The 273456-nt window shown below is 37.5% G+C and overlaps 2 protein-coding genes across 18 annotated transcripts in view; both read left to right on the plus strand.

Moving 5' to 3' along the window:
- The first annotated feature begins 64846 nt into the window (after positions 1-64846).
- Positions 64847-242796, plus strand: LOC114645898 (liprin-alpha-1-like). Of its 16 annotated transcripts, none has more exons than XM_028793809.2 (32): positions 64847-65953; positions 67238-67501; positions 135269-135370; positions 137544-137708; positions 139543-139617; positions 143625-143729; positions 147627-147848; positions 150211-150357; positions 154062-154196; positions 171439-171522; positions 175889-176020; positions 184541-184603; positions 185009-185091; positions 185464-185608; positions 189052-189275; positions 189581-189818; positions 204600-204629; positions 206024-206139; positions 206820-206992; positions 207380-207473; positions 208322-208333; positions 213045-213126; positions 215069-215269; positions 224655-224717; positions 226164-226190; positions 226694-226869; positions 227553-227650; positions 230429-230604; positions 235130-235198; positions 239452-239617; positions 240826-240896; positions 241374-242796. In XM_028793809.2, the coding sequence occupies exons 2-31, from the start codon at positions 67238-67240 to the stop codon at positions 240882-240884; spliced, it is 3726 nt and encodes a 1241-aa protein (XP_028649642.1). In that variant the 5' UTR covers positions 64847-65953; the 3' UTR covers positions 240885-240896; positions 241374-242796. The 16 variants fall into 16 exon arrangements, with proteins under 16 accessions (XP_028649642.1, XP_051778055.1, XP_028649641.2 ...); XM_051922095.1 differs by having other exon boundaries at positions 189058-189275; XM_051922091.1 differs by lacking the exon at positions 204600-204629 and adding an exon at positions 191854-191970 and having other exon boundaries at positions 64848-65953.
- A 17444-nt stretch (positions 242797-260240) lies between these two features.
- Positions 260241-273456, plus strand: part of LOC114645899 (src substrate cortactin-like) — an 87658-nt gene continuing 74442 nt past the window's right edge. For both annotated transcript variants that reach the window (XM_028793810.2, XM_028793811.2), the window contains exons 1-2: positions 260241-260387; positions 273135-273218. In XM_028793810.2, the coding sequence (XP_028649643.1) occupies positions 273135-273218 (84 nt within the window). In that variant the 5' untranslated portion in view covers positions 260241-260387. The remainder of the gene's footprint in view (positions 260388-273134; positions 273219-273456) is intronic.

Consider the following 273456-nt stretch of genomic DNA (forward strand, 5'->3'; position numbering starts at 1 on the left):
CCGTTTCATTAAATAAATTTTATGTACTGGTTACTGTTTGACATTAAAATTAATTTTCTAAACTATTAAACATTATCTGTCCAGTACTGCGATTTATATAGTCCTATATAATATACAGTATTACGTCATCAAGTTGTTTTAGTTGTGAGTACACAACATTGCAGCGAAAAATTTGATCAAAACTGCCTTTTGCCGATTTCTGTTTCAGTACTGCTACATTTCGTTTAGCATATACATTACAAGGTGCTACTCTGGTTAAACCTCTTAACTGATGCTTACAAAAGCATTGAGCTTGCCTACAAGCTACTGCTAATGCTGCCTGTGTCACAAGTGCGCTGTGAAAGATCATTCTCTACATTGAAGAGAATCAAAAGCCGCCTGAGAAGCACAATGATGCAAGAACATCTTGAGGCGTTCATGTTGATGTCAGTGGAGAAAAGTGTCCTAGCCAAACTTGACACTAACGGTACTGTTGATGATGTGGCTGCTAAAAGCAGCGAACTGCGTAAGCTGCTAGCCTACTAGGGTACTGGCACTTGGACATGACATTGACTTTGACATTTGTATTTCACGATATTTCAATTTTTATTCCATGATATCTCAATAGCATTTTCAGGTATCTACAATACAATTAAAGATATCTGAAATACATTTCCAGATATCCTAAAACAACTTCCTGTGCATTTTAGGTATCTGAAATACATTTCAAGATTCGTCAAAATCACTTCCTGCTCCTCATTTCAAGATATCTCAAATACATTTAAAGATATCCTGTAATAAACAAGAATTCCATTGAAAGAATAGGCAATTTGCAGGAAAGTAACTTGCATGTATAAAAGTTCTGTTTTTAGAGGTGGTTGAGGCAGTGTGGAAGCTCCCAGGGGCAGCATGGTGTTAAGGAGTCTGATAGCTTGGGGGTAAAAACTATCCTGCAGCCTGGCAGATCTGGCTCTGATGCTGCAGTATCTTCTCTTGGATGGAAGATATCTGAAATGAATTTTGAGATATCTCTAAATCTTAATTCGGCTTGTGAGGTCGAAATTTAACATCTTATTAAAGAAAGAAATGTCCTCTAACAGGACAATTCAGTAATCAGGCAGGAGAAAAGCGGTTCATGGTATCTTTTAATTACTCCTCAGCAAAATGCCTTAGAGAAAGCATTCTTCAAACAGAATCTGTTACAGCCTGGTCAGAAAGATCAGACAAAGAATAGAGGTACATTTTATAAACTACTGAATTTACATAGTGTCAATCAATACATACATTTTACTCTGGTTGGTTCATTGGTTTACACCCAGATGGTTTATCTAAAATAAAAGTCTATTATATTATATTCTGGTTCATCTTATACCTTTTGAGATGAGCTACAACCCTTGAAATTTCTGTGCATATAACAATTGTCCATTCTCGTTTATAGGACATTTGCTGATTTCTTAGTCATCTCTTAGTCATCCTTTAGTACATTTTGTATATTACATCAACCTTTCTTCTGGTACATTCTTTATTTACTGACTATCTCAGTATTTTTCCTAAACCAATTCTTATATTTCAGTGTACATTTTGTTGTTCACTTGACCTTTATTTGGTTTCCCACATTTATTAACCCTTTATGCTATCTCTTTAAGATGAATGCTATGTTACCCTAAGATTATTCTTCCACACTTGACATAGAGCATGCCCTGTTTGTGTCCATTTGGATACTGAGACCTGGGGATGCTGCCATCTAGGGAATCGAGTCCACCCCAATCGCTCCATTATGTTGTCCTCCCAACCAGTTAAAGATCCTTTATCCGCTTCTGCCGGGATGCCAAAACACTACTCAAATTTTTGGCTCCTCATGCCAACTTCATGCAAAGACAGGAAGTCTCCTACCTTTACTTTCTCCTGGTCTTCCGGCCAGGTAATGAACTGGGACCCATCTTGGCAGGGATGCCATCCATGATAATACAAAGAAAATGTTTTCATTTCTGAATTTTCTGACATTGAAAATGTCCACAGAAATGATGATAATTCAATGAAAATTTTATCAAATTCAGAAAAAAAAATTAATCTTAACAAATTGTAACACAATAGATAGATAGATAGATAGATAGATAGATAGATAGATAGATAGATAGATAGATAGATAGATAGATAGATAGATACTTTATTAATCCCAATGGGAAATTCACAAAATGTGAATTTATGTTACCCTCAACAGGGTGCTGTGTGTTGTGGAACACATTGCAGGAAAGTCATGCATATGTCAAAGTCAATCATCAAACCAACAATAATCGATCAGATGGACAATAATTTAAAGCCCTGTTAAAATGCTGAGGTAACAACACTGCTGTAACATGTAAATTGTAATTCCCAAATAGAAATTCACCGTTTCAATCATTTCCTACGTGTTACACAAGCTACACGCCTACATCTCACACTCAGTTGTTTTCATCATTGAAACACATTGTGCTGCATTGAAGTAGTGTATAACTCAAAGTTCCATAGTTTCATTGAGGTGAAACACTGCTGAAGCATATGAACAGTACAGTAGCTTCCTAACAGTATTCAACTATGTAGATCAGTTTCTAAATGATGACCTAGCCATAGCACTACTTTTCACTTTCAGGGTTCTCTGGCCTTTTAACGCATGATGCTATATTTAAGTGTGATTTAAAGCCCAGTTAAAATACTTAGGTGAAAACACTGTTGCAACATATAAATAGTAGTTCCCTAATGGAAATTAACTGTTCAAATCATTTCCTAAGTGTGCTTTGTAACTTTTATATAAAAGCAGGTCAGATACTGCAATATATTACTGTTCCGAAACTGGACAAAGCTTTATTAATAAACTTTAGTTGAAGGTAGGATTTGGGAATTGATTAAACTGTGTGCTTTAAAAATACAAAAATAAACTCCACACAAAAATAACACATTTGTACAATTAACATTATAATTATCCAACGAAATGCAGAGGGACTGTTCTAAGGGGATCACAGTTGGGGGTTTCAGAAAAGACCAGAGGGCTAATGGGTCTGTCTGCTTAGTTTTCAGTTCCAAAGTCTTCTGCTGAGAGACCCCCAGTGGAGTCTGCCAACTTCTCTGCCTTCTTCCACAACACTCTCTATACTCTTGAAAATAATGACTACAGCAGACATGTGCTGTCTGTTAGGACCCCAAGAACAGAAAGGCACATTTTACCATTACCTTGCTCACCCTACATTCATTGTGTCCTTTCATAAATGGGGTATTTCCCATCTAGGACCCCAAATATTTGTAGTACTTTTTTATGTTGTATCTTTGCAGTACTTATTAAGATTTAAAAGTACTGATGCTCTGTGTAAGAAAGGACAGAGCTGGTTATAATTCCTTAGAAGGCTGGCGTCCTTCAACATCTGCAATAAGATGCTGCAGATGTTCTATCAGACGGCTGTGGCGAGCGCCCTCTTCTACGCAGTGATGTGCTGGGGAGGCAGCATTAAGAAGAAAGACGCCTCACGCCTGGACAAACTGGTGAGGAAGGCAGGCTCTATTGTTGGCATGGAGCTGGACAGTTTGACATCTATGGCAGAGCGACGGGCGCTGAGCAGGCTGCTATCAATTATGGAGAATCCACTGCTTCCACTAAACAGTGTCATCTCCAGACAGAAGAGCAGCTTCAGCGACAGACTGCTGTCACTGTCCTGCTCCACTGACAGACTGAGAAGATCATTCCTCCCCCAAACTATGCGACTCTTCAATTCTACCCGGGGGGGGGGTGGTAAACGTTAACATCATACAAAGTTATTGTCTGTTTTTACCTGCATTATTATCAATCTTTAATTTAATATTGTTTTTTGTATCAGTATGCTGCTGCTGGAGTATGTGAGTTTACCCTTGGGATTAATAAAGTATCTATCTATCTATCTATCTATCTATCTATCTATCTATCTATCTATCTATCTATCTATCTATCTATCTATCTATCTATCTATCTATCTATCTATCTGATGGAGAAAAAGAAATAAGATTAAGAATGTGATTAAACAGCAAATAGGCAACAAGGAAAAAAGAAAACCAGCAGCTACAGGGAGCTTGAAAGTTTAAATCAAGTGTTGCATGTGTAACAGAGTACAGAACTGCAAGTTATGATCTCTGGGTTCCTCTTTTTATAAACGTGTTGTTTCTGCTGAGGGTCTTTAAAACAGCACCCTACTTCCCTGAACATAACCCCAAACAGCACGTTATACTAAAACAGGGCCCACCAGGTCAAGCCGACTGTAAGTTCATCAAAGCATTTTAAAGCCAGGCAACAGTCAGTGTGCCAGACACAGCTTCTTCTGCAAATAGTCATAATGCGTGTATCCCACTTTAATGTTAGAAGTAGAATTTAAGTTATGAAAAAAAAATGTAAATTAAAATGGCAATTATGGTTCAATAACTGGCAGTGTATCCTTCTGGCAGTCCTCATAACGGCTGAATGTGGTTTTCCTCTTTAACAGTTTGGCAGCATTGAGCCTGATGACAGATAAGCCAATAAACAGTCAGAGTCAATGAAGTATTAATTTAATTTAAAGATCAACGTAGGCAATGTTTCTTTTTTATGTGTGCACTCTACATGTCTATAATCCTGAACAGGAGCCAGATAGGTTCCCCATGATATACCAATATTGTTTTCCTCTCAACATATTCTATAATCTGCTCAATAGTTTTTATTTGAACCTTTAGTATCTATCTATCTATCTATCTATCTATCTATCTATCTATCTATCTATCTATCTATCTATCTATCTATCTATCTATCTATCTATCTATCTATCTATCTATCTATCTATCTATCTAGTGGAGTTATTCTTAGAGCCTCAGATATACTGTAACACACACAGCAATTGAAAGGAGAAAAAATAATGGTGGAGGGAATGATAAAATAAAAAGAATGGGATTGACTTAGAAAATGAATATCTGATAGATAGATAGATAGATAGATAGATAGATAGATAGATAGATAGATAGATAGATAGATAGATAGATAGATAGATGCCCAGGGAAATGGGCTGGTATCCCAACTGGGACAGAGAGTGATTCCTTACCTGGCCAGGAGACCATAAAGGAAGGACAGCATGGAAGGAGCTGTGACCCTTATCCCAGTCGGGTAAAAAAACTTATTTATGAACTGGGCAAACAGTTTTTGATGCCAAAGGCATTTCATACCACCACATGATAGGTGGCAGTCTTCCTCCAGGCTGGTCCAAGTTAGGACACCCACAGGGTTGCATGGGGGATGGAGTGTCAAAGAACAACTCTTCCAGGGTCTATGGGTGCCACAAGAGGGTACTGCCAGGGGAAGACTGCTCTGGATTCCGTATGATGTACAAGTGTTCTGAAAGACTGCTGTTGCAACACCTGAAGATTTTCCTGGGTCCAGTTTAAAAGAAGATGTGTACTAATTCTGCTCAGTACCATAAACTACACAGAGAATAAGACCACCTACCTGAAAGGTGACTCATTATGCAACCCAATGACTGAGGTTGGAAACAACTTCATATAGTTCTCCTTGAAGCAACACAGCCTTCTCAGTCTGTTTCTGAAGGTTCTTCTCTGTTTAGCAAGGACCTCAAACATAGGATCAGAGCCACAGAATAGTAAGCAGCTTCCTGAGTGACTTCTGTTCCATCACTTCTTCAGTAAATCCAGCCTGTACTATGAAATTCTTTGTTTATTCTGTTGTCACCACTTGCACTAATATTGTCTCAGCACACTACTGCACAGAACATGGCACTGGCCACAAAGGACTGGAAGAAAATATCTAAGAGTACTTGCATACACCAAATGACCTCAGCCTCCTCAGGAAACACAGGTACGTCTAACCCTTCTTGTATACAGCTCTGTGTCAGTGCTCTAATCAAGGCTGTCATGCAGATGTACCCCGAGGTACTTATATGTTGTCACCACCTCCACATCTTTGCCATTGATGAGAACCAGAGGGTAGAGTAGACTTGACCCTCCTGAAATCTATAGTCATCTCCTTTGTCTTACTGATGTTGGTCTGAAGATGGTTACACTTGCACCCTTCAACAAAGTCCTTCACTAGAGTATGGCATTCATTCTCCTGCCCACCATAGGTACATCCATTAATGGCTCTCTCATGATAACATTTCTGCAGATGAAATGATTCTGTATGGTATCTAAAGTTTGAGATGTACAAGGTAAACAGGAAGTGTGCCAGGACAGTTATTTGTGGTATCCCTTTGCTACTCACGACCATATCTGATATGCATGTCTTAAGCCGCACAAACTGTGGTCTACCAGTTAGGTAGTCCATTATTCAGGACACAGCAGGAGAATCAATCTACATACATACAGAAGTTTGGACTGTATGGTGTTGGTCCTGCTAGTGAAGTTGAACAAAATAAGATCCTTACCCTACTGCCATGTTTTTTCAGATGTGAGTAGGTTCCATTTAGCATGTAGATGGCTGCATCATTCACTCGATATGATCCTGGTAGACAAACTGCACAAATTCCAGTGCTGTTCTGACCCAAGGGAGACAATATTAGCTTCTCCAGGTTGTTCATAATATACAAAGTCAGAGCCACCATCTAGTCGTCACTTAAGATATTATCTGCACTATCTTGAAGACCACACAAGATGTCACGTTCATATTGAAGATACGAAAACGAGATATGAAAATGTTGTACATTTGTGAAGCGTACTCCTTCGGTACCTTAGGGTTAACATCATAAGTTCCAGCAGTTTTGCTTTGTCTGAATTTCCTTAGTTCTTTCCTCTCCTGGTTGGTTGTGAAGATGTGTCCTGGTTTAGCTGGGAGGCTGTCAGAATGGTGGCCATAAGTCATTGTGGCTGATGCACGTGGACAGAGATACTGGCAGTTGATATTCAGAGGAGTGAACGGAAAGGCATGGGAAGGGATGGTTACTATCCAAACTGGGTAACTATGACTCATACAGTAGATGGTATTTCCTTTGTGGACTTTGCATTTTCTCATAATGTTTTGAAAGGTTCCTTTTCCTGTTTCAAAGACACTCCATTAGGTTGATTGGTGTCTCTGAGTTGACCAAGTGCAAGTGTTTGTGAGTGAGTGATTGTGTGTGTGTCTAAATGTGCCTTGTGGCACCTCTCCTCAACTGGTCCCTGCCAGGTCCCTTTTGCTGCTGGGATAGCCTTAGCACCACAAAGAAAATGAGTTGAGAAATCAGTATAACCAACTCCAATCTGGAGTGCTTTTCATCCAGGTGCACTTTGCATGTTGTCCCCATGTTTCTAAAGATTGCTCCTCCCTGTCCTCCCATAGCCACAGTATTTGGCATCACAAAACTGCCCAAGTGACCATGCTACCATAAACAGATGCATTTCTCTATGAGTAACAGCCTTGTCCACAACTATTTTGACACATCTGAAAAGAAGAAATGGTTCAACGCCTTTTTATTGCCAATAAGAAAATAAGAAAAAAGGAAAATATCTCATTTTTCAGTACCCCTTTGTCTTTGAATTAGTTGCATGCAGTCAAGTCCAGTTTGTATAATATTTTGATCATTGCAGTGATGGCTCCTATTTTAGACTTTTTCCTTCTTTATCTAATGTGTTAAATATCATTTTCTACCACACAGCTGGAAACATATCAAGCAAGTGCCCCTTTTGTCCTAATATAGTCACATTGGATAATGCTGATTCATCGATCAGTTTTGGTTTTTGGCAATAACTTTCATGTATTTTTTTCTATAAGTTTTATTAAAAACAGTGACTCACTGTACAGCAGCACACAAAGGGAAAGGGCAGACACAGCAGGAGCTTTAGAAAACCGTTTCATTGCACGGGGTTGTGTTGCTTTTGCCACTTTATCCCAATGAATTTCCCCTTGGGATTAATAAAGTATCTATCTATCTATCTATCTATCTATCTATCTATCTATCTATCTATCTATCTATCTATCTATCTATCTATGTACATCAACAGTGTGGACTCATTCTGATGTTCATATTGATCACCTTCAGCATCACATGATGATCACTCCACTTACGCTACAGCATTGAGTCAATCCCAAACCTGCCACAGAGGATGACTGTGAGCAGATCCTTAAGATCAAAATAATTATAAGAAAATAATTCATCAATTAACAGTCAAGTGACACAGTGGTGTGGACTTGCAGCTGCAGGAACAAGAATTCAAACCCATGAGCTTACACTCTACCTGTGTACAGTTTCCATGTTGTTTTTATTGATGTATTTTTAATTCCTCCTCATCTCAAAATTGCACACTCTAGAATAATTGATATGTCTAAGCTGGTTTATTGGTGTGTTGTTTACAATGCACTGGTGCCCCTTTTGGGACTGGTTCCTGCCTTTAGGCAGGTGCTAATGGGACTGGCTTTAGTTTTTAAAGGAAGATGCAAGCTGAGATAATGTAAAAAAAATGTTTATTGAATGGTGTTATACTTTGCCTAGTCAAAAAAAAAAAGTTGCACACTGTGACGGATGAATTGGTGTCCCAGCTCGTATGGACACGCTCCCTTATCTGGCCAGGAGGCCTTGATAATGGAAGGTCAGGAAGGGTGCAATAATATCTCCTTTCCATACCAGGACCTGGAGGTGGAAGGATGTTACAACAGCTACTGCTTGAATTGGATTCTTAATAACTATTAAGTGACACCCAGGACTCAGGAAACGGGAAGGTCAGCACAGTGGCTGACTGTGTGCTATGAGCAGAGCATCCCCCCACTTGGTGGCAGCATCCCGTCTGGCAAACCACACTATGGATGCCTGCAGGGCAGCATGGGAGTAGTGGTCCCATGGGCCTGCCCTGGACAGTAATGATACGAGGACTCTGGTGGTCCTGCCTGACCCGGAAGTGCTTCCTTGGGGTAATAGATTAACCAGGTCAGGACCCCATGGTAGCTAATTCATATGTGATAACAGACATGTTTACATGTGTCTCAGTAACCCGGTTATTCCCGGAGACATGATTTCTAAAATGCCATGTAAACCCTTATTCCACAGTTAAAGAAACCATGTTACTGGTCTCTGAGAAACCTAATTAACAGAGGCAGACTTCTCCAAAAATAACTCAATTACGTGGCCATGTAAACCCTTAACCAGGTTACTGTTAAGGATGTTGCAGTCTGCACAAGTCTGCTGATCTCTGTCATCACGTGCATGTATTTGCTTCACACATGTTTTCAGCAGCCTAGAAGCATCCATAAAATAAATTTCAAGAGGCAAATGTTTAGGCGATCACATTATTCATACTCCTGGATAAAATAATCTGTCTCAATATTTCAGGAATAGCTAAATTTATATTGTATGGTTTCTAAACTCTTCTGGGACTCCCGAGGCACGATTGCCGCATCTGTGGAAGACAGCCTATCAGTTGCTAGGACAACTGCAGGCTCCCAGCGCTGTAGTGGTTCGTAGCAAAAGCAATCCGAGCCGATCGCGTTTGCGCTATAAGTGCCTGTCATCAATGAGTGATGCAAGGAACATTATAAATGCAGGGAACAGTATTACTTGGCCACAACCCCTCCTTGATTGCTGTGACTGTGTATAGGAGAGAGGTAGATCCCGCTACAATAAATAACCGTGATCTTCCTGTTTGAAGTTGAATAAAAGCTAGTTTTGCCAAAGTACTGAGACTTAGCCTCGTGTTTTGGGGTGCAAGACAGGGACTCACACGTCATAATATGAACATACAGTGCTAAACTCTGAAACACAATCTTGAGAGCAATAGGGTAACACAATAAAAATGAGTTAAGAAGTCCAATTACGTTTTAAGTAACAAGTACCCTAATGCAGATATCATTGAAGTAAGAATACCTGCATTGTTGTTATTACAGCAGCAGTGGGTGTAAAGGCAAGAAGCATTTGTTCTGGGTCTTTTGCAGGGCTCAATCTCACAGCCAAGAAGAACAGAGTGTGCTGTGTGAATTCATTTATATTTATAAAACACAAGAAAATTATCACAGGCATCATACTTATTTTTGAATTCATGGTGTCCAAAGATGACATTTACCTCTTTTTTTGTGCAATTTAATAATGGAGCGTTTTGACAATGGAGAACTCCATGTCAACATGGAATTTTAAGAAACCAGTTTTCTGCCTTAACATAGTTTTTCAACATAATCCAAATATGTGGGTGCATGTAAACACACTCAATGGTTCTTCATGCTTCCTGAGTTACTCTTTCGCAATGAAGCTTAGCGTTGTCATCGTAGAATATGCTTGTACTATCAGGGAAGAATCTGGAGATTCTGGAGATTCAGGTACTCAGCTGACTTAATTTTATTACTGCATAATGTTTTTGAGCCTAGAACAGATTAATTGAACCCTGGATCATAACACTGCCTCCCTGGATCATAACACTGCCTCCAGAGGCTTGTACAGAGGTCACTATGCATGACGGTCCATTGCTTTGTGCACTTCCCTTCTTACCCTGATGCACCCATCGCTCTGGAGTTGGTTAAGTCTGGAATCATCAGACTACATTTCCGTATTCCATTGCTCCACAGTCCAATCTTTATGCTGTTTAGCAAATTGAAGTAATTTATTTCCGATTACTCTCACAAACCTTATGAGAAGAATTTAGGAGCTGTAGTGGACTCAACACTATCAACTGCTAGACAGTGCTCAGAAACCATGAAGAAGGCTAACAGAATGTTAGGTTATATAGCCCGATGTCCAATGAGGTTATGCTCAAGCTTTATAATGCACTGGGGAGGGCTTCTGTGTGCAGTTTTGGTCTCCAGGCTACAAAAAGGACCATAGCAGGACGTAGCAGAACTGAAAAAAAGTCTAGAGAAGAGCAACTAGGTTGATTTCACTGAATTTTGAGGAAAGATTAAAAGAACTGAGTCTTTACAGCTTAAGCAAAATAAGCGGAGACATGACTGAAGAGTTTAAAATTATGAAGAGAATTAGTACAGTGGATTGAGACTTAGAAGAATTAAAGTGAACTAGCCAACCCGTGGCGTAGCATACGCCGCATAATTATGTATTGATGGGTGAACACTTCCTGAAAGACACAGTTGTCCAAATGGGGTGGGTTTGAGGATACGATGGATGAAAAGATGGAACTCTGGAGAGAGCAACATACAATTGTCCGTGACTGAAAACTGGGTTTGGCAGATACAGGCATATCGTTTTGAAAGTTTGTCCCTGTGCCTTATTAATTGTCATTGCAAAGGCCAATCTAACAGGAAATTGTCTGCGTGTAAACGTAAAAGGCAAATTTGAATCTGATGGGGTCAGGGATTCTCTCTCTCTCGCACATGCCTGTGTGTGTGTGTGTGTTTGTCTCTCTCTCGCGTGCCTGTGTGTGTGCATCTCTCTCTCGCGCGCGCCTGTGTGTGTGTGTGTGTGTGTGTCTCTCTCTCTCGCGCGTGGGCGCCTGTGTGCTGTAAGTGAATGAAAAGATGGAACTCTGGAAAGAGCAGCATACAATTGTCCGTGACTGAAAACTGGTTTTGGCAGATACAGGCATATCTTTTTGAAAGTTTGTCCCTGCGCCTTATTAATTGTCATTGCAAAGGCCAATCTAACAGGAAATTGCGTGTAAAAGTAAAAGGCAAATTTGAATCTGATGGGGTCAGGGAAATCTGGGGAATAAGGACAGTTTGTGAGGTAGCAGCTGCGATTGTTTTACACTCCAGTACATTGCGGTGAATGCTGGTAACAGTCAGTCTAGTGCCTTTACAGAGACTTCTTGCTGGGATGAGGTTTCTGAGAAGCATGACGAATGAACCAATTTTAAGTTTGACTTTATGAGGAGGCATGCCAGTGGAAGTAATGGCTGCCTGGCAGGTCATGGGAATAATGCCGCCGGATCGCCAGTCGGCATTGTTTATGGTCGGAACTACGACAGTATGTGATCTTCTTCGAACCTCCGACTTTCGTTCTTGATTAATGAAAACATTCTTGGCAAATGCTTTCGCTCTTGCGCGAATTGTTGGCTCTGTAGTGCGTGTGCCATGGTCGGCTGCTTAGTGAATTGTTGGTGGGCGGGGCTCGGTCTTGCTTGCCATGGACTTAGTGAATTTTATAAATAGAATAGGGCTGGCGAGCTTTGTTGGGCCGTATGGCCTGTTCTCATCTATCCATCCATCCATCCATTATCCAACCCGCTAATCTAGATTGTTCTAATGTTTTAATGTTCTAACAAGTGTTTTTCTTGTGACCACACAGCTATTTAGTCCCAATCCTTATGTACATGGAGATGTTTTTACTTTTAATATTAAGTATAGCGTTTCCTCCCACAGTCCAAAGACATGCAGGTTAGGTGGATTGACGATGCTAAATTGGCCCTGGTGCGTGCTTGGTGTGTGGGTGTGTTTGTGTGTGTCCTGCGGTGGGTTGGCACCCTGCCCAGGATTGGTTCCTGCCTTGTGCCCTGTGTTGGCTGGGATTGGCTCCAGCAGACCCCCGTGACCCTGTGTTCGGATTCAGCGGGTTGGAAAATGGATGGATGGATATTAAGTATAGCAATGGGTTCTATTGTCAATTTTCTACAATTTGGCTTCACCAAGCATATTTAGTGATCTCTGGTCACAATCATTTGAGATTTTTTTCTGACTTCATTTCTCCCACTGTGTTGACAGTTCACCACTATATTAATATAATGTATTAATAATGTGTTGGGCAGTTCTTAACCCAATTCCATTAATTTCAGCCATCTTCTTATTGTTTTATTTGCTTGTTGCAGGCCAATACTTTGCCCTTTCTGAAATGCAGTACCATTTTTTCTGCAACCTCAGCAAACGTCTTCAGATTTGGCTATTTACGGTAATAAATAAGAATCTACACACTGAGTCAGTTAAAGTTTAAAGAATTATTGCCAGTAGAAATATATTAATCACTGCAATAATGATCTAAACACTGGCTCTTAAGTATTTGCTTATTTAAATTTAAATGGTGACTTTTGCTTTTGGCCAGGCAGTGTAGTATAAATTAACATGTCTCCACATAGTCTGCATACAGGTAATGTACAAAGAATGAACTGATACTGTACTTGTCTGTGATAAGCAGTATTAACCTTGGAGTTTTTTTTTTATATTATGTGACTTTTATTATCACATTTCTGGTGATGAATAGAAAGCCATATGAATTTATTAAGCTTCTTGGAGACCAATTACTTATGTCTTATCTTCATGTCTGGCTCTCTTTCCCCTTTTCTCCTCTTTTGGAGTTATATTTCGAATTTTGCCTTTCCTATTTACCGAGTCACTAACTTTATGCTGGCTAGAGTTTTTAACCTCCAACAAATATATTTTATGCTGTACCTTTTTAAAGTGAATAGTTCAAAGTTTTGTAAGTTATATTAAAAGAAAATAAGAAGTCAGATACATTATGGGAATCTAAGAACATTTTTGTTGCGATCAAATAATTTAGCCCAAGAAAGGTCATCAGTACCAATTCAACTAATTTTTCAAAGTATTGTATTGTGTACATTTAAAGATATCAACTCATAATACCTGAAATCTATATTCAGGGACAAATTACAAGCCCCCATTCCCCTGAGCCCAAACCTCTGCCACCAGCCAGAACCAACAGACACACTGAATAAAAGTATATGTGCACTAAATGACAAAGTTGATTTGCATATGTAGGATTTCGAACACAATTGAATATCTTAATTATACTAGCTATAGCACATCTGTCTATCTTTATATATAATACGCTACCGTGGCTGTTTGTTTGTCTGTCCAGGATTTTAAATCACCTGTAGCTCGCAAACCATTTGACCTATTGACATGAAATTTGGTGCACATATACTATGTGACATCTACTATCCGCTTTCGGGATGATGATTGACCTCCAAGGTTATTCCTCTTTTTATTTTTATTTTATTTTATTGTAGAATCAACTCTCGCCAGCGGCCAGCAGGGCGGCCGTGCAGCACATGTGTACGGGCGCCATTCTCATCCCTACCACCTTCGCCATCACTTCCCCTACTTCTTCATATCTTAAATCATTCTTGAGGCAGATTGAAGACTTAAGTGCCAGCTTAAGTGAAAAATTAAGGAAAACGTACTAAGTAATTGCAACACAAACACTGACTTAATCAGTTTTAACGCGAAAAGATGCCAACAACAGAAGAGAAGAAGTGCGTCGCTAGGATGGAGAAGAGAACAGCTACTCAGGAAGCAGCAAGTTTATCAACCTCTGAGCAAATGAATGCTAAACTTACAGAGAAAGAGTATGAAAACTATGAATGCTCAAGGTACATAGTATTCACTGCACGTTATCGTGCAGTGCGCGGTTATTAGTTATATAATAAAACTCAAAATTCTGTGTGTCCAGTCACTCATGGCAATCTGAGTAGTCAGTTTGGCTTTGATGTGATAGGTCGGTTTGGCTTTGGTGAAGCGATGAAAAAGGAAGTAAGAATGTGAGACACAAGTGGAAGGGTAAAGGTGCACACTGAGAAAATCATCTTCAAAGACAAAAACTACAAAACTGGACAGGAGGCGAGAAAGATGCTTCAAAAATAATGACAGAGTCTGAGAAGCAGGCTTTACAGGAACCGGTTAAGGGTCGTCCACACATATAAATATAGAGGAAAGGCACTGAATGTACACATAGGGCAGAAGATAGTAAATATCTTTAAATTATTCTATTATCTGTCTTCAATAGATATTGTGTCTAGTACTTCATAATTTACACAACAATAATTTGTGTCTGGATTAGCACATTTTATGTGAAGAGTTGACAATTGCGGAAAAACACAACAAGCCTATACATAATAATGAAGCAGAAGTTCTGTAAACCTGTGTGATAACATGACCAACCATAATTCACAAATTCAGAAATAACATTTGGCTGCCTTCCTTCTCTCCCACTAGAGATCACGTAAATCACAGTCACTACTTTGCTTGAACCGAAACTGTCCTTGGTAAGGCTGAATAAACAATGTAACGTGGGATTTTGCTGCTATCCAACTAAAAATGTTGTAACTGCTGATGCTCACAAGTCAAACTTTGAAGTCTGGTAATACAGCCAGAAATGAGTTTACCTGTGCCATTCTAGAGCTACAAACAATAAGATTATAGCCATCAACATTATCTCTGTTTAATTTTGTAACTAAACCAACTGATATAGTTTAAAACCGATCATCGTGTCTAACTACACTCCCTGACTTAGACAACAAATATAGAATATTAACAGTTCAGGGTTCCCAAAGTTCATAATGGCCTTGACAGACCCCTGCAATGGCAATATTACCAAAAAAAGGGGTTCCAAAACTACCCCACCTAGGTTTAGATCCCAAGACACAGTTGGTTTAATTCCATGAAGGCTATTCCCTCTGACCTTTGGGCCCTTGAAATTTGGTGTGACAGATCCATTCAGGGATTAATATACTGTGCAGTATCTCTAGTTATGGGACTGTAATTTCCCTATTTTTACAGGGTAAGACTATGAAACAAAGTAGTCTTTTGGTTTTGGTTTACAGTCCAGTAGGCCTCAATTCATGACATAAAAACACACATAATCGCAGCATGAAAATATGAAGATGCACACTAACTGCCCTAACAATGTGTCATTTCACACATAGAGGTAGCATACAGTGGCATCCCAGGCCAAATTTAAACACAGCTCCAGGAAAAAAGTTGAGATGGCAATGATCCCTGTTGTGCCAGCGTGCTGCTATGGTGAGACAAGAAAACATTACAGTGAACTACAGAAAAACAGGTTTTCCACATCTGGAGATTACCTGTAGGCTCCTAAAATAAATATTTGCTGTGGTACACTAGAAAAGCAGAGACACACGCGATTTTAAAATGTACACAAAGTTAAGCCCCATTTGCATTTGAACTGTTGAGTTTTCATTTTAGGCCTTTCATTTTATGTATGCCATCCAATACATAAAATATAAAGTATTCAATTTCATTGCACTTTATAATGAATGTTAACTACAAATAGAAAAATAAATAAAATTCCCACAAGTGACCAGTATATATAGTATGTTAACAAAAAAAAAAAAAGTGGGAGCAAAATGCAGATCATGGTATGAGGCGGGTGAGTTAAGCGTAACTGCTAAGAAAGCAGATCTGCCACAATGAAAAACTACACAAAGCTCCCTTTTTTCCTGCAATCCAGGAACTGGCCTGATTGCTGCAAGCTGTAAAAACATTTTCCTACAGCTCCTAGACCTTATATAAACACAGAACTGGATACTGTATGGTACGGCTGTCTTTACATTTCACTTGGAAGCATAAGCACCAAAGGATTCAGTAGAAAATGAATAATTCTGTCTTGTGTAATATAATTGCCAGGGGGGCAAAACAGAGGTTACCTCCGTTGGATCTACCAATGGCAGCCATGTAAATTATTTAGGGCCCACTAAAGACAGAAGAGTTCTAAAATAAATGCTTGCATGTGTGCAACAAAAAAACCATTAATGCTTTCAGTGAAAATGGGTCATATCACAGGATTCACTCCGAGAATGTGCTGTCTATGAATAAGTATACCATTTTGTGTTGAACATAACCAGAAGAGAGCTTCATCTCCTAAGTGCATAAACATGCAACAAGCTGGAGGCATGGATGACTTATTGCTTGTGTGACCAAATGCATATGTGACAAATATTTGCACACTTTAAGGTGACAGAACAGGGAAAGGTAACAATAGTGATGCTGACCACACACCACAGCACATCGACAGCACTGCAGTGGAACTGGTCAAGAGCACCAAATTCCTTGGTGTGCACCTGACAGATGACCTTACTTGGTCAAATAACACCACCTCCAGGTTGCAATGTCAGTGAGATCTGATGAGGTTCTCGTTGAGACCATTTGGTCCTCTGGAAGGAACAACAGATACAGCTGTGAATCATGGGCATATCTCTGATATGACAAACTATGGAATAAGACGATAGGGCCAAGTAAGACGATGTATGGAGAGAAAAGCCCAGCATTGATTCTTGGGGTGCCCCCATGCTTGCTTAGTGCACCCTTGACATTTCTTCTCGCCATGGAGAGTACAAAGTCTTCCATACTTCTTGAGCATCTCATCCTATTACAGTGAGTGAGTCCAGCAACCCCAAACCACTTGTATTTGCAATTCTTTTCTTTTGGTTATTACTCAGAGATAATGGTCATAAGAGAGGAAGAGAAATAGAATTTGTTTAATAATTTAGTTACTTACTTCACCACCATTGTTTGGTATAGGGTGGCACATGAAAATGCTGCTCCATCTTAGAGTTAATGTCAATTTGAATTATATTAATAATTAAAGAATAAAAAGCTATATTACACTTAGAAATGTACAGTATATTGTTTTTTATCATTATTAGAAAACATTATTAAAAAGTACTTAATGATAATTTTAAGAGCTGCACTGAAAAGATTTCCAGGAGCACTACCAATGGAATATTGCTCCAGGAATCCTAAAGGCTTGGTACAAACATACAGCTCCATAATTAAAATACTGGATGCTGCTCCAATGAATGTGACATTTCTTCTTTCCAGCAATGCAGAAATACTGTGACACAATCAACAAAGTGAAATAAACCACACACAGAGACTTACACTAGCTTCACCTGACCTTGTTTGCTATTGCTAAAGCCAAACCAGAGCTCCTTACCAGGCACAGGACCATCCTTTATAATGTCTGCAAAACTCCTGCCACCACACCTATTCATTGCTCAATCTCATGATCACCTTTACCTTCATTTGTGCTTGAAAAATAAAGAAATACAACTTTTAAATGAGCTATTGATTTGCTTAAGTTTTAAACTATGATTTGGAAGCGGACAGAGGACTTGATAATAAAATCCACAAAGCCTCACTTTGCATTATAAACTGTGTCCTTAAAAAATGTATTTCAAGTAAACCAAATTTTTCTCTGCAAATATATGGAATGTTTGAAATTATAGGTTTCCTTAATCCAGGAATATTTATAAGCAGTAGTATTGCTTCTAGAACATTGTTAATGTTTGTTATTATTTTTGTATTGCCATTATGCCATTATGTTTCTCTTCTGGACACCGGCACATTATCATTAGCAGGACCACACTCATATTTGCCAGGGACGTGTTTGTGAACATTGCCACATCTCATGTTATTAGAGCAACAATTTAAATACTGGCACAACAGATCATTCAGCATCCATGATTTGAATATAAACAAAAGAGATTGTGAACATTTCCTTCTTTATTCTGGTTCTTCAACCTAATAGCTTTCATATTTGACATTGATTTTTGGATCTTTGGTAATGAAACTACATTCTTTCAGTACTGACACATTTCTGAATTCGACAATGTTACATCTCCTGGCCCTCTTCCATCCTTCGGGCATAATACCTTCCAGTGGAGTCTGACTTGTGTGTCTGTCAACACATGTAGGTTTTACCAAGCAAAAATAAACAACACAATGCTTAAAAAGGAAAGAACAATTTCACATGGAAATAGCCAAACTTAAATAAGAACACATAACAAAATAATGCTCTAAAAAAACATACAGAGTATGGTTCACACAAAGAAACATAGACCCACAGAATAAACTACCAGGTAGTGTGGTTGAAAGTAGCACTTTAAGGACCTTCAAATCTCAACTTTGATGTTATCTTTGACTGTAGTACTAAGGTGTTGTACCATGTTAGCCATTATGAATGTAATGAGAAGTCAAGCAAAATGACACCTTTTACTGGCTAACTAAAAAGATTACAATATGGAAGCTTTTGAGGCAACTCAGGCCCCTTCCTCAGGCAAGATGTTATCTATGAGAAATTATTGTAAGAAAGGCGCTATATAGGCGCCCGACCCGACACAGGGAACTATTTATTTTTCTTCACCTGTGGGACACTTCTTCCCTGTAATCCCCACAGGCACAACACAGTCCCAACCAACACACAAATAAATCATGCTCCTCCCTTTTCTTCCTCCACCACTCCTCCCTGGCAACCTTGTCCACCTGACTCTGGCCGCTAAGTGGTGGTCGCTGGTTCCTTTTATTGGGTACCCGGAAATGCTCCAGGTGCTTGATTGCCGACATCCGGCAGCACTTCCGGGTGTGGCGAAACCAGTGCCCAAAAGGGGCCAGCAGCTCCTGCTGCAGCACCCCCTGGCGGCGCCTGCGGAACCCAAAAGGGCTGCACAGAACTCCAACCCCCATGAAGCCCTGGGGGAGTCCGAGGCACCATTGCAACCCAGGGAGGCTGCCATCTAGTGTCCAGGGGGAGATACTGGGTTTCCCATCCTTGTCCTCCTGGTACATTGTTGCAGGGGCGTCCCGGCCAGGCATGGGCCCCGGCCATCCGTCACATTATATATAGTAGATACAATTGCCGACTTTTGTTGGATTGAATGGCCTGATCTTGTCAAATTTTTTTTAATATATTAATGTTCCAAAAAAACAACCAGATGGTAGGAACACCAATTTTTGAAATGTTGCTCTGTTATATGGTTCTTTGGATAATCAGAAATACTGGTGTTTTTACATATTTCTGAGTCCCTTTTATGGGGAAACTAACTAAAACAATGTCACACACAGAAGCTTACAGATTTCATCACCATTTTGCGTTTATGCAATCATTTCCTTCTGTGTTGACAAGCATGGAGAACAATGGGATGACAAAATGCAGCCAACCTGAAAACTTAGAATACAACAGAATAACGTCACCTACAAAGAACAAAGAACAAATACATGTATGCAAAATCACGCAAACATAGCCTGACAAACAAGTTCAACCAACTATTGAATTTGAGAGACAAACAAAGAGCTTAGTACTTAAAAAAGGTTAATGAAAGATACACACAGAACTGGCAGGGTGACTGGCTTGTTCCAGTAGCCTCCAACTGACACTGAGGACTGTAAAGTCTAAGATAGTGTGATGGCATCCCAGAAACAGTAACAGGTAATGGTCAGCTCTTAAAATGCAGGTCAAGGGAAGTGGAAACCACAAATCCCACAAAGGGCATTTTTGTTAATTGCTACAGAGAAACTCAAATCACCACGCAATTCATTGGGTTTACTGTGAGAAACTGTTCTTAGTCTTCACAGCTCATTGTCACCCATTTTGGGGTGGCAGGCTGAAATAAACTTGCATTTCATACATTACCTTAATTATTATTTTATATTCATTTTTATTTAAACACTATTACTTCATCTTAAACTTCGGCATCCTAAACTGCCCACCATGACAATTTTTCTCTCTTAGGATTCTGATCTCCAAGTAATACTAAGATCAGGTCAGGTTGGGGAGCATGCACTGGTACAGCATGTCGCCGCACCCACCACACAACGAAACAGCTCGGGATCTTGGTTTGCAACCCCCCAGGCAGAAACGTAGTTCAGTCCTACCCTCTGGAAATGACCCTCTATCTGTCACAGCCAGGTGTTATGTGGGCAACCCCTTGGCCTGGTCCAGCCACTTGGGTCCTCAACAATGAGGATTCTGTGAGCTGGATCACTCTTGGGGAATTGTGCCACATGGCTGTAGTGCTGTAACTGACGTTCCCTCACAATGCAGGCAATGTGCCTCATTCGGGACTCCATGAGCAACCGCTCATTCGACACAAAGTCAAACCAGCAATACCCAAGGATTCTCCGAACAGACACAGTACTGAAGGAGTCCAGTCTTCGTCTCAGGTCACTGGACAGCGTCCATGTCTCGCAACCATATAGCAAGACAGGAAGCACCAGAACTCTAAAGATTTGGACCTTTGTCCTTTTGCATAGATATTGGGAGCACCACACACCCCTTTCCAGTGACCTCATGACCCCCCCATGCTCTCCCAATCCATCTACTGATTTCATAGGAAGAGTCACCAGACACATGAATGTCACTGCCAAGGTAAGTAAACATCTCGACGAGATCGACACTCTCTCTGCAAACAGACAAACTGCTGATGGCTGTGCCCAAGAGGTCATTGAAGGTCTGGATCTTGGTTTTTATCAGGACACTCGAAAGCCCACACACTCAGACTCCTTGCTTTGTCTCTCAAGAGCCCTGATCAGAGCCTCCATTGACTCCGCGAAGATCACAGCATAGTCAGCAAAGTCAAGATCAGTGAATCTCTCTTCACTCAGTCCATGCAAAACATTGAACAGAGTAGGAACAAGAACACACTCTTGACGAACCCCAGAATCAACTGGGAGAAATGCTGAGGTTCTGCCTCCATTCCCCACAGCACTCACAGTACCAGTGTACAGGCCAGCCATGATATCTAGCAGCCTTGAGGGGATCCCACAAAGTCTCAGGATGCCCCACAGAATGTATTACCAAGAGTGAGTAAAAACTCAGCCTTCTGTTATAGAACCCCACAGGTCTGGAATAGCCTTCCTGAAAATGTTTGGGGCCCAGACACTATGTCAATTAGTAAAAACACTAATAAGTTAAAAACACTTTTATTTAGTCTAGCATATAATATAGATCAGGGGTAGGCAACGTCGGTCCTGGAGTGCCACAGTATGTGCAGGTTTTTGTTCCAACCCAGTTCCTTAACGAGAACTCAATTATTGCTGATGAAGCACATATTGCTTAAGTGACATTTTAATGCTTCATTTTAGTGGTCTCGCTTGTTAAGGTTCTCCAACCTTAATTGCTTATTTCAATCTTAAACTGCTGCATTCAGTGTTTTAATTGCTCCTTATTAGCAATAAGATGTAAAAGACAAAGCAGCCAGCAGTTCTCCAGCTAGCTTTTTTCCAATTACATCTGTGTGTGTTCATCATGCACGGTTTGATTTAATAAAACACTTAATAGAAAAATGTGACAGACTGAAAATTATCTGTTTTAGGCTTCAAATCATTTGGATGATATCCTTGGAAAGGAAAAAAATCTACGATATAAAAGCCTTACATTGCACAGACTAACAAGCCATAAAATTAAATAAGGTCTGAGATTGGCAATGATTGGTTTCTAATTAAGCAATTGGGTTGAATGAAAACCTGTAGCCACTGCGGCTCACCAGGACCAACATTGCCTACCCCTGTTTTACATCTTATTGCTAATAAGGAGCAATTAAAACACTGAATGCAGCAGTTTAAGATTGAAATAAGCAATTAAGGTTGGAGAACCTTAACAAGCGAGACCACTAAAATGAAGCATTAAAATGTCACTTAAGCAATATGTGCTTCATCAGCAATAATTGAGTTCTCGTTAAGGAACTGGGTTGGAACAAAAACCTGCACATACTGTGGCACTCCAGGACCGACGTTGCCTACCCCTGATATAGATAATTATTCCATGCCATTTTCCCTAAAATATTTGCACTAACACATGTTCCCTTTCTAACACATCGAGGTGGGAGAAAATTTGGTAATGGAGCCATTGAGAAAGTGGGCCACTTTGGAGCCTGGTGCTGTTGTCTTTTTGTTGCTGCATCCTTTGTAGTGATGGAGAATTGCTGATGTCACAGAAAGCCCATTGACCTAGGCTGCCATCTTTATTCTCTCTTTTAGTCTCCTATAAAAATAATGAAATTCTGGATGAAACTAACACACTCAGTCTTTATTCTCTCGATCTATCCAGGGATTTGCACCCTGAGGTCTATTTAGAGCATGCTGATTTGTCCTTCTGGGAGTGTGGGCCGAAGATTAGTGTTGTTGCCAAAACCAGCAAAAAGCTTGTATTGAAAGAACTGCAGACCCAGCCCAGCTCATCCCATCACAGTCACCTAAGTGATAGACTCCATTTCTTAATGTACTATGAGACCAATACCTGCAACAGCTGTCTAGCTCTGAGAAGAGGACTGCTTGTATTCTGTTTTTTGTCTTGAATTTACCTTTGGACTATATAAAAATACACTGTTGTTTTTGATCCATAACCCTTGGATTAAATCCAGGCCAAGCACTGTCTATGTGAGTCTACGCTTTCCTCACAATGCCTACTTGGGTTTTCTCAAGGTACTCCAGTTTTCCAGATTGGTGATCTGAGTTACAATTCCCTTTCTGTCAGCTCAAACCTGTCTTTCTATTCTCCTCTGACCTCTCTGATTTCTGTCTATAGAATTGCCGCTCACTGGATGTTTTTTGTTTCTTACACCATTCTGCGTAATCTCTTGAGACCATTGTGTGTGAAAATCCCAGGAGATCAGCAGTTACAGAGATGCCTAAATCAGCCCATCTGGCACTAGCTATTATGCCAATGTGAAAATCCCTGAGATCATGTTTTCTCCCATTCTGCAGTTTGATGTGAACATGTACTGAAGCTCCTGACTTGTATCTGCATGATGTTATGCATTGCGCTGTTGTCACATGATTAGCTGATTAGATAATTGCATGGATGAACAGGTATACAGGTGTTCCTAATAATTTTTATAGTGAGTGTATGTCCATATAAATCTAGTTCTTAAGTCCAGTTAAACTGAGTTCACACTTCTTCACTGTCTATAGGCTGAGAGGGCTTCATGCGGGTTTGCTGCTATAATGCAGTAACAGTAAAAAGCTAAACTTCACAAGATTAACAATTTGGAACACTTATACTGCATTAAAACACAGCAATCTCAATCTGATTAGCAACAAAACAAACAAAATTCCAACTCTGTTATCATTGAGATACGGGATATGGGCAGTTAACAATAGACGAGAGGAAAACAAAAACTTTAATCAAAAGAATTAAAGGAATAAACAGCATTTTTGAGAGCCCACATCTTATATATAAACGTCTATGCGTGAAAGTGTGTGTTTCTGTCTGTCCGGCCTGGAAGTGAGAGGTGGAGTTGGGGTAAGGGCTCCACCCGTGAGGAAACAAAAACTCACTTAGCCACTAATAACACAAGCGAGGCCAGCATGTCGGCAAAACGAAACCTCCAAAGAAAGAGTCACTTGCTTAGCCGCTAATACAGAAGTGAGGCAAGCACATCGGCAAAATGAAAGCTCAGAAGAAAGACAAAGTCGCTTAGCCACTAATGCACAAACGATGCGAGCACATCGGCAAAACGAATCCTCCTAGGAGAGAGATGCCCAGAGTAGTTCCTTTCAATTACCTGACATCTCTACATTTACAAGCTTACACAGCTAGTTTGGTTATAACAGACAAAGTTCTGTTGACCTAAAACAGATGGACTCCCATGGCCTGCTGGGCATTCAGTGATATCATAAGTATGATTAAAAATGCTGAGCCTCACTTTTTAAGGGAAACAACCCTAAAATCAAACATAGTTTTATTTTTAACATAATCTTCAGTGAACCCTAATACACTTGTTATAACATTCACTAATGTTTTCTATGACACTCAAGTAAAACTTATACCTGTCTTTTCAACTAGTCTTCTGCAGCTACCATGATGTGTGCACCTGGCATTGTACACCCTACATAGCTAGCCCTTTCTGTCATCAATACTGAAGGCCAGCAAGACTTTGTGACATCTTTGGAACATATCTTTCCATGATGGAATTCTGTAGCTCATCACTTAACTGACATATGAATGAGACTAGACCTGGTGTACATTGACTAGGCAAAGGCACTTAAGATATTCAGTGATAGCACAATAATTGTTTTTGTGGTTTTAAGTATATAAATAGCCACGGTTAAATATTAAATATATTTTCACATCTCTTGGCCTATGTGTAACTTCAGCACCTTTTCTCTGTATTCATGTGTGTCTGAACCTCTCTTCACCAGCAGTCCCTTTCTCAAGCGCATTCCTGTAAAGCCTGCTTCTCAGAATGTCATTATTTTCAAAGTCGCGTCCTGTCCAGTTTTATACTTTCCGTCTTTGAAGGCTACTCTCTTACCGTGCTTCATATGCCTTTACTCCTCCTCATGCACCTCACACTCGCATTTCCTCTCTGTTCACACCAAACAGACCAAAGCCAAACTGACCAATCAGATTGCTCTGATGGACTAGACACACAGACCTTAGTGTTTTACTATATAGTAGATATTGACTTAGTTGTGAAACCACAAACATCTATTATATAAAGCTGAATGTGTGTGTTTGTCTGGTATGCAAACCCACACTATTGAATCTATCTCTGCCAGATTTTGCACAGACTCTCCATTTTTACTAGGAAACACTACAAGTGATGTCATTCTGGAGTCTAACTGGTGCCAGCATTCCAGGCAGTGCATGTTGGCACTTCCACTACAGGCAGCTCCGTGTACACCTGGTAATACAAACCAGAAAAGCTAGAAACTTGTAATTCACCAATTCTTGCTTCTAATCTTTGGCCACTTACCAATGCAGCACCATATATATCCTCTTTCAGGCTCAGGCTCAGGCTTTTTGATCATCTGTCATACATTGTTGGTAGTGTAAAAAGAGTATTGAATCCTTTTATCACTGATCCCAAAGCTCCTCATATTTCTGATGTCATTTTTCATCAACAGACATAGAGCAGCTTACCAATGTAGCAGTGACGCCAACTGCCACCGCTGGACACTGAGAAGACAAACTGAACAGAGGACGCTCAGTAACTATTCATAATAATTCATTACAAAGGCATGATGCACCAGAGGATATTGGAAAACCATTTACAACACAAGTTGAGGACATTTCTATTCTCTCACCAAAGCAAAAACTCTAGCTTTTCAAATAAAGGTAGTGCCTTTAGGATTATAATGTAGTTTAAAGATTACAGTTTTCTTTAAATATTTAGAAGCACATGCTAAACTTGAATTTGATCTATAATTCTTAACAAAAATGAAATTTTCAAGAATGGTCTAATAAAAGCCATGCTACATGATTCAGAGCAGGGGTCCTCAATCACAGTCCTGGGGCCTCATGCATAACGCCATGCGTAGAACTCACACTATAACATGGCGTAAGCACAAAAGCAGGAATGTGCGTACGCACAGAAAAAATCCAGATGCAGGAATCTGTACGTACACAAACTTCCACGTTCTTCCGCTACATAAATCCCGATCATGGTGAAAAGTAACGCACATGCACGCGCCTTCTGTCCCGCGCCAACTCCTCCCAGAATTACGCCTCTTTGAATATGCAAATCAATATAAATAGCCCTTAAGCTCAGCCTTCTGTGAAAAGACAATGGGAAAAGCACGGGGGAAAATATAAGAATTTCAGCGAATACCAAATGGAGGCAAAGGAAAAACGTACTATTTGTTGGTTTAAACAGTGGTATAATCAACAAAATGAAGTTGATCAAGTGACAGAGTGTCGGAGAAACTCGGAAGCTCAAGTTCACAAAGTCGCACAATGCCCGAAATAAAAAAGAAATCACATATCAAAGTCGCCGTGAAAAGGCAAGTCGTAGCCCACCGTCTGAGTGTCATATGAAAGCTTATTAGGGTACAGACAAAAAAAATAGGCACACAGTGGGAAAAAGCACGAAATGTCAACTTTAATCTCGAAATTTCCACTTTAATCACATAGTATATTTTGCCATTAAAGTAGAACATCATAAACTTCATCTTAAAATCGTTTAATTTACTAGTTTCTCAAATCCCATTGTAACTAAAGTAGCACATTAAATGCTTTGTTCTGTATTTGATCTTCTATGTGTGTGAATCACTACCTGCTTCTTAAACGGGCTTTCTTTTTCTCTGACAGGACACAGAATCCATTACATTCGTGATATTACAGCTCTCTGAATAATTAAAATACTGAGATGTATACGTGATATCTTTTTTATGATGATAGGAGTTAAAGCATGTTATTAAACATGGGAACACGGTGGCGCAGTGCTTGTTCATGTCTCACGCAAGAGGCTTGCTGCGCCATGCATGACCTTCGATGAAATAATTTATTGCAGCAGTACTGTCTCTTTCAAACGTACTAACCTCCAATTCCTGTCCTTACTTTTCTTTCTCCAAACACCCAATCACCACACAATCAGCTCTGTAATAGACGTGAAGCCATCTGTAAGCTTAGAACGCCGATTCTTCAAAGCTTTTAAGGAACATTGAAATATCTTCGTAGTACATGTTTAATTATTCTATCCGTCTATCCTTGCAGTGTTGCGTCAGCACGAGCAAGAATACAACGCAATGCAGAAACAATCCATGAACTAGCTAGCGCTGCGGCACCGTGTCCTCACATGTTTAATTACTAACAATACAGATTATTTAAATGAAGTTAAAGTTTTATCTGTATAATATAATCAACATATTTTGCTGCATTTCATCTTAAAAATGATATCGTCATCATATGTAAATACGCACTTTATAAAGTGGCGCAGGTTGTGCAATATTACAACTGTATCCCAAGTTTACAGTGAGGTGATTGTACTTATAAGTCCAAACAGTTCTACAAGGAGCACTTGATGGACTGATTTAGTGCGTTTATAGTTCTTGGGATGAATCTAAACCGCAAAGTCCGTACAGGAAAGTCTCTGAAATGTTTTGCCGTGGCTGAGTCAGCGTCTGCTTCATGCTGTATACCGATAATTCTCTTTCCGATCAGCTGCTGCTGTAATTCCCCACTCAGATACAGTGATATAAATACTCCGAGTGGTGCAGTGAGAGTAATATGGAAAAAGATGATCTGCTGTGGCAACCCTTAACGGAAGCAGCTGAAAGAAGAAGAAGATGCAGTGAGAGTAACAACGCTAAAGCAGTTATGGTATTTGGAATACTATGGCTATTCCCTGGACCATTATATGGCTGCAGGTTAATTACAATCAGATGCATTACACTAATAAACAAAATGCAGTTAGTTTCAGTGTATTTATAAAGCCGCGTCAGGAATGTGGATCTAAGAAAGAAAGGGTGACCACACAGGAACAGTAGCACTGCTTTGACGCTGGGTGCCGCCAGTCTGCAAAACCGAGCGAAGAAATTGCGTACGCCAGGGCATGAGGTACCGTGGAAAAGTGCGTGGCTTTACGCCAAGTTTAGGTTTTATACATAGCGATTTGAGCGTGGAAACATTCATACTCAACATTTGTGTGCGTACGCACCGTTTATACATGAGGCCCCTGGAGAGCCGCAGTGGCTACAGGTTTTTGTTGTAACCCGGTTGCTTAATTAGAAAGCAATTCTTGCCAATAATTTAATTGCATGGCTTGCTAGTGCTTTAACTCTGCCATGTCAAGTCATTCTCATATCCTAGGTTTTTTTTCCTTTCTAAAGATATCATCCAAATGATTTGAAGTCTAAAACAGACAAGTTATTCTCAGTGCTTCACTTTTTTCTCTTCACTTTCCTTTAATTAAACCCAATAGTGCACAATAAATACACACAGGTGTAAATGGAAACACGTTAAATAGAGAAATGCTGGTCTCTTTTGTCATTTGCATGTTATTGCTAATTAGTAGCAAATAAAAAGGAAGAATACAGATATTTAAGACTAAAATAAGCAGTAAGGGTTCAAAATCTTAATGAGCAAGAAAACCAAAATGAAGCAGAAGTGTTACTTGAGCAATAAGTGCTTCTTATTAAGCAACTGGGTTGGAGCAAAAATCTGCAGGCCCTCCAGGACCATGATTGAGGACCCCTGATTTAGAGACTCTGACATTATTATATTCAGTGTAGACAGTGCAAGTGATTTTCCTAAGAAACTAGTTGAAATTGAGTGTAATTAACAGATGGTAGGGTTTTTTTTTTTGTTCATTTTGGACAAAAATCCACGGAACATACTATTCTTTCAATAATCTGCAATATGAATGCAGTTCTCACAAGGGATGACATGTTGTGTACTAGATATAGAGTTCTCTAGATATACTGTAGAGAACTGACTGTTCAGTCTGTAGTCTCATGCTGTGTCATTTATTATTAATTATTATTTTGCTGACACCTTTATCCAAGGAGACTTTCAACATCTGAGATACAATTGGTTTCATATTCTTTTTGTTTTTCCAATTAGAGTGCAGGCAGGTGAAGTGAGTTAATCACTATGCCACACTGTCTGCCATGTCTGTTACTAGTAAAATTTAGTTAGCTATTCTAATTACTCAGTTAGCTACTATTCTAACTAAACCTGCCGATAAACTAATTCTGGCAGTCATGGTAGCAGAATATTACAAAAGAAGATTTTATTTGTCAAAATGACTTTCCTATGGTTGCACTGTACTTGACTGAGGCACCCTTACTGGCCTTGAAATGGGGTTTTCGAGTTAAGCGAGACAAAGGGATTATCTGCCACCATTTTTTTAAATCATAAATAAAGTCTTGACTTGCCTTGCACAAGTAAGGGATGGATGGTTTGGGTGTGCCAGAAGTGTACTTTGCCTTTTCAAAGCATCTACATTCAGCTAGTATATATATATTGGTATACACAGTATGTATCTGTACATATAAAATAACAATTTCCTCTCTGCCTGGAGCTTGTAAATTCATCCCATGTCTGTGTGGGTCTCCTCTGGGTGCTCCTATGTCTTCCCACAGTCCAAAGACAAGCGGGTTAGGTAGGTTGGTAATGCTGCATTGTCCCTAGTATCTGTGTGTGGTCCGTGTGTATGTGTGTTCACCCAGTGATTGACTGGTGCACTGTCCAGGGATTGTTCCTACCTTGTGCCATTTTCCCCTTGAGATAGAATCCAGTTCCTACAGCTCTGCTCAGGATTACATATCTGTTATATGTCATTTGGTATGGGATTCTCAAAAGATGTGTTAATGCATGTGAATAATAGTGCAATGCATTTTATTGCTAAAAATGTTTGTGATAGATAGATAGATAGATAGATAGATAGATAGATAGATAGATAGATAGATAGATAGATAGATAGATAGATAGATAGATAGATAGATAGATAGATAGAACTTTATTTGTTCCCAGATGGTAATATGGCATGCTATCTTTTGGAGTGGCAGGGAAATAGCAACTGGATGGACACACATACCCACTTATCCTTTTATTAAACTGGATATATATTTACAGTTACCATGTACTATTCCTGTATTTTGAATCCCAGGCCAGTCACTGTCTGTAAGGCTCTTGCTTATTATCAATTTATTTCCTCTGTGTGGTCCATTTTCCCTTCCATGTCCCAAAGGCATGTATGTAAAGATGGGTAAGTGTGGCTTTGCAGTTATGTGAATATGACCTGCAGTGGTGTGGTGTCCTCTGCACGGATGTACCTTATGTACAATATTGCCAGAACTGGCCCTGTCCTCTAGCAGTCTTGAAATATAATAAGCAGGGTCAGGACCTGGGCACATTGGCTGGCTGTTTTAATAGCATCACACCTCCATTATACGCAACGTAATTTGTTTAAAGGACTGGGTAAATTAGCATTTTCAATGTCATTTACTACAGAATAGCTAAACAGCAAAATCAGGCTGTGCATTGCAGAATGGAGGAAGCAGGGCAGCTAATTTGCCCTAATGAAAAACAGAACAGCATTTTCTGTCTCCCCTTCCATCTCTACTATTTGGATCTATAATAGATTCTCTGGTGTGTCACAGGGTTTCTTGGACACTTAAATAAAGGAACCAGTATTATTGCAACCCATTTGCCTTCTGACACCAATGCCATATCTAAAACACAATGAACATCCCAGATTCACTTTAGATAGCTCTCTTTGGCCACACAGTTACAAAGCCATAGAGTCAGAGTGTCCACTACAGATCTGTCATCACTGTGTAAAAGGCACATATTGTCACTGGGAACTGAGACTTATTAAATATACAAAACTGAAATATTGCACATCCAGTCGATAAGTAGTGTATATTGGTTTGACATTATAAAATAACATTCAGTGCTCAAATCTGTTTCACAGTTTCCAGAAAAGGAATTCATTTTGTGTGTGTGTAAATGTAAGGTAAGTTGTGTGTATCTATCTATCTATCTATCTATCTATCTATCTATCTATCTATCTATCTATCTATCTATCTATCTATCTATCTATCTATCTATCTATCTATCTATATTACTTTCACGTTGAAAAATAACATCCAGTGTCCATATTTGTTTCACAACTTCCAGAAAAGGAATAGATTTTGTGTGCGGGTGTGCATGTCAGCCTTTGTTAAAAGAATGTAAATATGTACATTAAACATAGTTCACTGAACATTTTAAATAATCCAAGTTGTTTCTTCTTCAGTAAAAAGCCAAATAATATCTAATTACTGGTGCCCTCTATTTGGAAGACAAAACAATTTTTTTGCCAAAGACCTAGCAACCTGGAGACTGATCCTTAATTTGATTCTGCGGTCTTTTCTCGGCCCACTTCCTGTCCCCAAGCAGTGAATGCAGAGGGAAGAGTCACTCTGAGGCAGCCACTAAACCACAACCCCCACCGTCCATCACCACTGCTCTGCAGACCCTTGCTGCAGTCTTATTTTTGAGATATTCATCTTTCAGTGAAAAGTAAAGCAGATTCAGATTTTCAAGGAGCAGGAAAGAAAAACAATCCGGAGGGGAATTATCTTACTATCTAGTAAAATAACATCACAGCCCCACACTCCACCAAACATTTAGTATGACTGGCAGTAGAAACCCACTTTTAGCTTTGGCCTCAGTGTTTCCAGACCATCATCATCCATCTGGTGATCACGATAAAAATAAATAAATAAATAAATAAAATAAAACATGTCACACAGGGCATTGCCTATTATTCTCTGTTGACTTACTTCTAAATAACATTAACCCATTTTTCAGAAAAACACACACACACACACACAAAGAGATTCTCTGTTTCTAAATTTAGATCCTCTGCGGTAGTCAGATGTCGATGAAAAGATTACGCTTTGCACATAAGTCACCCTGTCTGAAACCCGTATAGCTATTAAATTGACTCCAGCCCCTTAGGATCTTAAGCCATACTTAGCTTTTAATGCTAAAATCCGGAAGCCAGAGGAAACAAATGGCAAAGTCACATATCTGCTTGTGTAGAAAGCACTGATGGGATCATTCGTCTGTGCCAGATTTAAGCAGCCAAGCAGTGTTAACTCTAACTCTGTAAAGCAACACTAATTAATTCAAATGTTAAAGATATAGTTTATTTTAGTATAGTACACATAAATCAATATTTGCAGTATTTCATACGGCATCTTTCTCAGACAGCACCATCAGAGTGTACTTTATAAAGCAATACAAGCACAGTTTTACTCTAGTTTTCTTCTCACTTTAAAGCCGCGGTATGAAGAAATAAACAAGAAAGAACACAACTATAAAACCCACATACTTATTTTTTAAACAATGCAGACTCTGACTTAGAAACAATTGGACTGAATACAGTTATCCACTTATGTTTTTATTATTTTTCACGTACTAGTGATGTTTGGTCTTACCATCTGACGACCTACATGTGATCTTGCAAATCCCAGGATGCATTGAAGTCAGCTTCTCAAAGGATATTGTTTCTTTTTTTAATCAATAGGTTTTGGTTTTGTTTTCATGGTTTTCTCATAACCTACAGGATTGTAAAATCAAAAAAGAGATCTCCTTACTATCTTTTTGATTTTTCCTAGACAACAATGAGATCAGAAAGACATAAAACAAGACGTTTTGTTTTATCTCATGCTTTTCAGGTTTTTCTCCTAAAGAAAGGACACACAGGTATTTTCCAAAGTGTTTTCCCTTGAGCTTCAACAGAGATCTCAACCAAGTCACACAATGGGCTCAAATTTTCCAAGTAGTGTCTTTATATATATATATATATATATATATATATATATATATATATATATATATATATATATATATATATATATATATATATATATATATATATATCCATCCATCCATTATCCAACCCGCTGAATCCGAACACAGGGTCACGGGGGTCTGCTGGAGCCAATCCCAGCCAACACAGGGCACAAGGCAGGAACCAATCCAGGGCAGGGTGCCAACCCACCGCAGGACACACACAAACACACCCACACACCAAGCACACACTAGGGCCAATTTAGAATCGCCAATCCACCTAACCAGCATGTCTATATATATATATATATACTGTATATACATTTGTCATTTGGAAGTATTTGCATTGCATGCTCAGTAATATACAGTATGGTGAGATGTACAGACAGTTGTTTGTGACAATAAATCTCCTTACTATGATTACAAATCTGCAGTCCTTACTTCTGAATAATATTATTAGTTGCTCTAGTTTAAATTGCTGGGTTCCAATTAGATCATTTTCAAATTGGACAAAAAGGTATTCAGGGTGGCATAGTGGTTAAGACTTTGAACTTCAAATTCTGTGGTTGTAGACACAATCCCACTGCTGACACCATTTGACTATGAGTAAGCGAATTTACCTTCCTGTCCTCTAACTGGAAAAACAAAAGAAATGTACCTGATTGTAGCTCAAATGTTGTAAGTCACCTTAGATAAAGGCAACAATCCAATAATAAGTAAAAATATTACGTTTTGAAAGAGATTCAAACAAAATAGAAACAGATCTTACAAAACATAAAATGCTTTTCAACCCAAATTCTTAATTTTTACTCATTTTACCTGTATTGCATATCTCATTTTTCTCTATAGATATGTCTCCTTTTAGGAGAAACACTTGTGACGATGTTGATTCTTAAATGAAACATAAATGAAAGTCTCATGAGCCATCAAAGATCAACAGCAAGAACAATGAAGTTATTCTGCTGTATCAAAATTATTTAAAACATACTCACCTATACAGCCTTCAGCAAAGGCTGTGGCTTTTGAATATGCCTCTTTAGACATCTTTAAATGTGCAGATCAATTCAGTAATGAAGAACATCCTTGTCCATAAAGAATATACAGTGACCAATCCGTTATTGTTATGGGGCTGTCTTAGACTGAAATTGAACACCTTTTTACCTGGTGAGGTAGCTACTTCTCTGTTTCTCTCTCTTACACACACACACACACACATTGCACCTTTGCTCCAACTCTCAATTCAGTGAGATAGCTTTAAATCCCTTCCTGGTCATGGTCCAGGATCACTTTTGGGGTGCCTGTTTCATTTCCTAGACTTGATAGATAGTAGAGTCTATTGATCGGTCCCATTAAGGCAATCTATTTTTTTCCCCCATAAATATTGTCCTTTCTTACTTGTGCAACATGTTTGTGAGACTTACCTCTAAAAATTTGTTGCTTTGGCTGTGTTCTTGTCCTGGTAGCTTCATATCCTGCATAAAAAATGAAAGACACAGAGATATTACACTTAGTTACTTAAGTTAAATATTGTGTAATTTGCTTAATATTTGTGTATAATGATGGGTAGATGATCATGTTAAGATATGCCTGATTAAAATCAGGCAAATAAATATTTTTTATCTTTACATGAAAACATTAATACTGGGAATGTTTCCTGAAAATCCACACTTCTTATGTACAGCAATTAACGAACAGTTATTATTTTTACTCATTTTATTCAGTCTACAGTATTGACAAATTTTGTACAGTAACATACAGTAAGCAATGAAACAGTATTTTCAAGTTGATATTCTTTAATTATGACAATGATGATGAGGACTAGTGACATAGGTACTATAAGACCGACTCAACCAAAACCTTTTGCTTGCTGTGCAATCCCAATGAAGTTGCTTAACATTCCACTAGACAAACTATAGAAATATAAGAACAATTACACTTTACATATGTGATTTTAAGTCATTTTTGAACAAATGCATTTTATTACTATTAATATAGATGCACATAGCAAGCAAATAATTATACAGTTATAATAAGTTTGTCTTTTGACCTAAGCTTCAACAAAAATGTCTTAATTAGATAGATAGATAGATAGATAGATAGATAGATAGATAGATAGATAGATAGATAGATAGATAGATAGATAGATAGATAGATAGATAGATAGATATTTTAATAATATGAAACAGAATTAAAACAAAGATCTAAGATAGTAACACAATTTTAATAATATGAAACAGAATTAAAACAAAGATCTACAGTATTCTTATTTAAATAACTCGTATTTAATGAGGTGTAACAGTGGCTTGGGTAAAAATATAATGCTTATCCAAGGTCCCAAGAGAGAAAAAAGAAATCTTAACTTTTTACTCCACACCCACTGCTTTTCTTATCACAGCTATTTCTTGGTGACTCCTGGGAAACTAAAAAAATAGTTTATTAAATTGACTAATAGAAATTAGTGTCATGTTATGAAAGAAAAGCATTGAAAAAATCTTTACAACCTTCATGCTAACAAAGTTTTATTATTGAGCATTTACAAAACAGCAATAAAAGTATTGATAGAAAATGTAATGTACTGCCTGCAAAACACCTTATATGGAAGGATTCAGACTAACATCAATAGTTACTAAACCCAGTAGATAATAGTTTAGGATTGTCCCCGTCATTTTATCCATCTATTATCTAACCCATTTCTCTATGATGTTTGTAAATTCTTCATTTCAGCATAGATTTACCACCCACATGGTAAAGGTGTGTATTTATGGTTAACTGATAACTCTAAACTGGCCCAGTCTGAGTTAGCATAGGTGTGTGTGAGTGTGCCCTGCAACAGACTGGCACCTCATCCAAGGTTGGTTCAAACCTTGTACCCAAAGCTGCTGAGAAAGGCTCCAGAAATAATCAAAAAATAACAGGATTTTCAAATTTTTTGCAGATTTCTTAGAAATGAAAAACTGAAATATCACATTAATACAAATATTCAGACCTTTTATTCAGTATTTTGTTGAAGCATCTTTAACAGCAATTCCAGCCTGGAGTCTTTTTGGGGTATGACATAACAAGCTTCGCACACCTGGATTTGGAGATTCTCTGCTTTTCTTCTCTGTAGGTCATTGGTGGACTGCTATTTCAAGTTTCTCCAGACATGTTCACTTGGGTTGTGACTGGGCAACTCAAAGACATTTCCAGAGCTGTCCCTTGTCTTATTGTCCTGTTGAAGGGTGAACCTTTAGTACAGTCTGAGGTGCAGAACAATCTGGAGCATTATTAAGGATATCTCTGTACTTTGCTCCATTCAGCTTTCCCGCTGTCTGATCTCTCAGTCTCTGTCGCTGAAAATGGACCACACAACATGATGTTGCCACCAGTATGCTTCGCCGCTGTAATGGTTTTGCACAGGTGGATTGCCGTGCCAGGGTTCATCCACACATGACGATAATCTTGGTTTCATTAGGACACAGAATCTTGTCCCTCACAGTTTAAGAGTCCTTTAGGGGCCTTTTTGCAAAATTCAACCAGGCTGCCTTGTGTCTTTTAATAAGAAAATGCTTCTGTCTGGCCACTCTGCCATAAACCCCAGACTAGTGGAATGTTGTCATTCTGAAAGTTCTTCCCATCTCCATGCAGGTTCTCTGTAGCTCAGCCATAGTGACTATCAGATTCTTGGATACCTCTCTTGCCTTCTCCCACAAGTGCTCAGTTTGGCATTGTGACTAGCTCTAATAAGAGTTGTGGATGTACCAAATGTCTAATATTTAAGAATTTTCAAGGCTGCTGTGCTCTTGAGAACCTTCAATGTTGCAGGAATTTTTGGTAGTCTCCCCCAGATCGTGCCTCAACACCACTAGGTCTCTAAGCTCTTCAGGCAATTCCTTTGACCTCATGGTTTTGTTTCTGCTCTAATTCAATTCTCTAAGTCAGCTGTGGCACCTTCTATAGACAGGTGTGTGCCTTTCCTAGTCATGTCCAGGCAGTTGATTTGGCGACAGGTTATCTCCAATCAAGGAGTTCAAACATCTCAAAGATGATCAATAGAATGGTGTACACCTTAGCCAAGTGTCATAGAATAGGTTCTGAATAGTTGGGCCAATGTGATATTTCAGTTTTTTATTTTTAATAAATTTGCCAGAATTCTAAAATCCTGTTTTTCCTTTGTCATTCTCTGACATTGAGTGTTGTTGGGTGAGTGAAAAATTTATTTAAAATGAATTTAGCCTAAGATTGCAACATTGAATACTTTTTAAATTTTATTGTGCATGTACACACACACACACACATATACTGTACATGTATGTATACAGTGGCATAGGTAGCTTGCTGAAGGCCCCTGTGCAGCGCTGTGAGGTGGGCCACTCCTGTCTACCATAACTGTTACTATATTTATTTGCAACTCGGCCTTAGGGGCCGGCTGGGCAATGGCGTCTGCGACCGCGTCACTATCAGATCACATGTGCCTGTGGTAGTTGAAGGGAAAAGAATTTGTGAAGTTGCTGTAAGTTAGCAAAAATAAAATAAATTGTGGGAATGAAATGTAGGAGGTGTGAGTAATCGTAGTATTACATAAATATATGTAAAATGTGGACCCGCTTATTTTCCAAGACAACTTTGTGAAGGAAGATGATTAAAATGTAACATAAGCTAGGAAGTAGAAACTGTTCTGTGCTATAAAATGAAGCAATTTCAATTTGTAACAAATTAAAACACCAACACTGGCTGACAGGATACTACCACATAATCAACCTATTTTACACAAGTTCTTAGAAAATGGACATCATTAAGTGGTCACGGTCACAAATCCTCACAGTAGTGACACTAATGCACAGTAAGCCACACTAAGGTACATAATAAAACAGATTACAGATATGTTAAACTGTTAAAGCTTACAAAAATGGAACTGACTGACAAGTCACAAATCATATTACTTATAATATCACTAGTACCTTAAAATACTTGCGTGCCTTTTGTTGCGCAAAAGTCTCAACAATATTTGACACGTCAAGTTGTCTGGCATGCTCGTTTTCGATTAAGAGTACAGCCAAGCCACTAAGTCTGTCTTGTGACATGGTGCTTCTGAGGTAAGTTTTGATGAGTTTCAACTTGGAGAACGATCGTTCACATGTAGCAACAGTCACTGGTATGGTCAGCATTAACATGTAAGCCGTGCAAACATCACAGAAAGTAGACGACAGTGCACAGTGATCTATCAACAACAGTTCAGCTACTTCGAAAATAGTCGACTTGACTAACAGGATGGATTGAAAAGATGCACGAAATGACAATAATTGAGCAGAAAACACAGGTGAAGTGTCGGTGCTATAGCGTTCAACAAGAAGATCGGCAGCAGCATACAATTCGTTGTCAGCCATCGAGGGCAGAGTTGATGGTAACAAGACATTGAACATTGAAGCCACTGCATCGAGACTGTGAAACCGTTGTTTTAGTTAAGTTATTCATTTTTTTTTTAAACCTATACAGCCACGACTGGGCCCCCCAAGTTCGTAGGCCCTTGTACTTTGCACAATCTGCACAATCCATTGCTACACCATAGTATATATATATATAAACACATAAAAACATACATATGTAAAATATATGTGTTTACAGTATATGCAATGCAAATATATATACTGTATACTGTATATATATATATATATATATATATATATATATATATATATACAGTATATATATACTTGCATTGTACAAAATATATAATATATAAATGTCCTTAAGCTCAACACAAAAGAAGTTTTATACTGCCATAACCACTTGTGAGTCCGGGATTCTGGATCATGCCATAAATATATTCAAGAGGAAGATGTTTGTCCCATGCCCTGGGAAATGCAGAAAAACATGGACATCAAAAGCAAAATCATATATCAACTTATGTTGCTATATCAAAAATGATTTTAATACACTCTTGCACAACCTGAAACAAAGCCTGTGGCTTCTGAGTAGGTCTCTTTATGCATCTTTGGACCCTTATATCATCTCATGGAGGACAAACATCCTAGCATGCCAAGGGTAACCAAAGTTCAACGGAACCACCCATGTTCTAATGCACTTATCCAGTTCAGGGTCAAAGTAAGCCAAAGAACACCCAGTAGCAGGAATGAATCCACAGCATGAATAGCCAGTGATGGCCGCTAAAACTGAAACTGACTAAACATTTGGGATTTCTGAAGGAATGAGATATTGTGGTAATATATAATATTTTATGGTTCTTAAAGACTTCAAGTTTCTTTGCAATGGCTGTTTGTCTCAATGCTTGAAGCAAGTCTTTTGTTAATATTAAAATAAATTAACATTTTAAAATATTAAAGTAAGAAACTTAGCCTGTAGGACAAGTTTGTTGAAACCTCTTTGAGTCAGAAACCAGGCAGGAGCAAACTTGTCCATTACGTCTTTAATTATCTCTTCAACAAATGTTTGAAGAGGGAGCATTCATCTCAGCAGTCTGTTACAAAATGAACAGAATAATAAGGACAGAGGTCTGTTTTATAAACAACTGAATTTGCTTAATAGTGCTGATTAATACATACACCTCACCTGACATTTACTTTGATTGGTTTGTTGGTTTACACACCCAGATAACTTAGTAAATAAAAGTAAATTTTACCATACTCTATTCTTTTTATATCTTTTAGATTTAGCTATTAGACTTGAAATTTCTATGTCTGTAACAACTGTTCAGTCTTGTTGGTTACAGGATATCTGCTGATCCCATAAGAATCTCCTGGTACAATTTGTGTATGACATCAACTATCCTCCTGGTACATTTATTTAACCATTTCAGCTGTCTCATCATGACATTTAAAACAAATGCTTATATATTTCAATGTGCACTGCAAACCAAAGTACTTAATTACTGTTACCTCTTAATTATTCTCTCACAATATTCATTAGATTAAGAAAGTAAGGAAAAAATAACTAGAAAAAACAAAAAGTAATCAGTCTATGGTAGAATTTTTCTACTGTCATTCATTATTATTTTAAACATCTGAACTTTATTTTGCTTTCAGACATTGAGCTTGTCTTCATTTTTGCTCACTTGTTGATAAACATTGTTTGCCTTTCCTAAATTTTATTTGTTCATGTTGCGTCCATACAAAGCCTAGCATTTGCTGAACTGTCTTTCTGAACCTTGTCAGTGTCTGAGTGACATAAATCCAAAAGGCATGAGACATAATTTCCATGGAAAGGTAACAAAACAGGTGTATTATTTAATACATTGTACAGTGTGAATCAATATCAGTGTGTTTGCTTTTTTACAATATACACTTTTTCAACAAATGTATCATTATCTAATAAATTCTTAGAACGTTTGCATTCTCCATGAAGTGCCCCATAATATGATTTATTGCAACATCACGTGTGTTTGTGTTACTGAACCTCTAAAAAGCATATTTGCCACCGGTTGTGCATGCCGTTCATACAGTGTCCAGTGCATTCACAGTGAGTTTACAACTGCTAACTTGCTCTGATGCAGTAATTTTAACAACTTTAACTGTGTTTTTGCTCAGATTGTTTTTGTCTTTTTGCACAAGAGGAGCTGTAAAAACCTCATGACGTTTGTTCTTCCTCTCATTAATCATGAAAGGAAGTGAGATCCATTCTCATTAGCTTATTTCAAAGATGCATTTTCTCACAGTATGATAACATGCATCTGACAATTTGTAGCCATTTCACTAATTTTCCTAAATGTTATTCACTGAAAGTCTGTCAAAATTACATTTACTTTCAAAGTGTACATTTAATATTTAAATATTTACATTCTAACATGAGCATAATTTGAAAATCTAATGTTGTAGGATTGTACTGATAGTTTACACAACACTGGTCTGCTTTTTATTTTTGTGTGTCAGCATGAAGAGTTTGTTATCATATCCCTTTTGCATATTTTCCAGCAGGAAAAGTAATTACTTTGAACTAATAAGATATCAAAGCTTTTGTACAGCACTTGTTTATCTTTTTAAAGCCCAATTTACTGAATTCTTAGTTACTGATCTTTGTAGCTGCCTTTTATGTTGGGCAGTTCATTTCAGGAACCAGAAAACCTACTCCCCACTGAAATTCCATGCATTCTTCAAATTGGTGAAGCTGTACCCACAAATAAAAGCCTTTCAGATAAGCAGATTTGCATCCCAAGTTGTACATAAAAAGCCTTTATGTGCTTTGACAACTTTGGTTCCATATTTGTTTACAAATGGACTTTTCTATTATGAAAAATGAAAGATACAGAGATTATATGCGTAGGTAATTAAGCTAAGCACAGTTTCAAATGAGTAACAGGATGGATTTTTGTATTAAAATATGCCAGATTAAAATCAGGCAACTATACTATTTTAAACTCCTTTAAATGAAAATCCATCCATTATCCAACCCGCTGAATCCGAACACAGGGTCACGGGGGTCTGCTGGAGCCAATCCCAGCCAACAAGGCAGGGAACCAATCCTGGGCAGGGTACCAACCCACCGCAGGACACACACAAACACACCCACACGGGACAATTTAGAATCGCCAATCCACCTAACCTGCATGTCTTTGGACTGTGGGAGGAAACCAGAGCGCCCGGAGGAATCCCACGCAGACACGGGGAGAACATGCAAACTCCACGCAGGGAGGACCCGGGAGGCGAACCCAGGTCCCCAGGTCTCCCAACTGCGAGGGCAGCAGCGCTACCCACTGCACCACCGTGCCGCCCTTAAATGAAAATACTATTGCTAATGGTAATGTTTAATGAAAATCCATACTTCTTATTTACAGCAATTAGGCAAAAGTTGTTATGGTATCTTTTTATTTATACAACTGAAACTTGAATTTTGAACAATAATATAAGCAATGAAATTATGACAATGATGAGGACTAGTGACTTAAGTCATATAAAGCACACATCTACTAGTTCAGTCAAAAACTTTTGCTGGCTGTGTAGCCGCAAGCCAGTCTATTAAATTTCCTCCATTCAAATTGTAGCAATATAACAATTACACTATATGTATGTCATTTTTACGTCATTTTGGATAAACATATATTATTATTAATGTAAAAGCATGTAGCAAGGAGAAAATTTCACAATTACAGTTATACTCCATTTTTATTTTGATCTAATCTCTCTATTATAAAAGAAAATCTTGACACGAGATGAGACAAGACTATTTCCAAGAGATTTTTTCAAGTCCCACGAGATGAGACTATTGCCCTCCTCACAACCATTTTCAAAGACGCCCACGGGTCACACACCTCTCATTCGTGTGAATGCTTTTGTCAGACACAGTTCCTGTACTCTCAACTCTTATAAATTTTTACGTTTTCCTCACTTTAAGTTCCCAATAAAAGAAGACATACTATGTCCAAATCTTATTGAAGAATTTCATCCAGAAGGGTTATCAACAGAAGAAATGAGTACACAGACAATCCTAGCACCGAGAAACGATGAAGTCAAGTGAATTAACGTGAAAATTGTCAATCAGTAACACGGCAAAATTGGTTAAATGCGTATTAATAGACTATGCTGAAGCAATTGGTGGTGATGGTGTGCAAGATGAAAACATCAACTTACAATATCCCATAGAATATCTGCAACCATTAACTCCAGCTGAATTACTATTGAAAGAAGGATGTATCGCATATGACAATTAACAAATCACAGGGACAAACATTCAAAAAAGTCGGTTTAATTAATTGAAAGAAAGAAACGATATTCACTCACGGGCAGTTATACGTTGGGTTGTCACAATGTAAGTCCAAACACGGTATCAAAATTCAATGCAATATTGATGAAATCTTAATTAAAAAAATTGTTTTACAGTAAAAGTGTAAGTTTAAAAAGTATTTCCGTGTTAATTTCAAAGCCAAACAGAACAAAATCGAATTACACAACAAATATCACTAAAGCAACATGAAACATAATTTTCTTTCAATTTGTTATGTTTTACTCTTTTTTACTATGGTTAATTACTCGCTGTAATGTAAAATAGTTAGTTCTATTATGCATATGTAACAATTACCATGAAAATAACAATCTGTTTAAATTGTACATCTGCTTCTCCATACGCGAGTGGCAGATCCGTGAAGTGACTAGCGCTGGGGGTTGGCGAGTGAAGCGAGCAGGGGCAGAGCCCCCTAGTCTTTAATGAAAATTGACTAGATAGATAGATAGATAGACTACAGACCAGTGGCAATCATTCCAATCATTATGAAGTGCTTTCGAAGACTGGCGCTGGATCACATTAAAAGAATGTTCCTGGTAATTGTGATCACCTCCAGTTTGCATATTGTCACAACTAGTCCATCAAGGATTCCATATCCCATTCACTTCTAGGATGTTTATAGACTACAGCTCAGCGATTAAAACTGTTGCACTATCAAAGCTGACCACCAGGCTCTTTGGTTTAGGACTCAGCACCAACCTCTGCAAGTGGAAATCAGACTTCCTAACCAATAAAGCTTAGAACATATGGATTGGCAGCATCACATCCTCAGTGATGATTCACAACACAGGCACTCCACAGGGTTGTGTGCTGAGTTCCCTTCTGTACTGCAACTCCATCATTAAATTTGCTGATGACACCACCAACATAGGCCTGACCTTCAACAATGATGAGACAGCGTTCAAAAATTTCCAAAACTTCCATGTACACACCCAAAGAACAAGCATTATTCTAAATATCACAGATAAATATGATCTAGGAAGACATAACAGCAATATATAAACAGAAAAAAGAGTTGATTTAAACACAAACCTTTGAGGTATATCATATCTAACTGCAGGCAGAAATATGAAAAACCTTTACTATAGATCAACTATAAAAGTATACAGCTATTTGATATCTCCTAAATGTCAAAGGCACACATGCTGAACTTTTTAAACCTCTGTTCTGTAAATTGCCACACGCCTTTTCTTTTGTTAAGTCTGTAATTGATCTTCTGTGTGCTGACGAATGCAGAACAGTTTGTGAAGAAAACACCCCTCCCCCCCACCTCCAACTGCCCATAAATCCAGGGAGACTGTCTGTGGTCTAACAGTTAGGAGGAGCTTTTTGTTTAGTCTGCAGGGTTTATTGTTTAATGTACCATTTATACATTAATAAACGCATATTTTATTTTTAAAAACTGTAAGGCGTAATAATGTAAAAATAATTTAAAACATTAAATATCCTGAACTTGGTGCAAAAACAATCCTACATTCAAGTAGGCTTTCTTACCTACTATTGTAACTTTTGTTATTACAATGACTAGGCACATGGCTTTAAAAACTATATTTGGGTTTCAGTTTCAAAAAGTTTTCTTAAAATGTAGTTTTGTACTATCAACCCAATAACACTAACTAATGTATTTTGAAATATTACTAATTGGCATTTGTCCCAGGGTTCATACAGACATAATATAGCATTAACACTGTGTATACAGTACATGTGTGTTTTATGATTAATTGTTGATTTTGTTACATTTTAAATATTTTTCATAATTTTATTTCTGTTGATTATTATTGGGATTATAATTGGTTAATTGTGGACTGCCTCTTTAAGTTTACTTGGTTAGTTGTGGGTGGAGGCCCAAGAGGCAGGGCCAGTATGACATCACCACTCCTGGTCCCAACAGCACCCCTGGGCCTTGAGCAGCTGTTCATTGATATTTTCTGTAAAGGTCATTCAGTCATATGTGTACAACATGAAAAACACATATATTTTTTCCTAAAATATTGGTCAATAAACAACAGATGAAGCAAAAGATGACCCAAAGAAATTCTTTCAGTATTTTAGCAGTAAAAGAACTGCCAAGGATGAGGTAAAGTGTATCAGCAACAGTCAATGGGAATTAAAAAACGCACACATTGAAATACAGTAGCAGATCACATAAACTCACATTTTTCTGAGGTCTTTACATGTGACAACGTAGATTACCTCCCAGAGGTAAAAGGGACCACTAAGGAGGTACTGAGTGAAGCAGATACAGTATTATAGAGGGAGAAGTACTGCTCAGATTAAATAGGCTGAAATCAAACAAATCTCCAGAAAAAGATAATATTTACCCTTGAGTTCTTAAGAAGGTTAGCGAGTACATATATTAAGCCTTGACGTCCATTTTTAGGAAGTCACTGTGCACTGAGGAAATTCTGAAGGACGGGAAAATGGCAAATACCATCCCACAAAGTGAAAAGGGTGATTGGTGTAGATCCAAGCAACTATAGGCCAGTAAGCTTAATGTGCATCACAAGAAAATTAATGGAAGGAATTATTAAAGTTAAGACTGAACAACACATGGCAAGAACAGGAGTATTACTGAACAGTCAGCATGGGTTCAGAAGAGGGGGGTCATGTTTTACCAACATGGCTGGAATTCTATGAGGAAGCAACTAAAGGATATGATGAAAGTGGAGCATATGATATTAATAATCTGGACTTTCAGAAAGCTTTTGATAAGGTGCCACATAAGAGACTGGGCATCAAACTAGAAGTAGGAGTTCAGAGTGATGTTTGTGGATGGCTGCAAAATTGGTTCAGACACAGGAAGCAGAGGGTGATGGTGAGAGAAACCTTATCAAAATTGGCTAATTTTAAGAGTGGTCATTACCAGTGCTGCTGCTATTTTTTAATATATATAAATGATTTGGATAGGAATATAAGTAACAAGCTGGTTATGTTTGCAGATTATACCAAACTAGGTGGATTGGCAGATAATCAGGAATCTGTTGAATCATTGTGGAGGGACTTGGCTTGGGCAGATTTGTGGCAGATGAAATTTAATGTCAGTAAATGTAAAGTATTACACATAGGAATTAAAAATGTTACGTTTGAATACACAATGGTAGGTCTGAAAATCAAAAGTACATCTTTTGAGAAGGATTTGGGAGCCGTAGTGGACTCTAAGCTATCACTTTCCAGACAGTGTTCATAATATTAGGTTATATAGCACAATGTGTGGAGTACACATCCAAGGAGGTGATGCTCAAGCTTTATAATGCACTGGTGAGGCCTCATCTGGAGTGTTGTGCACAGTTTTGGTCTCCAGGCTACAAAAAGGGCATAGTAGAGCTAGATAAAGTCCAGAGAAGAGCAGCTACGCTGATTCCAGGGCTTCAGGGGATGAATTATGAAGAAAGATTAAGAGAGCTGAGCCTTCTCAGTTTAAGCAAAAGAACATTAAGAGGAGAAATGATTAAAGTGTTTAAAATTATGAAGGGAATTAGTACAGAAGGTAGAGACTGTTATTTTATAATGAGTTCATCAAAAACATGTGGACACAGTTGGAAACTTGTTAGGGGCAAATTTCACACAAACATTAGGAAGTTTTCTTTACACAGAGAACCATAGACACTTGGAAGGAGGACCTAATTATTATGTAAAAAAAAACAACAATGTTAATGACCTGGTGTGGCTGAGTCAGAGTTCTCAGTCCATTGGAGAATTTGTGGCTAGTCCTGAAAAAGGCTGTTCACTCATGATCCTCATGCAACATGGCAGACCTTGAGCAGTTTGCCAAAGAGGAATGGGGAAAAATTGCAGCATCCAGATTTATAAAACTGATAGAGAGAGACCTGTGCACATAGACTCAAGGCTGTCATGGCTGACAAAGGTGCATCTATTAAATACTGACTTGAAGGGGGTGAATACTTATGTGATCAATTTTCACTTTGATAATGAAAGAGTCTTATTCTGTTGATCAATGTCAAAAAAGCCAAATTAAATCCACAGTGATTCAATGCTTTATAATAATAAAATGTAAAACTTCCAAAAGGTTGTGAATACTTTTTACAGGCACTATAGCTTCAAACTGACCCTATCATCTCTTTAACTAAAATTTCATCCTGTCCTGTTTTTAAGACTCTACCACATTTGCTCAAAACTTCACTTAATAAAACAAAATTTTAACAGCTTTACATTTTGCATGTAACATATGCTCTTTTGTCCTCATCTATTAGCAAAGTGATAAAAGTTGTCAGAGAACAGAAAGAGGACTTTATTTTCCTTCATGTCACATGGTCTCTTACACTTTGTAGTTAGTTCTGTGCTCAACTTGTTTGCTTTAAAAACATATGCAAATTATACCATTTTGCAAGCAAATGAGCACAGAAACACTTTTGACCCTGTTGTAAAGGATGCTGTTTGCATTATATTTTCTAGATTACCCAAATGATTCTGGCTGCAGTTGCACAAGCAGCTGTTCTGAGATGCTTAGTTTTGTCAACTGCCAAACAGGAGGGCAGCAGATAAGAAGGAAGCAAGTTTCACTGTATGATTATGGATCCATCAGTAGAGATCACTGAGTGCTGTGAATGTACCTTCACAAGCAAGCACAATAACAGTCTGACTGACAGATGAGTGCTGTGCAAATGGCAACAGCATAAATGAGACTGCTTGTAACATTTCCCTCAGGTCATAGTAGTAGACTTTGCTTTTCTTCACTTCTGAACACAAGGCCAATTTTCTTTAAACATGTCAATTATATTATTCCATAATAACGTAAAAAAATCATTATTTATTATTGTTACTTATTTGGCTGACATCTTTACCCAAGGTGACCTACAACTGTAAATATAAGAAACAGGACAAGACAAACATTTGGGAAAATAAAGGTTGACAAAGTAGCTGTCAAAAAAGAGAATCATCTTTGTAGACGCGAGTCTGCTAACGGCTGGGTTGCAGTGACGGCAGTCTACTTAAGGCTTCCTAGACAGAAGAGGCAGTCCAAGTCCCCAGATCTGGAAAGTGACAACATACAGTATGTCCTCATGCTGTCACTCTTCAAGTGTGAGTGCCAGTCTGTGGTTTGGGGTCAAATTACTGTTAGAAGAGTCCTGAAGTTGTCACATGTATGACAAAGCAATTGAGAGATACAATTGGTTACATTCCTTTTGTTTTTTGCAAATTGGAGCACAAGCAGTGAAGTGACTTGCCCATGGCCACACAGTGTCACTAGCTTGAACCAACAAACTCAAGGTTTGAGTTCCAAAGCCATAACCAGTATGCCACACATGATTTACTAAGTTGTTATGTGGCATGATTCCAGCCAGCTATAATCTGTAAAAGTGAAAGGGAATCTTCTTTTAATGCCTCACCCAGGTTTTTTCTGCTTTAGAGTTCAATGCAATATATTACACATACTGAAATTTCTGAACAATCAATTAAATTTTTCTTCTGAAGTTTTTCTTTTTTATTGAACTTCTCAATTATAAAGTAGAAAATCTGTAAATGAGAAAACCAGTAAAAAGAGATGTACATGATGACAAGAGATGGGCAGAGAGATTTATTACAGAGTTCAATATCCGAAAATCAAGCATTGGAGAATAATATGATTAAAACAACAGCAACAATATTAGACAACATCAGGCTGAAACAAAAAAACGACACAGTTAACTCTGTGAAAATGCCAATAGAAGTATACAATATGAAACATCAAACGAATATGTTTCGATGGCTCATACAACATGTATAGTTCAAAAAGCAAACCATTGGTTAATTTGAATTTCACTGCTCACCTTCAGTTTGGACTAATTAGAAAACTAAAGTATAAATAATTAAACTTAAATGAAGACAGCAGTTAAAATGAGAAAAAAAAAGAAATCAAGGAAAATGCATAGATTTCAGTTGAACTTTTAAAGGTATTTTCAAAAGCAATTATTAAACCTTATTTACTGATCAATTTGGGAAAATACAATGAAGAAGTAAATTGTTTTCAAAATTTCACATCACTGTTCTTGTACTGTATATATGTTATGTAGCATAATGGCCAGAAGGATACCAATGTTTTAAAACATAAGATAAAAAAGCACATGCACAACATGGTGAAGGCCAAAAGAAAGGACTGCATTTAAAGAGAACTGAAAGAACAACATTACACAGGGAATAGCTCCTCACAGGTTTTTTTTTCTCATTCCCAGGACACTTGTGTCTGCTGAATCAACCCTCCATCCACAAAGTTAGTCATAACTAAGCAGGATGATTTATACTTTTTAAAGTAGTTGTTTTCAGATCAGCTTCAAATACAGTATATGCTTATTACTGTCTGAAGTTTATTTGTGCATGAGAGTTGCCTTAGTGTTATTTCTGGCATATAGTACCCACAAAGGCACAGTCTGGTTTAGAGTTTACAGAGAAACCATAAATTGCCAGGCTGTAATATTGTGCTTTTTGTGTGTGGGTGCAACCAAAGGAATAACTTTGGGGCGGAGTGGTGGCTCTGAGGCTAAGGATCTGCGCTGGTATCCCGAAGGTTGCCGGTTCGAATCCCCGTCACTGCCAAAGGAGATCCTGCTCTGCTGGGCCCTTGAGCAAGGCCCTTAACCTGTAATTGCTCCAGGGGTGCTGTACAATGGCTGACCCTGCGCTCTGACCCCAAGGGGTATGCGAAAACTACCAAATTCCTAATACAAGAAATTGTATAAGGCGAAATAAAGAACAAAAAATAAAAAAAAATAACTACCTATGAACGGTGATAATTTATGGCTGACACAGCTGGGATGATTGCATACTTTACCCAAACCTGAAGTCAATCAGTATAAATCTGCAGATTACAGACAGCAGGACAGCCTGTAAAGAATGATCTATTAGTGAGTGCATAACACTCCAGTGCAAGGCGCTTGGATCAGTTTGTTTAGAGTCTTAGTCTGGCCACTCTTCAAGCATTTTGTTTGCTGACTGGCTGCTACTGGGCCTGCTGCCGGGTCCAGTGGGTCTTTCTAACTAAAGAAAAACATCTGGGGATGATGATGATTAATGCAGGCATTTCCAAGCCTTGGTTTGGATCCCCTCTATTCAAGGAAAACCAACAGTAAAATACTTATTTCCTGACTTTCTAAAAATATGCTATTTGGTAACAATTCAAGTAATATAATCTAATAAAGATATTACACTGGATTTCCAATCCAAACATACTATGAACAAATCTTGTTAAATGGTAGAAATTCAACATTCAGAACCATCTTAAATGACTTATGATTATTATTTTATATATAGTAATAATTATATAATTAGATATATAATTATATGACTTTCCTGATTAGTGTTCCCTAAGGTCTGGTTTTAGTGACATATTAGTGGATTTTGTTATAAATATGTATAATGAAAATACTTTAAATAGTACTCTACTGGACAATTAATGGATTTGTGCTACTGAAAAAATAAATAAATAAAACAAAAATACATTCCTAGATTTTTTTTGCTACTTTCTAAGACTGCATACACATGAAAAGCAAAATTTATGTGAATATGCATGCTCATTTCTACTAACGTCATGAAAATGATGTTATTGAAACTTTTAACCTTTTGTGTAATCTGATTGATTTTAGGACTAATGTTTAAATCTTATTCTAAATTTTATTCAGTTTTCAGCTCCGAATTTTGTCAATAAGACATCAAGTAAGATGACTAAAATGTTAAAGCAGGCAAGCAAGAGTTAATGAAACCACACATCTCCCTAATATGCAACTATTTTGTTGTGCACCAAACAAGCACAAATTAATAAATAACCAGCATAAACCCTTGTAAATTAACAAGAACGAGAGTAAACCTTGTCAGAAAAGTAAGGGGCTAATGGATACTAACAGTTGTTAAGGTGATGGTATCAAGTAATACAAGAGGTATATCAAATACAGCATAAGAAAATTAAAGCCTAAAAACAAGTCTGAACATACCTGTTCTCCAAAAGCTGTCCACCATTTTAAATACTCCTGTAATAATTTTTTCCAAACATCCAAGATGCAGTAGTAGCATGAAACAGCTGTGAAAATAATCTTTTATGCTGTAACCTTTTAAGAATATGTTTAACAAGGTGTATTCTGCCATTTTGAGAAGCATATATTCACATTCTGCCATTCATGTTGAGTAGAGGTGCTTGTTGATATAATGTATAAACAATAAAAATAATGGATGACCACAAAGATAGATAGATAGATAGATAGATAGATAGATAGATAGATAGATAGATAGATAGATAGATAGATAGATAGATAGATAGATAGATAGATAGATAGATAGATAGATAGATAGATAGATAGATAGTGTGGGGAACAGCCCGGACACAGACAGGTAGACATGATGATGTCCCCGGGGGTAAAATTTGGCTTTTTACAGAACCTCTTTAAATGAATAAATTTAAATTGATAGATAAATAAATATATATGCACCCACACTGTGGTCTGAACTCAATATATTTATATTGATAATAATATAATAATAATGCCTTATCTTGGCAGCAATGAATACAAGTCAAAAAGAAATCCTGCACTCTTTTAACAAGGTAGAGTTGTATTTGCCAATTAACATAATATGCAAATGTTTGGGATATAGATGGCAACTTGAACATCAATATTCAAAATACAGTTGTCTTCAACATATAGAATGGAAATTTAGTGGAGTTATTACCACTCAAGTAAATGGATATTCTCTTAGAAGATAGCATGAAGGCCTTTAGGTGTTTCATAGGGCAGCTTCAAGGGTTACAACCTTTTCTCAAATTTATACTACAGCCCCGGCTCCAGACCAAAATGGTAAGGATGGCGTCTGAAATACTAGATGGGGCATAGTATGATATTGTCAAAAAGTCCAACAAGTAACACTATACCTGACAGCATGGTTGGGGGGGAAGTGGGGGCTTGACATGATATAGAGCCAGGGCTGTTATACTGTTATGCAAGTGGAAACCAGTTGGTTTAAAGTGTTCATTTGGGAAGTAACCAAGAAAATCATTAAAATTATCCTGAAATGATAAAGCTCTATGCTTGTGAGAACAGATACATGTATAGCGAGGGATCACTGTATACTATGTTTGGAAAGTGTCCTGACAATACCAGGAAACCAAATATTGCGACCAAGGAATTGCTATAGACAGAGAATTACGATATTTTTCAAAGTAGTTTGTTAGGAGGTAATGGGTTCAGATGCGCATCTCTTATCATACTTGATTAAAACATATATAAATCTTTGAAATATATTCTGGAATTGAAAAACAATTCTACAATAAATAGTAAATGAAAATAAAGAGCTCATGAAACCTTATGACTTCAGTTTATTTATTTCTTGAAATACATTTTTTTATGCACACAAAATAACTTTTATAAACAAAAGAGAAATTTTAAATATGTCAAGACATGCCACCAAACAGTAGTGATTTCCTGCATGCTGGTCGTCACAGACTTGTGTAATTTTTGTATGCAACCTTCTTATTTTCTTTGTTTCTGTTTTACACAGATATTACTAATTATAACCAGAGGTTTTCAAACATTGGAGCAAGTATACAGGATTCAAGTTTTGGCCTTTTTTTAAAATAGAGCCACTATTGCTGATTATCCTTTGGATGCACAATTAACATGACTCCACTGAGATGAAGAGGAGTTGTATGGGTGGGAATTAAACACCACAGCCACTAACCTATTCTGCCAAACTAGATTTCAGAGGAAGGTTAGCTTCTTTCTTTATGAAACATGGCTGACCCCTGAAATGCCAAACTCGGAAATATCACTGACAAGTTTTTCCATCAACTCTATGAATCATATTGAATCCTCAGGTAAAAGAAAATGAAGTGGGTGTGTTTTATGTTAATAAACAGTGCACTGGTATTTCAGTTACCTGAAAAAATGCGCACTTCACCTAGAGTATTGAGTGATCAAGTGCCATTTATTTTACCTTCTGAGAGCGTTCTCCATTGTTTTTCTGACTGCTGCCTACATCATGTTGGAAATCAGCATCAACAATGTACAACGTAATTACCAAACATTCACATTACATATTAAGGTATCATTTATTGTTGCTGAGAACTTCAGCAAAGCAAATTTATGGAATATGTACTCTAAGTTTCCTCAGAATGTCTACTTCTCCACCAAGAGAGCTAACATTGTGGATTACTGTTACTCCCCAATAAAAGACACTTACTGCCTTCAGATCACTTCCCAATACTCCTGCTCCTGCACAGAGTGAAGCATGAGACACAATAGGAGAAGTGGTTAATTTCTGGAATTATGTAGTGCAGGATTTGTTTTGATTCCTTAAATTAGAATGTTTTAGGACACATTATCACACCAGAATGATTCACACCATCTCTTATTTTTTAATTGGAGATTCCAGGGACACTCAAAAAAATTAAAGGAACACTTTAATCAGAGTATAGCATCAAGTCAATGAAACTTCTGGGCTATTGATCTGGTCAGTTAAGTAGCAGAGGGGGTTGTTAATCAATTTCAGCTGCTTTGGTGTAAATGAAATTAACAACAGGTGCACTAGAGGGGAAACAATGAGACGACCCCCAAAACAGGAATGGTTTAACAGGTGGAGGCCACTAATATTTTTCCCTCCTCATCTTTTCTGACTGTTTTCTCACTAGTTTTGCATTTGTCTATGGTCAGTGTCACTACTGGTAGCATGAGGCGATACCTGGACCCTACAGAGGTTGCACAGGTAGTCCAACTTCTCCAGGATGGCACATCAATAGTTGCCATTGCCAGAACGTTTGCTGTGTCTCCCAGCACAGTCTCAAGGGCATGGAAGAGATTCCAGGAGACAGGCAGTTACTCTAGGAGAGCTGGACAGGGCCGTAGAAGGTCCTTAACCCATCAGCAGGACAGGTTTCTGCTCCTTTGGGTAAATGTGAACAGGATGAGCGCTGCCAGAGCCCTTCAAAATGACCTCCAGCAGGCAACTGGTGTGAATGTCTCTGACCAAACAATCAGAAACAGACTTCATGAGGGTGGCCTGAGGGCCCGACGTCCTCTAGTGAGCCCTGTGCTCTCTGCCCGGCACTGTGGAGCTGGAATGGCATTTGCTATAGAATACCAGAATTGACAGGCACACCACTGGCGCCCTGTGCTTTTCACAGATGAGAGCAGGTTCACATTGCTCACCCTAAATATTTTTACATTTTATATCTTGATTAATACAAATTTTATAATACAACCAAAATAAATATTGTGTTTTGTATAGGGTTACAGTAGATATTGCACTTATGATTAACAAAATGATTATATTTGTGAAATATTCCTCCCTTGCAGATGACATGCCTAAGTCTTACCATATGCTACAATGCAAAAATACAGTTGATATTATCTATGGAGACAACAGTATAAAGCACCAACAAAAGTATTTAATTTTCACTGAACATTCAGTTTAATAACATATACTGTATTTGACTTTACTGGTTGTTCTATCAGTCTGTTCGGAGAAAATGTTTCCTTTTTTTGGCAGTATCTGATATAAAGAATTAAACACAACAAGGCTAAGTACTGTATACAGTATTTAAAAGGAGAACAGCCAGTGAAACACATAACTGTCCCTGAAGGGAAATTAATCTGATGTGCAAGAAACAGTATCTTATATGCCTACTCAGCATTATGATATATACTTTTTGATTAAACACTCCTGTGGCATTTGGTAGATGATAAAAAGGCAATGTTATTTTTCAGATAGAAATAAATAAACTGCATAGAGTGAAAATTGTTTTGCACTTAACACTCACAGATTGTTCTATTTTCTGTTTTTCCCATCGGAGTAGAAAAAATAAGGATTGTACTTTCACTAAACTGAAACACCGTTATGTCATAGGCTGACTGTGGGACTTCACTTCTATAATCTTAGTGTCCAATCTGTTTTTTCCAGGTAGAAGAGATGTGAGCCTTTGTGCCATTACATTCCACAAAGATTTAGCTGGAAACTGTGGGAAAAAAGCTAAAAATACAAAAACAAATTTGAAGAGAAATGGACATTCATACCCAGCCTGCAGTACCACTAATTTTTTTATTTACCTAGTTATCCAAAAATTTTCCTGAGCTGCAAACTAAAGGTCTCTCAGGTACTGCTTTTAATTTCATGGGAGCTTGTTCCATGTTTCTATAAAATAGCTCCACTTCCAAGACAGTAGACTGCACATATCTCACCTTTCTTCAGACAAATTGAGATTTAGCATACTTAAAAGAATTTACAAATTGAAAAACAAAAAATGTTATTATGTTATATAGGAGGAAGACCTGTTTTAACTGTGTAAATTGTGAAAAAGCTTTTACAGGAAGCATTCAGTAGCTCTTCACATGCACTTTAAAGTGCATAAAAAACCTGCAACAACATTATTAATAGACTTCTAAAGGCAGTTACAATGCTGAAAAGGTTGTAAATCTGATTTGTAGAGGGTATTAACTACTACTGTGGATCACATTACATGGATATGTTCATTTTATTTGATGGTCTAGTCTGGGGGTATTCAGCTGTGGTCTTGGAGATCCAGAGTAGCTGCAGGTTTTTGCTTTAAGTAAATTTTCACTCTTTTCACTCTTGCTTTAGGAACAGATAAACCATTTATTTGCTCCTAAAACAATATGTTTTTTGGGCTTAGTTTTAGTTTAAAACAGCTGCATCAAGGTTTTAATTGTATTGTTGCCTGTTTTCTTAACCAGCCATCAGTTAATGATGATGTGCAAATGACAAAGGAACCGCCCGATCTCCAGTTATGTGTATATGCATAATGAAGTATCTGTGTTAATAATATGTTTTTAAATAAATGAGAGAGAAGAGAAGGACCAACAAGCACAAATCTGTTCTGGACAATAAAATGTATGGGTAATCTTGTCAGGAAATGAAACATGTAAAGATTTATGTTGGACGAATGAAAGCACAAACAACCTGTTAAACACCAAGTCTCATTATCTGCTAGGCAGGTATTTTAGATAAGAAATCCTGCACCCATTGTGGACCTCCAGGTCCAGAGCTGAGTACCCCGGTCTAGTCTCTTGAGTGGGAGCGTAAATTATATATTATGCATTATTTAAAGTACTTTTATGTTTTAATTTATTTTTAAAGTGTTTATTCAAAATGAACTAGATATGTATTGTTTACATTTTACTCTCAAAAAGGTTTGACAGTGTACAATTCTTTGATTATCTTACACTTGTGTGGCCTGCTAAGATTAATCCTCCTGTTGTCAGACATTCTAACACTTAAATGCCTTGACTGATTACACCTGCTGACGGCTGAGCACACAACATGTCTAATCTTGACTCTCACAGTTTCCAGTTAAGCATTCCTCCTGGACACTGCTTGATTTTCTTTGGGGCACTGGGTATGCTGAAAGGAATTTTCCAGCAGAAGACACAGTACCATTTCTTAAGTGTGGTGCAGTACAAACACAATCCTGCCATTACAGAGAATGTGCATAGATGATGTAGTTTATAGTACAAGAAAAACTCATCTCCAATAATAAATGAGCTACTGTACATTTTTGTGTTGTTAATAATCAACATCCTAAAAAACACCTAAATGTTCTTACTTGAACTATACTGAAGACTGAAAGACTTAGGAAACCACATTATTATTACCTGAGAGAAGAATAAAATCATTGTTACTGTCACTATCCAATACTCATTACAAAGAGAGCTGCTAAAAAGGTTTTTACTCTTCTATTGATCTTTTCTATTGTCTATATATTTCTGCTTCCAGACAAGACTTACAAGGGAGCAGGAGCCTATGAGGTTGTGAACAAAATGCCCTTGGCATTTATATTTTGTCTGTAGAAATTCTGTACAAGTATTTTCTTTAAAATGCACAGGTGCTGCCTATTGAACCAAATAGGAAAGTCTAATATTCTGCAACTACAGTCAGAACTCATTTTTGTTGAAAACGTAGAAACATTCAGGGCCTTGAAAAAGTAATCAAACCTTTGAAGTTTTTTAATATTGCAGGACTACAAAAGATATTTGTACTTCATATGCCAATCTGTGTTCTTATTTCAGACTTACATCTTTATGAACAAGAACTCTAAAGACAATACAAGCTATTACTCAATAGACAATTTAACCAAAGTCCAAAACTGAAATGTTTTGCATGTTACAGTATTGAGAACACATAAATTATTATTTTTTGAACCAGCCTCTGTTGAAGTAAAAGTGTTGAGTCTGTTTGGGGTGGTGGCTGCCAGCTTTGTACACTGATTAGTACCAATTTTTAACCATTTGTCCTCGGCAAATTTTCTCTAGTTCACTCGTTTCTTGGAAACCACTTGTGGACTGCCATTGTGCTATGAGTCTTGACTGGAATAAGATCACAACTTTCGCTGTACACTTATGATATTCACCCTTTTGATTTTTAGCTGTTACAATGTTGGCTTTCAACTTGTGATTGGGATTATTGTCATGCTGATAAGTTGATATTGTCTTAAGGTTCAGCTTTTTAGCCAACTGATGAAAGATCCCTTGTAATGTTTTCCATTAACTGTGCTCCATCCAACAAGTTAACATTAACAGGTTTTACAGTATCTGCTAATGAAAAGCATTCCCAACACATGATGGTTTGCACCAAACGTAGTACCCACATTGTATTTTGACTTTTCATCAGCATTTTTTGCACAATTTGACCACAACAAATTTTCCAAAAATATAATTGTTTCACTGTTGCGCTTTCTGGTGAACTCCATAGGGGTCTTAACAAGGAGCTTTTTGAGTAACAGTTTATTTCTTGTCCACCTTCCTATAGATTAGCTGTTTTGCAGAGTTCTTCATAAAGCTGCCTGATATAGCTTTACTGAACTTTTAATCACTGAGCATTATAGGCTTTTTGAGGGCTATCTCACATTGTTCTTCTTCTTGTTTGGATGTTTTTTTTTAATAGAGATACTTTTCTAAGCAGTGATTAGACAGTGTGTTGCTTTCTTGGTTGTTAAGGCAATAGTGCCATACTTCAAAATATTTTCTATTGTTTATTTTCATACCCCTACTTAAGATTCACTGTGTGAACAATGATTTTTAAACAAACAAAATATAAGAAAAAATATATTATCATTAGTGTAATTTTTCTTCACCTATGAATCCATCACTGAAAATTCAGGGCTTGCGCAAATTTCTGATTTTGGACTTCTTGCATTTGAATAAAAATACAGACTGAAAGAAGATGTTCATACAGTATATTTCTAGCATGTCTAATCTAATGATATCTGAAACGTTTGAAAAGGTCTAAATACTTTTTTCATGAACTGCATGGTACCGCTACATTTCTTGGGATATGATTGTTATAGCTGATCACTGTCTGTTGGGTCTTTAGAAGTTCTCTTTGTGTTTGCCTAGGTTTTTAAAATTTGATGGATATATTGAAAGATGGACCACAAAAATTACACAAAGGAAGAGAGAGAGTTACAAAATGTATTTCAGGACTGAAGAATATGCTATAAACTATTATAGGGGGAAAAACTAAAGACATTAAATAGTTGCAGCCTAAGTAAACACAAATTTCGAGGAATTATAGGAGCAGGGTGGCACAGTGGTTACTGCTGCTTTCATACAGGTCCAAGAAACCGTGTGCAAGTCCTCATATTGTTACTTCCCACATTATGTTTACAAATCCTCCTTGTATGTGTGTTATATTGGAGATTCCAATTTCCTGATGAATCACAAAATTGTGGAGCTTAAGATGACTGGTGACTCTAAACTGACTTCACATGAATTAGTGGAGTGTGAGTGTGTGTGAGTTTGATTTGTGCTAGGATGGTTTGTGCCTTGTGCCAGTTGGAGCTGGAATAGACTCCTTGTGACCCTAAACTGAAGGAAACAGGTTCAGTAAATAGATACTATGATAGAAGTATTTGAAAATGTCAAGGGAAAGGTAAGCAGATGCAGACTGTTATTTGTAAAACAAATACTTTCACGTGGGAACCAAAGCACAGTTATTAAGATGGTTACGAGTAACTTATGCCACATTTATTAGAAAACATTTGGTAACACTAAGCAATACACTATAAATAAAAGGAACAAGCTTTCCAAGTAGTGTACCTGGCAGTCACACTTTACATCATATCTTGACTGGGTAGTGCTTTGAAAATTCTAAATGATGAGATATGATGCCCTCACCGGTGTGTTCTACTCAAAATTCATTATATAGTCACTATTTTAATAATCATTTCAATATTGCTGTATAATCAATTTTTAATATTGCCTATTGAGGCAAATAACAAAAGCCACTGATTTCTGCAGCAATAAAAATACTTAGAAATACAGTGTCACACACATGCACATTGGAGGCAGCTAAAGGACTTGAATGAGGGTAATTCCACACCAGACCAGGGGGTGGCAGAGTGTGTTGATCCTTTCTCTCTTTCCACTGCAGACCGGTTACGGGAAATTCTGCCTGGTCCCGATAACATCACTTCTGGTTCCAGCCCCAATGACGCCACATCTGATTCCGGCCCTACTGATAGCACTTCCTTTACTCTCCATTAAAACTACCATCTTTACCTCATCAAGACAGTTCTATTTTGGACTTGAACCTGTATGCTAATTTCAACAATTTCGCAGCCGGGAACAATTATATGGGTAGTTGCCCTAAACATTTTTGTGGCTCTCTGTCTCATCATTGACAACAGATATTTGATTATTTCGTTCTAGGTATGAAATTTAATTACAGAATCCTGCCCTCACTTCACCCTTGTTTTGGTGATTCAGTTCTAAAATCAAATCAGCGCTGCAGGATTTATGTTCTTAAAATGTTGATTACAAAGACTTACTGAAATGAGACTGCTGGTAATGTATACCAGAGCAACAAAATTCTTTGGAACAGGCATGGCACTATTTATACTTTAATGCTAGGTTCTTTTCTGTCATTTGACTACCATACAACTGGCATAATACTATTTATATTTGTGTGAAATTTTTTTTTGCACTTGTTAAATAATACCTAAGGATTTGACCTTGAGTACAGTATCACATATGTGAGCTGCTAAGATAAATGTTTTGTGGTGTAGTGTACGGACATATTTTTTTAACATTTCTTTTTCAATTTTCTTTACCAGCAACTGTAATATACTGTATATAGGAGGTTGGTAAAAATGAACAGTTAACTAAAAATAGTAAATGATTAAAAGAAGCAAAAAACATATTTCAAAATAAGTACGTGCAAATGTTTCCCACTGATTGGCATCCCAGTCTGTGATCTGAACTACTGTTGTCAGCAACACCATTCATACCACCATATTCCACAAATGTTTTCTTTTTGTTAGATAAGTGCAATTCGACTTCTTTCTCTGAAATGACAATTGAAGCAATTCTGAAGCACCTGCATGCTGTTTTAAAAACAACACCATTTTAAAATAAATGAATTTGCTTTTATTTCAATTTACATTAAAAAAATAATGTTATTCTTTATTTGAATACATATCTTTAACATTTTAGGAATATTCTTCTTATCAAGGACAAATTACCATCCACAATCCAGGAAAAGAGCTGTTACAGTTTCAGCTTTTCAATGTTTTTCCAAACATATCCTTTGTTATTTTATTTTTAAATTAATATGGTTTTATTTGTTATTAGTTTCATTTTGCTGTTATTTCAGTTATGCCAATTTCTCTGTGGTGTTCCCTTAAACCCAGAATGAAGTCACCTGAGAAACAGATACAAGTAATGGTGTGAACAAAATAGAGAGAATACAGAGTATTAAAGAATGAGGAAAGTAAAAATCGACTGCCTCTCTGTTCCTACAGTCACTCGTATCAAAGCTTCTGCCTGTCAAAAGGAGTGACTCACCCACTTCTCCACCTTTCACTGACCACAGAATACTCCCATTTTGGCTTTCTATAACCCCTGGCCTGTCAAACCTCAGGGGACCCATATGCTCTTAGGTTGATTGGTGACTCTAAATTGGTCCAGTTTGTGTGTGTGTGTTTGTGCATGAGTGTGCTCTTCAATTAACTGCCATCTGTCCAGAACTGGTTTCTTCCTTCCAGCTATTGTTGCTACGATAAGCTCTAGGTTCTAGAAAAACCGACTAGAAAAAGCCAAAAAAATGGCTATATATTTTAAGTCTGAATTTTGATATTAGCACATAAAAATGGCAAAAGACAAATAATGTTAAAAAATATTTAATGCTGATAATTATCTAAGGTAAAGAAAGAAACTAATTGTAGTTAAATTAAAAACCGATATCAGTCTCATACTATGGTTTTAGGATAAATTGCATTTTTCATTAATTTGTACAAGATCAAATCTAAATATTCTTTTTTCAATCAGAATAGATAAAAAAAATAATTACTAACAAATTAGAAACAAGCTACACAGAAATTGTAACCAAAATACTAGAACTGTTGTTAATCAAAATAAGGGAATGTATATAATGATCACTATAAGCTTGATTACTTGACTGCTGCACATAAAACCAGAGCTTTGACAAAAGTCCATGCTTTGACTTTATTTCTGTTTCCAAGATATTGCTTAATTGCATTTTAAGGTCAGGCGTATTAATGTAGGTATATGCTTTTTATTTTTGACATTGATTCCTATATAGTTTAAAATAAAGATGTTTAATATTTGATTGTACCAAATCTGCTTGTTTGACCAGATATCATCCTCATCATTTTTGATGTAAAAAAATCCTTCAGCTATTGTTTAATAAAGAACTCAACTTAACATGCAGATTGTTTCTATAGGCAGAAAATTAACACTTCAAATGCCCAGGTACTGATTGTAAATTCACAATGCTATTTATGGTTCTTTGGTCAAGTGAAGTAATTATTGAATTGTTGGTAAATAGTCTAGCTGTCACTTTACTCAAATTTATTTATTTTTTCATGTGTCTTTGAAGTCTTGATTTAAAAAATAATTGTCAAATATTATCTTTTAAGTATTAAAAAACTATCCAGGCAGTCATACATACACTCGTTTATGGGCATTTTGGTGTTGTGAAGCTACAGGTGAGTTCATGATATTCAATTTCCCAACCACAAAACTCAATAAAAAGTTTTTAGGAAGTGTGGTCAAACAAAAATGGGAAAAAATGGATACATTTTATTATTTTAATGCATATTTTGTGTGTTTGTTTTAAAGCTTTTTTCACTTTTTCCTAAAATAATATTTACTTATTATTTTGTCCCTTGTTTTTTTCTATTGTGGTAAAATTGTAACATGGAGCCTGCATCACAATGTGTATTTCATTAGAATTAAGTGTACCATTTCATGCCTAGTAAGGATAAGGGATGAGGTCTTAAAATATGTGCTTTGCCTCAGGTGGCATTATTTAAAGCATCTGCCCTGTCTACACGTTATTTAAAAATTTACAAATTATTCCATACTTCTAATATATCATTTATCATTATCAAGATGGGAAAAATATTTTACAGAATCTTTCTAAAAAACTTATGTTGTTTATTTCCATGTGTGATCAGTACAATGAAATTCTTACTTGGATGTTTCCTCAGAACCGTTGACAATAAAACAATGGAAACAACCCCCCCATACACACACACACACACACACACACACACACACGCACACACCACACACACATATATATATATATACAGTATACAGTATATATATATATATATATATATATATATATGTATGTGAACTGCTCAAAAAATTAAAGGAACACCTTTGAATCGGAGTATAGCATCAAGTTAATGAAACTTCTGGGCTATTGATCTGGTCAGTTAAGTAGCAGAGGGAGTTGTTAATCAGTTTCAGCTGCTTTGGTCTTAATGAAATTAACAACAAGTGCATTAGAGGGGCAACAATGAGACGACCCCCAAAACAGGAATGGCTTAACAGGTGAAGGCCACTGAAATTTTTCCCTCCTCATCTTTTCGGACTGTTTTCTCACTAGTTTTGCATTTGGCTACAGTCTGTGTCACTACTGGTAGCATGAGGCGATACCTGGACCCTACAGAGGTTGCACAGTTAGTCCAACTTCTCCAGGATGGCACATCAATACGTGCCATTTCCAGAAGGTTTACTGTGTCTTCCAACATGGAGGAGATTCCAGGAGTCAGGCAGTTACTCTAGGAGAGCTGGACAGGGCTGTAGAAGGTCCTTAACCCATCAGCAGGACCAGTATCTGCTACTTTGGGTAAGTGCGACCAGGATGAGCACTGCCAGAGCCCTACAAAATGACCTCCAACAGGCTACTGGTGTGAATGTTTCTAATCAAACAATTAGAAACAGACTTCATGAGGGTGGCCTGAGGGCCCAATGTCCTCTAGTGGGCCCTGTGCTCACTGCCTGGCACCATGGAGCCATAGAATACCAGAATTGGCAGGTCTACCACTGGCGACCTGTGTTTTATTACCACAAATGAGAGCAGGTTCACTCTAACATACGTGGAAGGGTCTGGAGAACCCGTGGAGAATGTTATGCTGCCTGTAACATCGTTCAGCATGACCGGTTTGATGGTGGGTCAGTGATGGTCTGGGAAGGCATATCCATGGAGGTACGCACAGACCTCTACAGGCTAGACAACAGCAACTTGACTGCCATTAGGTATCGGGATGAAATCCTTGGACCCATTGTCAGACCTTTGCTGGTGCAGTGGGTCCTGGGTTCCTCCTGGTGCATGACAATGCCTGGCCTCATGTGGTGAGAGTATGCAGGCAGTTCCTGTAAGATGAAGGAATTGATATTACTGACTGGCCCCCATGCTCGCCTAACCTAAATCCAATAGAACACCTCTGGGACATTATGTTTCGGTCCATCCGACGCCGCCAGGGTGCACCTCAGACTGTCCAGGAGCTCAGTGACGCCCTGGTCCAGATCTGGGAGGAGATCCCCCAGGACACCATTCATCGTCTCATTAGGAGCAAGCCCTGATGTTGTCAGGCATGCATACAAGCATGTGGGGGCCATACCAACTACTGAGTACGATTTTGAGTTGCTGTAATGAAATTTCTGCAAAATGGACTTGCCTACCACATCATTTTTTCACTTTTATTTTCGGGGTATTTTTGAATTCAGCCCTCTGTAGGTAGTTCAATTTCATTTCCATCAAACGATGTGGCTTATTTTCGTTCCTAACACATTACCCAGTCCATATCAGTATAGATCTCCAGCACGATTTTTTCCCATTGAGATCTAATGTGTTTTTAAAGTGCTCCTTTAATTTTTTTGAGAAGTTTATATATACTTGTATGTATATATATATATATATATATATATATATATACTTGTGTGTATACACCCATACAATCAGATTGTGACACAGACTACGAATGCCGTGATATATATATATATATATATATATATATATATATATATATATATATATATATATATATATATATATATATATATATATAATATATATATATATGCAAACACACACGCACACACATCTATCTATCTATCTATCTATCTATCTATCTATCTATCTATCTATCTATCTATCTATCTATCTATCTATCTATCTATCTATCGTGTTCTGCCCTGCCTGTCTGCTGACCATTCTTCCTCTTAGCAGATTTGACAAAACTGGAGTGTTTTTCCATTCTTGCTGTGGAATGATCTCCCTTTTAACACTTTATAGGTGTCTTTTGAAAATACACCTTTTGTGAAAAAATAAATTTTTTTGAACTGTTTGGTTTCTTCCCTACAGGATAGCTGCTTTTGAGCTGGCAGAGTTTACGATGCTGATTTGTGCAGTCTAGTTGGAGGTACAATTATGTTCTACACCCTTGTGCTTGCTTTGGCTGAGCTCAGGTCCTAATATGGGATCCTGAGGTAGTTCGTCATATGGTGGGTGAATGGTGGGCAACGCGCTGTATCAATGCAAGCTCCCAAACTCACTCTCTCCTCTTTTGCTTTTGACGCTTGCACCATCATTCTTGCACATATTAGAACTTGTATTATACAGTACGTTGCCTTCGGTAAAGGTGTCTGCTATATAAGTAGTAATAATAATAATAATATACAATTATATACAATATGCATTCCCAAGTATTGTATACATACTGTACAAATTGTTATGTTACAGCATTTGTTTCTGTGATTAACTATTCAGTAACTTTAAGACTTGTTCGTAGACATTTTCCCCCGAGTCATTAGGTGCGATCCTGTTTGCCTTGCTAAGGCAGCTAGTGTTGTATGCACATATTTCCTAAAAAGAAGGCAGCTTGCTACCGGTAATATTCTGAGCCACCTTCTCCACACTCTGTAGGGGCTTTACGAAAATGTGCATTATGTAATGCCTTTATACAGCATGCCATCACAAATTACCTTATATATCAAAGATGCAGTTTAGCAAATATACTTTTTCTTCATGTGACTGCCTTTTTTCCTAAGAATCAGCAAAATTTCAAAATGCAGTGTTAGACTCCTGGCCTGAAGAAAAGGTACTGATTACACATTTCAGAAACAAAATTCTACAATTGACTTATAACTGTCAGCAGTGACGATCTAACATATGTGTCTATATGTTATGCTTGCAGACTATTTATTGGTATCTAAAGGGTCGCGTTGTTCGCAATGCAGACATATTTCTTATTTAGTTAAATTCCTTTTATTATAAGTTATAAGGACTTGATGTAGTCCACTTACTAGTTAGTGCTCACGCCGGTTTTTCACTCCTCATTGATAAAGATGTTTCTATTGGCGAACGCCAAGGGGCGCTAAACAAAATTCAGCAAGTCCTTCGTCGACTGCTCGCGCGAGGCACGCTGGGAACGTCACGCACTGATTTATTACAGAACCGGAAACTGTCCTTAAGAAAAGCTTTCGAAGCGGTGGGCGAGAGAGAGAGAGAGAGAGAGAGAGAGAGAGAGCGCGAGAGCGAGAGAGGGAGAGTTTTGGATCGGGGAGGTGAAGTGACTGTATGATTGTATAGGAGCGACGGCTTTCTGAGACAAGTTGGGAGCAGGCTTCCACTACTACATCTGGTCATCGTTTATCTGGATATACTTTGCAACAGACGCATGAAGGAACGCCGGGTCCTTAACAGCTTGTTAGAGGATACCAGTTTGTTTTCTTAAAAACTGGGGAGCTTTCAAGCCAGCCCCTTCTCCTCCCCCTCTCCTCCCCTCTCGTTTTCCTTCTGGGTTGGTGACGCGGCTAAGTCGGAAGGATCTGAACAGCAGAGAAGCAACGAAAAGGAAATAATCGGTTGCTGTTTTAATAGGGTTTTAAATTGTGTATGAGTGTGTGCGTGCGCGCGCGCGCGCGTCCACTTGTGAGTGTGTTTGTATAAATGTGTATTGTGTGTATGTGTGTGTGTGTGTGGTCGCGCGCGCGTGCACGTACGTGTATCTATGTCTGTCTGCCTGTTTATGTCTTTGTATGCTTACGTAATTATGTGTAGATTCTTATTTTCGATTAGGCTAAAAGTTGGATTATAAGTCATCCAGAAGGTTTTCATAGTTTTAATTGAAACGAGGGAGGATTACTGAAGGATCCGAATTCCATTTATTTGTTTAGCCCATGGTCGGATTCTTTGTTTTTGTTCGTTTCCATATGTGTCGTGTATGGATGTAAATTTTAATTGGAGTATCCCTGTCTATATATATAAAGAGAAAGATTGCCACAGTGATCCGGAACACCGAGTTATTTATTTAATTTAAGTTTAACTGGCAGAGCTTCTGGACGGAGTGATGATGCTTCGTTGAACCGACCTCTTCTGACACTGCCTTGCTGGATATAAGATTTCATCTTTTTTTGTCTTGTGTTTTTCACACTTGGAATACAATTTTGAAGAAACTTTATTATACACTTTCTTAGAGTGGTTCTCCTAATTGGATAGATATTGAATTAAAAAAAAAAAAAAAAGCACACGAGGATTATAGTGTCTCGCCAAATAAGACCTGAAAATTGGATATACAATAAATTTTTGCTCTTCTTAGCAAGGTAAGCGTTAGTTTTTTTGTTTTTTTTTTTAAACTTGTGTGTGGGTATCCCTGTGTATATTTAGTATAAATAGGTGTGTGTGTGTGTGTATGCAAGTATCCATGTATTTATAGCATTTAGGTTTTGAGAGGATTGTGACAGACCTGAAAGTATTAAGGAAAATGTGGAATAGAACCAGTTAAATAGCATTAATTTGCTGGGGATTAGTTGATAAAATGTAAAATTTTAACAAAATATAGTTTTGCCCCAGACTTGTGTTAGGAACTTGTATTTGAATTTCCCAATAAACCAAACAAAGATGGACTTATCTTTTATGTTCATATTTCTGATACACATTTTCATCTGTAAATTGGTTTGTGCTTAATCAAAGATGGGTGAACCAAAGTGTATTCTTAAGCAAAGTTATAACTGTATTATTGGATGTGTTTTGGTTAATACATTTTATGTGTGCACATTCTCTGTTACATTTAACAAACGGAAAATGGTAGCAGGATATGATTTTTCTCAAATGGCCATTTAGTTTTTATTCTCAGATATTTTTTTCACAGTCTCTTATTTATCTGCAGAGTGATGTTGGTTTTGGAATTATTTCCCAGTGTTCTATGAATGTGGAATGAAATAAGCCACACTTAATTATGTGAATTTGTGCATTGGCTGAAGCTTGATTTAGTCAAGCATGAGCTTTCCTGACAATTTGGAATGCTGCTTAAAAGTCTTCTCTTTTATGTGACTTTTTGCTTCCCCATTATGTGCCTCTTACTGGAGTCAAATGACTCCAGTAGCTGTGTAACACTTGAAGCTTAACATGACATGTGGCAGTATAAAAGGAAAGGAAAGTTAATGGATTAATCAGAAATCTATTTAGCTCTAATGTTTTTAAACCAAGCATAACAGTCTCTTCTGTGTTTCACCACAAAAGTTTGTTTTTGATATATTTTTTTGTTTCTTTTACAGTCAGATTGTACTGGTATCTCCTCCACCTGTGACTCAAGCGCTATCAATAGTTTCACAAGTCAGTTACTGGTAGAACATTTTATTGCTGTGTTTTAAAATATTACCTTATAATAGTGAAGAAAAAAAAACTTCTTGCAGATGTGGTATGAATAGTGTTGGGATAAACAAACTTGTATTTTTTCCTACTACCAGAGTAACAGCTGTGGGGCAAGAATCTTTAGGCATGTCATTAAAACAATACAGTACTATTAGAAAATCTGTTATTTGTACACCATGGTATTCTTAGTTTTGTTGAAACTTAATTTCTTTCATTACCTGTTTTATCCATAGATGATGTGCGAAGTGATGCCAACAATCAGCGAGGCTGAAATTCCTACGGGTGGAGGAGGGACTAGAGGGTCTGGGTCACCCCTTCAGTCGGATTCTGATGGTCATTTTGAACAACTTATGGTATCAATGTTGGAGGAGAGAGATAGACTTTTGGATACACTAAGGGAAACGCAGGAAACTTTAGGACTAACACAGGGAAAATTACACGAGGTTACCCATGAGAGAGATTCACTACAAAGGCAGCTTAACACTGCTCTTCCACAGGTAAGAAATAATATATTTGAATAAACCCAAACAAATTGATTGTCCTCTTTTATTATGTCACATTTTTAGAACCTATTTTTAAAACTTTACATTTATCTACACTAAAATTTACCTGCTACATATTTGCACAATTCTGATTTCTTTCCAGATCTGCCTCATATCTTTTGCTGACTGTGGCATATCCACCAGTCCACCTGCTTTAGTGTTACAAATACACTAGTAAAATAACATGGAGATAAGCAGTGGCTTGTGTACTTGAATTCAATATTTCTGTCATTTTGTGAGGTTTATTCCCTCATGTTTTCAGTTTTTTTTTCATTTAACTCTCAGGAGTGTCAATTAAGTTTGAAGCTGATTGCTTCTTTTTGCCTAAAAGTGAAAAACATTTTCAGTTGTATACCAGCCCAGTCTTATAAGATCATACCACTTTGATTTTTCCAGTATTGAACTTGGTATTCCCCCCCACTTGATAGCCCTCTTTCAGGTATTGTGATCTTTGTGGGTTTATCACTTTTTTCCCCCATTTTTGTTCCTTGTTAAAAGTTTGTACAATCCAATTTTCTTTTCCTATAAATTGTGCAGATTTGTGTTGAATTTCAGGTTTTGTTCTTTTATATGGCTTTGTTACCTTTTAATGTAAAATGTGCTTTGAAGTTGAAGTCTTCAACAGCTTCCTTGTTTTCATGTCCTAGAGATACCTGCCATTGTGTTAGTTGGGGTGTGTTTGTGGACCCTATATTAGTTTTAATTTTTAAACTCTATGTATATTTTGTGTTTGGAGCATAGGCAGGCTAAATGACTTAGTTCAAAAGTAGCCCTTACCATCAGCTTTGTATTTTATAGTCCACTTCCCTTGTCACTGGGTCAAACTGCAGTTGACATATGATGTGCCTTTCCACCTTTACACATTCTGTTCTAAATTAAGTACATGCTGAATTTTATAAAGATTTGGACTTCTTACCTTAGGAAATAATGGAATTGTGAATCTGTTACAAGATTTAAGTTTATTTGAATTTCTAATTAAGGATGCACAATTACCACAAGGTAAATATTTGACTGTTATTCCCCTTGATATTATAATTTTCTGTTTTTAATTTTGGTAAATAACACTTCATTGAAATGCAGTTTGTCTTGCCAGTTGCGTAAAGGTTGAGCATCCCAAATCCGAAGTTGCAAAATTCAGAATGCTTCAAAGTCGAAACTGAAACCTCTGTTTTTCAGTTATGATAGTGTAGGAGTCCATGTAGGATTGCAACAATTGGCAGTTATGTTTGGGGGAAAATATGAACTATAAAATATGTTTTTGAAATAAACAATGTAGCACACCCAATCAAAAGAAGGGGTAAAGGACTGCTGTTAAGAGAGTTGATAATGAAGAGCCACAGGGTTGCAGGATGTAGTACTCAGAGGGGGGAAAAAAAAACAACTGAATCTGTAAGTATGCCTAACAAGAAAAGTAGAAGCTCCGTTGAGGCTGCACAGCATCCACCTTCTGACATCACGTTGAATAGAATAACCACAGTAAGTTAACATTACTGTCTAATTGGAAATGCAAACATTCTTTTTTGTCTCGCCTCAAATTACTTTTGGAAAACCTGCCACTACCTCTACTCACCATTTGTAAATGTAAAATATAGGAAAATATTGAATGTGGGAATGTTAAATTAAGGTTCTGTTATTTTAAGGAAACAAATGTTGCATGTGTATGTAAAATCAGAGAAGGCAGTAACATCTTGAATGACAGTAATGAAAGATTAAGAAGTTAATATAAACACAACACAATAATTCTGTTAAGAGGGTATGTCAATTGTTAAATGTAATAATATATAGCAAGCTCATTGAGGTATTTAGAGGGTAACACACTGTTATCTGCTGCTTTACTTGTCATTTATATAATGTTCTAGAATACAAATAGAGCCACATCAAATTAAAATAAAGGAGGTCACTGTCTAAATATTTTAAGTTATATCTATGCTTACACAGTATTTGCACATTATCAAGAAGTCATGTAACCTACAGTATATACAGTACGATACGGCAATATTGCAACATCATAACCATCATGGTATGCACAATGTTTATTGTTAGTATACAGTATATACCATATATTTTTTCTAATCACCAAGTGTAACATATTGCCAAAGCACTGGATTCTAGTTCAGTCATTGATAGTAACAGAGTTTCTACATTTGCCCCATCATTTGTTTTCCTGCAAAGCAAACTCTTGCTTCTCCTAAAAGCTCCAAGCAGCCAGTGTAACTCTTGGTCCTTGAGCAGTTGCATCTCTGTTCTTGAGGAAAGTATGTGTTTTGCAAGCATTCATTTTTCCATGTAAATTCCTCATCCCTATAAAAGTAATTATGTCTTATGCTCAAGCATAATTTAATAGTTCTACCTACCACAATTCACTTACGGTTACATAAAGCCTCAGTTGTTTCAGATGCATTTTAATTTCTGTTCGACATTTAAGATAAGATTCCTTTATTGTCATTGACGGCACAAGATTTCAGTACACTTCCATTTGGCATAACGTAATGGCAAATGAACTTTGGAAAAATCCATACTTTTTGAAAGATGATGTTCGGGATCAGTCTCATAAAATTGTGTTCAGCATGGTCTCCTGTATTTAGCCATATGCTCCGAGTACATCTGATTTGTCAATGTGCTTATGGTTAGAAAGTTTATCTGTGATTAGTTACAACACTCGTTTGCTGTTTGGATCAGTTTGTAACTAATGTGGCTGGCTGCAGGAATGACCAGTCACAGCAGCATAGAAAAGTTGGGACACCAACCAGTTCGTCCAGTTTATTACCGTTCCTGTAACTTAATGTCTTTTAGGTGCTCTTAAACGGCCCTCTCAAAACAAAATAGCAAAATGACTAAAGGGCAGAAATGGCGACAAAAATTAGGGTCCTTAAGGGGAGCTCAGTCTGGCAGTCAGCTCAAGTCACAAAAGTCGCCACCTTCCATTTGGCTGGGCTTCTTATATTATGTGCACCGAAAGGAGCAGTCCTTACTGGGCGGGTTTCTTTGAACTGCAGTGAGAAAAGGAAAAGTGGTTAGCGGCAGTGCCCCCTCTCACCCTGGTGGTTTATCAAATACCTTGTGTGAGCCACCAAGGAGATCTTGTGACATGCATGCATGACACAAGGAAACCACAATCTCTGACATAGCAGGAATATTAAATGCAATATAGTAGTTAGCGCTTTTCGAGATTGTTACACTTCTGCAATCATATTCGTAGTTATTATGCAATTATTTGTGCTGACCTATCTCCAATGTAAGGCATGCTTTGTAATGTTTAGCCACCACTGTTTGGCACTGTTGGCAACCAATGTTTGTCAGTCACTGGGTCTCTCCAGTGATCATGCTCTGATTGCACTTGATTAACCAAAGTGGATCCTTCAACCCCTGACAATAATGCTCGATTCACCAAGGGGCATTCCCTGCTCTAACAATCGTAGTCAATTTAATCAAGGGGAAATCTCTGATTACGCTTGATTTGTCCCCTGTTGGTGGGGTGCAAATACACATGTAAAAAAGTGGGTTGCAACATCAAAGAAAACTGAGAAATATTGACTACATATCTCATTGGAAAGCATGTGTGTTCAGTAGGTTTAGAGAATAATGCTGATAACCTGTCATGCTGTGCCATGTATACTCTATTAAAGCAGACTGGTGTGAGCAGTACTTATTTTATAAAAGATAATATAGGTTAGGTTTATTGACAGCTGTAAACAATCCCTTTATAAGTGAGCACAGTTGTGTGAATAAGCAAACTATGCTTGTATCCATGTGCCGTCACTTTCTGCCTAGTGCCTGATACCGCTAGTAAAGTGTCCCTTCATGATTTGTGGAATAAGCAAGTTTTTAGATTAATTTTTACAAAATGTTCAAATTTTGAAGTGGTTAGGTAGTAATGCTTTAAATATGAAAAATTAACCCGATACTTTCACTTTTAAATTGTTCGTCTTTACAGTTTTTTTTTCCTTTTTATTTGAAGGACACTCGTTTTTCATTAATTAAAGCTGTTCATGGTCATAATGGTGCATCATTCTTTACATGGTAGCGTTGGCAAAAATGTTGATTTATCAATAATTAATGGTTTCTGAAATTTGGAAAGGCATAGTATTTTCAGTAGTATTTATTCTATCCATAGCAAATAGGCTTTCCTGCCTGTTCATTTCTGACAGCAAATTCAGATGGAAACACACCCTGTGCTCCCCAAATGGAGCAGCAGCCCTGCATCCTCTCAATCACTGTGCTGCCATGCACAATTAGCTTTGAAACCTACAGCCTTCAAACAAAAGTAGCCAATGGAGTACAGTGCAATTACATTAAGATGTCTTTGTTTTCTCTTTTTGCTCCTTTACGTTTTTCTTGTCATCTTTTGATTTAATGCATTTCAGTTAAGTGCATGTGCAGCAGCTTCCTCTGCTTGTTCGTTTTTCCTGGAGTTTCCATTCTTAGTTTACATGTGTATTATGTGTTTTAGCTGGGTGCTTTTTCTGTAAAATCTGACCTTAAACTTTATTCAAAGGGTTATGGGGGGAAAAAAAAAACATTGTCCTGATAGTTTTCAGGTTTATCCTTAAACACATTTGTGTATATACTATGTTCTCTTAGCAATGAACTAAATTCTCCAAGATCTCATCAACAAAGAAATATGTAAATATAGTATAAGCATATTAAAATAGCAATAGTATTAATTGTAAGAGTAATTTTGCATTTTTAACACTCAAACTCTGTAAAGACATTTAATAGACAAACTTAAAAGAAATGTACTCGGTCACTTTTTGTATTCGGTTATTTGCTGTCAAAGTTTGGAAATCAGTACTTTAGACAACTGTTTTAGACTACACCTCATTTACAAAATATTGCACTGCTTGCATTTTACTGACTTGTGAATGAGTGACATTGTCAGAGGCTTTTGAACATGTATACTACAGCAAGAACAATTTTGTTTTTATTAATGTAAAACTTTTGTTTAATGTATTCAAAGACTGAAGTACCATTCATTTGACATTTTATTGACCTTTAATCAAATGCACTCCCTAAAGAGGAATCTAGTTATCTTTATATATGATCTGTTTGATCTTCAATTTTGTGTGTGTCCTTAATCCACCAAAACCACCTCCCACCTGGTATCATGTATTGATAGTTTTCAAAGTGTGGTGTCAAACTTGGGAGTTTCAGTATTGCTACAGCCCTAATAAACGTGAAGACAAATCTTGAGAAAGATGACCAATTGTCATGTTTGCTGAGCTAAACACTTTGGTCACTTCCTCACTCAGAAAATTATACCCATTATATTCATTAAACAAAATGTTAATCCTCCGTGCTGTATGCTAATGCTAAGATTTGCCATCTTTTGCAGCTACTTAATAGTTAACTGCTCCTGCAATATGTTGCTTTTTTATTGACATGTTAAGAATTCAAAATTTTTGGGTGTATTAGGACAATATTTTTTGTAAATCTCTTTCATCCAGTGATGCAGGCTGATCTCTGTAAATTAGAGCAAAAAACACAAACATCATAAAAGGGAAATTTGTGTCAAGAAACTGACATCAATTCCATGCAAACCTTTGGGCAGTGCAGGGGTGAACAAATTAATATTTTAGAGGGCCTGGACTACAAGTCTTATTTTCCAGACAGCCAAACTACAAACTTGCAAAGCTGAGTGGACTACCAGAAGTCCTCTTTTTGAGAGTATCTTTAGTTGCGTTGTTGTGGCTGCCTCAGTGTCACTTGATGGAATTGTGCCAGCTGAGGTTGTACCCAGGAACACTGGTGAACTCTGAATATTTTCAGGGCTTTGTGATGGTCAGATGTGGTGATAGATATCTTAAATTATGTTGAAGTCCACACATTTTTGTGGCTTCTTTTATTAATACAATGCTTGGCATCTACTTTATAAAATACCTATATTGTCTACCAAATCTCTCGATTTATTAAAAAAAAAAAAAAAAAAGCAAAATCCAGGCTACGATACGTGATCTTCTCAAAAGACATTTAAAAGACCCACAAGACTTGCCACGGTGCATCTCGTGGGGACCATAAACATTAGCCTTGGTGCCAAGAGATTGTCCCAGGGCCGTAGCAAAAATGACAGCGGCTGTACTGGCTTTAAAAAGATCGAAGGGCAGCATGACAGCAGCTCCCCCGCCGACAACGCGAGCAGCATTATACGTCCTGCAAGAAAGAATTTAACCATGCCCAGGGCTAGAAATAAAGGAAAAGGATTGTTTTTACAATCAGTGAGCCACCATTTAAAAGGAGTCCACAGACCTCTAACCAAGCAGTTGTTGGATTACTTTTGGCAGACAAGCATCCTGTGCTCCCAGCTCTTAAAACGACATGCGACAAGCAGAAGAGACAGCTGGCAAGCAGCAGAAAGACAGCAAATAATCCAAAGACATATCCTTAGCATGTATTCAGTCGCCCCCCCCCCCCCCCCCCCCCCCCTTTCCACAACACGAGCAGCATTAAACGTCTGGCAAGGAAGAGATGTAACCATGCACGTGGCCGAAAATAAAGGACAAGTATTGTTTTTACAAAAGTTTTTAAAGTAAAAGTGAAAATAATGCATATGTAACAATTCCCAAGAAAATAATCTCTTTAAATTGTAGATTGCCTGCCTAAGGTAAAGTCATCCCTGATGAATGGGGACGTGGGAATGAGGGGTCCTTTCATCTGATTAGTGCTATTTCAGATGTGGAATGGCAAAATGGGGCAGGCAGCTTGATAAATGAGGTCTCCTGGACTTAAAACAAATCCAAATCATATTATGTGATATCTAATGTGAAATTCTACTCCGTACTTCTAATACTGTATTGAGGATTTATTCTGTTCTGTGTATTGTACTGTATTGTATTGACCCCCTTCTTTTTGACACCCACTGCACGCCCAACCTACCTAGAAAGGGGTCTCTCTTTGAACTGCCTTTCCCAAGGTTTCTTCCATTTTATTCTTTTCCCTCAAAGGGTTTTTTTTTTTTTTTTTTTGGGGGGGGGGGGGGGGGGGGGTTTTTTTTTCTGGTCTTCTTAGAGGGTCATGGCTAGGGGGCTGTCAAGAGGCAGGGCTTGTTAAAGTCCATTGCGGCACTTCTTGTGTGATTTTTGGGCTATACAAAAATAAATTGTATTGTATATCTGGTAAACCGAACACAGGGGTGGGCGAGCGAAGCGAGCAGGGGGCAGAGCCCCATATTTTTTTTTTTAATTTTTTTTTTTTTTAAATAAAACTATCGCTTCTTAAATAATTGGTGTTAATTCCTTAACCTGTTAGACAAATTTATCCCCTAATGGACATTTTAAACTTGGAATCAGTCAAAATTAAAGATACAGCGGGAAGATTCGTGTCTTTCTATAATTGTGCAGGTTATATATACAGTTGCTCACATGTATCCTCACACTTGCTCCTAAGATAAAAGGAAGCATTTTAACATTCTACATCATTGGTAACGTCTCAATCACACTTATACAATGGTATAAAACTTGCAATGGCACGACCCACAGAGCCAGAGAGACCAGACCAGAAGTGCCAAGCTGGCAAGCATAGTCGCTCTATTAGAGCGAATATCTTGCTAACGCTTGAACTAGTTTTATTCAGCAGAATCTGCTGAACATTCTGATATGTAACCTGTCTATTTGCTGTTGGTTTGTGCCGTTATGTGCGAAAACATGCAATATGTACGCTGAATGGCTTGGCATCAGTGGTTGATTTGTGTGGTAGGACAGCAACTTTTGAAAAAACGTGGCCATATTGGGCGTTGTTGGAAACGACAACATCTCTGCTATCCAATGGTGTGCTGTTTGAAGGGCTATGATCCTCTGTGCAGAAACGGCAGATGGTAGGCACCAACCTCATCATCCTCGCCATGTCTTTGTGTTGGATTACTCTGCTTTGCCTCCACAGAGTGACACGTGTCATGGCTTGTTTTACTCGGGACTACCTGATGTAAGTAATGTTTTTTGTATATTTATGCTGCTCTTTTGTGGAGTTATATGCTTGAACACGCAAAAAATCAGAAGATTGTGGTGTTGGTATTGTCTGGTTTCAGTCCCGTGTGGACCGGATGTTCTTTTGAACTGACTATTGATTGCATCATTTGAAATCTGCTGCTTGAGACCTTTCAATTGATATATGATACATGGGATTCCTTGTTTAGAATTATTACTGGGCAGATTTAATTTTTTTTTTTTGACAATGGTGCATAACTTGGCATGCATAGGATTTCATGCCAGATGATTACTATGACTGTGTAGTAGACCCCCATGGCTTTCAAACGAGGTATTGTTTAGGTCTGTATGTGGCCTAGATTGCATGATGCAGCAAAAGGTGTTTTGAAGACTTATTTGAACCTTCGTCGATCCGTCTCCAGGCAGATCAAGGCGGACATGTCAGTTTGTGTGAAGTACTATATGCAGATTTTTGCTTATTTTCATTTGGTGTCAAAGACGCTGGCTTCTGGTAGGGGGGACACGCCACTTTATTTGAAGTGTAAGTTGTAAACCTGTTTTCCGCAGAAAACCTTAACCAGCGCATTAGCAACATCTGCTGGTTCGGACACCAAAAACGAAGAATAGCAAAAATCTACATATAATAATAGTGCAGGATAGAGATCCACTAGATCGATCTTGAGACTTTAAGAATTGATATTGAATTGTTTAAATGAAAAATAAAGGAAAAAATTTAAAGGAAAAAATACTTTCGGCCAGGGAGTTTAAATCTCAGGTTAATTACTTTCAGTTTTCCGGAAACTGCCTTTTTCAACACTACTCGCTGGCATTGTGACCCTCGTCATGAAATATGTGACTATTTGATGTCCTGATATCTGATTTTCTATTGTACAGTACACCCCCAAAATTCACAGGGGCTACGTACCTAGAGCACCCGCGAATTGTGAAAAACCACGACTTTTGGGTGTTGTTGTGTGCAGTACGATGCAGACGATTTAAACCTCCTCAGGTGACCCCTCTTCTTCAGGCGCTTCAGGAGGAGTCGTATTTTTGGACAAGTCTTCTTCTGGTGGGGTTTCATGCTGACTTTTCTTTATAGGTTTCAGGAACATTATGATGGGAAGTTGCTACATTGTCTCCTGTAGCGAACTGCTGGTACAATTTCTGTGTTTTTCTCACAGATGTTACCGTCCAAGGGGATGTTCTTCTTCCTGCAGTCGGTGATCCACAATGCCAAGGCAGATTCCATCCTGACGATATTTTTATTCCTTACAGTCGTTACCTTTTTGTCACTATCACAGAAACTTACAGATACGGTACTCCAGATTGCTGCTTCTTTCTTCTTTATGTAGCGTGCGGTGCTTTCATTAATTCCATAGTGGCGCACTACTGCAGCATAACTTTTTAGCTCCCGGAGCAAATTCAGTAGTTCAACCTTCTCCTGGAGTGTTTTAAACTTCTTCTGACGCTTAGGCTCTGTGCCAGAAGTCTTAGAAGGTGCAGGGTGTTTCGACATCTTCTTGTGTGTTTAAGAATAACAAAATGAATACAATAACAAAATGAAAAACACGAGGACACAGCTGGAGAGTCGTCACAGGGCAGCAGTCAATTAGCAGCAAGGAGAAATGAATAACGCTCTCTGATTGGCTACTTTCACCATCCCAAACTGCGTTTCACTCAGCGGTGGTAAACCCACTCACCTGGAGATGCATCACAGGGCAGCAGTCAATCAGCAACAAGGAGAAATGAATAATGCTCTCGGATTGGCTACTTTCACCATCCCAAACCACGTTTCCCTCAGCGGTTGCATCGTATTCTCTCTACAGCACAGTATTGCCACGAAAAAAGCCATAAAAAATTGCAAAAGATATTTGCTCTTTCTGCTAACAATTAATAGTTAGGTTCTAAGGAAAAATCCACGAACGACTGAGTCTGCAAACCCTGAACCATGACTTCGCAGGGGTCTACTGTATATGGTCATACTGTCAAATGACAATACAATCAAGTGCTGTTTAGGAACAACACTGCTACTTCAAGTCCTGCTAGCCATATCACTTAAGGGTTCTTTTTGACATTCAGCATATTCGAATGGTGTGGTTTTTTTAAAGGTAATGGACTAAGTTTGTTGTTGTAGTCTTCGTTGGGACCTGTCAGCAGCATGTCTTGCATTCTGGCATTATTTGTGCTTGGTCTGATTTGAGGTAGCCAAACCAGTTTCAATTTTTTGATGACGTGCACTTTCTTTGATATTTATGTCTTCCTCGGCATTTAACAGTAAGCTTCACTTACTGGGATTTACTTGTTGCATGACATATTTCCCAAACACCCAACCACATTGCTAATGTTTACAGCATTGCTTCCTCATGGGGGATGGGCAAATTTGCAAAGTACATTGTGATTGGCTGTTGTGCTGCCGTTTCACCAAGTCTACATGCTGTGTAATAGACCACAAGCATTGTTCTGTTGCAATACATTATCTTAATTTAAATTTTTTTTTTTAGCCTGCATTTATTATCGTAAATTTTTTTTTTTTTTTTTTTTTTTTTTCCCTGATCAAAAATTTAAATTGTTTTATCACCTAGCATTATATACAATCAGTTGTATGAAAATGCATTTCTGGCACCAACAATTTCTAAAGCATGCAAGAACTTAATTTTACCTACAGTGCTCCTTCACTGTGAGAACAAATTTTGAATTAAATATTAGAGACGGTCAGTGTAAACTAGTGTAACTATTTACATCTAGATGTGATGCTCCAAGGTTCAGTAAAATTTGTTGAATGTTAATATCTTGGCAAATAGAGAGTACTTGTATGCTATTTGTTAAAGGATGGTTTCCCAGTAGAGGCCTTCCAGGGACTGATTTCATGTTATTTCTTCGTACTCCCACTTGCTCTCAAAGGAAATTTCCCATTAGTGCACTATACGCACATAATAACTGCTTCTTTTTTGTATTGGGGTAAATTTCTTCACTTGAGGTGTTGGTTTGTTTTATTTATTTGGCAGTTCAGGCAATGGCAATGGGAGGCACCTTTTTAAAGTACAATTATACTGAAACTAGGAAGAGTGCGGGGACAGCCATGGATAAAGTCTCTTCCACTCCTCCAGTGTTTCCATGATCGTTTACTGTGGCCTGCCATGCCTCTTTCTGTGCGTTCTGTGATTATGTGTGTGCCGATTTGCATGAATACAGCAAGTGGTGGTAAAATGTATAAATCTGTATATTGTCACATGTGTTGTAAAGGTCTTCAAAGTTTGGTGCAAAATTTGTGAAATGGTTGGTTGTGACATACTCGAATCATTGCTATTAAATTTCCTTTTTTTCCAGTTTTTGCTAACCTAAATTTTAAATGCAAACCTCTGGTAGTTGACTGCTTACCTTTTCACTATTTTCGATCATTCATTACATTTCAACTATTTAAATTTGAAGAAGAACTGGAAAAACTGAGGTGTTCTAAAACCTTGGACCAGTAGTGTATAACTCATTATTTTTTGTTAATCAACACACCTTCTATCTAAGCTAATGGTCTTTAAATTGCCTTGGTTTCAAATAAACCTATAGGTCACTAAAAATGTTCTTCAATTGTTATGTAAAAGTTATCGGATTATACAATTTATCAATGTCGTTATACTTTAAATCTGCAGTTGGTACATAAGCAGTGTCAGTTTTTAAATGTAATCAATGATAGTTTTTTAACACAGTATGTTAAAGCATCCACACGGGCATGGAGCCTGTCTAGATTTAGTATTTTATAACAACCAGGATAGAACTCGGGGTGTAGAGTTGATTAAACCATTAGGGTCAAGGGACCATAATATAATATGGTCCCTTGACTGTATTTTGGCAGAGCACAGGTCAAAGAGTGAAACTAAAACTTGACTTTCGGCAGGGCAAATTTTCAACAGATGCCACAAAATCTAATGGGGATAAATTGGATTAAGCGTAGTGTATTAATAGTCAAGGATCAGTGGAACAGTTTTAAAAATGTTTTACATATAATGCAGGACAGATGCATTCTAAAATTTTGAATAAATAGGAAATTATTCAGTGCAGAGGTTTTATTAAGGAATTTAAGAAGAAACTGCAAATTTGCTTTATACTGCTTTTAAGACTGAAAGCTCCAATGTAAATTGCAGGGCATTATGAGAGCACCAGGGCAACCATTAAGAAGAATATTGGGATATCTAAAAAGTAGTTTAAGGTAAAAGATGACCCATAGAGAATCATTCATTATTTAAGGGCTAAAAGTCAAGGAGGGTGTAAAATGTACCAAGAATAGTAAGTGGGAGTTAAACTATACAGACAACCAAATAGCAGATGCTCAAAACTTGCATTTATTTGGAGTCTTCGCATGTGAGGAAGTGGATAAACCTCCTAGTGGTAACAGGAAGTATTAAGGAGGTACTGGAAACTTGTAGAGGGAAAAGAACTGCTCAGATTAAATATGCTGAAATCTAAACAAATCGCCAGGAACATATATTTATCCTGTAGTGCTTAAGGATGTTAGTAAGTACATATATAAACTTTTGATATATATTTTTAGGAAATCTCTGCTCACTGGGAATATTATGAATGACTGGAAAATGTCAAATATTATCTCGTTCTATAAAAAGGGTGATTGGGCATATCCAAGCATCTATAAGCCAGTGCATTTAACGTGCATCACAGGTAAATTAATTGAGCGAATTATTAAGGAAAAGGTTGAACAGCACATGACAAGAAAAGAGGTGTTAGTCAACAGTCAGCATGGTTTCAGAAGAAGGAGACTGTTTTACTAAACGGTTGGACTTCTATGAAGAAGTAACAAAAGAATATGATCATAGTAGTGCGTATGATATTTATATTGACTTTCAAAAAGCATTTGATAGGTAATTCCGTGTCAAATCATCATACTTTTGGACCTCATTGTCACAGATTTAATGAAATTTGGCATGCTGATTTTGTCATGAGTAACCCCTGAATCTGAAATTGCATGTGTCTTGGATCAATATTAAGGGAGATTTAACAAAGTTTGAACTTGGAAGGATGGGGGATTATGACTCACAGAAGTTGTACAGAAATGGTTCCTATATTGTTTTTTAAAGCTCTTTTCCATCTCTATATTTTGTATAAATACAATGCTATCCTAAAATTTAAAATTACAATGTTATGATTTTAATATTTAAAATTGAATAGTGTAAAAAAACTATTTTAAAAGTGATAAATTTTTTACTAAAGCTATCTTATAGCCATGAATATCTCCAAAAAATGTGTTCTTTGGTTTTGGAGTCCTTGCTGAGCTATCCTTACTCATAAGTGGCATCACATGATTTCATATCACTAACAGGCCTTTTTCATAACAGCCATATTGAAATGAAATAGTATGTGACTGAGAAGGCAATACAGGATCACCCAAGTCTCAATTTAAGGTCAGCTCAGTGCATCTGCAGAAATTGGTGTGTGTGAAAACTAAAACTGAGAACAAACTGATCTGTCAGACTGACTCTTCCAGCGGTGACTTAGCAGACCCTCCTAATCCTGAACCAATGGCTGATCCCTCAACATCTGGAGATGAAGGTTCATGGCTAGAATGTGTTAATGAAACTGTGCCCAGCACTGGAGAGTTGAGACTGAACTTTTTACATCCTCATGGACCATCTCCACCCTACTAATTACCATATCATCCTGATACACTTGTCATGGATCATCAGGATGTGCTTTTAATAGTTGAACCTGTGACGGCAAAAGGACGGACACAATTTCAAGTGAAGACATAATTGCTGCATTAAAGGCTCAGTTGGAGTATAAATTGAGATTGCAGGTATTATTTATGTCTCATATTTATGTTCTTACATCCACACCTTGCTATTCAAACAGTGCAGCTTGTATGTAACTTATTCATGATTCCACCAAAGTTTAATTTCTTTGCTCACTCTAGTGGTCTAAGAGCTCATTTAGTTTGTTTATTTTTTGTGGCAGTTCTTCAGGTTTGCAGAAAGGCTTGATCTACAGTATATTTTCTGAAAACACAATGAAAGAATCCATGATCTCAAATATTATTTACTTAATTCAAGGCCCTTTTTAGTAGGATAGTGTCCCTCAAGTAGTCTAAAGTGTGAACTGAAGAGAAACTAAAACTGATTTTACTATTCTGTTTTGTTTCAGTTACTTTGGCATTAAGGTTTTTTTTTAATTCATTTTAAGTGTTATTTTTATTTCAGTTACAATTTTCACTGTTAGTTCTGGCTTTAGTCTTAGTTTTCATGATCCCATATAACCTTGGTAATCCTGTACCATTCACTGATCACTAACTGCTATTCAACAGCATTGTAAGGAATTCTTGTTTTGATGTACACTTCAGATGAGTAATAATATCTTGGCGACTCAAAAACCAAAGACCAAATTTTCTGGAGCTGTTCAATTATTTACTAAAGCTAACATCATGAACAATTTTAAAATAGAGGTTTTTTCACTATTCAAGTTTTAATATTATAATCACTCATAATATGGTAATTTTTTCATTTGGGAGATAGCCTATTATTTATGTAATATATAGAGTTGGAAAAAAGCTTTAAAACAATATGGGAACCTTTTTTTCTTTTTTTTTTTTTTTCTCTCAAACTGCTTTTCACTTATTCAAGTCAAGGTTGCTGTGAAGCTGTTACCTATTCTGGCAAGTATATATGCACTGCCATCATGTGATTATGTGTGCACACACACACACTCACACACCATTAATCCATCTATGCTGTATGTCTTTGGAATGTCAAAGGAAATTTGAGTGCCCAGAGGAAGCCCACAGTCGAACAAAGAAAAAATGCACACTGTGCAGGGTGGACCCGGAACTTAAACTCTGGACACCTTGTTATGAGGCAGTGTGCCACAGTGCTTCCCCAGTATAACACATATACTATAATATTCCTTCAGATGATGTTAATGTATACTTTGAAACTTGCTTTAAGTTTGGCAGCTTAAGACATTTTTGCATGCGATCTACAAAAGACTGGCAAATGGTGCATCGAATGTAGTAATAAAATTAATGGCATACGTGTGTGGGTATTATGTTTTATATAATATAATATAATATTAAAAAAAAATCTGGGAGACACAAGCCTAATAAAATGAATGGCATTCAGGAGCACTGAACATCAAAATCACTTCCGCTTCTAACAGAAGGTGTATCTTCCTAACCTGTGTCACAATCCCCTTTAGCCACAGGCCCCTGAATGATATCACAGGGTCCTGTGGCCAAAGGTGCCATAGAGGCGCCAGCCACTAAAGGTTTGCAGCCAGACCCTTTTGTTTTTTGTTGTGCAGATTTCATGCTTTGAAACACTTTTCTTGCAGCTTGTGCTGATTGACACATTTGCAAAACAAAGACGCTGATGAGGAGGTGCAAGGGAATTTAAGGTAGCCTGGCATTACGAATATTTTTGTAAGCTTCAGGGATTGTAGTGTTAAATGTATTATCACTGATAGAAATCTCGTGCTTAATTCTAAGGATAACTAAATAGCTTCTATAATTAAAGTACTTCATTTTAAGTTTGTTTATTTTGAGAGACTTGTAATCATCTTATTGTAATACTTAAGTTCAGTGAGTAGTGAGCAGGTTTTGTTTTCAAAAATATCTGCATTGACAAATTCTTTATTTTGGTAATTACTAGTTATTTATCTCTCAAACTAAAGCTAAACATGTTCTTGGTGGGAAAAATCATCTTTTTGGTAACTAGAAATAAAGTACAAATGAGAAGTCTTAAAACTACAACTAAACAAAAATGAGAACACCAATAAGAACTATTTTATGTTGCCGATATTTAGAACTGCTGTTTACTTTGAGAAAGGCATTGGTATGCATGAATCTATGGTATCACTCATTGCTGGCATCACAATCTCAATATCAGCAGCTGTGTTCTGTGGATTTCATTGGTCAATTTTGGCTGTTAGCCATAACTGAGAGCAAATTGCTTATGACTTACAGTATTCTGTGGCTTTCATTGGATATAATTGACTGCCAGTCACAGATGTCCTTTTTGTTGTCAGTGAATGGCAGTTTTCACCAAGCTTCAAACAAAAAAGGTGCTTAAAACATGACACATTTCTTTGAAAATTAGAGCCTTGGAGGATTCTTCAAGCTCAAATCTCCATTCTTGGTTCTAATTTCAGATTGGCTCTAGCACACCCCCGTGACACTGTGTTCGGATTCAGCGGGTTGGAAAATGGATGGATGGATGGGTGGGGTGGGATTCTCTTTATAGTGCTAGAATGAAAACAAATTTCTTAGTGTGTGGCTCAGAGTGCAGTGGCTAGCTATGGATGCTTTTCCCTGCCACTGGTGGGGGGGGGGAGTGCCTTTAGTGGCATAATAAACGTCATTTTGTGAAGAGTGCTTGCTTGCTGGTGGTACCACTGCACTGACATAACAGATTTCATGCCATATTTCTACTTATTATCGACAGCGCTGAAATTACCCGTGTAAATTCAGTTTTAATCAGGTTGTTAGTACCAATGTTTTAACGTGGATGGTGTGGTCTTGTAGGCAAGTTCCTGTCACACAATGACATGATTTTAGGTTTGATTGTTAACCTGGTTCAGTGTCTGTATGAAGTTTGCATGTCTTCTCTGTGTGTGCAACGATATTAGAGTTTGCATGAGCCTCTCCTTTAGGATTCGGGGGAGACAACTCAGTTGAAAGACGTTAAACTTCCTGTTGATGTTTGCTGATGCTTTCCAGGTCTAACTGGTATATATGACTGTAGGGATCATGATGAAGGTGAACAAGTGGAACTCGTTCATCAATACAGATGGTGAGGATCAGATCTTCACGCTCTGGAAAACTGCTGCCTTCCCAGTATGGCATTTGACATCTGCCACCATATCTCCATCGTGAGAGATCACACTGCCCAGGTACATAGAACCATGGCTGGTTCTGGCTGGTTGAGGGCTTTCTGGAAGTGTTTGATCCACCTTTCGTTCTGCTATTCTTGGCTGACTAAAACCTTCCCATTCTTGTCCTTGATCAGCATACTGGAACTGTTCCTCGCTCTGGTCAGTTTTTAACGATACAGTAGAAAGTTTTGGAGTTGTTTCAGTCATTCACTTCTTGCACTTCATTTCCTTTCCGCTCCAGGCATTTCCCATTTTTAGCTTTGACTTTCCTTTCATCAGTCAGCTTGTTTCCTTAAGAGGCATTAGCTCTCTGGAAATGTGTTCTTTTGAATTGTGGTGTTTTAATTAACCTGAATTTAAATAATTAAAAAAGGTATTATCCCCACCCCTCATGCAATAAGACGGTTAAAAGATTACACGAGAAGCATAAAGGATAATCTAGCTCTTTACTGACTGGTTCACGTGGTATTACAGACGGAAAGTCTATGACAGACTCTTTTCAAGCATGTGGATGGCTTGAACTACTCAGTCTTGCCATCTTTCGTCGCCACGCTGAAAGGATTTTCACCGGACAGAAGACATAATCTTCTGCCCGGCCTCGGACGGAAGACATACTCTTCCGCCAGTGCAGGTTCTTTGCTCCAGATCCAAACAAGGACAGGACAGGACTCGAACCCCACCTTCAAACATACAGGAATAGCACAATGCCTACATACAGTTCTCATTCACCCAACAAGGAAAGAGTTTTTTTTATGCTGACAGAAGACAGAAATATACTAGTCTGTCTTTAGGCTGACTATTCAATTCTCCAGCTGTCTGTGGCTCTCTATAGTCCTGTGCTTGGCTCGGCAATTCTGACTGCTGATACTGTGCCCCTGTGTACCTGTATGAATGAATCCATAACAGTGGGCACAGAGAACAGTGACATTAAACTTAATTAAAAAAACACATAGTATAACACGCCGCCCTCTGTCACTGGATCTGTGACAAAAAAACAATACTTGAAAGTCATATCCACAAATCAAGAGGTTCTAGATCCCTCTTTACATTGTAGACATTTCAAAATCATTTGTGGAAATGTGAGGTGTAATACCACTTTAGCTTCTGTACCGTTCATCTAATACCAGCGTAAATATTAACAATGACAAGTTACAGTACATTTGGACAAACAGTTAAATTTAACATGGTGTTACAACATAGTGATCATTATATCTCATCAGTTGTATCATAGCATCAGATATTATAATTCTATATAGCATCTTAATGGACTTCACTATTCTTTGGTACTCATAACATTTCTAAATTCAGTATGTTGTTCTATGTACCCCACCCTTTGGTGTCTGATCCCTTGTTATAAGTTATAATAGTTGTAACATAACTTAGATACTATTATAGATCTATTGCTATGATTATTACTTGTTCTTAAACTAGTATTGCATAATTGTACGTTCTTTATATCTTCCCCAACTTCACTATTGGATGTTATATTCCCATTCAATTTACAATTTAAACATTATTGGTGGTTAATTATGCATATCCTCATACCTTTGAGCCCCTCTTATAACATTTTCAAGTCTATTCCTAAACTTTCTCTGTTCATGCCTTGTCCAACCCAGTGGTTTGTAGGTACAGTCTTTTGCTTGGTGGCTTTGCAGGTTCTTCTGTACAAATTATGACTGCTTCAGGAAACTAAAGTCTTTTACCATTGCTGGAAATAAAAAAATTAAACAGTCCTGTTGCCAATAGATCTCATGAGATGCACACATGGTGACTGTCCATTTTAAGCAGAGGAACACTTCCCCCTTGGCTTGCCCTGCATTCAACATTCATTCATGGGAGCCTTCAACAGCTGTCATCTCACTTCAGTGGCAGTTTACAGCCTGTTTCTGTTAGGAGTCCATAAAACTCTGTTTTGCAGCACAAAATGTCTGCACATAGCATGGCTTCAGATTTACTCAGCTGGACTTAAAATCTTTCATCGCTTCTGTACTTCTGCCACTCTGGAAAAGCAAATAATTTCTTCACCAGCTATCATCAGGTGTGCAGCAGGTCAAAAGTCATTAGTACAGTCTTTTTAAAATCTTCATTTCGTATAACACCACCTTCTTGTTGTTGATAAAACTTTTTACCACTGGCTAGGAGAGACTTTTGGCACCATTAAATTGAGTGGCCAAAACTAAAATACTTGCTAGGCTAATCTAAAAGAAGGGTGAAAAGGTAGAGCAAATACACAACATAAAACAATTCTTTATCAATCATATGTATAATAGAATGCAGCACTATTAATGACAATTCTAGACCCGTAGTTCTCCGTTTCATATCATAAATAACAGTTAGAGATAAATTAAATATGACAAATTATTACATTTTAAATTAAGCTAATGAAAAATGTTTCTTCAGTAGGATAATACACTAATCAAAATTAAAACATTACATCAGTTATACATTATAGGATGTTACATAGTTGAACTTTGAGTGTTTTCATTTTTGTCTAAACAAAAATCTTACAATATCTAATACCATAGAACAAACTGTAGCTTATCTTAATCAAGAGAAATCTTTTAAAGGTCTTTAAAATATTACAACAGCTCAGTTCATAGGTTCTAATGTATAACTGAACATTCTATTTAGCTATGTGCATTATCACTGAGCATTGGACCTTAATATATTGATATAATAACAAATCTTCTTAAAATTAATCCCTTACAGAGACAAATCAATACATATATGCAGTTCTAATACATTTTGTAATTACTGAAGTGATAATAATAATCATTTGTTATACATCAAAAATATGTAAACCTATATATATATATATATATATATATATATATATATGTAAATATTATACTGTTTTTATATGAAGACTACTGAAATAAATCAGTCTAGTTTTAAAAATAGGAACATTTTTAACCTTTGTATTTTTCATTTAAACATTTTATTACACATGATAGCACTTGCACTAATCAGCACGCAAGGAAAATAATTCCAATCACTGTTGTTCATTAATCTATGATTGATAAACATTCACCACCCTTTGGTTGGATTATTTCTAATTTCTCTGCCCAAACTTGCTATTAAGCTATGTCTTGCAGCTTGTATAGAAAAAAAAAAATAGTTTGTGTTTTTCATCCATTGGTCACGGGGTTTGCTGAATCTGGAGAAAAAGAACAACTATAGTTTTGGAGTTATATATTCTTTTATGCTTATAATACTTTATTCAGATTTTTTTTTTTTTTTAAATGTTTAAATGTTTAAAGTCTTGACTCTTTAACTGACTGTGCGGCTAGCTGTCTTTTTGCCTTGCAAGGGCATAGGTCATCTTATATTTAAACCTGCATCTGTTTGTAGGCTTCAAAACATTCCAGGCGTCACTACCTAAGCACAGCCTGAATTACAAATATTTCTTATGATTACTTTTTTCAACTTTAATTGCTAACATTTTTAGACAGTACATGTATTACTAAAACAATTAAATATGAATACGATTCCTGATTACTATGTTGTTATATTATTACAGTAATCCCTCCTCCATCGCGGGGGTTGCGTTCCAGAGCCACCCGTGAAATAAGAAAATCCGCGAAGTAGAAACCATATGTTTATATGGTTATTTTTATATTGTCATGCTTGGGTCACAGATTTGCGCAGAAACACAGGAGGTTGTAGAGAGACAGGAACGTTATTCAAACACTGCAAACAAACATTTGTCTCTTTTTCAAAAGTTTAAACTGTGCTCCATGACAAGACAGAGATGACAGTTCAGTCTCACAATTAAAAGAATGCAAACATATCTTCCTCTTCAAAGGAGCAAACAAATCAATAGTGCTGTTTGGCTTTTAAGTTTGCGAAGCACCACGGCACAAAGCTGTTGAAGGCGGCAGCTCACACCCCCTCTGTCAGGAGCAGAGAGAGAGATAGAGAGAGACAGATAAAAAAAATCAATACGTGCCCTTCGTGCTTTTAAGTATGCGAAGCACCGTTCAGCATGTCGTTTCAGGAAGCAGCTGCAGCTGCACAAAAGATAGCAACGTGCAGATAATCTTTCAGCATTTTTAGACGAGCGTCCGTATCGTCTAGGTGTGCGAACAGCCCCCCTGCTCACACCCCCCTACGTCAGCGCAAGAGAGAGAGAGAGAGAGAGAGAGAGAGAGAAAGTAAGTTGGGTAGCTTCTCAGCCATCTGCCAATAGCGTCCCTTGTATGAAATCAACTGGGCAAACCAACTGAGGAAGCAGGTACCAGAAATTAAAAGACCCATTGTCCGCAGAAACCCGCGAAGCAGCGAAAAATCTGCGATATATATTTAAATATGCTTACATATAAAATCCGCGATGGAGTGAAGCCGCGAAAGGCAAAGCGCGATATAGCGAGGGATTACTGTATATGGGATGTCTCCCATCTATTAGGGTTTCTCTTTCACATTATCAGCTGACACACACACCGTCTTACAAATAACATGAACACGCGTTTGCTACCCCAGACTCTGAATAAGAATAATTTATTCTTTTATTTTCTTTGCTGGATTCTAAATCCCACTTCATGTCCAAGCAAAATTACTTGGCTAAACAGAAGTTCTTTAAACAACATTCAGCACACTGGGGAAAGCAACTGTTCACAAACAATCAGCCTTTACTAGTTTCAGTCATTTCAACATACAGTATTTGGTGATTGCGTGATTCTTTCAAATATCTTCACATATTCACATACTCACATTCTTTTGTACAATTGCATTTCATTCGTAGAATAAAGTTTTCTTTCAATTGTAATTCATTCAGACAGATCTCTATCACACGTACTATGAACTCACTCGAGGTTGTGCTTTTTTTTTTTTCTATAAGGTTTCACCATTCAACACACTTAAACGCGTCTTTTCCTTCATGCTTATTAAAACAACTTCTCAGGCCGCAAGCTGGTATCACTTTCATTGAATTAGGAATTCATCTTACCTTAGTTTTCATACGCGCTAGTTTCCAGATCATGAAAAAAATCCGTGGCGAAATTTTAGCCCAGCGGCAACAAGGAAAACATTAATTTTCCGTGGCGAGCCACAAATTCCAGCGACAACGAGGACAATCCACTCAGGAAATCACGCAGCACAATTCCACAACAAGAAAACATTCCCAACAACAAGAAAGCATTCCCATCAAAAGTTACGTGGTCACAAAGAACATTCTAACTTAAAAAGGAAAACATATGAGCTTGAACCTTTATTCGTATAAAGTGTGCTGACCACTGCGCCACCATGCTCTTCCATTATAGTACCTAAAATACACAACTTCCATTCATGCACACTCATGCACATGCTGCTTATTGCAAGAACTTGTCTCCCTTCTCATCTAGTATTATTAAAAGAGCATTTTTCCTTTAAACTTGATCAGGGTTTACAAGCCTTAAACAAAAGTGGAGACATTCATTTGCGTTAAACCAATTACACAAATCGATAATTATCTTTCCCAATTTTTAGTTAGAGCTCTTTGCATTACAGTTTCTTTTTAAACACTAGCTTATAACGTAGATTCGTAATTTAAGCTATATTTAAAAGGCGATTTCAATATTTTCTGTGTGTTTAAACACACGGCATAATTTTTTTTTTTTTTTTTGCAGTACCATAATGGGGGGGGGGGGGGGGTTGCCAAAACCTTTAACCTTTAAGGCAGAGTGATTACACCAGCTGCCCAGCTCACTCACTGCGTTTTAACACGTGGACGAACCGTGTGCATTGGATTTCTATTATGCCATTAAAGATTTCTACAATTTATTTTAGCGAGTGCGATCGAGCCGTTATGGATTTTATCAGCATTTTTACCGTTCATCTGTAAGTAATCAACTTCAGATTCTCTGGATGCGGAATTGATTCATCATACAAAGTAAGTAAGTGCCGGTATGCCTATCTACATGATATCTTAACGCACAGCTCTTTATTGCTTTTTCAAAATATTGTTTCTAATGGCTAAATGATGCAACTTATTTAAATAAGTGTTCCCCAACACGGCATTTACTTTTCAGGCAGGTTTTGGACTTCGTACGGCAGTTAAATAATCTGTGTTGTCCATGCGGGTGCCGTTTCATTTTATTCAGGACAACCAGTCTCGTGCTATAAGTTTAAAACTGTTGTTACTATTTTTTTTTTTTTTGTCCAGTTTAATCCCACATTTATACCCATGTGTAATAAAAAGGTTTTCTCTGTAACAGGAGAAGGGATGAAATAAAGGAGTAAGAGGGGGGGGTTGGTCGCTTCAGTGCAAAACCAGCTACAAAGATTGGAATGTTTGGGATGATAGCGAAAGAATGTGCAAAAACTTGCTTCTCATAAAGAGTTTCAGAATGTTATGGGAATACAGTCAAGGCCATGTACTTGTTTTTCAATTCGAGGGGCTTCATTGCAAGCAACGCTTGTTATTGTGTGTCTTCTGATACTAGGCACCATCTCAGTGAGGGCCAAGTAGAAGAAAAACAATACTGCGTCCCGTGGAAGGGTGTGTGCTGAAACTGATCACTTCTGTATACACTGCTTACACGTAAGCCATTTTGGGTAAGGACACTCAATTAGTATATAAGGGAAGGTTCCGCCCTCAGTTTCTTCGGAAGCTCAACCGTGGGGAACGTGCACACCGCTCGGTATTGGACCAGGCTCACGAGTTGATCCTCTGACGAGACTGACACGCGGGCTCCCTCAGTCTACTGGTCTAGGATGATGGCTCTGGGTCTTTTGATATTACTGTAAGTATAGTATAATTCACATATCTGTATTACTGTAAGTCAATAGTATAAATCATATATCTTTATATATATATTACTGTAAGTCAATAGTACAATTCCTATATCTGCATGTATATTGCTATTATATTGTATGTAACTGATATTATGTTTGAACAAGTAAACAATTGAAGTATTGGACCTTTCCTCTCTGATTCTTGCCTGCTTATTTTCTGTTAAAACCTTTGAACCATTTTCCCAAACTAAAACACCATGCTTTAGGACTTAAAATTCCAACCTGCATGGTATAGTTTAACAGACGCTACCACAAGTCATTGGCAGCTGTCTTTTTTTTTTTTTTGATTAATTACGATCATTAATTCGTAATATCCCCATTCCAATTAGGGTCTGGCATCTTTACTCGGTCAGGGCATCCATGTCTGAGCGCGCGACTAAACCCTCAAGTATATTCAATATTTGGACCGAACCCTTCATTGCCATCATTATCAGAAGCTATATATATATATATATATATATATATATATATATAATACGGTTATTAATGTAGCCACAGTCCTGCCGACTACGCCAATTTGTTTCCTTAAGAGGTATTAGCTCTCTGGAAATGTGTTCTTTTGAATTGCGGCGTTTTAATTAACCTGAATTTAAATAAATACAATTAAAAAAAGATATTATCCTCACCCCTCATGCAATAAGATGGTTAAAAGATTACACGAGAAGCATAAAGGATAATCTAGCTCTTTACTGACAGGTTCACGTGGTATTACAGACGGTAAGCCTATGACAGACTCTCTTCAAGCATGTGGGTGGCTTGAACTACTCAGTCTTGCCATCTTTCGTCACCATGCTGAAAGGATTTTCGCCAGACAGAAGACATTATCTTCTGCCAAGCCTCGGACGGAAGACATACTCTTCCGCCCAGAAGCTTCAAAGTGTTGGCTGTAGGTGTCCATCCTTATATACTGGTTGCTCTATGTGCAGGTTCTTCGCTCCGGATCCAAACAAGGACAGGACTGGACTCAAACCCCACCTTCAAACATACAGGAATAGCACAATGCCTACATACAGTTCTCATTCTCCCAACACGGAAAGAGGTTTTTTTTATGCTGACAGAAGACAGAAATATACTAGTCTGTCTTTAGGCTGACTATTCAATTCTCCAGCTGTCTGTGGCTCTCTATAGTCCTGTGCTTGGTTCACTAGTCTGTCTTTAGGCTGACTATTCAATTCTCCAGCTGTCTGTGGCTCTCTATAGTCCTGTGCTTGGTTCGGCAATTCTGACTGCTGATACTGTGCCCCTGTGTACCTGTGTGAATGAATCCATAACAGTGGGCACAGAGAACAGTGACATTAAACTTAATAAAAAAACACATAATATAACACAGCTTCCATAATTCGTCTTGGATCCACTGTTCCTTCAATTTTCCTCAGTGCCTCCCAATGGTGTTTTTTGTTGTGCTCCATTATGGTATCCCCAAGATTGTTATGGAGGCCTTCCATATCCGCAGCATCCTCAGAAGGGCCAAAGCGATGGTGCAATTCCAGAGTGAAGGTGTTGGCGATTGCAGGATCCTTGAGCTTCTATGTTGTGAATGGTCTTTTTCGTATGGGCTGATTTTTTATTTCAGTGCATAAATTTGATGCCTGTCCTTACTAGATAATGATCCGATCCAGTGTCTGCCCTTCTGTAGTCCCTTAAATCATGCAGTGATGCTCTCCAATTCCGAATGATGCAAATTAAATCAATCTAATTGAAGGTGCACCCTTCTGGTGATCTCCAGGTCTTCCTTTGAATTTTCTGATGTTGGAAATGTGTGTTCTCGACACACAATCCATTGCCTTCACAGGAGGACACCAGTTGCTAGCTGTTCTCACAGAGCTGAGATGAAGTCAGGTGAGCGTCAATTATGTTTTCCTGTCCTCGTCAGCACCAAAACTGAAGCTCTTTTAATTGGCACCCCCCATCAACTTCGTTCCTCTGTAAATTGTGTTTCCTTTTCTGACCGTACCATTACCCTCTACCCTTCTGTTACAAATCTGAGTGTCAAGTTAGACTCCCATCTGTCATTTGATATACATATCCATCACCTTTGCAAAATTGCATTCCTTCATCTCTGAAACATAGCCAAACTCCATCCCTACCTCTCCCTCTGTGATGCTGAAAAGCTGGTTCATGCCTTTGTCTCATCCAGACTGGACTAATGTAATGCACTCCTCATCGGGATACCCAACAAGAGCCTTCAAAAGCTCCAATAAATTCAAAATAGTGCTGCAAGAATCCTGATGAGGGTGCGGAAATATGAACATATCTCACCAATCCTTTGGTCACTTCATTGGCTCCCTATCCATCTCCGTATCGAATACAAACTGTTTGTTTACTCACCAGTGTATCCATGGAAATGCTCCACAATATCTTAAAGAACTCCTTTTATTACAATCCACTACAAGAAACCTCCGTTGTACAAATACCTACCGCCTTCACCCCCCTGTGACCAAACTTCATAAAATGAGAGACCGAGCCTTTGTAGCCGCTGCTCCACGGCTCTGGAATGCCCTACCAGAGAGCCTAAGAACACAGCAGATTGTGGGCTGTTTTAAAAAAAAAAAAAAAAAAAAAACAGCTAAAGACTTTTCTATTTAGGAAAGCTTATTAACAAGAATGTTATAATTATTGTTTTATCTCGGTTTTTATTTGCCTTGCCTTTGCTTAATCTTTTTATGTTGCACTTTGAGATTTACTGCTAATGTAAAGTGCCCCTATAAATAAAATGTATTATTATTATTTATAAGTGACCCATGTAAGGAAAGATCACAAATATTGATTATTCTACTTGCGGTTTTTACGTACCCTGAAATGGAGGGATGTTCCTGTGCACCACTAAAATGCAGTTCTAATAGTAGTAGCTGTTACATTAAGTGAACAGAATGTGAAAAGTGTCAATTAAAATTATTTCATAAAAACTACAGCAATAAAACAGCTCAAAAAGTACTTCTGTGACAAAAAGCCTTCCATTGGAAAAACTGCCACCATGTCGCTGCTATAGTACATGTGTGCTCATTATTCTCTTTCACCAAAGGAAAAGTGTACATCAATCTAGCTGCAGCAGACAGTTTCTTTTACCAAGTAAAGAAAATAAGATTCCATGTAGTGGAAAAATGATCATGTGACTTTTTCAATTTTTCACTTTGTATAGTTGTGTCTGTTCTGTAGACTATACAATTCACATTTGGGCATCCGCATACAATGTCAATAAGAAGGATTGGTGACTTTTTCCAAGGCAACTCCACAGCCCGGCCCTGACTGGTACAGTGAAGTCTCCTTTTAAAATAGTGACATCTCACAACCATACTTTGGTCTTTGCTCATTTTTGTCTTCTTAAAATGACATGGATTTTTTTTTGTGTGTCATATTTGTATTGAACTCTAACATTTTGACCCTGAGAAAAGGACATATTTGATAAGGTTTTGTTTAAATATATATTTTTTTCCTTTTCACAATGAGACTCTGGTACCCATAAGCACCACTACAAAATACAAGAGCAGGCTAGTTTATTTTTTTAAATCTACTAAAATATGCTTTACTTTTTAGAATGCACTTTCATGTGACACATTAACATATCACCAGACCATGAAGAAGTAACACTGAGCTTAAAAATACTAAACTTATCTTTTTAATTTCTGACTATCTTTTCATCTATGCACACAATACAAAGAAGGGTTCCAAAACCTGTTTTACCAGGTTCTGTCAGAGGTAGCTTTTAGTTATAATTTGATTCAGTTGTACAGATTTGATTATATAATTGGCCTGAAATTTAACAAGGATACTATGTTGTAATATTGTTTTCTCTGTACAGTCCATAGTGAGTTGGGGTGGGGCTTAGGTACTAACCTTTTTTTTTTTTTCTTCTAAACTGTTTTTAACCTCATGTTGTCTAAATATTGAAACAATTTTTTATTCGTATCCCTACTTATTATATTAGCCATTTGTGATTAGACAAGTAGAAGATCAAAATGAATGCTAATAGGAATTTCTTAATAAAGAAAAGATACAGAGGATTTCAGTTGGCACTTGCGTATAAACAATTGTGCACCAACTCCTCCTAATCAATCAGCCCTTGCCTGGATATTTTTCTGATGTAGCAGACTACTTCAAAATTGGTGGAATTCTTGGTTATAGCAGAGTGTGCTTTTGAATGTGGTTATCTGGCACTCTGTCCCAGTCAGTAAATTGATTTGATTTAAAGAACTTTGAGATGCATAATTTGGGTGCAACATGTAGTCTTTATAAGTACAAAGGATTGTGGGATGTAATTAGGAATTCTGTGAGGTAGTTCCATGCTGTCTCTGCCACTTCTACTACAGCAGTGTCCTCTTTCACATTGTGCAAGTACATGTGAGGACAAAACATAGTCTGTAATTCTATGGAGGTCAACTGGGTACTTTTTATCAGATCAAGATCTAATTTATGGATCTAGCATACGTGAACAAAGCCAGAAGATTGCTGGGTAGAGCATCTTCAAATTTGGTTTATTTTAAACACAGCTCAACTGTAAGAGACTACATGATTACATTTATTTAGTACTGTTGTTTGTAAGTGTCTGAATGTTGATAAGATTCTAAAGTAAACTGCAAATTGTTCAACTTTGGTCACTGTGACATGCTCTTCACAACTGCTATTTTCTAAGAGTGAAAGGAGTTTTTTCTAAGAGTGAAAGGAGTGGTGCTGTCAAGTGGGAGAGTAAAGGTGTTGGAAAAATTGGTCAATGGAATCTTGCATAGCTGGCAAATTCACTAAACAGCAAATAATGCTTTTTTTATTCCTTTTTTTTTTTTTGTGTGTGTGTGTGACTTTTAAAATGTATCCTGAATTATTTTATTGTATTGCTAAGCTTAGCAATTGAATTGTCTAAAATGTTTGTTGGATTTGTGACTTATTAGTCATAGTTTAAAACACTGCTATCTTGTTTATAATTTACAGTTTTCTAAATATCTACAAACTGTTTAACAAAGTTGACTAATAAGAATTTAATATTAAACAAGTTTTGTCAAGGCTAGGATTAGAGGGTATGTTAGGGTACATGACAAAATGTAGTGTATGAAGAACAGTTTCAGACTCCTAGGTTTGTGGCTAATAAAATAATTTTCAAAATCAGTACTGCTTTTTTAATGAAATAAAACATTACTTTTAAAGAAATATCAGTAAATTGAACGGCTCATTTTAAAGTTGATTGTGTCTTAGGGGTGGGCGGTATGACCAAAATTCTAGATCACGGTATTTTTCTAAATTATCCCGGTTTCACGGTATTCGACGGTATTTTTTCCCCCATGCATGAGTGGATGTTAACCACATTTTCCACTGCAATTACTGGCTAAGAATAACCCATTTCACTGTTAAGAGTATTGTACATTGTACAAAAAAAATACATTTTAATGTGCACACAAGTATTAATACAGATTTGCATTGCCCCATAAAGTGATAGTTTTCAAGGGGGTGGCACTAATGGAGAAGATATCACATTGCATGACAAATGCAGTCAAAATATAGAACCTTTTTATTGAACAAATTTTGCAAAAACAAACTATAATTTTGACAACATATTTTCAACCATACAAAGAGGCATTTAGACTTAGTAAAATATCCAGAAGTGCTTGTCAAAAATTGTATTTCACTGAATATGTCTTAGAAAAGGAATAAATAATAAATATTTTTTGCAAACCAACCACACTTTCTGTTAATGTTAACAATCTCTGTCCACTGACACATTAAAGTGACTTTTTAAACAACTTTATCATCATTAAACTGCATAATATTTAAACTAATAAATAATAACAATAAAATAAATAATAGTATTATTACTGATAGTTGCACTATTACTTCAAGACTTCAAGTCCAGGTGCATTACACAGTATTCACCAAATTAAAATAAAATAAAACAAGTGCAACTTGGTGATGACATCTTTACCAACTGAACCATCATTTAGGCAAACTGCATTAATGTGGACCTTGCTTCAAGCTAAGCTATACTGGGAAGAAAAAAACAAACTATATATCGAGATTAAAGTCGACATTTCCACTTTATTCTCGCCGTTTATGTTGAGATTAAAGTCGACATTTCCACTTTATTCTCATAGTTTACTTCATAATTAAAGTAGAATGTCATAAACTAAACTTCTTCCTAAAATCAATGTTTAATCAATTACTTAATTTACCCTGTCATAAATTAATACAGCACATTAAATGCTTTGTGTTACGTTCCCCGACCCAGTGGTTAATCACTACGCTTCTTAAACTGACTTCCTCCGCACTAAGAGAAGACAGCGATCACCATACAGAATCCATTCACTTCATGATATTCCTGCTTTCTGAAAATTTATAATGTTAAGATAAATACGTGATATCATTTTCATGATGAAATGCATTAAAGCAGGTATTACACATGACGGTAGTGAGGAGGTAGTGCTGCTCCCTCGCAGTAAGGGGTCCCCAGGTGTATGTTCAGTTTATGGCAGGTGTGACGAGGCTCCAAAAAACGTCTTTATGAAATTAAAACTAGTTATAAACTTAGCCCACGGAGTGTTCAGAACTTTAAAAATATCTTCGTTATACATGTTTAATTATGCCATCCATTCAGAGTTTCGCCCATCTCTGAATGAGTCACCAGCACATCGCAGGATGAATACAAGCAAAACATACACTAGCAGGGTCAATATAGCACAACAAAACCCCACATCCTACATGACTTTGAAAGGAAACTGAAGCACGCCGAGTAAACCCACCAGAAAAACATGCAAATGCAAGGCAGGCACACCGCCGTGCCCCCATATGATTAATGCATGCTTTAATGCATTTCACCATGAAAATTATATTAAGTATTTATCTTAGCATTCTAAATGTTCAGAGAGCAGGAAGATCATGAAGTGAATATATTCTGTGTGGCGATCGCTGCCGGCGCCTCCTCTTAGTGCAAGAAGAAGTCAGTTTAAGAATCACTTAACACAAAGCATTTAATGTGCTATATAACTTATGATGGGGTTTGAGAAAATCTAGTAAATTAAATATTCATTTTACGATGAAGTTTAGTTTACGATGTTCTACTTTAATGACAAATTACGAGAATAAAGTCAACATGTCGACTTTATTCTCGTCATAAGCATCAAGATTAAAGTGGAAATGTCGAGAATAAAGTCAACATGTCGTCACACTATTACACAGTACCCAGGTACATTTCACTGTATTGAAAACAAATAAAACAAGTACAACTTGGCTTGCAGTATTAACCAGTAGTATAGAAACAGTATTTACACATCTGACCTTTTAAAACTAAAGTATCTCCAGGCGACGGACGTGACTCCTTTTTTTCGGCAAAAGTTCATCATGTTCAACTTTTAGTTCAGTTTCAGAATGCTCTCTGTCCATTTTCACCGCGCGGCATACCTATGCTACCGCCCACTATTTGGTGGTTGTAATAAAAAAGGTTTTCTCTGTAACAGGAGAAGAGATGAAATAAAGGAGTAAGAGGGGGGGGTTGGTCGCTTCAGTGCAAAACCAGCTACAAAGATTGGAATGTTTGGGATGATAGCGAAAGAATGTGCAAAAACTTGCTTCTCATAAAGAGTTTCAGAATGTTATGGGAATACAGTCAAGGCCATGTACTTGTTTTTCACTTCGAGGGGCTTCATTGCAAGCAACGCTTGTTATTGTGTGTCTTCTGATACTAGGCACCATCTCAGTGAGGGCCAAGTAGAAGAAAAACAATACTGCGTCCCGTGGAAGGGTGTGTGCTGAAACTGATCACTTCTGTATACACTGCTTACACGTAAGCCATTTTGGGTAAGGACACTCAATTAGTATATAAGGGAAGGTTCCGCCCTCAGTTTCTTCGGAAGCTCAACCGTGGGGAACGTGCACACCGCTCGGTATTGGACCAGGCTCACGAGTTGATCCTCTGACGAGACTGACACGCGGGCTCCCTCAGTCTACTGGTCTAGGATGATGGCTCTGGGTCTTTTGATATTACTGTAAGTATAGTATAATTCACATATCTGTATTACTGTAAGTGAATAGTATAAATCATATATCTTTATATATATTACTGTAAGTCAATAGTACAATTCCTATATCTGCATGTATATTGCTATTATATTGTATGTAACTGATATTATATTTGAACAAGTAAACAATTGAAGTATTGGACCTTTCCTCTCTGATTCTTGCCTGCTTATTTTCTGTTAAAACCTTTGAACCATTTTCCCAAACTAAAACAGTGGTGTAGCAGTGAAAAAGAGCCCTAGTGCAACAAATCTGTGTTTAGCGGTGTAGCAGTGAAAAAGGTCCCCACTTGAACAGTTTCCCGCTGCGCCACGTTCCGAACGTCGTTTAGGCAATTTAAACTGGTGTTGCGGTATAAGAAAAATCCATATCATAAAAGAAATAAACGGTTTTCAGTATGAACTGGTATACCGCCCAGCACTATTGTGTCTTATTACTTTTTGTATCCATCTTATTATCCTTAACTTCCTTTTTTGCCAATTCTTATTTTTCTAACTGGCGAGTGAAGATCACTTTGTATCCAATTTGTTCATTTTGCTTTTACTTTCATCTTTAGTATTTTATGGTCATAAATGTACAGAATTTATGTAGCACGTATAGTGCATTTGCATACTAATTGTCCATTTTGCAAAATTTTCTATATGCAAGTTACTATTTTTGAGATTTTAATTTCAACTTTGCTATATTTTGACATTCTATTTTGCCTTGCACTCTTTCATTGTGTCTGGTACAAATTCCTAAATATACTTCATATTTGCACTGCTTGATGCATTTTACACCTTATTTTCAGTATTTCTTATTAACAATCAGGTTTACTGGATTTTCCCATCTGAGCTTATACATTTGCAAGTTCTGTTTGAAAATTTTGAGCCAAATGTGTTCCCTGAATCTACCCAGGATTTTGCTGCATTATTTAGCTAAGTACAGTAATCCCTCCTCCATCGCGGGGGTTGCGTTCCAGAGCCACCCGCAAAATAAGAAAATCTGCGAAGTAGAAACCATATGTTTATATGGTTATTTTTATATTGTCATGCTTGGGTCACAGATTTGAGCAGAAACACAGGAGGTTGTAGAGAGACAGGAACGTTATTCAAACACTGCAAACAAATATTTGTCTCTTTTTCAAAAGTTTAAACTGTGCTCCATGACAAGACAGAGATGACAGTTCCGTCTCACAATTAAAAGAATGCAAACATATCTTCCTCTTCAAAGGAGTGAAGCAAACAAATCAATAGGGCTGTTTGGCTTTTAAGTATGCGAAGCACTGCGGGACAAAGCTGTTGAAGGCGGCAGCTCACACCCCCTCTGTCACGAGCAGGGAGAGAGAGAGAGAGACAGAGAAAAATCAATATGTGCCCTTTGAGCTTTTAAGTATGCGAAGCACTTTGCAGCATGTCACTTCACGAAGCAGCTGCACACAGCAGGTAGCAACGTGAAGATAATCTTTCAGCATTTTTAGACGAGCGTCCGTATAGTCTAGGTGTGCGAACAGCCCCCCTGCTCACACCCCCTACGTCAGGATCAGAGAGAGTCAGCGCAAGAGAGAGAGAGAAAGTAAGCCGGGTAGCTTCTCAGCCATCCACCAATAGCGTCCCTTGTATGAAATCAACTGGGCAAACCAACTGAGGAAGCATGTACCAGAAATTAAAAGACCCATTGTCCGCAGAAATCCGCGAACCAGCAAAATATCTGCGATATATATTTAAATTTGCTTACATATAAAATCCGCGATGGAGTGAAGCCGCGAAAGGTGAAACGCGATATAGCGAGGGATTACTGTACATATTTATAATTTTTTTTTTTTACTTGAAGATGTCTCGCCTTCTTGTATTGCAGCTTGTTTCAGACCAATACCTAACAAAGACATGGGCTCAAATACATGGTTGAGGATATGTTTTATAATTAGTCTTGATGTCTTAAAACAATGCTTCAGCTTGGAACTTAGTAACACACACAAAAAAGTAGGGCACACATTAGTTTAGGTACTGCAAAAATGCATTTGTTAATCATCTGCTGTTATGTAACAAGACCTTAACAAACAATTCTTTGGGTCTTCAAAATAAAAGCAACAGTCTTTGTTCATCTATGCAATGTTACTTAGAACCAAAACTTCACTTTGGAGTGGTTTGAGGTATCTAAAGACCCATTTTTCTAGATATTTCATATTTAGTATAAGACTTGTGAATCCTTCACATTAACAAGTACCAGCCTGTCAAAGGGTTGTCCTATGCCACACTTCAGAGAGATGAATAACCTATCTTCTTTTAAATAAGTGTTATGAAGACTAAAAGAAGCCTTTTAATGTCTTATTACATAAGCGTAAATGAGTAATGGCTGCATTTATGTTGATCACATGTATTTTATAGTTATGACATTAAAGGTGTTTTCACACCTGTAGTGTAATTGCTTCGTTCCAAATCAGGGATGATTTGTTACTTGTTTCAATTTTCAGTTCAGTTGCGTTTCATACTGCAAACTTTTAAGTGACTTAAATTTGTAAATAAACACGCCATGGGTTGTCATGGACTTTTTTTATTTGGCAGAAACATCCCCCCCAGATAAAATATCATGAAGGATCAACAACTGTATTTATGCACTTTTGCATGTTCTATAATTATTTGGTTTATTTACCAAATACAACACTATAAGCAAAACACCTATTATTGAATAACCAGTAATGGCGTATTGCACAATAACGTGCAATGAATACACTTGACTTGAGCATTCATAGTTTTCATACTCTCTCTGTACGTTTAGCATTAGTTTGCTCAGAGGTTGATGCTTCTTCTCTTCTTTCGTCTGCATCTTTTTGTGTTAAAACTGATTAAGTCAATGTTTGTGTTGCAATTACTTAGTACATTTTCCTTAATTTTTCACGTAAGCTGGCACTTAAGTCTTCAATCTGCCTCAAGAATGATTTAAAATATGAAGAGGTAGGAGAAGTGACGGCGAAGGTGGGTAGGGATGAGAATGGCACCCGTACTCATGCGCCGCAGTGCTGCCCTGCTGGCCACTGCCAATAGTTGATTCTACAATAAAATGCAATAAAAATAAACCGGAATAACTTTCGAGGTCAGTCATCACCCGAAAGCGGATAGTAGACGTCATGTCGTATATGCGTACCAAATTTCAGGTCAACAGTTCGCATGGTTTGTGAGCTGCAGGTGATTTAAAATCCTGGACAGACAAACGGACAGCCATGGTAGCGTATTTTATAAGAAGACTGGAAGACTACTTGAAAAGGATGTTTTACTATGCATGGTACGAAAAGGACATGTTTCAAATATGTGAGTCTATAAAAGGCAAGCTCTTTTGAGGGTATCCACTGATGTGCTTTAGTTTAATGACTGTATTCTGATCAGTCAAGTTTCATTTAACTGTATTATCTTGCGTATTTACTCTGTAGTGGCCACCATTTGAATATATCCTCAAATGACATGTCTACAGTCATCACTTCTGTAACTATTTGTTAATGTTTGTTTTGGAATGTTTTTAGCATTTTCTTATTATCTGTTATTGTGCCTCTGTATTTATGCTGCTCCCAAACACTGATCACATTGAGAGGACACCACACCTGCATACACCGCAACAAGTATAAAGTTAGAGGGTTTGATCCTTGGGCTTGCATGGAACTGCTATTCATTTCCCACCACCTCTGTATTGTCTTTATTTTCCCCCCATCTATCGTATGATCACACACAGGGTATGTATCAGGTGCTAGGCTTTCTCCGATTGACCGGTAATTGTATATGTTTTATGGTAATTTTCACATTTGCACCTATGTACATATTTATTTTTACCTTTTTATTCTTTTAATACTCCATGTTTATCGTAGACTGATTATGCTGTGAATGAGATTCCTTAATTATTGACAGTGGGTGCTTAGGTGACTACCACAGCCAAGCACACACAATTTTTAACTCAAAATGCACAATATTTTCTGTAGTTAGGTCAGTCCCATTTGAGATCACATTCTTATCTCATGCAAATTGCTCCTGAATTTTCTTGGTAACACACAGACCACATTTTCCAAAGGGTCTTAATCGAGTTGTTTTGGTATGCACCAAAATGCGATTTCCATGTTCACATCAACCTAAACAAACTAGACTTTCAGGTAAATCGCCCCAGAGTTTAACATATTGTACCAAAAGCCTGCTGTAAAAACACCTTTACTGTAAAAATAGAGATGTGTTAATCTAGTCTAGTGCTGGACGGTATGACCAAAATTCTACATCACGGTATTTTTTAAAATTAGACCAGTTTCACGGTATTAAACTGTATTTTTCCCCCCCCCCCCCATGCATGAATGGATGTTAACCACATTTTCCACTGTAATTAATGCAGTAGACAGGATATTGTTAGCCAATTTCACTGTCATGAGAATTGTACATTGTACAAAAAAAAAAAGCTTTTTTTTTAATGTGCGCACAAGTACCAATACTGGTTTGCATGGCACCATTAAGTGATAGTTTTCAAGGGGGTGTCACTAATGAAGAGAAGGAATCACATTGCATGACAGATACTGTCAAAATATACAGCCTTTTTATTGAACAAATTTTGCAAACTTAAACTAAAATTTTGACAACATATTTTCAGCCATCCAAAGAGGCATTTAGACTTCGTAAAATAACCAGAGGTGCTTGTCAAAAGTTGTATTGCACTGAACATAAATAAATAGTAAATATTTTTTGTAAACCAACTATACTTTGTTAATGTTAACAATCTCTGTCCACTGACATGTTAAAGTGACTTTTTAAACAACTTTACCATCATTAAACTGCATAATATTTAAACTAATAAATAATAACAATAAAATAGTGCAACTTCCAGTAATAATACTATTACTTCAAGACTTCAAGCCCAGGTGCATTACACAGTATTCACCAAAAAAAAAATAAAACAAGTACAACTTGGTGATGGCATCTTTACCAACTGAACCATCATTAAGGCAAACTGCATTAATATGGACCTTGCTTCAAGCTAAGCTTTATACATAAATAATACAACTGCAACTTGCATTTATAATGCTATTTGTGGTATAGCCCTACGGAATCATATTAGGGCCACAGTGAAGAAAAAAAAAACTATGTTGAGAATAAAGTCGACATATTGACTTCTCGACATTTCCTCTTTATTCTCAGTTTATTTTGTCATTAAAGTAGAATGTCGTAAACTAAACTTCATCCTAAAATTAATGTTTCATTTACTAGATTTTCTCAAACTCTGTCATAAGTTAATGTAGCACATTAAATGCTTTGTGTTAAGTGTTTCCCGACCCAATTGTTAATTGCTACGCTCTTCTTAAACTGACTTCCTCTTGTACTAAGAGTAGGCGCAGGCAGCGATTGCCGCACAGAATACATTCACTTCATGATATTCCTGCTCTCAGAAAATTTAGAATGCTAAGATAAATACTTGATGTCTTCGAGATTAAAGTGGAAATGTCGAGAGTAAATTCAACATGTTGTCACACTATTACACAGTACTGAAAAAAAATAAAACGAGTACAACTTGGCTTGTAGTATTATCCAGTAGTATAGAAACAGTATTCACACATTTGAACATAATGGTCCACATCCGACCTTTCAAAACCAAAGTATCTCCAGATAACAGACACGGCTCCTTTTTTCAGAAAAAGTTCTTCTGTGTCATCATGTTCAACTTTATCGTCTGCTACAGCTTCAGTTTTGGAATGTCGGTCTATTTCCACCATTCAATACCTCCACTAACGCATGCACTCCGTTGCATGCGTGTTTAGTGGTGCAGCAGTGAAAATGGTTCCCCCTTAAACAGTTTCCCGCTGCAACATGCTCCGAACGTTGTTTAGGCTATTTAAACCGGTGTTGCGGTAGAAGATAAATCCATATCATAACAAAAATAAGCGTTTTTTGGTATGAACCGGTATACCGCCCAGCACTAATCTAGTCCCTGTAAAGTAGTAGGTGATTTACATTTTCAAGATGTATAACAATTCTAGTTGTTAAGGACATTTTATGGTTAATCCTGAAACTTCCAATGAATATGAAAATTTTGTAGGATAGTGAACAGTCTCCTTATCTACTAAACAACCCTTTTAAACAATAGGTGCTTTAGATTTTCTGCATGGTAAAATGCACAACCATGTAACAGAGTATGGCAGAAGAGTATTTCCTGAAATATCGTAACTGGATGTTAACCACATTGGTCTTTTAGATGTTAAGAAGCATCTATCTGTACTCAATTCAATAAAATATTATAAAGTACAGTATTCAGTTTGGGTAAGACTGGCAAAATTATTTTATTTTCATGCAGGCACTAGTAGTCTAGTAAAGTTCATATTTATTTATTTTTGTTCTGCCAAATACATGTTTTGGGTTATAGCTAACTGAAATCTGAACTGTGTGTAAAAGAACAGCTGTGAGTTGGAGCTAACACACAAACTACCTCTAATTAGTTATCTTGCATACCTATGCATATTTTATAAAAGGGGTAAAAATACTGTAACTGAGTAGATCTTAATGCATATGGGATGGGGTGAAGTTGGGAACGAGTTGTAAAGAGCTTCTGAATTTTTAAAATGCATGCAGTTTTTTTTTTTTAATCATTATACTGTTGCACATATTTAATGAAAAAGAGACTACAGGATGTTTCTCCTGCTTTATCGTGCCCTTTTTTTTTCTCTCCCCTCATCTCCCAGTCCCCCCAACTAGGTCATTGCTGTTTATGAAAATAATTGAAAATTAACTGTATTTCATTCTGATTCTTGTGTGTGTATATATAGGACTATATTATTTTCCTCAACAGGCAATGAACAAATAAAGTATGGTATTATCTGTGAGGTGATGTAAATTTAATCCACCTAAAATTATGATGCTTGTAAAATCAGTTATTCATTGAATGTGCAAAAACATTCTGAATTTTGTCTTTGTGCTATATTATTCTACATGTTGTATCATAATGTTTTTCCTGCTGCTTTTTCTTCAATATTTTATCAGAACATCTTTTGGATGAAATCCAGCTGTTTTTGTTGGAGTGTTGATTTGCTTATTTAATAATTATATGGCTTGCATTAGGCGTACTTTTTTCCAGATTATATCGGTTTTAACTTGCTTGGGCAAATTAGTCATCGTGTCTTTACAAGTTGTTGGGTATGTTGCCTTTCCTGTGGAAGATGACATGTAATAATTTAAAACATACTACAGACTAGCACTGTCAACTAATCCTCCTTTATTATATTTAAAGAAAAAAAAAGCATGATTCTGTTAAATTGCCTTCTGATGTAACTAATTTTAGAAAACCTATTGCCTTAACCTGGGTATTCACCTCAATCTGGTTTTGACTGTGCACATAAACTTTTTATTCATGGTTATCACATAATTAGGAAATAAAACACAATTTCATATTGAATGTTTCCTACATAGGAGGTAATTTTATATTAAAATCCTAGTGGTTTTTTTTTTTTTATTCAGACTATTAACACATTCACTTTAACTCCCTTAGTAAATAGGGCATTAAAAATACTGCCATCTGTATGGTTTTTGCCATTACAAATGTTTAACTTGTATGCTTTTAAATTACCAATCTTTTCCCCTCACTGACTGAACTTCAGAAGTGTTATGAAAACAAATAGGGGCGTTTTTTCTGCTTTTTAATAATAAAAACAAACAAATGAGGAAATATTACACCTAATGTGTAACCAATGCAGTGTACTAGTGGTTCCACTGCTTTGTGCTGCATACTGGAGAACAGATAGCATACTTTATTTTCAATGAAAATTACATGTGTGGTTATGCATTATAGAACTGTTTTTAATGTGTAGTAAAATTAAATCCCAACATGGAAGGGATAAATGTTCAGGGCAAACATCTATAAAGTAATCATTATCACAGGGTATCTGTAATGTTCACAATTCGTATGAAATCAGAAATTGCTGTATAAATTACAGCAATGGGAGTGTCTACTATATGATTTGTCCCTAAAAAGCTTTTTAAAAATAAATAAGCTAACAAAAAAAACTAACAAAAGGGCAAATCTTGTGGAAAATTTCTGTTTACAAGCATTTGTTTGCATGGGATTGCTTTAATTTATTTTACATAGTATGGTAATAGAAAATGCGTAGTTGGTAGAAAGTCAATAGGTGTCTAATTTTGTGTTCTATAGTTTAAATTCACCAAAGTGTTTTTTCACAGCAAATTTTCTGGGTTCACTGATGACCTTGCTCACTGAATTTTACTCTGAAATATCAGTGTGGCTGGCCTAGACAAACTTTTCACAAAAAGCCATGATGCTTTGCCAAGCCAGCGTGATGACATAGAGCCCTAGTAGCCAATGTTGGAAGGGGTGATGCATGTTTCCACAAGTTTCACACTTGTGTAATGCAAGTGTACTCCACTTCAAACTTTTTGGCACTGCCTGGTGTGCTTCACGCACATGTGCAAAGATTGGAGTTAGTGGGTGCAATTTTCTGTCAGCTAAACAAGGCTTATTTTTCACCTGGACAAAGCTGGCAGCACTGCGAGGATTATTTTTGTGATTTCTTCAGTGCCTTCAATACCATCCAGCCATCTCTGTTAAGAGGTAAACTCGGAGATAGGCAAGTAGATGAGCCTATAATGGACTGTGTGTCGGGCAGACTGCAGTTTGTGAGACTCAAGGACCTTACAGTAGCTCACAAATGTAAGTACATCCCTCACATTTTTGTAAATATTTTATTATATCTTTTCCTGGGACAACACTGAAGATATGACACTTTGATACAATATAAAGTAGTGAGTGTACAGCTTGTATAATGGTGTAAATTTGCTGTCCCCTCAAAATAACTCCACACAGCCATTAATGTCTAAACCGCTGGCAACAAAAGTGAGTACACCCCTAAGTGAAAAATGTCCAAATTGTGCCCAATTAGCCTTTTCGTTATTTCTCAGAGTAATAATTTCTCTTTGTTTGCGCTAATGCAATGTTTACTTTCTTTGTTTTGACACTTGTTTTTTTTCTGCTTTCATATTCTGTATCTTGCTCTGCATGTGTTTCATGCCTACTTTTTTTTTTTTTTTGAATTCTTTTGAATTCCACTGTTTTCATTATCTCTAACCAGCGCTGCATGTGTTTGGCCCCCTTGTTTTTTTTTCCCTTTATTATTCGAGTAATTTATTTTTGTTTGTGCTAATGCGATCTTTACAATCTTTTTTTGATGCTGTAGCAACCTCCACGTCTGGCTTGAAAAGAGAAGAAGTAAAAAAAAAAGTCGGACATAGTAAAGTCTTACAAAAGTTTTACTTGAACAATCAAGAAAAAGAGCGCCGACTTCATAACCCCAAACACAACCTTCTAGCACCCTCTCCAACCCCCTCCTCCCAATCAATCTGCATCAATCAATACCCCACTGTCAGTCTTCCGCCCTCCCTCAATCGAACCTAACAGTCACTCCAAAAAAAAAAAAGGTTTCAAACTGGAAGGGATGCTACCAATACTTTTGAATTTTCCTGCTTTCCTATTCTTTACCTTTCTCTGCATGTGTATCGCGCCTTTGTTTTTTTTTTGTTTTTTTTTTTGAGCCTTTCGAATTCCATTGCTTTCATAATCTCTAACCTGCTCTGCATGTATATAGTGGCAACGTTTTTGAGTGTCTTTATGAAGTTATACTTTGTCTTTTAATTCTGAGCCCGATTGGACGTGCTTTTTTTCAATTCCACCTGTTCCGGACTGATTATTACTTTCCTTATTTTCTGAATTTGCACCTAGATTATTCTTTTTCTTTTTTGCATTTTTTTCTCTCCAACGCTTTTGCGTCACTTTTCTCCACACTGCTGTTTCTTCTTTGCTTAGTCGTCGATGTTTCATCTAGAATGTATTGTCCTTGTACGCTTTATATGTGCTGAGAGCCCTGGATCTGCGTGTGCTCAAAGCCTTGACACAACTGAGTGTTTTGCTGCCTGTGCTGATGCTCCGTGGCCAATCTCTTTTGTCTCGCGGGTCTTTAAAGTGTCTTCCGTGATCTTCATGTGAAGATTACGTCTCGTCTCCCTAGTCATTCTCTCCCAGGATTTTTTTATATATATATAATATATATTTTAGCAGCTGGAGATCCACAAAGGGAGAAAAATGAATCCCGTATCATAAAGTAGTTTTTATTCCTGGGCTTTCAGCCCCTACCAGGAGCCTTCATCAGAGGTTAATGCTTAGACTTAAAGGAATCAAAGGAAATATATAGCACAATTCGTTGTTATACAGGTTGTAACGTTTTATTTATTATGAACATGTAGTACTTAAGTTTGCATATGCTGGGTTTATGTCTAAATGTCTGTTAATGGCGTTTTTGTCTGATAGATAGATAGATACTTTATTAATCCCAGCCAAGATTCAGCCAGTTCTCTGGCACTTTTGGTACTGGCCTTAAATCTTACTTGTACATTGTCCCAGTTAAACGTATGTCCTGTTCATTTTGTATGTGTATAGATCTGTGATCGTGAGTCCTTCCTTCTAACGGCGTTGCGATGTTCCTGTATGCGAGTTGCAATTCTTTTTGATGTTTGTCCTATGTATACCGCTGGGCAAGAATTGCATGGAATGCTATAAACTGCGTTTCGTGTTTCTGCTGTCGATTTCTTGTTTTTAGCGTTGAAAAGTACAGTGCGCAGATTGTTCGCGGGTTTGTGTGCAGCTCTGCCCATGTAGTAGTGAAACAGAACAAACTTTAAAGATCAATTAAAAAAAATGTAATTCTGGCCAAGCAGAAGGTAGGTACGTGCCATCATCAAATGTTGGCACTGTATCTGATGGGAAGGCGTCCCCCGCGTGGAGAGAAAAGCATGTGGCCATGATGATATCTCCGAAAATCAGTAACAAATGTTAGAAAGTGAAGGGGTCTCAATACTTTCTGAAGGTACTATATAACCTGTGCACACACACATACACGGTGTGGAATGTCAGAAACTGGTTAAGCACGCTCCCTTAATGTGTCCTGATTTTGTTGCTAGAACTATACATCTGGCAAAGATCCCAGGGAATAATTATTTTGGGAATGTGGGTTGACAGCAGGGAGGCTTATTGATTTAGGGTTGTCTTCACATTGCAGAGACACCGTGGGCTTCTAGGAGTAGTTTTAAATAAATAAATAAATGGCTCCAAGGGTTCTATGGAGCATTCCTGACCCTAGAAGTGATTTGAGACTGTGACCTAAAAGCAGTCCCAGTAAGAATGTTAAAAGCAACTTCTGGTCACTTGACTGAAAAGATTGGAAGTAGTGAGTGAATTGGTGCAAAGGGCTTATTTTGCAGTGGGAAGAAGATGTCAGTTGTATTTGAGAGAACAGTGCATGTAGACATTTCACATGGTATTTTGCAATAAATTATTAAACTTTTTTTCTCTCACAAAAACAAAACGTGTGTGAACACTATTAAAGGAAAAGCTGGGTATTTTTCTGTTTGCAGTTATTTCTTCACAAACATGGTATTATGTATATTTGCCATGCAGAACTGTGTTCTAAAAGTATGAGTTTTCTGTAAATATTACAAATATATCTTGCCCTCACTGGTGCTTTACAATCGAGGCTAAAGGGGCACCAAATTTAAAATCCTAAAAATATGCCAATGTAGCGACCAAAATTTCGATACAAGAAAACTTGTCTTTCGTGTTTCCTATGCATGTTTGTGACGACAAAGCGTAACTGGAATTAATAATTTTATAGCATATTCCTGGTACTATTTTTTTTTTTTTTTTTTTCTAATGAAGGCTATGGGAGGTGAAAGGGTTGACGAGTAAGGAACTTGACTCAAAGGAGCAAAGGTGTGCACGTCACGATAGCGAGACAGTGTGCTTTTGGGTCAAATAAAACACTAGCCCAATATAATCTCCGAGAACCCATATTATCCGCATGGTCTTCTTTTCTCCTCTTTCTGCATGGATTGTTGCTTTACTACAATAGGACTGTAATTGTACTGTGCATACACAAGATGATAAATCTGAAATAAAGTGATTTACACTCTACATTTTTTTAAAAGTCAGTGTCTTTCTCCCTGTGCATGTGCATTGCAAGCTCATAGTTCCATTCATCACCCATTCTTATGCACTTTTTTGCAGCAAGGTGTGTGCTATAGCCAAGCCATAATTAATAGCAACAAAGTTTTTTTTTTTTTTTTTTTTTTTTTTTTTTTTTCCTGCAAAACGCATGCGGGTCGCTTTTTTTTTTTTTTTTTTCGGAAGATGGTAGGAAGAGAACTGAGGGCATTGTGTTTGGTGAATAAAGTTAATTAGTAGCTTAAACATCTAGTTTCCTGTTCCTGTTTTATTCAAATGTGTTCTATGATGGGGCAGGTCTAATTTTAGTTTCATGCTACTATAGCATCATGCTTTGTAGCAATTTCAAATGAACTTGGAATCCTGTTAACATTACCGAATACCACTACTTTTGTTGTTTCACAAACTGCTGCAACTCAACACAACCACTGCGTCCTGAGCTAAATGACCATGCTCAATTCCCCCTCTGCCCAGGGTAGACACTTTCTCGTGTACATGGGTAAAGTAGCTAGCTAGATATTCATAATCCACAAGTGTCTCTCCATCAAAGCCCCCCATGGCAATTGTATAGTATATCAATGTTTTGGAGTAATGATGTGATCTTTTGAGACATCACAGAACCCTAATGGGACTCCGTTCCATTTCGACCTACATTTTTAAGCATTTTACTCCGTCCCTGTCCAGTGACCTTGGAATTGACTCTCAATACCACCCTCTGCACTAAAATTGCATGTTGTACTACAAATTATATTTTTTAAAAGCAATTACTCAATGTAAAAATTCACTTAATGAAATGTTATACGTAGTGTACAAGATTTCTTATTAAAACTCTGTGGTCTTCCTTTGTTTCTGCAGTTAGTTAGAATACACTATGCACAGCTGACTGTTAGCCAGAAAGGTACATGAGGGTTCTACTGGATAAAAGACACTTTTATCCAATAAACGATGGGTATAGCTTAGCTCTCTTGTACTAGTAAAATTACTCATTTGTAAGGTATTGTGATTAGGTGCATGTCGGCTTTAGCTTTTCACGAATTCAGCCATTTGCTTTCTTATGGAAGTAAAGAATCATTCTCCATTCTCCATGGGTCATTCTCCAATCAAATATATCATTCAGCCTTGGCCTGTCCACTTTCTAAACCTCATAAATAGGGCTGGGCGGTATACCGGTTCATACCGAAAACCGTTTTTTATTTTTTTTATGATATGGATTTTTCTTATACCGCAACACCGGTTTAAATTGCTTAAACGACATTCGGAACGTGGCGCAGTGGGAAACTGTTCAAGTGGGGACCTTTTTCACTGCTACACTGCTAAACACAGATTTGTTGCACAGGGGCTCTTTTTCACTGCTACTCCACTAAATAGGTAGTGGTAGTGTAGGTATTGCGCGGTGAAAATGGACAGAGAACATTCCGAAACTGAAGCTGACGATAAAGTTGAACATAATGACACAGAAGAACTTTTGTCGAAAAAAAGGAATCTCATCAGTTTCCTGGAGATACTTTGGTTTTAAAAGGTCAGATGTGGACCATTATGTTCAAATGTGTAAATACTGTTTCTATACTACTGGATAATACTGCAAGCCAAGTTGTACTTGTTTTATTTGTTTTCAATACAGTGTAATTTACCTGGGTACTGTGTAATAGTGTGATGACAAGTTGACTTTATTCTCAACATTTCTTTAATCTCGACGCTTATGACGAGAATAAAGTCGACATGTTGACTTTATTCTCGACATTTCTATTTTATTCTTGCCGTTTATGTCAAGATTAAAGTCGACATGTTGACTTTATTCTCGAAATTTGTCATTAAAGTAGAACATCGTAAACTAAACATCATAAAATGAATATTTAATTTACTAGATTTTCTCAAACCCCGTCATAAGTTATATAGCACATTAAATGCTTTGTGTTAAGTGATTCTTAAACTGACTTCTTGCACTAAGGAGGCGCCGGCAGCAATCGCCACACAGAATACATTCACTTCATGATATTCCTGCTGTCTGAACATTTAGAATGCTAAGATAAATACTTGATATAATTTTCATGGTGAAATGCATTAAAGCATGCATTAATCATGTGGGGGCACGGCAGCGTGGAGGTTGCACTGCTGCCTCACAGCAAGGGTGTCTCGGATGTACCCTGCCTTGCATTTGCATGTTTTTCTGGTGTTTTTACTTGGCGTGCTTCAGTTTCCTTTCAAAGTCATATAGGATGTGGGGTTTTGTTATGCTATATTGACCCTGCTAGGGTATGTTTTGCTCGTATTCACCCTGTGATGTACTGGCAACTCGTTCAGGGATGGGCGCAACCCTGAATGGATGGCATAATTAAACATGTATAACGAAGATATTTTTAAAGTTCTTAACACTCCGTGGGCTAAGTTTATAACTAGTTTTAATTTAACAAAGACGTTTATCGTGTGGCGATTGGTTATGTGGAGAAAGAAAAAGGAAGGATAGGAACTGGGGTTTTGGTACGTCAGATAGAGACAGCACGCATGCAATAAAGAAAGCCTGCTCAGAAGAACATGCATTGAATTCTGTGTTCGTGTCTCTGACCACCAGATCACAAACCCAACATTTACACAATATTTAAGTTAAACCTGTACGATACCCATTCATACATCCAGTTTTCTGGAGCCTACACTGAACATACACCTGGGGACCCCTTACTGCGAGGGAGCAGCACTACCGCCTCACTACCGTGCATGTTTAATACCTGCTTTAATGCATTTCATCATGAAAATGATATCAAGTATTTATCTTAGCATTCTAAATTTTCAGAAAGCAAGAATATAATGAAGTGAATGGATTCTGTGCGGTGATCACTGTCTCATCTTAGTGTGGAGGAAGTCAATTTAAGAAGCGTAGTGATTAACAGCTGGGTCGGGGAACACTTAACACAAAGCATTTAATGTGCTGCATTAACTTATGACGGGGTTTGACAAAATCTAGTAAATTAAACATTGATTTTAGGAAGAAGTTTAGTTTACGACATTCTACTTTAATTATGAAGTAAACTATGAGAATAAAGTGGAAATGTCGACTTTATTCTCGACATACAGTTTGTTTTTTTCTTCCCTGTGTCCGTATTTTTTTTTTCTTCACCATGTCCCTAATATGATTCCGTAGGACTATACCACAAATAGCATTATAAATGCAAGTTGCAGTTTTATTATTTATGCATATAGCTTAGCTTGAAGTAAGGTCCATATTAATGCAGTTTGCCTAAATGATGGTTTAGTTGGTAAAGATGTCATCACCAAGTTGCACTTGTTTTATTTTATTTTAATTTGGTGAATACTGTGTAATGCACCTGGGCTTGAAGCCTTGAAGTAATAGTACAACTATCAGTAATAATACTATTATTTATTTTATTGTTATTATTTATTAGTTTAAATATTATGCAGTTTAATGATGGTGAAGTTGTTTAAAAAGTCACTTTAACGTGTCAGTGGACAGAGATTGTTAACATATAACAGAAAGTGTAGTTGGTTTACAAAAAATATTTACTATTTATTCCTTTTCTAAGACATGTTCAGTGCAATACAACTTTTGACAAGCAGTTCTTGATATTTTACTAAGTCTAAATGCCTCTTTGTATGGTTGAAAATATATTGTCAAAATTATAGTTTAAAGTTTTTTGCAAAATTTGTTCAATAAAAAGGTTCTATATTTTGACTGCATCTGTCATGCAATGTGATTCCTTCTCTTCATTGGTGCCACCCCCTTGAAAACTATCACTTTATGGGGCCATGCAAACCTGTATTAATACTTGTGTGCACATTAAAAAAAATTTTTGTACAATGTACAGTGCTCTTGACAGTGGAATAGGTTATTCTTAGCCAGTAATTGCAGTGGAAAATGTGGTTAACATCCACTCATGCATGGGGTAAAAAATACCGTCGAATACCGTGAAACCGGGATAATTTAGAAAAATACCGTGATATAGAATTTTGGTCATACCGCCTACCCCTACTCAGAAATGAAAATGCTCTTTTCTCGCATTTGCCAAATGGTTATATATTACTTGCATTACTAAACAGATTGTGGCACTTTTATGTAAAGCTGTATTATAATGTATGTTTTAAATATTTAAAATACAGTATATTTAATAAATATAAATATATACAAAATGTATTTTTCATTACAGATTTACATAAAAGTGCACTTATCTGTTTAGGTTAGCCTTTAGGTCAGGTAAGTCTTCGGTAAAACCTGTTATATCTGTTGTGCTGTCACAGTATGTTAATTTATTGTCATAGTATTGGCAGACATGCATTTTCTTTGAAAATTAAATGCTCTATAACCACTGACATTTTGATGCTTTCTACTCTGAATCTGACCTATGCTTTATTTTTCTGAGGAACCCAGGACCCACTGCACCAGCATAGGGTCTGACAATGGGTCCAAGGATTTCATCCTGATACCTAATGGCAGTCAAGGTGCCATTGTCTAGCCTGTAGAGGTCTGTGCGTCCCTCAATGGATATATCTTCCCAGGCCATCACTGACCCACCACCAAACCGGTCATGCTGAACGATGTTACAGGCAGTATAACGTTCTCCATGACTTCTCCAAACCCTTCTACATCTGTCACGTGCTCAGGGTGAACCTGCTCTCATCTGTGAAAAGCACAGGGTGCCATTGGTGGACTTGCCAATTCTGGTATTCTATGGCAAATGCCAAGTGAGCTCCACGGTGCCAGGCAGTGAGCACAGGGCCCACTAGAGGACGTCTGGCCCTCAGGCCACCCTCATGAAGTCTGTTTCTGATTGTTTGGTCAGACACATTCACACCATTGGCCTGCTGGAGGTCATTCTGTAGGGCTCTGGCAGTGCTCATCCTGTTCCTCCTTGCCCAAAGGAGCAGATACCGGTCCTGCTGATGGGTTAAGAACCTTCTACGCACCTGTCCAGCTCTTAATTGCCTATCTCCTGGAATCTCCCCCATGCCCTTGAGACTGTGCTGGGAGATGCAGCAGACCTTCTGGCAATGGCACGTATTGATATGCCATCCTGGAGAAGCTGGACTTACCTGTGCAACCTCTGTAGGGTCCAGGTATTGCCTCATGCTACCAGTAGTGACACTGACTGTAGCCAAATGCAAAACTAGTGAGAAAACAGAAAAGATGAGGAGGGAAAAATGTCAATGGCCTCCACCTTTTAAACCATTCCTGTTTTGGGGGGTCGTCTCATTGTTGCCCCTCTAGTACACCTGTTGTAAATTTCATTAACACCAAAGCAGCTGAAACTGATTAACAACCTCCTCTGCCACTTAACTGAGCAGATCAATAGCCCAGAAGTTTCATTGACTTGATGCTATACTCTGAATAAAAAGTGTTCCTTTAATTTTTTGAGCAGTTTATATACCGTGTGCGTGTATGTATGTGTGTGTGTGTGTGTGTGTGTGTGTGTGTGTAATATGTATATAAATATATTATCTATAGTAATAAAAGGCAAAGCCCTCACTCACTCACTCACTGACTGACTGACTGCCTGACTCACTCATCACTAATTCTCCAACTTCCCGTGTAGGTGGAAGGCTGAAATTTGGCAGGCTCGTTCCTTACAGCTTACTTACAAAAGTTATGCAGGTTTCATTTCGAAATTCTACGCATAATGGTCATAACTGGAACCTCTTTTTTGTCCATATACTGTAATAGACTGCAGCTCGATAGCAGTGGGAGGCAGAGTTGCGTATCGCGTAATCACGTGAACTGACTGTGAACGCAGTACGTAGAAAACAAGGAAGAGCCCCAAAGAGCGCTAAAGAAAACATTCATTACACAATTGAGAAGGCAGCGAAACAATAAGAAGCGAGCAAGTGACGCATACAAGCATATTCATAAGTGCAGCTACTGCGGAAACAAAGCACGGTGTAAACCGTAAGTTTAAATTAAGTTTATAGAAACGCTCCCGGTGCCGTTTGCAATACAGTAATCCCTCGCTACTTCGCGGTTCACTTTTCGCGGATTCACGAATACGCGGGTTTTTAAATACAAGTGATTGCCCGCCTATCGCGGAAGTTATGTTCCAGACCCATCAGCAACAGGAGAAAATCCGCGATATAGAAAGACCATATAAATAAACATTTTTTTAGTTTAAGCCTTAAAATACCCATCCCACATGCTTTAAACACATGTAAACTTATAAAACACACTTTGTTAACACATATGATATGTGGATGTCGGGCTAAGGATATAAGTAACATCTCACTATTATAAAACATTTTAACTTCACGCAAGACGAGACAGGAAAATTGGTGATGTACACCTAAAAGCCTGATTGTACAGGCTTTTAAATTATTGACACGCAGAGCGACAAGCAGCACAAACCCAGCACAAAGTCCACTTCTCCTTAGCGTTCATTCAGCTCCCCACCCCCTTGACAATGTGAACTGCGCTTCCGGGGAGGGGGGGTTTGAGCGAAGGTGCGTTCAGCTCTCACACACCCACACACACACACTCCTCGAGCAGAGCGACAAGCAGGCATTTTGGCAGAAGCAGCACAAAGTCCATTTCTGCTCAGCGTGAGTTCAGCTGCCCCCCTTCACAAAGCGAGTGCAGACACATTGACGTCTGATCGCTGCGTGCAGGCAGTGTGCAGTGTTGGTCTGAGGTGTTTAAGAATGTAGAAAGTGTTTAAGAGCATAGGAAGTGTTTATAAGAGTGTGGGAAAGGTTAACAAGAGAGTGAGAAAGGTTTATAAGAGTGTGGGAAGGGTTTATAAAGCCTTAAAATATGTATAAATAATAAAATAAATATAGGTCGCTACTTCGCGGATTTCACCTATCGCGGGGGGGCTCTGGAACGTAACCCCCGCGATAGGTGAGGGATTACTGTACCATATTCGCGACATACAAGTTTAATGAGAAGACACGAGGTATAAACGAGACTTTGGATCACTTTGTAATGGAGTTAAAATTGCTGTAGCGAGAAACTTTTAAATGCCGGGTCTTAGCTAACATTAAATAAAGCCGTGGACATATGTAGATATGTATATATGTATGTATATATGTAGATATGTATATATATATATATATATATATATATATATATATATATATATATATATATATATATATAATATATATATATATATAATATATATATATATATATATATATATATATATATATATATATATATAATATGTATGTATGTATGTATACATATATTATGTATACATATATATAATATATATGTATACATATATAATATATATATATATATATATATATATATATATACGAGCTGTATATACCCGGGGCAGAAGTAACCTAATCGGTCAAACACTTACATATATACCAAAGTAAACCTAATCGGTCAAACAGTTACATATATAAAAAAACCGAACCTAATCGGACAAACAGCTAATCTATATACATAAGCAAACCTAATTGGTCAAACAGTTACATAAATACAAAAGCAAACCTAATCGATCAAACAGCTTCATATATACAGAAGCGAACCTAATTGGTCAAACAGTTATGCATGTGCAGAATGATTTTACAAACATTATGCGTGTTAACAATCATTAAAAAGAAAAGATTGAGGAACTGTTCTTCTATATGTGATGAAGCCACTAATAAGACAGATTTTTTTCAGGACCCAGCTGTTTCATAACTAAACTACTGCCACCCCAAAGTAATGCCTAATAGTGGTTTTTGGGGTAGCTGTGGAATAAAAAGGGTGTTTTTTAGTCAGTAAGAATCTGACACTACCCTTCAGTACGGGCTGAAGGGTGCCTATGTAAGGTTTTACATCCTTCCCGTATGGAAAAAAAAAACATACTAAAGTTTTTTTTCATCATTACACATAATCTCAGTCAAATGGAAGTACGCATTCTCAATTTATTTTTATCTAATTTTTACTTTTTCACAAAGCCATCCCATGCCAATTTGTATGAATAAACTTTTGCTAGAGAGTTAGCAAAAGTTTATTCATGCACATATTTTAATACGGATAATTTATCTCTAATCAAGGTTCTCATTTTCATTCTAATTTAAAATAATAATAGATACTCATTTTTTTCTTCTGTTTTAGAAAAACCAATCTATGCCACCTACGTCTTCGTCAAGTCAGCTTCATCACATATAGAAGAAGAGTTCCTCAATCTTTTCTTTTTAATGATTGTTAACACGCATAATCTTTGTAAAATTATTCTGCACATGCATAACTGTTTGACCAATTAGGTTCGCTTCTGTATATATGAAGCTGTTTCATCGATTAGGTTTGCTTTTGTATTTATGTAACTGTTTGACCAATTAGGTTTGCTTATGTATATAGATTAGCTGTTTGTCCGATTAGGTTCGCTTCTGTATATATGAAGCTGTTTGTCCGATTAGGTTCGGTTTTTTTATATATGTAACTGTTTGACCGATTAGGTTTACTTTGGTATATATGTAAGTGTTTGACCGATTAGGTTACTTCTGCCCCGGGCAACGCCGGGTATATACAGCTCGTATATATATATATATATATATATATATATATATATATATATATATATATATATATATATATATATATATATAGCAAAATACCCGCGCTTCGCAGCGAAGAAGTAGTGTGTTAAAGAGGTTATGAAAAAAAAAGGAAACATTTTAAAAATAACGTAACATGATTGTCAATGTAATTGTGTTGTCATTGTTATAACTGTTGCTGTCTTTTATATTTATATATATATATATATATAATATATATATATATATATTATATAATATATATATATATATATATATATATATATATATATATATATATATATATATATATATTATATTATATATATATAATATACACACACACATAAACATTTATATACATATACATATATATACATATCTACATATACACATGTACATATCTATACACACACATACATAAACACACACAAGACTTACTGAGTGAAACGGGCTTTCATTGACAATCATGTTACGTTATTTTTAAAATGTTTCCTTTTTTTTTCATAACCTCTTTAACACACTACTTCTCCGCTGCGAAGCGCGGGTATTTTGCTAGTATATATATATATATATATATATATATATATATATATATATATATATATATATATATATATATATATATATATAATATATATACATATATATATATATATATATATATATATATATATATAATATATATACATATACACACATACATGCAGTTTTAATAACACAGAAATCAATATAAACATTAACATCATTATCATATGAGAATATGAAGTAATATATAAGAAGCACATTTCATATAAATATAAATTATTAAACAGTAAAATCTTCTTCTGTAATTTGCTACCGTGGCAATTTGTGTGTCTGTCCAGGATTTTAAATGACCTGTAGCTCGCAAACCGTTGCACCTATACACTTGAAATGTGGTACACATATAGTACGTCACGTCTACTATCCGCTTTATGGGTGATGATTGTTTTAGTCTTTTTATCTTTATTTTATTTTATTGTACAATCAAGTCCTATCTGCGCACCGCAGGGCAGCCGTGGGCGGATGCGTATGGTGTATTCACTCGGATGTTATCGTGCATTGCGCTGTCAGTGGTATTTTGATAAAAGAATTTGAACAACATATAAGAAGCGTATAAATTATTAAACAGTAAAACATTAACATTTAAGAAGTAAAGTTACATTAAGTACTACTGCTGTGCCTTCGGGTATACCTCATTTTTTGTTTGCCCATTACATGCTTAAATGTATACATTTTTTGGTGCACCTACCCGAGAACACGCGACATATAACCGAGCGTGGGAGAAGCATGGATTTTAAACACGCGTTGAGTTCATCTGCTGGTCTCCCTCGTGAAATAACTGGTAATGTTTGACTAAAATCTACAGCGAGTAAAACGACATTAGCTCCTATTTTTTTTTTTACGATCTCTGAGATGTTGCTTTTTTCGGTTCAAGGCTTCATAAGCTCTTTTATGTTGTATGGTGTACTTATCCCAAACCATCATCTTTGAATGTTGCAAGACTTTCGCCTTGTATGTAGATCGGGGTAATTACATTCATTGCATTCCTAGTCTGAATCACAATGTGATTGTATGGGTGGTTACCTGGCACTGTAGGGTTGCCACCCGTCCTTTAAAATACGGAATCGTGCCGCGTTTGAGAATGAAATTGCGCGTCCCGTTTTGAATCAATACTGGACGGAATTTATCGCGTATTTTTTTTATCATTTTGTTTTTAAAGCAGCGTCTCATGCAAATCATCCCACACGCATTTTATGAAGATGCCTCCTTTCCTACTTTTGATTGGGTAATACTTGATGTCATCGTTAGTTTGATTGGTGTTTTTAACTGTCCAGTGAGTAGGGCGTGTCTTTCAACCGTAAGCAGATTTTTTGCACTGGTATCACTGACCTCGACGACGGCGACGTTATACGTCAAAAATAAATTACGATAAATGACGATTTTAGCTATACTTTATTACGACGGCGGCTACATAGACACGATCAAATAAAAACAAAAAAATCAAATAATCATTCTACATTTTCAAAACGTCGAAAAAACGACGGAATGAAAAAAAGGCCCACCCGACGACCCACCCATTCCATTTTTATATATATAGATATAATATATATATATATAATATATAATATATATATAATATATATATATATATATATATATATATATATATATATATATATATATATATATATATATATATAATATAATTATATTATATATATTTATATTATATATATTTATATTATATATATTTATATTATATATATTTATATTATACAGTGGTGTGAAAAACTATTTGCCCCCCTTCCTGATTTCTTATTCTTTTGCATGTTTGTCACACAAAATGTTTCTGATCATCAAACACATTTAACCATTAGTCAAATATAACACAAGTAAACACAAAATGCAGTTTGTAAATGGTGGTTTTTATTATTTAGGGAGAAAAAAAAATCCAAACCTACATGGCCCTGTGTGAAAAAGTAATTGCCCCCTGAACCTAATAACTGGTTGGGCCACCCTTAGCAGCAATAACTGCAATCAAGCGTTTGCGATAACTTGCAATGAGTCTTTTACAGCGTTCTGGAGGAATTTTGGCCCACTCATCTTTGCAAAATTGTTGTAATTCAGCTTTGAGGGTTTTCTAGCATGAACTGCCTTTTTAAGGTCATGCCATAGCATCTCAATTGGATTCAGGTCAGGACTTTGACTAGGCCACTCCAAAGTCTTCATTTTGTTTTTCTTCAGCCATTCAGAGGTGGATTTGCTGGTGTGTTTTGGGTCATTGTCCTGTTGCAGCACACAAGATTGCTTCAGCTTGAGTTGACGAACAGATGGCCGGACATTCTCCTTCAGGATTTTTTGGTAGACAGTAGAATTCATGGTTCCATCTATCACAGCAAGCCTTCCAGGTCCTGAAGCAGCAAAACAACCCCAGACCATCGCACTACCACCACCATATTTTACTGTTGGTATGATGTTCTTTTTCTGAAATGCTGTGTTCCTTTTACGCCAGATGTAACGGGACATTTGCCTTCCAAAAAGTTCAACTTTTGTCTCATCAGTCCACAAGGTATTTTCCCAAAAGTCTTGGCAATCATTGAGATGTTTCTTAGCAAAATTGAGACGAGCCCTAATGTTCTTTTTGCTTAACAGTGGTTTGCGTCTTGGAAATCTGCCATGCAGGCCGTTTTTGCCCTGTCTCTTTCTTATGGTGGAGTCGTGAACACTGACCTTAATTGAGGCAAGTGAGGCCTGCAGTTCTTTAGACGTTGTCCTGGGGTCTTTTGTGACCTCTCGGATGAGTCGTCTCTGCGCTCTTGGGGTAATTTTGGTCGGCCGGCCACTCCTGGGAAGGTTCACCACTGTTCCATGTTTTTGCCATTTGTGGATAATGGCTCTCACTGTGGTTCGCTGGAGTCCCAAAGCTTTAGAAATGGCTTTATAACCTTTACCAGATTGATAGATCTCAATTACTGCTGTTCTCATTTGTTCCTGAATTTCTTTGGATCTTGGCATGATGTCTAGCTTTTGAGGTGCTTTTGGTCTACTTCTCTGTGTCAGGCAGCTCCTATTTAAGTGATTTCTTGATTGGAACAGGTGTGGCAGTAATCAGGCCTGGGGGTGGCTACGGAAATTGAACTCAGGTGTGATACACCACAGTTAGGTTATTTTTTAACAAGGGGGCAATTACTTTTTCACACAGGGCCATGTAGGTTTGGATTTTTTTTCTCCCTAAATAATAAAAACCATCATTTAAAAACTGCATTTTGTGTTTACTTGTGTTATATTTGACTAATGGTTAAATGTGTTTGATGATCAGAAACATTTTGTGTGACAAACATGCAAAAGAATAAGAAATCAGGAAGGGGGCAAATAGTTTTTCACACCACTGTATATATTTTTATTATATATACAGTGATCCCTCGCTATATCGCGCTTCGCCTTTCGCGGCTTCACTCTATCGCGGATTTTATATGTAAGCATATTTAAATATATAGCGCGGATTTTTTGCTGGTTCGCGGATTTCTGTGGACAATGGGTCTTTTAATTTCTGGTACATGCTTCCTCAGTTGGTTTGCCCAGTTGATTTCATACAAGGGACGCTATTGGCAGATGGCTGAGAAGCTACCCAACTTACTTTTCTTTCTCTCTCTCTTGCGCTGACTATCTGTGATCCTGACGTAGGGGGTGTGAGCAGGGGGGCTGTTCGCACACCTAGACGATATGGACGCTCGTCTAAAAATGCTGAAAGATTATCTTCACGTTGCTACCTTCTGTGTGCAGCTTTTAAGTATGCTGCACGGTGCTTCGCATACTTAAAAGCTCAAAGGGCACGTATTGATTTTTGACTGTTTTTCTCTGTCTCTCTCTCTCTCTCCCTGCTCCTGACGGAGGGGGTGTGAGCTGCCGCCTTCAACAGCTTTGTACCGGCGGTGCTTCGCATACTTAAAAACAAACAGCCCTATTGATTTGTTTGCTTTCCTCTCTGTTTCCTTTGAAGAGGAAGATATGTTTGCATTCTTTTAATCGTGAGACAGAACTGTCATCTCTGTCTTGTCATGGAGCACAGTTTAAACTTTTGAAAAAGAGACAAATGTTTGTTTGCAGTGTTTGAATAACATTCCTGTCTCTCTACAACCTCCTGTGTTTCTGCGCAAATCTGTGACCCAAGCCTGACAATATAAAATAACCATATAAACACATGGTTTCTACCTCGCGGATTTTCACCTTTCTCGGTGGGGGTTCTGGAACACAACCCCCGCGATCGAGGAGGGATTACTGTAGTACAATTTTTAAAGTATTTTTTAAGTTCTTAGGTAATCGCCGTTTCGCTCATAGGGGTGTGTCTGTTCAACTGTGTTTTTATAATTATTTTGTTTATTTGCCAATCTCAACGAGAAAAATGTTTCTGCCTAATGAAAGAAGTTCAGGACACGCCAACAGGATACAGTGGAATCTCAGTTCACGACCATAATTTGTTCCAAAACACTGGTCGTAAACCGATTTGGTCGTGAACCGAAGCAATTTCCCCCATAGGATTGTATGTAAATACAATTAATCCTTTCCAGACCATACGAACTGTATGTAAAAATATATATATATATATATATATATATATAATATTTTAAATTTTTAAGCACAAATATCGTTAATTAAACCATCGAATGCACAATGTAATAGTAAACTCAATGTAAAAACATTGAATAACACTGAGAAAACCTTGAACAGCAGAGATAACTAACACTACTAGAGTTCGCGCTATTCTGTAGCCTTATGACCCGGTCGCTGTAAACTTTTTTTTATTTTTTTATTTTTTTTATTTTGATTTTTAAGCACAGGGGGAAAAAAAAGGAACATTTGAACAAATCCGAACTTTATTTAAAAGCCAACCATAAGCAACCAAGAAAGTAATTGCATGAGTTCACGCTAATAGCATTACAACCTGATCGCTGTAAACACTCTGTTTAAATGAGTTTTAAGCGCTGGGGAAAAAAAGGAACATTTGAAAAATCAGAAATTTAATAAACAACCAAGAAAAGTAACATTGCAATAATTCATGCTATGAACTGAAAAATGAACATTTGAAAAATCCGTAATACAAAAACTAACCATAAACCACCTATAAAACTCACCTTGCATGAGTAGAGTTCTGACATGAAGGAAGTGCGGAGGAACCTGAGTGGAGAGGAGGTTGCAGTTTTGAAGGAGAGTCCGGCTCCGCGATGGAGGGATGTTCTCCTTCAGGTGTTTTCTCTGCGATTTCTTGGGTTTCTGGTGTTTTTAGCTGTTTAGCTGGTGGATCAGACTTCAAGAAATAGCAGTCTAATGTGACTTGCCTTTTCCTACGCAGTAAAATTTTTCGGAAATGCAAGACGACATTGTCGTTCATCATGTTTATCACTCTGCTCGTAACTGCTTTGTCAGGGTGGTTCTTTTCAAAAAAATCCTGGCACTCGTTCCATTTTTCCATGATGGCTTTTATCGCATCACTTTTTATAACCGCCCTTTCCTCTTCTTCCCCGGAGGACTTCTCCTTGGTGAGCAACCTAAGCTGCTCCTGCTGGAGTTCAGCGAGTTCCTCCATCGTCCGCTCCTTCTTATGACCCATGACCAGCTCCTCGATGTCCTCATTGTCCACTTCAAGACCCATGGTCTTGCCCATGGACACAATCTCCTCCACAACAGGAGGCTCAAAGCTTTCTAAAACTTGTTCAGGAACGCATTCAGGCCAAAGTTTCTTCCAGGCTGAGATCAAGGTCCGGTGTGTGACGTCTTCCCAGGCTTTATCAATGAGGCCGATGCAATGAACGATATTAAAATGGTTCTTCCAGAACTTTCGGGGTCAAAGACGTCTCCTCAGTCACATTGAAACACCTGGCGAATAGTCCTTTGGTGTACAGCTTCTTAAAATTTGAAATAACCTGCTGGTCCATGGGCTGCAGAAGAGGAGTCGTGTTGGAGGGGAGGAACACAACCTTAATAAAGTCATACTCCTCGAGCATATCATCAACCAAATTTGGAGGGTGTGCAGGTGCATTGTCCATCAGAAGAAGGCATTTTTTAGGCAGGTTATTCTCTTCGAGATATCGCTTCACGGCGGGAGCAAAAGCCTCGTGCAGCCATTCCAAAAACAAGGTCCTTGTGACCCACCCCTTCGTGTTTGCCCTCCACATCACAGGCAGTCTGGCTTTGTTTACATTGTGCTGCTTGAAAGCATGAGGGTTCTCAAATTGGTAAACAGGTAGCGGCTTGATTTTTACGTTGCCACTATCGCTAGCACACAGCAAAACGGTTAACCTGTCCTTCATTGGTTTATGGCCGGGCATAGCCTTCTCTTCCTGGGTAATGTAGGTCCTCTTCCAGAACAATCCGGTCTCATCGTAGTTGAAGACTTGTTGCGGGATACAGCCTTCGTCCTCCACTAATTTTGTGAAATTTTTCATGAATTCTTTCGTAGCTTCAGCTTCGGAACTAGCAGCCTCTCCATGCCTTACCACACTATGAATGCCACTTCTCTTGTGAAACTTTTCAAACCATCTTCTACTGGCTTTAAATTCCTCACTTTCGCCACATGTAGAAGGATAGTTTTGCAGCAAATCGCCATAAATCTTCCTGGCTTTCTCGCATAACATCGCCTCACTTACGCTATCCCCTGCAAGTTGCTTCTCGTTCAGCCACACTAGCAACAGTTTTTCCACCTCTTCCAGCATTTGAGACCTCTGCCTGGTTAACGCTGTAACTCCTTTTGCAACATCAGCTGCTTTAATAGATTCTTTCTGCTTTAGAATAGTCGAAATCGTAGGTTTTGACTTCTTGTACTCTGCGGCAAGATCAGTAACACGAACGCCACGCTCATACTTCTCAGTAATTTCTTTCTTTACTTCGATTTTATTTTTCTGCAAAACTTCTCACCACTCTTCACTTGCTTAGAAGCCATGGTTAACTGCAAAAGCACATGAAATATTGTAAAGCACAAAGAGTTCACAGGTAAAGCACGCACGTCTGACTGAGAACAACGGACAGGGAGAGGCTGAACACATGCTTAAATACAGTAATCGGCGCATACGAACCGGAAGGGAAGTGAAATAGAGCACAAAGAGTTCACAGCGAAAGCACGCACGTGCAAGCACGCACGTCTAACCGAGAACAATGCAACACGTGCGGAAATCATCGGCACGCACAAACTAAAAGGGAAACCTGGCTTGTTCGTATACCGAGTGTGTGGTTGTGAACCGAGGTAAAAGTTTGGCAAACTTTTTGGTCGTAAACCAGTTTGTACGTGTACCGAGACATTCGTGAACCGAGGTTCCACTGTATTTATTGATGTTTTGTTTACTTGAAAATAGGCAGCGTAAAAAATGCAAATGAACGAACTAGAAATTGAAAGAAGGCAATACATCATCCCCTGAGGACCAATGAGATTTTAGAACAACAGATGCATAACAATGAGCTTATCACTTCAATTATAAACAACACAGTTTAAACTAAAATAGGAAACAAAGAAATTGGAGACTAGAAAGAAGTAACATTTTAAGGAAGACTATGCTGTAAATCTGTACATCTGTATCCACTGTATATGTACAGTAACCCCACTATGCCTGGAGCCGTGACTTCAAACAATGCCAGTCATTTGATGCTGATTTGCAGCTTGGCTAATGTCGGCCCCACAATTGGAACACTGTTACCTTAATGATCAATGCTTTATTTCTAGTTTTGGCTGTTTGTTGCATTTTTTCTATGATATTGATTCGGTCAGCGTCTTTTGTTGTTTGATGCATGGTGGATCAGTGGTTAGCACTGCAGCCTCACAATTCAGGTCATATATTTGGCTACAATAGTTGGTCCAGCATTGTTGGCAAACTTTTCCCTAGCCCTAAGGGGTACTTAACAGACCATTGGGCCATTATAATGCGCTCAAAATTTGTTAATTTCTTTCTTCCCCATTGACTGCAAAGCATTTTCCTAGTCCAGCAATATTCATTAACATTTCCATGATTTCAAAAAATTTACCCAGGTTCGCTCATCATTGTCGTTAAACACAGTGCATCTGTCCAGTGACCTGCTGATTGTAAGTGAGCAGGTGAACTTCCTTGTGTGGAGCTGCGTATATACTGGTATCTCAGCTGTTTTCTTTCACTGAAATGATGATGCAAGTACTGTTCCAGGGTTGGATCTTAGTTTTGAGACTCTCTCTCCATGGCTGTCCCATATTGCCACAGCAATATGCCTCATCCTTTGCCTGCACAGTTTTACCCCCAGCTCTGCTTCACACAGCTTGTCTGGGTGTCTGAGGCAGCTCAATCTGCCACACTTTCCCAGCTCCATTATTCCAAAGCTCCACCGGAGTCTTCTGAACCCCTTACCCCCACCCCAGCTGTACTAATTTCCCCTTGGAATTAATAAAGTCTCTCTCTCCAATCCCGGATCGCTGCTTCAAAACTCTCCAGCAACTCCTCTGAACAGCCAAATAAGTTTGTTATAGGGCTTCACAGCACTCCGTCCCACAGTAGGTTAATCCCGCTCCTGACACCAGTATGTAGTGCCTGCACAGAGTGCCAAAATGTATGCTTGTGATAAGCCAAATTCAGAGGCCATAAATAATGCAAATAAAGAGACTGCTGTTTGGCTTATCACAGACATTTGGGGGAAAAAAATGTAAGAGAAATAGATTTACCTGTTTTAGTACCCCTATACAGATTAACACGGTAGCAGTACAAAGTTTTAGCGGCAGTTTGAGCACCGGGATGTTTGAAGGTCTGCCTGGTGGCCTACAAGTGTTCGGAGGGCAAGCCGTGAATCTCAAACTTACAGACACCGAGGCACGCATCTGAGGCTGTTTTTCAAGTGTGCTCACGGTTTCTGATGGCCAAGTGTGGAAGGATAGAAAGCTCAGTTTTAAAGTAGCCAGCAAAAAGGGAAATCACACATGTGGCAAAGTATAGAAGTGAAAGTGGGAGAAAGTAAACTAGTATTTAACTGAGGCTGAATGTGGAGCCCACAAGTCGCCAAAACAGATGGGCACACTTGTGCAAGAGAGCAGGAATGTTTAAATAGGGTGGACTGTACCTGAGCAGGTGTTGTTGAATGGTGCACGCCTTGACGTGTCTGATTATTGGAAGTCCATGGAAAACGTAAAGGCGGATTGGATGGTCAAAAGGGCTTGCGATATAAAACCATGGTCCAAACGCCAGAGGTCATCTGTTGACCAGGTCTTCAGGATTTAATGTAGATCTGTGCTACTGATTTATTTAACTGAGTAGTGGAGATACATACAGTTCTTTGTGTATATAGTAGGTGCTTAGTTTATTCATTTTGTTTATTGATTTTTGTTTTGAATACCTAGCTGCATTCCGTCAGCATGCAGTGGTGTGCTTTTGTGTCAAATGTACATCTGACCTGATGTAGCCTACCCTACGCTAACCTAGCTTCAAGTAATCTAACCTAACATTAGCATAATACATCACATATGTTAATAGTACTTGAAATACAGTAATAATACATTAATAACATACTGTAGCATGGCCGCTTACAACAGCATTTTGAGTTTGTTGTATCTCTGTGGAAGCTCTGTCATTAAAGTGTGATATCGTTAGCTGATATGTTGTTGATCAAGTCATGACCTTTATCTGTATTGTGCAAAATAATAAAATAAGAAGTGAACAAGAAATATGTTTTGCACATGCCTTCTACGATATAGAATTTGAGTCCCTATTTGTTGGTGTTTATTTATTTTTTTTATTAATCGTTTCATTTTTTTTTTTTTTTTTTTTTATACTTTATTCTGTACAGTACTGTGGTAAAGCATATTAAGGGGTCCATGGTTGTGTGTGTATTAAGATTGAAAACATTCCAATATACCGTATTTTTCACTCCTTAAGATGCACCTGACCATTAGACTCATCTAGGTTTAGAGGAGGAAAACAAGGAAAAAAAATATTCTAAAACAAATGGTGTTCTAATATATTTAATAAAATATAGCAGAATATTTCAACCATGTAAAGTCAACAGTGGTATTAAGAACCATCACCACTGCCATTAACAAATGAGGAGAGACTTTAAGGTTCAAGCACTCTTCTAGTTTTCTACAAACCCCAAGAACTCCTCATCACTAGTGTCAGAATTTATGAAGCTCAGCTGCTCACAATCACTTTGCAGGAGCACGTACCTATCATCACCCGGCATAACCTGTCCAAAGCCACCAGGGGACAAAACACGTTTGGATCAATGCTCCCTGAAGTTATATCGCCAGTCTAGTCCCATCTATATTTGTAATGCCACAAGCCCTTCATCTCATCTTTTGTGGTGGGTTCCCACTTTGACAAAATGAGAATGCGATGCAAGTGCAGCCCGCGATTCAAAAAAAATTGCTCTGCATACCTGTATGTCTCATCTGACAGTAGCTGAAGGCAGCCTCAGGAAATAACAGCCTGAAGTAGTCCATCGGCAGGTAATCTGTCGTGTCCAACAGCAAGCCATGCTGTCTTGTGAAGTCTGGTAGCCAGTTTGGCTCCCAAGGATCAATGTCTTGGTATTCCTCCCACACGAACCTTGCCGTAGGTACATCGGCTGTGCGAATGCGCTCAGCTGGAGTGGCATCGGCTGGTGTCCAATCAGCTGATTCCAGTTCCTCACTCGCTTACTCGATCTCCTGATCACTCTCAACAAAATCAGATTCTGAAAAATCAGTCCGACTTGGCAATAATTCGCAAAACATCCTCTGCTGAGTATTTTGTTTTCTGCACTCGCTTCGTTCCCTTGTGAAATGTTGATGCCATCTTGCCTTTGTTTACATTTGTTTACATTTTGTAACTCATGTACACGCAAGATGGCGAGTCAATGAGTCTAACATTCCTCCAAGCAGAGAGGGAATGCCTGTAACGTGACGTACCATTTTGTTGCCATTAACAGCTGATTGTCACCCTCTACCCCTAGATGTCGACTTCTGTCAGGTAATACACATCAGTCTGTGACGAAATGTTCGCTCCATAAGACGCACAGACATTTCCACCCTTCTTTTGGGGAAAAAAAGTGCATCTTATGGAGCGAAAAATATGGTACATCAGTAGATCTTTTTTTAAGAAATTAGATTCAACCATAACCTCATTTATTTGGAATTCAAAACATCCACATATCCAAAGGGTGACCCTACAAAGACCTAAGGCAGAAGGTGGCATGGCTCTACCTAACGTTAAATTTTATTTCTGGGCAGCATATATACAAGCTATAAAAACCTGGACATGGAGACACATAGATGAACATACACAGGCTTGGTCCACAATAGAAATAAAATCCTGCAGTACTACTTTATATTCTTTGCTTTGCACCCCAATTAATACAAGTTATTGCCAATATATTAACAACCCAATTGTGCTTCACTCACTCAGAATATGGAGCCAATGTAGGAAGTATTTTAAGATAGAGAAGCTTTTATCTGTGGCACTTCTGCACGAGAACTACCTTTTTCCACCATCTCAAACTTATGTTTTTAATGCCTGGCAAACATTCGGGATTAAATCACTTAGAGATCTATACATAGACAACATCTTTGCATCCTACGAACAATTACACTACAAATTAAAATTTTCTGGCAACACATTTCTTTCAGTACCTTCAAATTAGAAACTTTGTTAAACAAAGCCTGCCCAATTTTTCTCACCTCCCACCTACCTCTATGCCGGAAAAAATATTGATCAGTCTTGAGGACTCGGACAGCATTTCCATATTATATATAAAACCATTTTGCAGTCCCTCCCTTTCACAGATCCAAGAGTTTAGTGGGAAAAGGATCTCTCACTCAACATCTCAGAAAGGGAGTGGAAAGTAGCAATGCACATAATTCAATCGAGCTCCAAATGTGCAAAGCATAGAATTTTTCTACTCAAAATGATATATCAAGCGCATATATCTCATTTAAAATTGGTGAAAATGGTTCCAGGGCAAGATCCAATCTGAGAATGTTGCAATCAAGTTCTGGCCTCACTGGACCACATGTTAATTTGGTGCACGCTCAAAACATTTTTCTGGACCAAAATCTTTAAATGCCTTTCAGACAGCCTTGGTGTCACAATCCCTCATAATCCATTAACAGCTGTGTTTGGTGGACTCCCAGATGGGCTTAAAGTGGAGAATGACAAACAAATTGTAATTGCCTTTACTATCTTGGTCAACTAAAAGAATCCTAACTCTCCTATTCTAAATCAGTGTGTAACTGATGTTGTATACTATTTGAAACTGGAAAAAATCTAATTCGCACTTAGAGGATTTGTACAAAACTTTCAAAACCTGGCAGGATCTAATCAATAATGTTTTAGAATATGCATTTACATTGAGGAAACCGTTTCTCTCCCCTCTTTTACTCTATTTTATCTTTATTCGTTTATTAATTTATCTATTTACTTAGTTTTACTAGCTTTACGTTTTACTCTGTTGGCCTAGCTCTTTCTCTGGGGTGGGGGTTGATTTGTTTCTAACCTTTTTTTTGTAACACTTCAGTTATTTGTATGGAATGCTATTTGATTTTAGTAAAATCAATAAAATCAAAAAAACAAAAAATGGGGAAAAAAGATTGAAAACCGTGCAACAGCTCTGGCTTGATAGATGTGTGCACGGCCAAGCTGAGGAGCCCTTGGGTGTTGGTGGGGAAATTGTCTTATCATACATTCACATGCAAATGTGATCAGTTCAGCTGGTTCCTCATTATAACTTTGTGTGTCATCAAGGCACTTGCACCCTACCCATGGCTTCCTGAGGTGCTCGACTGCAATAAAAATTATTTACTGGAACTTCTACTGGTAGACAAATTTCTACCAGTGTCTCTTTTGTACTGTATGTTTTCTGCCACCATCAGTCAGTGTCAAATGTTCGACTGTTTCATTTAATACACTGTCTTGAAATATCTGTCTCCATGGGTTCAACTATGTAACAAATATCTTTTAATAGAGTTAAAGGAGGTGATCAGCTTGTCATATTATGTATATTTAGGATTGGTTGAATTTAATTGCTTAATTCCACAAGATTTGGTTAGTATAAATACGGTGCACTATGTCACTAGCCAACTTTTTATTATTTGCTGTTCATATGAATTTTTTTAAGATCTCTGTTAAAATCAGTTTAAATAAGTGTTTTCTCTTCTGCATGAATTATGTTACATACTTTATCACACTTTGCTAATTGCTTCAAAAGTTGCAAAAATATTTAAATAGGGTGCTAATTGTCATCTCCACCCTCTCTCATTCTAGCTGGGAGAATTAAAATTGTCAGAATTACTATCCTTCCCAATCTGCTGTCTCTTTCAGAATATCCCTGTATTTGGTAGACCGAAAGGAGGTGGCAGCATTATACAGTCTTCATTTTCTGTTTTTTAATAGGTTGCAAATCCATGTATATTGAGACATTAGCAGAGGGTGAATATCCTACACATACACACACACATAAGTGGAGACTTTCTAAGGGGTTAGGAGTCTCCAAGTTTGGTTACCAATGAAATAACAGCCCTGCTCATATTCCAGTCATTATGCTTTGTGTTACAGTCCATGCTAATCACCTTCTGTTTATCTGCCAAGTATTGGCTTTTATGGATGTCACTAGTTATCTAATTTTTTTATAGATCTTTATGTATTTTTTTTTTCCATTAAAGGTTGATTTTTTTTTTTCCTCTCTTCATAAATAGCTTTTCTCATCTTCCACCATCTATTCCTGAAGCAATACTGGGTAATTTTAGACCCTGTCCACATGTACCCGGGTATTTTTTTTTTTTTTTAAAACTAAGGAGCTTCGCTTGCCAACCCCCGTATTTGGTTTTCCAGATACACACTGTTGAGATTTTTTTTTTCTTTGAATTGTTGCTATTTCATTACACTTTTATTTCAGAACTTCTTTAAAACATTAGAGTCCCAACATGCTGAATCTTTTAAATGAGGTCTGTGAGACATGTGTTGAATGACTTCAGGAATGAATGAATGAATTCAGGATAGGTTTCTGTGTTTGGAATTTCAGCACCGACAAACCAATCCACATCATCAGCAGTTAATAATTTTAATAAAGTAACCAATAAATGCATGTGAGGTAAACCCATTTTTGAAATTCTGACTTAAATGTCAAAGCCTTACAATATTTACATACTTCAGACGTATCACCTATGTCCATATATTCAATCTCTGTTCGCCTTTTTGTTATTTCTCGGAGTAATAATTTCTCTTTGTTTGCGCTGATGCAATGTTTACTTTCTTTGTTTTGACACTTTCGTTTTTTTTTTTTTTCTGGTTTCATATTCTGTATCTTGTTCTGCATGTCTTTTGAATTCCACAGTTTTCATTATCTCTAACCTGCTCTGCATATGTTTGGCCCCCTTGTTTTTTAACCTCTTTATGATGTTTTACTTTGTTTTATACTCTTTTTTTATTTCTGACCTCACTTTGTCTTGCTATTTTTTCAATTACACCTGGTCCGTGATGATGATTTTCCCTTTTTTTGAGTAATAATTTCCTTTTGTTTGTGCTAATGCGATGGACTCTTGAAGAAGGGGCCTGAGTTGCCTCGAAAGCTTGCATATTGTAATCTTTTTTGTTAGCCAATAAAAGGTGTCATTTTGCTTGGCTTTTCTCTAGAGTATAAATGGAAAGTAAACTTTCTGCTAGAATTTTAGGTAAGCGATTGAATTAATCTAACCGCAAATCTATTTCTTCCATCTGGCAGATTTTGAACATAATTCAGCTAAAAACTGTTCTTCCTAAATGTGTATCTCATTTGAGACTCTCTGAAATGTGTCCAGGAGAGGATCCAAATTATAGTCTGTTATCCAGTGCCTCCCTCACTGGATAAAGTTTTGGGAATGCCCGTTTCCTTTGCATATACTGTATCTGATTGCCTTAGATCTAAAATCACAACCTTAGTTTTTTCTTTTTTTTTTTTTTCTTTTTCTTTTTCTTGTTTGTTTGTTTCTTTAGAATTTGGTATGAATGAACTAATGCATTTTAAAATAAGCATGCATTTCCCAGCTGTAATCTGTTTAAATATATGCTGTACGATGAACCATGCTAGAGTGAGCTCTCTTGTTTTATGCAATACTTTTTGGAATACAGTCTCTATTACTGGATCACTTGTATGATTTTATTTTTAATTAACCTCTATGTTTTTTGTGTTCTTTACGAAAAGAATTGATATTTTTTGTCTTGATTTCATATTTTAGGAATTTGCAGCACTTACAAAGGAACTTAACATTTGCAGAGAGCAACTACTGGAACGAGAAGAAGAGATATCTGAATTAAAGGCAGAAAGAAATAACACAAGGGTAAATGCAGTATATTTGAATTAAAATTGCATGCACTTTCAAGACAGCTTACGATTATTTTTATTGCTGTTGTGTTATATGAAATAATACTTAACAGACATAGCATAGTATTAGCTTATTTTTTTGTATATCTGAATTTGAGGCATGTTAATCTTGAACTATAGATTATAGATATGTAGAATTTCTACTTGTTTAACTCTTTTAGGGCAATTTTTTTTTGTTTGTTTTTCTCCCAGGGCTGAATATTTTTCCAAAAACTAACTTATTTTTTTAGAAAAGAACACAAACCAATGGTTTCACATATCAAATCAACAAAAAATATTTACTTTTGAGAAATGTTACTGTCTTGGATGTTGTATGAGCCTGCATACTATATGATTTCACACAGCAAAGTATGATATGACTCAAACAAGCCAGTTGCATGCATTGCCACATTGCACTGCTTACAATATGTGTTACACTGGTGCCTCCTTTTCAATTATCTGTTGCTGCACTTTCTCACATGTATTGTTAGTGTGTACTGTAGAGAGACAAGTCACCCGTTTGACATCGTGCCATGCCACTGCCACCAAGATTTCCGCCCGCAAGAAAACCGTATTGTCACCTCTTTTCATCTTCAACCTGTCTGTCTTCAACTGTGAAGGCATGTGTGCCACAAGCTCTAATTCCCCTGCTCTGTAGCTCCGTGAATAATTGTGGTGATGTATAAAAATTGTCCATGTACACAACATGACCCAAATGTTCATAGCCCTGAAGCAGCTCCAGCACAACCTGACTTGTCAAGGGACAGTTCTCTCTTTGAAAGAAATACTTTCCTGTATATGTGATTACTTTCAGGCAGAAACCAGTGTTCGCTTCTGCCAGTACAAAATCCTTTATGCCATACTTTGTGGGTTTTTCTGGCATATATTGCCGTTGCTTGTATTTTATCATAGATTCATGCACAGACAAATCACGGCCAGGCTGATAAAATTGTTTATATGTTGGTTCCTCAATGTCGAGCAGGGGTTGAACTTTATACATGGGGTTATAGCCTGGCTCACCCCTTGAGATTTGCCTCTGGTTATCACAGAAGTGAATAAAACTTTGCAGCAGCACGTACCTATCACGCAGCATAACCTGTCCAAAGCCACCAGGGGACAAAGCACATTTGGACCAAGGCTCCCTGAAGTTGTATCACCAGTCTAGTCCCATCTCTATTTGTAATGCCACAAAGCCCTTCATCTTGTCTTTTGTTGTGGGTTTCCACTTTGAAAAATGAGAATGCGGTGCGAGCACAGCCCACGATTCAAAAAATTTCTCTGCATACCTGTTTGTCTCATCTGATAGTAGCTGAAAAGCAGTATCAGGAGAGAACAGCCTGAAATAGTCCAGCGGCTGGTAATCTGCCATGTCCAACAGCAAGCCATGCTGTCTTGTGAATTCCGGTAGCCAGTTTCACTCCCACGGATAAATGTCTGGGTATTCCTCCCACATGAACCTTGCCATAGGTGCATCAGCTGCGCAAATGCACTCAGCTGGCAGCCGATCAGCTGGGGCAGCATGGGATGGTGTCTGATCAGCTGATTACAGTTCCTCACTCTCTTGCTCGATCTCCTGATCACTGTCAACAAAGTCGGATTCTGAAAAATCAGAGTCCGACTAGGCAGTAATGCGCAAAACATCTTCTGCTGAGTATTTTCTTTTCTGCACTTGCTTCGCTCCCTCGTGAGATATCGATGCCATCTTGCCTTTGTTTACATTTCATAACTCACGCACACGCAAGCATTAGATGCCGAGTCAATGAGTCTAATATTCCTCCAAGCAGAGAGTGAATGTCTGTGACGTAACAATGAGTTTTGTCGCCATTAACAGCTGATTGTCACCCTCTACCCCTGGATGTCGACTTTTGTCGACATACACACTCAGCCCCTCCTGTAGAGAAAAGTCGACATCCACCCTAAAAGAGTTAAAAAAAAAAAATATATATATATATAAATAAATAAATAAATAAAATGTTTTTGTCATGCAGAAAATCTTATATACGAGTTTGTTTTTATGTTCTTGCAAATAATTTTGTTATAGTTCTAGTTTACACAGTGTGTAACAAGGGCGTGTTAACACCTACACTGTTTACCTGCTATGTATTTAAATGATGTGTACCTTTTATTTAAAGTTATGTTGCTGTTTGCAGCTGCTTTTAGAACACTTGGAGTGCCTTGTCTCACGTCATGAGCGATCCCTCAGGATGACAGTGGTAAAAAGGCAAGCGCAGTCTCCGGCAGGAGTATCTAGTGAAGTGGAGGTTCTCAAAGCACTAAAGTCTTTATTTGAGCATCACAAAGCTTTAGATGAAAAGGTATTGTGTTTTTGTATCTGATCTTTGTGGATGGTTAAGCATTGCTTTTAAATATGTTTTAGGAAGAAAACAAATTAACAATTTGGATTCTTTTTTGGTCTTGTTTGACTATGGTATGCTGTTTTAGAAAGTTCCAGCAAATAATCTGTTATAGCAATTGCATATTGTGCCATGGTAAAATTCTGCTACAAAACATAATTTGACCGTTCTGCTAGTGTGATAATGAATTTGTATTTGTTTTATGTGTGTCCCTCTTTTGTATGGAAGATTATTCATGCAAAAATTAAATGCAATCCAACTTGTTAATTACATGACACTGCGATCTAATACATATGCATTTAATTTTGGCACGGTTTTATTGTCATTAATTAAAAAAAATAAAATAAGCCAACCAAATGATAGATTGCTTTTTACTGTGGTACACAGTTTAAAATGTAATACAAAAGCATTTTAATTCATGTCCATAGAATGTTTGCTATAACCAAAAGCAAAACAAACAATTTGCATTTCACTCTGAATGTATTGGATTTCTTTTCAAACCATCACGTTAATCATGCCTAAACTGAAAGTAACCAAATGACTAATCAGCATCAAAAGTTGGGACAAAGTTTGTCCACAGTTTGAGCCAGACGTGTTCCAAACAAGTGTGTTCATCCAGTACTAAAGATGGAGAATGGGGAGTTGATAACGTAGTGGATACACAGTCTTATTGAACAGGTGGAACCTGACAATATAAATGACAATTGTATTCTCTTCCATGTTGACTCATTGCTGGAAATGGCTGGTGTAAGAGGTACAGCAACAGGGAAAGAATTCCCACCTGCTTCAGTAACAATCTTAGAATGCGTTCAAGAGTTTTTTTGTTTTTTTTTTTTTTGTTCTTTATTTCGCCTTATACAATTTCTTATATTAGGAATTTGTTAGTTTTCGCATACCCCTTGGGGTCAGAGCGCAGGGTCAGCCATTGTACAGCGCCCCTGGAGCAATTACAGGTTAAGGGCCTTGCTCAAGGGCCCAGCAGAGTAGGATATCTTTTGGCAGTGATGGGGATTTGAACCGGCAACCTTCGGGATACCAGCGCAGATCCTTAGCCTCAGAGCCACCACTCCGCCCCATATGTTGCAGCATACAATTATGCATGTCATTAACTGGGATGTCCATACACCCAGGTCCCCCTAAATATGGTTTGTGAATACTTACATATGGGGTTGATAGTACTGGCTGTTGGTAAACTTCTTGACATATCGGTCAGGACTATCAGGAGAATGGTACATTATGATATAATGCAAACATAACATGTTTCATCAACATAAGAGTTTCTTCAGCGAGACCTAAAACATACTTTTCACTGTTTCGGTTAATGTGCTTGCCACCAGAACACAAATATTTAAAAATGTAATTTCTTGTCCTTGTTGCTTAGGTTTGTAATATGTTGCTGCATACTGATTGCATGTTGCCATCAGAGAAAAGGCTGCAGAGAAAAGTTCAAATTGCATATCTGTCCTTTAGCTCTAAATGTTTTGAATTTAACCTCCCAATTTCCCACCTTTCATGCTTTTCAATAAATAGTTGCTGCAGTGACCATGCACAAATGTCATCCTGGTGTTCATAATTGGTTGTATATAAAACAATCCAAATGAATAAGCAAATGAACCAAGCACATATCCTTTACTTCTTCCTGTGTAACAGTTTTTTCTATGAACATGTACAAAATCAAATGTGGAAAATTAGGAATGTTTTTTGTGCACTATCTTGTATTAAGAGAAGATTATCTAAATTGTATAATATGGAAATTAACACTGGTAAGTCGCTATTTTATTTTTCTCTAACACAGGTTAGGGAAAGACTAAGAGTTGCACTAGAACGATGTAGTGCCTTGGAAGAACAGTTGACAGCATCTCATAAAGAGGTGAGTAATAAACCTCATATCAGAGTTTCTTCTGCATCTCATATGTCTGTCCATTTTATGGTGCAGCATATCCTGATCAATGATATAATGGCAACATCCTGAGGTGCGTTAGTTCAGACATATCTATATTACTAAACGAAGGTTGTATATATGCACGGATGCCAGAGACCAGAAGCACCGAACGTGCACGCGCACTGCTCCTCAGCGCCCCACAGTCAAACCCAGCGGCTTTCCAGAGTCGGTAGGTGGCACCCACACAACACAACCTCTAAACTAAACTTCAGTTCACAATACAACCGCCGCCTGAACATGAACGTGCACACCACTGCATATACAACCTTCATTTAGTAATGTTTGTATATATGCAAGGATTGCAGAGGCCAGAAGCAAGCCGTGCACAATACAACCGCCGCCCAAACACGAACACACACACCTTTTCGCGTCCGCTACAACTGGGGTAGCGTCTAATTTGTTGATAAATGGTCGGACATGTCACTCTTTATTCAAGCTTCCAGTTCCAATCACAGAAACATCGGTTTCAACTATTAAAATGCAAAGTGACAGTGCAAATAACATCTGTCTGGCAAAACTATTGATTTTAGACGAATGTACAATGGCATCCAGTCATTTACTCAATACCCATTGATAAACTTCTCAGAGCGTTAATGGATAATAATATTCCGTTTGGAGGAAAAGTACTTTTATTAGGAGGAGATTTTCAACAGTGCTTGGCTGTTGTTCCGCACGCCATGTGTTCAGCTATTGTTCAGTCCAGTTTGAAATACGCAGAAAATTGTCATTACTTTGATCCAGAATGTACCAATTGGTTGTTGCTAGGAAATGGAAACCTTACCAATATGTTTGAACTTCACCCAGATATTATTCAAATCCCTCACGCCTTTATTTGCGACGACTTGGTGAATCAATATCATTAGACCAGATACCACTTTTGACGTACCGGGCTATATTTATGTCCAAAGAATATTGACATTGACCAGATAAATAACCAAATGATTGCATTGCTTCATGGAGAAAGCCACATCTTTCTAAGTACTAACAGTGTTGATTCTGAAGACGAAACTGAGCATCTTAATTTCCCATTAGAATATTTAAACACTATTAACCCGGCCAGATTACCACAACACAATCTTAACCTTAAAGTAGGGGCAATAGTCATGCTATTAAGAAACCTTAATACTAAACAAGGTTTATGCAACGGTACACGGTTGGTCGTGAATAGCATGAGAGAAAATGTTATTGACGCACAAGTGCTTACGGGATCCCATACTAGCAATACTGTTTTGATTCCCAGAATTCACCTTACAAGTTCTGACCTGGAATTACCTTTTAAACATAAACGACGGCAATTTCCCATTAAGGCTGCATTTGCCATGATGATCAACAAATCCCAAGGACAAACCATGGACAAAGTAGGCATTTACCTGTCTGAGCCTGTATTTGGACATGGACAACTTTATGTTGCCTTTTCAAGAGTTCGGCATTCGTGTGACGTTAAAGTGAAGGTTTTAACTACTCCATACCAGGGAGAGCGAATACAAGGACAGGAAACCATCTTTACCAAAAATGTTGTTTATAAAAAATTTGTGATTTAACTATTATGAATTTTACCATTTTATGAATTTTTTGTTTCCAGTTTACTTCATTTAAACCTTTGCACTCAGATATTTTTTTTACTTATAAATGCAGCAACTCAGACATTTTGGACTTAAATTATATAACGATCACATTTCAATTTTACTTTTAATAAATTGGTTAATTTTAGTACAAATATATTTATTTAATTAAATGAAAACTTTCCCAGGACGCTCCCACCCTCCATCATTTTTCGTCCTTCCAAAGATCGGAGGGAACAGAAAGTGATTGCCATTCTTGGATTTGCGATTCTTTAGAGAATCTGGGATTTACTGGTCATAAATAGATCATGATGTTAGGGCTTTATTAAATTTTAATACAGAACAGGTATGCCCATTCATTGTCTTAACTAGGTAGCATTAAAAGTTCAGTTTTGCTTTGATTTTCCATCTCCATCTTTTCAATCAATTGTTTACAGTCTCTCTTGGAGGAATTTTAATGGCACTCTTAAGTTTTTTTTTTTTTTTTATTTTTTTAAAAAACATGAATGAAAGCATAACTCTTGGGTCTCAAATTCTGGAACCGTATAGAAAGACTGCAGCTGAAACCCAAGCATTAGAAAATTAGAACAGTTTTGTTGAAAATGGGTCATTCAACCTAACAAAGCTCATCAAATTGCATTTTGAAAGTCCTGTTTTCTACCACATTACTTGGTAATTTGTTTCATGTTTCTATGGTTCTATGTGAAGAAAAATATTTCTAATATTTGTGCAGAATCTACCTTTAAATTTGTCTGTGTCTCCAAGTTCTTGTTGTAGACCTTAATATAAAATTGCTGAGATCCACCATAGTAATTCCACTCATAATTTTAAAAACTCAAATCATATCTTAATTTGGAGACCAAAAGTACACACTTTTTTTCCTCCTGATAAAGTCTCTCTAATACATTAAACATACTCGGCATAATTCTCTTAACTTGTACTCTACACATCGTACTATGTAACCTACCTTCCTATTATCCACCTTCATTGGTTCTGTACGCAGTCTGGATATGGACCGTGGCAAATCAACTGCGACTCCTAGGTCCTTCTTATGAGTTGCATATTCAAGTTTTCACCTCCCATTGTATGTTTCAATATAGCATGTTTTTCTTCCTGTGTGTATTATCTTACATTTACTTAAATTTCATTGGACAAAGCTGCCCTCCTGTAATGTTTAAGTTGATTCTTGATTATTTGCCATTCTACCTACTTGTTTGGTGTCATCTCCAAACTTAGCCAGCTTGTTGGTAATATTCTAGAACAAGTCATTAATGAATAATAAATGTATTAAAAGGAGCAAAAGCCCCAGCTCTGATTCATAAAGATCATTACTTTTTATCACCTAATTTTGAAAAAGCTCCTCTCACCCTAACCTTTGTTCCCAGTGTTTAAACCAATATTGTATCCATCTACACACTGGACCTTGAATTTCCACAACTTTTAGTTGTATGACTTGTCTAATGTGGTACCTTAACAAAAAACATCTAAAAATCCAGAAAAAATATCCTATGCACCTTTTATAGTCATATGTTTTTGTTGCTTCCTCATAAGAATTCCAGCATATCAGTGAAACACAATCTTCCCCCATCTAAGTCAATGCTGGTGGTCTACCAATATGTGACTCTTCATCTCTTCCTTATTGTTTCCATCAATTTACCACAGTGTTCATTTAGCTTACTGGTCTATAGTTACTTAACAAATGTTGTATTCATTTTATATCTTCCGTTACTTAAGAATTCATGCAGTGTGCAGTTAATTTTTTTCCTCCAAAAATTATTTGAACTTCCATATCCTTCCATAAAATATTTCATGGAAACCCTTATAATCCTCATTAACCTTGAGGATAACCATGAAGAATGTAAATGATTCTTGAAATGTTTTTGAGGACTAAGAGCTAGTTAATTAATGCTTTCATGTCTAAGGTAGTCTTAATTGTCCCTCCAGAATTCCATTCTAAAGAGTCAAGATAAAGCATTTCTAGCATCCTGTTAATTGCTTTCACAAAGAGACTTATGAAAAACTTCCCATAGTCGGAACTTGCTTGCTGTTTCCCTTTTTTCAAATGTATACCACATATTATTTCTGCCAAGATGTGGGAAAGACCAGGACCATAGATGAACATTTAGCTCCTTTAATATTTGTGACTTCTGAACCTGCAGCCAAACTAACCTGGACAAATTTGAACACTGCTATAGACTGGGTTGATAAATTGTCTTGAAAAAGTTCCCTTTGAAGCTACACGTATTTAGTGTACTGGGTGTGTTGTATGTATTTTAGTGTTACTTAAATTGTAGGTACTGGTTACTATATTTATAGTCAATTATATATGCATCTTAACAAAGTGTAGTAATTCTGTCATTTTAAAAATTGCAGCTAGCAATTTTAAAAGAGCAAAATAACCTGAAGAAACTGGTTATCAACGATGGAACAGTGGAAATGAATCACAACACAGGAAGCTTACCAAGCACAAATGGAAATGTAAGATTTAAGACTGTTTGATTTAGCATTTGCTTTTCATTTTGGATTTTTGTTTGAAGCAATACAGATTTGGTGCTCTCTTTAAATTTATGAATAAAATATCCAATTAGCAAATTATAAGCCATTCAAATTATTTTTAAATGAAAATGTTAATTGTAGAACAGAAAAATTACTCCAAACAAAACTGTTAATATTGTAGCTTAAAATAATCATTCTAAAAGGAAATGTACAATCTTTAGATTTGCAAAGTATTTAAACAGGTGCTCTAAAACATTATAATTGAAATCTGCAGAAATCTATAGAAGTACATATTGACTTAAATGAGCTGGTAGCTCAAAGTTGAGTAATACATGTATAAGCTGCACAAGAGGAAAAATATTTGTAAAATAGTATTAGACTGGACATAAGCTGCTATTTGCTACTTGGATAATTCAAGCACTTATCACTTCAGAACAAGGTATTGTGCTTTAAAAAGGCTGGAGTTATTAATGTTATTTAAAATAAGTACAGTTTTTCAAGCAATAATATGTATGACCAAGGAGTCAAGGTATTCATTTGCTATTGTGTTTAAGGTCTGGTCTAAAAGGACTAAGATCCTGAAGCACACAATGAATTCACAAAGGCATCCAGAAATCAAAACTATGTATCTTGACATAATTAAGTAGGAGAATCACTGAAGGGGAAGATGCACTTGTTTAATTTGCATTCCCTGAATGCAGAAAGGACTGTTACAGAAATTTACATGTTACAGAAAATGCTCAAATGCTCAATTCAGTATTAAAATTGTCATTACTGTGTTGTGTACCTAATGTAATTTAAGATGGAATTATTTAAGGATTCAAGCAACATAATGACTGAGAAAGTAACATTTGGCCTGCTTGATCCCAATTAAATTCAATTGGAATTTATTAGAACTTTGTTTCCTCCGGGAGGGGGGGGAGGGGGAATGTGGATTTTTGCAGAAGCTCATCAAATAAATAAATAAATAAACAAAGCAAAAACTGTGACTTGGCAGTTCCAGTCATAGTGAGGTAGTATGCAGACATATTGCCATAAATGATCCCCAGTAGCGTTTCTTAACATACAGTGGGGCAGAAAAATATTTAGTCATCCACCAATTGTGCAAGTTCTCCCACTTAAAAAGATGAGAGAGGCCTGTAATTTTCATCATAGGTATACCTCAACTATGAGAGACAAAATGAGAAAAAAAATCCAGAAAATCACATTGTCTAATTTTAAAGAATTTATTTGCAAATTATGGTGGAAAATAAGTATTTGGTCACCTACAAACAAGCAAGATTTCTGGCTCTCACAGACCTGTAACTTCTTCTGTAAGAGGCTCCTCTGTCCTCCACTCGTTACCTGTATTAATGGCACATATTAATCGTTATCAATATAAAAGATACCTCTCCACAACCTCAAACAGTCACACTCCAAACTCCACTATGGCCAAGACCAAAGAGCTGTCAAAGGACACCAGAAACAAAATTGTAGACGTGCACCAGGCTGGGAAGACTGAATCTGTAATAGGTAAGCAGCTTGGTGTGAAGAAATCAACTGTGGGAGCAATTATTAGAAAATGGAAGACATACAAGACCATTGATAATCTCCCTCGATCTGGGGCTCCACGCAAGATCTCACCCTGTGGGGTCAAAATGATCACAAGTATGTTGAGCAAAAATCCCAGAACCACACGGGGGTACCTAGTGAATGACCTGCAGAGAGCTGGGACCAAAGTAACAAAGGCTACCATCAGTAACACACTACGCCGCCAGGGACTCAAATCCTGCAGTGCCAGCCGTGTCCCCCTGCTTAAGCCAGTACACGTGCAGGCCCGTCTGAAGTTTGTTACAGAGCATTTGGATGATCCAGAAGAGGATTGGGAGAATGTCAGATGAAACCAAAATAGAACTTTTTTGGTAAAAGCTCTACTCGTCGTGTTTGGAGGAGAAAGAATGCTGAGTTGCATCCAAAGAACACCATACCTATTGTAAAGCATGGGGGTGGAAACATCATGCTTTGGGGGTGTTTTTCTGTAAAGGGAGCAGGACGACTGATCCGTGTAAAGGAAAGAATGAATGGGGCCATGTATCGTCAGATTTTGAGTGAAAACCTCCTTCCATCAGCAAGGGCATTGAAGATGAAACGTGGCTGGGTCTTTCAGCATGACAATGATCCCAAACACACCGCCCGGGTAATGAAGGAGTGGCTTCGTAAGAAGCATTTCAAGGTCCTGGAATGGCCTAGCCAGTCTCCAAATCTCAACCCCATAGAAAATCTATAGAGGGAGTTGAAAGTCCGTGTTGCCCAGCGACAGCCCCAAAACATCACTGCTCTAGAGGAGATCTGCATGGAGGAATGGGCCAAAATACCAGCAACAGTGTGAGAAAACCTTGTGAAGACTTACAGAAAACGTTTGACCTCTGTCATTGCCAACAAAGGGTATATAACAAAGTATTGAGATGAACTTTTGTTATTGACCAAATACTTTTTTTTTCCACCATAATTTGCAAATAAATTCTTCAAAAATCAGACAATGTGATTTTCTGGATTTTTTTTTCTCATTTTGTCTCTCATAGTTGAGGTATACCTATGATGAAAATTACAGGCCTCTCATCTTTTTAAGTGGGAGAACTTGCACAATTGGTGGCTGACTAAATACTTTTTTGCCCCACTACTTCTGCTCAATAATGTGCTGGCTGAAAGTACTCCGTGTTAGGGTGTCAGAGAGAGAATGTGCGACAATATTTATAATGCCACTCAGTTTTGTTTTAATTCTCCAGGGGGTCCAGAGTGTATCCCATAACTGAGCCTGACCTTTTAATAAGTTTGTTGATTTGGTGGACCTCTCCTGAAGTAATGTTACTGGCCCAGCACACCACCGTGTAGAAAATCTCACTAGCCATTAGAGTTGTAGAAGATGTGAAGGATGTCATTACCTACACTAAAGGAATGCAGTTTCATAAGAAAAGTCTCCTCTCATCTTCTATAGTTCCTCATTGATTTGGAGCATCTCTGGATCCACTCTCTGAATAGTGATTGGACATAGGAAGTCTTTGGTGTGGCTTAATTTACTTTAATTTTTTCATAATATCTGAAGGTTGTATCCTATCAGTTGTTCCTTGGAGAAGGCCCATTTGTAATATTCTGATACTTACTTTTTTTCAGTTTTTGCTAACCTAAACTTTTAAATTTAAACCTCTGGTAGTTTTACTGATTGCTTTTTCACCATTTCAGGCCATTCATTGTATTTCAACTGATTAAATTAGAAGAAAAACTGGTAAAACTAAGGTGTTCTAAAACGTTTTATCAGTAGTGTAAGTGCCACTGGTCTCTAGTTATCAGATGAAGAGGCACCTGCCGTCTTTGGACCTTGAATCAGTGCAGGATGTTTTCCACAGAAGCAACAGTTTCAGGAGCCTTAGGGAATAGACTGAATAGGTGACAGAAGATTACACTGAAGTGGTCAACACAGTTCTTAAAAACCAGAGGACTGACTCCTTCTGGTCCTGTGGATTTTCCTGTGTGTAGCTTCCTCAGTGGTTTCCTCACTTGTCATCAATTTTGATCAGCCTGTACTGAGAGGTGGACTCTTCACTAACCATTTCAGTTGAAGCAGTAGGCCTTTGCCAATTTTCTCTCATATACAAAAGAGGTATGCCTTAGATTAACTTAATCATTATTGGTTTAATATGAGTCAGTATTATAGTGCATTGTTATGAACTGCGGCTGCATAGATAGTTGGTTGAACTTAAGTTCCGCATGACTGTAGGAATTAACGTAAGGATAAATGGATGAATTAGTAACATTTGTAATAATAGGTTTATCAAAAATAAGTTTATTCAGCTTTATTTAATGTTTTCTCTGCTGTTGTCGCAAATTTGCATTTCACTTTAGAGATCATCTGATGAATCACTCAAGCATGAAGAAGAACTTGCAAAAGTACTGGAGCTTCAAGAGGTCATTGAAAGGCAGAATAAAGAACTTTGTCAAATGAAGGAGAGATTAGCAACTCTGTCAAGCAAAGTAGTAGAACTAGAAGAGGATCTTGATACGGCTCGTAAGGATCTCATTAAGTCTGAAGAAGTTAACACCAAGTTTCAAAGAGACATTCGAGAGGTAAGAACACAACTTATATAAACGAGAACACAAGTGTTCAGTCTAAAACTTTTTCTTGCATTGATCAAAATGATCTATATATATATAATTCACTAAGCCGCCGCCAGAGCAAGCAAGACACCCATGAAAGCACGCAGGATAAGCAAGACACCCATAAAAACACGCAGAAAGGGGCGTGGATTCACTAAGCCGCCGACAATTAAGACACCCATGGCACATGCAGGAAGGAGCCATGCCCACCAACTCTAAGACCATTGGATACGACGACAACTCCCAGAGCCACGCCCACCAACTCGGACGCGACGCCTCGGAAAAAACGGCATCATTTATGTTCGTCTGTGCTAGAGTACACTTGGACCTCTGAGCCACATTGACTTTTCGGTTACAACGCACGACCGTGTGCACCATCGCAAACTGTTTTACACGCTACATACAGCAATTCGCATCTGCGACAAACATGCGTCTTCTTAGACCGAGGGTGGACACGGCAGGACCATCTAAGAAGAGGCTGTGTATCGATATACTGTATATAATTCACTAAGCCGCCGCCAGAGCAAGCAAGACACCCATGAAAGCACGCAGCGCTTTGAAAGCAGTCAACTCACAAAGCCCAGCCCACCAACTCACGCCCACCAACTCGAGCACACGTCTACCCACGCTGTCAAGGCATTCACGGTGCCTGCTCATGTGCCCGGACGGAACAACTCACTTTCGTCTCTGCTACAGTACACATGCACCACTGAGCCACGTTGACTTTTCGTTATTCTTTTCGGTTTACGCTGCATTTCCACATATAATCCACCAAGTCGTCCGACCGTGGGATACAAATGACGGAGCACCGCCCAAGAACTCAAACCGCTAGAGAGATACGCCCACCAACTCTAAGAGCACCATCTCTAATAAGCCTGCCCGCCTGACTGTTACCAGCGTTCACCGCAATGTACTGGAGTGTAAAACCATCACAACTATCAGACGCTGTCTATATCTAAGAAGATATATAGATACTCATTATTCCCAGGCACGCGTCCACCCATGCTCTCAAGGCATTCACAGTGCCTTCTCATGTGCTCGAACGCAACAACTCGCCACACACAAATCTTGCTTAATTTGACTCAACATGGGAAACCTCACCCTGCCCAGACACGGAGAGGATTGACAGACAGATAGCTCTTTCTCGATTCTGTGCGTGGTGTTGCATGGCCGTACTTAGTTGGAGGAGCGATTAGTCTGGTTAATTCCGAAAACGAATGAGACTCCCTCCTGCTTAATAGTTACGCGATCGCCAAGTGGTAGGCGTCCAACTTCTTAGAGGGACAAGTGGCTTTCAGCCACGTGAGATTGAGCATTAACAGGTATGTGATGTCCGGTACTGCATGCGCACTACACTGAATAGATCAACGTGTGTCTACCCGGCGCCGACAGGCGTGGGTAAGCCGTTGAACCCCATTTGTAATGGGCACCGGGGCTTGCAATTGTTCCCCACGAACGAGGAATACCCAGTGAGTGCGGGTCATATGCTCCCTCTGAATATGTCCCTGCCCTGTGTATGCACCCCCATACACTACCATGGTTGGGTGACTTGGTGGATTATATATAGAAAAGCAGCCGGAACCGCAAAGAACAATGAAAGGACAACGTGGCTCAGAGGTGCACAGACGACAGCGACTCAGGTGAGGAGTTGGGGGCGGGCACATGAGCAGTCAGTGCGTACTGAACGATGATTGTATGTTGGTTTGTAGCGTGCATTGTTGCAATATTACTTTTCTTGGTGGTTTATTACATTACGGATTTTGCAAATGTTCAATTTTGTCCCTCTGCTTAAAAAACATTAAAAAAGCGGCGTGATTATGCACCGTATGCTACACCGCGGGTTGGTATGCAGCGTGTAAAACAGTTTGTTTGTCGCGGATAATTTGCCTTTTACTTTTACACGAAGACAATTTCCTGTTAGATTGGCCTTTGCGATGACAATTAATAAGGCACAGGGCCAAACTTTCAGTCACGGACAATAATTGTATGTTGCTCTCTCCAGAGGTCTATCTTTTCATTCACTCACAGTGGTATCCACAAACCCACGCCATTTGGACAACTGTGTCGTTCAAGAAGTGTTCCCCCATCAATACATAATTATGCGGCGTATGCTACGCCGCGGGTTGGCTAGTATATAGTATTTCATGTGTCGTCTTAATATAGGTTCATTTAAAGATATTTCTATATTGCCACTGAAGTGTTTTACAATTTACTTGAGCATATATTATCTTGCAAAAGTGATGCAGTTCAGTAGTATATAATAATCTGTTTGACTAAGCGTTTAATCAGTTAAATGTTTATTTGTAGTTTCTTAATGTGACTTGTTAAATAGGCAATGGCACAAAAAGAAGATATGGAGGAGAGAATAACAACTCTTGAAAAACGCTACCTCGCTGCACAACGTGAAGCCACCTCAGTACATGATCTCAACGATAAACTTGAAAATGAAATTGCTAACAAAGAGGCGTTGTACAGACAGGTAATCTTTCTTTTTAATACTTTTATTTGAAGTGTTGTTTTCTTTTAATTGACCTGTTTTAGTTTACAGAAAAGTTTTCCACCCATTTTTTCATTGGGTTGAATATTTGTATGGAAACTGCGAGGGACGTTCAAAAAGTTTCAGCACTTTTTTTTATTCTATTTATTCATTTCAAAAACAAATCACATCACTTTTCTACATAGTCACCTTCATTTGCGTTCCATTGTTTCCAGCATCATACCAACTTTTTGATGCTCAATTACTACTCCTCCCACCTTCACTGTTTCCAACTGAAAATATAAAAGTGCAGAAACTTTCTGAACGTCCCTCTTATTATGCTCCTAACAATAATTCTGAAGTTTTTTAGTTGAAGTAAAACCATAAGTCGTCTTTAAAGTTCTACAGGTTCCAATTTCTTTTCAAATAAGGATCTCTGTGGTGCTTCATCAAATGTGTGAGAAGTACAGACGCAAGAAATAAACATCTGGCTTTAGCTAAGGATGCTCTTATCAGATTTTTTTTTTTTTTTTTAAGGCCGTTACAAATCACCAATTTCATGTCATTTAATGGCCAGTTTTGATTTTTCTTTTTTTATCCCTTAAACCTTTTATACTAATCTCCAGCATAACTAGACAAATAACAGGTGTTTACACTACGGGAAATTTGCTGCAAAAGAGAAAGTTATTAAAAAAAAAAAAAAAAAAAAAAAGAGCCTGCAAGCATGTTTAACAGTAGAATTGCCAGAGCCTACTAAAAAACTCGTAAATCCGGCCCACCTTAAATCCCTTCATACCTCTCCGTCAGTGTCTTTTGTCTTCTAAATGTGCCGATAAGCCAAAGCAGCCTGCTGTACCACCCCCCATAGACCCGCTGCCTCAGAATGGGCAAGAAGTTCAAACATAATGTGTGAAGATTGATGGCCAAATATCAAATAAACACTTTCACAAAAGGTGCAAGTACAATATGACAGCTTCTGTGGTGCTGTGGTTAGAACTGCTGACTTATAATCCAGGGGTCGTGAGTTCGAATCCAGCTCCCCAGCAAATTTACCATTTTCAGCAGTGAGGTGCTCTTATTGTTAATATTATACAGTACAATAAAACATACATTTGATTTGTCTCTGTAACAGCCAGTGTAAATTTATAGTACTTGTAAAAGTTAGCATTTTTTTTTCCATTTTTATTCTCTCAGTCACGATCACGATTCAATGCCCACCCCCCGCCCCAGACCTGACGTGGTTACTTTTTATCTGGAACTGGGAATAACTGTAGATGTGAGTGGTGTTTTGAGACAATGGAACTGGAAATTCTCAGATCTGGAGGGATAAAAGCTGACACACAAACGCTGGTGAATCTGCCTTCTTCGTGTCTCACCGTTACTTTAATTTTTTTTTATTCAGTTTTAGAAGGCGTGCGAATGAATATGAATAATGTTGAATCGGTGTCACAATGTTTTCCGAAATGTACTATACAGGTCATAAAATGAGGTATTCCAAATATATATACATATGTCTCTGTTTTTTGTCAGTGCGGCTTTGACATCATGGACCATAAGGTGCATACTAATTCAGCGTGAGCAGGAACACTCAATAAAACAATAAAAAAATAAAAAAATTCAAGTGATGGTAAGATACGAAGAAGGCAGATTCACCAGCGTTTTTGTGTCAACTTTTATCCCTCCAGATCAGAGAATTTCCAGTTCCATTGTCTCAAAACACCACTCACATCTACAATTATTCCTAATTCCAGATAAAAAGTAACCGCGTCAGATCTGGGGCGGGGGGTGGTTGTCGTATCGTGATCATGAATGAGAGAATAAAACTGAAAAAAATAAAAACGCTAACTTTTACAAGTACTATAAATTTACACTGGCTGTTACAGACACAAATCAAATGTATGTTTTTATTGTCTAGTTACAATAAGAGCAGCTCACTACTCAAAACAGTACATTTGCTGGGGAGCTGGTTTCGAACTCACAACCCCTGGATTATAAATTGGCAGTTCTAACCACAGCACCATGGAAGCTGTCATATTGTACTTGCACCTTTTGTGAAAGTGTTTACTGTATTTGCTATTTGGCCATCAGCCTTCACACATTATACAGTCTACATTTTGTTATTTGTTGCTAAAACATGAAAAACGTTTCTGTTTTAACAATGTATTTACATAGATTGTTGTAGACACAGAACACACATCAAATTATTTCCCCTTACAATTCTGGGTAGCTCACTGCCAGATAATCAATCAAGGCAGGAACTGGGAGAACTTCTTGCCCTTTCTGAGGTGGTGGGGGGATGGTATAGCAGGCTGCTTGCTGTTTGGGCTTATCGACACATTTAGAAGATAAAAGATGCTGATGGAGAAGTGCGAAGGGATTTAAGGTGGGCCAGATTTACAAGTTTTTTCTTTGGCTCTGGTAATTCTAGTGTTAACTACCTGCAACTACTTGAATAATGGAGCACTCCAACTAAATTACCATAACGCTTTGAAAATCAGGAGCTGTAAATATTTTTTGTGACTGGCCTTTTTACCGATCACTGATAGTCTTTTATTAATGAAATTCGGCCAATTTTGATTGGGGACCTATCGATCAGAGTATATACCTTAAATTTCCAACACATTATTAAATAATTTTAAAGGTAACTGTGCAATTCATAGAAAATAGTGGTAGAATGTGTTTGGCTTATTCTGTACCTGTCTAATTAGTTGTGTGTTAAAATATGTAAAATAATTTTTGTGGTTACTTTAGACATTTTCCCCTCACATTGGCCCAATTTAGACCTGTTAATTAACCTTTTATGAGCTTCTTTTGTATACGGGAGGAAAACTGATAGCTAATAATTATAGTACATGTTTTAGTTAATAGTCTATCTATATTAGAGATGTCACAATACCAGAACTTTTGCATTTGATGCCACTACCAGTAACATTTTATGACAGTCAATACCTATTTGATACCATGGAAAAAAACATCCTATTGCTTTTTATTAAGGCCCCATTGACATCAAAGCGTTTTTCTAGTGTTTTAGCACTAGACCAGAACCGTCCTAAACCACCTGAAAAGATACTTGCTATTATTTTCAATGACACAATTCCCATGTAAGCATTTCAGTAGTCAGCGGTTTAGAAAACCTCTGAATGCTACAGTTTTCAAGCTTATTTGGTTAAATTCTTGTTTAATTAAAATCAATACTAATGCATGTAAAATACTGGTAAAGGAAAGCAAAGGAGTTTTGGAAGTGATTTTTTTTTACAGGAAGCCAATGCTCTTTCCGGGAGGAAGCAGTTAAATGAAACTAGAACAAAAATGGTGGTGTCATTGATGTGTGCTTCGGCCATCCAGTGACAGCTGTTGATGGTGAGGTCAAGTGTACATGTTACTTCCAGTCAAGTGAGAAGAACTCAAACAAAAACAAAAAAAAATGCATTTTGTTTTAAGCATGTTAGTTTATTACAGATGTTTTAATATAGGCAGAGTGGTATTATAGAACAGGCATTCCTTCATTACATCCCTAACACTATGAGGTATGCATGTTTTCCCTGTGCATTTCTGTATATCCCAAGTAGCCAAACCATTAAAGCAAGTGTATAGTAAATACCAAGTAAATTATCAGTTGTGTGCATGCTGATACCTAAATGATACCCCGTCAAAGCAAGTGTTCTTCAAAAGCTAAAACAGCTTGATTTTTTTTTTTCTTTTTCTAGAGTGAAGAGAAAAATCGACAGTTGCAAGAAAGGCTAGAATTAGCTGAGCAAAAACTACAACAGACCCTAAGGAAAGCAGAAACTCTACCAGAAGTAGAAGCTGAACTTGCACAGAGAGTAGCAGCACTAACAAAGGTAAGCTATTTGTCCTTATGGCCATTCTAAAGAGTTAAAGCCAAAATTGTTAACATTAATAGCATTTAATATATTTTACCAGCACTCTGTACTTTAACTTTGATATAGACTTGGTTCTTTGTATATAACTGAATTTTGACCCAGGATCATTTTATTAAAAAAACAAGAGCAATGTTCATGTGGAATAGCCTTGCTTATCAATTTTCAAAATTGTTAATTGCTGTGGTAGTGGCAATGGTAGTGCTGCTGCTTTGCAGTAAGGAGATTGTGGGTTCGCTTCCCAGGTCCTCCCTGTGTGGAGAGCGCTTTGAATAGTGAGAAAAGCACTATGTAAATGTAAAGAATTATTATTAAACCACAGTTTGAGAATGTGGCATTTTCTGTAATACATCGATTAAAGAAACCCTGCCTAATCACATATAGGCTAATCATACTTTATAGGAAGTCTCTTTACTGCTATAGATATGTTTTCATTTGGACTGTGAATAATTTACTGTTGCTCTCATTATTGTAGCCAAAATTATTTTTCACTGAGCTTGAAATTAACAAAGTGATGTTCCTGGGATCATTGGATGTTTCCGGTCTTTCATCATCATACAAACTCCTTCAGGTGGTCCAATTGAGGCTTGTCTAACCACAGCTTGTGTCCAGATGGCTAGTTGGCTTCATTGCCCTATGTTTCTCCTCCTTTTTAGCTCTTTTTGCCAATTTGTTGGTATCGCAGATGGCTCTTCAATGCCCAGTGCCCTGAAGCTCTGGCCAGAAATAATGCTGCAAAGCCCTTGCAACTGACTTCTATAAGGTAGCACCTTACCCTCCACCTGCCCTCACTGCACTCTGTCCCTGTCACCTTCCTTTCTACTACATTGGCCCATCTTGTCTAAGTGCCCTCTTTCCTCATAGTAACGATTCTGCAGGACCTTTCTTCCTCCACTTAGGCTGGGTTTATTCATCACACGACGCATGCTCCTGCAGACACCACTGCTACGCGAGCAGTGTATTGTTTATACTTGCTCGTGTACTTTATGTAAATTTGGAAGATTCCACCAGGTGGCACTGCAAGATATTGTCATGGTGAGAAAACAACATTTGACTTCGCTGAGTTGTGAATTGCCCGAAACATCCATTAAATTCCCAGGACACCTTGCCACAATATCTCTAAAAGGGGTGGATGTTTAATGATTACATCCATCAATCCAGGGATGTTCCCATTCCAGCAAGCATCGGGCAAGAGGCAGAAACAATCTCTGTATGGGGCATCAGCTCATCATTGCAAGATGAATACAAACAAACATATACATTAGTGTCCTTTTAACATCACCAAATCCCATGTCCTTGCATGTCCTTGGAAGGAAACTGGAGCACACTGTGAAAACCCAACAGGAAAACATGCAAACTTCAAGCAGGGAACACCAGGGACGTGACTCCCTGTGAGACAGCAGCACTACTGCTCTGTCACCTTGCAGCTCCCCCATTTGTAATCATTAACAATATTATTTAAATGAAGTTAACGATTTATCTGTAAAATGTAATATACATGCTTTAACACATTTCATTATGAAAGTGATATCAAGTATAAATCTAAGGATTCTAAATGCCCAGAGAGCTGAAATATCATAAATTTGTGTTCTGTGTGGTAGTTGTTGCATGCCGCTGCAAATTGCAATTAACAGCTGGGTTAGTTTTATGATAACGTTTGACGTCGTACTTCAATGACAAAGTAAACTGCGAGATTTAAGTTGAAATTTCCACTTTAATCATGAAGTAAACCTTTTTTTTCGTCACCCTGTCAATTTTTTTTCTCTGTGGCTCAAATACAGCTTCCATACATTTTAATGCTGTTGCAAAGCTGCAAAAAAAAAACCACACAGAAGATGATACATGAGACCTTTAAAATGTATTGTCATTGTGATGGAGAATATGTGATGATTGAAAAGCATTTTGCTTCAGTACATTGAGCCATTTATCGTACATTGAACCATTTATCAAACATCGAAGCATGCATATTGATCCTGTAGGATCTGTAAAGTTGCTTGCTGTCACATGTTGATAGTAAATAAAGACTCTGACGTTGTGTTCCAACTTCAACACCCTGCAACTCTCACAATTTTTTGCTCGTACTGCAACTTGTGCACACTTCGCATTAATTTTTGAGGACGTGCTCCGAGGATGTGTCAAATGAACACTGGGAATGCATGGCAGCCATGATGCAAGCACGTATGCATTCTGAGCATGAAGTATAAACCGGCCCTTACTGCTCTCACTTCCCTCTGGATAAGCCATGCCTCTCCTTCCCTATGGTGATGTCTATCTGGGAAGTTGGGAAAGAGCCTATCTTTGCCTCAAATAACTGCTTCCACCAGCTTCTCTAGTGCAGCTTAGTTCTCTGCCTGTTGAACAGCTTCCTTTGCTCACCACTTCGATCTAGTCCTTACCCTGATTTCAGCTTTAGCCTTGGGTCATTTTACACCCTGTACAGCACTTTCTGGATTCTCGTCACCTTGAATCCTCCTTCTAAGGTTGTGAGTGGCAGTTGTGGTTTTCTCTTAAGGCCATTGAATGTGAATGCTGGTCTCTAGCTCCTCTGTAGGCCAAATCATCTTTTAAGGTTAGCACTGACCACCTTCACCAAGGATTACACAGTTGATACTGGAATCTAATAAACCAGGAACGGCCACAAGGTCCTAGGTAGAATATCATGCTGGTAAAGCCACTCATCAGGACTTTGTGGAAGAATATATGCTCAGTTTGTTTGTGCCTGTTCTGTTAACTTTAAATCCTATTACTAGGAAAATGCATGTTTTGTTTAACAGTAAGTAATGAACTGGGTTTCATGTGTGTTAAATAGTTTCATACTTTTTATTTTCTTTAAGTTGTAACCAAATCTGTATCTTTAGGTATTTTGGAGTTTCCAGGGCAGGCAGTTACTGATAAGACAATTAATGATCTCTGTAAACAATGAAGCTCTTGTGTGTGCTAACTAAGGGTCACCAGACATGACCTACAGTAACTCTTGTAGGTATGAACTAAGTAGTTTGACATTGATTTATGGAATGGGAAGATTTTAAGTTACAAGGGGTGTGCACTGTGTTAACTGCAAGTTCAGAACTTTGCAATTAAAGTCCTGGATCAGCATTAATACTATTAAAGACATCTTTTGTTAAATTAAAATATTGTGGCTTATTTTCTTCCACAACCTGCTTCAGCAGCTTCTTTAATCCCTGCAGAATCCATCCACAGCCCGGCACTATTCTGGTGACTAGTTATGCTTTGATCAATCATCTGCCAATCAAAACTGGCTGATTTTTTTCACTACAAAACACAAGATCAGTAAATTGGTCGATCACAAAAAATGATACTTTTCAGCATCTACTTTAGTCTGTTTTATGGTAATTTAATTTTAGTGTTACTTTACACGAGGTATTGCAGTAGCCGAGCTAGTGTGCGTCTTTTGTCTTTGCTGCAAACTTCTGTGAACAGAGAGCAGTAACTAACTTTACCAGAGAGAGCGATCATTAGAATATTACTCTTTACATTAAAGTGGTGTAATAATGTGAGAAAAGGGAATTGAAGGTTGTGTGCTGGGCAATTCAGACCCTTTTATTTTGTCCTTTAAACAGACACTTTGGGAATGAGTGAGCTTTTGTTAAGTACAGCAGCTCACATGTTCAATTAGAAAAAGAAGAGAGAGAATTTGAAATTACTGCTTAGTAAACAGGCTTGTTAACTTAATATCAATTTTTCTGTTTTTCTAGCCCTGCATCTTCTTGATGAACATTTAAGATTTGTGGCTTTTTTTAAGTTAGTGTTTATTGTTTGTGTGTGTGTTATACGGTATTATGTTTTAGTAAGAAACAAGTACAGGATAATTAAAATAGCAATCCATATTTATACAGTACCTCAAGAATTAGGAATGTCTAGCTGGTATACTGGTAAGAAAAAGAAAATCAATATTTAGACAGGCATTTATTCAAGCAGTAATGCATGTTTACATATAAGCAGTGATTAACTGACCATATCAATATTTGAATCTCTGTGTGTGTATACATACATACATACATACATACATACATACATACATACAAACAAGGGGGCTTTGCCCTCTGTTCGCTTCGCTCGCCAACCCCCGTGTTTGGTTTTCTGGACACACTTTTAAGATTTTTTTTTTTTCTTTGAATTGTTGCTATTTCATTAGTTTCACTTTTATTTCAGAACTTATGTAAAAACAATATTTAGAATCTTTCAAGTCCAAATATGCTGAATATTTTAAATGAGGTCAATGAGACATGTGTTTAATGACTTTGTCAGGTTAGAGATAATGAAAACTGGAATTCAAAAGACCCCAAAAAACGTAGGCACGAAACACATGCAGAGCAAGATACAGAATATGAAAGCAGAAAAAAACGAAACTGTCAAAAAAAAAAAAAAAAAGTAAACATCGCATTAGCGCAGAAAAAAAGAAATTAGTACTCGGAGAAATAACTAAAAGGCGAATAGAGATCAAATATATGGACACAGGTGATATGTCAGAAGTATGTAAATATTGTAAGGCTTTGAAGTTTAAGTCAGAGAATTTCAAAAACGTGTTTTACCTCACATGCATTTATTGGTTACTTTGCAAAAAAAATTATTAACTGATGATGATGTACAGTAGATCGCTTTGTCTGTGCTGAAATTCCAAACAGAGAAACATATCCTGTATTATCTCTAACCTGCTCTGCATGTGTTTGGCCCTTTTGTTTTGTAACCTCTTTGACATTTTACTTTGTTTTCTACTCTGTCTTTTATTTCTGACCTCGCTTTATCCTGCTTTTTTTCAATGACACCTGGTCCGTGGTGATTATTTTCCCTTTTTCGAGTGTTAATTTCCGTTTATTTGCGCTACTGCGATCTTTACTTTCTTTTTTTATACTTTCAAATTTCATAATTTCATATTCTTTAACTTTCTCCACATTTGAATCGTGCATGTTTTTTTTTTTTTTTTTTTGGAGCCTTTTGAATTGCACTGCTTTCATAGCGCCAACGTTTGTGAACATCTTTATGAAGTTCTACTTTGTCTTTTACTCTTTTAATTCTGAGCGAAATTTGGACGTGCTTTGTTTCAATTCCACTTGTTACGGGCTGATAATTACTTGCCTTATTTTCTGAATTTGCACCTAGATTGTTTTGTCATTTTTCTTTCCAGCGCTTTTGAGTCTCTTTTTTTCGCGCTGCTTTCTTCTTCGCTTAGTCGTCGACGTTTCATTTATAATGTATTGTCTTTATATGCGCTGTGACCCTGGATCTGTATGTGCGCAAATCCTTCACAAGACTGAATGTTTTGCTGCCCCGTTGTCCTATTTGATAGATTGTAAGTAGGGCGTGTCTTGCAAGAATCTCATGTTCTACGTCATCGTGAGACGGTCCTGGGTCAATCTCTTGGCACAATGTCTCATGTTTACAGTCCCCACGAGACGCACTGTGGCAAGTCTCTTTGGTCTCGCGGGTCTTTTAAATGTCTTCCGAGAAGATAATGTATCGTAGCCTTGCTTTTGCTTTCCAGGATTTTTTTTATAATAAAGAGATATCTATATATTTATATGTGTATATCAGTATCTACAGTACCATCCCTCTTAACTGGCCTCGCATTAACCGGCCGACGGATTAACTGACCTGTTAAAATAAAATAATTTTTTTTTTAATCCTGAGTTCTTTATATTATATGTATGCACTTCCTTCTTTCCTGGAAGGTGAGAGGGCCCTACACTCAGAGTGATTTCTGTTTACATATTTCTTTATGAATTTTCCACGGTGCCTTCTTCTTTCTACATGGCGGCTCCCCTGCTTCTCCCATCGGGCTTTGCAACAGGGGAGACGCCGTACCTGCAGGTGCTGCTGTCTTCCACACTAGTCCAGTAGCCCTCTGATCCCTGGCTACGTTGGGCTCCATCTGGACCGAAACTTGGGTTCTTTCCCCAGCGGTCAGGGCGGTCACGCTGGGGCTGAACCAGCCCAAAGCCTCCACGACTACCACTGCCTTTCAACAGCCAGTCGTCTTCAATACCTGTCATGCCAGCTCTGTGATCGCTCAGCTGGAGCGACCGCTTTCTTCATCCCCACCGAGTGTCTGCCAAACACTCATCTACAGGGGTTCACTTCCCAGCTGCCTGCCTTTGCTCCATTGAATCTGCTCTCTCTCGCTTGCTCCTGCACCGGCTTACCTCTACCTGCTTCCTTCTCCATTAACCTCCCGTTCTTTCCTGTTCTCCCCCTAGCTGCCTCACGCTTCTATTTATCACGGGGACGCGAGTGCGGCGATTATTTATTTAAAAAGTGGCCTTTTTGACTTGAGCTGTGGACCCGCTACACCACACTGTCCAGTCGTTGTACAAGAAAATAACCCGTGTGCGAAATCATGGATGATGCCTTGTGGATATGGTTTCTTCAGGAATGTCGAAGAGGTACAGTACATACCTTAGAAATATTTTTCTACGTGAAAATAGGTATGCGTCGGATTAACCAGCCAAAATGGCAACCGGACATGGGTCCAGCCCCGAGGTGGCCGGTTAAGAGGGATTGTACTGTATATATCTATATATACACACACACAGAGGTGCTATGTGATCTTTGGGACAAAAACAACCTGAAGACCCCCTAGCAGTTTTACTATATTTGAGCTTGGTGAGGTGTCCACTAACTCTTAAAAATTGCCCAGTGCAGATGATGTGGGGGATATGGGGGTTATGCACAACACTGTGAGGTTCTGGGCACCTTGGGATAACTCCAGCCCAGGCCCCTACTGTGACTCGCCAGATTTGGCATCTGTGCTCTTGACAAGTATTTTATCCATGACTGGTTGAGTCTTAACCCTCAATCGTTCCTGCCAATTTTACCACTTTTGCTTCATTTTCTCCTCATTTGTTCATTGCTTTGGTTTTGTGCTGCTATGTCCATGCTCTACAACTGACACTGTTTTTGGAACACTTTCATAAGGTTTTCTGTAGCTTTGATTGGAACAACTCATTACGTAGGATGCAGATTGGGTTACCATTTGCCACCTCTCCACGCTGCCTCTGTGTCTCCAGTCTCTGTTGGCACCACAGTCTTCATGGTTATCAATCAGTCTTTCTTTGTAATCAATGGTGAATCAGGTTATAGGTGTACATTTCTAATTGAAAGGTGTATAGAAATCAGTAAAAATCCTATCAATTTCCTGTGGCCAGAATGAACTTGAGGGTATCAACAATTCAAATCAAAATGTGATTGCAGTATGGACCAGTTGTGAAGACCTGCAAACCGGTGGGGGGTTCAAATGATCTTGAGTATAAATGTAATATGAATTCGCATCAGTCTCTCATATTTCCTCACAAAGGAAAATTTTGAAGGCTTATTTTTCTGTAACCATAAAGATACTAAAGTAAGTTACTAATAAAATAAGTACACAAAACACATCTAAATATTGCTTATAACTTAAGCTTTTGTTTTTTAATAAAATAAAAAAGTTGATTTCTAATTTTTTCTATTAAAGAGACTAAATAGTTTTTTTTTTTCTATTTTTCAAAATGTTTGTCTCTTTTTTCAAAAAAGAAAAAAAAATCCTGTCCTGAACGGTAGCAACAGTGCAAGTGTCTGAATTGTCCGATCTATTATATCTTTTGCCTCTGTCACAATCTCCAACTGGACGTGAAAAACCAAAGATTGTCAGATGAAAAATCAAATTTTTGGACAATACAAAAACTCCTTAAAGAGAGAAACAGTTTTTAGATCTTGTGTCGTAGCAAAAGGCTTTTTTCTGTTAAAGACGGAAAAACAGCTGTTTTTCATGTGCATCCCTCCTCGATACTTTATTAATCCCAAGGGGAAATTCATATACTCCAGCAGCAGCATACTGATTAAAAAAGACAATATTAAAGAGTAATAAAAATGCAGGTATAACGGACAGTAACTTTGTATAATGTTAACGTTTACTCCCCCTGGTGGAATTGAAGAGTCGCATAGTGTGTGGGAGGAACGATCTCCTCAGTCTGTCAGTGGAGCAGGACAATGACAGCAGTATGTCGCTGAAGCTGCTTCTCTATCTGGAGATGATACTGTTCAGTGGATGCAGTGGATTCTCCATGAGTGACAGGAGCCTGCTCAGCGCCTGTCGCTCCGCCACAAATGTCAAACTGTCCAGCTGCATGTCTACAATAGAGCCTGCCTTACTCACCAGTTTGTCCAGGCGTGAGGCGTCCCTCTTCTTTATGCCGCCTCCCCAGCACACCACCGCGTAGTAGAGGGCACTCGCCACAACCATCTGATAGAACATCTGCAGCATCTTATTGCAGATGTTGAAGGATGCCAGCCTTCTAAGGAAGTATAGTTGGCTCTGTCCTCTCTTGCACAGAGCATCAGTATTGGCAGTCCAGTCCAATTTATCATCCAGCTGCACACCCCATTATAGGTCTGTACCCTCTACACGCAGTCACCTCTGATGATCGCGGGGTCCATGAGGGACCTGGTCCTCCTAAAATCCACCACCAGCTCCTTGATTTTGCTGGTGTTCAGTTGTAGTTGGTTTGAGTCGCACCATTTAACAAAGTCATTGATTAGGTTCCTATATTCCTCCTCCTGCCCACTCCTGATGCAGCCCACGATAGCAGTGTCGTCAACGAACTTTTGCGCGTGGCAGGACTCAGAGTTGTATTGGAAGTCCGATGTATTTAGGCTGAACAGGACCAGAGAAAGTACAGTCTCCTGCAGCGCTCCTGTGTTGCTGACCACAGTGTCAGACCTGCAGTTCCCGAGATGCACATACTGAGGTCTGTCTGTAAGAGTCCACATAACATCGTTGTTGAACATCATTATTGCAGTATGATGTCTTATCGGAAGAATATAAATCTGATCATGTTCTAGTGCTGGGGGGTATACCTGTTCATACCGAAAACCATTTATTTTTGTTATGATATGGATTTTTCTTATAACGCAACACCAGTTTGAATTGCCTAAACAATGTTCGGAACGTGGCGCTGCGGGAAACTGTTTAAGGGAGACCTTTTTCAATGCTGCACTGCTAAACACATGCAACGGAGTACATGCGGGATTAGAAGGTATTGCGCAGTGAAAATGGACAAAGATCAGTCCGAAACTGAAGCTGTAGCAGATGATAAAGTTGAACATTATGAAACAGAAGAACTTTTCCTGGAAAAAGTAGTCACGTCTGTTGTCTAGAGATACTTTGGATTTAAAAGTTCAGATGTGACCATTATGTTCAAATGTGTGAATACTGTTTCTATACTACTGGATAATACTGCAAGCCAAGTTGTACTTGTTTTATTTTTTTCAATACTGTGTAATGTACCTGGGTACTGTATTATAGTGTGATGACATATTGACTTTATTCTCGCTGTTTGTCAAGATTAAAGTCGACATGTTGGTTTTATTCTCGTAATTTGTTACTAAAGTAGAACATCGTAAACTAAACCATCTTAAAATGAATATTTAATTTACTAGATTTTCTCAAACCCCGTCATAAGTTATGTAGCACATTAAATGCTTTGTGTTGTGTTCCCGGAGCCATGTTAATCGCTGTACACGATTCTTAAACTGACTTCCTCTTGCACTAAGAGGAGGTGCAGGCAGCACACAGAATACATTCATTTCATGATATTCCTGCTCCCTGAACATTTAGAATGCTAAGATAAATACTTGATATAATTTTCATAATTAAATGCATTAAAGCATGTATTAATCATGTGGGGGCACGGTGGCGTGGAGGTGAGGCAGCAATGGGGTCCCAGGTGTTTCCCGCTTTGAATTTGCATGTTTTTCTGGTGGGTTTACTTGATGTGCTTCAGTTTCCTTTCAGAGTCATGTAGGATGTGGGGTTTTGTTCTGCTATATTGACCCTGCTAGTGTATGTATTGCTTGCATTCACCCTGCGATGTGCTGGCGCGCCACGTTCAGGATTTGCTACTGCCTCGCACACAAAGCTTACTGGGATGGGCGCAACCCTGAATGGATGGCATAATTAAACATGTATAACAAAGATTTTTCTAAAGTTCTGAACACTCCGTGGTCTAAGTTTATAACTTCATTTAATTTCACAAAGATGTTTATCGTGTGGTGATTGGTTATGTGGAGAAAGAAAAAGGAAAGATAGGAACTGTGGGTTTGGTACACCAGACAGAGACAGCACGCATGCAATAAAGAAAGCCCACTCAGAAGAACATCCACTGAATTCTGTGTTCGTGTCTCTGACCACCAGATCACAAACCCCATATTTACACAATATTTAAGTTAAACCTGTGCGATACCCATTCATACATTTGGTTTTTTGGAGCCTCGTCACACCTGCCATAAAGTTCTGTACACTGAATGTACACCTGGGGACCCCTTACTGCAGGGGAGCAGCACTACTGTGCATGTTTAATACCTGCTTTAATGCAGTTCATGAAAGTTTATCTTAGCATTCTACATTTTCAGAGAGCGGGAATATCATGAAGTTAGTGTATTCTATGCGGCGAACGCTGCCGGCTCCTCCTTTTAGTGCAGAGGAAGTCAGTTTAAGAAAAGCGTAGCGATTAACAACTGGGTCGAGGAACACTTAACACAAAGCATTTAATGTGCTACATTAACTTATGACAGGGTTTGAGAAAATCTAGTAAGTTAAACATTGATTTTAGGATGAAGTTTAGTTTACGACATTCTACTTTAATGACAAAATAAACTATGAGAATAAAGTGGAAATGTCAACTTTAATCTCAACAGTTTTTTTTTTTTTTTTTCTCTTCACCATGGCCCTAGGGCTATACCACAAATAGCTTTATAAATGCAAGTTGCAGTTTTATTATTTATGTAAATAGCTTAGCTTGAAGCAAGGTCCATATCAATGCAGTTTTCCTTAATGATGGTTCAGTTGGTAAAGATGTCATTACCAAGTTGCACTTGTTTTATTTTATTTTAATTTGGTGAATACTGTATAATGCACCTGGGCTTTGAAGTCTTGGAAGTAATAGTATTATTTCTGGAAGTTGCACTATTATTTATTGTATTATTATTTATTAGTTTAAATATTATGCAGTTTAATGATGGTAAAGTTGTTTAGTCACTTTAACTTGTCAGTGGACAGAGATTGTTAACATTAACAAAGTGTAGTTGGTTTACAAAAAAATATTTACTATTTATTCCTTTTCTAAGACATGTTCAGTGCAATACAACTTTTGACAAGCACCTCTGGATATTGTACTAAGTCTAAATGCCTCTTGAGATGGTTAAAAATATGTTGTCAAAATTTTAGTTTAAATTTGTAAAATTTGTTCAATAAAAAGGCTCTTTATTTTGACTGCAGCTGTCATGTAATGTGATTCCTTCTCTTCATTAGTGCCATCCCCTTGAAAACTATCACTTTATGAGGCCATGCAAACCTGTATTAATACTTGTGTGCAAATTGAAATATTTTTTTGTAAAATGTACAGTTCTCATGACAGTGGAATTGGTTATTCTTAGCCAGTAATTGTAGTGGAAAATGTGGTTAACATCCATTCATGCATGGGAAAAAAATACCGTCCAATACCGTGAAACCGGTATAATTTTGAAAAATACCATGATATAGAATTTTGATCATACCGCCCAGGACTCTGTTCAACTTTATTTTAGCAAATAGTTATTTTTGAATGGCAATTTTTAATTTGTTTTATGATCAAGAAAAATTACTAAATGATGAAAAGAGATTGTATCTTTATTTTATGAACTTTTAAGATATGTGCTGTTAACCAAATGTGTGACCCCCTCTCATTCCAATTTGTGCTTTTCTTATGAGAATTTATGCAGATCCCATTTTTTAAGCCTTAGCTATATCTTCAATTTAACTATAACCCAAAGTAGAGATTTGGGTGGTTTGGAATTACTGATTTTTAAATTTTTTTTTTCCTGGACAATCTTCTGAAAACAATTTTTCCAGTTTGTTGTGATTCTTTTAAAGTGGGTGTGTTGTGTTTCCTTTATTTTGTTTCCCAAGTAGATAAACCATTTTTCTTTGGTATTCTTATAACAAAATTGTATGCAATATTTTCATTACATCCACATATTTAACTAGGTCATTTTTAAAACTCTTCTTCCTTAACAATTATTTGGTTTTTGCTTGTGATGCTTTCCTGGCAGCAAAGACCTCCTGTTTAGCTGACAGTTTCCATATCCTATGCCAGTGCCATTTTTTTTTCCCCCCACCCTTCCTCTCTCTTTTTTCATAGCTGTCTAATGTTTGAGCAAACTCAAAGCCAGGCCTCCTTCCACTTGCATTAGTTAGATTTACATTAGTCAGCAAATATAGCTTAAGTTCAATTCTCTACTTATTTATAGGTATTAAAGCACTGTTACACATGCAAAAGTATTCAATCTCTTTGAAAGTCTGCAAAATGTTTTGCATGACAGAAGATTTGTACACATTTATCCATATAGTTTTTTAATGTGAAGTGTTACGCTGTAACATTCCATTTCCAAAATCAAAATAAAAATTTTTCTGTAGATATTTAACTGAAGAAAAACTGAAAAGGTGGTGTTTCTGTAAGTATTTTATTATATATTTATTATATATTTAGTATTATATATCTTTCTGCCGTTCTTTATTATATTCTGTAAGTGCCTTGAGCATGGGAAAGGCGCTATATAAATAATGTATTATTATTATTATTATTTAAAAATGTGTGTTTTGGAAGCTCCAGGTTTACACAAATGACAAACTAATTACAAACGACACAAAGGTGACAATCATTTGATTGAATTGAAATTGAAATCGAAGTAAAGAAAGAAATTATTGAAAAGTATGAGCGTGGCGTTCGTGTTACTGATCTTGCCGCCGAGTACAAGAAGTCAAAATCTAAGATTTCTACTATTCTAAAGCAGAAAGAATCTATTAAAGCAGCTGATGTTGCAAAAGGAGTTACAGCGTTAACCAGGCAGAGGCCTCAAGTGCTGGAAGAGGTGGAAAAACTGTTGCTAGTGTGGCTGAACGAGAAGCAACTTGCAGGGGATAGCGTAAGCGAGGCGATGTTATGTGAGAAAGCCAGGAAGATTCATGGCAATTTGCTGCAAAACTATCCTTCTACCAGTGGCGAAAGTGAGTAATTTAAAGCCAGTAGAAGATGGTTTGAAAAGTTTCGCAACAGAAGTGGCATTCATAGTGTGGTAAGGCATGGAGAGGCTGCTAGTTCCGACGCTGAAGCTGTGAAAGAATTCATGAAAAATTTCAAAAAATTAGTGGAGGACGAAGGCTGCATCCCGCAACAAGTCTTCAACTGCGACAAGACTGGATTGTTCTGGAAGAGGATGCCGAAGAGGACCTACATTACCCAGGAAGAGAAGGCTATGCCCGGCCATAAACCAATGAAGGACAGGTTAACCGTTTTGCTGTGCGCTAACGCTAGTGGCAACGTAAAAATCGAGCTGCTACTTGTTTACCAATTTGAGAACCCTCATGCTTTCAAGCAGCACAATGTAAACAAAGCCAGACTGCCTGTGATGTGGAGGGCAAACACGAAGGGATGGGTCACAAGGACCTTGTTTTTGGAATGGCTGCACGAGGCTTTTGCTCTCGCCGTGAAGCAATATCTCGGAAGAGAATAACCTGCCTAAAAAATGCCTTCTTCTGATGGACAATGCACCGGCACACCCTCCAAATTTGGTTGACAATATGCTCGAGGAGTATGACTTTATTAAGGTCGTGATCCTCCCCCCCAACACGACTCCTCTTCTGCATCCCATGGACCAGCAGGTTATTTTAAATTTTAAGAAGCTGTACACCAAAGGACTATTCGCCAGGTGTTTCAATGTGACTGAGGAGACGACTTTGACCCTGAAAGAGTTCTTGAAGAACCATTTTAATATCGTTCATTGCATCGGCCTCATTGATAACGCCTGGGAAGACATCACACACCAGACCTTGAACTCGGCCTGGAAGAAACTTTGGCCTGAATGCGTTCCTGAACAAGTTTTAGAAAGCTTTGAGCCTCCTGTTGTGGAGGAGATTGTGTCCATGGGCAAGAGCATGGGTCTTGAAGTGGACAATAAAGACATCGAGGAGCTGGTCCTGGATCACAAGGAGGAGTGGACGATGGAGGAACTCGCTGAACTCCAGCAGGAGCAGCTTAGGTTGCTCACCGAGGAGCAGTCCTCTGGGGAAGAAGAGGAAAGGGCGGTTATAAAAAGTGATGCGATAAAAGCCATCATGGAAAAATGGAACGAGTGCCAGGATTTTTTCAAAAAGAACCACCCTGACAAAGCTGTTAAGAACTGAGTGATAAACATGATGAACAACAATGTCATCTTGCATTTCCGAAAAATTTTAATGCGTAGGAAAAGGCAAGTCACATTAGACATACGGACTCTCCTTCAAAACTGTAACCTCCTCTCTCCTCAGTTCCTCCTCACTTCCTTCATGTCAGAAATCGACTCATGCAAGGTGAGTTTTCTTGGTGGTTTATGGTTAGTTTTTGTATTACGGATTTTTCAAATGTTCATTTTTCAGTTCGTAGCGTGAATTGTTGCAATGTTACTTTTCTTGGCTGTTTATTAAATTTCTGATTTTTCAAATGTTCATTTTTTTCCCCCGTGCTTAAAACTCATTAAAAAAAAGTTTTCACAGCGATCGGGTTATAAGGCAATCAGCGTGAACTCCTGCAGTGTTACTTTTTTGGTGGTTTGTGGTTGATTTTTAAATAAAGTTTGGATTTGTTCAAATGTTCCTTTATTTCACCTGTACTTAAAACTCTATTTTTAAAAAAAAAAAAAAAAAAACTGTTTACAGCGATCGGGTCATAAGGCTACAGTATAGCTCAAACTCTTGCAATGTTAATTTTCTCTGTTGTTCAAGGTTTTCTCAGTGTTATTCAATGTTTTTACATTTAGTTTACTATTACGCTCTACATTCTATGGTTTACTTAACTATATTTGTGCTTAAAAAAAAAAAAAAAAAAAACCAGTAATCCCTCCTCCATCGCGGGTTTGCGTTCCAGAGCCACCCGCGAAATAAGAAAATCCGCGAAGTAGAAACCATATGTTTATATGGTTATTTTTATATTGTCATGCTTGGGTCACAGATTTGCGCAGAAACACAGGAGGTTGTAGAGAGACAGGAACGTTATTCAAACACTGCAAACAAACATTTGTCTCTTTTTCAAAAGTTTAAGCTGTGCTCCATGACAAGACAGAAATGACAGTTCTGTCTCACAATTAAAAGAATGCAAACATATCTTCCTCTTCAAAGGAGTGTGTGTCAGGAGCACAGAATGTCACATAGATAGAGAAAACAATCTCTAGCAAACAAATCAATAGGGCTGTTTGGCTTTTAAGTATGCGAAGCACCGCGGCACAAAGCTGTTGAAGGCGGCAGCTCACACCCCCTCCGTCAGGAGCAGGGAGAGAGAGAGAGAGAGAGAGAGAGAGACGGACAGAGTTTGTTTTTCAGTCAAAAATCAATACGTGCCCTTCGAGCTTTTAAGTATGCGAAGTAGTGTGCAGCATGTCGTTTCAGGAAGCAGCTGCACAAAAGATAGCAACGTGAAGATAATCTTTCAGCATTTTTAGACGAGCGTCCGTATCGTCTAGGTGTGCGAACAGCCCCCCCTGCTCAATCCCCATACGTCAGGATCACAGATAGTCAGCGCAAGAGAGAGAGAAAAGTAAGCAATCTAGCTTCTCAGCCATCTGCCAATAGCGTCCCTTGTATGAAATCAACTGGGCAAACCAACTGAGGAAGCATGTACCAGAAATTAAAAGACCCATTGTCCACAGAAATCCGCGAACCAGCAAAAAATCCGCGATATATATTTAAATATGCTTACATATAAAATCCGCGATGGAGTGAAGCCGCGAGAGGCGAAGCGCGATATAGCGAGGGATCACTGTGTGTGGTGTGTGTGTGTGTGTGTATATATATATATATATATATATATATATATATATATATATATATATATATATATATATATGTATATATATATATATATATGTATATGTATATATGTATATGTATGTGTATATATATATATATATATATATATATATGTATATATGTGTATGTATGTGTATATATGTGTATGTATGTGTGTATATATATATATATATATATATATATATATATATATATATATATATATATATATATATTTACATACAGTTCGTATGGTCTGGAACGGATTAATTGTATTTACATACAATGCTATGGGGGAAATTGCTTAGGTTCACGACCAAATCGGTTTACGACCAGAGTTTTGGAACGGATTATGGCCGTGAACCGAGGTTCGACTGTATTTGGAAACTGCTGTCCAGAGGTGCCATCCCACCAACATAGAGTTTCTGTATAAATTCTGCCAAGAAAAATAAGGAAGAATCACTACTGAAAAATATATAAATCTGGTATATACCAACCCCAAAAGAATTAAGGCTGTTATTTCTGCAAAAGGGTTCTCAGCAAGGTATTAATGTGTAGGGCTTGAATATACTTGGAAATACTAACTTTTGAGTTCTGCAGAAAATCCTTTATTTCGACCTTTGGAAATTAATTGTTTACAGCTTAAGAGTTCACACTAAAAATATGGATAAATATGTACACATCTTTTGTCATGTAGAAAATTATGATGTCTTTCAAAAGGATTGAATAATTTTGCATGCCACTGTATCTGAGTGAGAAAACTGAAAATTGTATTCAAACACTACTTCTCCTTTTCATGTATAAGCTTAAATAGGTACTTTAATGTTGTATCGATGGTGCCTTCAGTATATAGTAATTTAATGTTAGTCTCTGTTGACTCATTTCAAATGATTGAAGTTCTATCTGAATTTCTTTTATTCCTTTGTATATTTAATGTGTGTTTAATGTTCTTGCTCTTTTTCTTTTGCTTGATTGTGTGATTTCAAAGTTGCTAGGACTTGATTTCAGAAGATGGTTTTCCTGCATATGTAATTCATTCATGAGATTCTGCTAGGTCAATTACAAAGAGTTTGATGTAGTATCGTTAGAAAAAGCAAACGGAGACTTTGTTCAGTTCAGTACTGTTTACAAAAATAACCCAGTATGAATATTCAAAATTAATTTTAGTTAAGTCCTTTGAAAGTTAAAACAATTTTGAGAATGTTGCATTATTCATTTGTTCCAATATTTATAAGTTAAAGCATTTAAATATTGCAAAAACTTTAGTCAAGCCAATTAAGTGTTCGTCATTCTGCTGGCTTTTTAATAATTTAATAAATTTGTGCAAACAAATTTTTTTTTTTTAATATATAACAGGCCGAAGAGAGACATGGAAATATTGAGGAACGTTTACGACAGATGGAGGCACAACTGGAAGAGAAAAACCAAGAACTGTTAAGGGTATAAGTTTGTTTGTTTAACTTATTTAATGACACACATTTTAAGATAAATATTCCTGTTGCTCTATGTTGTTTCCACAATTTTTAATGTATAAATGGTTTTACATAGAGCATGAGCAATATTTACCTTGTGCCATTCATAATTCTTCCAATTTTTTGACATTGTGTTCAGTGCTCAGTTCTATTTACATCCAACCCTCAGCAAAGATGACTCTTTCATGTTACATTACTGTGTGTGTTTATCCACAAGTGCTGATAATATACTAGCTGTTAAAGTCAGCACAACAGACAGAAAAATATTGTAGTTTGTACACATTGAGTCCCTTTGAAGTTTAGTTGAAATGTTCTGAGCCCTTGGATAAGATGGTGAAGGTATCCAGGCACGCAAAATGGTTAAGGGTCAGATTTACTCTCCATGCATGTCAGTGCTAAATATGCCTGCATAAAAACATTTTCAGCTTATTGGCACTATTTCCACTTCCCTTCACTTTACATGATTATTATGGCTTGAAATTTGGTGCTACATCATGGTTGTTGGTAGATGTTGCTGACAAAGAAGCTATCAACATCAGGAATATACTTAAGTATATCTGAAGTTCCTTGCTGTTCATGCTGTCCTCACACAAATAGCTACTGAGTCTCTTCCACATCCCATTGAGTCTCCACCATGACCACTGTGGTGCCTTTTATGCTCTGCACAACTACAGGAAATTGTTGTAATGAAAAGTTTCTATTTATGATTATGATTTTCTGTACTGTGAAGATGGAAGTTAAAGTGGATTAGGAGTGTTACATTTTAATATGAATTCATTATGCAACATTGTTATGTCAGATCTTATCTTATGAAATGGGCAGTTGACTGTTTTTCTTGAATGATGTGGTAAAGGAGGTTGGTGTTGAACTTGACCAGCTTAGTTGTGTTGTTTAAAAGGTAAATGTAGAAATATCTTAGTTTTCTGTCAATTGTTTAAGTCATTTGGGAAGAACATTTGTCAATTCAATTCTCATAGAATTATTTCAGCTGTGTGATGTTTGAATGATTTCTGCCTTATACATCCCTCTTCAAGTCACCAACCAACATTTCAATTAGATTTGAATCTATATTTTGATCCATTCACTTCTTAAAAAAAAAATGTGACTGCTGTGATGTTGGCCAAGTGATTAGAACTATGCTCCTGTTGCAAGATCCATTCATCTTAGAGCTTCAGGAGTTTTGCCATATACCTTTGCATTCAGAGCTAAACCCAAATAGAGGAACAGCATAGCTTTTCACAGTCTTTGGAGAGGAAATCAAGCACCTTTTAGTTAAAGTTGGGTGATTTGCATGGCCTGCTTATGGTACATTGCCAGTGATTGTGAATTATTTTCATGTTGCAAATAATCCATGATAACATGGTATAGCTGAATTTAAACTGTGCCTTAAAATAGTTGTTAAACCTGCAACCCCCCATTCGGATTCAACAGCCGTTACGTTAAATCAAAGGTTCTCAAGCTTTTTTGTCTTGTGAACGCTTTTTGAAATGAGCTTTTTCGTGACCCCAGCTGTTTAAAATATTGATTTTCACTTCCTATTCAGTACATTATTTAATGGCGAGTTACAGTATTAAAGAACATTTAACTTGCATCAAAACATCATGTGTTGGCATGGATAACCATGTAAAGTATGCTTAATGAGATGGTTGTGCCTGCATGCCACCCTGCAGCTTGTCACAGTCAAGAGGTACAATGCAATATTTATTTATATAGCACATTTTCATACAAATGATGTAGCTCAAAGTGCTTTACACGATGAAGAAAAGAGAAAAAAAAAAGACAAAATATAAAAAATAAAATTAGGAAATACTAATTAACATAGAATAGAAGTAAGGTCCAATGACCAGGGAGGACAGAAGAAACAAAAAAAACTCCAGCTAGCTGGAGAAAAAAAAATCTGCAGGGGTTCTGAGGCCACAAGATTGCCTAGCCCCTTCTAGCCCCCTGTAGGCCTCTCAATACAGTCGAAAGTGCATACCTCATGTGATCAGCCTGGACCTGTACTTTGATTTTAGGTGAACTAGAGCACTAAATCCATCTTTGCACAAAGGGAATCAGATGTTTTAAAGCATAGTGAAATTTCAGGGTAATCTGGTGTGGAACCAAAGCAGAATTCCTCCTCTGAGACACGAGAATGTATCACTTGCAGCATTCAATCACAATACGGCTCAATCATCTGTTCAGTGACACTGTCTGGAAGATCCAGAGCTTGGGTTGAAATGGGTCAGTCACCCAGTCAGTCTTTGACACATCCAATCCTTGAAAGTAAGTTGTGAAAGTGCTCCTCCAGACATAGTAGATGATCAATCATTATTTGAGTAGGGCACTGTTCAGCCAGGCTGTTGTCTGTCAAAAACTTGTACAGCTGTGGAAAAGAGGCATAATTTCCTGTGGAAAGATTCTGTATCCAGAATGCTAGTTTTCCCCTAAATCCATCAATACATTCGCTCATCTGCATAATATGTTTGTTTTGCCTCTGCATGCTTATGTTAAGTTCATTAAGTTTTTCAGATATGTCAGTTATATTGGATAGAAGGGACATTTTGTTCTGGTCACACAAAAACTGCACCTTCATAAACTTTTAAGATGGCAAAAATGTACTATGCCGTCTCATCCTCATAAAATGCATTGTTGTACACGTAATGAACAAAAGTCAAAAGGTGATTGGGCTTATCATCCGTGCTAACATCCATTTGTAAAATGTAGGTTGGGGAAGTTTTAAGTCGCTCCATTAGTGTGCTGTCTTGATTCTTTCTTTTCTATTGCCTAAATTCTTCGTTTCACTGTATTATTAAACAGGGGTATATTCTTTGGTTTTTGTGCTTCATGCTCACCACATACTGTTTTCACCATATTAGTTGCTGCTGGTAAAATCAATGTCTCAGAGATGCTATTTGGTTTCATAGCCTTGGCTATGTGATAGCTCACTTCAAATGATGCGCACAGAGATTTCTCACCTGTAGTCATTGCTCTTCTGAATTGCATCCGCTGACTGTTGAGCTCATTGTTTTCTTTCAAAATATTATTTTAGCTTTTCCATTTATTCTTTGTGTATAGTTTCAAAGTGCCTTTTAAGTTTATTTGGTTTCATACTCTCCATAGTCAGCTTGTTACTACACAAGAGGCATTTAGGCCTTTTCTTCTTCTTCTCAATAACACTAATAAATTCATATTAAATAAACGATTCATCATATTTTCGTAATTGTTTTAAAGACTGATGTTCAGGATTTGATCAGCCTACACTTGTGGGAAGGTAAAATAATAGTCCCTGATCCACATGATAGATGCACTCCTTTTGTTATTGTAGACTACCAAATTGAAATGATTAGTGATTTCCACATTTCCCCTGACACAAACCACAGTTCCTGCATTGTGTACAGTGCTTAGGAAGCAAATGTCTCTCTAGTCTTGTCTTTCTTCTTAATCAGTCATTTTGCCTTACACCTACTTGTAACACAATGAACCTTCAGGCATCCAAATTCACCAGGCATATCACAGCAGTTCAGTTATACGGTACTATATTAATCTGGTTTACTATCCTTGTTAAAGTTTTTTGACCAGTTCACATTGTCATCACTATCGCTTGATTCAACTATTGGTTCAGCTTCATTTTGTTCTGGCTTTCAGCTTCTCCTTTAAACATAGCATTATGTTTTTTGGTTGAAGGCTCTGACCCATTCATAAGTTATATAAGTTCCCCTGCCCATTGGAACCTGTTAGGAATGTACACACACAATTCACATGTAGGCAATGTCACATTACACAATTTTTGTAGTGCTTTTTTATTTGCCAACTTACGTAGTGTTAGTGTCCCTGGCCTAGTCATGGCCCACACCCATTACAACCATTTATGTAATCTTACATACACAGTGAACCTCCCCGACAAAATCTAACAGGTCTAATGTTCCATGTTTTATGTATCACAACAGGAAGGGGAAAAGGGTATAGATTGCAGCTGAGTTTGCCTTACGTATAAAGCCTTTGTATGGCTAGTGATACTTTTGTATATGAAATGGTCAGCACAGCTTCTCATTTCCAATCATCTAATTTGACTTAAACTGTAATTTTGATTCATATTATCGAACATACTCGGGAAACAAGATCAGCAGCTGTAGTCAAGTTTGACATCCCCTCCAACTGTAACATTGGCTTATGGCCCAACATTGCTAATACTGAAAGCAGAAGTGTTTTAATATGTAATTTTTTTTTTTTGGTAGTGTCAAAACTTCTTTTCATTCACATTGACTTTTTCATTCTGCCTGACATTGTGTCTCTGTCTCTCTGCTTTTATATTTATATACAGGTATGTATTTACAATTTTTTTTTTCTTTAAGGCTCGACAGAGAGAGAAAATGAATGAGGAACATAACAAGCGATTGTCCGAAACTGTTGATAAACTTCTGTCTGAATCAAATGAAAGATTACAGCTTCATCTAAAAGAAAGAATGGCAGCTTTAGAAGATAAGGTACTACCTATGTTGGTCTGTTTTGGTTGTTTATTTTTATATTTATTAAGGACATTTGAAATAAGAAAATATCTTAATTTTTAAGTATTTTTGTACCTCTGAAATTGTTACTTTCTCTAAAATTGATTTTAAGTGTTAGAGTTTTGTATTTTATACAAACAAAGCATTCACACACACACACATGTATGTACAGTATGTATGTACAGTGGTGTGAAAAACTATTTGCCCCCCTTCCTGATTTCTTATTCTTTTGCATGTTTGTCACACAAAATGTTTTCTGATCATCAAACACATTTAACCATTATTCAAATATAACACAAGTAAACACAAAATGCAGTTTTTTAAATGATGGTTTTTATTATTTAGGGGAGAAAAAAATCCAAACCTACATGGCCCTGTGTGAAAAAGTAATTGCCCCCTTGTTAAAAAATAACCTAACTGTGGTGTATCACACCTGAGTTCAATTTCCGTAGCCACCCCCCAGGCCTGATTACTGCCACACCTGTTTCAATCAAGAAATCACTTAAATAGGAGCTGCCTGACACAGAGAAGTAGACCAAAAGCACCTCAAAAGCTAGACATCGTGCCAAGATCCAAAGAAATTCAGGAACAAATGAGAACAGAAGTAACTGAGATCTATCAGTCTGGTAAAGGTTATAAAGCCATTTCTAAAGCTTTGGGACTCCAGCGAACCACAGTGAGAGCCATTATCCACAAATGGCAAAAACATGGAACAGTGGTGAACCTTCCCAGGAGTGGCCGGCCGACCAAAAATTACCCCAAGAGCGCAGAGACGACTCATCCGAGAGGTCACAAAAGACCCCAGGACAACGTCTAAAGAACTGCAGGCCTCACTTGCCTCAATTAAGGTCAGTGTTCACGACTCCACCATAAGAAAGAGACAGGGCAAAAACGGCCTGCATGGCAGATTTCCAAGACGCAAACCACTGTTAAGCAAAAAGAACATTAGGGCTCGTCTCAATTTTGCTAAGAAACATCTCAATGATTGCCAAGACTTTTGGGAAAATACCTTGTGGACTGATGAGACAAAAGTTGAACTTTTTGGAAGGCAAATGTCCCGTTACATCTGGCGTAAAAGGAACACAGCATTTCAGAAAAAGAACATCATACCAACAGTAAAATATGGTGGTGGTAGTGTGATGGTCTGGGGTTGTTTTGCTGCTTCAGGACCTGGAAGGCTTGCTGTGATAGATGGAACCATGAATTCTACTGTCTACCAAAAAATCCTGAAGGAGAATGTCCGGCCATCTGTTCGTCAACTCAAGCTGAAGCGATCTTGGGTGCTGCAACAGGACAATGACCCAAAACACACCAGCAAATCCACCTCTGAATGGCTGAAGAAAAACAAAATGAAGACTTTGGAGTGGCCTAGTCAAAGTCCTGACCTGAATCCAATTGAGATGCTATGGCATGACCTTAAAAAGGCGGTTCATGCTAGAAAACCCTCAAAGCTGAATTACAACAATTTTGCAAAGATGAGTGGGCCAAAATTCCTCCAGAGCGCTGTAAAAGACTCATTGCAAGTTATCGTAAACGCTTGATTGCAGTTATTGCTGCTAAGGGTGGCCCAACCAGTTATTAGGTTCAGGGGGCAATTACTTTTTCACACAGGGCCATGTAGGTTTGGATTTTTTTTTTTCTCCCTAAATAATAAAAACCACCATTTACAAACTGCATTTTGTGTTTACTTGTGTTATATTTGACTAATGGTTAAATGTGTTTGATGATCAGAAACATTTTGTGTGACAAACATGCAAAAGAATAAGAAATCAGGAAGGGGGCAAATAGTTTTTCACACCACTGTATGTATGTATGTATGTATACGTATATGTGTATATATACAGTATATATATATATATATATATATATATATGTATGCATATATACTGTGAGATACACCCGAACACCACCAGACAGACACCACTTTTTTTATAAAAGCACACGTTTATTTTTGCAATAAAGTCCCCACAACACAAAGTGCTCCTGCACCAATCGCCTTTAACATGGGCCTCTCGCAGTGTCCGTGGGCCGCCTTTCCTCTCCTCACGGGGAGCTTCATCCTGCCCCCTCTCCCGACTATAGCTCCCTGATGGGAGTGAGGTGGCGCCTTTTATTTCCACCTGGATGTGCTCCAGGTGCCTGATGACGTCCTTCCAGCAGCACTTCCTGGTGTGGCGGAAGTGCTGCCCTTGCACCCGGAAGCACTCCGGGCATCGCTTGAAGGATCTTCCTCCACCTTCCCAGGTGTGGCAGAAGTGCATGTTTCCTGGGCTCCATGACATTTGGGGCGCCCCCTGGCGGTGGCCACGGGCCCCAATGGGCTTGAGCCTCCTTGCTCCTTCCCCGTGGTCCACTCAACATCCAGGGCGGTTGCCCCCTCGTGGCCCGGGGGATGTATAAACCATCTCCTGATCCTTCCAGGCATCCCGGCTGGGTCTGCCCCCCAGCCTCCTGCCACAATACATACATACATACACACATACATACATACATACACACATACATACATACACACATACAGTACATACTATATGTATACAGCCATATGAAAAAGTTTGGGAACCCCTCTCAGCCTGCATAATAATTTACTTTCAACAAAAAAGATAACAGTGGTATGTCTTTCATTTCCTAGGAACATCTGAGTACAGGGGTGTTTTCTGAACAAAGCTTTTTAGTGAAGCAGTATTTAGTTGTATGAAATTAAACCAAATGTGAAAAACTGGCTGTTTAAAAATTTGGGTCCCCTTGTAATTTTGCTGATTTGAATGCATGTACCTGCTCAATACTGATTACTTGCAACACCAAATTGGTTGGATTAGCTCATTAAGCCTTGAACTTCATAGACCGGTGTGTCCAATCATGATGAATTCAACCCAGTATCAACAAATTCTTCAGGATAATGTTCAAGCATCAGTCACAAAGTTGAAGTTAAACAGGGGTTGGATATTCCAACAAGACAATGACGCAAAACACAGTTCAAAATCTACAAAGGCATTCATGCAGAGGGAGAAGTACAATGTTCTGGAATGGCCGTCACAGTCCTCTGACTTGAATATCATCAAAAATCTATGGGATTATTTGAAGCAGGCGTTCCATGCTCGGCAGCCATCAAATTTTAACTGAACTGGAGAGATTTTGTATGGAAGAATAGTCAAAAATACCTCCATCCAGAATCCAGAGACACATCAAAGGCTATAGGAGGTGTCTAGAGGCTGTTATATTTTCAAAAGGAGGCTCAACTAAGTATTGATGTAATATCTCTGTTGGGGTGCCCACATTTATGCACCTGTCTAATTTTGTTATGATGCATATTGCATATTTTCTGTTAATCCAATAAACTTAATGTCACTGCTGAAATACTACTGTTTCCATAAAGCATGTCATATATTAAAAGGAAGTTGCTACTTTGAAAACTCAGCCAATGATAAACAAAAGAATTAAGAGGGGTTCCCAAACTTTTTCATATTACTGTTTGTGTATATATGTATACATACACAGTATATACTGACACACACACTGAATATAGTCACGGCATCTAAAACATTTTGAAACCCCCAACTCCTCCTATTCAGCTTTGTTCCCCTCTCCATCACCTCAATGTACCAGATCTTTCCTGTTATTTCTGCCACCTTAGCGTCTACCCACAGAGAGACCATTGTGCCTGAGTCCTCTCCCTACTGTGCCACCTTTGTCATGTCCTTCGGCGCTTACCACTAACAATTTATTGGCTGCCATCAGCTTCTATATGCGGGTCCTCCAAGCCACTAAATGGCATTATACAGTTTAAGTGGCAAACGTGTGCTAACACCTGTCAAGCTTCCAAGTAAGAACTAAAATGACTCAATAAATTAGTTCTAAAATCCTTTCCCTCACACCCTGTGATGTACCCTTCCACATCATTTGCTTTTGTTTCTTCCTCATAGCATTTCAGCATATTAAAGAAACATGATCTCTCTTGTCTGAATCCTTGCTGACTGTTTACCAATACCATTTCTGGACATTTGGGGCTCCTTAATTGTTTCCATCATTTTACCTGTGATCCATGTTAAGATTACTGGTCTATAGTTACTTTGATCAGCCTGATCACTGTACTCATGGTACATGGGACAGCAGCGGATGGTGCAAAATACACATGGAACAAAAGTGCACATAGTAGAAATGTGTGCAGGTAATAGGCTGCTCTTACTGTGGAGAAAAATGTAGCTATTTTGTGGACACTTGAAAAACTGATGAACCCTTTGCCTATTAAAACATTAGCTTTATGTTTTGAGGCTTGTGATGACAATCCTGTTGCTTTTAGAGAATTTAATACCTTTGAACATTAAACACATTAGTATTGATTAAACCTTACACTAAGAATATTAGGTATGTAAAAAGGAAACGGGAATTGTGTTTTATGATCGTATATAATGTTTTAAAGCAACTGTCTTTGTGTGTAACAAATGAACCTACCCCTTTAAGAATATTACTTTATTAATCCCAAGGGGAAATTCACATTCTCCAGCAGCAGCATACTGATACAATAAACAATATTAAATTAAAGATTGATAATAATGCAGGTAAAAAAAACAGACAATAACTTTGTATAATGTTAAATGTTAACGTTTACCTCATAGTTTGGGGGAGGAACGATCTCCTCAATCTGTCAGTGGAGCTGAACAGTGACAGCAGTCTGTCGCTGAAGCTGCTCTTCTGTCTGGAGATGATCCTGTTCAGTGGATGCAGTGGATTCTCCATAATTGACAAGAGCCTGCTCAGCGCCCGTCGCTCTGCCACAGATGTTAAACTGTCCAGCTCCATGCCAACAACAGAGCCTGCCTTCCTCACCAGTTTGTCCAGGCGTGAGGCGTCTTTCTTCTTAATGCTGCCTCCCCAGCACACCACCACATAGAAGAGGGCAGTTGCCACAACCGTCTGATAGAACATCTGCAGCATCTTATTGCAGATGTTGAAGGACGCCAGCCTTCTAAGGAAGTATAACCGGCTCTGTCCTTTCTTGCACAGAGCATCAGTATTGGCGGTCCAGTCTAATTTATCATCCAGCTGCACTCCCAGATATTTATAGGTCTGCACCATCTGCACACAGTCATCTCTGATGATCACGGGGTCCATGAGGGGTCTGGGCCTCCTAAAATCCATCACCAGTTCCTTGGTTTTGCTGGTGTTCAGGTGTAGGTGGTTTGAGTCGCACCATTTAACAAAGTCCTTGATTAGGTCCCTATACTCCTCCTCCTGCCCACTCCTGATGCAGCCCACGATAGCAGTGTCTTGCACGTGGCAGGACTCCGAGTTGTATTGGAAGTCCGATGTATATAGTTACAGTTGGTGGGCGGGGGTCTCTGTTAGTTGCTTTTGCGAGCGGGCACATGACCAGGCAGTGTGTATGCTTCGAGAGCGAAGGTGGACGCGACAGCACCATCTAAGAAGAATCATATTTGTCGTGGATGTGAATCGCTGTATGCAGCGTGTAAAACAGTTTGCGAGGGGTATTCCATGGTCTTAGCAGTGTCTGAACTTCGATGTGAATCGATGTATGCAGCGTGTAAAACACTGTATTGTATGTTGCCCTCTCCAGAGTTACATCTTTTCATTCACCTACAGTCGTATCCTCAAAACCAACCCCATTTGGACAACTGTGTCTTTCAGGAAGTGTTCACCCATCGATACAAAATTATGCGGCGTATGCTACTCCGTGGGTTGGCTAGTCTATTTAGTTTTACTTAGGCTATTAGTACAAGCAAATCTTTGGGGAAAAAAAACACCTTGTTAGGTACAAAGCAGAGGAGAAGAACTAACGTTTTAAATTTTGAATTGAGGAGCTGCCAGCTTCCACTTACAATATGTAATTTGATTCAGCCTGAACAATGACAATAAGCATCTACTGATTATTATAGATTGACTGTTTGTCTTAAGGTAGAGGCCTCTGAAAGACAGGCCAGAGACTGCTGTGTAGATTAAAAAGTCTTTTACTATATGTATTGTAGGAACACTCCTCAGTTGCTCCTAAACCTAAAATAAATGCCAAGGAGGCCAATATTGTTGCTTTATTAACAACAATGTATGCAGTGGAGTGGGCAAAATAAAGAGCAATCGAGTACTAAATAAACAAAGCTGTAACTACCTCATTAATCCTAACATTATAGGACTTGCACATTGTCTGCCTGGTGGAGTGTTTTATGCACCCACGAATAGTGCTTGTAATAGTTACCTCTCTTGCCAGGAATAACCCCTTCACTTACAGAAGGGTATAACTTCATTGTGCACTGTGAAAGGCACTATATATGTTTTCAATTATTTATTGAAAGGAGGTCTGTTAATATTATTTAGATATGTCTGCATTGTAAGAAATTGAAAGTGTATTGTACATTAGAGGCATATAGCCCTTTTATAATATGATGAAATTGGGAAATGAGACATAAGTGTGTCAGGTGGAGTCTGTTCATAAAGAAAATCTATTTCATTTCTGCTAATTTTTTTTTTAAACATTAGGAAACAATGCTACAAATAAGTGTGTACCTAAAGGATTACATACACATCCAGTACTGTATTTATATGCTGCCTTTAAAGATTTTAGAAATAAAATTTTCATTTAAAGGTTTAACATTTCATATTACATGGTTCACAGCGATACACCACATGTCAATATGTAGCACTGGCGTTAATTTTCTCGATTTATACATACTGATATACATGGAAGGAAAGGGGGTGGGGATGGGGTTACGGCAGTTCTTGTGCAATGCTAGAAAAAAGTGTGAGGGGGGGGAATTAAATGAAAAAAAAAAAGTTTCTGTAAGAAGATTGCATGAAAGTCATATCACATAAGTACTAAGTAAGTTATTTTTAGTGGCATTAAAACCAAAATAAGTCTCTAGTACCTCTGTATTTAACATCGCTGACTGCTCTAATATAATGATAATGACAAAATTCTACAAAATAGACGTGTAATGATTATCCCTACTCATGATTCCAGTTTGCAGTATCTTATATAATATATGCAAAGTACACAACATAACTATCCAACTAATGCACGCTGTCTGTATTTAAGCGAGATAGCAGCCACAGAGTTCTTTTTTTAGTGTGCCAGGAGCAAAGGTGCAGGTAGAGCAGTGTTTTCCAACCATTTTTCTGTGGTGGCACACTTTTTGTAACCCAAAAAAATATCAAGGCACACCATGATTCTACCAACCACAGAAGCATTAAATCTTTACATGTGCTAAGCTGTCTGAACAGACAGGACATGGGGAGGCAAAATAAGCAGCTCTGAGATTGCAGGTCATAGACACAGCACTCAGTTAGCACTTTGGATGCATTTCCTAGCTGCTTTGTCCCTTTTCCCACTCATATAGGTAGTCCTCTCTCTACCTCACCCGAGGTCAGAGGCAGCTCGTATACCCAATATCCCACAGCTCTGCGAGAGTCACTGGCGAACATGCACCCGGGCAGACGGATCCCTGACATGTCTCCAGGCTGCTAAAGTGCAAAGTGTTGTGACCACAAAACTGCAATCACATAGCTGTCTTCCTCAGATGAGTCTTAACCACCTAAGGAGTGTGTCACTCTCAGGTCTGGACCCAGGAACACTACACTCTTGTTTCTACGATGCACCAGTTAAAAAACACTCAAGTATAATTATCAAGAAGTTCATGGTGATGAACAATTGAGAATAGTATTTACAATGTTTTAATGCAAGTTTTGATGTATGCCCATTTAAGAGATACTTATTCTTTCAGTTAAATCAGTCTTCAGCAGTGCATTCAAAGTCAACGGTCAATCAGTTAATTTTTACTTTAATATGGCTGTGTCTCATATACCAGCCAATTTGATAATTAATACATTGGTCTCATTTTCCTACAGCTTTCTTTTCAACTTGCCATTTAAGGAAGGCCTTCAAACATAGGTTGGATTTGCTCATGTAGTATTTTGTTCAAAGATCAGGTTAAAGGTCGTTTAAGTTTAAACTATGCCATTAATTTTTTTTTTTAATTTTTGACTCTGTATACTTCATGAATTATGTAGTCATTTTATAATGACATGTCTTAATGTTAGATATGATTAATCGTGATTAATTACATACATTTATGCAATTAATATTTTTAATCAATTCCCACCCCTAAATAAAACTTTACATGCGAGGAAAAAAAAAATAAGAATAAATTAGTATGTATTTATCTATCTAACATAGATATGCCAGTAACAAAAAAACGCAGTCCTTACTTCATTTTTAAGTCTTAGATATCATGGCTTCAAAGGTAAAAAGACCGCCCAGCCCCCACTGGGCATACTACACTAGCTTTTAAGGCAGCAACCCATCAGCTTGTCTAACTCTTCTTTACCTTGTGGCAAAAAAACATTCTGCAATACAAATTAGCTTTGATAAGAATTTGCTGCAGAAGAGACAAGACACTGTTTTCAAGTATACAATACTGTACTGTGATGTGTAGTTATATGTAGATTTTCTTTTATTCTTTTTTCATTGATTGTTGTTGTTCATCCCAATAGAATGCCCTCATTCGGGATTTAGAAACAACAAAAAAAATGTTTGAAGATGCACATCATGAAAAGGTAAGTCAGGTCAATATTTTCAAATCTCTTTAATTAATTTTTGGCCCAATTTTTTGGAAATCAGATAGTGGACTGAGTGTTTTTTTGAAAACGTGTATTTCATTCTTATTGTGTTGGCAACGCGGTGGTATATTGGTTTGTGTGCTGCCTCCTGGGTTTTAATTTGATTGGGTTTTCCACCCATACACCAAAACACATGTTAGGTTAATTGGAAAAAATGTAATTGTTCCAATATGAATAAGTAAGGATGCATGCACATGATAGACTAGTACCATATGCAGGGTTTTGTCCTGCCTTGTTGTTAAAACTGTTAGGTTAGGCTTCCTGTGACACTGAACTGAATGGATGGGTGATTATTACTAGAAATGAGGAATGCATTGTAAAATTTCTGATTCATTTTTTTAGGAGCAACTTGTAATTGAAATTGAAAATTTGAGAGCAGAAATTGACCAGATGAAGTTGAGAAGTAATTCTTCACTCAATCATAAGTAAGAACCCTTTACATGTTGTGTTTTAGTGACTGTGTGAAATTCTATCAATGGGGAAAGAGCCATATGTGCTTTTTAACTGTACTTAATATGTTTGTAAGTAATGTGTGAGTATATTTAAGGAAGAACAAATAATATAAGAACATAGCAAACATTTTGACAAGAACAGGCTATTCAGCCTAACAAAGCTTGCCAGTCCTAGCAATTTTTTTTTTGTCAAGAATTGAGGGGATTTTGAATATCACCTATATTCAAAATATGTTTTTATTAAACAAATTAAATCAAAATGCCCGGGAATCCTCCATCAGAAGTAGCTTTCAAATGAAAATAGAATATACATGAAAAACCAAATGCATATTTTTTTTCTTTCAGTCGTTCTCAGCTTGGTAGTACTCCAGATTTCAGGTTTCCTGTTTCTTCCTCTGTGATGGATAGTCAAACAGACCACTATAGTGCCTCAGTTTTGCGACGCCCTCAGAAAGGTCGCCTGGCTGCTCTTCGAGATGAGCCATCAAAAGTGAGATAACAAAACAGTTTATTATTAATTTACCTTTTTTGACAAGTAGTTGACTTAAAATGACTTTCATTTCCCTTAATGTGTGTGATATTAGGTATGTTTGAAGCATTTACTTTTGAGTTTCAACTGTGACTGCATGTCTTAAATGATTTCTCTTTATTTTTCAAATCTTCCTTGCTTTCTCCCTGGATAACAGAAACATGTAAGTTTATTGTAAAGATCCGTTATTGTATTGAATTTATTATTTTTACATTAAAATTGTATTTTTTTTTCATTTATTTTATATTAATATGAATTAGTGAATAGCAAGATGCCAACATCTGTTCTTAATTTTGACATCAAATTGATCAATTCTAGTGTAGTTGGTTGTTTTTTATTGAACAGACTGCAAGGTGGATAGAGGTAGTCATGAATGAATATTTTGAGAGTTCTTAACATAGTGAAATATATCATGACAGCCCGTTAATGAAATTTTATTAAAACCATAACGCTGATGTAACAAATCAACTGAGCAGTTAATTGCCTCATTGTTTCCTTTAGACTAGTCTCGTTGAAGCCAGGCATATAATATCTACATTTGGAGGTAACCATTGTGTGAATTCTGCTTAAAAACTGTGTGGGATCAATTAGACGGGTCACTGCGTATAACATTTCTAAATTAATCCAACGCTTCATGAAGCAGGTGTGGTGATTTTGAACTGCAAAAACTCAGAGGTGCTCTTGTGAACCTGGTCAGAAAGAGAACAAGCTTCTGTTTGCAACGAGCTGTCTACAAAAAAAATGTTGCTTTTACAGAGAGCGCATTGTATGTTTTAAAAAATTAAATATAACCTGATGCAAGGAAAAAAACTTTACTGCAGCATCAGATTATTGAAACTTCATTCAACTGCATTAATGGATAAATGGTAAATGTGAGTATTGTTGTTGTATATTGCAATTATTGGCAGCTATATTGATGAAAATATTAACTTCAAAACCTGCGTTTCAAGTAAACTTTGTCACACTCCATCAAGAGGTCTACCTTTAAGAGAGCTGGTAATGAAGAGCCACAGGAGATGCAGATTTCAGTAATGAGCACACTTGAATCAAGAAATGTGCCTAACAGTACCAGTAAATACAATACATAGATGAGGCTGCACAGCATCCACCGTCTGACTACATGTCCAAACAAATAAAGTAATTTAACATTACTGTCTAACTGGTAATGCAAACATGTCAAGACAAAGTAGTCACAGCATTTTAACATGTTGTATGTCCATAGACCACAGCGCATATCTAAACTGTTTTTGTTATGTCATATAGTGATGCAATAATTAAAATAACAAAGATATAGCAGACAGACAACAGTGAAGACAGCACTTCTAAAATGTGAGGAGCCCAGTAGCTGCTGTGGTCTACCTGTGTGTGCTCGTTGCAACGTGCAAAGTAATTATTACCTAGTGGTATTGAACTCCTGCATAGATAACAACAATTTTATCTTTTTACTATCTCTCATCATCAAGTCTTTTTATCAGTCTCTCTCTCTCTCTCTGAAACCCCAGTGGGGATTTAAAATGCACAGACTAGTAATTGTGGGCGGGTGTTTAAAGAAGAAGCCCTGTGGATTTAGCCTTTGCAGCAGCGGATTTTGACAATACTCACTACACACTTTTTATCAGGTTGTCCCGAGATGTGCATTGTCAAGAGAATCACATTTGGCCCCGTGAGACTAGCTTTAGATTTACATGTTATGAATGTCTCATTTTTATTTGTGTATCTTATTTATTTGGCCCGATGAAGAAATATTCCTTATTTTCAGTTGGTTAGTTATTTTTTCCTATTTCAACAATGTATTCACAAGTATAGAAAATATCAAGTCTTTTCAGCCATGGCAATACTACAGATCTCCACTTCCAAAGAGTTAATAGGTTTGAGGAAGAGTAATAAAAGGAGAATGGGAGAATGCTAAACGTGTGGCAAGTTCATTAGCACTGTCTATCGGAGATCAGTGTTTGGGGTCGCAACTCTTTGCAATTTACTGTATGTTTATGGACCTAGACTTTGATATAGTTAGAAAACATGTGACATTCGCATGAGACACTAAAATTATAGGAATAGCAAATACTATGATGGCAGCAAAAGCAGTTCAAAAAAGATCTTGTGTATCTCCATAACAAAGTGCATACTTTTAAAATGTCATTTAATGCAGAGAAGTGAAAAGCGCAGCTGAAGGAACATTAACTATAAACGCAATATAAGCAATGGTATCCTACAAGAAGCAACCTCTGAAAGAGGTTACATTGACACAACTTGATACAACCTTCCTATCGTCTAGGTAATGTGCAAAAGCAATTTAAAGGGCAGAGAAAAAATATTTGGATATCATCTAAAACCGGTTGAGTACTACATAAATCAATAGATCAGACTCTGTTTTGGTGAAACTGCATTTGTAATACTGTATTCATATCTGGTCACCAAGTTATAAATAGAACCTCCTAGCTGTTCTGGAAGCTGTGCATAGAAGAGAAAAAATAATCCATCACTGATCTCAAGAGTTTATCTTGCTCTGGCTGACTAAGAAGTTAAAGAAACATGTTCAATCTTGACCCGAAGGATGCATGGAGACCTAATCCATGCCTTTAAAAATGGTATCCATAAAACTGATCGTGAAACCACATACTTAGACACTGGTGAAAAGTAAGAGAAAATGTATTTAAGACTGAAGTCATAAAGCACGTCTTCACATAAAGTTCTGTCTATCTGTAGTTGATCTTGGTAATCTGGAACCAACTACTAAGTTATGTAGTTGAAGCAGAAACATGTAACCTCAGAACATATCAGGATAAAAAAATAGGGAAAACCTAGATCACCAACTGAGCTTGAAAGTTTTCAGTCATTTGTGAATGTTCTTATGTAGGAATTATGTTCAGTATATGGTTTTATTTTTTAGTCTGCTTCTCTTAAGTTGTATACCTCTTTAGGTATTAGCTGGTTATTAAATTTATTATATATAAGCAGAAAGATTATTCTAATCCAAAGTTTACATTATGAAGTTACAAAGAAATTTTTGGTAGGCCACATTATTGAGTGATAATTTAGTATCTCTTTTATGATGCATTTTGTTGGCTCCTGATTGGATAGACATTTCCATCCCTGTCAGATTTTATCACGAAAGTAAAGCATTATTTCCTTTTAACAAACAACAAATTTTATCTTTGTATAGCATCCATCCTAAGCCACTTTACAGGTATGCTACATAGTACTTGATTGCATATTTGAACATTGTGTGCAGTAGCAGATTAAGTGACTTATGTTTTTCCACAAGATGTTAATCTTGAATTATTTTATTGACATCTTTTACAAAATGTTTGCAGTTATTGACATTTTGCATGTGTCAATGTCTAAGTGACTTAAGCTGTAATGTGTTCTTTGGTGTGATTTTTATTTTTATTTTTTTTGGCAAGGTACAGACGCTCAATGAGCAAGAATGGGAACGAGTGCAGCAAGCTAATGTCTTAGCAAATGTGGCACAAGCATTTGAAAGTGATGTTGATATGTCTGATGTTGAGGATGATAGAGAGACAATTTTTAGTTCTGTTGATCTGCTATCTCCAAGTGGTCAAGCTGATGCCCAAACATTAGCAATGATGCTTCAAGAGCAATTGGATGCTATTAATAATGAAATTCGGTATGTAAAGTTTAGTTTCCAAATGTATGGTAAAATAATTAAATTACTAAACCTACAATTCTAATGTTAATGTTAAATCTATATTGTCTGATGCTTACTTATTGATAAACTTCATGCAACCTGCATGTTTTCACGTTGTGGCATGGGTTATTAGTGAATTTTCTAACCACCACCACCCCCCTTATCTGATAACACTAGTAATAAACGCACATCTTTTAATTTTGACGCTCCTTTTATTTAAAGCTTCCTATTACATTTTAAAAATGCTTCATATTTTCTGTTAATTGTAAGCTGACTTATTTCAGGATGATTCAGGAAGAGAAAGAGACAACAGTCCTGCGGGCAGAAGAAATCGAAAGCAGAGTGGGCAGTGGAAGCTTAGACAATCTTGGAAGCAGGTTTAGGTCCATGAGTTCCCTCCCTCCTTCCTTTACTGGTTCCTCTTTGGCAGGATCATCTCCTCCAGGTAGTGGGAGTTCAACCCCAAGAAGAGCCCCACGTAGTCCAGCACGAGAAGTTGATCGGCTTGGCATCATGACTTTGGTAAGTCAAAAAAAAAAATCAAGCTTCTTGTGCTTTTTTTTTTTTTTTTGTACATAACATTTTCACTCATATTGTTTTAAGGTATTTCCTCAGGAATGAAGGCTCTATTAAATTAGTTTGACCTAACCTTTATTTAATAAAAAAAAAAAAAAAGAGAGCCTATGAAGTCACACAGAAGGATCACAAAGAAGACTGGCATTGAACTTGTACCTGCTTTACAACAGTTTAAAGTATAATACTTCACTCATTATCTCAGTTCTTTGCATTCCAGAATAAATGCTGTGTGACATCTATTGAAATGGAAAAGAATGTACTAAACATCAGGGTTATATCCTGGTTTTTGTCAGCTTGAATAAACACACAAATATTGCTTGCATTGCCAACCTTAAATTGATTCTGAATTGATGTATGTGTTAGTGTGCTCTGTGACTGATAGGCACTCTGTCAAGGCAGGTGTGGACTCTGAGCCGTAATTGTTGGAGTCAAAAATAGATGAGTGAATCTCCTCTTTCTCAGTTCTAATTTAATTGATAATGTTATGTTCTTTGTGTTGTATGTATTATTGTGAAAACTGAAAAATCTGATTACATTTCAACATGTTGTCAAATGAAACAATAGAATAGTTTGCATTGTATTTCTCAGAGGTCAGCAAAAAACTGGTACATGTTATGGAAAATCAGACAAAGCTTAACTTCAGTTTAAAAATGAAATCTTGCATAGTTTTGTTGCATTATGATTTTGTTGACCACTGCTAGTCAGCAGAGAGAGCAATTTTAAATCACATTTTCATAAACTGAGACGTTTCATGTAGATTTGCACCAATACATACTCCACATCCTGGATAAAACTAGCATTCAGGTGAATATTGATATACATGCCTAAATTCAATGCCGATGGGAACGGTGTAGCAAAAGAAATGGCAAATATGTTGGCATATGACTAGAATATATGGTGCTTGTAAGAACACTGAAGATATGCATATTTGGATTTACAAAAAAAAAAAAAAAAGTCCTGGGCGACTTTCCAATCCTGGTTGTTACTCACCATTTTTAAACGTAGGTCATAACCCAGGCTGGTATTACAGTTATAGATAGTGTGAAACGTCTCTTCCAGGTTCCCAAAGTCGAGCAGCGACTTTGATGACAAAGTAGGGTCTAACTTTGAGCCAAACCTGTAGTAAAGTAAAATCTACAGTCTACAGAACAATGTCCATTTTAAGACCAAAGCAAAAAAATTAGGAAAATTTTTACTGCACACAGAAAGGGGGCTTCCTCTCTATCATTGCAGTCCTAGTTTTCTGTGTTGGTGCTAAGCTTTAGTTACCGTCTATGTTCAAGTGTCCTCGTTTTTCTATTGCAAGGAATGTTACAGATGAGTGGTACAGGTTATGGTCTGAAACTGTGCCCTTGTTCCTTGCTGACTACAAGGTAAAGACTGAATGAGTCTCTACTTAGAATAACAAAAAATAAGATGTTGTGGCTGTGCCCTAAGTAACCATTTAATTGATCAAGGTGGTGCAAACTGCAGTCATTGTAAATAAATTCAGTATTTAAAGTTTAAGTGTTTGGTTTGCTTAAGTTTCTTAAAAGTAAAACTGAGGCAAAGTACTTAGAAATGTTTCACTCTTGTGAGAATTGAGTGCCACTGTTCATAATAGCAAATAGTACAATGGCTGGAATAAAATGGAAAAAGGCTGCATGTTTAACTGTAGATGTGATGGGTATTGTGTATGAACATGACGCAAGGCTATGAATTTTTTTCCTTATTGCATTTTCTAATATTATTTGAGCATTATTCAGAGTAAAATGATTCGTGGTTATGTTTGAATACCTGTGAGTTTTAAATAATTAATGTCTTCCCTTAGTTTTACTGTATTTTTGGAATATAGATGTAGATGTGGATCATGCACTGCTAGTGTTTTTTTGCAGTATGTGGTGCATGTAAATGAGGCTGTATATGCATTTAGAAACCAGAAATTGATGTTTGATTTGCCTTATTTTCTTAATTTTTGTTTTATTTTATTTTATTTTTTTAGCCACCCTATGATTCATTTTTTATCCAGACATCAGTCCCCCAACAGACTATAGTATATTCATCCAGTCCCTCTCCTTATTCGACCACTTCGTTTAGTGATTCTTCACGCAGCTCTCAGGTACACTATGTGAAGTGAATTAAAAAATCAAAACTATAAAGTTCTTCAGAGACTTGAACATTTCCATGCATAGCTATTATATGATGTCATAATAATGCAAGCTTTCTTCCAGTATTGCCTTTCAGAATTAAATTCTTCGGCTTTACCTTTCTTGCTTTAGTACTGATACCAGTGTGATAAATCATAAACCTGTCATTTTTAAGTTTACCAAATTCAGTGTATTGCACGAACTGGAAAAAAAGAATAAGTATTGAATAAAAACATTGCTTATTTTTAATTGAGAAGCAGAATCATTGAGAGGCTTGTTTCTCTGGTTTTGACTCCTGTTCTTAATTTCATTCCTTTTTCTTAACCTTTAGCCCTTTAATTCTTAAGAAACAAAGCTGTAATATGTTATAGAATTAAAATGAATCCTAATGCAGTTTTCAAATTCTTACCAAAAGTCCAATAAAGCACAAAGTTTGCTTATCTGTGCAAGAATCTAATAAAACATTAATAATGACACACCATTGTCGGTGCTTGTTTGAAATATTCAGGGCATGTTAGCAAAACATTTTTAAAATGAGCTAATAATGTCACTCATCCGTGCAATAACAACACGTTTAATTAAACATGAACATTTATAATTTTTATTTTGTTGGTTTTTAGATTCTAAGGTGCTTTTCAGGGCAGACATATTCCTAGTTCTTGCCAAGAGGAGTATTTGCTTATATGTTATGTTGGAAGTTCTAATTTTTAAAATTGTTCCAACATCCCATAGTTGTGAGCATTGTTATTTTAATGAGTGACATTTTTGGTTTTCCCCACTAAATGGGAGTATTTGATTTAGCTGTTACAGTAGTCATGTTAATTATGTTGACATTAAAAATTATTCCGGGTAACACCATTTTATACTTGACTAGATGTACATTGTTGCCTAATTAGTTTTAGTAGATTTTAGGATTAAATACACATTTCATTATTCTCTAACAAAAAATGCTAACTGAAAATTGGTTATTTCCCTCCTATTATGTAATTAAAACAACAATGGCCAAAGTTCTAATTAATGTTTTACTTTATTTTTAAGAAATCCTTTGTAATATGTTCATATATAATAAGGCATTCTCTAAAGCTTGTATCCTCACAATTATCCTATTTCACATAAAGGCTAATTTCAAGAATAGAGATTTGAACATAATTAGATGTCTCTGTGGTAAATGGTTCAGTGTTTTAAAGCATTTTGCCATGAAGTGTAGAAAAGTCACTAGACATAAAGAAATTACAGTGAATTGAAAAGGTATCCGCTGATAGAATAATGAAGTGCCAAACAGTGCATCATGCTTTGCTCATGAGATTTGATTTGAGTTCCTAGAGCAGTGTTCTGCTTGTTTGAAAACTACATTTGAATCATTAAATAATTGGCTTCCAGTGGAAGGTTAATATTCAAAATGGAGAGATTCAAACAACATTCCCTGTCAGAGATTTTAATGGGTTTAGGTGATTAATTGGCTGGTGAATGTCAAATTGTAAACGCTGTCCTATAACTGATAGATAGATAGATAGATAGATAGATAGATAGATAGATAGATAGATAGATAGATAGATAGATAGATACTTTATTAATCCCAAGGGGAAAATCACATACTCCAGCAGCAGCATACTGACAAAGAACAATACCAAATTAAAGAGTGACAACAATGCAGGTATACAGACAGACAATAACTTTGTATAATGTTAACATTTATCCCCCCAACCCCCCCCCAGGGGGTGGAATTGAAGAGTTGCATAGTGTTGGGGAGGAATGATCTCCTCAATCTGTCAGTGGAGCAGGACATTGATAGCATTGATATTACATATAACATTGATAGCAGTGATTCATGATTGAAATGAAATTGGAGTGTCTAATGAAAAGAAAGTTGAAATGTAATTCCTTGCTGCATTATACTCAAAGTATATTAAATCGACTTAAATACATGCCTCATTTCAGACAGAGAATATTATAATAGCTTTTATCTATGCAGCATTTCCTATTTAAAAAATAAATAAAACCAAGGTAGGTTCCTGTGGGTACTGTCTATATTGATTAAAGCTGTGGTTTCAGCTGGTAGCCAGAGATAACTTATGAGTTCATGCAGAAGTTCCCCAAGGCAACAATTTAGACAAAATTTTTAAGGCTATGGGATTTCTGTGAGGTAATGAGCATTGTTATCGATTTTTACACAAAAAATTAATAGTTAAAAACGTCAACAGGTCCTCATCACCTTCACTCTTCTCCCTTTCATTACTTTTGTGCACTATAGTGCATAAATTACTGTATGTTGGTACAGAGGAAACCAAAGAAGGCTCTGTCCTCTTGTAAACGGTAAATTTGAAGAAATGTTGGCTTAATATTTTTAAGGAACTGAACCATTTTTTAAAGTGGGTACTCCGTACAAAATTTACATTGTAGGCTGATACCAAGAACTGTACGAGTGCTTTCATTAATCTAAATTTCCCCATGGGAATAATAGTTTATCTAATCTAATTAGGAAAAAAGGATGGTGCTACAAAATCAAAAACAAATATATGAGAACTGTACAATTTTTATTTAATAAGCTATAGCTAATTAAATATATTGTCTTTATTTTAAGAAAGAGTAAACCTACTTAAATATTTTAATAATAAAATTAATAACTCTTAAGTCTTTATTTAGCCAACAATAGACACAAATTAGTAGCATAGTAGAGTGAAATTCTTTATTGCATCTTTTCTCAAATAAGTGAAAGAAATGCAGCTCTGACAGACAACAAGAAGATTGCTTTGTACAGCATGTTTGTGTTGGTTTATTATCAATATATTTTTGTTTGGTTGTGGTAAGTCTGTAAAGAATGACATGTTTATGTCTTGTACAGCGTTGCTGAAGCAATTAAAAACTGCTTTGGTGAAGGTGGTACTTGAAAACACTGCCCCTGACCAAAACCGGAACACTCTACCATCAGAAGTTCATATTTTTTTCTCTGACAAAAAATGTTTTTTTCTCATGAAGCAACATCTGTTAGTGTGCATTAGTAGTGTCCAAAACATGCAGACATTGAGAGCAGAAGGTTGTGCTAAGAAGTCTTTTAAATATAAATTGAGACACTTAGTGTCATAATGGATTTTAGAAATTTAAATAACTGAATATTGTAAAGGTTGCATTATGATTTTTCTTGTTCTTCATTTTTAGCCTATTCATATTTTTGAATATTTATAAGTAATCTGATTTTTAAATTCCCAGTGTTAACATTTATAGAGTCAGCTCCTCTCTTTAAAATTTTTCACATAAGTATTTGTGGTGTTAATTGCTTTGGTTTTTTTTTTTATCTGAAATTTTTACAAACTGAAGACATGGCTTCATTTGCATTTGAAATTTATTGGGAGATATGATGTATTAGAAATGCAACAAGCAAAGAATAAAAGGTGGTGCAAGCAAAATTAAGAGGGACTGGAAGCATCAAGGGGTTACATGGGTTGAATTCAGTGCAGTAGCAACAGTGCATAGATATGTTATATTTAAAGCCAAAGCAGAACTCTCGTCGTCAGTCCCTTCACTGTCGGAACAGGCATAACAGCATGTTACAATTAAGTAATTTAGTTTATCGTTTTTCTATGAAGTGGCTATTTTGTTATTAGAATAAGTGTAGTTTCTTCATTAGTGGCATCTCTGCATAAACATTGGCTGCAACCGCCAATACATAACTACATAATGGAGAGACTTGAAACTTTGAATTTTATTTCAAATACTAGCTGATTACCCAGTGGCTTTGCTCACTGAGTGCAAGGGAAAAAAATAAAATGTAGTCTATAAGTTATTAAACAGTAAAACATTAACATTTAAGAAGTAAAGATACATTGAGCACTTCTGGTGTGGTTTCGGGTAAACTACATTTTAAAGGCGGTATAACACAACAGGTAAGTAGTACTAACAGCAGCTAAAATGTATTTGGATCATCTGTCGTTTAGTAGATCCCTTTTGAAAGGCGGTACACGACCGCTGTGGTATAGAAATTACATTTTCTATGTGATCGTCCAAATTTCTGCCTGACAACCTTGCACTATGTGCCTGTGATTTAAGAGAAAAATAATTCTGATAACTGTGGACGCTGCCCTTCCATGCTTAATGGGCAGAATGTCCAAACAATTCACATGTCCAACACTTTACATGAAGAGGTCTGTACATCTTCTTAGATGTAAACTCTCCATCTTCTTAAAATAATTGATCACAAAAGCAACCTTGAATGTTGCGGGGTTTTAGTGACCCGAACACACCTTAAGGGACAGTAAATAGTCGTGCAGGGCAATTTACAAACAGAGTCCTGCTTCGATGGCACCAATTACACTCATTCGCAAAGATTTTCACTCTCTCAGGAGCCAACGGGGCACTTTAAGTGTCACAAACAGTGCGAGAAGAGAGGACGCTGTCCAAAACTGTGAAGCTCTCGACCTGGCGGAGCAGCCGGACATTCCACGCCTCCCAGCATCCACTTTGTTCTCACGACCCCTCGACACTGAAGGCGGTCTCATCTTCACATAGTTTACAGCTCGGTTCAGTTAAAAAGTAGAAAGACGCAAAGCTGTTTTCCTCATCTCTTCTACTGTCAAGTACTGCGACGCGGGGAGCACTTCTATGGGATAGATCGGCGTGTTTGTGTTTGCTTGTTTTAAATGTCAGTAAAATAACTCTCACACAAATAACAATTCGTAAAGACGATATAAAAATGGCGTCCACAAACTAAGTGATTAGTTCCTGTATCATAATATGTTCAGTGGTCATAAGTAATTTCCGTTTCAAGCACTAAAAGAATTTTATATATATATATATAGATTAGAGGTGTGTGTGTGTAACAGAAGTACAGATATATTCTAACTTAAAATTAGTATGAGACAGCTCTAGTGGAAATGACTCTGCTTGAACACAGTCATACACTTACGGACATAATAAGTGGTACTTGTGAGCCATGTGTTTAACTAGAATTGCTTTGCACATTCAGTGTCTGCTGTGCACCATTTCTCTTTTGTATGAATAGAAGATTCCAGTCACTTAATGATTTACTTCCAGCTAGACGGTAAACGTATTAGCCATTATAAAAGCAAGTTCTCAGCAGGGCATTGACTGGATAGCTACAGTACATTCAGTGAGATCCAGCTCATCATAGTTGAGGACTTAGAACTGGAGTCATTTGCTAATGTAAGAGGAAACTATGACTCCCTTTACATGAACTATGTAATATTTAGATAATTTGAAGTGCTGAACTCCTGGCTGGATACTGGTGGTTTGTTATGAGACTTCATCTAGGACAGCCAGGATATCTAGGGAATTTTCAGAATTATGTAGAAGACATTTGACTACCTGTTTATATAACCTGTTTGTGACAAATTAGACTATTTGAACTAGGGATGTTCTGTACAGCCAATACAACTTTTTTTGTCCCCAGGGGGAAATTTGGCTTTTTACAGAAGCTTGTTAAATAAATATATAAGAAGAGAGACAATAAGAAATATCAACGTTCTGTAAAAGGCTACTGTTCTCACAGCATGAAGTCCTGAAGTATTCTAGAAATTCAGGGTTCTTCCACTGTGTTCCCTTATGATGTAAATAAGAATAGCAATCAGTCCTATCGTGCAGCTTTCATTTTTACATGAACATTTATTAAACCTTTGTGGTGGTACAAAGACTGGAAGAATGCCAAAATAATGGTTGGGGCACCAGCCTGGTAACCCCTGTTTTAATAAACAAAAAAGAAACTGGCAAAATGAAGTGGGTATTTTAGCACAGCAAAGGCTTCACTACCAAGTGCTGCTCTTCCTGAGGGTGTGGAGTTCCCCCGAGCTCTGTCTCATGGGAAATCTCAGGTTGAAATGACAACATTTTTCAAGTTGCTGGTTGTAATAAATACCTCTACATCCGGAAAAGGGGCTGGGCTTGGATTGCCCATCTAGGCAGGTACATCCTCTACAATGTGTGATTTGGAATGGTGGGTGAGAAAAGAAAGTTTGTTAGGTCTAGGGCCCCCTACCATCTAGGACCCTTCAGCTGTACTCTGTGTGCACACATTACACCTTTGAATATTTACGTTTTTAACACACTATCTGCCCTGTTAAACAAGCAGAACATGATTAAAGCCAATGAAAACTTGTTGGTGTTTAGTATCCATATGTTTGATGTTAATTAACCATGTGAGAAAATCGTCCAGTGTGCATCATTGGTCAAACTTGGCTTGTAAAGCCATGTTGCAGTTCAGGAACACGGACAGGAGCAAACTTTGGCTAGTTAAGACAGAAGCAAGCCATGCATGCTTATAATTCAATGCGGTGTTGCTTGGAAGAGGCATATGATTACAGCATCTCTTGCACATGTTGAAAACTCACCTTTTCATGAAGCAAAAGGAATCAAAATAGTTTCTAAATATCACTTCTGAGATTATCTATTGCGAGAATCTCTTCTGCTAGTTCAATGTCTTCTGCCACTACATGTATTTTACAATCAGTGTGTCTGCTAATATAATAAAACTGGAGGAACTGGAATAGAAACTACAAAGCCAACATCAAGCAATAAGGGTCAAGAAGCCAAAAAGTTATTTTGTAAATGGTCGGCTTATATCATTAAACAAGTATTTTATATACACAAACTGTATGTTAATCTTTTAAAATTCATTCCAGTAGTTCATATTAGAAATTGTGTTCTTGCTAAAATATTAAAGCAGTTTGTTTAGTTTGCACTTTTTGCACACTTTGTACTGTACAGATTTTACACACACACATTTATCATCTCTTTACTTTCAATTTGAAATCTAGCCAATGACTTGAAATTAGGTACAGTCTCTGGTGCTATGTGATTATCATTAAAATTGACAGTAAGAGCCTGGAATTTATTTAGTTTTCAAGTTACATGTAGCATTATCAGAAGGTCCAATAGATATTTACTGGTAACGGTGCTGGCAGCATACCTCTTGGGATGCTTTCCTCCATTTTCTTGTCATTGCCCTTATTTGAGCAAATTACCACTTCACAACTGTTCTTTGTTATAAAAATTTAAAAGTATGACCACAAGCGTGTGTACACAGTGTAAAGTTTATCTCCATATTTGCAGTCAAGGAACCGTTATGTAAAGTCTAGATATATTTTGAAAAATGTAGCTTCTTCACAATTTAATCTCTGATTGCTTATTAACATTAGATATTTAGTTTACATATTCCTTTTTATTTGAACGAGAGCTGGTATACCTTTTAATAAAAAACGAATTCTTGCAAGAAAATTGTGATGTAGATAATTTCTTCAATTGGCCAAATTTTAGATTTTGAATTGAGTTTAGTTTCAGGTAAAGCCTAAAATTATGAAATTATTGAATTTTTAATATGCATTCTACAATCCTAAATGTATTTTTATGTTATTTATTAAACAATACATATAATCTGAACTGTGTTGTTGGGGGGGGTAAATCATTCTAGTGTTAATCTTTTATTGCCACTGAGGTTTGATTGCTGTTTGTTATTATTCATCTACAAATGAATAACACTCATTGCACTTCGTATTTTTTAATGTGACTTTTAAAACAGTGTTTGCTCATCTGCTGAAGTTTGTTTAGAGTCTCTGTACCCTAGTGATGTACTATGAAACTGTCTTTTGGGTACAGTGTTGGTGAAAAATCTTTTCATGTTATGGAAATGACATCTTTCAAATGTTCTGCACTTTGGTCATTTCATGCTGCTCTCCTGAGCAAAACAATCTTATTTTTTCCTTATACAAATCAAACATTTATGATTATTTGTTTTTTGTAATATAATTGCATGGTTGTTCTGTGCTTAACATTCCAGAATTTTTACATTGTTGGGAGCTTAATGTTACACTTTAGATTTTAGCCAAATCTTCAATACATATTTTTGTCATTGTACGTAATTACTTTTTAGGACCATCATTTGCACAAGAGGGCAACTTCTCAAATACTAGTTTCAAATAAATTATATTTCACAAATACTAAATGGCTTACACTCTGTAACAAGTTCAATGAAATTTTATCTACTTTTACAAATTAGCTTATTTAGTGACTTTCATGTCTAATTGGCACCTATATGGGGATTTGTTTCACTTATGATGAGAAAAAGTAACTGTTTTGAGGTGTTTGTAAACTAAAGATTGCTTAGTGCAAGATATGCTGGTGTTTTTCTGTTTGTAATTATTTTAGAAATATACATTCAGAAGGAGTAGCATGGAATAAGCTTTTGAAAAGCTTTTTAAGCACTACTGTATATAAACAATGCTCACTCCCATTGTTTTTATATACAAATCTGTTTAAACAAAAAAAAAAAAAGAGTAGCATGAGTATTTTTCATGGAATATGCAATTTATTTATGCAGAATTAAGACTGACATTTAAATATTCAAAACTGACTAGAAAACTCTATAGTCCATTACTGCGTGTTCTAATATGCAACATCTCATTTTTGATACACACACAATGGCCTGTTCATGTAAGTGAGGATGTGTGTGTTGTGTTTTTTTGGTCATCCATGAAAAATACAGTCCTTGGTTCAATAAGGAGTAACCTTTTTAAAATACAATCTGATTACTTTAGCCTCAGTTTCCAACAAAGGAACCCAATGACATACAACTCTAATTCCATGTTTGTATCAGAAAGGAAATGTGGCTAGATTGTCTGTCTCTGTCTGTCTCTGTCTGTCTCTGTCTGTCTGTCTGTCTCAAGCAGAGACTAATTTACATCTCCTATGCAAATAGAGCATTCTGCTATGCCTGAACTATCCACCTGCACCCAATGTGGTGTAGTGATAAAGGCTTTGGGCTGGGTTTATGGGTTAAAATCCTGCTACTGACGCACTGAAAAAGTCACCTAACCTGCTTGGGCTCCAATTGGAAAAACAAAAGAAAATTAACAAATTGTGTCGCAAATGTTCTAAGCTGCCTTGGATAAAGCATCAGCCAAATAAGTAAATGTTTTACATACACGTAATGTACCTCATGATGACCTTGTTTTAGATGATTCTTCACTAGACTGCCAGACATACTGAAAGAGGACTAACAGGAACAGAAAATCCTTTGAACTTGCTCACTGTTGTGATATAACTTGTATATTTGGTGTATGACTTTTTCCAGGATGCCTTGGAGGATCAGATACATTGTAGCGGTGTAGAGGTTTTTTTTTTTATCCACACCAACTACAACACATGCAGTTTAAGTGACATACTCAGGGCACACAATTAGTCACAGATAGGAACTCAACTGACAGTCTTAGGGTTTCAGGTTCAAAGCCTTATCCACTACACCAAACTGCTTCCAAGGTAGTAATAATAAGTTAAATTTATTGAGCGCCTTTCACAAATCCAAGGTTGCTTTACATACAGAGTAAAAAAAAAAAAATTACACAGATGACAAAAGTTCGTAGAAGAGGAAAGTTTTCAGTTGAGATTTAAAAGTGCAGAAATCTCGGAGAGACTGAGGAAGAGAGTTCCAGAGTTGAGGGGTTATAGCACTGAAGGACCTGCCTCCCAGGGTGGAGAGTCTGGTGTGTGGGACAGTAAGGAGATTACTACTCGAGGACCTGAGAGAGCGACAAGAAGTGTAAGGAGCTAGTAGCTGAGTGAGGTAGAGGGGGGCAAGGTTATGTAGGGCTTTGAAGGTGAGAAGCAGAATCTTGAATTTAAACCTTGATGGAACCGATATCCAGTGAAACCGGGAGAGAACAGGGGAGATGTGAGCAAAACGCTTTGTGTGGGTGAGGACTGTAGCTGCTGTATAGATTTTGCAGGGAGACCAATGAATAGGGAATTACAATAATCAATACGAGACATTATGAAACAATGAACCTGATTTTGGGCATCATTACAGGACAGAAATGGATGGAGGCAGTCAATGTTACAGAGATGATAGAATGAAATTTTGGAAAGAGAATCAATGTAGATAAGGGCTGTTCGGTCCCTGTACAACCGGTGTCAGAACTTGGTCTGCATTGCAGGCAGTAATTCGAACCCGTTTCCAGTGAGAGTTGGACTCCGCCAGGGTTGCCCTTTGTCACCGATTCTGTTCATAACTTTTATGGACAGAATTTCTAGGCACAGCCAGGGCGTTGAGGGAGTCCGGTTTGGTGGACTCAGGATTGGGTCGCTGCTTTTTGCAGATGATGTCCTGTTTGCTTCATCAGGCCGTGATCTTCAGCTCTCTCTGGATCGGTTTGCAGCTGAGTGTGAAGCGACTGGGATTTGAATCAGCACCTCCAAATCCGAGACCATGGTCCTCAGCCGGAAAAGGGTGGAGTGCCGTCTCAGGGGTGGCGGGGGGATGAGATCCTGCCCTAAGTGGATGAGTTCAAGTATCTCAGGGTCTTGTTCACGAGTGAGGGAAGAATGGAATGTGAGATCGACAGCCGGATCGGTGCGGCGTTCGCAGTAATGCAGGCTCTGCATCGGTCTGTCGTAGTGAAAAAGGAGCTGAGCCATAAGGCAAAGCTCTCAATTTACCAGTTGATCTATATTCCTACCCTCACCTATGGTCATGAGCTATGGGTAGTGACCGAAAGAACGAGATCACGAATACAAATGGCTGAAATGAGTTTCCTCCGCAGGGTGTCTGGGCTTTCCCTTAAAGATAGGGTGAGAAGCTCAGTCATCCAGGATGGATTCAGAGTAGAGCCGCTGCTCCTCCGCGTCGAGAGAAGTCAGATGAGGTGGCTCGGGCATCTGATCAGGATGCCTCCTGGACGCCTCCCTGGTGAGGTGTTCCGGGCACATCTAACCGGAAGGAGACCCCCGGGGAAGACCCAGGATACGCTGGAGGGACTATGTCTCCCAGCTGGCCTGGGAACGCCTTGGGATTCCCCCGGAAGAGCTAGAAGTAGTGGCCGGGGAGAGGGAAATCTGGGCATCTCTGCTCAAGCTGCTGCCCCCGCGACCCGATCTCGGATAAGCGGAAGAGGATGGATGGACGGACCTAATGTGTAAGTCAAAGTTAAGAGATGAATCAAACAAAACACCAAGATTTCTGACAACAGGAGCAGGTTTGACAAGTGTACCATCAACAGAAATAGAGAAATTGGATGCCTTAGAAAGTTGGGATTCTGGATCTACCAGTAACAACTTCTGTTTTATTGACATTAAGTTTGAGAAAGTTATTTTCCATCCATAGCTTAAGATCAGTGATGCAGTCAGTGAATGTGCTGAGAGGCGAATCTGTAGGGGAGTCTGTACTAAGATATAACTGTATATCGTCTGCATAACAGTGGAAGTTAAGGCCATGTCTGCATATAATCTGACCCGAAGGAAGGATATAAAGTAGAAAAAGTAATGGCCCAAGGACTGAACCCTGAGGGGCACCGTGCGACACAGGTGAGGTGGAGGATTTTATATCGGCTGAGTGTGACAAACTGTTGCCTATTAGCCCTTCAATGGCTCACATCATATCTTTCTAAGCCAGAGATGTCTACAGCAGAGACACGTGACAGGAGGATTTCATGATTAACGGTGTCAAATGCTGCACTTAAGTCAAGAAGGAAGAGAATATTAAGGGAACCTCAATCTGTAGACCGGAGAAGATCATCGACTACACGGAGAAGAGCTGTCTCAGTGCTGTGCTGTGTATGAAAGCCAGACTGAAAAGGTTCATAGTGTATTATCTAGAAGAAATGCATGGAGTTGTGTAGCAACCTCGCTTTCCATCACCATACCCAAAAAAGGGAGATTAGAGATAGGCCTGTAACTAGAGAGAAAGAGGAAGGATCCAGGTCAGGTTTTTTAAGAATTGGGGTAACTGTAGCAGTTTTGAGGGCAGTAGGGACAGAACCTGAAATGAAACATGGATTTACCAATGAGGCAACAGAAATACTAATTATGGATGAGCATGTCTTAAGCAGAGAAGTGGGGGCAGGATCCAGCAGACAGGAGGAGGAATTAGATTTATTTAATAAGTTCAGAGATGGCAAGAGAGTCAACGGGCGAGAAACAAGTGACTCTTGATGATGGAGATGGCAGATCAGAATGAGTGAGTGATTAAGGTGTATTAAACATAGTTATAACTCTGATTATTTGGTAGAGCCTAGAACAGATATTGTTACTGTCACTCTGTATTTTATATAAGCTAGAAACACTGTGAACCTTTGTTTTACATTTGGAATGACAAAATGTAATGACCAGTTCCTCTTTATTATTTAGCGGGGATCTTAATCCACAGTGATATATTTAAAGTAAAATAATTGTCTTAGGTCTATAATGAACTCTCATGTATGGTTTAATTTCAAATGCACATTGTGTTTGTTTTAGGTGGAAAGTGAATGTGAAATGCAATTTGTGAGCCGTTCACATGTTGGTAATTGTAGCTCGTTAATTTTAGTTCGGCGCCTACTTTTTTAGGTTTTACTGTCTCCTATGGTCTTTGTCAGACCATTTTGTTTTTGGGACTTTCTAAATTATTTATGGCTTTTTCAGCTGAGTGTTTTTGCAATCGTTTTAACCATTTTACACTATGCGTAACACATTTGTTTTCATCAATTAAAAAGTAGATAAAATAACATCTTGCAGCTTCACTTAATTCTTGTCTCCTTTTCTTTTCCACTTTTTAAAATATTAAATCTGCACAATTTCTAATTTGCTCTGTAATCTGGATTTGTCTTTCCTCACATGCTATCTTCAGCCAAGTGATTTAAGGAAACTTCGTAGAAAGGTAAATGGTTCAAAATATTTTAGTGAGATCTGTAGTGAAACATTCTGATGTTGCTGTAAAGAATTTTAAGTTATTTCAATGTCAAGTTAATTTTGCATACAGAATGTATTATATTGTAAATAACCATACACATTTTTTTCCTCCTCTGCAAATAAATCTTGTTTAAAATGCTTATTCTTTGTAAAATTTGTTTGAAACAAATGGTATTGCCAAACAAATTTGCTAGAGGGCCATGCATTTTAAGATCACTATACTTTAGTGCTTCACGTTTTGTATAAAATTTGAGAAATGTGTACATTATTTCACTGAACAAAGAGGAAGATTATAATTATAAAAAAATGTAATATGTTCAATGTAATTACATTACTTCCCCATAAAAATAATACATTTATTATGAGTCACATGAGCAAGTGGAAAATGAATGCTTGCTAAATATGCATTCAATTTTAAGCCACTAAGGAAGACAGTGTTCTAATATCAACTGTCTATAAAAAGTAAACATTTTTATCTTCTTAGTAAAAATGACTACCTTTTTAGATTGTGTTGTAAATTGAACTTTACAGTTTAAATGTAAGCCAGTTGCTGTAGATATCTTTTTATCTAAAAATAATGTTTAAAAACAAAAAAAGAAAAAATCTTTAAACTTGTACACTGTCTCTCTGAATTTCACAACTGCTTGCAGAAAGCAACCACTATGACATAAAAGTGTTGTACTATTTGAGGATTCATCTCTCTAATTTTGGAACTCATACACTTTAAAACTGGCCAATTCTGAGCTGGAGACCATTTGAAATATCCATGTTTCATTGTAAATCAAGTACCTTTTATAGCTGCAGTCACCTTGACAACAAATAAACATGCTTGTTATTAGCCAAGTGTTCACAATTTCAGTGCTTATTACCAAGTAACTTTCACACTACCTAATGAAAATATTGCTTGTAAAAGGGAGAGGCTCCTAACACTGTGAAAGCAATAAACTCTATCTGTAATGCATGGCCCATATCTAAAAACAACAGTAGCTTGTTATTCAAACTAGATTTCTTTTCTTTAGAAGGAGGGTAATAAAATTTACTTATGTCCATTGGAATATTTTTTCATATGCTAAATTATACACTTGAGCTAATGTTCAAAGACAAGATTTGATTAAATTGTGTCTACATCATAAAAAGCAACCATGATCTTTATGTAGCACCTTTTCAAAGTTTACGAAGTATGTTACAGTAAACAGCTTAGCAATCATGATATTAAAATAATATTGCTTCTATTTTTAATAGTCATTAAATTTTGTTTATAAATGCAAGCTGTCCAGTTTTAAGCATTTGTACTTTGATAATGTAACACTTTTGTTATATTTTAAGTATGTTAACTTCACCCAAGTTCTCTTGTTTAAGCAGTCATCACAGGACGACAAAGCAACTATAAAGTGTGAAACGTCACCACCCTCAACGCCCAGGTCCATGCATCTAAACAAAGGAGTGATTCATGCAGCAAGCCATGAAGATATTAGAAGGTAAATGGGGCACACACATGGGCAAAACTCAACAGAGTGCTTTGTATTACATTGAAGATAATATTTAGTTGCATTTTCTTGTCAAACTATCAAAGAGACTTATTCTTAATTGTATTTCTGTTACTGTTACCTTTCAAATAGTCAGTGTCCAGAGGTGTTTAAAACAGTTTGTTTATAAGTCACAGACAGTAACTTTGTATAATGTTAACGTTAACATTATACAAAGTTACTGTCTGTTATACCTGCATTTTTTCACTCTTTAATATTGTTTTTATCAGTATGCTGCTGCTGGAGTATGTGAATTTCCCCTTGGGATTAATTCTATCTCTCTATCTCTCTCTCTATCTTCTTTTGACTGAAAAGATTCACGTAATCTATGAGACTGCAAGATTTTGATTGTTGAAAAAGTGTATTATACTTTTTTCCTTTTTTTTTTTAAGCAAATGAGTATGTAGAATTTAAAGCAGCATTTATTTTTTTCACTTGCAATTAAACTTTACACATTCCTCTTAATATCTTAATCTTGCCTTGTTTATTCATTTAATATTGTACTTTCTGGCACTAATTATTTTGTAAAACAGGAAAGAAAAAATATCTGTACACTATTTATAGAAGGAATAAGAGAATGTTTGACTGCAGTTATTGTCTAAACCCAGACATTTTCTTATGTTTATTCACAGCTCAACAGGTTCCCAAGAAGGTCAGGGTAGCAATCCGAGTAGCAGTAATAGCAGTCAAGATTCTCTCAATAAAGCTTCGAAAAAAAAGAGCATTAAATCCTCTATTGGTCGTCTGTTTGGCAAAAAAGAAAAAGCTCGACCAGGACCACCTGGAAAAGAATCTGCCAGCCAGGGTTAGTTCTTTTTTCATTGTGCACTTTGCTCTTTGAGATGATTAATATTTACTTTGTTCTTATTATGAATACTTTTCTCTAAATGTTTTTAGGGTTTTTTTTAAACCCTTTTGGATTATATGGGCAAATTCAGTCTGAAATCTAAATTTGTTCATATTTTTATAAATTATTAATTATTAGCTTTTCTTTTTATTTTACTAATACATTGGTTTTAAAAGTATATATATTTTTTAAGTTAAGTGTTATGTACAGCATTTAATTCACATTCAATGATGGTTTCTATATTTGACTTGGATAGGCAAGGGAGTATCGAATTTCTATGACCCTGAATAAATTTATTCTAAAAGAATTAAGTAGAGATTAGTTGATATTTGTTTATTCATGTAGCAGGCACTCCAGAAGGAGAGAATTCTCCACCCGATACCTTGGGACTTGGTAAACTGGGAGGACAAGTGGAAAAGAATAGAAAACTTCAAAAAAAGTATGTTGTTTACTCGGTTACATCAAAAAGTATACATTTTTTGCTGTTGTAACAAATTAATTGTTAACACTTTAGGTACTGCAAAAATGCATCTTTCTTATTTACTCTTACGTAACAAGATCTTAACAAAGGCTTCTTTTGGTGTTAATGATGCAATGCATTAATTAGTAAAGTAGTTATTCATATGTCTAATGTGGCCAATTAGAATAACCTCACTTTGGAATAGTCAGAAGTGTCTTAAGTGAGATATATTTCTCTTGGTATTGCATACTTCAATATATGGCCTGTGAATCCTTCATATTCTTAAGTAATTTTACCCGCATATCTAATGCCACAATGCTCAGAGTTGAATTACCAATTTAATGATGCTTTATAAGCATAATTAAAACAAAAAATAACCCATTAACGTCTGGTTACATAAGAGTAAATGAATAATAGAAGCATTTTTGAAGTACATTAACTTAAGTGTTGCAATTAATTTTTTAATGCATGTTATTGCTTTTGAAAAATTATGATTTATGAATGATAATATTGCTGCATGCCAAAAATATTAGCAACTGCTTTAAAAATTTGAACTTAAGATTATTTGTTTTTGGCAGAAAAACAGTTCTGTAGCAATCATTAATTTTGTTACTAAATCTAATTTAACTAATCTAATTTGTTACTTCACAAATTTAAACTCATTTGCTTCTTTTCATTTTAGATATATCTGTTTCATTTATTTATGTCCATTTCCTGCATTACAAATGTTTTTGTATACACTGTGTTAGATTGCTTTTGCAAATTTTATTTTGGTTTTATTTGCTGATATCCCTTTTTTATTTCACTCTCCTTCTATTGTATCGTAGTGCAAATACAGGGTAAGTTAATTTATTCTTTATCTGTAAACTCAATCTACCTAACCTGTTGAGATTTTTGTATTGCTTATTAAATTTAAGCATTTTGGCATGAAGGGTTTTCCCAGCTTGTTAACAATGCTCTACTCTTTCAGCCTTTTGTTATGCCGTCATATAAAATGCTTTCTTCTACCCATTTCTTTCCTGTTCACTTATGTATTTGTAAAACACTTACTGTAAAGCTAAATTAAATGTCCAGTACAAAGTTTCAGTCATCCTTTTCATTTGAGTGTATCATTAAGCCATTTGAGAATTTATTTTTTTTTTAGTTTTCAAACTCCTGCAATAAAAGATTTCAAGCTTTATGTAGTGGCCAGTAACCATATTATGTTAACAGATTTTTCATGCAACTGTTGCTGCATACAGTGGATTTATCTTATAATTGTAGAGTGCATTGAATATTGTACATAGAAAATGGAAAATATTTACAGTGGTAAACAAATTAAATCCCATTCCATTTATATTGTAATTAAAGAGTTTAAACCATTTAGAATTGCCAAAACTATGTGAATTTAGCCACAGGGTTACACTAGGTCTCAAGTTCAGCCATTGGAATCCCATTGTGGCTGAATTGTTTTTATCCTAACCAACTTCTGCTTTCAATTGAACTCCTACCTTAATTAAGTAAACTGTAATTCCCCCCTCCCCCCAATCCCACAGTTTCAGTCTGTTGGTGTCAATCCAGAAATTACTAAACTGCTACAATATAGTGCATTCTTTAAATCTTTTAAGATTTTTTATAATTTTCTCATTCTGCTTTTCCAGGTATTCTAGTTATTTATTTACAGTATTAGTACAATACTGAATGTTACACTAAAGTAGCTGCCACCTTTCTCCACACAATCACATTTTCTTTGGTGTCACCACTGTCATTAATTTTTATCATTTGGATGTTGTTAATGGAGTCAACTTAATAGGAAAAAAAATGTATACAGTAGAACTTCGATTATCTGAATTACAAGGGGGCTCCGCCCCCTGCTCGCTTCGCTCGCCTACCCCCGGCGTTGGGTATCCCGAAATACATTAGTCGAGCTCGTTCGTTTTGGAGCCGTGCCCGCTTTGCCCGCGGCATTTCAGACGCGCGTTGTAGGCGCCTGCGTTCATTGATTTTATCCAGGCGGGCTCGTGTTTGTATATCTGTCAGTCGAGCTCGTTCGTTTTGAACCCGTGCCTGCTTTGCTTCCACGTTCATTTTGAACCCGTGCCTGCTTTGCTTCCGCAGTCACAGACGCGCGTTGTAGGCGCCTGTGTACATTGATCTTATCCAGGTGGGCTCGTGTTTGTATCGTTGAGCTGTATTGTGTTTGAATTTGGTGTAAAGCGTTCAGCGGTTTGTACAATCCCAAGCAGCACATTATTCCTAACTTCACTCCGCAGTAGTGCCACTCACAATATGGCGGTGACGCCTGCACCTTCACTCCGCAGTAGTGCCACTCACAATATGACGATGACGCTTGCGCCTTCCGTACTATGTCGGGTTTCACTATGCTGTGTAGGCGCCTTTGCCTTTCGTACTTTCCTGCGCCTTCCGTACTATCTTTGTGGACCTGTGGGGCCTCCGTAGCCTCTTCCATTTGAATCTGGGCTGCAGCGCAGAATCCTCTTTTTTTGTGTGGCCGTGTCGGTAGTCGTTAGCTATGGGCGCGTTGTTGCTTCATTTCTCATTCACGTCAGTTGAGCTCTTTCGTTTTTGGGCCGTGACTCCTTCGTGCGCGGTGGATACGACTTCGCTTGCAGTGTATGAGACGTGCGCTGTACGCACCTGCGCAGTACGTCTCATGGTTCCATCGCCGTGTACCTGCGTCCATGCCATCCGGTTTACCATTCTCGGTTAGTAATATGGATCTGCATTATCTGAGGTTTTGCATTAACCGAAGTGAACCTGTAAGTGTAGTAAGCTACTATTCCTATTGATAAAAGCTTTGCCATGACGCTTTCTTATGTACCAAGCAGGTAAATACTATTCTTTTAACCTTGACTGTGCCGAATGAGTAGTTGAGCAGCTTTTGACTGTTTCATTGTGGGTATGACTAATTCAGCCCTACCCGGCTGCACCCCTCAGCTGTTGTGAGTGTGTATTCAGTGTTGACCATGTACACACGTACACTGTTCTGTTCTTAATATTTTTGTGTTTGTGCTATAGTGAGAATTGCACAGAAAGTCCACACAAGATTTGTCATAAAGATGGTACGAGTATCATTGAAACAACACTGAAACCGCTATACCTGCCAACATTTTGATACTGCGACAACTGCGGAACATTGCAGCAAAGAAGGGTGGAACATTAAATTCACAAAGTTATGGAAAGGGACATATGAGTTTAGCCATATAAGTTGGCTAAATCTTTTTTATATCCCTGATCTTATATACACAATTTTCCATTTTATCCTAGTTTTCACTTATCCAAGTTAGCATCAGTCCATATAACCACAGATAATCAGGGTTCTGGATGTTTTTGTGTGAATGTGTGTCTATTTAAATAAAAATAAAAAAGATAACCTGACTTTCCAAAGTTATTCATATTTTGAAGGATTTGAAAGATATCGTACTAACTTGAAGTTTTAAACAAATAGGTTAGTTTTGCTTTCTCAGTTCTCACTTGATAGGTGTAATTCAATGTAGTGATTTAAACTGATCATAATACCTGTTACAAGATTTAGGTCCTTTTCCCAAAAAGGATATTGATATACCTCAATATTTTAACTTCCTTACAGAAACACTTTTTGTCTTATGTGTGAAGGTATTTCAGTGTATCTAAATACATGTACTCAAACTTTTCTTAAACTTTTTTTATTTCCACAAAAATACATAATTTGTCATAAAATGTCTTTAACAGCATTTGTGTAATGTATTGAAACCATGAGATAAAATAGAGATTTCCATATTGGATTGGTCGAGGACCGGGTTAACAATGGCCGCCATCAGTACTGTTAGTCAACTGGGTGCTGGGAGAAATTGGGCTACTGTTTGGCTGAAGGAGAACAGGAGGAAGGGCAGGAGAGTGGAAGTGATGATAGGAACTTTAAATGGTGGCAGTATGCACAATGAGAGAAGCAACAAGCCATGGAATTAAAGAATGGGTTTAATTAACAAGAATCAACTCCTAATTAAGCAACTAGTTAGAGTGAGATTTGTTGGAGTTTGAGACGCTAACTTAGTTGATCTTTTGTTGGCTCACTCACTCCACGTTTCATTTCTGTTTGTGTGCCATTTAAGAAATGAAATGAAGTAATTTAGTGGAAAAAACCTTAAACAAGTCAATTAAAAGGAAAGGATTTAATTAACAAGAAAATCTGGTCACCAATTAAGAAAAAGGTTAGCATGAAAACCTGCAGCCGGAGACCACTGTACTAGACTGTGTCTGGTGTTGCTTTCCTTGTATTCCTGAGGTAGCTATCCTGTTGATTTGAGAACTTTTACTGTAGTTATCTTTGTAATGTGGAGTACAACAATCGTACAGCAGAAATTGGTCTGTATGTGCCTTAATTTATACTCCATTTAACTTAACATGCCATCACTATTATGTTTAATGATGATTGTTTTACGTAATTGATGAGTTATGCTCAGTATTAAGGAAAGCAGTTCTTTTTTTCTTTATTTTGATTATTTTTGATTGAGAATATTTAACACATGGTTTTATAAGTGAAAGACTCTAAAGAATGTGTGCACACTCTAGAAGTATGCAAAATAACCATTGCGCTTTATGTAATTTACACTGCAAATCTTGCTGCTAAAATAACATTTTTTCATTTTATCAGTATACTGGTAATAGCTAGTTAAACATTTTAGTAAACCATTACTGTAATTTGCATTGTATGAGGTACATATTGATTGAATGTATGATTTCTCTTTAAATGTTGTTGCTTATGAGATGTTTTCTCTAATATATAAAGCAGAATGTGTGTTTGTCCAGTAAGCTTCAACTGTGTGGATTTGCTGTCTCCACCACATTTGCACAGATTCCCATATTTGTACAAGGGAAGACAATTTTGCTCTAAAATTTAGTCAGGCGCCCACCCTGGGCAACACCATGGACCATTATACAGTTTGTTTATTTATTTATTTATTTTTTGGGAAATTTCACCTTTTTCGTTCACTTGAAAATACCTAAATGCAAACAATTTAAACCCTTTCAGCTTGACACCATATAAAAGGCTATTAAGTTTACAGTGCCACACAAAACAATGTAAAAAAAAAAAAAAAAAAATCCAAGAGAGATTAATTTCTATAGACTTTGTATTCTTGCATATTAATGCAGTTTTAGCATTAAATCAATGTTATGTTTTTAAACTGTTTCTTATTCTTGGTGCTGGTGTTTCTAGTTGGTGCTCTTATGCAAAGCTGTCACTTTACTCATATATACTAACCCTGAAGCTATGGAAGAAAGTTGTTTGTCTCAAATGTTAAGATGCTTAATATTTTACAAAAGATATAAACAATTAACGAGTATGTCCTTGTACTACTACCTTTCCCAGTGTTCCTTATACTTTTTTCATTGCTCTTTTTGAGTTATTAGAAGCTCCATCACTGCAACATTGCATTGTTTTGTGTGTGTATGTATGTATATGTACTGTATGTGTGTGTGTGTGTGTGTGCGTGTGTGTATATATACATATATATTATGTAATTGTGCATATGTATATATTAAATGTATTTAATTTTATTCATTTTATAGACATGAACTGCTTGAAGAAGCTCGTAGGCAAGGCTTACCATTTGCGCAGTGGGATGGCCCCACAGTAGTGGTGTGGCTAGAGGTAAATATCAATAAGCTGTTTTCTTATTTAAATAATATTTTGCTTATTTTAACTCTTGTCTATTTAGAATACAGTAGTATAATATGGAACCTTTTAAGTTCCATAAAATCTCTGAGGTTAGTAATTTACACTGAATATTCAAACAAATTGGAATGGAATATCAGGAATATATCGGTATTCTGTGTTTTATTGAGACAGGCTGACATGAAAAGTTTGGCCTGAATCACTCCTTTGATGAGGAACAACACATTAGGGTTGTTTTTGAAGTTAACAGTGAGAAATCTTATTGAAAAGGACCAAGGAATAATCAGAAATGGTATGGAAGGAATATAAACCACTGAAGGGTCCACAGTCAGGGATAATGGACTAAGTCACAGTTATTATCTTAAATAAATAGAATAACGGCTACAACACTTTTTGTAAAGCAAAATAGAAATTAAACTAAATGCTGAGTGAAAAACTAAAACTAAACAGAAATTAAACCAAATACTATTACAGTTAAAATAGATGAAAATCTGAATGTGTTGTTTGTTTTTTTATTTAAAAAAAGATGGCGCACTGAACATTTTTTTTTTTTTTATTTATTTATTTTTAAAGTTTCAGTGCTTAACATCTTGCTGAGGTGCTCAACCAAGAAACTAAGGAAACTCTTTTCCTCTTGTCAATGTCCCTCCCAATGTGTTTATAGAATAAAAAAGGAGGAATGATGTAATGGCTCTCCTTGTGGAAATCAGTTATTTTATCTATTAAATTGGAAACTCTATAAACCCATAGGTGAATTCTTTGAAAACTGACATTGTATTGACTCAGCCAATACAATGTTCAGCTTTCACATAAGTTATTGATGCACAGTTTGTCAGTGAGATTTGCTTTGTTGTGTTTAACAAACCAAAGTATTTCAGCAAATAACCCTGATTTAATGAAATAACCTGTAACGTGGTCTAAATCAATTCATTGCATCACACAGTAGTCATAAAGAGACAGCATATTAGGATAAACTAGATCCATCTACAAGCTGACATAATTTCTGACAATTAGAATATTCTTTAAAAAAAAAAAAAAAAAAGTAATGAATTTTCATTTGCAAACAGTAACTTGTCTAAAGAGTACCAAGGGAGAGCTCTGCGTGAACACACAAGATTAAAAATTCTCAGCCATTACTACAAGGGGTCATTGATATATTAATAAATGTATTTTTGGATGGAGTATTCCTTTAACTAGTAAAAGTAGTATAGAAATTTTAAGTAATGCTGAGACCTGTACAAGCTCAGATTCGCAGTATAAGTACATGGTGAAATCCACATCTGAACAAGCTCAAGTATGATAACCAGAATGAATCCTAGTATCACTAGTATTGCTTTCGATGAGCAGGCATTTTAGATGGCAATGTAACAGAAGAGCCCTCAACCTTTTATCCAGAATAGAAGAATATTACTAGTAGCTCATAGTGATTACCAAGCTTTACTTTTTCAGTAAAGACTAAGCCAAGCAAAATGACACCTTTTATTGCCTGAAGGGGCCTGAGTTGCCTCGAAAGCTTACATATTGTAATCTTTTTAGTTAGCCAATAAAAGGTGTCATTTTGCTTGGCTTTTCTCTATATTCATAATGGCTAACACGGTACAACACCCTAGTACTACAGTAAAGACTAACAGAGTGATTAGTAGCTCTAGTTCTATTTAGATTTGAATGCTGAGACTCATTTTATGGATGCCTAAGACCACTGGATAGAACATCGGTATTAAGGCGGCAGCTAGCCAAAATATATAAACTGAGATAACATCTAATAAACTTTGGGTGGTTATATTATAGTATGTAGTTTGCATTTGTTTAATAAATCCTGCTAACATAATAATTATTGTATTCATGTTGCTAATCTTTGAGAGTGTAAAATATTATATGCAATGTAACAAACATATGCAAAAAAAATTTCTTTTTCTAGCTCTGGGTTGGAATGCCAGCCTGGTATGTGGCAGCTTGCAGAGCCAATGTCAAAAGTGGTGCTATAATGTCAGCGTTGTCTGATACAGAAATACAACGTGAAATTGGAATTAGCAATCCCCTTCACAGGTTAAAACTGCGTCTTGCAATTCAAGAGATCATGTCTTTAACTAGTCCCTCAGCTCCTCCAACATCAAGAACGGTAAGATTAACCTGTTCAGAATTGAATAATAAACATTATTTTTTTTTTTTTATTGCTTCAGTTTGCAGATAATGTCAGGCCTGGGCCTATATTATAATACTGACATCACATTCATGTGTCTCCTTTCATTTATTTGTAATGATTTATGTGATTTAAGTGGTTTCTTTTGCTTTTAATCAAAATTTAAAAACTGAGAGATTAACTTTGGAATAAATTCTGAGAAAAAAAGATTTGTGTGCAAACAAAATAAATGAATATCATATAAATATAGGGTCTATTGATGTCTTTTTATAGGTTAAAAATTTTATTACTCGTGTATATTTCTGTTTAAATACAGTACTGCATTTATTTCTCACAGTAAGAAATCCAGGGTTCACTTCCCACCTCCTCCCTGTGTGGAGTTTACATGTTCTTCCCTTGTCTGCTTTGGTTTCTTCTAGGTCAGGGGTCTCCAACACGACGTTCGCAAGCTACCAGTAGCTCACAACCCCTTTCCTATTAGCTCGCCAAAGGGTTGATGAATCCTCCATAAATTTGAAAACTTGATTAGTCAAATTAGGGGTGGGTGATAGTTCCAAAAAATCATATCACGATGAACAGTCTGAATTGCAATCTGTCTTTTCAATGTGGCATACACTTAAGAGATATATCCAGACTCAAACTCATCAAGACCTAAGTAACACTTTATTTTAAATATCAAACAGAGTTGAATTCAATTGTTCTCTCGTTTACTAGCTAAGTGGAGTTAAGGAACACACCCCGAAGCTGGCTAGGGAGTGAGGCCGGCCCCTCCCCTCGGCCCAGCTGTGTGTTTCTCGGATTCGCACAAATTAATCAGTGCGGCAAGCGAACTATGATACATAGCGAAATGAGAGAAGTCGCAAAATCGACCGGAATATTCAAGCAAATTATAGAAAAAAACCCAATCTAAATCCGTTAAGTAGTTCTCTCGTGAAAAGCAGACACATTGGATTTTATATATTTATATATTAGTAAACCTTCAAAATAATGTGCAGTTAAAGTCTCAACAGCATTCTCAGCATTTCTGTAGCTTAGTAGAGCCAGATAACTATAACAATCTTCACCAAGCAGTTCTGAAAATCTGTGCTTTGTTTGGGTCTACATACCTCTGTGAGTCTGCCTTTTCTAACATGAATGTCATGAAATCAAAGTTCAGAACAAGACTGAGAGATGAACATTTAAATGACTCCATAAGAGTGAACCTAAGTGGCTACACTCCACCATACGCCTGCCTCTCTTGTTGACTCCATTCAGTGCCAGTCATCTGACTAACTAAAAAACACATCAGACATGCAACTGGACATGTAACAAAATGACAAATGAATAAGTAATATCGGTGTATTTGGAATCGCATTGTTTTGTTTTGACAGCATTCATGTTTTAATTCAGTAGTCTGAGATACACTAGAAAATGCATACAGACATACAAAATGCACTTGCAGGTGAACTAAATATTTTTTGTGATGTTTTAATGCAAAATGTCAGTTGTGGACACCAACATTTTGTAAACGTTCAGGCAAAACAAGCTTATTCAGTTTGTTTGGGTTGAAATAAGCTATGAGAATAAACGTTAGAAAACATGAGTTAATCTCGGCCATTTTCATTTTGTAAAAGTAGCTCGGTGGTGGGGGGTGAGAGAGGGTTGGAGACCCCTGCTTGTGGTGCTCTGGTTTCCTCCCACTATACAGACATGAAGGTTAGGTGGATTGGGGATGCTAAATTGACTCTGGTGTGTATGAGGTGTGTGAATGTGTTCCCCTGTGGTGAACTGGTGCCCTGTCCAGGGCATTTTTCCTGTCATGTGTCCTCTATTTTCTGGGAGAGGCTTCAGTCCACTGCAACCCTTCTCAGGATTTGCCGAGCTAAGAAAATGTTATAGTATTTAACATTAAAGAACAGTTGCATCAGTTTGTGATTGTGCCAGATTCTAAAATGATTAAAACATTTTAGAGTAGAAATTATAAAATTGTGTGTTTTTAATGGAATTTCTTTAAAACAAGCTCTTCAGTGAAGACACAAGAACGAAATGAAAGCTGTTTAGTAGGTGAAGATAAATTACCTACAGATAATTGGCATTTTTTTAAATGTATAATTTTGTTTAATTCATTGTAATGTAATGAAAATAACAGTAAAGCCTAAGTTTCATTTGACATACCACTGTAAATTTTTGTGAGGTGTCCAATGTGTAGAACAGACTATTAAAAACCAGTGGAATAGAGGTATATAGTATCTCTTGTTTATGTTCATCTCTTACTAAATATTTTCTGCATCTTTATATTAACAAACACTGCCCTCTATTGGATGAATAATTCAAAAATTTTTGATGAAAAATATTGAATACATTTTTTTGCAGAACAATGCATGATACAGAAGACACATTTACTTCTGGGTTAATATGTCTGCTAAGCTAACAATGACACACTTGGCCTACACCTTGCCTGTTTGCAGTGCTGTGGGCAATTCTAGCTTATTTGCAAGGATCTTACCCCTAGTTCTTCTTACCTCACAAACTTGTGGTTAATGTCTTTTATAAAAAGCATTTTATTGTAGGACAGTGGAGTTTTCATTTGCTGCTATTCCTTATTATTTTCTTATTTTCTTTATTATTTGAATGATTTAATAAAATACAGTATGATTATATAATTACATTGGTTCATTGGTTACATCCTCAGGAGCATAGCTTTGATGCATGTTCCCTCACCAATGTCTTTTTATGTAATATTTATTATATGGGGTTGGGGACTTTCTGTGGTTGTCCCAGCTGCTTTCCAATTCCCAAAAGGCATGTTTAGATTGACTGTACTTTTAATGCCTGCTTGGTTTCAGTGAGCATGGGTGTGTGCCTAAAGAACAGTAGACTGTAATTGATTGGCCCCTCTTTTCAGCTGATCCTTGCTTCATGGTTTAGCCTTGCTGGGAAATATCCCAATTGTCAGTTACACTGTACCTGTGAGAGCACTGTTTACTAGCACCATATCAGGACCAAACTACCTAATATGTTCATAGCAGGAGATGATCCTTAGATCTGAGTGTTGTCAGATCTAGGCCTATTTAATATGTGCTGGAACAAATTAAGCTGAATATTCCGGACAGTCTTAATCACCTCTAGTTTGCACATCATCATAACTAATCCACAGGGGATATCCTCTCTCTTGCACTTCATACCACCCTGATACATAGGATATATCTCTTACACATCTCCACATTTAACACTGTTGTACCATCAAAGCTGACTACCAAACTGTGGTGTTATGGGTCCACAGCTCCTTTAGCAAAGGCCAGTTCGTTTTTAAATGAATAATCACCACGCTCGCGGCCTAGTGAGGAGGAGTGGTGGCTGTAGCGTCTCAGGGTAATCTGTGGTGTGGGCGTTTCTCACCTAAGTGCACAGGTGAGAGACTGCCCACATCTGTGATTGTTCCTGTGGCTAATGGGCTGCAGCTGCTATATCCTCTCTGCATATATAGAGAAGCCTGAGACGGTTAGGGAAAAAAAGAAAAAGGAAAGAGAACGGGAGGTGGCGAAAGAAAGCAGGAAGCAAGCAAGCAATAGAGAGAGAGAGCGTCCGCTGGTGCGAGTGAGTGAGCGAGCGAAAGCAGGCTCGCGGCAGCTGAGCAGACAGCCTGAGGTTAGGCCAACACCCAGGGCATAGTAGTGGTTGTCACTCCCACAGAGTTTGTTACGGGAAGGACGGGAGTGACCGGGAGACGAGTGACTCTCCGCATGATGCCGTGGATGGCAGCGGCAGACTGGACATGGGATATGGTGTCCTCCACGTGAGAGCCTTGGCCGTGGGAGGAAGTCCCAAGTCGTTGTCTGGAGGAGCCGACCGGAGCCAAGGATCAGTGAAGCAAGTCTGACAACAGTAGCAGGAGGAGTAGGCAGAAGGTCAGCTGAAATGAGAGCGTCTCACCTGTTGAGTAGCCCAGACAGAAGTAGCAGGGGAGCCGCCAGAGTAACAAAGGACACCGGGCTTAGTGATTTTAATAGATTGCTTCCTGTGACATTTTACCTCGTTGTTTTTAGAGGATTTTTCTATTTGTTGGTTTTTAACCTCCACACATTCATTTTAATGGATTATTTATTTAATGAAGACTGTTGAATGCACTGCACTTGATTTGGACACTGTTTTTGATATCTTTTAATAAAAGCACTTTGCACTTTGTAACACCATCCCCTTGCTCATTGTTATTGCCTCACTGTCTAGCTCATCGGTGACATTACTGACGGTGTAGGGTTCAAGGGCTCCCTAACAGCCGATGGGAGCACGGAGCTGAACCCACATCGTCACACAAACTCCTCAGTTTCAGGCTTAGCTCGGCCTTCTGCCACTGCATTTTGGACTTCCTAAAGAATAAACCACAGCATCTACAGACTGGCAGCATCGCATCCTACATGCAGACTCTGAATACAGGCATTCCAAAGGGTAATGTGCTAAGCCAAACACTGCTCCAACTTCATCATTCAATTTGCTGATGACACTATACTCCTAGGCCTGATCACCAACAGAGATAATGCAGCTTACAGAGGTGAGAACTACCTACTAACTCTATGGTGCCAGGAAAATAATCTCATCCATAATGTCAGAAAAACCAAGGAGATGGCCATAGACTTAAGAAAACACAAGGCAGACCACATTTTCTCCTACATCAGAGGAGATGCTATTGAAAGAATGAGCAGCTGTAGCTACAATATGTCTTTCAGCCTGAAGTCACATCTCAGCATAAGAGCCAAGAGGACCAATGCTAGAGAGCTGGTTTGACTTTCAGAGAAGTGAAAGGAACAACTAGGAATGGTGGAGCAATGATATTAGACTTGTAGGGTTAATGCAGCACTAGTTTGAAAGGAGGATGTGTGCCTAATGGCATAGATATAAATCTGGTAAGGGACTCCCAGCCCTCACCATTCTTAATTTTTCTGGCAAGTATGGTGTAGCACTTGAGATTTTCTTGTTTTGTAATCTATCCAGTAGCAGTACTGTATGTATACGAAAGAGTGTTGGATTTTTATAATACTTGAACTATGCGTACAAAGTAAACAGTGGCTGAATACAGAATCGATAGTTCTTGACTCCCAAGGGAATGGGTCAGCTTAGTAGTTCCAAACAGGGCAAATAGGCTTCCTGATTCCAAAGTGAGTGCTTACCATTCTGAAATGAAAGACATTGAAGAGATACATGCAGCTACTTTTTAAGGAATGATCTAGCATATTCTGTATGGATCAGAATCTTTTTTTCCTAGTACAGGTCAGTGATTTCCAATAGGTGTACGTCTGTGTTTTGCAGAGTAAGAGTTTAGCTGCTCTTAAAAACTTAAATGTTCTTTTTTTAAGCACCTTTTTGGTTTGGAATGAGCCTGTAAAGAGAGGTTGCCTTCATTTTGATTAACATCCTTTTGTTAAAAGTGAAACTCTGAAAAGCAAGCTCCCAAATATAGGTTTCCCTATATAATAGTTTAGTCACTCAATGGCGCATCCTATGTAGGTGTAGGTGGAGAGGTGGCAGCCTGGTTTTCTTCAACTCTGTCATCCTGTTCTTTTCTACAGAGAAATTACCACCAAAAGCCTAACAAACTGTTTTAGTCTTACAATGGTAACCTTTTTGAAGATATGGAAAATATGCTTAGGCACAAACTAAATACGCATGGTGTCTGTGCCAGCGAGGTATGGACGGATCATCTAGTCACAGAAGTTCTGTTTTTTCAGTATATGGACTCTCACTGGCTGAGTGTTTTACAAATTAAAATGTTATGCTCCAAGTATTAGTTAAATATTGAAGTGGAGTCAATATGTTGGTAAGATGAATAAAGATATCGAACTTCCTGATAAAGCAAGTAAGACTTTTATGACAATAAGGTTAGAACCTTAGAAAATAATACATGAAAAGGCCATTTTGCCCAACAAAGTTCAATAATCCTATTCACCTAAATTCAGTGTGAATAGGATTATTTTCTAAATGAAATTTCACATTAATGTTTCTCTTTCATAATCCATTAACCACCAACATACGAATGTAAGACTTTTATTTTGAGTGTAATTCATTATGGTGGGTGCAGCCTTCTTAACATATTTTTACTGCTTCATGCAGCAATATTTATGGGGTCCTCATAATAAGAAATTCCCTCATAATGTCATCTTTGAGCGATAGTGAAATATTTTCAACAGAGGAGACTGTTAGAAAGTTTCAAACCTCCAAACTGAGTGCATTGGTTTAAATGTGGTAGAAATTGGAACCCAGTTGTGATACTGTAATGATTACTTGGTATTATTGGAAGTCATGTATGTTTCTGCTGATGCGTGACAATGGGTTTAATAGGTTTTTCATAGCCTCGTGATCACTGCCTGCCAGTCATGATCATTCTTTTAGCATGATGTGTATGGTTTGTGTACAGTTTGATTACCATTTAAAAATTCCTGTGTGGCAATTTTACTTTTTTTATCAGATAAAGAATCAGAATTATCATAGCAACATACAGTCATATGAAAAAGTTTGGGAACCTCTCTCTGCCTGTATCATAATTGACTCTACTTTCAACAAAAAAGATAACATTAGGAACATCTGAGTACTGGGGTGTTTTACGAACAAAGATTTTTAGTGAAGCAGTATTTAGTTGTATGAAATTAAATCAAATGTGAAAAACTGGCTGTACAAAAATTTGGGTCCCCTTGTAATTGTGCTGATTTGAATGCATGTAACTGCTCAGTGCTGATTACTTGCAACACCAAATTGGTTGGATTAGTTCATTAAGCCTTGAACTTCATAGACAGGTGTGTCCAATCATGAGAAAAAGTATTTAAGGTGGTCAGTTGCAAGTTATGCTTCCCTTTGACTCTCCTCTGAAGAGCGACAGCATGGGATCCTCAAAGCAACTCTCAAAAGATCTGAAAACAAAGATTGTTCAGTATCATGATTTAGGGAAAGGCTACAAAAAGCTATCTCAGAGGTTTAAACTGTCAGTTTCAACTGTAAGGAATTTAATCAGGAAATGGAAGGCCACAGGCACAGTTGCTGTTAAACTCTGGTCTGGCAGGCCAAGAAAAATACAGGAGCGGCATATACACAGGATTGTGAGAATGGTTACAGACAACCCACAGATCACCTCCAAAGACCTGCAAGAACATCTTGCTGCAGATGGTGTATCTGTACATCGTTCTACAATTCAGAGCAATTTGCACAAAGAACATCTGTATGGCAGGGTGATGAGAAAGAAGCCCTTTCTGCACTCACGCCACAAACAGTCGCTTGTTGTATGCAAATGCTCATTTAGACAAGCCAGATTCATTTTGGAACAAAGTGCTTTGGACTGATGAGACAAAAATTGAGTTATTTGGTCATAACAAAAAGCACTTTGCATGGTGGAAGAAGAACACTGCATTCCAAGAAAAACACCTACTGTCAAATTTGGTGGAGGTTCCATCATGCTGTTGGGCTGTGTGGCTAGTTCAGGGACTGGGGCCCTCGTTAAAGTCGAGAGTTGGATGAATTCAACCCAGTATCAACAGATTTTTCAGGATAATGTTCAAGCATCACTCACAACGTTGAAGTTACACAGGGGCTGGATATTCCAACAAGACAATGACCGAAAACACAGTTCGAAATCTACAAAGACATTCATGCAGAGGAAGAAGTACAATGTTCTGGAATGGCCGTCACAGTCCCCTGACTGTTATATTTGCAAAACTAGGCTCAACTAAGTATTGATGTAATATCTCTGTTGGGGTGCCCAAATTTGTGCGCCTGTCTTATTTTATGAGGCATGGTGTCACTGCTGAAATACTACTGTTTCCATAAGGCAAGTCATATATTAAAAGGAAGTTGCTACTTTGAAAGCTCAGCCAATGATTAACCAAAATCCAAAGAATTTAGAGGGGTTCCCAAACTTTTTCATATGACTGTATGCAACTGTCATGATAAGTAGTATACATCTGCCTTCTTTGAGTGGAATCCCACCTACTGATACGTAATGAGTCTCTTAGTAACAAACATCTCACTTCAAAAAAGCTTTTTTTCAGCTCCTTTTTTTCAAACCACTATTTTTATTGTTTAGAGCATAGATTTTTCAGTTGGGTACTTGCATGAGTTTGATTTCTAGGTGATTGTGTGATGTTAGAGATCTTTTTAAGGAGACTTCAGGAAGTAGAAAGAATAACATGGTCCCATGTAATGTCACTACTCAAAAACTTTTCCCCCCTTTGTGTAACATGTTTTTATTTATGCATAATGCTTCAGTTTGTGTAGGTAAGTGTAGTTGTCATCTTTATTGCCTGCAGTACAGTAATGAGACATTCTTATATGTCTGGCATATGTGACTTTGTTTAAACCTTTTGAACTACCCCATCAAGTATATGTAGTTTTATCTGCTTAGTATTACTATATTGTGTTATTTATATTGTATGTTTATGTGCTTAATATTCTTACTACAGTTGACTGAAATATTATGGAAATTATTTGATTAATTGGTATCAAAATTTAAGTTTACATCAAGTTTTGTTTTTGTTTTGTTGTAGAAAAATAGTGCTTGTAACAGAAAAAGTACGCACGTTTTTTCTGTCCAATTATAAAGTCGTATCTTGTATGCAGAGGCACTTGGGTGAATTATAATAACCCACTTGGTAAAATACAGTATGTATCTGCTACATTTGGAGGAATTTGACATAAAATAATTGTAAAGATTTCCAGTAGCAGTTTTGCTTTAACTTTTATGATTAACCTAAGATAGATAATGCTGAATAAGTTAACAGCAGTCATGTAGCACATGAAATCTATTCATCTTCTGTACAAGAATCAAGTAAGCTGAAATCTTTCAGGGGTGGGTAACAGAAATATGAGCATGTTTTGTGTTTAAATGTAGCTTGACATGTCAACTTTGATAGCAAGAGCAAATTGATTACACCCACAATTTCAGTCAGTAATATTATATAAATGGTTAAAAAATGACATAGTATTCCCATTCTCTGTATTCCCATGCCCTCAATTTAAATGTCTTGTTAAAATGAAGTCTTTGATATTTTCAAACAGAGGTAGTTTGTTCAAGTGATATGAATGCAGATTTGTCTACAATGGGTACTGTTGTTATGGGTAAAATGCACATTTTGTGTATTGATCATAATCTGTTCTTTTAAATTCTGTCTTTAACCAAAGCACTACATTCACGCAAGGATGTGCATGTGATTTTCATATACCTAAAAAACAAAACTCTTAGCATGATATGTATGCCTAAAATTATACTATATATTTGAAATACTTCATATTAAAAGCTTGCTGCAAATTAACATCTCTTGTGCTTAAATATTCCGCTTTTTTTCCCTCCCTCCCCCCCCCCCTTAAATATTATATATGTAAAACTCACACTGGGTGTTGTGATTAGTCCACTGGAAATGTTTGGGTTACGCATGAAGAGATGGAAAATCTTGCAGCCACACCTCAGACGGTTAGTTTTGGGTTTTTTTCTGCCTTTTTTTCTTTTCTTTTTATTCTAACCACCTCTTTGCCTTGCCTTGCATGTGTCACTTTACTTTGTTTCCTTTGTTTGGTTGTGGTGGTTGGTTTTTAATGCATAATTGCCCCATATTATTTATTTTTTTTTTTTTAAACACATAGTAATGTTAGCCTGTTAGTTTTCCAGTTATGTTGTAATGAACATGAATAAAATTATTTTAAGCAATAAGAGCCCTTCTTAGTTTGCTGTACAGTAATCCCTCCTCCATCGCGGGGGTTGCGTTCCAGAGCCACCCGCGAAATAAGAAAATCCGCGAAGTACAAACCATATGTTTATGTGATTATTTTTATATTTGCGCAGAAACACAGGAGGTTGTAGAGAGACAGGAACGTTATTCAAACACTGCAAACAAACATTTGTCTGTTTTTCAAAAGTTTAAACTGTGCTCCATGACAAGACAGAGATGACAGTTCCGTCTCACAATTAAAAGAATGCAAACATATTTTCCTCTTCAAAGGAGTGCGCGTCAGGAGCAGAGTCTGTCAGAAAGACAGAGGAAAGCAAACAAATCAATAGGGCTGCTTTTAAGTATGCGAAGCACCGCGGCACAAAGCTGTTGAAGGCGGCAGCTCACACCCCCTCCGTCAGGAGCAGACAAAGAGAGAGAGAGAGACAGTTTGTTTTTCAATCAAAAATCAATACGTGCCCTTCGAGCTTTTAAGTATGCGAAGCACCGTGCAGCATGTCGTTTCAGGAAGCAGCTGCACAAAAGATAGCAACGTGAAGATAATCTTTCAACATTTTTAGACGAGCGTCCGTATCGTCTAGGTGTGCGAACAGCCCCCCTGCTCACACCCCCTACGTCAGGATCAGAGAAAGTCAGTGCAAGAGAGACAGAGAAAAGTAAGCTGGGTAGCTTCTCAGCCATCTGCCAATAGCATCCCTTGTATGAAATCAACTGGGCAAACCAACTGAGGAAGCATGTACCAGAAATTAAAAGACCCATTGTCCGCAGAAACCCGCGAAGCAGCGAAAAATCCGCGATATATATTTAAATATGCTTACATATAAAATCCGCGATGGAGTGAAGCCGCGAAAGGCGAAGTGCGATATAGCGAGGGATTACTGTACTTAATTGTCCCTGTTTGTTTTTAGTAGAATATGTGAATGATGCAGTAGATGTTTAGGGCATGCCTTTTGCATCTTGAAGCACGTTACATCATGTTAATTTCCAGAGAATGTAGTATGCCTCATTGATTTTCATTTTTATGATGGGTGAGCATAGCAGAAAATAGTGAATTACATAGCATATTTGTTTAACCGCTTTTTATTGCTAGTGCTGTTTGTTGTGCCTGTAGTGTATTGTTCATGTTCATTACTTATCAACTAACAGTCTTTAATATCTCTTCTTTGCACATCTAACAATGCTAACATCAGGAGGATGACGAGGGCAGCTGGGCCCAGGTTTGCATTTTTCTATATGATATCAATCTGTTTTCCTTTTCATTCTTCTTGGTGAGTGACAGTCTGACAGAGCGTAGTAACTGTACTTGGAGTTAGTGGTCAGCCACTACCTGTAGCAGATTCATTTCTAAGGCTTTACACATTTTAGCATGTAAATGTTTAAGCTTATACTTTTGTTTATTTAGCATTGTGTATATGAAGAGAGTGTTAGTTTTCTAAAAGTTGATCTTCCTGGAACATCCTGATCAACTCCAGATATTTATTGTCTTTCTAATGGTGTTTAACATTATGTCATTCGTAGATCTTTAAATGAACATACAAAAGTGTGACCTCTTAACATATGGCAACATGTAAAGAAGATGTTAATTGTTGTTCTTAATTCATCTTGAAGGAGCTTATTTTTATATAAACAGCAAAATAATTGCCTCATTTAAGATGTGTTATGTAATTTTACCCAAAACAAATCCATGAGTTAGATCTTCTCTTGCAATTCTTTACTCTAGACCCTGGCATATGGTGATATGAACCATGAATGGATAGGGAATGAATGGCTACCCAGCTTAGGGCTGCCTCAGTACAGAAGCTACTTCATGGAATGCCTTGTTGATGCCCGGATGCTGGACCATCTGACAAAGAAAGACTTGCGTGGACAGCTTAAAATGGTTGACAGCTTTCATAGGCAAGTGCTAGTTTCTGTAAAGGGTTTTAAAGGATTTTGGAGTTGGCAGATAATACATATCTTTCAACCTACCTTTTAAGGCTGATGGTTAGATGAAATAATGCATTTAAAATTCCAGGCAAAAAATAAGTTAAGAGCTCCCATACCAAGTGATGAAGTTCCCATTTCCTAATAACAGATTTTTAATAACTTTTCAAACTCTGTTGCTTCACTAGCAGCTTATTATAATCAAAAGCATTAAATATTCAAGAAGATGCTTTAGTCCTCAAGCTTCCTGTTAAAAAAATTACACCAATCCTGACAATAGCTGTCCAGAAATATTGATGGTTCATGTTGTTTTTTTTTTTCTAAAGTTTGAAGACAAAGATTAAAAAAAGTACTCTAAAAAAATTACTGATTACTGAAAATGAGAAAATAAGAAAATTATTGAAAATATGTTAACAATCAAAATTACAACATCTAGTATAAAAGGAACTCGGCTGTTTTTTTCTTTCATAGCATTAAGGTTATTTTGAATTGTGTTTTCATGTGAAGCTAGTGTTGGCATTTGTCTCTTTTAATTACATTTTTGAAGGGAAAGTTTTTTCTTTTTTTTGCCTCTTTCTGACTGGACACTATTTTTAAATTCATATTACTTTTATGATCTGTATTTTCATTTTACTTACAAATTTTTATCATAACAGAAATAGTTTCCAGTGTGGAATAATGTGTCTACGAAGGTTAAATTATGATAGAAAGGAACTTGAAAGGAGAAGAGAAGATTGTCAAGATGAAGTTAAAGGTAAATTAATTTTGCACAGGCTTTGTTTCTTAACACTCGAATACCTAGAAATATTTCATTGTCCCGGATAAACCTATTTTTCCTGACATACACGCAAGGAAACTCGTATGTCCTTATCACCTCACCAATTACCTACCGATAACTGCTTTTGTTTTGCAAATGTGTCAATTAGTGGCACTCAGCCTGCACTCATTCTTCCCCCCCACTCAGCCAGCTGTATGCTCTTCCTGACACAGTAACCCTCTCTATTTATCATCCCCAGCATGAATTTCTACTCTGAAGATTTTATCTAGCAAAGTTGTAAGGAATTATATAGGTAATGATATATTGTTATTTGAAATACAGTACATACATTTCATGTGTGCTCAGTGTCAGTGTACAATGATCTTTGTGAAGGTACAATGAAATAAGAAAAATAAAGCAAGAAATGTTGTACACATAACTAAAACAAACATTTTTATCTTACAGTAATAACGACATAATGTTGACATGAAGTGTAGAATGTGTAAAGACTGAAGCCCAATTTTCAAATAAACACTAAGAATGGACGCTGTATATCGCCCGACCCAACACAGGAGGCACGTGTAAAATAAACAGACTTTTATTTTTCTTTGTCTGTGGGCTACGCCTTTCCCATACCCACAGACACAACACAGTCCCAAGCACACAAGTAACAAAGCACTTCTCTTTCCTCTCTGGCACCACCACTCCTCCAAGGCAACTTTGTCTTCCTCCACCCGACTCTGGCCGCTGAGTGGTGGTCGCTGGCTCCCTTTTATTGGGTACCCGGAAGTGCTCCAGGTGGTTATCGACATCCGGCTCCACTTTCGGGTAAGTCGAAACCAGTAGCCAAAAGGGGCCAGCCATTCCTGTTGCAGCACCCCCTGGCGGAGCCTGCAGAACCCCACGGAACCCCACAGAGCTGCATAGAACTCCAACCCCCATGAAGCCCTGGGGGAGTCTGAGGCACCGCTGCAACCCAGGGAGGCTGCCATCTAGCATCCAGGAGGAGATACTGGGCTTCCCACCGTTGTCCCCCTGGCAGATGTGGTGAAGGGGCGTCCCGGCCATCTGTCACAACACTTTCACAAAATGTATAACAAAACAAGTGTGCTTTTATTCAAGAATAAAACCAAATAAAAATTAAATTACATTGAATTACATTGTTCAAATTATGTTGTTGTGAATGTGTAAAAACTGAAGTCCAAATATCAGTTGGTACAAAACAGACGTTTCTTCTGTATTTTTGTCTTCCTGTTGAAGATATCATTTTAAAGTAAGAGATAGCATACATAATACTAACTATTCCTGATTTGGAACACTGTCGTGTCCCCTAATTTTGTGCAGCTTGAAATGTAAATATTCATCTATTTTGATATTTCCTCTGGGTCAATAAACTGCAGGCCTGCAGTCAGTCTAGTAGCCCTTCTTTGGTGTTGTCCTTGTGTGATTTTTATAATATGGAGATCAGAATTGCACATTGTATGCCAGATGAGACTTCATAGTTGCATTATACATTTGCAAAAGGGTGGTGTTAAACGTCTCTTATTATGTTAGTCAGTACAGAGAATGAAGGTGTAATTGTAAAATGCTGCATCTATGTCCTGACAGAAGAAGAGAGGAGGGTGGGTATTGGGTTCTTAGGGTTCCAGTGATCAGAAAATAGTTTTGTTGAGATTGGGACGTAAAGAGCTGCAGTTTTAACACCATGTAATTCCATAAAAAGGTTCTTACCCTATAACCCTAATTCTGTTTTTATGCTCTCATGATCTAATACATTTCATTAATATTCAAAAATTTTATGAAGTAACTTCTCCCATCTAAACCTGTGTTAGCTAGATTTCATATGTTTATCATAATAGGGTCAATTTATTTTTTTGTAATACATGTTATGGTAGCCGGCCTACATTTGTTAGGGTTTAAATTGATGCAGGTTAGGAACACATTTTGACTGTTATAGTCTTCACCAGGCATGTCACCAAGTTGTTTCTAGAGCTGTCCCAACCACTTTTTCCTTCACTAAGATGCGTCTCATCCCCCATTTGAAGTAAACGTTTCAGTCTTTGCTGTCTTTTCATAATTGCATACATCAATATTGAGACAAGCAGTTTATAATCTTGTATTGATTATGTCCCATTAACTATTATCTTTAGTTTCCATGCTGTATTTTATGTTTGATCAATATCAATGTTCAGTACCTTACATACTCTAATACTTTACAATTTAAACTATTCTAAACTTCCCACCCATCATTACCTATTCCAATAGGCCATAACTAACTAAATATTCTTATTTTAAATACATCAGTGCCCCTCTGGTTCAAATGGTACCCACCCTGGTTCCAAAGTTATTCAACTACCCTATAAACCTGTGCCTTTCCACCTTACCACCAGTATTCTCAAGACATGGACAGATCTTCTTCGAAGACCATATTGACAGTTCTTTTTGATTTTCAGATCCCTTTTGTTATCTGTTTAATTCTTCCTTGGTTTAATAAGCCTACTTCTCACAGGTGACTTAATTACTTTTCTAGTTTGAACTATATGGAATTTAAGTCCCATATGGTAATGCTGTTCAGTCTGTATAGTGTACATAAAAATTTTTAAATCGCTTTAACACAAACTGTAGTGTTGGAGACAGGTTAAAATATTGATAAAATTTAAATATTGATTTATTGAAAATTAAAAAGGTGCATATTTTTTATGATGATCTTATTTAAAGTACCTTGCTCTTTTATTAGTTTTGTAATTTAAAAATTTGAATATGTTCACCTTCTAGATGTTTTAGTTTGGAGCAATGACAGAGTCACTCGTTGGATACAATCAATTGGTCTTAAGGAGTTTGCAAACAACCTGCTGGAAAGTGGAGTCCATGGTGCACTTATTGGCTTAGATGAAACTTTTGATCACAATGCATTAGCATTGTTATTGCAAATACCCACGCAAAACACACAGGTATGGTAACAAGTATTCTGTCTTTGTACAAGGACACTGGAGACCGTCTTCATGAAAATATCTATCTAGAAAAAATGGGTGTTGTAACTATATAACAAGAATGCAGATTCTAATACAATTTGCTACAAATTAGAGATACTTCAGTGGTAAATTGTATGATTTGCTTACAAAGGATAAAACTGGTTAAAACATTTGTGACTTTAAAGCATAACCTATCAGCTACAGTTCTGTAAAGCTACTAGATTTTTTTTCTGATAGTTATTTTAAATTGTTTGTTTCCTTTGAGAATGACTATACTTTTTTCAAAATGTATGTATGATGTGTAAAATGGAACAGTTGTTAATTTGGTCTTTTTAAATTTCTGGTTATTGCTAAATATATACAAGCAAAGTCGGATTTACTTTGTTTTCCTTATTTTTAGTAAAGGATGATAATTTTATACAAGGCAATATTCAGAGCTTAATCTAGTATGGTGTAAGCCATTACTTTGTGTGCAATATTGTTTTGGGTTTTTTTTTTGTTTATGCTTAATTGCATTAATGTCAATGTGCAACTTTAAACATATGTTTAGTTAATATGTATTCATATCAAAAGTGCATGAGGAGAAACATGGGAGGAACATACCAAAGAGTGGTGAACATTAGCAATTTCACGTTGGATGTTTTCCTTCAAATCTTCCACAGTGCGAGGCTTGTTCTGATGGACGTTTTTTTTGAGCATACCCCAAAGGATGAAGTCTGGTGGTGTCAGATTCGGCGACCGTGGTTGCCAAAGCCCCTTTAATATTACCCTGTTGCCAAAGGAGGACTCCATTTATGCCATGTTCCTTAACCATGTGTGACACGTTGCTCTATCTTGCCGGAAGTAACCTTCCGTTAACTCACTGTCCGGTGCCTAACTCATCGCTCCAACGCAGGGACATCCTGACTTGTTTGAAGCTCCATATACTGTGGAGCACATTGCACATTGTTTCGTTCAGATTGCTTCGTCATTTTTTACAGAATATTCGGGGCCTCTTTCGAGTGAATCTCCCTGTACATACATAGCTGAAAATATTGATACCATTTTCCTAAAATTTTTTTTTTTTTTGCCTGAATCTGACAAATATGTGGTATCCTCAATTCTTTATATCACATTTAATAGCACAGAAGCTTTACTTTTGATTTATGACCGAATATATTATTTTAACTCATTCAGCAAATTAAAGCTTCATGGACAAAAATAATGGTACCCTTATCATAATATTTTATACCACAGTCACTGGAGACAGTAGCTGCCATAAAGCACTTTTTATAACTCTGAGGAACATTTTTACACTTCTCAACTGGTTGTTTGGCCATTCTATTTCAGTTTTATCAGGTTTAATGGGCGCCTTCTTCCAGCTGTGACTTTCAGCTGTTTCCACAGATGTTTAATGAGATTCAGATCAGGACTTCTTGCAGGCCACCTCGTAACGGTCCAATGTTTCCTTCTCCTCCATTCTTGGGTGCTTTTGAGGTATGTTTCGGGTCATCCAGCTGGAGGATTATTGACCTGTGTCTGAGACTCAGCTTTCTGACATTAGGCTGTACGTTTTACCACAAAATGCCCAGGTAGTGCTCTGATTTTATTGTGCCATGCACAGATTTACATGAGCATAAAAGCATTATGAAAACGCCACTATGCCTCCATGTTTCAAGGTAAGGGATGGTGTTCTTTTCTTTGAATGCTTCATTTAAAAATCTGTGAACACAGAGTTGGTGTGATTGGCCAGAAAGATCAAGTTTTGTTTAGTCTATCCAAAGGACAATCTCTTAGAAGGACTGTGTCTTGTCATTATGCATTTTGACAACAGCTTGTTTGTGTTTCTCACTTAGAAGTAGAATCTTTCTGGGTCTTCTATGATGGAGCCCATTTTCATTCAGTGACAGATGGTGTGACTTGAAATGGTTGTCACCTTGAAGTTGAAGGGTACCTTAGACTGGTTTTGAAATTTTTCTTAAGAGTGTCTGAATGGTGGAGAAATAATATTCTAGTCTGATTTCCTAGTGTATCCATGTCCAGGAATGTCCCCATGGGCCTTAAACGTCTTGATACTATTGGCAACAGTGGTCAAAGGAACATCAAGTTCTTTCAGGACAGTCTTTTTGCCTTTTACTTTAACCATAATTGACTGTTAGCATCTGTCTTTGCTCCTCGGGTAGTTCCCTGCTTTTCCTTCTCTTTCCCATGTTTAGTGTGACACAAAACAGTTGAGTTCTTTTCTCCATTTGAACTGACTGAATGAGTGATTATAAGATTGAAGACACCTGTGAATAATCATTGCTTGAAAGGTCACTTCACGACACTTCACATGACTTCCAAAGTGTTCAAATAATTTTGTCTAGCCATTTTGCAGAATAAACAATTTATATATTGTTCCAGTTGAAACTAAAGAAATTCTTGTATGGATGGTAAAATATCTTTTAATTTCAATACTTTTCTCGAGGAATGGTGCAATATTTTGATAAAATGCAAGGGTACTTATATTTTTCATCCATGTCTGTAAATACTTGTCTCTGACAAACCTTGCAATTCCAATAGCCAGATGAAATCCTCTAAGCTATCTGGAGATAAATGTGTCAGGTGCCTGTCACAAGTACCACAAAGCTTAGAAAATGGACAACAGTTGGACATAGGTCCATAAATATTTGGACAGAGACAACGTTTTTCTAATTTTGGTTCTGTACATTACCACAATGAATTTTAAATAAACAACTCCGATGCAGTCGAAGTGCAGACTTTCAGCTTTAATTCAGTGGGGTGAACAAAACAATTACATAAAAATGTGAGGCAACTAAAGCATTTTTTTACCACAATCCCTTCATTTCAGGAGCTCAAAAGTAATTGGACAAATTAAATAACTGGAAATAAAATGTTCATTTCTAATACTTGGTTGAAAACCATTTGCTGCCAATGACAGCCTGAAGTCTTGAACTCATGGACATCACCAGATGCTGGGTTTCCTCCTTTTAAATGCTCTGCCAGGCCTTTACTGCAGCGGCTTTCAGTTGCTGTTTGTTTGTAGGCCTTTCTGTCTGAAGTTTGTCTTCAACAAGTGAAATGCATGCTCAATTGGGTTAAGATCAGGTGACTGACTTGGCCATTCAAGAATTTTCCACTTCTATGCTTTAATAAATTCCTGGGTTGCTTTGGCTGTATGTTTTGGGTCATTGTCCATCTGTGTCATGAAACACCGCCCAATCAATTTGACTGTATTTAGCTGGATTTGAGCAGACAGTATGTCTCTGAACACCTCATAATTCATTCGGCTGCTTCTGTCCTGTGTCACATCATCAATAAACACTAGTGTCCCAGTGCCACTGGCAGCCATGCACGCCCAAGCCATCACACTGCCTCCACCTTGTTTTACAGATGATGTGGTATGCTGTGGATAATTAGCTGTTCCATGCCTTCTCCATACTTTTTTCTTGCCATCATTCTGGTAGAGGCTGATCTTGGTTTCATCTGTCCAAAGAATGTTTTTCCAGAACTGTGCTGGCTTTTTTAGATGTTCTTTAGCAAAGTTCAATCTAGCCTTTCTATTCTTGAGGCTTATGAGTGGCTTGCACCTTGCAGTGCAGCCTCTGTATTTACTTTCATGTAGTCTTCTCTTTATGGTAGACTTGGATATCGATATGCCTACCCCCTGGAGAGTGTCGTTCACTTGGTTGGCTGTTGTGAAGGGGTTTCTCTTCACCATGGAAATGATTCTGCGATCATCCACCACTGTTGTCTTCCATGGATGTCCAGGTCTTTTTGTGTTGCTGAGTTCACCAGTGCTTGCTTTCTTTCTCAGGATGTACCAAACTGTAGATTTTGCCACTCGTAATATTGTAGCAATTTCTCGGATGGGTTCTTTCTGTTTTTGCAGCTTAAGGATGGCTTCTTTCACCTGCATGGAGAGCTCTTTTGACCGCATGTTGTCTGTTCACAGCAAAATCTTCCACATGCAAGCACCACACCTCAAATCAACTCCATGCCTTTTATCTGCTTAATTGATAATGACATAATGACGGACTTGCCCACACCTGCCCATGAAATAGCCTTTGAGTCAATTGTCCAATTACTTTTGAGCTCCTGAAATGAAGGGATTGTGTTCAAAAAATGCTTTAGTTGCCACACATTTTTATGCAATCGTTTTGTTCACCCCACTGAATTAAAGCTGAAAGTCTGCACTTCAACTGCATCTGAGTTGTTTCATTTAAAACTCATTGTGGTAATGTACAGAACCAAAATTAGAAAAAAGTTGTCTCTGTCCAAATATTTTTGGACCTAACTGTGTGTTGGGTAGAGAATCAAATAATTTCCCGCACCACTTGAACCATTAAGGAAAATGAAAAAGGGGAAGACTAGCTATGACCGCACACTCTCATATGTCATGGGGAAAGTTAAAAGGAGAAGACAAGACAGATCGGTTTGGAGATTTGCCAGCGGTAAATATCATCATATCATTAAAGTAAAATTTATGGGATATCTGAAATCATTTTTCCTTTGTTTCTAATAGGCTCGATCTGTTTTGGAGAGAGAATATAATAATCTTCTTGCCCTGGGTACGGAAAGAAGACTTGATGAGGTAAACACTAACTATTGTTGCACAAAGGATGTGTTTATACCAATACAATTTCATACTTTATTCCTGAGAAGCTTACTAGTAATCAGAATAACTTAACCAGTTTTACAGTATATTAGTCATCTGTGATGGATAGAATAATGACAAGTCTTTTATTTTTTTGGGATATTGTTTTGCTTTGCTTACTCTTTGAAACATGTACTGTAAAACTTAAAAGGATCTTAATAAAAGAAAATAACTTTAACTTTCTGAAGATGTAATACAAGGGCAAGTTTTCAAATGCAGTCATGGTATGAACAGTGCAAGTCATAATGTGGGAATGTTTAAAGCACACAGTGATTTTTAGATATATTTTAACCCAAAATAGTAATTCCCCTCTATAATATTGAATTGAAAATTTCACTATGCAAGTAAAAAGACTGCTTACGATGCCTCTGCACATTTGTGAGGTATATTAAGATAGTTTTAATTTATCTAAATAACATAGTATTTTATTCAAGTAAAACAGGCTTCCCCCACTTTGAAAAGCTAACCTATTCCTATAAACCATTCATTTAAATAGTAAAAAAAAAAACGAAACACTTTTGCTTGTTCACTGCGCTGCTACCAGATTTACAACATCAAGTCATGTGGATTTTTCAATCATTCCTGTTTACGTCAACTGCACAGTATTCTGGGTAATACTATTAAAAGGATAGGCTCGCATATTATACACAGGCCACATACAAGTTCATACAAAAAAACATTTCCTTTAAGACCTGAATATTCGGACACATTTCTAGTTTCCTTCAGCATGAACATTTTGTGTTTAAAAGATGTCAATTTTTTAGCCCACTACTAGGATCATACTTTTTGGGTTGGGTCCTGTCCCATTATATTCATCCCTGCTACTTTTAGTTACAGTGGAGTTTGAGAAACTCTAGTAAATGAAACACCGATTTTAAGATGAAGTTTACTGTTGTCAACTTTAATGACAAAATAAACAATGAGATTCAAGTCAACATTTCGGCTTTCTTCAGTGTCCCTATAATGTCCCTATTTTTCTTTTCCTTTTCTGTGGCCCTAATACGCTTCCGTATGACACTCGGATTGTGGGCTGCGACTCACCTTTTCATGTTGACTTTGATATCTGACCCCTTCTTTTTTTATTTTGGGAACTGTGCAATTTTCTGAACTTGAACTTTTGAGTGCCTTCACCACACTGTACCACTCCAGCAATATCCTTTGCTTAAGCCACCAAACAGTACGTTTTTGTCTGCATCCATTTCACTTGGCAGGACCACCTGTTTGTATTTGTTGATTTTTTTTTTTTATTTTTTTACACTTACTTTTGCAATTGTCTTTTAACAAAAGTTTTGCCAAATCAACCTTTTAGGTTTTTTTGAAGAAGCAACTAGAATAATTGACAAAAATGAAGCATACGACAATTTCTCTAGACTTCCAAGAAGCATTTGATACAGTAGTACACCAAAGATTAATCCTGTAACTAGAAGCTGTAGGCATCAGAGGTAACCTACAAAAAGTGAATCTGTAGTTGGTTAACCAGCAAGAAAGTACAGATAAGAGAATGGAGAGATGTTATCAGTGGAGTCCTTCGGGGGTCTGTCTTTGGACCATTACTTTTTCTGATTTATATTAATAACATTGATTCTGGTATAGTTAGTAAATTTGTCAAATTCACTAATTTTGGCGAGATGGCAGACACTGAGGAGGCAGCAAAAAGAATTCAAAAAGACCTGGACACCTTTCAGAGCTGGGTGAACACCTGGAAAATGCATTTTAATGTAGAAAAGTGCTACATGTGGGCAAAAGGAATATCAATTATAAATTAAATATATGATGAGAGACACTTTCATACGGAAAGCAACTCTGAAAGGGACTTAGGGTTTATGTTGACTCAACATTTTCATTGACTAAGCAGCGCATAGAAGCAATTTAAAAGGAAAATACAAAAGATTATATTAAAAATTATATCATAAAAATTGTTAAATTAAATTCAAGGGACGTAATGCTTAAACTATATAATGCATTAGTGAGACTACATCTAGAGAGCTGTGTGCAGTTTTGGTCACCACGGTGTAAGATAAACATAGCAGCACATGAAGCTGTGCAGAAGAGAGCAATCAGATACACCACTGGAGTTAAGGACATGGGCTGCTTCAACAAGCTCAGAAAATGAAGTCAGTTTAGTCTCGTGCAGAGGTGACAGTGTGGGGACCTAATCCAGGTACTGTATTTAAAGTCCTGAAAGGCATTGATAAAGTAGATCCAGTAACATTCTTCTGTCTTAATGGTTATTCTTTACACAAAGGGTTGTGGGACTGTGAAGCAAACTACTGAGAAATGTAGTTGAAGCAGAAACCTTGACAAAAATCAGGATGAGATATTGCGAAAGCTTAGCTATTGACTAAATAAACAGGCTTGATGGACTGAATGGTCTGATCTCGTTTGTCAAATTTCTTATTATTTGCAGATTCATGCAACAGATAGCAGTATTGTCACATACTTTGTCTTGTTTTTCTTTTCATCTCATCATTTTGGGCTTTGAAGTTAGATATGTTGAGCTCCCATAGAAGTGACCCGGTTCTGTTCTTTCTGGTTGAACTATTTTTTCTAATGTTGACACTGCTGTATTAATGTATCCCTATACAAATTTAGAATGCACTATAGATTCCAACTTAATATTTGAAGCTTACATTAGTAACATGGCAATGCGATTTGCTCCTTATTGATGTAATATATCTCAACTTTTCCCTGTCATCGCAGATTTGCTTTATTTCCTTTTTTGACTAGTAGATTTTTGCAGTGCTTTATTATGGATTTTATTTTTCATAGTATGTGAATGCTCTTGAGAACAGTAAAAGATAAACAAAATCAAAGCCCATTGCCTGCATAAGTGAGAAATAATCAAAAGATCCAATGTGTGTACATGGTTTACTTCTATGCATTCATTTTTTTTCTTTATCAATTTTGAAATTGTTGACGATAAAGAAGTGTCATCAGTAAAGAAAGTACTTTCTTTTAGAAGATAAACTATGATCATGAATCTTGCCAGTGTTTTGGACTTCTAAAACAAAAAAAAGTACATAGTTCTTAGCTGCAATAGTTACATTTGTGAAACTGCAACGATAAAGTTTTTAAGCGTATGTTTTGAAAGGTTGCATTTCTGTAAGTCTGCATTTATTATAGAATGTTTAAACTAATAGTTGCAAGTGTTCTGTAATGCTGTGTTTTATATTCATCTTGTTGTGTGTCTCGTTTGAGCATTCTCCTGCTCTGTCGAAAGTTGAAAATCTTTTGCACCATTCTTGTAGGTACTTGTTCCTATTTACTCTTCTGCTTAATCTTTTTCTTTTTTTGTTCTTTCATCATCCTGCTGAGTCATATCTCAAATTTACTAGACTGTATTGGTTTATTTACTTCTGACAAGCACGTATGTTATCAGTTCATATCTACTTTCAAACACTAATAATTTTGGTGTTCCTTGCTGTCATCTCACCCTGTTGAGTGGCAATTTTAATTTTTTTACCATAAAGTATGCTACTGTAGTAGCTTTTGTTAATTTTATTAACATGTTTTATTTTTTTCCTTTTACACAATTGCTAAGCTTTAAATAAGCTATTTTAATCAATGCACTTCATTTACAATGATGATTGTATGGAGCTCAGACTGGTCAAATAATATGTGACTACCCTATAAGAAGAAAACACAGCAACATGGCTTACACAGCTATTGTGCTTTATTTTGCACAAAAAATACTTAAAGGTGTAAATGTGTGCAAAATTTAGAGCATTTTGTAAATGAAGGAATTGCAATCCCATTTTTATACTTAAATATCCATCCATCCATCCATCCATTTTCCAACCCGCTGAATCCGAACACAGGGTCACGGGGGTCTGCTGGAGCCAATCCCAGCCAACACAGGGCACAAGGCAGGAAATATCAAAAAATTAATAAAATATAATAATCTTCATAAACTTCATTATCAATAGAAAAGTATACCTGACATTATATTACTTTGACATGAAATAAATAGCATACTTTGCCTCACTAATCAATCATAATGTGAATGTGAATATGAAAAGACTTACCTGCTTCACCTTTAACAATTTTAAAAACAAAAATTGCTACTTACTGCAGTCTTTTAAGACATAATACTTATTTTGTTTTATTCCAAAGCTGAATAGTATTGCAATATTAAAAATCTGTTTTAAGACTAAACCGAGAACATCACAGTGCATTTTTCCTTCTTTCAGGATGATGACAAGAACTTCAGGAGAGCTCCTTCTTGGAGGAAGAAGTTTAGACCAAAAGATGTTAGAGGGATGAGCCCTGGGTCAGCAGAAACACTCCCTGCAAACTTCAGAGTCAATTCCACAATGTCCTCCCCTTCTATGCAGGCAAAGAAAATGCAGATGGATGGTGCGTAAAATAATCGCTAATTTCTCTGTGCAAGAGCATGCAGATGAGTAGATTTGCATCAATTATGTTTGTCTGTGTTTGTATTTTTCCCCTTTGTAAAACTTTAAGGAAAAAGGGATAACTCATTCAGCAGTTCTTATCTAGGTTTACCCGGGTTATCCAATGCCCTTTATTTTATATTATATTAGTGCATGAAGCTAAAGTTTCATTATGAAGTTTTGTTTTGACTTTTCTCCCCTCAAATTCAGTAGTGCACGAGTAAATGTTAGAAACTAACATTTATTATTTAATGTCAACATACTGTATTTACACCTTAACTGATAGATTGTAATCCATGTGAGATGTGTGCAGTATATAGTGTTTAGATTTAGTCTGTGGCTGAGTGATGTGAGGTTTGTTTTTTGCTCTCTTGATTAATAATTGCCCAAGAGAGGGGTTAATTTAAGCCATCAGTGCTTCCCTTTTAAATATACTTTAATAAGCTAGACCGTTTTTTCAGCATTTTGCAGAATCGTGTTTTTTCTTGTAAAGGGTACTTCAGTTTTCAGATTCTTTTTTGTTCTTTTTTGAATACATTCAATGCTGCAGTGGTGTATTTTGTAAACAGATCAGCTGTTGTGCTTTTCACTTTTACAATCTGAGCGACTGCTTGCCCTGATCTAGTCATCCCCTTGCATGTTCTGCTGGTGGGATAAATGGGAACTCCCCCCAACCCTGAAATAGTTATCTGCATATTAAAAAGTAAATGGTTGGGCTTTTGGAGTGTTTGTTGTTGTAGGTAATGTATAATTTAATGACTTGATGTAAAAAAAAAAAAATAATAATAATAACTTTCACTTGCTTAGACTTCATTTTTGCAGTGTAATTAATCATAAATAATATTAAAGGCCTTAAATGTCCACTGAAAAAGTAAACCTTTGTTTCACAGATAAATGTGCGTGTTGTCAAAGTCTACGTGCTAAAGTTGCACTGTTTTGGATCCATAAATCTCACCCAGGAAGTGAAATGTTCAGGATAGGTTACTTTTTTATGCAAGTCAAACAGCCAGGTAGTTTCATTGTGTCCCCCCAATCCCGTTTTTCTTCTTCTTCTTTCTGAGTGGCTTATTTTATAAGGTACTGAAAGCATTTAGTAAGTTGCTAACATTTTGAAATGTATTAACCGCATGTTCAAATTTGCATGCTTTTCTCCCTTGGTTGGGCAATCAGGTTGTGTATCTGAGGTTAAGAGAATGGATTCTGCTACAGTAAGGACCTACTCCTGTTAACACTTCCTTTAGGTGAGTGAATATTTAATAATTATGTGATTTTTTTTGTTTTTTCCTCCTCCCACTTGTAGCTATTAAAGAAATGAAAATCAATTCTGCAGTGACAATTATGTGATTCCAATTTAGCATCTTCCCTCTTCATTTAAGTTATACAGTAAATCAAAGTGAAACGTCAGTATATTGAACTATTCTCTTTTATAATTGATGGCTAAAGTTTTTGGCAGAATTCAGAATTGAACGCATTATTCTGTGTAAGTACTGTTATTAGGTAGCAAGGTGTGGTTCTTACCCTGCTCTTTTCAGGCAGCATTTATAGCCACATAGTACTTTACAACACTTTGTCTTTAATCTCCTCCAAAATGAAGTCTTTAGTAATTTTCAGAGAATGTGACCCTTTGCTTGTACTGCAGAATTATACTTTTCTATGACGAACTTTGTTCATATTGCAGGAATCATTTTTCTTTGTTCTTTCTTTTTCTTTCTTTCTAGTTTATCCCCACTACTTCTATAGGTGATACAGCATTGTCAAGTGACATTTCAGAATTCAGGAGGAAGGAGTTTGTGATGTAATGATACTTCTTATAAGGACACTATAAATATTTTATTCAAAGTCTATATAGCAAGTTCTCAAATCTCCTGAGTACTATAGAGAAAATATTTTACAAAAATGTTGCTTTTATTTATGTAAATTGATGGAATATTCTATTTTGAGCTTCCATTTGCTAAATACTCATACTACTTTACCTTCTAAGGGGGGACTTTTTTGACTTTTATAGCGATATTTAACCTTTTAAAATGTAGTTCTTTAAAAAGGAAAATGAATGTACAATGGGATGTTAATTTTGAAAGTAATAATCCTGTTCTTATAACACTAATTTTTTGCGGGTGACCAGGGGTTGTCCGTTAGCCATGGTTTTCACATTTCCTCTACTTTTACAAGTTTTTATGGATTAAAAATACATTATTTTACATAATCTGCCAATACAGTGGCCTATTGTAAAGAAATGCCTAGTTATTTTGGTCTTTGAGGCACTTTTTTTTACTGTCTGATTTCAGATACCTTAAATTTGTGGATAATGTGAAAAACAAATAACGGTATTAAGCCTGTCATTGCTTGTTTATATCCTATAAACTCTTTCACTGTGATACCAAAATGTACCTGTGGAAAGCCATACAAAGAAGTTGATATTGAAGGGGGAGAAATGACCACGCTTACTGTGTACACAACCGACGATGCCATTCAGTTGCAAGTTCCCCCGGAGTAAACCTTCAGCACACCACAGAGGCTGAATATGTTCATTCCTGTCCTGTCATTGAAAGCCTGCCTAAAGGAGCTGATGCAATGGGTTTTCAGTCTTTAACGGACCAAGTCCAACTCACTGTGGCCTCACTTTATAGGCGAGTCAGATAATGCACAGTTTTTAAAAGTTTATATTGTACACTGACTTTTAATCAAGCCTTATATTGTTTTTAATTCTGTTATTTTCCTTGTAATAATTGCATTTTTTTTCACAACCACACTAATGGCTCAAGTGTTTCTGAATGTGTATTTTGGTTCATTCAGATGAGCAGCTTCCTCAGTGTTTTTACTTTTAAGTTGGGGATTTTTTCCGACAATCCCATAGAAAAAGGCCCGATGTGTGTTTCCTTGTATACTGATGTTACTCTTTTCCATTACTTTTGGAGTTTAAGATTATAAATATATATATATGTACAATTTATTTGTTATTGTACCATTTAATGTTTTCTGTTTCTCCTTTTACATTTCACAAACTTGTAACAAAATATGTACAGTCTGAGTACTTATGAACTATTTTTATCACAGTATTATTTATTGCTTTCAATAAAATACTGAAACTTTTTATTTTCCACTGCCAATAAAGAAAGAAGACTGAGTCTTTGGTAAAACCTCTGTCTGACTTGCTGATTTAGCATTAAGTGTTCTTTTTTAATTTTCCAATTTTTGTTTTACATCTTACTATTAAATATTATTATCATAGGTTTGAACAACTAGGGACAGGTGGAATTTCTTTTGTGATATAGCATTATTTTTTTGTTAGATTAATCTGAATTTGTGTGAGGTTGTAATCAATTTGTTTTATGCCAATAAAACATTTTATAATGCAAACTAATTTAAAAAAACACGCACACTTGCTTAGCTGGCTGTGGGGCCTACAGCTAAGAGACCGTATTTGCAAGCCATGGAGTTTGCCTGTGAAAATCAGTGCAAGCAGAATGGCACCTCTGTACTGGTGAGCCTCCTCAGCATAGTGTTCACTGTAAAGAGCATTTGTTAGGATGGAAACGTAGAGCACATGAAAAACACAATACATCAGATGGAAAGATTCTGAATGATGGGAATTCATTTTTAATCCTTACAGCTTAGTCTTTCTCATAAATCTGTATTGAAAATGTGGGTGTTGATATTTTTACATTTGGATAGATGTCATTTCACCCACTGGGGTTTGGACAAAGAGTTTAAAAGTTCATCCAAAGCAATTAAATAAAATGCAGGTGACATCAGTGACTGGACATGGACATGGACTATGTTGAAAATGTGTTCATATAGACTTGTACAGACACGTACATATCCTCTTGCCTATTTATGTGTCTGGGCCTTCCACATCTTTTCTGTCCCTGTTCTATCCAGTCTGCCATTTTCTATCGAGACAGTAGTGGACACATTTGTATGAAATTTCCCATTTCTTGGCAGTCTGTCCCATGGAATAACATTCATTCTGTCAAACAAAAGCAGACCGGTGAGTTTTTTGGCAAAGCTATTTTGTTTTGATCATTTTTGAACCCAGAACAAACTTTGGGAATGCAAATACCTTTATAAACCCAAGTTAAGACTATTTTTATGTGCTTTATTGAATAGAATAGCATATTTCAGCAGTGCTAACACAATTACCAAGGCTTCGCACTCAGTCTTGGTCTTTGTCCACTGTTGGTCCGCAGGCGTGGGGCACACTGCAATTGTGGTAATCCTCAAAGATAGTCATGTTACTGGGAATATGTAGTATGAGCAGACCCACACAGGATCATCCCCAGCTTGAGTTAAGCCAAAGGAGAGAAAGAGGGGTGACAGGAGTGAAGTTTTTTTAAATCATGGAGGGAATCCCAGCTGTTACTTTAAAATAAATTGCGCAACAAGTACATGGGGACACAACTGGAAACTTGTTAAGGGCTGATTTCACACAAATGTTTTTCTTTCCACAGAGAACCATAGACACATGGAATAAATTACCAGGTGGAGTGGCAGAGAGTAGGACTTTAGGCTCCTTCAAATCTCAATGTGATGTTATTTTGGACGATCAGGATTAATTGTATGGACAAACGTTTTGTACTTAGTAGCCTGTTGTCAGTCACAGTGTTCTAATGCTGAAGTTCTTGATAGTATCTCCATATATTTATGTGGGTAGCATGGTATTTGACCTTGAGCATCATTCAGCAGTAGCGTCTAATCAGCAGTGCTCCTTTACAACTCAGTGAGAATACCTGAGGCCTCATGTATAATGCCTTGTGTACAATTCACACTATAAACCTGGCATTTGGACAAAATTAGAAATGTGCAAACACACAAAAAAAACTCAGATGTGTAAAACTGCTTAAGCAAATTTACATGCACTTTCCCTTTAAAAATCCCAATCAATTTGAATTTTATCACACATGCACGCACCTACAGCCCCACCCCAACTCCACCCAGAATGTCATATATTTGAATATGCAAATCAATATAAATAGCCCCTTCAGTTCAGTGTTTTGTTAAAAGACAATAGTAAAAGCACATGTAAAAAAGAGCTATTTCACCGAATGTGAAATGGAAGTCAGCTCACTAAAGTGGAGGCAAGGAGAAACCTACTATTTGGTTGCTTAAGCAGTGATATCTCTCGATTATAAAAGAAAATCTTGAGACAAGACTTTTGCCAAGAGATTTTTTTTTCAAGTCCCGCCCTCCTCTCAACCATTTTCAACCACTCCCACGGTCCTCGCACCTCTTATTCGTGTGAATGCTTTTGTCAGACACAGTTCCTGCGCTCTCAGCTCTTATTTTACGTTTTCCTCACTTTAAGTTCCCAATTAAAGATGACTTATGTCCAAATCTTACTGAAGAATTTCATCCTGAAGGGTTATCAACAGTAAAAATGAGTACACAGGCAATCCTAGCACCAAGAAACAATGAAGTCAAACGAATTAACGTGAAAATTGTTGGATTGGTTACACAGCTAATTAGTTAAATGCCTAACGATAGACTATGCTGAAACAGTTGGTGGTGATGTTGCAGAAGATGGAAACATCCATTTACAATATCCTGTAGAATATCTACAACCATTAACACCGTCCGGTCTTCCACTGGCTGAATTACTGTTGAAAGATGGATGTATCATAATGTTATTGCATAAATTATGTATGAGTGATGGGCTATGCAATAGGACAAGATTAGTTGTATTCAAAGTTGGTCGAATAATTCTGACATGTAAAATTTTAACAGACGAAAAGAAAGGTAATGTAGTACATCTTCCACAGATAACATTAGACACCAAAGCAGATCTTGATATGCCATCTGTATTAAAACTTTTAGTTTCCCATTAGAATAGCTTTTGCTATGACAATTAAGAAATCACAGGGACAAACATTCAAATATGTTGGTTTATTTATTAGAGAGAAAGAAACGATATTCACTCACGGGCAGTTATACGTTATATTGTCACGATGCAAGTCCAAACACAGAATCAAAATTCAATGTGATATTGATGAAAAGTTAATTCAAAAAAATTTTTTACTGAAGTTTTACAGTAAAAGTGTAAGTTTAAAAAATATTGGCGTGCTAATTTCAAAGCCAAACAGAACAAAAACGTATAACGTAACGAATACCTCTAAAGCAACATAAAACATTTTCTTTCAACTTATTACGTTTTACTATATTTTACTATGGTTAATTACTTGCTAATTCGGTATATGCTGCTGTTCTGAACAGCACTTTGGGCGTTGGCTGTGCACACACACACACACCTGCCTCAGAAACCGCTGGCTGACTTTCTGGCCATGTGCAGATGGATGCTGTTCTGGAGTCACAAAATGCAAAAGTGGATGCTGTAAGAGAAGTGGCCAGTATGCTAAGCAATATACAGTAAATGCTGTACTATGGGGCGGCACGGTGGGTAGCGCTGCTGCCTCGCAGTAAGGATACCTGGGTTCGCTTCTCGGGTCCTCCCTGTGTGTAGTTTGCATGTTCTCCCCATGTCTGCGTGGGTTTCCTCCCACAGTCCAAAGACATGCAGGGTAGGTGGATTGGTGATTCTAAATTGGCCCTAGTGTGTGCTTGGTGGGTGCGTGTCCTGTGGTGGGTTGGCGCCCTGCCCGGGATTGGTTCCTGCCTTGCGCCCTGTGTTGGCTGGGATTGGCTCCAGCAGACCCCCATGACCCTGTGTTCGGATTCAGCGGGTTGGAAAATGGATGGATGGATGCTGTATTATGTGATACTGACCACAAATTAAATGAAGTGATTAAAAAATGCCACCTCAGACTACCTGTTTTAACATTCTGATAATTTCGTTCAAACAAAGTTGTAACACTTTCTGATTTGGCTGATCATTTTGTGGGTCAGGGTCCGGTTCAGGTTCATCATACCACAGCTGTTCAGGTACAGGCAAGCCACGATTGTGTGTCACTTGATGCAGTTACATGCTTGCCCCATGCAACACACTTTCTATGGACTATAGAGCAGCACTCCACCAGTCTTATCCAGGCAGCGGCCCTTAAGAGGCTATATAGTACTTTCCACCACCACCCAAGCTTGAGACTGGAGGCCAGTGGATTGGCAAGTGGGGCGAGAAACCCCATCTTCAGCAGGTACCCGCTATCACCTACGTAATTATGTTACATGATTATATCAAACAAATAACTCACAATTTTGACCAAAGGGGTAATATTAAATGTCTTGCAGAAAAGCCAGCCATCACACACAACACAATTTTCAAGTTTTTTCCCATCCATCCATCCGTTTTCCAACCCGCTGAATCCGAACACAGGGTCACGGGGGTCTGCAGCCAACACAGGGCACAAGGCAGGAACCAATCCCGGGCAGGGTGCCAACCCACCGCAGGACACACATATACACACCAAGCACGCACTAGGGCCAATTTAGAATCGCCAATCCACCTAACCTGCATGTCTTTGGACTGTGGGAGGAAACCAGAGTGCCCGGAGGAAACCCATGCAGATACGGGGAGAACCCGCCACCGGGCCGCCCAAGTTTGTTCCCACCACTACTATTTCTCAGAATGAATAAATCATGAGCTGAGCCAGGCCATCTCACCACAACATTAATAAGATGCACTTTTGCATCACAGATAATTTGCACATGAACAGTGGAAATGCTTTCTGTTTTCATATGCAAATTCATTCTCTGATGGTGCCATTATAGCAATGTGTGTGCAGTAAATTGCGCTTTGATGTTTACCTGTTCACCCACAGTGTAAAAATATCTTCTGTATCTGGAAACAAATGGATGATACCATCCCATACAGCCGGCATGGCACAACTCAGTGATGACTGAGAAATACCTGATCGGTGAGCTAGTTCACGTTGAAAATCTCCTGTGGCTAAAAACGCAAGGGTGGACAGAACTTACAAAGGAGCAGATAGAGCAGAATTCCTCAAAGTCTGTTGTCTTGCAAATCAAAATCGAGTTAGATCGAGTTTAGAATCATCATTATGGGAAAAGAAATCCGAATGATCTCTCAATATGTGCTCTCTTGTAATTCTTCCATTTACAACGTCTTCTAGCAACGCTACAGCAGCCATGGTAGGTGGAATAGTTTGGCCATTCCGTGCAACGTTAGATTGTTACAGAATGATTACAATCAAGTGCCTTAAATTTGTAAATGTTAAACGTCGATGTAAATATAAAAAGAAAGGGAATCCAAACAGAAACAGTAGCACTGCTTTGACGGCAAGTGCTGTCCATTTACAAAACCTGAGCAGAAACGTGCGTACACGTGGTTTGAGACTGCAGAGTGTTATGCCATATTTAGTTTTTATACATCTCGATGTGAGCATGGAAACGGGCATATACAACATTTTTGTGCATACGCACTTTTTATACATGAGGCCTCAGGATTGTCTGAACAAGACTCTAGTCCAGCGTTTCCCAAACTCTGTCCTGGGGACCCCCTGTGGCTGCAGATTTTTGTTCCAACTGGATTCCTAATTAGTGACAACACCTGACAGCACTGATCTCATTTAATTAGCTTGTTTTTTTTCTTCTTTTATTCGACATTCAGAAAAGCACAGCAGCATGATTTTTACATTTATAAAACATTTAGAAATATTTCTGCTTTTGCTATAGATTTAAATGCCCAACTGTCTTTTGTTGATTTCATTATACTTTGCCCTTTCTCTGTGCAGTTTTTCTCCCTTCGTTGTATCTTAATAATGAGAAATATAAAACGAGCAGAGCAGACACCAGGCAAACAACACTGAATAATCAAAGGCTGCAACTACTTTAGAGTCAGACCCACTAATTAGTAAATACTGGATCAATTAAACAATTAGAACACCTAGAAAAGTAGAATGAAAATCAAGATGAAAATATTGTTAAAAAGAAAAAAAATACATTATTCCTATATAACTCCTTGGTACATTTTAATATATTTTTTTTTAGCAAACTTAGTTTTCTAATTTCTATATTGTTCCCTAAACACAGAACGTGTTAAATATCAGTTCACTTAATTAGCCCAGGAGTTCAATTAAAAACAGAAGCTGGTTGGAACAAAAACCTGCAGCCACAGGTGGTCCCCAGGACAGAGTTTGGGAAACACTGCTTTAGTCCATCACAAGGACCACTTCCACACACAGTGACATTTTTAAATAACCTAAACAAATATAAACTTTTGTAATGAATTCCTTCTTTGCTTGAGAATATCTGTCACTTTGTTACTTTTTTGAAATGGGATCTTCACAGCTGTTCATTTATGACAAATGCTAGAGAATAACAAAAGTGAAAGGCCAACTTTATTACAGCGAGTTGCCATTATGAATTTCAGGTGAATGTGGCATTCGGATAGTAAATTATAAAGTGCCCAAATTTTCAAAATCCCAAACTGGAACACTTGTAGCATGTAAGCCTGCACATAAAGCCATTCGTCATTTCTTTTAATGCCTGCTTTATCTGCACTTTATGGATGAGGGCACAAGCAAAAAAAATAAACACACATGGTTACACACAGTGGTTGAAGTGGAAACAGATAAATGGCAGTACGGTGTCAGTTCTTAATCAAGCTTTCCCCGTCACAGTTTTGGGGGTCCCCCTTACAGTTTCATACACACTGTTCTAAATATTGTAATGACTCGGGTGGGTGTGGGAGACAAAGGAATGGAATTAGCCTCTTTCTTTTGATTGCTGGTGAGTGGCCCTAAATAGGACCATTGGCTTCTTCAGCACTGCTTGTGCCCGCCACTCAGATGTTCATTGATGACATGCACTCCGAGCCGCTCTATGCTTTTAGCTGCTCATACATGTCACCCAGCTCTCTGTGAACTGACCCAAGCCAGGGTCCAATCTGAGGCCCACTGGTGGCCTTCAGAAACCAGCAGACGTGCTGTATCTGTTCACCAGCCACCTTTGGCACATGTATGTCTCAGGTCCAGACCCTGAGCTCATTACAATTTATTGTGAGGATGTTTTGGCGGAACAATGTTTTATTAGATGGGCAGCTATTTAAACTGGGACATTTTAATATTTATTATTTGACGCCTTTATTGAAGTAAATTTACAACATTAATGATACATTTGGTTGCATTTCATTTGATTTTCCAGCTGGAGCCCAGGCAGGTGAAGTGACTTGCTCAGGGTCATACAGTGTCAGTAGTCGGATTTGACCCCACAACCTCTCAGGGTTTGAAGTCCAAAGGTTTAACCAGGGTTTTCAAGCTCTGCCCTACGGGGCTCTTTGTGACTTCAGATTTTTATCACAACTCTTTCTTTAATTGGACTCTTACCTTAATTAAGCGATCATTTCCATCCATCCATTATCCAACCCGCTATATCCTAACTACAGGGTCACGGGGGTCTGCTGCAGCCAATCCTAGCCAACATAGGGCGCAAGGCAGGGAACAAACCCCGGGCAGGGTGCCAGCCCACCACAGGGCACACCCACACACACCCACTAGGGACAATTTAGGATCGCCAATGCACCTAACCTGCATGTCTGTGGACTGTGGGAGGAAACCCACGCAGACACGGGGAGAACATGCAAACTCCACGCAGGGAGGACCCGGGAAGTGAACCCGGGTCACCTAACTGTGAGACAGCAGCGTTACCACTGCACCACCGTGCCAGCCCGTGATCATTTCCATTTCCATTTACTTACATATTTGTACCTCAAACAGAATCAGCCTCACGGATTCATTATCTGCAGATTATAGTGAGTCACTATTTCACTGACACTATCATTTACTAGGGTGGCCAGACGTCCCAATTACAGTGTATGCATAATGAACTGCAGGCAGTGTGGCGCAAATCCTGCAACTGACCCTGAGTGAGTCACTTGACCTGCCTGGGCTCCAGCTGGAAAACCAAAAGAAATGGAACCAATGGTATCATAAATGTTGTAAGTTACCTTGGATAAAGGCATCAGCCAAACAAGCAAATGTTTTTCTCCTTTCCTCGCGCCTTAAAATATATTAGGATGCATGTATGATAATCATAGCTCCAGTGCCTATTGGGGAACAAGTCAATCCGGCATGTGCACACATGGATACGGGACCGCCTGTCCCCACATCTGCCTCCGGAGCCACGCTACCCATACCCCACCCAAAACGTGTCTCACTATCTCACATTCCCAGAAAATTATTTTTACTCATTTTGCACATACAGGGCACATTAAATTGAGTTGTCCCTAAATAATCAGATCAGAGTTGGATTATTTGCTAAATTAATTTGTACAAAAAAAAAAAATTTGAATAGAGCCATAGTTTCAGTGTAAACTTAGGCGTAAAACACTTGTGCTTGTTCCGAAAAAAATATTTTATTTTTTAAATGTTCAACAGCAGCAGCAAAAAAATGTGTCAAGTATGAGACTATTAAATTAGGGTCCTACTGTATTTTAAAGTTTGGCACGCATTTAAATAATTACTTTATGAAATACTAGGGGGCTTGGCCCCCTGCTCGCTTTGCTTCACTCGATAAGCCCTGGGCCAGCGCTGCACACAAACCACTTTGCGGCTGTGCCACTCATGTATGGGGAAGCGGATATACAATTTAAACAGAGTGTTATCTTCATGGGACTTGTTACATCTGCATAATAGAACTAATTATTTTACATTACAGCAAGTAATTAACCATAGTAAAAAAAATAGTGAAACATAATAAATTGAAAGTAAAGTTATGTTTCATGTTGCATTTGAGTTTTTTGTTGTGTTATACGATTTCGTTCTGTTTGGCTTTGAAATTAACACACAGATGGTTTTTAAACTTACACTTTTACTGTAAAACTTCAGTAAACACGATTTTTTTAATTAAATTTTCATCAATATCACATTGAATTTTGATTCTGTGTTTGGACTTGCATCGTGACAATGAAACGTATAACTGCCCGTGAGAGAATTTCGTTTCTCTAATAAATAAGCCAACATTTTCAAATGTTTGTCCCTGTGATTTGTTAATTGTCTTTGCAAAAGTTATTCTAACGGGAAACGTTTTAATACAAATGGCATATCAAGATCTCCTTTTGTGTCTAATGTTATCTGGGGAAGATGTACTGCATTACCTTTCTTGGATACATCCTTCTTTCAGCAGTAATTCAGCTGGTGGAAGACTGGATGGCATTAACAGTTGTAGATATTCTACGGGATATTGTAAGTTGATGTTTACATCTCCTGTACCATCACCACCAACTGTTTCAGCAAAGTCTATTGATACGCATTTAACCAATTTGCCGTGTTACCAATCGACAATTTTCGCATTAATTCATTTGACTTCATCGTTTCTCAGTGCTAGGATTGCCCGTGTACTCATTTCTTTTGTTGATATCCCTTCGGGATGAAATTAATCAATAAGATTTGGACATAATACGTCTTCTTTAACTGGGAACTTAAAGTGAGGAAAAGGTAAACATTTATAAGAGCTGAGAGAGCAGGAACTGTGTCTGTCAAAAGCATTCACGTGAATGAGAGGTGAGAGGACCGTGTGCGTGTTTGATTATGGTTGAGAGGAGAGCAGGACTTGAAACAATCTCATGTCAAAAGTCTCATCTCGTCGCAGGTTTTTTTTTATATAATAGAGAGATATGGACACAATTTTGATAGTTAACAGGTACCACCAAGATACTTACACTTGCTGGGGTGTTGTTTGGCACATCACACTTTTGTTATGTGACCTATGAAACTGTGACATCATGGCAGACATGAAATAAAACTGCACATTTTATTTTTGCTTTCTGAATTTTGATTCAGAACTCTGGTTTGACCAATTGCAGTTTCGTTTCAGTATGACATGGTATCATTGTATTCTCACGTCATGTTTAGACCTTTCCCTGCCATCTGACGATTGTTCTTATTTCTTTTTGGTATTTTCTTTTTCACTTTCATATTTCTGTTTGCTTCTTCAAACAGCTTTGGCACTTCCTGGTCCATCTGCGTATCCTATTCAGGATGACCCTATTCTCATTAGTACATACAACAACAAAGAACAAAGAAGATTTAACTTCTAGATAAACACCACTTTCAGGTATAAGGTCTGCAGAAATGTTGTCACTGCCCTGATTCATTGGTCAATCTCACAATCAGCCATTCATTTCTGGGAAAGGACCACAGCTTCCGATTTGGTCCTTTATCCCACCTGCACTCAGTTGCAGACTGTTCCAGGGTGTACCAGAGATCACAGTCTGATGTGGCCAGGTGAAAAACATCATCTGTAAATAGCAGAGATGCAACACTTAGATTAACAAACCAGATCTTTCCAAACCTCAAGCTGTGCAATGATATGTAAGACAATGGCATTGGCCTTCCTTGGGAAAGTAACCGAAATGCAGTCTCTTTGTTAAAAATTGGCACACCATCCCAATCTTGCAGTCCCAAAGCACTCTTCTCATCTTCCATGCTACACTGAAAAGCCATAGAAGGCAAAACACCCCACAGTATCCAGTGAATATCTCTCTTGGGGCCCAGCCTAGGTGGTGCCCACCATACAATTTCTAGTGGCAGGGTGACACAAATAGCCCAAACGAGCCCAGTCTAAAAAAGATGAGCCGGGATTTATGATATGATTTTATTTATCTCTGCAGCATTCCCACTGAGGAACATTTTAAACACTGCAGTGATTTTAAAGCACAGAGACTGATCCTACCCCAACCAATGCTTCTGTTGCCACTGAGCAGAAGAGCATATCCACCAGGCTTAGAAGTTTCTCCAAGTGCTCCTTCTACCTATTTACAATATACCCAGTTCAGGACATCCTGCTTACCCTTTCAGAACCACTGAATGGTTTACCAGATCTCTTCAAGGACATTGGAAAGTCATTGTTTCTGGCCTCCCAAAGTCCATTCACACTTGTAACTTTGTTTTGGTTACTGCTGTAGATTGGCCTACTGTTAGTTCTCAACCAAATCAGGAAACTCTCAAACATAACTGGACCTTTCTCTTTAACCAAACCTCTTCCTTTACCACTGGTATCCATGAAGGGATGATAGGTTGTTGCAATTAAAGGCTACAACTCCTTTCTGCTGCCCCCACTTCTACTGGTATTAAACATTGTCCATTTACATCCCAGTTCATCGAACTCTCCAGAGGTGCAGGAAAAGCACTCTGAAGTTAAGAGTCGAACTTCTTGCTTACTCTCATTTACGTCATCCAGGTCTGTCCAGCGATCAAATACCTCTATCTGACCTAGCTTACCATCAACTGGTGATTGGCTATGAGCTCAGCCCCTCTCTTTAGCCGAGTGTCAGGGACATGCAAGCTCAGATTAGACGACAAAACTATAATGTTAATCAATGGCCTTTGGACATGGTCATCTAATACCAGTTTGAGTTTAAACATACGTATTGTTTGTAAGGGGGAATCCATAACTATTTCAGAAATCCAGTAATGATTCATCACTTGTTCCTCCAAATCTCACCTTTTTAGGTAATGAATCCAGAACCAATGCTGTAAGTTGAGTCAAGCCTACCTACATCTACCTGCTATTTTGCAATATCTTACACAAGTTCTGGTTCCAAAATACATTCCATGTGTCTAGATCCGGGCCTGGAGGGTTACCTAGGTTATCCGTCTGCCTTTCCCAGGCTAAAAGGCAAGAGATGTGGAGGCAATGGTGTCCTTACAGCCTGTAAGGTCCGCCCTGCAGTTCCAGATCTCTGGTCCTAGCACCTGGTTTTGAGACTTTAACAAGTGTGGTTACCTGTTGAAGGCTATTGTCCAACAGACGTGTACTTAACATCCCTAACCCAGCTTAGTCCTTTAATGAAACCCTTAGGGTGACCCACCACACCCCCAACTCCCCTCCGCCTGAACCACTGAGACCAGAAAGATATATGAACAATATTAAAAGCATTTAGCATATTTATTAAAGCAAAATTTTTTTTAAAAAGATTAGATGCAAAATGTAAGTAATAGAAAGATTATATTCTACAGTAGTTTAGTAGTGATGACACAGAGTCAGACTCAACTCTGTATCTTCAAGATGATCTGTATATTTTGCAAATTTTATTCAATTTTGTAAGAAACTCCATCAAGAACTATTCGGATCCTCCATCTTGTTACTTCACTTTTGTTCCACCCTGGACTTTCTCTTTCTGTATGGGGTACTACTTTGAAATAAACAATTCCTTTTTTATTGTTAACAACCCATTAAACATGATTATAATATTCATGTCTTTGCATAGTTAATATTTACTTATTTCTGATTATAGGCATCTCAAGCTTTACACTTGTGTTTATTTAAGCAGCACTACTTAGATTTTAAATCTAATAACATTTGAAAGAATAATGTCTGAGTAATAAAGTAGTTCAGTTTTTCTCCAATCCCACACAGGAAACCGAAAAACCGCTTACTTCAAGTTTTTCAAGCTATTTACCACAAGAAGTTACAAAATTGCTCACTTCAAGCCTTAACAGAGGAACTTCAAAACCCCCTAAGGTTAATAAATTCACATCCCCGTGAAAACAAATTTGACTAGAATTGTGCCCTTATCATTTTCGCGTTCAGTCCATTATGTAGTGTCAATCACAAACCAGGGTGGTCTGGTTTCTTGACACATGTCCCAGGGATCAGCATCCATTATCAAGGCCTACTATGCCTGGATACATTCCACTCTTGGCTGTAACTCGACTAGTATGGCACCCAATCTCTACTCATATGATACTTTTTTGAGCTGAACCTGATTGGACTTTATGGGACACCCAGCCACTAGGCACTCAGTGGTGAGCACCACTCCTGCACCTGGCTCTAAGAAGGGGGCTCTAGTATCCCTGTTTCAGGCAAGGTTCTGCTGATAGATCAGTTTCCTCTGGTTTCTGTTGGTTCTGGAACTACAACAAAGCTGTCATCCCAAGATTCTGCAGTTATTTATCTTCAGCTTTTTAGCTTTGACTTTAGAATGCCTCTAATGACATAAAGAAGGACTAAATGAAAAGGTGCGTATACTCATCTGTTGGATCAAAAAAAAAAAGCCTTCGTTTATCATTCACAGAAACAAATGCTAAGCTTGGAGAAAAAAATGTCTGATGTCATAAAAATTTCCAAGGTAAACAGATTATTGGTCCATTGTTGAAGGATGTGTAATGAATTTGTGATGTCGGAGGACAATTTTAAAACTGGCTGGTTAAATATAAATGACTGTCCTGAAACAACAACTATGACGTGATTTCATGCACTACAGGAATCTAAAGAGATCAGATGGGCTAGAATTTCTTACTGGAATTGCCTATCATGGTAGTCAAATATGAATTTTTATTTAACTTGCCGCACTCTTGAAACAAACTTGCCATTGTATGCAGACCCACCAAGAACAGAGTACTTTGCAAAAGTCTAAGGCTAATCAAGAATATTCTTTATAAGGCTAGTTATCTAACAAGTATTGCTTCTGCTTTCCAAACGTTTCCCTTGTAGGATGACTAGAATAACACAGATTCTCGTCCCAAGCCTTACCTCAAGCACCCTAGCAGTTATCTATTTGTTAAATTGCATCAGTAGGATAACTGATTTGAATTTATATTGTTAACAGAACTTTCAGCTGCTTGCACTAAACTCTCCTCTTCAGTAAGCATATCATCTCTTGAAAAGGGTGTTGCATAAAGAAATACGATATTTGTTTTTCATTTAATGAGGTGTGCAGTATGGTGACCCTTTAGCACAGTGTGTCTTTTTTATCTGCTTCTTCTATCTATCAGTCATCACCAAATGGAAGGGTGGAAGTGGAATTCCAGCGACGTCCCTCATTTACTTGTTCCCTTTTCTCTTTTAAAATTAAAAAAAAAAATTGCTTCCAAAAAATATAGGATAGCAGAATCAAACATTGTGAATCAAATTTACCAGACCAGGCATGTTTTAAAAGTAAATGGTATATAAGATGGTAACTACAAATGCTATGATACCTCAAGGAGAGGTTTGTAAATGGTTAAGCTAAGATACTTTGAAAGACATACAGTAACATCACAGTAATCATGTAAGACGGCAATTACTGAGCGACAACATACCAAACAGGACTCTCAACATGTGGTGTTATGCAGAAATTTGAAGAAACTGGTCTAGCAGAACAAAGAAAATGTAGCAGAAGATCTCAAAACCCATTGGCATCTCATGAGCAATAAACATCACCACCTTCTGAGACCGAAGGAAACCCAATGAAGTGCCTGCTTGGAATCTGGTAACAAAGTACACACTTCAACGTGTGAATAGGTCTAAAAAAGAATTCGCCTTTAGGCATGTGGCAGCTAAGAAACCGTTCTTGCTAAAAGGCAACAATGAGATGCAATTGTAGTACATGAAAAGACCATAAAGCAGAGGCAAAAACCAGTTTCAGAAAGTCTAAAGGAGAACGAATTTGGAATTTTTAGTTTACAAAGACATCAAAACATAGTGGCGGCCCTGTCATGGTGGGAAGGTCCATTTCAGCCAGTTGTGTGGGGAATCTGGTTAAAACCATGTGTGGAGCCACACGAACCATAAAAACAAAGAAAAAATTGTAGCCCTGCAGCTGTTTCAATTGCCCACGTGGACAAAAGAGGCTATCAGATATATAAAAGTGGAAAAGACCATATACAAAATAAAATACATAAGATAAAGTGACCTCTCTCAAGCTTGATCTGAAGGAGTAAACTAATCTCTAATTGAAATCGTACAGAAAAACTTCTTTGTTTGTGGACAGGTGATATGCAAGAGAGAGCTGTTTTTGGCAGGACAGATTATAGTATCCATTGATTCATTCACCCTCTGAACCCGCTTAAACAGAAAAGGAAGCAGCTGGAGGCTACCCCAGCAGCAACAAGCACAGGCAGGAACAACCCCTGGACAGGACGCCGGTCCAATGCACAGTGAACACTCATACCCTCACGAACATCAGGGTACAATTTCACATTGGCAATTCACCCCAACCTGCATGTCTCTGGCCTCTGGGAAGAAATGAGTGCAATCCACACAGGAAGCACCTGGTGTGCAACCCCCAGACTCCTTACTACAAGGCAGCAGTGTTACCAATACTTCACCATGCACCATATTCGTTGTTAACATATTTACATTAACTGTGGCCTTAAGAAACTGAGCAAAAAAATCCTTTATTTGGGACTTATTTTAGTAACAAAGTGCACTGGGGGGGATATGGGGGCACCACTTAAGATTACGTCCATGATTAAAACTTATGGAATGATGGAACGGATGTGAATATGAATAGATTTTAACTCATCAGCTATCCCTGAACGTCAACAAAAAAAAGAGGTCATTTTTGACTTCAGGTGGAACAAAGACAATCACTCTCTACTCACTATCAACGGCTCCCCCAACCAGACAACTAGCATTTTCAAGTTCCTGGATGTTACCAACTGTATTCTGCGGTCTGTCAACACCACCTTCAGCCTCAAAAAAGCTTACTGAAGGCTCTTTTTCTCTGACCTTTGAGATGGAAACCAATATTCAGTACTAGTAAACCTATAACGCTGCACTGCTGAAAGTATCCTGACTTGATGCATCACATGTGGTTTGGTACCCTGACTTGCCAGGATAGCACACTCCTCTAAAGGACTGTTTGTGCAGCTTCAAAAATAATTGGGATGGACCTTCCATGGCTTCATACCATCTACTCCACCAGATGTCTGAAGAGAGCTGAATCCAGCATCACTAATGCCAGCCATCCAGCTCATCCTGTTTTCTCTTGCTACAGAAGGCTGGGCATATGCTTCACCCGCTTTAGGGACAGCTTCTTTGCCCAGGCTGTCTTTTTCTTCTTTCGGCTGCTCCCATTAGGGGTTGCCACAGCGGATCATCTTGTTCCATGTCTTCCTGTCCTCTACATCTTGCTACGTCACACCCATCACCTGCATGTCCTCTCTCACCACATCCATAAACCATCTCTTAGACCTTCCAGGCTATAAGGTGATTGAATTCTTGGTAACTTGAACTTACCTGCCTTGGACTGTACTCACCTGCTGGTTTACATGCAATTCTGCTGTATGTTACAAGTGTACTGCTCTCTACATTTTTGCTGTTGTGTAATACAATCTAGTATACATCTAACACAGTGTTTTTGCACTGTGCACACCAGACCATTGTTCTGCTGCTCTTTTTTATTTAATTTATTTATTATACATCATCTTATTATTTTATTGCCTGTATATACTCCCCAGGTGTCATTGTGGCACAAACAAATCACTATTCAGTGGAGGTTACAATAAAGGTCTTTAATTTGTTTGGGGGAAAGATTTATTGACAAAAACATTACCTCTCAGCTTAATAATGATCTCTAACACACTGTAAATAAAATTAAAACCTAGTGGGAGCAAAAAGCTGCAAATGGAACACTAACAATACTAGACTGGCCATCTTAAAAGAGTCTAAATGGCAACTTGCTTGGATAGGGAATAAGAATACAAAACAGAAGGAAAATAAGAATAATGACAAATCCAACTAGAGCAGGGGTGGCAAACTCCAGTCCTGAAGTGCCGCAGTGGCTGCAGGTTTTCATTCTAACCATCTTCTTCATTAGTTTTTGCTGCTAGTTAACTTCTTTTGCCTTAGTTTTAATTTACTTGATTCAGGCCCCTTAGTTGTTTCTTTTTCTTTAATTAGCTGCCAAACAATAATGAGACACAAATCAAGGTGCCACATAACCAGCTCACCCGTGTCCATCACACAATATCAGAAAATAAAGAAAGGTGAAAGTCTCAGTAAGGTTGATCTCTCAGGTCCTCAAAACATTTTGACAATGTTCTCAGAAACAACAGAAAATCAACAGTTATGGAAATGTCTGCTGTGTCAGAATGAGAGCAGCAACAAGCCATAGAATTAAATAACAAGTTTAAATAACAGCAAGAATTGGCTTCTCATTAAGAAACTGGTTGGAGTGAAATTAGTGGGAGTTTGAAGCCCCAATTTAGCTGGTCAACTGTTGACTTTGTTTCACATTTGATTTCTGTTTGTCATTTAATGAAGAAAATAATTCAGATCACTGAATCCTTAAACACAGGGCTATTAAAATGATGGGAAAAATAATTAATTAGCATTGAGAACTGATCACTGATTAGGAAAAGGGTTAGAATGAAAACCTGCAGCCATTGCAGCCCTCCAGGACTGGACTTTCCCACCCCTGAACTAGAGTCTTGGATGACTGTGCCACAGGATTGCTTGAAAAAAAATATATACAACAGTGTGCTAAAATTGCTACATCTTTAGGGAGGCCAAGTAAAATAGAGACTCGCTTTTAAAACACTTCTTTGGGGAGGTCAAGTAAAATAGAGACTTGCTTTTAAAACACAAGATGTCCTTGTCATTACTGTTTGCGTGGATTTTAATGCTACATGCTTTGAAGAGCAAATGAGCACTTACTGCCCGGATAACCTCCTCTACAAAAGTACATCCGTGCTATGCATAAGGGCTTCGCACCGTACTGGCGCTCCAGACCGCATCGCCCTAAAGATGACTGAGCGCACGAGCCTCCTCTCTACACCACCGGCACAGTCCTAACACATGTGGTTCGCATTCTGCGCCTCTCAAATGTCCTTAAGATTAATTCAATGTGTAATTACCGAACTGGTGCAGACGATCGCTTCTTTTCTAAAGACCTCCATTTTGACATTTTGGGTGGGTCTCAATTCGCCTTTCCTCCCAGTCCCAGGGACTTCTCCAGCCTGTCGCGGTCGCTGCGTAACAGGAAGTTGGCTTTGTGGAAAAACCGGAAGCGGCGGGACAAGCAAGCAGGGAAATACTGTGGAGTTTGAAGTGGAGCGGAGAGGAGTGTGCTGCATCTGTCCTACCCGGTCGTGCACCAAGGAAAAGAAAGATAAAACAAGGTGAGTGGCACAAAAGCGCACGGCCACCACAGCTTGACAGGGTGAAAGGAGCAAAAAGCCTCTGCGCTGTCTTTTTATTTATAGGTGACGGCGAGCTACGCTCTGGAATTTGGGCGTCGCTGGTGTGTGAGAAGAGCTCACCGTTGGTTAAAGCCCCGGCCCGGTTTGCGCTTCAGTTATCTAGCAGGAAATTGGGCGTTGGGATCCGAGATTGTGCTTATACATTGAAGGGACTGCCGGTCAGCCAGACAGGGAGTGGCGAGGAGAGGAGGGGGCCGAGTGTGGAGAGTTACCTTCGCTGAAGGCGTGCGTGTCGCTTTAGGGTAGCCCAGGTGCTCCCACCCGCAGTGTTAATCGTATTGAATGAAAACCATTGTTCAATTGAATGGCCCCCATAATTTCGTATTGCGTGCGTCCAGAATTGCGGTCCAGCGTTTCTATTAATCTCTCCTCGAATATAAACTGGTGTTGTGTGTGATGCCAGTCTGAGCAGTGAGCGAGTGTGAAATACCTCCTACACGGTCTGTGTGTGTAGCAGGGGCCATTCATTGCATTATCCACAGACATCTACTACTTGGTGATGTGCTTCTTCAGACTATAAACTTTAACTTTCAAAAAAAGATTTGGTGAGCAAACCCATTGGGAAATACATTGTACTCAGTATTGTACACTTTTGAGTACAAGGCCACATGTATATAAGTGATCTGGACAGGAACATCAACAACAAGCTGGTTAAATTTGAAGATGATACCAAGAAAACCTTGAACCATTACAGAGGGACTTGGAAAACATACACGCTTAGGCAGATCTTTTGCAAAGAAATTTAATGTAACTAAATGTAAAGTATTAGGAAATATAAATGTTAAGTTTGAATATACAATGGGTGGTCTGAAACCTGAAATCATGCCTAAAAGGACCTAGGAGACATAATGGATTTGTTATTTTCAACTGCCAGGCAGTGTTTAGAAGACATTAAAGGAAAACTGCACCCAGAATGTTTAATTTGTTACCTACCCTGCTTAGTTTTTATTGATAGATGAGAAAATCTTGTGTTGTCATGGGGAAAAAGACATCGTAATGTTTCTGATAGAATGGGACCCAATACTGACCAGCACTAGACAATGTCAAACCATGGAAAAGACGCCCATTGGAGAACAACTCGCATTACTAATATTGCATAATCCACATGTCAGTTAACCAGTTGAGAGCTCAAAACATGCAAAATGCATGCATTTTTTTCACTAGAATATTGTTAAATAGTTACACCTAGGTTAAACAAAGCACGCCATAATCAGGAAACTTAAAGCTTCATGGGAGTAACTTTTTGAACTGAAGACCTGACTCTCCCCTCACTCTTTGGTCATGAGTACAATACAATACAATTTATTTTTGTATAGCCCAAAATCACACAAGAAATGGTGCCATGGGTTTTGACAGCCCCCCAGCCTTGACTCTGTAAGGAAAAACTCCCAAAAACCCATTGTAGGGAAAAAATGAAAGAAACCTTGGGAAAGGCAGTTCAAAAAGAGACCCCTTTCCAGGTAGGGTGGGTGTCAAAAAGAAGGGGGTCAATACAATACACAGAACAAATCCTCAATACAGTATAAAAATAAAAATGTTACAAGTATGGAGCAGAATTTAACAGTAGATGATATCACATAATATGATTTGGATTTGTTTAGAGTCCTGGAGACTCTCCAGCTGAAACAGCGCTGGGCCAGCCAATCTGATGAAAGGACCCCTCTACCCCACAATTCCTGCGATCCTCCATCAGGGATGACTTTACCTTAGGCAGGTAAAATTACTTGGCAGGTGGGCTGTGGCACCAACTGCCACATTTGAGTACCAAGAAGAGAAACAGAATAGGTGAGAGTTAGTAACAAATTATAACTGAGTCCTGTCTTCAGTTCAGAAATGTCTCCCATGAAGCTTATAGTTTCCTGTTTATGATTTGCTCCGGTTAATCTTGAAGTAACTACTAATATTTATCAAAAAAGCATGCATTTTGCATGTTTTGAGCAAAGTACTGTATTATGCGACATGAGTTATTTGAACTTGCTGTCCCCCGCGTAGTAGTGAAACAGGACAAACTTTAAAAATCAATAAACAAGCAAGTAGAGTGACTTGAATGGAGGCTGGCGCATGAGTGAGGATGGCCCCAACCAGCTCCCTACTCCTGAGGTCCTGCCTCCCCCTCCCCTGGGCCCGCAGCCTCTGTCTCAGATTAGTGCGAGTAAATCACTCCTGCAAGCAAACTCTAATACTTAGCACAATGAGAGAAGTCACAAAAGTGAATTGGAAAGTTCAAGCAAATTATAGAAAAAAACCCAATCTAAATGCGTTAAGTAGTTCTCTCGTGAAAAGTAGGCAGACAGACAGATGTTGGATTTTATATATACTGTGTGCAGAATTGGTCTCAAAATAAGACCTAGACAAGCTAGAAAAAATTCAGGGAAGATACACTAGGCTGATTATGGGACTTTAGGGGATGTGTTAGGTGGAAAAACCGAAGGAGTTGATCCTTTTCAGTTTAGGCAAATGGAGATTAAGAGGACAAATGGTTTAGTTGTTTAAAAGGAAAGGAAATAGTACAGTGGCTCGAGTTCAAGAAACCTTCTGTGGCTCAGTTTGAAACTTGTTAAAGGTAAATTTACACAAACATTAAGAAGGTTGTCCTTACTACAGACACATGGAATAAGTTAAACGTAGTGTGAGGTACAGCAGGACTTGAGGGACATTCAAAATTCAACTTGCCTCAGTGTAGTTTTTGGAGGAATTAAGTGAATAGAATTGGTGAGCTTTTTTGGGCTGAATGGCCTGTTCTCATCAAAAGTTTTCTGATGTCTTTGTCTCCATTTTTCAAGAAGTACATGGCAGCACTGGACAAAGTTAAGAATCTGATATAAGGTTCAATTTCAGGACTGAGCTGAATTAACTGAGATAGTGCTACCAAAGGTAAAACAAAAATGAATGACTATAAGTATGATTTGAAGATGTTAAGGTTGGTTTGAGTGTTCCTCAGAAATGTACCAAGTTCATCATTTTATTTTAAAGTACACTGGAGGAATTATCTCATTATTTGTTTACATCAGGTGGTAGGAAATTGAAAAATGATGTCAGGGTTTCTTTTGGCCAAAAGGGACTGTGATCTGAGTAAAGCAATAAGGAACAAGGGTTTATGGGTTTGGTTGTAATTAAATTCTATAAAAAAAAAAAAAAAAAAAATAGCTGCTGCTTTAATTATCCATCCATTTTCCAAACCTGGTTATCCTGAATAGAGCTGTGGGGAAGTTGGAACTTATTTCATCAAGCATCAGGCACAAGGCAGGAAAAATTGGTTCATTATAAATTGGTTCAATGCTGAAGTAGTATGTGTGAAAAATCCATGCCTAGTCTAATGCAGGTTTGCATAGATTTGTTTTGTACAGTTTTAGCATTGTCTTGTCATACAAAACCTTGGGAAATATATTTTTAGAAAACCCTTGTGGAAAACTAAATACAGAACTTTTTTCTTTCAGACATGCATTTTGAAAATATTTCTACTGTCTCTTGGTGTGGGATACCATAGCAGATAAATGCTAGAATTGCAGCCAGAGACAGTCACCATATCCCACACCCCTTTTTTGGAAGCCAGAGCTGAGTCATTTTGAAAAATGTGCAGCTTTTACAAAAATGTGGCCTTGCTGTTTGAGGGGCCTGGAAGCTCTTGCCCAGCACAATTTTGTTAGTGAGCCAAACATGTTTAAATGTAGCTTTACACTCTTTGTGTGTGTTTTCTTAACTGCCTAAATTTCCAGTGCATTGTTTCTAGACTTTTCTGTTGTTATATTTAAAATAGGGCGGCACGCTGGCGCAGTGGTAGCGCTGCTGCCTCACAGTTAGGAGACCTGTGTTCGCATCCCGGGTCCTCCCTGCGTGGAGTTTGCATGTTCTCCCCGTGTCTGCGTGGGTTTCCTCCGGGCGCTCCGGTTTCCTCCCACAGTCCAAAGACATGCAGGTTAGGTGGATTGGTGATTCTAAATTGGCCCTAGTGTGTGCTTGGTGTGTGGGTTTGTTTGTGTGTGTCCTGCGGTGGGTTGGCACCCTGCCTGGGATTGATTCCTGCCTTGTGCCCTGTGTTGGCTGGGATTGGCTCCAGCAGACCCCTGTGACCCTGTGTTTGGATTCAGCGGGTTGGAAAATGGATGGATGGATATTTAAAATAAGGTAAAAACAGAGCATCTTTGCTTTTTCTGGTTTAATTCTGGATAAGATTTGTCTTCAAATTTTAAAAATATGAAAACAGATTGTTTTGTTTTTTTCTGTAATATTATCCTTCAAGCTTTTTTTGAGCATGTTTCAGCTGAACTGCAATACTTGCCTCTGGCCATGTGTAACTCTTGAACAGTAAACTTTATACATGTTGTGACAAAAGCAACAAATATGTAGTCACATAGGTGGAATCTTCCTTGCTAACTGTAGATGAACTCCATTTCATAAATTACTATTTAAAGACTTTGTGAAAAGTTAAATTGTAGTAAATGAATTTTCTCTTAACACTTCAGCACTTCCATAAATCTCCAGTTACAGAGCAGCCTGTGAGAGGAATAGGAAAGGTGATTAGAAGACTGAACCTTGCTATGAAGCATTAATGCCGCCTGTGATTCAGGTTTTAGGTCTGAAAATTTGGAAGGGGGTAATAGTATAATTTCACAAATGGATAATTAAAAAAAAATCTTTTATGAGTTTGATATACAAAAATACACTACCAGTGTAGGGTTTATGGGTTTGGTTGTAATTTAATCACAACAATAATTGTTGGAAAAACAAGGAAATTTTCATGATTTTGAAAGAAATTTATATTTTTTCCATCACTATACCACGAAATTGATTTAAAAATACAACCATTACATTTCAAGTGTTTCTAATAGCTATGACTATTTGAAATGACTAATTTTTGGTTTATTATTCACTGTTCATTATTATATGGTAAAATCCCTTAGCTTATCCTTAATTAGTCATGTTTAAATTCTAATTGGTTGTTAGAGAAACCTTTGTAATTGCATTAGCATTGCTGAAACCTGTTATTTTGTTCCCTTGGGTTGAATTGTACTGGCATTCCTAAAAATTGCTGAAATGAAACCACTTTTTCAAGAAGCATGTCAGTTTTTTTTTTTTTTTTTTTTTTTTTTTTTTTTTTAATCAAAGGTTATTCCATGTAACAGATTGCTAAATAACTTAAAGTTTCATACAAAACCATGTATTACCATCTTGAGAGGATAGACAAAGAAGGGGAAATCCAAGCTACACAACTGCATTAGAGCAGACATCCATCATCCATGTCCTCAGTTGGATTCTTCCTTAAATACATGCCAAATACCAGTGTCATCTGCAACAATAAAAATTCCAGGCTTAAGTGGCAGGGTTTCAAAGAAAATGCAATATATGAAGCTGGCAACTAAAAAGAAAAGGAACAAATAGGCAAAAGAATACAGGTATTGGAACGTAAGATAACTGGAAAGTTTCTTCCTGGAGTGTCCCCATGAAACTTCGAATGCCTCAAAACAAGTAAATTTGATAGAACGGCGATCCCCCGTTAAATTATTATGAGTGCTGCAACACGTTGCCATTCAGTTGAAGAGCAGGCCTCAGTGGGGGTCCCCCATGTAATTTCAAGTGACATGGATACAGTGTAAAAGCTAACATTGCCATTACTCAAAGTTGAAATTGGATGAGCACTGCTCAGAAAATTAACAAAGGGAGCACTTGCAGTAAGCAGCATCCAGGTATGATGATTAAACCCATGATACATGGACTGCCTCCTGACAAGGTTCAGGTTCAAAGTTTAACTAAAAGCAATACTTACAAATTAAGCATAGCTATAAGTCCTTTGGCAAACATGTCATTATCAGGAGAGTCAAAACTGTGATAAGACCCTGATTCATGGCCTTCAAATTCAGTATGCATGGCATTCAGTAACATTCCTAGAACTCCCTCAGTTGTATGTTTGTTTGTTTTTTTTGTTTTAAAAAAGAAGACATTTCCCTAGTACAGACTACAAATGTTATTTCACAATCAACCAAGCTATCACCATGTTCTCACTGCTGCACTGTCACCGGAGCTTAGTGGTAACATGCGTAATGATGCGTAAAGCTGCGCTTCCTGAAACCCAATTTATTTCATTCCTTTTGGTCACATCTGTGACATGTAGTATTAATGACAAATTATAGACCACTGTACATCTTTGAAATGGTATGGACCTCAGCTGTCCAATACCAATGAGAACTTCACTTTTTATAGCTGGACACAGGTGGGGTCTTTGATAAAGCAAATTTTGTCAGCTGTGATGCACTGTCTCCTTTGGTATATACATGTGCAATTGCATATCTTACTAATGAAAGAGTGCAGACAACTTGAATACATGATTTTTGTGGAAGAAGACAACCATGAGTATTTAAAAATGCAACTGTTGATTTTGATTGAATTGTGTGTCTCTTGCAGCATACAAAAACAGTTTTGAAAAGTAATGGCAGTGTCCTGCCAACGGGATAACATGGGCCTAAGTGGTTTAATCAATTTATTCATATCTTAATTAAAAAATGTATTCATTTTTAACAAAAACATGACAATATCTTGGTGTATCCAAACTTTTGACTGGTACTGTAGATGTCTTTTATAAAATGTAAGGTAGTAATGAAAAATATCAGCCTCCTTTCCAGATAGCTTGGTTCATTGGAAAATGCCTAGGCAAATTGCAGTGAGATGAATTTTCCAATTCGAATGTTACATGGACGCCATGTGCCTGTTATCCAAGCCATCAGGACACCTTTCACACTGGCACTGTTAAAGAAATAGTGTTATTTTTTTACTGGTAAAATAACCTTAACCACCTGTAATTGTTTTGAAAGGCACTTGTTTAATGGCTAAAGACCAAAAACTACTGCAGTTGTTCAGGACTGAGTTAGTACAAATAAAGGTGGTATGGTTATACAGTGGTTAACTGTAGTGCCTCACAGATTCTGATTCTTGGGAAAAATCTGGGCCTCAGCAATGCCTCTTTGTGGTGTTTACTTTTTTCTTACATCTGTGTGGGGTTTCTTCACACATCCTAAAGGCCTGTAGTTTCTTAAGCCATATGGCAATTTTTAAAATGATGTTTGGTGTGTTTAAGAGTTTGCCATTTGATGGACTGGTATCTTATTGGTGTTATTTCCAGCCTTGGGCCTAATATTTCCAGGATTGCCACTAGCCACTGTACTCTGAACTTGATAAGAGGATTAGATGGTGGATGGATATATGGTGAAATTCAGGTATGAGTGACAGGTTTTTAAGTTTAATGCATGTGTAATAATCTAGCATATTCATATGTAACTGGAAAAAAATGCTGTTTTGATTTAAATTGAAGAGTTCATAGTTTTTCCAAAATAAAAAAAAATCTAAAAAAATATACATTCGATTTGAATAATCTGTAATGGCTATTTTTGCCTCAGTCTGACAAAACTATACTACCTTATATAAATTTAGAGTGATATCAGTGATATTTTCTCAGAGCAGAAGTTAAGATTAGCTATCAACTAAATATACAGTATGAGCATGGGGCAAGAGCAGAATAAAGCAGGGCCTCAGTGAAAATGAATGGGAAACCAAAACATTTGTGAATTGTCTGTGTTTTCCTCACAAATTGTTTTGAATAAGTACATAAAACCATTTGGATTCAGTCTTTTCTAATTGCCTCTTTTCTCTTTAGCTGTACAGCTTAAAATGGTGAACTAGGGCTAGCAGTAGTCAGTTATTCTGAGGATGAAAAGTTCCTAGTTAGCGTAGTAATTTTGTTAATCTGATGGGCAAGTATGTTGTTTCAGTGATATAACTTTTGATGAGGGTCCCGCAGAATTCTTTGTAATGTAGTTAAAATAGACTATTCATGGATTTCTCCGTAAATGGGTAGATCAGCTGAATAGGACAGGTGGCACTACAAAATCATATGCTCTAATAGCATGCAGGTTAAGGAATGAGGGCTGTGGTTTGTGCAGGTAGGTGTTTTGAGCTGTGTGATGTAGCTCGGTTTTAATCTGACAAAGCCATGAATATTACTCTTTGGTATCTGCTGTTAACAACTCTGCTATTGATAGAGGTGTTTTCTTGTGTTTGCAGTGTAAGTCATTAAGTGTTCATAATCTATCTTTTTAACTGGGTGCCAATAAAATATTTTTTTCAAACAAGTCTCTTATGGCAACAATGCTGTAATTTAGTTTTGACTGTTTGTGGAAGATACATTTTTCATCTTCAACCCATAGCATTGCAATTCTCGAGTAATTAATCAACAGCCAGTTGGAAAAAAAAGCTAAATCTTGCTTGATTCATTCAGTTTTATTGAGCTGCCACCTATACATTTTATTTGTAATTGTTTCATTCATTGAATTAAGCTATATTTACATCAGGTCTGCCCTTTAGTGCCCATATGTTCACTTGTAAATGGTAAATTCTAACTAGTTTCTGTTCTATGGATATTTGCGCTTTAACCGTTTTATCTTTCTTTTGAACATTAGAGTCAAAATATAATTATAGATATCACTAATTTAGTGATTCTCAAACTTAAATTCTTCTGGCTGTGGATTTCTGTTACAACAAATGTTTGTTTTTAATGAAACTCCTAGCCTGATTAAATAAGCCATTATTTTTCAGTGTAACAATTACTATACTATGCTTTTGTAATTTTTTAGGATGTGGCAAGCATTTATGTATGTTACATGGAGATAATTTAATGTTTTGATTTTTTTTTCTTTGTTTTTAAGATTTTCTTCATTTAACTTTCATTGTGCTTCTCCAGGTTTTCTGGTTATTTAATCCATTATTTAATATTGATCATGTCGATATGCCTGACAGTGAAGTGGCTGAGGCCTTTCAGCATTCAGTGTCACTTGCCAGGTATATCTTCTGCTTGTCTTTATTAGAAAACAATTGCAGGAGCAAACTACACAGAAAAGGGCTAATTAATAGGAAAACAATAAGAGACAGTTAAGCATTTAAAGCTATAGCAAAAATACAAATATTTCTAAGTGTCTTATCAATTGTAAAAAAACACAGCTGTATTATTCTGAACACTGAATAAGGGAAGAGGCAATAAAAGACCTGTTAATTAAATTTAGATCAGTTAGAGATAAAATTAAAAGGTAAACACAGCAGCCCCATGGGGTCTCCTTAGCGGAATTCAAGAACCACTCCTCTAATTAAAAGTTCCATATTGGTGAAAGGGAAACATTCCTTTTTTGCATTTAATAAAAAAGTTGATTATAGATGTCTCTGTTTGCATTCTGACCATTCAATATTGAAGTATGTATGTATGTATTTATTTCTATTCAAAATATATTTGTATGTCGACTAGCCAGACTTCAATCTTGGATATCTAAGGTGTAATTTGACTCATCACAATACACTTATAACTAGTCAAAATGCACCATTAAATGTTAAAATTGCTTACTGTATTGCCATATGCAGTAAGACTGTGACCATGTACTTCAATGCAGTATTAAATATATATTTGCTTAGTACTTTTTAATATAGAGTTACCAAACTTAGTTTTGTAATTCCTGCATTGACCCCCAACACAGAAAGTGGGAAATAATGACTCATTTAATGAGTCTAGGAGTCCAATGGAAAAAACAGAAGTTGGTTGAAACAAAAACTTGCAGCCACAAGGGGTCTCCAGGGCTGAGTTTGAAAACCACTGGTTTAAACAGAGAGGTACTTAAAGTGGTTCCATCTGAGCCACCAGCACGCAGAAGGGTTGCCTGACTTACTGTGTATTAGAGATTCTTTTAGATAGTGCTATACTTCTTCCATAATGCCTTCAGGTTAATCTTGGTTTTGTGTTACTCCAGACATGCTCTGCTCCAATGTGTTTTGCATATCTCTTCCATGGTCAGCATTTTTATAAATTTTACTTGTTAGTTTGTTTTGTCAATTATAAAACAGGCAAATTTTTCTACTGCTCTTCTTTTTGGTTAACTAGTGCACAGGCAACAGTTTTAAACACCTTTTCAGGGCCCTAGAAATATTGTTTTTGCTTCTTGTGATTTGTTTTAAACTTTTGATGTACATTATTTTTACTTAGTAGAAGAATTTTTAAGTGTACGTTCCTGTTAATGAAAGTGAAAGATTACAATACAGCATTTACAATATTTAGGAACTCCATTTATGAAATACAAATAGACTCACTGTGCCTCGACTTATATAAAATATAGATGGGCACTGACTTCACTTTTTTGCCTCCAAAGATCCAAAAAAAAAAAAAAAACGGTGGCGCTGAAGGAGGGAGCAGGGGGGTGGTAACTAATGTAATGAGTGCATTTAACATTCAGTCCCTTATTTTTGTATAATTTGACAGCCCTAGACAATCTTATTATTAACCCTTTAACCGCCAACTCCCTAAATATTCCCCACGCCAGGCGAAATCTGAACAATTTTTGTTTTTTTACTTTTTTACATTTTTTTTACATTTTTTACATTTATTCAAGCAGTATTGACCACTAAATGTTGTGCAAGTTGCCAGTGTATACACGAAATCTATAAATGTAACCTGAATTCTCAGCTAAGCAAAACATCTTAATACCAAACCGTGCCCTTTTCAATGGTAGATACTGTCGAAACTGTAAGCGGCCCTTCCACGACAATAAACTTTCATCAACTGCAACTGACGGTCCTGGCATGTAGGGCAACTGAAATGCTTCAAATAAATGATCAATCAAAGGACGTAGCTTGAACAAGTGGTCGCGGTTTGGATCTTTCTTATCTGGCTCGTTTCTGTTGTCATTCAAATGAAAGAATTTCAGCAGCAAAGAGAATCGGTTACGTGTCATGACAGCTGCAAAAATAGGTGTTGCATACATAGGATCTGTAGACCAGTACATCTCAATATCTGGTTTTCTGATTATTCCCATCAACATCAAAATCCCAATGAATTTTTTCATTTCGTTTTCATCAGTGTCAAACCAAGCACGAACACGGGAATGTGGAGGTAAATTGGGATTTTTCTCAATAAACTGTGCTGTATACAGATTTGTCTGATGAACAAAATGTCTGATCAAATCAGGTGACACAAACAGCTCATAAAACTGCTCAGCAGTGTAATTGTTTACATCAACAATAAAGCCACATGTTGCCTCAAACAAATGCAGAAAAGGTAGTTCACCACGGGCAGCAGCCCAGCTGAGATGCTGGGGATACACCCACTCAGCGCCGTCATCCGATGCGTCTTCATTCACAATATCATGCAGCGCACGTTGCTGCTCATCATTGTCACTAAAATCTTCTTCAGAACTGCTACAATCATGATCAGAACTGTCCAAAATCGCCTGCAAAGCCTCACTTGAAGTCAGTTTACATTTCGCCATATTCACAGCTGTTACATGCGAATCACGTCACATGACCGGCCAAAACAACCACAGACTTGTCGAAATACAACGTAGTAATAATACCCACGCCAAACCGTCAGTTATACTACTTGCCAGGCATTCATATAACCACAGGCAAATGTGCCGGATAATTCCGGCAGTATGGCGTTAGCATTAAAACAACGGTGCCGGATATATCCGGCAGAGAGCGGTGAAGGGGTTAATTAATTGGTAGAGAAATAATGTCTAATGCTTCAGAGTCTAAATACTATAATACATTAACATCTCCTTACCCCCGGAGTAAAGCTGTCTACTACACATGTTCAGAATAGCACGCTATAGTATGTGCAGCCACCAAAAAGTTGATACTTTCAATGACTGCCTTTTAAAAGTTATCTACCGTATTAAAGAATCTACCCTAAACACTTTATAAATTCATCAAAAAAATGAAATCACAGTTAACGATAGGGTGCTGTACTTGTTTTTGTCAAAGTTGAAAAAAAATGTTACAACAAGGACAGATGCACATATGCAGCCCATTTAGATAGTTTTAAAAAAAAACACCTGTTACTGTGAAGCTTCTGCTTGATGGACAGTAGCTGCATGGCAGAAAGATAAAATGATTGTGATTGAGTGTAAGGACAGGCACTGTTCACAATGTAGCATCAGTCATTGTTTGTGTCGGGGAAATGGAAGTCGCTGAGCCTTCCTGTGTAGTAGCCTACAATAACACAGTAAGTGCATTGATCATGTGCAAACAGGAAAAATAAACACACTTTTCCTTCATTGGACTGCAAATGCATACTTAAGTTTACTTGTGAGCGCCTATTCTTTTCAGTAGGAGAGAAGTGTCACGCTCATTTTTTCATTCAGAGACATGACTAAAAATACTTAATTAAAATGTATTTCATCAGTGTTCAAAAAGAAATGCTTTTGGTTTGTTTAGATGTAATTTTAAATTGAAATGTAAGTTTATTTTGTAAACCATATTATGTATTTTTACGCTTTTTACTTCTGTTATTTCAGTTTCTTGTGAAGTGTGAGACTCTTTTTATATTTCGTATCTGAATGGTAATCCAGTAGTTAAGTAACATAAATATGTTCAGAGATGTGTAGTTTAGATTGTTTGGCAGCTGTAAGTCAGCCCTAGTGGGTGACAGTATTTGTAACAGTATGTTGTCTGAGCTTACAATAGTTGTACTACAGTGGTTTTTGTGAAGCAAGACCAAGAATTGATATTTAATTTGAAAAAGAGTCATATTTTTTTAATCTAAGCTAAAACTGCATGTTTTTACGATAGCAATGCCATCACTAATTGTTGTTTTACCTTGCATTAGTACTTGCTTTCAGTTACATCAGCATTTTATGTTCCCAGATGTGGAAAGCATCAGCTGGACGCTCCCTTTCTGTTACTGTAGATGATGGAGGTGATGATTGGGAGACAGACCCTGATTTTGTGGTACGTAACTTTGTGTGTATTTGCTCAGTATGGGATACTGTTAAACATTCTTATTCTTTTGATGAATGTGGGAAAGTCTGCCTTTTAGAGTCTAATTAAAAACTGTTTGACTGGAGTGGTTTGTTACTTAGTTATACTAACTATCTTATATGCCAGTTGGTGTTTTGCAAGCACTCTAGCCAATGTTGTCTTAAGTGCAGCTCTTTTCCATTTATTAGGAATTAAAATTCAACTTTTT

The sequence above is a fragment of the Erpetoichthys calabaricus genome, chromosome 2 (genome assembly GCF_900747795.2).
Source record: "Erpetoichthys calabaricus chromosome 2, fErpCal1.3, whole genome shotgun sequence".
In the NCBI taxonomy this organism is placed as follows: domain Eukaryota; kingdom Metazoa; phylum Chordata; class Cladistia; order Polypteriformes; family Polypteridae; genus Erpetoichthys; species Erpetoichthys calabaricus.

Bases quoted from the DNA above. Each gene is read 5' to 3' on its own strand.
- LOC114645898 (XM_051922091.1), top strand. From the start codon at position 67,238: ATGATGTGCGAAGTGATGCCAACAATCAGCGAGGCTGAAATTCCTACG. The intron at 226,191-226,693 runs GTTTGCATTTTT...TCTTTACTCTAG, and splicing joins ACGAGGGCAGCTGGGCCCAG to ACCCTGGCATATGGTGATAT. The intron at 227,651-230,428 runs GTAAATTAATTT...TTCACCTTCTAG, and splicing joins TTGTCAAGATGAAGTTAAAG to ATGTTTTAGTTTGGAGCAAT.